We start from the raw sequence: 236,430 nt of genomic DNA on the forward strand, positions 1-236,430 counted from the left end.
TCACTACCCATCCTGTAGTATGTATGCAACCTTGAAATTCATTCATATTTAAGATATATGAGTAACAGTTATGCCTTCCTGCTATTAGACCTGACAGCTCTGATGAAAGACCTGATGCAGTTCATTTGTTTTATTTAAAAGTACTTGTACTTTTAGGAGTACATTTTAAAGTCCAGAATTTCACTTTAACATTAGTTAGTTGGTCTAGTAGTAGTAGTATATATTAGTAAGGTAGTATATATTCAACTGCAGTTCACATCAATTACTGAATACAAATGCGTTAATCATTTCAAGATATTCGTAAAATATTCATGAAATGCATCTAAAAATAAAAACTAGAAATTTTGAGGTGACTTAACTGAAAATGAATAAAATATATTGAATTACATTCAATTAATGATGAAAGATTGTTTGATTTCATTAAAATCCTCTCCTACAGTGAGAATTTGAAGTCACTAATTTTACTTTGACACAAGATTTTACTAAGTAGTATACTTTTAGCCACAGTTAAAAATGATATTTATTCCTAAATGCAAATGTTGTTAACTCTCCAGAGGCATTGAAAATGGAAGAATTATGTGTGTATTTGCACTGATAAAAAATGCATTTATTTGTAATTTCATAAAGGTAATATTTTAGTTATGTCAAACTCTGTCCACTCTCCCTTTTAAAACTAGCCTATTCGCTTGTTGAAGTTGTACTGATCACACTTAAGCTTTACTTTAAACTTTTTCCTCTTTGCTTTGTCTAAGTATGGCTAGAATTTTGAATTATAAATCTAACCTTAACGTAAGCAGCCTATTATATAGACCTAAGTGATATTATGTGACAGCACTTCCACTGGAGTAGGAAACTGTAATAGTATTTCAACCACTGCATCAGAATCACAGTGCAGAAAAACAACAGTTGTCGCTAGTAAGGTGAAGCGTCTTTTTCTGTGTGAGGAATCCCGGGTGTTACTCTCAAGAGGAAACTCTCACCAAATATGGTCAATGACGTCACAACACGTGGTAAGATTCGTGAGAGATTCCAGACAGCACTATTTCCCGTAACCTCGGAGGGGCGTGGTGAACCTATAGTGCCGCTTTAAGAGTTTACAATCTCACAATCATTGCCAGACTTTGGCTTCTGGATGTATGACTAAGGACGACGGGATGTACTGAAAGTCGTTTTCGGAAGTTTTAGGGCGATTTGGAAAAAAACGAGGCGCTATTTGCTTCCTTGTTCACCCCTTGAAACACAATCGTTTGGACTTTACCGATTTACCGCAATAAGGTGGGCTTACCCCAAGTTTGAATTGACATACGAGACTCAACCCGAAAGTAATTTGGTGAGACCTGAAGGCTAAAAAGCCCCGGCTGGATCCAATTTTCTTTTCCTTTAAACAGCAAGGATGTATCGAAACTTTGGAAGTCAAGGAAGAGGCAACCCGGCGTACACTGGCAGCGTCTCTGGGTCAAGCTCTGTGTCCCTGGGAAGCACCGGCACCTCAACCACACAACAGGAACAGGTAGGTGTGCTTTCACTAAACTGGGTTACAGGTTATCACAGACACTTGTCGGTCAAATTGGTGACACCGAATGTAAATGAAACTGTAGAAGTAGAAAATTAGTTGTGCCCTTTAAGATACAGTAAAGTAATAAACCTGTAATTGTAACTTGTAATGTATTGTAACTTGTATTGTAATTGTAACTTCACATTATGTATAATTTCTGTGTGGTCATACAAGTTATTATACTGTATTTGTATGTAATAGAAAGTTTAACTTAATATGTTTTAATGTAGTTGTTATAATCATGAGTTATTTATTGCGTTATTGATCACATGTTGGATTTAGATCTTCTGTTACAGTACTTGTCCACAAACTTCATCCACATTCTTTAAACCATTTTTTTTCCAGAAATTTACAATGGCTGGCAGCAGTCAGTTTGTACCAAGCCTCAATGCCATCACAACCAACCAGGACCTGCAATGGTTGGTCCAGCCCTCCCTTATGCATCCACCAGGCCCTTCCCGGTCTCCAGCCCCTCCTTACCCAACCCTCTCAGCGGCACGGCCGCTGGGTCCACAGCCTTCCCACTCTCATCTTCTCAGACCAGGGGTCATAAGAGCAGCTGCCAATGCTACCACCTCAACAAGGCGCAGGAACGATGAACATGTAAGTAATTAGTCCTTGAATAACTGAAACCTTATGGAGATATATAGCACCAAAAATCATCTTTTGAAGAGACCCTGATAATTGTGGGTTTGTTGCGTTTCGGCTGTTTGAAAAGCGAGAGTTGTCAACCTGAGGAAATAAAAGGAGCTCTCTAGGGATTCAGACTTTCCCTTGAGGGGTTCCAGATAGTGAAGTGTGGACAGTAGCTCAATCACTTCTGTCTAACTAGTGTGTAATATCCTGTAAGAGTCTATGACACAATTCAGCTATTTCCTTTGGACTTACACATCACATTAATCCGTTAAGAAATAGGACAACATGAGATCATTTAGGTTGTCAATTTTTAGGTCATTTAAAAGGGGAAAAAATTGTCTCCACATACAAACACACATTGTTTATGTGATTTGATGGTATTTACTTTGAGTCAATGTTGACTCAGGAAAATGGTCACCTGTGACCTGTGACGCACTGCAAAGATCTGCTCTTTGTTCACAAAGCGATGTTACGTCTCAGAACAAGATAGCACGGGTGTTAAAGTGACCCAGTTTCAGCGAAACCTCGACTTTACAAATCATCATCGTGTTCATCAGCGACGCATTGTAATTTTGTGGCTCCAGCAGGCACATGTTGGCACATATCCCCGTCACAGTTTTGTTCTTGGAGTTGTAATTTCATGGTACAGGAAGTGGACTGTCATGTGACTCACAGGGCAAGTCATTTGCTGTGACTCACACCTGAGTCACCACTGGGGTCTGAGTGTGACTCATCAGCTTGAAAGGGCGGGAAATATTGGATCAACAGCAGTTGCTCAGAAAGGCGCTGGATGAAGTCAGCGTTAGGGTGTTACAAAGGCACAAAAGCTCAAACATTTCAAAATCTTTCAGCCGCCGTGACTGTGATGACTCACAGCACACACATGGTGGTAGTGTTTCTCCTGTGTCATGCTGCCTATGGTGGACTCTCAACATGTTTCCATTTGATATTTTGAAATTAGCTTTTTGCCTATAGCAAGAAGGTTTCACAATCCAACTTAGAACATTAAATGAAATTAAGGACTGAGGTTGACCTGTTTTATGTATTTAAATCTGTTCTTTTCTCTGTCTCATCAAAGTTATCTCAGGAAGAGATGGAGAGACGCAGAGTGAGAAGGGAGCGGAATAAACTGGCAGCAGCAAAATGTCGCAATCGCCGCCGAGAGCTGACAGACACGCTGCAAAAGGTGAGTCAACATTATACAAATGCGACAACATTCTTGCTTGAAATACAAGGTATTGGTCTCAATCAGGCATGAGGGAATAAACATACATGTTTGTCTTTCTCTGCTTTCCCCTGGTGTAGGAGACTGACCAGCTGGAGGATGAAAAGTCCCGTTTACAGAAGGAAATAGCTGCATTAGAAAAGGAGAAAGACAAGCTGGAGCTGGTCCTGGAGGCACACCGTCCCATTTGTAAAATAGAGGACTCTGATTCGGATTCCGACCCAAATCCACCAATTTCCTCTCTGGGAAGCATCAAAATGGAGCCAGAGGTCTCAAGGAGACCTGGGCCTTCAACCAAACTACCAACAAAGATGGAGAAGCCCAAACCAAAGATTACTATCCCCAGCAAGTCTGTGTCATCGTCTGCCTCTGCTGTTGCCACTGAATCAGAGTCACTCCACACCCCGGTTCTCACATCCACTCCCTCTCTCACGCCCTTCACAGCTGCAATGGTTTTCACCTATCCCTCTGCCCCCTTAGACGCCGGCACCTCCACCTCATCCCATGCTGCATCACACCAGGAAAACGTCCCACAGCACCATGCCCCACAGCCCTGCGGGATAGCTCACCGCCGCAGCAGCAGCAGCGGTGACCAATCGGATCACTCCCTGCACTCCCCGACCATCCTCACTCTGTGATTGGCAGCCCATGTCATCCTGGCAAAACGCTAATGTTCATTTTGATTCAGTCATAGTGTGTGTGTGTGTGAGAGAGAGTGCGAGAGAGAGAAAGGGAAAGAGAGACACACAAAAAGGATCTGTGGGAAACATGACAGAAATGAAAATGATGACTGTGATAACCATTTCAAAATGAGCTATGTGCATCTGCTTCATTTCATCTACTGTGCTCAAAAGCTAATTCTGTACTTAGTCATACAAATTAACGCCATTATCAGAATTTGAATGTTACACTCTTTTTAGTTTTGATATAAAGTCTTTATATTTCTTATTTTAAAAGATATTGGAATGAGTATGTTTCTAGTTTATTATGAAAGCATTGCATGCAGAATATATTCTCGAAAGAATTACTGTGATAACTACATCTAATAATATATTAATAGTGATAATTCAGTATAATGTTGCATTTAATGACTTGTTACATTGTTACATCATGTTATGTAACACTTTATAAATGTCCTCACCTGGGGAACTAGCACTCATAAATAAATGGTCCTTATATTTTTCTATGAATCGTTTAAGAAGTCTAATATTGTCTATGCAAATTATTGACCACTAAGGCTGGACCATAGGAGTTAATATAGCTCATACAATCGTATTTATTTTTGAGAGTGTAATATATTTTTGGTAATGTTTTTCTCTGACAGATGAATAGTTTTGGTGGGCAGTGCCTTACTTTTATCTTTTGTCGAAGCTGTTCTATTTCACAGACAATAAAGAAAAAACAGTTCACAACTGAAAAGTGTGATGGTGTCGTATTATTGGTGAAAAACGAAGATGCGGTTAGACTGAAATACGTATTTAAAAAGTTGAGAGAATCATGCAAAAAAAAAAAAAAAATGTGTAAAGTGAACACTGAGACACCAGAGGAACCTGAAACATATTCACTGTAGGACTGAAATGAGTATTGGAGTAACTGATTAGTCGATTGATAGAATATTAATCTGCTGGATCAAGGAAAACTGAGAAATGAATATTCTCTGGTTGCAGCTTCTCAAATTTGCTGCTCTTCTGTGCTTTGCATCATTGTAAACCCCATATCAAACAAGCACTTTGAAGATATAACCTTTGACTTTTGGAAATCATCATGGGCATATTTCATTTTTTTGACATTTCACAGATTAAATAATTAATCTAGAAATTAATCACAAACTGCAGCCCTCTTCCTGACACTCATTAAAAGGACTTGATGGCTGCAATACAAACTCTAATGACTGCTCTCTGCCCCTCATTTGTGAACACTGTGTTCTCCGGTACGCCGTTTCCCAAAAATGAAGCGAATCTCTTGCTAATACATACATGGCTCAGAGGGCATTGGATTGCGCCGTCAAAATGGGGTTAGAGAGAGAAACAGAGATGGAACGAGAGTCAGATTGAGAGCCAGAGAGCATGAGGGAGGAAAAAAAAAATCTGTGTGTATGCTGCTGTCAAAGGACGTCTGTGCATCACTAAGTGGGTAAAAGCATTACCGCCCTCTTCAGCGCTCCAGACTGTGCAAATAGGGATCCAAAAATAAAACTGATGAACATCCATAAAGTCAGTCCGTATGACACGAAGGGAACATCAATCAAGCGCAGCTGGTTTGGACACGAAGGTCAAAACAACAACAGCAGAAATCAATCTTTCGTTCTGTGTCATGTAAATGTAAATGCGCATTTCTGCAAAGTCGAACACACAAAGAAAGGTCAGAACAGCACAGAGTGTCATACCCACTGTATTTAAAGCTCTTCAATGCACTACGAGCATAGCCCACCAACAAACACCTAACGACAAAATAAATCTTCCCTAATCCATGTGCATTATCTATGATTTAAACTGAAATCGGTTAGTAACGCTAGTTAATACAGATAAATCAAGATAAAGAAGGGTCAAAGTTAAGATTATCCCTAATGTTACAGGGTAAATACAAAGCATGAGTTACAGAAGACGAAGCTGACCATGGCCAACTTAAACAAACTCTGTGATATGCTAATTGAACATCACCAACAACAGTGTAATAAAAAAGAAAAAGTAATACAAGTGAATTTAAACAGCTAGGTTTGAATCGAATAGAAATCGCTCAAACTCGTAGACCTTCCAGTTTGGTACAAAGAGTTTCCAGTTGGATTTATAAAAGTGACAGAACTTCAGTTCAGATCAGCTCTGAGTGAGGTCCAAGGACATCTATGACGTCTGATCCAAAATCTTAACAAGTGTGCTGGCTCTGCCAAGGCTCTAGCACATGCACAGTATGCACAGCAGCAGCCCCACCCACAGTAAACCTGAAGGGCCTTCACATCAGACTGGTTAACAGGCCTGTACAAATAGTGACAATCATCATGCACATATGGCACTCCAATCCTGTCCTGAGGAAGAGAGTGCATAAAATATTACACGTTATTGGGCATCTAGCAAATATCAAATAGTTTCATAATTTTCTTTTATCACAACTCATCTATTTCAGTGCTATTGGAATTCAGTGGACTAAATATGGCTCAAAACTGGATTGAAATGAATCTTTAGATCTGTGATTTAAAGATCCATGATAACGCTGTCCAGTGCAATAGAAAAAAGGCTTCTACCAGTGTAGGCTAGTCCAGTGCATGAGATAAATTTATATATGTGACCCACTTTTTGGTCCCATTTTTTTTTTTATCAACAGACCACTGAAAAAGGAGAATTTCCCAAAAACAGAAGTCTTTAGAAAAAACACTGTAAAATTTAGATACATTATCATCTGGCAAACATCTATTAAATGTCCCGAAAATGTCTATAGTGGTAGAATCTCTGTCAAGTCAAAACGTAGTTGCACACTAATCTTTGCAGCATTCAGAAGGCCCTAATTCTTTTGCACCAATTTAATTTGTATTGTCTGACAAAGTCTCTGTGTCTCCATCACATCAGTCAACTCTACAGGTTCCTTAATTGAGTCGGAGAAGCCCTGGCTGCTGGCAGAGACCTATCATCAGTCATCAGGTGAGCACACCAGGTGAAGCTGGTCTGGGCTTCCCACGCTGCCCGTGCTCGAGCTTCCGTCCCCCAGGTCCCGGGCCACCATGCAGGGCAGGTTGAGCTCGGTGGACCCTCCGGGGCTGGAGTCACTCCTGCTGACACACTCCTCCTCCAGGACCAGGCACAGCTCTTTCAGGTCCAAATTCTCCTTCACCAGCCCGTCCTGCATGCGCTCCAGGTCTGCGAGCTTTTTCAAGTAACCGCCCAGGTCCTCCCGCATCACTTTGGCTGCGTGGTGCCCGAACAGCTGCCATTCCCTGGCCAGCTTCTTCACTTTGAGCCGGTCGTCGTCCAGGAAGCAGCACAGGTCCCGCAGCTCCACGTTTTCCTCCTGCAGGCGCTGATTGATGACTTTCAGTTCCCTGATTTCAAGGAGGTGTCCCTGTAGCTGTTTATTTACCTCTTTTATCAGCCGTCCTCGCTGGATGAGAGCTGATATTTTATCCGACTCCTCTTTACGCAGCCGGCTCACCAGCTCCTCTTTGGAGCACGCCAGCAAATCCTCGTCAGACATCTTTGACAGTTCTCTGTTTATGATCTCACCTTCGCTGCCCATTTTCTGTCAAGAACCTATAGCCACAGAGTACCTGAGAATCTATTACAAGCGCTGAGCTGTAACTGGGTGCTTCAATGCTCAACACAGAGGCATCACATCCTCGTCTTCATCTGCATCCAGTGTGTTCCAGATGTCATGTGTGCAATCACGACGGCACCGAGGGCCAAATCATAGCAGAAACATGTGATATGTTTAGTTAGATGGCTTTCTTCAAGGCGCTGTGACTTCAGGCCTGTGTTTGTGCTGAACCCGGTGATTGTTCTCCGTGGATAATGTCTTAATGAGGTCGTGGAGCCTATGAAAATGCACCCGTTAATGTCAATCTGTCATCCTCTCAACAGCAGGCTGTGTTCTCCGAAGGCCTCCAAGAATATAACTGTCCTTGTTTTACTTCTTTTTGCAGTATTTTGAAGGCAACAACCGCGCCGTGGGCCTTTCTGGACTGTATGCACAAAAGCCCCGTCGATCCACGGGGGCTTAATCCAGCAGCCTCGGACGCACACCCTACAGATGTTATGATTTTTACGTCGCTGGCATCGTCTCATCAGGCTGCGCTCTGCTCGCCTCGGCTGAATGAACTCCGTTCCCCGCTTGGCTGGAGGATGGCTCCGTACGGTGCAGCAGCTTTTGTTTTTTTATACTAAACGATTCATTGTTTGGATTAAAAAAATACCAAGATAAATCACAATCCAATCTCGCCGTCTATCCGCTCAAAGTAAGTGCATCATCTCTGCTCATCCTCTGAGACTGGACTGTTACCACAACAATGTCCGCCTCCGCCACTTTCACGGCTGTGACTCCGAGAACAAGCGAGCTGCGCGTCAAGCTGTTGTGCTGACGGAAGTCAGCCTTTGTAGCCTTCAAAACAAAAGCATCGATTTGCGAAATTTTAACGAAAGAAGTGAGAAGGCATCGGAGAGTATCTTTTAGGATTATTTTTAACTACTATATAGATTTCTTACCCATCACGAATTTTATTTTCATTAGTGCCGCGCCACTGTCGTGTAAATCCAATCATGTTCCTTGACAAGTTTGGTTTTATTTTGAAAGATTTTCCCGGAAATGTCAATGTTCTTGCCGGCTGCTGCTTTGACATATCGGTTAGATAGTAATCAGAAATATCTGTGGTTTCCTCTGAGGTTTCCCGTGGCTTTTCGCATACCATAGGCTACTTATGGCATGATCGTAAATGGCAAAATAGGATCGACCCACTCAGTGATCCAGCTGAGCTGACTCTGACTATGTCAGCTAGCCCACATTATGAAAAACAACAAGATGTGAGGATGAGGATCCGCTCCATGTGCTCTCTCAGTGAGGGACTTGTGCGCCCCCCCGTTTGGAGTCAAACACATATTTTTTTACCCTTATCATACTGTGAAACTAAAACAACATGGAAAAGCACAATTTACAGAGGAAATGAGTGGGGAAGGCCTGTGTGAAGCCACTTCCTCTGGGGTTTTCTGTTCATTGGAATAAACTCATCCTCAAACTAAAGACACATGCCGTATATACACATCTTTGCTACCCCCAAATATTTGCAAAACACGAGAAATGCATCAATAGGTCCTACATGGCTTTGGAGTTCACCACAGTTAAAGGTGTACAGTACAGTGTAGTTGTACCATGGGTGACTCCTGGATGTGTTCGTTTCTTTTCAAAGAACACTGGCGGAAAGTGTGACTGCAGGCTTTTTTTCCATGGGTTTATGCTGAGGCATTCAGCCACATCCTTCCGCCCTCTGTCCCACCTCCATTGTTTCACTGAGGCCATAACAATGTAGGGTGTTAACCGTGCAAGGGGGAGCTGGGGATGGAATCAGGGTGTCATGTGAGGTTAGAAATGAGAGTGTTGATGTGCAGCGAGAGATCCGACAAAAAAGACATGTTGACTGAGTCGTTTTCCCTTATGTTGTGATTTTGAAGGACACATGCAGTGACAGAGAAAGGGAGGGCGAGGAGAGGGATTTGCAGGGATTTATTTAGATTAATCGCCGGAGGAAAAGAGAGCAGATTGTGTACACGCAGCGAGCAGAGCGCAGGATGGGGGGTTGGCTCATGCAGGAGCCTGTCTCTGATCGGACACATTTTAAAATAACTAAGAGCACAAGCATAATCAACACCAGCCTGCTGCTTGGCTGCTGTTGTGATCTGATGGTCGATTGTCGTTCGATATTCGTCTGGCCATTGATGGCTTAAATGAATGTTGTGCTGGTATTGAGTGATATGACTTGGGTGTTTCCTGTAAAGTGATATGTATGTCCCCGTATTGGAGTCTATTGAGTTTATTATGCACTCCGTGCATCGTTGAAGTCACTTAAGAGTACCCAGCCAGGAATATCCGATAAGAAATATCAGGCACCGCCTCCGGTGTGACAATGGGATTAAATATGGGCCGACATCATAGCTCACATACAGTCCTGAGTATCCAGTACACCAGGCCATTACAGGTTCTGGGCCTCATGTCGACATGATGCTTAGAGTCTGAGCAACACCCTCCTTTCAGCTTTAAATTTGGATTTTAAGTGGGGCAACCCAATAAAGACAGAGGTAATAAAGCAAAATAACCTCAGGTAAACCTGGAGCCTACTTCAGCAAATATGATGAAACTGGTTATCATGCTTTATATAATAATGGTATTCTAACAAAGCACTGTGTTATAAGTATAAAATTTCATTTCATTATTAAAAACCTAAACCCGCTGCCCATTACTGTTTTTTCTTTGACTGATATTTAGTTGTTAAACCTGCAACTTTGTCTGCATGACTATATTCACGGATCAGAAAAAAAACGCTCTTGGGTCATTTAATTAAGGGATAAAAAACTAGAAATTAATTATTATTATTATTACTAGGATTATTTGTTAGGGCTGTTCTATGAGTCTAAGAATTGTGCGACATACTACCGACAATGGATGAGAGACATCTGCTTTGACTCTACTGTAACTGCAGCCCTGGAACATGAATGGCTGACTGACGCGCGCAGCCCAGCACAGAATCATTGGTTTATCATCGCGATGATTAAACGTTGGCGAGACACTAGAAACTGACGCTTGCGCAAAAACACTCTGCGGGAATGACTGATGCAGTCTTTACAATCAGATTAGCTCATAAAAAAATTCAAATTTTGTAGGGAACACATAAGACGAAAAACCGAGCTGAATATTACACATATTCAAATTATAAAAAAAAAATAAGTGAACAAATAAGAAAAGGTTATACAAAAAGGTTATAGCTTGCGCAGTAATGTATTGTGTGGAGATGGCTAATGTAAGAGATATTTAATATAACTGTCTGTGGGGAGGTTTTCCTGTGACGTAACAAAACCGGAAGTCGGTGTTGTATGACTTCTGTTGTTGACACTGCGCACGCAGAGCAATACAGCCACCATTTGGTAGATGTTCGTGATTTTAAGATCGTGTGCTTATTGCCTGATTATGCCTTCATGTTAATTTAGTCCTAATTTACCGTTATGTCGTCTGGTTGTCATCTTAGTGTTCGCTGACGCTGCTAGCTTTGCGACGTAAGTTAACTTAGCTAGCATAGGGGGCTAGCCTTTAATGGAGGAAGTTAGTCAATTAGGACGCCATGGAAAAAAACATTTAAGTTCAGCCAATAGACGTTAACGGTACACTTTACACGGTAGACTTTATTGCCGCTTCGCGCTTGAAACCGGTTGGGACAACACACTCAAAACAAGGTATGCCACCCTGCCTGTGTTTGAGCTAATCTGACAGCTGATGGCTATATGAGTTAAACGTCTCTTGACCCACTTGCATTTATGTCCTCCATGCAGATGGCAGTGGAGCTGGATGTGTTCGTGGGTAACACCACTATCATGGATGAAGAGGTTTACCAGCTCTGGTTGGATGGATACACAGGTATGGCTCACACCATAATTTTATGGGTCTGCGGGTCACAGCGTACTCAGGGAGACTGTGGACATACTGATGAGTAGGGCTGCTTCCACGCATTGCTGGTTTGTTGAAGTTATTTTAAAGTGATGCACACAGTGTGTGTTTTATTAAAGTTTGTTTAAAACCATTGTCAATTGCAGTGGTTAGCAAACTGGGGTCAGGTCCACCCAAGGGGTCTCAATATAAATGTGATGGGTCACAAAATGAATAAAAAGATTGGAAACATAGAATAATAAACATATTCTTGTCCCTCCAGTTGTCTGACTTTTCTCAACTGTTACAAGTCAGAAAGATTGGAAACCCATTACATCCACATCCTGTGTAACTGTAGTACGCTGGAGTAGTTATTCACCGCTGCTGTATATTCACACCACACCAGCAGTTGTACCAGTTTCTACACACAACTTAAACAGCGAGTGGATCACCAACCCTGTTAACCAAGCTTGTCTGATTTGTCCCAACAGTGAATGACGCAGTCATGGTACGAATGGAAGGAGGAGTGATGGAGGAGTGTGAGGCGAGTGCAGATGTTCTGCTGAGTGACACCATGGACCAGTACCGGACGTTCCAGATGTGTGAGCGTCTGCTGCATAGTCCAGCCAAACTGGCCAACCAGCTACTGTTCCAGATCCCCCCTCATCGACAAGCCGTCCTCATAGAGAGGTGCAGTCATGATGCTCTCACTGATTCTCCTACAATTATCTAATGTGTTTTCAGTGTCTGATCTGAAGGTACATCACACTTAATCATTGCCAAAATTTAATCAAGGATTTATATGTACTTTTTCTATCTTTTGTATATGCCTCTTCATTGAACCAGGTTATTCTTCTCTCAAGGCAGATGTTATCATGACATGACATAGTAAATGAGAATATGTTCTTACAAGTTGCCTCACTTGCCTCTTTCTCTGTTTAGATACTATGCGTTTGATGATGCATTTGTTCGTGAGGTCCTGGGAAAGAAACTCTCCAAAGGAACCAAGAAGGATTTGGACGACATCGGTGCCAAGACAGGCGTGACACTGAAGAGCTGCAGACGGCAGGTAAGCGCATTCTGAACACCACGATGACTGTGTTATCAGTTTTAAAATAGTCAGTGCTTTTATCAGAGGAGTCTGGAGCAGCTTTAAAAGATACTGCTCATTTTTGTTCTGAAACCACCTAGATTTGTTCCTGGTCCTTATCTGACTCTCACTTGTATGCGATTTCTTGATTAACAAACTAACTTCGATGTAGTTTCTTTATATTTGTTGAGTTTCAGTGACAAGCAGAAATTCTGACACTTAACATTTTTAATCTATATATTTCAGTCTAATGTTTTTCTAGCTGTGGGTTCAGTTGTGATGAGGCAGCTGAATATCTGTAGAGCAAGCACTCGTGTAGGTTTTACACAAGTCATGTTTTTTAGTATTTAGTAAAACTCCTGCTTCATGTGTTTGATTTCAGTTTGACAACTTCAAACGTGTTTTCAAAGTTGTGGAAGAGCTGAAGGGACCCCTAGTGGAGAATATCCGTCAGCATTTTCTTCTCTCAGACAAGCTTGCAAGGTAATCAATAAGCCTTTTTGCCTTCGGTGTATTTTCCAAACCATTGGTGTTGCTTTTTTTTGTCATGGTTTGTGTTAGCTAACTCTAACAAAACAGCACATGAAAAAGCCTGTATTCAGGATATTCAAACTAGTGAAAACAACTAAGTTCTAACTGATGGTTCTGTTTGGTTTTTTTTTGTTAGCCCCTATAATGCCTCCTCTGCTTGTTTCAGGGATTATGCTGCCATTGTTTTCTTTGCCAACAATCGGTTTGAGACAGGGAAAAGAAAGCTGCAATATCTCACTTTCCAGGACTTTGCTTTCTGTGCTGGGCAGCTTATCAACAACTGGACCGTTGGGGCTGTTGGTAAGCCATTTTTTTGTTTCCTTTGGCTGATTACTGACATTTTTATCTGAGATGTAAGGGACATGTACAACATTTTAAATCAGTTACGTAACTGGTATGTTAATCAGCTGGAGCTCAAATTTAATTTGTCTTAGTTTGAGACGTACAGAGTGATAAAGCATTTGTGGTAAACCAAAGAAGAACATTGTAAACTGAGAGACAAAATATAAAAAGGGCTTAAAAGAAACGTCCGAGATAAGAGCAAGCATGTTGTCTGTGTTGGTTATTCTGAATAAGGAACAATTAGAGCCTTGCCTCCTTCAGTGAGACCCACTGACCACCAGAGGTCCTTCAGGTTTTTGCAGATTGTCATTAGAGTGCATATTCATTTTTAATTTGTACGTTACTAAGCTAGTTATAAGTGAAAAATGTTAATTTCATCAGGTAGAGCTTGAGTAAAGTCACAACAATTAATCATTGTGCGAAACACCATAAGCAGTGATAATAGTAATGAGAAAAAGCATAATTATAACTGATTTGACAGTGTCTGACTTGAGTTTTCTTTGTAGATAACATGGTGGAAGACATGGACGTGGATCTTGATAAAGAGTTTTTACAAGAGCTGAAAGAACTGAAGATTTTAATAACTGACAAAGATCTGCTGGATCAACACAAAAGGTAACAGAAACACGCAGAAAAACCTACACATTTTTGCTGATTGCTAAAAAGCATACTGGCTTTGAATAATAATTTTCCACACTGTCTTATTTGTAATTTATTTCTTCCATTCTCTCCTCTCTGTTCAGTCTGGTCTGTACAGCTCTTAGAGGAAAGACTAAAGCTTTTAATGAGATGGAGGCTAATTTCAAGGTGAGAAACGTTACACTCTCATAATATCCTACATGTAGTCTGTCAGTAATTTCTACAATGAAAAGAAATTATTTTTTAGCATAATTCTTTTTTCTCTTCTTTTTGTAGAATCTTTCCAGAGGCCTTGTCAACATCGCCGCAAAGTTAACGAACACAAAAGATGTCAGAGATTTCTTCATTGATCTTGTGGAGAAGGTGTGTACTTTTAGTGTTTTAAAAAAATACAGATCATTCAGGCAGTTTTTCTGAGGCCAGCTCCAGCTTTAAAGTCTGCCTTTGAGACAGCGTGACGTAACGTCTCCTCCTCTCCTTTTTCTCCCCCAGTTTATTGAGCCGTGCCGTTCTGACCGATGGACAGCAGCAGATATGAAACTCTACCTCACTCACTACACCAACTCTGCACACATACTTGACACATTCAAGTGAGTCAATAATGTTTTGTTATTTTGTAAAATTTATCGGGTAGAGCATAGCACTAGCCCTGGCTGGGCTATCAATTCCCGAGGGGGCGCCCCGTGCTAAAATCACAGTGCTGATTTTGTCGAGAGCAATGGGAAAACTAAACAATGACTCAATAATGATATACACTTTGTCAGTCATTAAACGCTGCCCAAGCATAAAGTTGCAAGTTAAAATCGTCTTGGATATTGAGGTTCCTGTTCTACCAGTGGGTGTCACCCTATCTCGCCCCTGATTTCTTAAACTGTAGTTACCTTGTTTCTCATGCAAACACTCTGGAATGTAGTTAAGGGTTTACACAGCCCTGCACCACTACATGCTTAACAAAGAGATATTCATAAAAAGAAACATAGACCCCCCCCACCCTCCATTACACTGAGTGGACAAAGATTGCCTCATTGACTCTCTTCACCCAGATTTCACAACAACAGTTTGTCATAAGACTTACAGTACTTCTGTGTTCCATTCACTTACAGTTTGCTCTCTTTCTGCCTCTCTGCTTTCTGCCCCTCAGACACCAGGTTGTGTGGGACAGATACATGGGCGTCATCAAAAGCTGTATCTTCAAAATGTATCACGACTGAAGCGTTTTCCTCCGCGGCTGGCCCCTCTCTTCTCCCTGCTCTTCCCTCGGTTTGTTTTCTGTCTGTTCCCCCCACTGAAGCCGTTATCTTAACCCTTGAGTTTTTGCTCTCTCTGTTTCGTTTAGTCAGCGGCGATGAATTTTGCTTCTCAAGCTCCATTAACGCTTTCAGCCTCCCTGTTTGCACTCCAAGTGTCTGTAAATTTGATTTGTAAATAAAATGAACACATTTACATCAAAATGTCATTCTGTTTTATCTTATCGTTTTGTCTGCTCTGCTTTATGGAAGAGATGTTATCATGAATCCATTCCAGGGACAAGATTTACCGATCTGTGAGTGTTGGGTGGAGATGAGAGGCGAAGAGAAGAGATATAAAACATACCGCAAAAGGGAAGATGGCAGATTTGTGAAGCCCTGCTTCAGCAGTTTGCACTCAGTATGGAGTACAGTATAAACTGTATTGCAATTTTAGATATTAAATACAACCAGCAGATTACATGTGTCATGAATTGAGAGCTCTGACAGCATGTGGGGTGTCTGTGTGTGGTCGTGGGAATAAGGACCCTCCTGGGGGGGCGCACAGTTGGTCCTTCTAGGGGGTCGTCAGTGTGACTTCTAACAACATCCCCTGTAATGACAGCTGCCATCTCCGCCAACACCCAGAAAGACAGGATAGATAAACAGTCTGAGGTTAAGAAAAGATTTTTAAAGCAAACCTCTGGAGATTTATTTTGGAAACAAGAAAATACAGCAATTGCTTCCATAAACGTAAAAATAACATGATTGCGCTCTCTAAAAATTTAAGATTATTTGGTTGTAAGCATTAATGCAGGCAATTATTTTGTAATGGGTGTTGCATTTCTTAAATGTATCCTGGAATGAGGCCTGCAATTATAGTAATGTGGCTGCTGCTCATTTATTTTTGAAGAGGCTTTTATTTTATGGGAAGACTGACCTTCAAGTTTGACTTTAAGTTGAGTCAGACTTAAACTAATAAAGGCTACTTCGGGTTAAGCAACATCTTAACCAGTTTGCAACATAACAGGCTGCAAAATTTTGCAGGGAAAAATAGTGCCGGAAATGATTTCACGTGCAGTAATGGATTAGTCATGCACAAACAGAGAGCAGCAGCGTTGGTCAAGAATAATGATAGCACTTTATTTTCTGTATTTTAAGAAAGCGCCACCACTTTATTCTGCGAAATGAGATGACAAATTTTCCAAATAGGTCTCCACACTCTCTCTCTCTCTCTGCCTTCCACTCTCTAATTTTTGTCCACATTCCATTAACTTCTCTCTCCCCAGCTATAAATATCCTGCATGTCAGATTGGACGAGAGCGAGGGCTTTAGTCGCTTTATGGAAAAAAAAAAGGGAAAAGATGGGGGAGGTAAGTATAGATAGATGGGGGGTAAATGGGAAAAGGGAGGGAGGAAAGGGTGGGAGAGCTTGGGGCTTTTGCGGGGGTTTAGTTTTAAATGAAACCAGGTGTGTTGTGGGACCAGTAAGAGGGGGCATTTTGTAAGAAGATGGGGGGGCAAGTGTGTGAATCTGTGAGTTGTTGTTCCGCCTGCGATTTGGACGGATTTGGAATTTTGGTATTTGGGCCGCAGACCAGGAATTTGCATCCTGGGGGTTCAGGGAGAGGGGGTTTGGAGAGTGGAGGATGGCAGTGCAGGGGGCCAGGGGGAGGGTGGGGGGGTAAGAATGGGCTGTCCCTCTCTCCTCCCTCTCTCTCTTCCCTCCGTCTCTTGCTCTCTTCCTCCCTCCCTCTGCATGCGTTCAGCTGCTCCAGCTGTCGGTCTCCCCACTCACTCTCTCAGGGTCATGCAGGCAGGAGTTTAAGGGACCACTTCTGTACGCCAGCTCAGCCGGGACGACCGCAGCCAGCAGAAGGACACACTGGCCAGAGGGAGACACAGAGACAGAAGACCCATCCGAAACGGCTCATCTGTGAGTTTTCCTCTGCTTCTTTTATGTCTGTACCCATGTTAGAAGAGGTTTGTGACAAATACAGAGCTGGTGGGTGCCTTATCATGTTTACGAGACTTTTTGGGTGAAGTAATGGAGGTGAGATGTGCCTCTTTTCTGGGACAGGCCATACACGTCACAGTTACACCGCTGCTCTGCTCTCCCAGCTACACTTGGCTCCTTACGAGAGCCAAGATAATGTGGCCCACAGTCTGTGTAGTTTGCTTCTTGGCTCTGCCTCTCAGAGACTGTAATAGGGGGGTAGACAGGAAGAGAGGCAATGAGTCACAGGGCATGTATTATTGTACAGTATGTTGCAAAATTCTTCCATCTCATCCCTCTTGTACAACGTTTAAAGTCAGTGTCACAATCTCGGTTTGGTCATTTGGGGGATGGGGGGTGGAGGACTACAGCAAGACAATTTGGGTCAAGTCTAAGTAAGAGAAACAGGTGCTAGCTACAGGATCACATACATACAGAGCTCTCTTGAAGCCTGGAACATCGCAGACGGTGACGGTTGCGGCCTTTGTACCATTTGGCAGTATATTTTATCACTGTTTGCGCAGTATACTCCTAATAGCTAACATGTGACAGCTCCACCGTCACTGTAATGACTCAGGTGGGATTACAAAAGCAACAGGAAGGAGCACTGCTCCTCTGAGAACAGCACATCATCTCGTGCCTCATTGTATGCATACACTAATTCATCACAGCCCTTAAACACTCTTTACACGGGGAGCAGCAGTATCACCACCGGGAGAACACAACAGCTTGGGAGCGACTTATTACATCTCCAGTGTCTGAATTTCTCCTGCAGACCATGATCCATCACTGACTGTGGAGTTTCCCAGAGCAGCAGTTAGCCTGTGTGTGTGATGGTGACCCCCTGGTTGTGGATTTGCAGGTTCACTGCCACAACGCTAACAGAGCACAGCTGGAGAGCGTTGGGCCACCATGTTCTCAGGCTGCTCCACGCACAACCGAGCAGAACAACACAAAGCTTGCTATGTATACACTACAACACATGACCTATCTTCAGTTTATACTGTGTGTGGTGTGCGTGCGTGCGTGTGTGTGTGTGTGTGTGTGGTCCAACTGTGTGTTTTTCCTGGTCCCCATGTGGTCACTTTTATAAGCCGCCTGACATCTTGCTTGTTAAATTGTGCTGACTGTGTGAATTTTAAAATGGGTCAGCCTGCTGTTACTGAGGCCAAGCAGAGCCACAAATGCTTCTTAAATTTGATTATAATGATTTTATTATATGAGGTACTGTTAGTATTATGCACAACAGGTGTTAGAGCAGTTGTGGTTTTAAGTAGGGCTATGACTATTTTAGTAACAATTATTTTCATGGTCAATTAATCAGTATTTTCTCTATTAATTATTTTGTCTAAATGTCAAAATAGTAAAAAAACAAAACAAAACAAAACATCCAGAGCCCAAAGCGACATCTTTAAATGCCCTGTTTTGTCTGACCAACAGTCCACAACTGAAAGATATTTAATTTGCTATCACATTGTATATGACAAGGAAAAGCAGCAAATCCTCATATTTGTGCAGCTGGAAGCAACAAACGTCCAGTGTTTTTGCTTGAAAAATGACAGAAATCGAAACAGCTGGCCATTATCTTTCATGGTGATGTGGTGCTACAGTCAACCTGTGTTCCACTACGTCAGTGCAAGTCAAAATCCAGACGATGAAATCCTGCACTTTGGCCACATTCTCTGGCATCGTCCTACACAATAAGGACAGATGAGGGGTTAGGAGAGCAGTGGCTGGAGGTTTGGCACCAGCTAACCTTTTATGTGAATCCATGGGGGGTTTCCCAGAACCTGATACTCTGGGAACCACTGCTGTGGCAGGGCATCCCAGCTGGGAACTGGCGCCCACATCCTTGCCACGGGCATTCCAGAGGTCCACCGCCACTTGGTCTCCAGAGGCAGCAGGGCAACACCCATGCATCCCTACTGCCCACACCGAGTAGCCAGTGAGTGACTGGACTCTGGACTGATGGTCAGTTTGTTTTTGGGTGGTTTCGGATCACATACTTGCTGGTTGTAAGTGGCCTCTGGGCCAATTCACAGAGGTCACGTACTGCGGCCATCTGATTGCACGGTGGTATGTGTTACTGTCTGAGCTTACAGGGTGAAGGCATGTTTTGGTGCTCTTTACCACGCAAAGGTCACAAATGGGCTGTGATGTCATCGATCGAGTATTTGAGGGTGTCCACATCACCCTCCAGCCTCCTGTTTGTCTCAACGTGAAATACACTAATAAGCCAAGCCTGCAAATTTGGCCCCAGGAGTTTACATCAGAGCGTGTGTCTATGCACGTAGACAGGCAGTGATTATAACTTTCCTGTCATGTATTTTAGCTGGAACTCACTGACTGTGCACAGCACTTGCTTGGATTTTTTTTTTTAATTCCTTGAATTGGCCTGTCTTTTCTCAGTTATTGGTCTGCGGAAACTGGAATAGGTGATTTGTTTATGTTTAGATTCAGCTTAAACACTTATAGCTTTTCTCCAGGAACATTAACTGAAGGATGATTGTGTCTCTGCTGGGAGAAAAGCCCAGTCAGTCTGTAAATCTACCTTAGAAATACACTGCACTGTACAGAGTATGGTATAAAAGACAAGTAAAAGAAGACATACAAAATTTTACTTGAGTCGAAGTACATGATGTGCTTACTACCAGCAAAATGTATTTAAAATATCCACAGTAGTTGTATTTTTGGTTTGGTGGCAGTATATCTGTTATCTAAGTACAGCGTTAGCATGATAGTTTGCTCGTGAGTTTGGAATTTTTTTGGTTCCTTTGGAGGCTCAGTAGGCACGCTAGTTAGCCTAACATAGTGTTAGCATGCTAGTTAGCATATCGTTGAAAAGGAGTGTATGCTTTGTTGTTTGCTAAGTTAAGAAGCTGAGGGTGATATTTTGACTATTGAGCGGCTTATTGCCATCTGTAACAACATGTTAGCTAGCTCGACATGGTGTTAGCTGGTTATAGTTGGCTAGCATGCTGTTAGCTGGTCATAGTGTAGACAGCAGTGTCTTTAAGCTGCTACAGAGGTGGTGGTTCTTGTCACTGGAACATACTGTTGAGTGTTTTTGGTGTTATGGGCCCAACTCAGCCAAACACTAGTTACTGAGAAGGTGCACATCACACCCACCACATGACCCTGTAGCCTTGCCTGCACTGGTACACAATTATTTAATTTCAGTAGCGTGGTCCTTTATTTGACAAGACAGATCAAGGGACGTAATTCAAGATATGTTTCTCATGGGTTGGTAATTCGCAGCCACTGCTAAGCATGGTGGAACCAGTTAGACAGTGATGGTGTTTGGAGAACTCAAACAACACATTTTACTGTGTAGTGATCACTCTGACATGTTGTAGAACTATAAAGTACCATAAAATGAAAATACTCAAGAAAAGTAAACTACCATAAAATTGTACTTGAGTGCAGCACTCGAGTAAATGAACTCTTTCCACCGCAGATGCCCTCCTACAGAACACTACAGGGACACAACACAGCATCTGCAGACGAGATTCTTTGCCACAGAGACAATTAAGTTTATCTCAGAAACTGAAGCAGCTGAGCAGGAGACGCTGTTGTAAAATATGCAAGCAATAGCCAGGGTTTATGTGCTCCCACGGACGGCGCTCTGACACACAGTAAACCGAACCTCTGGAGGCAGCGCTCAGCGAGACTGTCATTCCACTGAGTTGTAGTCTGCCAGCCTGCAGACACAGAGGACTTTCTGTGAGCCGCTAATACGAAAGTATTTCTGTGATGTTGACTCTGTTATATTAAGCAGCGGGACGGAGCATGTAGTCATGGTGTTTATGTTTTTACCTGGCACAGTGATTCATTCCATTTATTCCTGCTGCGATCAAGGGGGGACTGTGTGGTTGACAAACAGTGAAGCGAGGCCAAGACGCTAGCTGTTTGTGTTCTTACTGACTACTTAAAAATTGCCCCCAGCGCTTTTGCTTCGGGCTGATTTATCCATTTCAGCCACGGGAACAGCTTGCAGCACCAGTGTGTTTTGAGACTGAATTGAACCATTTTGTGATTTCTGAGTTTCTAATATTACCCTTTTTATGTCTTTCCCTCTGTCTCTCTCTGAAATACAGATACCACTTCTTGGCTGCTCTGTGCATCACAAAGTCCGCTGCCTCTCCCATCTTTTAAAGCAGCACTACTTGTCTGATAGCTGTGTGTGTGTGTGTGTGTGTGTGTGTGTGTGTGTGCGTGCGTGTGTTTGTGTGTGTGTGCATGTTGTACGCGTGTTCCTGTCCCGTCTCCGACAGATTAGTGCACTAGTATGCAGGGCGCTTGTGTGTCAATCTTGTGCGTGTGCATATGTGTGTCTGTGCTCCTCCGCAGTGCTATTTCACAGCCACCTACAGAAAGTGACACCTACACGGTAAGGATGGACGAATCTCTCTCCCTCCTTCTCTTCTTCTCTTTCTTGTTCTTTGCATCTTCTCCTCCTTTCCTCCATATTACATATGTATCACACTTCACAGCTGATGTTTCTGCTCTGTGTGGAAATGTTGGCCTCGTTTTCTTTCTCTATCTATCTGTCTGTTTCGTATTTCCTCATCTTCGTCTTGTTTAATATTCCACAGCAGTTTTCCCTTTTCCAGCATTTTATGGTAGTCATAACTGGGGGTAATTTTAGTTTTAATTCCATGTTTCTTCAGGCCTCGCCTCGCCTTTTTCTTTCCATGCAGCTCAAAGTAATATGTTATTTTTCCAGAATGATAATGACCCTTTTTCCAAACAGTGGCCTTAAATTTTTTGTTTCTGTAAGTGCCATTTGGCTTAAGGAGAGTAATTGAAAGTGTCACAAATCCTTTAACAGCAGCAGATTTCTTGTCTTTTTGGCCCTGCACTCCTACATGAATACAGAGGAAAGAAGTCTTTCTATCCTCTGCTTCTTTTTTCATGTCCCAATACTGGGGATTTATTATGTATTATGAATATATTATGCAACCACTTGGCTCAGAGGGACTGTTCACATCTTTCTTTCCATCATTTTCTCACACTTCCTTTCTCTCTCTCTCTGCTGCTCTTTGCAGGAATGCACAGATGGGTATCATTGGGACCCTCAGACTGAGCACTGCAAAGGTAAAGCTCTCTTTTACCTGCCTTTATTCCACCTCACCACCTAATTTTTACGCACAGTAACAGATCTGATCACCCTGTTGCTCTCCCGTTGCTGATTTGATCCTAACAAGTAAGTTTAGTGCCTAAAGTTCTGCCTCTGCGCCTCCCATCAGACATAAACGAGTGTGAGACGATTCCAGATGCCTGCAAAGGGGAAATGAAGTGCTTCAACCACTACGGAGGGTACCTGTGCCTTCCCCGCTCTGCGTCAGTCATCCCAGCCCCAGAGCCCCCTATCACGCCCGCCGTGACCAACCCCTGCCCTCTGGGCTACGAGCCGCAGGGAGACAGCTGTGTGGGTGGGTGTCTGGTTTGTAGGTCTGGGGGTTGGAGGTGGACAGGTGGCCGCAGGATGAGTGATCATTAAGCATGTTTGTGTGTGTGATTGTGTAAATTTATTGTCGGCGGCCACAGATTGTGAGGGACAGGTGGCCGTAGCAGGTGTTGGGACTGAAGGCAGCATGTTGGTGCAATCTGTGTGGGCGTGAGTGAGTATGAGTCCACGGGGGGGCAGACAGACAGTGTAGGAATTTGGAAGATTTCACACGAGAACAGCTGCTGCGTTTTAAGAACTGGACTTGCAGTGAGAAACCCAACTCCTGCCGGAGGACGGCGAGGTGTTCGTCAGCCTGCATGAGACAGCAAACATGATTCAACATGATGTGATATTTTCAGCTGTCGGGTGCAAATGAGGGGAATGGAGTGGCTGTCGTCTGCCCTCCAACAATCACGCTGTATCTTCCTGTCATGCTGAATGATGCTGTGTTTGCTCACAATAACCGCATTTTGACATGTGTGTCCCTGTTTCGCCTCACACACAAACACAGACATCGATGAGTGTGAGCGAGACGAACATGACTGCCAGCCCAGCCAGCAGTGTATCAACTCACTGGGTGCCTTCACCTGCCAGTGTCCGGATGGTTACCGCAAGGTTGGCACAGAGTGCATTGGTGAGATAATCTGAATTTATCCTTTAACTAGTGTAGCTAAGCAGGCTTAAAGATCCAGTGTGTAGGATTTGGGGGGATCAATTGTTGGCAGAAATGGAATATAATATTCCATTAAGTATGTTTTCATTAGTGTATAATCACCTGGAAATAAGAATCGATTTGTTTTTGTTACTTCAGAATGAGCTCTTTATATCCACAGAGTCTGCCATGCTGCACCACATAGCAGCTCAAATGGGACAAACCAAACACTGGCTCTAGAGAGGGCCTTTTGTTTTTTTTTGCATGTTTCATGGCCACCGTAGGTTCTTCCACACACCTGGAAAGGAAGGGTGAGGGGAGGGATATTCAGCTGATTGTGACCTCACCACTCGATGCCACTAAATCCAAGACACTGGTCCTTTAATACGACAGCTCAGGAAAAAAAAAATGCGACACAGCCTCAGAGAATGACCTGAACAACTTGTAATATGTATATATATGTATATATGTATATGTATATAAGTCTCTCTCTCTCTCTCTCTCTGTCTCAGACATCGATGAGTGCAGGTACAGGTACTGCCAACATCGCTGTGTCAATGTTCCTGGCTCCTTCTCTTGTCAGTGTGAACCTGGTTTCCAGCTGGCAGGAAATAACCGATCATGCATCGGTGAGTGATGTCCTCTGCAACTGATTATAAGCCTCGACTATCGTGGCCACTGTCTCTGAAATCAGAACTGTCGCATATGTGGAAAAAAAAACGTGTAAAAAGCCTTTTGTGGTTCCAGAGAGAACTGAAAAGTTAGATAAATTAGCTCATGTCACTCGAATCTGCGTTGGTTAGAGTCAAAGACTGAAGAAAGAAGTGAGCTTACCAGACCTTAGCAGTCCGCTCCTCATCTCTGCTTCAGGCCACATCAGCTGCATAATACAACCAAATTTCCATCCGTGGTGGAGCTGCATTGTGGGAAATGTAGGCTCCAGGTTCTGACAGAGAAGAAGGATGCATAGAATAAAAAAGATGATATTTTCTGTTCTGCTGCATGAACTTTGATCCTTTTTTCCATTGTGAAGTCTGGACTTACTCTTTTGAGCATTTCTTTGTAACATTACATATTCATGACTAGATATAGGTAACAGTTCATCTCTTTCATCAGTTGTGGACAGTTGCCTGGCAACATTAACAACAATCCCAGCGCTGCAATTATATATTGATGCAATATTGCAAAATTCTAATCGGTGCACAGACAAATAATTTGTGGCATGAAGTTTGTTTTTGGATGTGTGTGCTCTTTGAAATGATTCATACAGCATTTAAATTGACACTATAAAATCTACCTTTCCTCCATTCAGATGTGAATGAGTGTGAGATGGGTGCCCCCTGCTCTCAGAGGTGTTACAACACATACGGCACCTTCCTGTGTCGCTGTGACCAGGGATATGAGCTGGGGCCTGACGGCTTTGCCTGTAACGGTAGGAGACCCACTCTGTGATGAAGGATTCATGTTAGTGATATAACAAACGTCCCTGTTTCTGTGCCATTCTGCTCTGTTTTCTGTTCCCACTCGACCTTTACTCGCGAACAATCAATAAAACCTGAACTTGTGCCTTGACAGACATTGATGAGTGCAGCTACTCCAGTTACCTGTGCCAGTACCAGTGTGTCAACGAGCCAGGGAAGTTCTCCTGTGTGTGCCCAGAGGGATACCAGCTGCAAGGCACCAGACTATGCCAGGGTAGGCACACCCGCCTCCATTTCCTCCAGAAACCAAACACCTACCTCTCTGTTCTTTCAGAGTCACAAATGCCGCACTGAGTCAATACTTAATCATTCTTTGACAGCAGCTCTATTCTTGTCCTGCTCCTGTTCGATCCAACATCACGGCTGTTTTTCTCCCACAGATATAAATGAATGTGAAACAGGTGAACATCAGTGCACGGACACACAGTCCTGTGTGAATATCCACGGACGGTACCAGTGCGTGGACACAAACCGGTGCCAAAGCCCTTATGTACAAGTGTCTGAGAAGTGAGTGACACCTTGTGAAAGCTTGTGTGTGCTCGTACACAAACACACACACTTTCACACACCTTTTCCCAATTACTAAACTATGTGCTGGCCATCAGCTCAGAATATAATCAGCCCCTGTATTGAGTATGGCTCAAACTGCAAGATTACCCCAATTACTTTTTCCACATGAGGCCAACATGCAACCTTTTCTTTTGAGCATGCTCCAGTGCAATAAGAAAACTATTACAGAGTGAACAAGTGTTGGACTGGAAACAGGGTCACTATTAACATATCCCAGATGATTTTGTAATGTAAAATGTGCTTTAGAAAAACACGAGGGAAAAATGGCTTCTGTTCAATATTTGTTTAGATTTTAGGAGAACTCTCCTCTTAGTCATATTACTCCCTCTGCTGGCTGATTTATGAACTACTGTTAGTGGTCATCTACACCAAGTGTTAATACATTTTCCTGTTCCCTCTTTGTTTACTCCCCTGTGTGTGTGTCCAGCCGCTGTGTGTGTCCCGTCAACAAGCCCGCCTGCCGAGATCTGCCTTTCTCCATCGTCCACCGCTACATGAGCATCACCTCAGAGCGCTCCGTCCCCTCTGACATCTTCCAGATCCAGGCCACCAGCGTCTCTCCGGGGGCTTACAACACCTTCCGCATCCGCTCTGGTGATGAAAATGGAGACTTCTACATCAGGGTGAGAACAGTTGCACAGCATGGAGAGCGGAGAGGATGGCTGCTTGTTTAAGTTACCTTTGCAGCTGCTGACAAAGCCTGTAATCAGGAAGAGAAGTCTGTCACTGCTTCTATTCATTCATATCAGTGCATCTTAACAAAGGCTTATGTGAATGGTAGTAAATGATAGGAAGCCCTATTACTCCCCATTATCCACGACCATCCATAGCTCATCCATAGCAACTAACCACTTTGTGGCATTTTCTTAATGGATAAACAATCAAAGTGAGCAATGATTGTATCGAACAAACATTCATTTTCTGTTTTCTTCGAAACAGTAATCTCACAGAATATTGTCAGACATCTTTTAGCCATCTGTTTAACAACAGGGTCATAACGTAGGCTTTCCATTTGTTTTATTAAAACCTCCTCTTTTTTACTTTCTGGCCAAACATCTTCAACATCTGCGCCCCTTCAAATTAAAACCAGTCACATCTCAATTAACTGTTTTTGAAAACAATATCCATCACGGCCCCTAATTTGCTTTTTTTGCCAGGGATTAAATGAGAAGATTAGTACCACCCTCTCGGTACTCTCCCTCTAATATACAAATATGAATTAATCTAATCTAACTCTAAAGAAAGTGAACAAGCGTTTTCACTTTCTGTGTCATGCTGCTCACACAGATGTGCTGTTGCCTCTCTCTTGTAGAAATGTGCTTAGTGATATTTGTTTTGTCTTCTCCAGCAAATCAATAATATCAGCGCCATGCTGGTGCTGGCCCGTGCCGTGTCCGGGCCCAGAGAGTACACGTTGGACCTGGAGATGGTGTCAGTTAACCCTCTGCTCAGCTACCAGGGCAGCTACCAGACCAGCTCCGCCCTCAGACTCTCCATCTACGTCGGGCCGTACAATTTTTAAAAAAGAAGAAGAAGAAGAGTGGAGGGACACAGAGTAAGATGGAGAGAGAGAGAGCTGGGGAGAAACACAGACAAGGAGAATGAAGCTGTAAAACAAAAGTCGTTGATGCAGTCAAACCAGCCACTGTGATTTTACACTCTTAACTTTTTCTACTTAGTCATCCAAAGAAAGGCCCACATGTCTGTCAGCCCACCGTGTTACGTGTAAGAATATACATATGATACAGTATACAAATACATTCATGTCTCACAGATAAATAACACCCTTAAAACAATTAGTCCGGTCTCATCAGTTCCCTTGTGTATAATGTGTCCTGTTTCTTAGGATGTCATGTTTACTGTTATTTTGTACTCAACACCTCTCTGACAGCCTCATTCTGTGGTCAGTGTGTATTAAACAGGGATGTTACTCTGATTTCTTTTCCTCACATCTCTTCAGGGTGATAACAAAGCTGCGTGGCATATTCTTCTGTCTGCCTTCAGGTGGAGTGATTCACGCCCAGCCCCACTTAGATTCATCTGTTCCTGCCGGTTTACATCCTTATCTCCGGTTCCGCTCTGTTTGTCACTTTATTCTGTATCAGTAACCACTCAGATCAGACCTCAGCATCCAGGCTCCTCCTTCACCCTCCGCTGTTCGGTCCTATGTTCAAGCTCTCCCTCACTGCCGTTTGTAGGTTTGTCACGTTGCTGATCGTGTTGTACTTTTTTTTTTTTTGGTCTAAGATTTAAACCCAAATAAAACAATATACCTTTTCGTCTCTGTGTCACAGTGAGAATTATTACAATTTCATTCTAATAGTTTTTTTATTCTGAGGCATCCTTCCCTCTGGAACCTCTAACGTTCTTCAGAGCTGAAATAATTAGCTGATTAATTGACTAGCTGATTGACAGAGGATGAATATGCAACTATTCTAATATCTGATCAATTAATACGGTCATTTTTTAAGCAAAAATAGCAAGCACTTGCTGTTTTCAGCTTCTCCAGTGTGAGAATTTGCTGCTCTTCTCTGTTTCTTTGGGTTTTAGACTGTTAAACAAAACAAAGAAAGCTTCTTGACTACATCCCTTTGTGCTCTGGGAAATTAAAATAGTCATTTTTGCTATTAATATAGAGATGTATATATGGCTTGCTCACTTGTCCAACCATCACTGTTTATCTAGTATCAAATCATTTCCCCTTGCCTTTTTTAAAGAAAAAGAGTGGTTTCGATATGCAGTCGTGTGCGAGAGTAACTGGTGTTTGGTTGAGTTCCAGCGTCCCAGAACCACCTCCCTCTCTAACTGCGCCCACACACTCCACACAGCCCTCTGTAGCATTTTTTAAAATATATATTTGCTGCTTTCTGTATCATCGTCAGCTCACAACAGCCAGCTAACATCATGATTCCTGCCATCGAATTCTCTCCATCATCGCAGCCTGGGGTTTCTTAGTCAAACAGCATATCAGTAATATTCAAAAAAGACAGAAAGATCAATGATTTCGGTCTTCGTCACTTATAATCTATCAATGTTTCATTTCTGCATCAGGAAGCGGCTGATTAAACCTCCCAAATGTCCTTAAATGAGAGAGGACAGGCAGCAAATGTCTGCAGTTTAAATGAACCAAGACTGAAGCTCTGCAGCCTCCTGTTCTATTTTTACTGTCACAGCACTTCACTTGTGTGCTAACTGATTCTCCCGACCCACAAAAAAAAAGAAAACTAAGGAAAAGGAGAGAGAGGGAGAAAAAGAGAGAGGGGAAAGCCCTTATTTCACAGTCCACTGCTGTTTGCTCCGCCCAGTCCTACACACAAACACACCACACACACCTCCCATCTGTCCTCACTAGGGGGTGATGACTCACACACACAGCCCTGTTTTATGTAATCGGAGCAGACGGCGTCCAGCCACCAGGAGGCAGCAGCTCACACGGATCTCCTCTCACAGCAGCAGTCCAGGAATAGCAACAACCTGAGGAGAGAGTGTTGGTTTTATAACCTAATTGACTAGTGAGCCTACATTTTCTCCTGTTTTCCATGAACTCCTGTACCTGTGGGAGGAAAAAGTGATGGCAACTTTGTCTACTTTTCACAAATAATGTACGATACAGCGACTACAGCATACAAAGACTTTCCGAGCTGTGAAATATTATGTTGTGGCACAGACTTTTCTTGCATAACTCGGCCATCCTGTGATGATAGAGAACAAAGATGACAGAGCCTGGTGATGGTGTTAGAGAGTGCAGTAGGGTAGGAGGTGTGTGTGTATGTGTGTGTGTGTGTGTGCTCACAGGGGAGCGAAGTGGTCCTATGGCATTTCCTGTTGGCATTCATACAGAAAGAAAATCTGACTGAAGCAGGATGACACTGTCCTGGATGGATTACTGAGTGGGCCTACCGGCACAAGCCCAGGGGCCCGAGGAGCTTCACCTGCAAAATGTCATTGAAAGTAAAACAAACTGTCCATGAGGAGCCAAAAAATGACCACAAAGAGACACGGAATGACCACAAGGTGCCACAAAGCCATACAATATGCCTAAAAATAGATGCAAACCAACCAGATTGAGACACAAAAACACCTAAAAAAAATGTGTAACGGACCACAAAAAGGTGCAAAATGACCTCAAAAAGATACGAAAGACCACAGAGATGCAACAAGGCTAAAAAATAAGCAAAAAACAACCAGAATGAGGTGCTAAAAAGCTAAGAAAGATGCAAAATTGACCACAAAGAGATGCAAAAGAGCACAAAGTGATGCAAAATGACTAAAAATAAATGCAAAACAACCAGAATGATTCAGAAAATGACTAAAAATAGATGCAAAAAGACCACAAAGAAACGCGAAATGACTAAAAATAAATGCAAAACCACTAAATATAGATGCAAGATGCAACCGGAGAGAGACACAAATTGTTTGTAGTTGTTTTGTGTGTGTTTCAGTCTGGGTGTTTTGCACTAGGAGGGGTGGGGGGCTTTTACATGTCTGCGCCCAGGTGCCCATTGTCTCATAATCCGTCCATGGACATTGTGTTAACACAGTGGGCACAGTAGCGTGTGTGTGTGAGCGTAGTAATGTGATGTGCATGCTTCTGCCTGTATGTGTGTCAGTGTTTGTTTGTGTTCCCGTGTGTGTGTGTATGTGTGTGTGGGGGTGTTTACAGGGAGAGCATGTGTTTGAGAGTGGCATTGCCCACACAGACGAGTGGGAGGAGTGTTTGGGGTGGCAGAGGGGAGTGCTGGAGCGCCTGGGCCTCTTTTTTTTTTTTTTTTTTTTTGGCAACTTTGAGCGGGTATGATCTCATTTCTGGGCAAGCCGTGCCCTGTAGGCCGCAGTGGGGGATGGCGTGGGACCGGAAGCGGACAAATGAAGGCCCATACGGGGCAGAGTGCACCGACCACTGCGGTAAGCTGGAGCAAACATGGCGGACAGAAAAGCCACCTTTCCATGTTGCACAGTCCTGCTCTGTCTCTCAGTTTGAGATGACAGAGGAGAAATCTGTTCCCCAGGTCCCCAACGCTTTGATCTCCTCGTATTGCATTACAAAAAGCTCTCGATGCCTCCCCCCTCCACTACACCACAATACAGGTATTATATTTATGAATGAAAGAGCAAGGTGGAGTGTCATTTCCCTCCACCCACACACCCTGAGCACTGAGATTAGTTCATTAACGGAAAGAGCCGGCAGTGGAATCTGTAGGACATCAAAAACAGGCTGCACAATGCAAAGAGGGCCGGGTGATTAGGGAGTGTAAATTAGTGAGGGCATGAGGCAGCAAATGGCTCTCTCTTCTGGATATTTGCATGCAGTATATAGATATACGAGAGGGGGTGATCAGAGGGAGAGGACAATTACACAATACTACATAAACAATCACAGCAATGACTAACTTAAAAAAAAACAGAAATACACCATGATATGTCTGCGTTTGTGCTCAGTGCCTACTGGCTTATAATAATGTTAAAAACTTTATGTTTTTTCATGGAAACATTAAGAAATACAGAAAAATCTCTGCGTGTAGGCTATAGGTAGACTCCAGCTTCTCTCTATATATGAAAATCAAACATACAGAGAGTCTGCCTTGAATAAAGCTTTATATTTGTTGTTAATCATATTTTTACTGGCTGTCTTTGGATATTTCTATGCCTTTTAGACAGTGATTTCCAACCAGGGGTCGTCGTACCACAAAGGCTCCCTCTGCAGTCAGCTGGGGGTAACTGGACAGATAGTACAGCAGATCAGCTAGACTGAAAAAATAGAAATTCAGTACATAAGAAGAGTGTATATCCACCATAAGTGTTTAACAGGAAAATAAAAACAAACTGGACCTTAAATTAGTGTGAGGTTGATTGTTATAAGCAATAAACTACCAGCTACAACAGACTGACTGCACAGGACACACCTCCAACCAACCAGAGAGCCAAAATAGATGCAGAATTAGTGGATAAATGGTGAAGCATCCAGTCTGTGCATCTCTGTGTGGTGGTAAGAAAACAAACTTGACCAAACCTACACAATCAGGATCTCTATGTCTTGTATGAAAAATTAAGTATAATTAACTGTATTAATACACACAATTTAAACTCAGTATTAAACTTTATGGCAATCCATCCAATAGCCATTGAGACATTTCAGTCAAAGCCACACATGTGAACCTGCTTGTGGGGTTAGCGGAAAAGTCAGGATTCATTAAAGTCATTAGGCCTCATCCTCTGGGGATCATGAACATCTGTATATGTAAAATTTCATATTGATCCATCCAGTTGCTGTTGAAATATTTCAGTCCAGATCAAAGTGGTGGACCAACAAACTGACTCGACGCAGCCAGGAAACAGGAAGCACTGACATTTAAATCTAGCAGGAAGTAATGAGCTCTGATTGGATTTTCTATTTGGAAATAAATCCTGTGGGATTTTCTTCTTGTTTTTAATGTGAGCATTTGTCAGACCGCAAGTGACCTCCACACAATCACACAGGAGCTTACATGTGATACACTCCCTAAACTGTCCCTCCTGTAATACAACAGAAGTCATTTCTTGTTAGCTCTGGAAATAATTAGCTTATCAGTCTGGTCCAATTACAGGTTCAATTGCTGGGAATGTTCATTACCTCGGGTCAGTGTGTAATCTCCTACCAGCACCCTGGGAATTTAGTGCAGGGTATCTCAGTGAGCAGGATACTGGGTCACATGTCAGCCATTAAACAGCAATGTAATTAAAAATATGGCTGTGCAGGTGTCTGAGAGGATGATTGCACATACAGCATGTACTCTGTTCTCTATGCTGAGATTCAGGTGCACCTGAACAACATCTTTGTCATTCAAACAAAGGAAAACTTAAGCCGACACACTGGATTACACGGGAGCCTTGGATAGATTTATATAAGGCTCTGAGCTAGACCTTATCCATGCCTACTCTACCTTCAGTTTCTTTACTCATTGCGTAAATGTGGTTACCAAGAAACGACAACGTGTTGCTATGGGTGTGTGGGTGTATAGCGGCAAAAGGGACCTATGCTGAAAAGACATTCAGCCCTGAGAAAAATAGCAGAAATGAAAAACTTAAAGGTATGCGAGCGGCAGGGAGCAGAAGCTGGAGAGGAATTTTGTGAATCACAGATCAGTAGCTGAAAGTGAAACAGGTATTTGTGCTGTGACTTTTGGGTGAAATATGGGCTGCCGAGGCAATTTTATTGAATTCAGATGGAAAGAAAATAACTCGTTTCACTGTGGAGTCACCAGGCGGTCTGCAGAGCAGTTTCATCCTGGTAACAATGTCAGAAGACATGTCGGAAGAAATATTCAGATCCTCTACTGAAGTAAAAGTATCAATACCGTCAAAATACTCAAAGTCCATAAACATTATTTATCAGCATGATATTCCTGTATGTTCCTAATTCCCTGACTATTTCTTATTAACACTCTGTAGTCTGTTTATTTATTAGTGAATATAATGAGCATGTTTTATTTACAAAACATAACTTAAAATCACATCACACAAATGACATAATTCTGCTGTATATGAGCCAAAACTCTTCTACAATGATATTTTAAGTGATTAAGATCATGTTTCTTGTGTTTCTGGGTTCCTGTCAGCTTTATACTTTGTTAAATTGATCAAAAGGTAAGTTAAACAGCGGTTACAGCTGAGTTTGTGCTGGAAAAAAAACGAACTTTAAACAGTGCTAAAGAAAGACAAAAAGGAATGCATAGAAAGTTAAAATCAGCCCGGAGTCCAGAGGGTTTAAACAGGATTTTAAAGCGATGACATGCTTCAGCTTTGGACTGCAGAAAATGACCATTTCTTCTGTTTGTGGTCACAGAGACCCGGGCTGTAAAATGCAGTCAGATACAATAGATATTTATATGTTCTATACCTGTGAGTGGCACTGACAGGATCTTTTCTATATTACTAATATAGAACATGCCAGATAAGTCCTCTAGGATTATTTCTTTGCCGTTTTACAACTTTTCTTAAAGTTTGACCAGCTGGCAGCAAACATAATTACTGTCACTGTGCAGAATAAAATACGGCACATTTCTTTGTGAATGACTTTTTGGCATACTAAATGAATATATGTTTGTACTTTTCGACACATTTGGCTTTAATAAGGTAAGAAGAACAGAAGAGATTCATCCCATCAGTGGGGACCTCAAACAGTGAGGAATTAAAGCTAAATTACTACAGCTCTCCAATACATGCAGTGGGGCAAACTGAACAATATTTCCCTCAGAGATGTAGTGTGGAATTATAGCAGCAGAAAATGGAAATACTCAAGTACAGTACAAGAATACTACAGTATATGTACTTAGTTACATTAACTGCTGCTCACAGGATCTCTCACATGTGCCCAATAACTCATTAATACCTCTCCTAAATTAGAAAATAACAATCAGGTTTCCCAACAACATCACAATTTGACAATATTTCCACACTTGCTTCTTATAGGCACTTCCAAATGAGTGGTTTATTAACAAGCCATTATGATAATAATATCCAACAAAAGGCTGCTCTCCTGGAAAAAAAGACTTGTCTATAACCTGTTACCTGTTTTTCAGCTTGTCGACACCCAGCCGGTCTTGTTTGTGTATTAATGTATTTTTGGAGCGCTATAGATAGAAAGAAGGCCTCAATGGGAAGAAACGAACAAGCCGCAAGCCGACAAGTAATTGACCCCATCCATTCATGAATCAGCCTTGAATGAATGAATCAGGGAATTGCTCGGGACTTTAGACAGCACAGAAGGGATGAACAAAACGAAATAAACTGTAATGGCAGCCATAAAAGGAAGTCACATGATCGGTATCAAAACGTTGGGTCAATGGAGATGTATTTTGAGCAAGGACAGCGAGGGAAAAGAGGACAGGAGAAGAGGAGTCTAAGAAAAGAATGAGGCACAAATGTGGTTTATTGGCTAATATGGAGCCCATTCAGCACATCTGTTCCTCCCTCACTCTCATCAGCCCACTCCCCGCTTTTGTTATGCAACACTTCGCTTTATCTGCTAATCTTGAACGTACGTCTGGATGATGTACATTAAAATGAACACTTAAACTGACGCCAGATGCAACATGTAGCCATATATCAGGTCCACCGTCTTTGTCTTTTGGTCTGCACTTGACCTTTTGTTTGAAAATGAGGTGCTGAGTTTATCGAGGGAGAAGCGGGGAGAGGAAAGGTAGAGAGGGAGCCTCAATGAAAGATCTGCTGCTAGGAGGTCTCTCGTGATGTAACACATCTACATCACGTCACCATGGCAACCCCGCATCAGCACCAACTTACTGTGGTGAGAAAGAGTCTGTGTCTGTGCTGGTATGTACAGTACTCTGAGAGAAAAAGTCTCCGCATGTGTCCAGAACAAATAAAAACACACAAGGATGCACATTTTATATGTAAATATGGAAGTATGAATATTAAATGTTAAATGAATACTTTCCAAAATAAAAGGAGAGTGTTCACAGTGCAGGTTTTACCTTAAAAACTGCATCTTAACTGTATTCTGGTCCAGATCTTATCCTTGAGCACAGACAACATTCAATCTCATACAGTATAATAAAGCCACTCGTGGCAGACTCCGTCCTCAATAGAAATATCTTGGCTATTTACCGAGTTATTGTCCCAATGTTCTCCTGCGAGTCTAAGTATAATCCAGGGACCTTGGTGAGACAGAGAACGCTGAACACAACTAAAGAGCTCGAGTGAAAAACTTCTGCCCCCTACTCTGTGCCCTGGCTGCTAAAAATAAACTGGATATTGAAAAGTGAAGAGAAAAGGTACAAGGCTACTGGCTCACAAAGCCACACTGAGAGATGGAGGCAGGGAGTGAGGAGCAGGGGTGTAGATGCAGCTCTGTGTGTGTGTGTGGTTCATATTCACAGGTTTGCGTCTGTCTGTTGACAGGCTTCATATCATACTGGTTGGGGGTCATGCACTGGGTAAGAGATGGGGATTCATCTGGAGGAGGTTGAAAACCTCACAAGTAGTCACAAGATAAATGAAAATAAAACAAAAGGGGTTGTGAGATAATTGAAAGGAAAGCAGAAAAAAACATACTCCTGACATACAAAGTGATGCTTATTTTTTCATGTGTCAAAGTTTTTGCTTCGGTTTCTTTTAAATTATACTGCATACTAGAAAAAGATATTCTAATGAAATAAGGAGAAATAATTACTCTTTGGTCTTTGGTTCTCAGGGGTCACAAGTCAAAGTGTTGGGAACCACTGACCTTGAGTTACAAACTTACCTAAACCTAATTTTGTGGAAGGAGTACCCAGAGGTCCACCTGCTGTTTAGGTTTTTAAAAAGTCAAAATCATTTTGGTCCCCCTGAAGACATCCTGGCAAAAGACAGGACTGCTGGGACATCATGGTGGCCTGTTTAAGACCTGCCCCTAGACCACCATGATGTCCCCTCATTTCCTGTTCCTGTCTCTTCTGTGCAATATGAGGAGTCAAGACAAAATACCCCAAACCCCCCACAACCAAACAAACAAAAAGACAGAGAAGCTAACTAACACTCCTCTTCTTGGTGCAAAGTTTCACACCATGTCCAGAACTGTGAACATCATAAAACACCATAAATCTCTTCATGGTATAAAAGCACATTAGCTTTCAATCAGTGCTTGTCTGCGCTGCACGCTGTGCTTGATTTGGTTGTATTAATATTGTTATCTGATCAGATCTTTCCTGGATATTTGTAGTAAAGATGTAAAAAATGCTGCACAGCAACAGATACTTCACTCTTCAGCTAGTCGATACTGGGGACCTCCAGGTTAAAACGCAGGCAGATAGCAGGATCTCTGGTTCAGATGCAGCTTTTGTTGCATGTCATACCGCCGTCTTTTTCTCCTCATGTTTGGATGAATTGTCTCCTTTTCATTCATTTATTCATCATTTTATCTAACAGGAACAATCCAGATTAACATTGTTAAAGAATGCAACAGAGTGCAGCATGTTGGACGTCTAGCTAAAACTAAGGTGCAGCTTCCCAAACCCTGTTCAGCCTTTTAAAATTAGGTTAAATAAATAGTTCAAACAGCTTCACGGTAAAATCAACAGCATATCCTATATTAAATACATAGAGAGTGTGCATATGTGAGAACAGTATGTGTATGCAGTGTGGAGCTGTACATGTACGTGAGAACGTTCTCGCTTGAGCTTTCAGTACACGATGATTCAGGTTTTATACACTAATGTCCATCTTTCAGCCCCCCCACTCGTCCCCCTCTTCCTCCTCGTGTCCCCAAATTTCGCTCTTTTTTTTCTTTTCTCCTCAACTCTCCTCCTTACTCCACATCCTCTCTCTCGCTCCTGCTTCGATGCAGGAGTGGGAGGTGTTGCTAGGCGACAGATTAGCTCCTTCCTTTCAAGAAGCAGAGAGCAGACCTTGACTCTCTGGGTGTAAAAATAAACAGAAAAAAAAGAAAAGACAGTCTTAGAGGGAAAAAGGACAAGTATCTTTCACCTCTGGCACGAGAACCACACTTTTTGTTTACCATGAAATGACCCCTTCACATACTCCCCCCCCAGGCTCTTTCACTCTCTTATCTCCCGCACTCTCCACCCTGAAGTGGTCCAGAAATAATTCACTTATTTATACGAGCCCTATTTACATCTGAGATATCTATCTCTCGTCATCAGTAAAAATGTTGACATTTTATCTGTAACGAACCTTCATCCTGTGATGGAGCTGTTGCACAGACCGATGATCTATCCTCCCTGTTCCCTGTGATGTGATGACTAAGGTTGTGGAGGAACATGCTGCTTGTCCCTCATCCGCAGTTTCAGTCTGCCAACGAGTGAAGCTGTGAAAGTCACACCTGTTGGCCACTGCTACTGAAAAATGTATAGTGTGTGTGTGTGTGTGTGTGTGTGTGTGTGTGTGTGTGTGGATAGTGACAGAGAGTACGTGTTGGTGAATGAGTGTGTAATTGTGTGAATAACTGAGTAAGTGACAGAGTGAGGGGGGCAGCGAGAGATTAAATGAGTGAAATGTGATTGAGTGAGTGAATGTGAGAGGTTGAGTGAGGTAACGTGCAGGTGAACGAGCGAGAGGGTGAAGGTACAAGCGAGTGAAGAGGTGATTATACAGATAAGAGAGAAAGTGAGTGATTGTATGACAGATCTGAGCAAACGAGTGAGTGACTGAACCACCGAGCAAGTGAGTGAGTGAAATGTGCTTGAGTGTGTAATTAAATGACTGTGTGAGGGGAGAGCGTGTTCATATGTGAGTGAGTGAATGAGCGAGTAAACGAGTGAGAAATCAAGCGAGCAAATGTGCATGACCGAGTAAGCAAGTGAATCTGAGTGAATGAATGAGCGAGCCGGTGAGCGGTGGTCACGTGTAAAACCCCCGATTCCAAAAAAGCTGTGTCAATAAAAACAGAAAGCGATGAAATACAACAAACCTGACAACAGTTTTACAAAGTGTTCCTGAGCCCATATAGTAACATCCTTAATACAGTCACGTGTTCACACAGTGTTGAACCTCACTCCATCCTTGCTTGTGAACGACTGAGCCTTTCCAGGATGCTCCTTTCATACCCAATCATGATACTATCACCTGTTACCAATCAATCTGTTTACCTGTGGAATGATCCAAACAGGTGTTTTTGGAGCGTTCCACAACTATCCCAGTCTTTTGTTGCTCCTGTCCCAACTTATTTGAAACATGTTGCTGCACCAAATTCAGAATAAGCAGATATTTACAAAAATCAATGAAGTTGGTGATGTGAAGCATTAAATATGTTGTCTTTGTACTGTTTTCAGTTGAGTACATGACTAAAAGGATTAGCCAGTGATCACACAATCCCAACTTTTTTGGGAATCGGGGTTGTATCTTGGCCAATGATTTTAAGAAAATCAAAACTGAGGGGGGAAAGCCCCCTGAAGACACCTCGTGGCGGGCCTGGCGAGGGGAGGGGGTGGCAGTGCTTTGATTCAGACTTCCTCTGCACCATCAAGACAAAATTTCTCAAGTCAAATACTTTGTTTTATGATCAAATACTATCTACAGTACCATCAGCCTCAGCTAGAAACAGTTAGAATGCTAACACACTAAATTAGGATGGTCAACATTATGTTATAATGTAATTTATTACATTATTACATTTGAAAAAATAACCAAACCAGACAGCCCCCCCCCCCCCCCCCCCCCCCCCCATTGAGAGTGCACCAAATGAGCCCCTCTGAATGAGTGAGCGAGTGAACTAATTGATGAATGAGCAAGAGACAAAGGGAGGGAGTTATTGAGCGAAAAAAAAGTGAATCAGTGAGTGGAAAAATGAACGAGTGAGCGAGCGAGTGCCAACTTAATGTGCCTGGATGAATGAAGTGTAAAGAGGGTTTTAAGACTAAATGAGCCTCCACATGAATATTGAGACAAACAGGAGTTTCTGGCACAAAGACGGCCCACTAATTGGATTCATTTGAGTCCACTTGCTGTCAGGGAGACGAGGTACTCATCCCTCAGACCCCACGCTCTTCACAGATCCGCCTCTCCACGGCCATGTTCCTCTCCACCACCCACCTACGATACCAACACAACCCCGTCTCATAATGCCAGGGATTATCATGACAACCACAACAATGGCAGCGCTTGAGACAAGAGAGTGTGTGGGACACCAGGACAACTTAAGTACCTACGAGACTGCTGGATGGAAAAAACAAACAAGTTTGAGTGTTTTTGTTCTGGGAGCTCCTGCATAAAGATCCGTGCTATTTTAGTCTGCCAGCCCATGTTTTTTTTAAGGCAATCTCTGAAAACAGTGCATCTTGAAGAAAGTGATGAGTGCTTCATCACAAATCCAGAGAAAAATGAAATTCACAGCAGACTCGGAGTTGGGCTCTGTTTCAACATCGGGACTGAGTTTGTCCTTTACCCTGAAAACCTCTGATCTGCTCACATTATTTATTAGAGTGCAGAGGAATGCCGTGTTAATCAGTGAATCACTGTGCATGCACTCTGTTTCATAATGTATATAAAAAGATTAATTCTAGACGTATGTATTTGTCAAATCTGGCCATTTTACGTAGTTATCTTTAGATTTGTGCCTGCAGTTAAATTACAACAAAGCTGAAGTTATTGTCTCTGCTCCAAATCAGACAAATGAAATTTTACAACAGCACGTTCGCTTCTCTGCCCGCTGACTTGTTGCTTTCCAGAGCTGCAGAATCTACAGCCATGCTAGTGGCTCTGTGAGGCTGCATTTGGGCACAGCCATGCTATGAGCTAAGTGCTATAAGCACGCTAACACTGACAATACCATGACGTCGTAAATTTCATTGTATATATTGTTTATTGCCTCATCAGTCTTTGTGTATACTATCGCTTGTTTATTTGAGATTTTTTGCTCTGCTTTACTTACTGCTCAGTCTTTTTTTTTTTGTCTTTCATCCTCGTTGAGCTGTACGTCCTTTTTTTTCCTTTGGAAGTTCATTGATATGACATTACTTGGCCTATAGCCAACTCTCATTCTGACTGGCACTGATGACAAGCAGCTATAATGTTTAGTGTGTTAGCATGCTAACATTTGATAATTAGCACAAAACACAATGTAAAGCTGGGGCTGGTGGGAATGCGCTAGCTTTGCAACATGGATATCCTCAGAGCCACACTGTTAGCATGGCTAAAAACATTGCCAAGTTATTTCTTTCTTAACTTTCCAATAGCTAAAACAAATCCCCCATTATTTTATCTCCTCACATCTTGAATATTGTAATGCGCTATGCTCTTATTTAAGGCAATAAACAATAAACTCAAAATCTGCAGGACGACAACTAAGACTCCACAGTATTTTAAATCACATCTCACAACCATCCTGAGCATGTCATGTTAAAATATGCAGAACAAAACGAAGCAAAACTCAACAACAAAGCAAAAAGGTACGCAACGACAAAGATGATGACTACAGCAAACAAATCGGCAGACTAGAATGGTTTCCTCCCTGGCACCAGGCATCCCTGTGTCCAAGATCCAAATTAATTACATCAAGTTAAGTGTTAATCCATTGGGCTTTGTTAATCATATGCAGAGATTTCCTCCATAAAGTGAACAATTTTTGGCAGCTTTAGTGCCCATTAGGAAAAGATGTCTTCTCCGAGATGATAATTTAAGAGCTGAAACATCATCTGAGAGCTGCAAAGTGGGAGAGCAAGTGCAACAGCACCCAGCATATATGATTGAGGGTCTGAAAGTTGGGGGAAAAAACCCACATTCATAACTCAGGAAAAAAAAGGCTTATAATGAATGTGTGGGTAAGTAAATGAAACAAATCATGTGCAAACACTGGCGTGGTCCTTTAAGTACAGAGAGAGTTGGAAAGTGAATAATTCACTACCAAATTAATTGTGGTGGCTGGTGGAAGCCTACAAGGTCAAACAGGAGATGAAAGTCATTTTGTAATCAGTCATCTTTGGGAAAACAAGACTTTTCTGTAGTTAAAGATTGTTGTCCGTCATTAATTACTCTAATGAGGGCCCATATGAGACAAGGCCACAGACTTGCTTATAGGCTAGTTAATGATGCAGCAGACTTAAATGTGTCCACTCAATTTGATATATAATATTTTTTTTTTTGCAAGGAATGAGAATGCCAGAGTAGTTATGTTGACAAATCTGAACATTTTACGGTTGCTAATGACACCAAGATGCAGAGGACCATAACACAGAGTGCAACTTTTGGAGGACAATCCATTACTTTGTGGCAGCTGAAGAAACCAGAAATGTAAGATTCTGGGTGCAGACACTTTGAGTACTTTTGCAGACCAACTAGCGGCGAAAGGTGCAAGATTGATTTGTACACAAGAGAAGTCAGTATAGTGTAGTATGAGGTCATTTCTGAGGGAAATGTGAGGAACCAGAGAGTTTGAGAGTTTACAAAATGAGACTCTGAGAGACAGAAGTGGTGTGAGTTGTTATAACAAACAACCTTTTTACATAGCGAGTGTAAATGTATGTATGTACATTTAACCATAAACCAATAAAACATGAAATAAATAAGTACTGAGACTGTCACAGCTGCACCATGAGCAGCCATGTTTCCTGAACTTGCAAGAAAAAAAAGGAAGAAAGAAAAACAAAAACAAAAGGGATTTAGGAAATTAACACAGGACGATGAGAGACACACTCAGTGCCGAAAGGCAATGTCCAACTCTGATTCCCAAAAAGCTGAAATGCTGTGCAAAACATAAAATAAAACATAAATAAAACTTAAGTAATCCTTTTTGACATCTACTCAATTGAAAACAGTACAAAGACAATATTCAATGTTTTTCAATGTTTCACCTCATCAGCTTCATTGATTTCTGTAAATATTTTCTTATTCTGAATTTGATGCAGCAACAGGTTTCAAACAAGTTGGGACAGGAGCAACAAAAGACTGGGATGGTTGTGGAATGCAGGTGGTAACAGGTGACAGTATCATCATTGGGTATGAAAGGAGCATCCTGGAAAGGCTCAGTCGATCACAAGCAAGGATGGAATAATTCAGTCTTTCCCACATCAACCAGAGAAATCTGTTCCAGCAGCTTGATCACCTGTTGGAGGATTACGGTCTCCAGCAGGCATCTAGATGTAACTAATACACAGCTACTGTGTGATTACAAGAGTTTTTCTGTCAGAACATGCTGAGCACCATATATTCACCATCAGTCAACACAAACACATTCCAGACGTAATAAAAAGACATTCAAAAACGAGGACGCGCTGTCTCTGCCGGCCAGTTATAAAATGCTCCAGAGTTGTCCAGAAGGAGCTACTTACTTAGACTTTATGAAGGTGAAGGCTGTAACTAACTGAACTCTTGTTATCATTGTTTAACCTGACAATCAAACGTCCATCAACGCTGCCCAGAGCCCAAGGGGACATCTTTGATTGCTTATTTTCTCTGCAGAACACTCCTAAACCTAAAGAAATGCAGTCTGCAGTCACATAAGTAAAGCAGCAAATCCTCATGAGTAAGAAGAAAAGACAACAACTTAAACGATTAATGGATTATCAAAACAACTGCTGATTAATCTTTTGTTGACTGGCTAATTGATTAATCAATACTTTCAGCTCTAATAGAGATTTAAATTGATTCATGGGGAAACATTTTCATGCCCTCTATAAATAATCACTTTGTTTTCTTGTGTTGACTAGAATTAGTCAAGCAGACCTGTTCTCATTTCTGTCGTGTTATTAATTCAATTTCTAACTGAACTCAGCAGATACTTTAAAGTATAAACATACTTTCCAAATCGTCCTGAGAACAGACAGAACCACACGACTCCAAACTCATGAAGCCTCACTTTGTTTTCCCAGTTTTACCCCTCTGACATTCTCACCTGAGGGCACTCACCTGTGGCACCTTAACGATGTACTTTGACACCAAACTCATGCAACAGGGCCACATCAAACAACGTGAAAGATTATTAGACGCACCTGAAAGAAAAGGCATGAGTCAACTTTCGTCCTTTCAGACTCAGTTTCTAAAATATTTGCACAACCTCTGCACAATTATTTCTTCTCTGAGTAAACTGCACTAATGAAAGAGCATGACGCTGCATCCAGAATAGCCAAAAGGAGAGCTGATGTCACTGTGCCGACACAGTGTGGACCCCACTTTAGCAACAGACTGGTGTGTGATGTATTTCCCTCTGCTCTGGGGCCCATGTGACGTGCAGCAGAGATGACAAACTCACATCTCTCTTTCCAGAGCTTAAAGGCCTCGAGTGAAGCTCAGTTAAACCATAGAGAGTGAAAGTGAGGACTTGAAAAAAGTCAGTGAAGCTGTACTTTACCTCTAAATGCAAATCCATCATTCTCCTGTGATCATCTGGTAACAATCTGGTAGCTTTGGGTCAATATCAGACAGGAACCAGCGGTGAAAATACAACGAGAGAAGAGGAAGCAGAGATGGCTGAGTCATCCAATAAGAAAACCAATGAAATGTGAGACAAAAACAGACCCAGGAGCACTTGGGCAAAAAAAAAAATAAAAACACAGAACAAAAACCAGACAAACAGAGGCACTGAAACAAGAGCAGCTGAAGGTCCGCAACAAGATGCAGGATGATTCATCAGTGAGTTATCCTCTGCATGTAGAGAAACATCAGAGGGGGTAAACAGTGGGCCAAAATAATCCATCATTTTCAACAAATCAGGCTTGTGCTGTTGACTCTGCATCTGTCTTCATTCATCTGGTTGGATTAGACAATAGAACAGGTTCTGTGTCCTTTTAGAAATGTTTTGTTAATGGGAAAGGAGTACTACACACACATGCATGCACGCAGACACGCACATGTTAGGTATCCATCACTTTTGGGGATGTTGCATAGACTTCCCTTGATTTCCAGGAGACCATAACCATAGCCAGTACTTTCCTAACCCTAACCCTTATCCTAACCTTAACCTTATCCTAAGCCTAACTCTAACCTTAACCCAAGTCTTCACCCTAAGATTTAATGATGCACATTATGGGGACACTGCTGAGGGAGAAAATGTGCTGGAACATTTTCTCTAATCAGTTTTCAAAGGAACACATTTGCCACCATCAAAAAACACTCCCGCCCCTTCACACACACACACACACACACACACACATGAAAAACAATTGGTGTGACAAATGTATTCGTAATCTGGATGGAACATGTGTTCCATGTGTATGTGTGTGTGTGTGTGTGTGTGTGTGTGTGCACAGTGGCACAGATCCAGGTGTGTGTGTGTGTGTTCCACATGTGAAGCACATACGCCATATCTATTTTTGGGGGACTGGGGGGGCTAAAAGTGAAATCTCCTCTCTATAAATAGATCAGATCGGGGCTGGGCGCGGGGGCGCGCCTCGCAGTCCTCGCGTGGGTCACCTGTGAGATCTATTTTTAGACACAGCGCCGCTTACCTCACGTGAGACCGGCGGCGACGGGGTTTGCAGGTTGCGCAACACCGGCTGCTGTTTGCGCGCGCGTCCAATAATTCATGAATGGCAGTCATTAAAATGACTGCACTCTTCATTAAGCTGTGGCAGATCGTCGCTGGGAGTCTTTAAACAGACTGGGAACAAAGCGCCGACCCTGACGCACACACACGTCATTAAACAGTTCAATTATAAGAGAGCCATTCTGACAGCTACGACATGATGGCTGCTGGGGTTTGACGGTCATATGCTGGTGTCTCACTGGTCAAGCTGACCAGTTGTTTGTGCCGTGTATTTATTTATACATACTGGTCTGACTGCTTTTGCTGATTATGACTCTGGAAATGAAAACTGGGCTGCTCTCGCCTGTTCATTGTAATGGCAGAATCAGAAAAACTGTGTTCTCCATCGCAAGGCAGCGGGACTGTGTCTGACGTGGCTCACGCACATTGCATTAAAAACATACATGTAGCACAAAATATGCACATAGCGTTTCAGTGTATTACCTATAGTCCATTATATTGTAAAATATATTCACGAAACGCCAAAGAATGCCTGTTAACAGGCAGACAATATGAAACTGCAGTGAAAGCACGCAGCATCCGCGTCCAACAGACTAAAACAACAGCAGACTATCGGCCCATTCTGTGCTGATGTATGCATTCATTGCTGCTGTCGGCTGCTCGGGGATGAGGATCCATTCATAAAAGGCGACGGAGCGCAGTGACACAGCCTCAGCATCCGCGTCCGCCTCCCGGAGCAGCAGCCCAGCGCTCGGCTGTGCGGCGAGAGGCAAATCATCGGGCTCACATGTTCAGACGTGTTGACAGTAAAATGTCAAAATGAAGTGCTGGATCGCACCTAACGAGCACCTGCCGTGTTTTCTGACAGGTCCGGGGCAAACAGGCAATGACGGGGTATAGCCTACCTCAGGTGCCAGACATTTAAACACAGAGACCTCTTTCCTATGCAACCCAGTCTTCCCACCACCCCTCCTTTCCCTGCACACCCCCATCCGCCCCTCCTCCTCCTCCTCCAATACACCGGAGTCCGGTGACTCCGTTTACGTTTTACGCTTGCTCCGCCCCTTACTCGGTTTTGTCCAAATCGGGCTTTTTGCGTCGCCGGAGCTCCCGATTTCAGCCCGACGTCATCATCGAGTAGAGGGAAGAGCTGACGTCGAGCGAGAGTCACCGAAAGGAGAGGGCACGGGAGAGGGAGGGGGGAGACTTTCACCATGGCTAACACTGATATGAGACATATCCATCCCCCTCGGCCCCCTCCTTCTTCTCCACCCCCCTCCCTCCGTTTTACGTCGGTGTTGGTGCGTTGGGAGCCCCCCTACTCCGGCGGAGTCCCAGGCTATATAAGTGACCTGCGAGCAGAGTCCCTCAACCAGATTTACGGGTTCCGGACTTCTGTGAGAGAGACGGCTACCACGGCCGCCGATTCACCTGCACTCCGAGAGGGGGGACAGACATCCAGCAGACGGCCAGCCATCCGTGCTGGACGCTGTGGCGGAGCTAAAGCGGACGGAGACCGGACAGGAGAAGGTCTTTCAGCCTTCCTCTGGGGAAAACAACAACAAAATAGCTGAGATGAAAGTGCAATAACACACCTCAGAGCTTCTCCACTTCTACAACCTGTCTCTTAACACACCTCGGAGACAGAGACCCCGACTCCAGCCGAGGCGCGGCGTTCAACGGCACTCCGCACGCAACTCTCCAACTCGCATCTGGAGGAATTTCGATAGTTCACCGCAACAACCGGCCACGATGTACCGCTCAACCAAAGGAGCGTCCAAGGCTCGACGGGACCAGATCAACGCCGAGATCCGGAACCTGAAGGACTTGTTGCCCATATCCGATGCAGATAAAGCGCGGCTCTCGTACCTGCACATCATGTCACTCGCCTGCATGTACACCAGGAAATCCGTCTTCTTCACTCAAGGTAAGACTGAATTTCCTCTGAATAAAGCGACCTGTTGATGAATCTCATGTCACGGTGCTGCATCGTGCTCACAGGAGAGGGATCAACAAGTGTTTCAGTGGCGCCGCACGCAATTGTCTTGACACAAATCTCATCTTTGAAGTGCAGAGCTGTGGGTCGTTAACTAATCGGAAATAATCGATGTAGAAGCTGATAAACCCGTCAGAGCGGCAGTCTGTCGCTGTCCTGGGTGCTGAAACGCTTCGGCACTATTAATCCAGCGGCTTCGCTGTCCGTGGTGCTGAAACACACTGCGGCCACCGTTTCTCCCACTGCGGAGATCAGATATGTTCATTTCTCTCAGGATCCGCTTTACTAACAGATTTGCCACCTTTCTGCTCTGTTTTTTCTCTCTCTCCAGGAGCGGGAGCTGCGGCTAGTCTTGAGGAGAGCGCAGGGTTTCTGTCTTTCCACGAACTGTCGGAGTTGATGCAGGCGCTGCCGGGGTTTCTGATGCTGCTGACCGGGGAAGGGAAGCTCCTGTACCTGTCAGACAGCGTCTCCGAGCACCTCGGACACTCCATGGTGAGCGCACACAGAGACGAGCCGTTCTGAGCCTACTGACGGGATATCTCAGCTCTGCTCCGGGGCTTCATGAATAACGTTTCTGTTTGTGATTCTCCAGGTGGATCTTGTGGCACAGGGGGACAGCGTGTATGATATCATCGACGCCTCAGACCACTTTATCATGAGGAGCAACCTGTCGACCTCTACATCACTTGAGATGGGTAAGAAAAAGCGTGCACATTCAAATTCACAAGTTGTTTTTTTTGCCACTTTCAGACTGAGCGAATGTGATTTTTAACCGAACCTTTTCTCATCTTCTCCTCCACAGACCGTCTCTTCCGCTGTCGATTCAACACCTCCAAGTCCGTGCGGAGGCAGAGTGCTGGGAACAAGCTGGTTCTGATCCGAGCTCGCTGCCTCTCTCCTCCCTCCAGCTCTCCTACCACCGGGTCCTACTGGACCTCCAACCCGGTCTGGGTGTGTTTCTGTTCCCCCCTGGAGCCCCACCCGACCCGCTCCGGCCCCGGTGCAGAACGGGAGTCAGCCTCGACTCCTCCCCTGGCTGACACCAACTTGTTCCTGGCCTGCTTTCACTCGCAGCATGGCCGGGACATGAGGCTGCACACAGCCCAGGACAGGTGAGGTCAAACAAACAGCAGACCCTCACTCCCACCTGTTGCTTTCATATGGACCGCTATTAATCTGCTTATGAAATAACTTGAAAGGGTACAACATTATCCTCCTAACTTATCACCACCCACTCTCCCCTGCAGTGTGAGCGCCTATCTTGGCTTTGATGTGACAGCTTTACGCTCTCGCTCCTGGTACAGCCTCCTCCACCCACAGGATCTGTCACATGCCTCCGCTCAGCACCGCAGCCTATGTAAGTATGCTCTTCACACATACCTACCAGTTACAACCGTCCGTGCCCACACAGTTACACACACATCGTGCCCACTGGTACATCCACGCAATGAAAAACACTACGATGATTAATAGGATTACAAACCAATGCCAACTTGTGCTGTGACTGTTGTTCCACAGTGAGAGAAGGAGGAGAGGGCAGAGCTGAGATGGTGGTGCGTGTGCAAGCTCAGGACCAGTCGTGGGTTTGGCTCTACATGGTGCTTCAGCTGCAGCCTGGAGAAATCCCCATCAGCAGCAACAACTACATCATCAGGTATTTACTGCCCTTTTTTTAAAAAACAACACAACACTCATCAATTTATAGACAAAATTATTAATAGAAGGAAAAACACCTTCCTAACTTCCTGTTTCTGCCTCTCTCTATCAGTGATTCTGAGGCCTGGTCAGTGCGTCAGCAGCTCAGCTCAGAGCAGACCCAGCTAACCCTGGTTCTGAGTGCTGGCACCTCTCAGCAGGAGAGTCTGAGCCTCCAGTCTCCAGAAACCCTGTCCAGCCCAGACCAGGTCTTCACCCCAGGCAGCAGCGGCCTGTCTGCCCAGTCCTTTGACTTCAGCACTGCTGGCTGCAGTGTGGGCTCCTCTGATGAACCAGGGAGTTCTGCTGCAGAGGCCATGCAGCTGGAGGGAGACCCCCGCTCCAGTATCTCCTCTCTGGAGGAAGAAAGCTTCTTTCAGCAGCAACCGACCGAAAGCCCCTCAGCCGCCTCCTCCCCAACTCCAGTCACTGTTGAAACAGTAGCAGACTTAGACTTTTTAACCCAGAACATTCTCCTGCCGCCCTCCTTCCAGCTCGACCCTCCGCTGCCAGCTCTCCCCCTGCCTCTCCCCCCCGTCCCCACCTCACAAGCTCAGCAGACCAAAGAGTTTGTGTGCACGCCGCCCTACACCCCCCAGATTGGCGGGGCTAGCTTCCCATTCGGCGAACCCCTCTTCAGCTTCGACCCTACTGGCACAACCACGCCTCCGCCCTCTGCTACAACAGCCACAGCCAGCACCTCGCTGGCCCCTGCAGCTTCCTCCTCAGCCCCACCAACCACCGCCTCCAGTCCCGCTCCCCCCACCACCCTGTCTACCAAACTTCCCCTTGCGCTGCCTACTCCATCCACTGACTTCCTCTTCTCCATCGACTCTTGCAGTGGCTCCCTGTATGAGAAACTGCCCCCCACACCTGACAGCCCCGGAGACGGCGACTGCACAGTGATGACCCTGCCCGAGGTTCGGGGTCCGCTGTATGTAGATGTACCACTGGGGCCACTTCAGTGTCCCCCTGAGGGCCTCCTCACCCCTGAGGCGTCACCCGGTAAACAGCCCTGCCTCTCCTTCTTCTCCCTAGAGAGAGAGCGGGAGAAGGAGAGGGCAGAAATCTCCCTCTTAGCTCAGCGTATCAGCTCACTGGCAGAGGGATTCTACCTGGATCCGCTCTTGTCCAAACTCTCCCCGCCCTCCATGTCACCCTCATCCTCCCCCCCCTCCCCCTTCCTGGCTCCCACCATAGAAACTGCTGATGTTGATTCAGTCCACATGCTTAGGGAGTTTTATCCCATCAAAGCATGGAGAGGCTTGGACATTCCCATCTTCCTCGACGATGATGATTCTCTGTTTGAAGAGAGCATCCTAGAAACCCTCTTCCAAGACGACTTCACTCCTCTTCAGTCCACCGGCCTCTCCTCCCCCTCCCCCTCCCCCTCCTCCTCCCCTATTCCCAATCCCTCCAGCCCAACCTCTCCTCAAACCCCAGTGTGCTGGCACCAACCCTCCCAGTTTGAGGGAGTGGGCCACTTCTGTAGCGTCCAATCGGCGCAATGTAACTCCATGGCTGGGTGCGGGGCGACTGTGGCTGCTGAGGCCGGGGCGACGGCGGAAGGGGAGGGGCTAGCGGAGGAAGCAATGGAGATCGAGGTGGTGTCATCTCCTGTGTCCTCTTGCTCCTCCATTCCAGCTTCCCCTCCCCTCATTCTCACTGCCTCCCCCAGCCCCGCCACCTCCATGCCCATCGTCTCGCCCACGCCCGCTGTGTCTTGCACTCAGTCCCTCCTGGAGGAACTGGCCGTCCTGGAACCCATGTTTGGGGCAGGTGCCTCGATCGCCCCTGGCTTAGGGCAACAACCTGAGTTGTATCAACTCCAATGTCATCCATCGTCACAGTGCTTCCACAAAGGTAAGAATCTGCCTGGGTTCTTCTTTACTTTAACCTTAATCTTCTTAAATGTGATGAAAAAGCTTTTTTGAAGATACACCACTAACGTCCTCTCTCTCTTGTCTACTTTTTTGTCTTTCAGATGGGAGTGGAAGTGTTCCTCCGTTCTAAAATAAGTCTGTGACTTACTTCATTAAGTATGGCATATTGTCATATTTTGTGGAGCCCCTTTTACTGAAAAGTAAAAAATAATTAAGTGTATAAATATACATAATGTATATACAACTTAAGGACTTTAACTCCTACATGTCTCCTAAGAACAAAGATTGGCTTTATATTTTTGTTCAGTCATTAATCTGTATACTACTACAAAACTGGTGCAACATTTACATGATGGTGCAACCACATGGACCCACAACTGCCTGGGTTTTGAGTCCATGTGGTGTCTTTCAGCTTCTCTGCAACATGAGCTTCAGATATGATCAGACAGAGAAACCTCTCTGAACTTGTAAGCGCTGTTTAACTTCCAGACGTGCACTTGTATTCACTCGTAGTGAAAAATCTGTTGTGAACAAAAAAAAACCAAAACATTTCTTGCTACTTCAATAGGGAGATGAGCTCTAGCACTTTTGCCTGACATGCAGCAACGCAAACCCAAACCTCAAATGTATTGGAAGTCAAATGTTTACAAATTTTTTTACAACCTTGGGATAATCACTATCTGTACATCAAATTAATTAATTCTGGGAACTCTTCTGTCCGGTCTTCAGAGGCAGCACAGCTCTGATTTGATAACACTCTTTCTCACAGCCTTAAAGGCAACATCAGAACTCAAAAATACAGCTATCAACTTTAAACCTGAGATACTTTGAGCTTTGAGTTTGCGGCTTTGAACCTTTAACATTTCATATCTAGTTCTCCATCTAAAATCTTGTGTATCAATGTGATGTGCAAACAAAAAAGAAAACATGCGAAGGGGTCCTGGCATGTGAAGATCTCCCGAATGTTGAAGGTGTCCATTGTTTTACGAGATGAAACACAAAACAAGAAATAGTCTGGAAGTTTGCCGGAGCTCTGATCATGCCACAAATCCACTGCTACGTTGTACTGTACATTAGACTCTGAATGTGGGCTCTTCAGGTCCCTCCTGGCCCTGAGGGCAGTCGGCTGGATATTGTTGCAGCATCAATATTTGCAATGCTGGCAGCTTATAGCGGCTCCTGCGTGCCTGAAACGGCCCTGACCTGCTGAACTCTGAACTCTTTATCATGTCCATTCAACATGGACTTTTACATCGTTGCTCCACTGGAGCGCGGTGTAGTGAGGCACAATTGACTATGTGAATGAGCGATTCTTCTTTTTTGAGAGGGGTTAGAATACAAAAGTTTTGTTTTAAAAAATGAAAATAGGGATGGGGTGCTATTTCTATTCAGTTACCAAGCGACACGGGTTGAGAATGGTACTATTCCCATGGTGTCGACATGCTCACGTAGAGTTGTCTACGGTCAAGTAAAGGATTGATTCCTACGTTCTAGCTATTAAAGGCTAAGTTAATATACATGTGTAAAATTACTATATTGTATGTGTGATATTTGAAAAAGATGTTCATGCATATGCATTATGTCTGTGGATATAGGCATATGTTCTTTTCAGAAAGGTTGTACACATTTGTACATTTGTATGAAATTGCTCTTGGTCTGTATATATAAGAAAGAGATTTTTATTGCATAAGATGGAATATATTCTAAACATCTTACTTACTGCAGAATGGACATTGTGGACCAGTGTTCTATTGTGTTGCTTATAAGTGTATTTGGTTGTCATACAAATGCATTTATATTAAAGTGCACTTAATGCGGCTGATGCATTTGTGTCGTCATAGTCAAGCCCCTTGTTCCTCCCTCAGCCTCATCATCATCATCATCACCATCCCACCATCCTTGCCTCTTTTCCTCTCCCTCCCATACACTCTCCTCCATTTCTTCCCCTGGAGCGAGTTTCGCTCAGCAACAGCACTGACGCACACACATGACGAGACAGAATGAGACACTATCTGACTCAGACTGACGCACACTCTTGGCATCGAGGTTTTTGCGTGCGCATGTGCACACACAGTTGGCCTCCCACTTATGATGATGCACGCACACACATAATAGTAGGCATATGACCCCCCCGCCACCCCTCTTTACAAATCACAGTAGCCCACATTCGCTCGGTGTACCTGCGACTCTATCAGCGCTCGACGTGGTGTAAGAGTCCATATATAGGCATTCCTGCTCAAGAGCTCTGGCTGAAACAGCCTCCCGTCTATTCTCAGCCTCCATTCAGAAGGATCAGAGAGGGGAGGGCTGGAGAGAGGGGGGAGACAAAGAAAGAGTGAGGGGAGGCTAAAATTAGAGGTACAGTAAAGAGGGATGTGGGACAAACTGATGCTGTGTCGCCACAGGATGAAAAGGAGATAATCAAAATCACAGGAAAAAAAACAGACACATGGATAACCAATTTTCTGTAAATCATGACAGATAAAAGATAGAAGATGGGTTTTGCGGATTGAGGAATAATATAGGATTTTTTCGGCCAGGTCTCATCAACAGATAACACAGAATCTATTACATGTAATGAGGCAAAGCCAGAAAAATTATACTGGTTTTCTGCAAGCGAACATTTTGTTCCATCACCGGCTGCTGCAGTGTCTGTGATGGAGCGCAGATAGCAGCGGAGTCAGTGCTGCACAGCTGACTGCTGCCATCTTCTGGCACAGACAAGTACTGCAGCAGACAAGAGGATGCTGTGTCTGAGGAGCCATGTTAGGAGAAGGTTAGGAAGAGTTTTAGTTTTAGATTTGATGATGGCAAGACCACAGGAGGAATAAAGACTCAAATCTTATATATAGGCAGAGTTCACGTGGGGCTGGGTGATATGCTTAAGATCACATTTTAAACAATACTCACATGCACACAGTTAGTGGTTGGTAAGAGGGTTCCTCATGTCAGTGGGAGCTTTGAAGACATTGTTCCCTCTTTGTATTTCCCTGCTGAGCTGTGGTGGAGGAACAGGAACACAAAGGTGGAAATTTGGACCAAACAAACAACTTTTATCTAAAGCGCTTTTTGCTGCTTACCCACTCTTTCACACACACCGGTGGAACCGAGCCGTGACCATCTGCAGCAAAGTGGGGTTCCCAAGGACATTTGAACAGGGCAGGAACAGCTGGGGATCCACACACCAACCTTCTTGTGATTAAAGGACAGCATCCTCCACTTCCTGAGCCACATTTGGCCCAGACTGTTGCATTAGAAGATACTCAGTTACAGCAAAATGTCAAAGTTGGACAGTGGTTTTATACTGGATTCGCTTTAGGAAGGGATTCCTTCACACAGTATGAAGAGAAGGACCAATTACAGCAGCCATTGAGACTTTCAATGCACTGTACAAATGGGCAAGTGCTGTTTTGAAAAAATGTGAACCCATCCTTTGATGAGAAAAAAATTTCTGATATGGTTATATGTCATAATACAGCAAACGCAGGAAAACTCACATATAAAATCCTCAGACTGATGTTCCAGGCAAAGAACTGTGTTCCTTGTAAAGCTGCAACTGATTATTATTTTCAAAATCTACTAATCAGTAAATTATTTTTCTCATTAATCAATGACTGTTTATCTAAATGTTGCAAATAGTGAGAAATGCTCGCTAAAAGATGCTAAAGTCCATGATAACATGTTCAAATTACTTGTTTTGTCTGATCAACATTCAAAAATCCCAAAACTTACAACAGAAAAACAGCAAATCTGCATGTGAGAAGCTGTAAGCAGGTAATTGTAAGTATTTTTGCTTGATAAATGACTTAATTGGTTCTTAAAATGATTGTAATTACTTTTACTAGACTGTTAACTTATTGTTTCAGCACTTGTTCAATCTTTCTGCACTACATGGGACCAAAGCCTTTATGTTCAAAAACAAAACTATGTATTTCTGGTTAAAATCAATAAAAAGTAATATTGTGTGATCGACCTGCAATAAGTTCATGTGATTTTAGCAATAACTCATGTGATGAACCCTTTAGATCACAGATGTGTCAAGTGTGCAAGAAACCATCTGCACAACCTGACAAAAAGCCAAATGGCTTCCAGAAGTGTTAATAATAGATAATAACATCAAAGAGACTGCATACACAAATCCAAGACAGAGCAATTACAGTTTCATTAGCTCGGCTCAGAGGAAATGAAACGCTCAGGGTCATAAATACTCTCAAAGTTTGAGTCAAGGCTTTTGTTGCTACAACGTCGGTGAAGTAAAATCTCGTAAATATTAAAAAAAAATGCTGAAAACAAATAATTTGCTGTAAAGAAATGTCTTAATATCAGATGTGAATAAAGACACAAACAAGAAAAAAATGAGAACAAGAGTTTATTAAGATTGGAGACACATATGGAGACAAAACAGTGTTTTTGTATGAACGCAGTTCATGTGTAGAGTCAATAAAAAGAGGAACGGGGGGTTAATGTTGTCGCAGGTTTCATTTCTTTTTGCCCGACAAAGCTTCAGCTGCAGCAGCTGCGGCTGCCGCTTCTGCATCAGCTTTCAACTTCTCCTCTCTCTGCTGCAAGAAGACGCTGTACTCGTCGGCTGAGAGACTGAAGAAGAGGAGGGAGAAAGAGAAGGACAAATTATATCCACTTAGCCCGAGCTTTGACTTACTGTTAGAGGAAAAATCTCATCTAAAGGCAAAGCATTAAAACCGTTAAAAGGTTAAACGACAAAATGTTACGGACGACGTTCCTTGCATTTCAACATCATTTTATAGCTCGGTGATTTGAAATTCAATAAAATGGCACCAACGTGGATGATAAACACCACATCACGATGTTTCCAGTGGAGACGGTAATATCGAATAGCAGAAATATGCAAACCCTTCAGCTATCTGCAACATTAACTTTAAACACAGCTTTTGGCCTAAGAGCTTCTCTTTGGACTCACCACAGTGCAGCAGTGTTCAACAACCATCCAGGGAGAAACCCATTGTAAAAGAGGCAGAGATACCAATTTCTCCACTGACAGCACTCTCAATAAATCATAACACTCTGCAGCCGCAAGACGTGTTAAGTTTTAAGTAATGGGAAGAAAGGGATTCTGGGAAAAATACAATATCATTAACTGTAGTAGAAATAGGTGCAGCAGGTAGAGGTAGAGTGCGATTGTGCAAGTATACTGACCTAAAACAGTTCGTGGCAAAATAAATGCTGTGCACGTAATAAATGATAACTATCTGACAGTGTGAGAGTAAACACAGGTGGGTGTTAAGATGCAAAGGCCCTCAAGGGTAAGCAGAGTGGGGAGACGTCACATCTGTGAAATCTAAAGCACGCTGATCCCAAACTGTACAGTCTTTGAGAAGCTTCTATCTTAGAAGCAGACTGTAAACAATATGCACTATATACTGTGTCTTAGCAATTGTTTTTTAATTATTTATAGAAAAAAAAGTCAACATACCTAACTGTTTTATACCAACAGGACATTATGCAACATGTGTGCTGATGCATGTCATCAAACTGAGTCAATCAAACAATCTTGTGTAGACTTTATTTTCCCTCTTCACCAGCATGAACACACTAAATACTCAAAACCTGCTTAGATTTAGTGTGTGTGGATCATGTCACCACTTAAACTTTTTTTGTGGCTATTTTCCTTTAATTGGACAGTTCACAGTACACGCACAGATAGGACATACAGGAGAGACGTGGGGATGACATGTGACAAAGCTTCCTGGCTGGAAACCCCCCAACCCTAACCCCATTACATTGACCACAAGGTCCAGCAGGAGGCCAGGAGAGAGTTCCAGTTTTTGAGCCTGCAGTTCCTGGTGTGGTTGCACTGAACCGCTTGTTACTGTCAGGTGCTCATGTTATTATTCATGTTATTCTGTATACAGAGAGCTGGGCTGCAAACAATACGTGCACTCTACAGCATGGTATGAATGCATTCCAACTGCACCATAAACTAAAGCCTCAACCACAGACAGACAGGCAGAAGAATATTTAGAGCATCTCATTAAGCCAAGCGGCAAACTACATCATTACAGCAGCCAAAACTAAACTAGGACCATACACACATAAATAAATGAATAATTAAATAGGGCCTCACTCGTACCTTGCACCAGCCACCTTTTGCCTTTTCAAGGCTTTTTCAAGGCTTTGTTACGTTGCTGGCCTACCAGACTGCTCCTGCTCTCAAATACTTGCATTTCTCTCCAAATCTAATTGCTTATTGTTGCCTAAATATACTTCATGAAGCCATATTACATTGTAAAAAGTTAAGGTAAATATAACAAAAATACATGTTTAATAGGAGTCTGTAAGGAAAGATACTCAATATTAAAGGAATAGAGGTTCTTCACGCGTTAAAGAGGTGGTGTCTCTTAGTATTGCAAAGAGTCTCGGATGTGTGTGTCTGATGTCATACTCAAGTAGAACTAAGCACTCCGAGACTCCTGTAAAGACCCCACAGCGTGATCTGGAGCAAAAACCGATAAAATGCGACGTCCCAAATGGACATCCCAACTGTTGATTGAGCACTTTGACTTTACAACAGTTTTTGTGCAGACCTTTATTATTGAATTGCATTTGTTTATTTACTGAAGCTGCTGTAGGTGTTCACATTATTGTGGCTACTGTTGATGCTTTACTGTTATCTGACCTCTAGTGGCCATTAGGAGACATAGCAGCATCTATGACACCAGGATCATTCACCGTGCTTTTTTGAAAATCCACAGAAATATGTACAACTCTGATTCTAAAACAGTTGTATGCAATGACATTTTGAGCGCACTGACAACAGAATCAGGACTTACTCGTTGACAACCTCGATGCCCAGCGAACGGGCCGAGCCGATGATGCTTTTGACAACGTTTTCGAGCGAGGCGTTCCTCACTTTGAAGCACTCATCCTGGGCTTTCACCTGGGCAATCTCATACACCGCCCTCACAGACACCTTCCCCGCTGTCTCGTGGCCTTCGCACATAAAAGAGATTTCAGAGTGTGAATATGAAAGGAAAGAAGGAAAAAATTTAATAAGGGTACAAGGAAAAGTTTGACACAGAAGAGGACAAAGTGGGTGGGTGTATGTGTGTGTGTTGGAGACGGCGTAGAGGTGGTATTAGAAGTCAACAGCTGAAACGAGGCTGGAGATGGCTCGGAGCTTTAAAGGTAGAAATTTATAATTCTCTTTTCTTAACACACCACCTTTGCCACTTCCTTCCTCTGCCGCAGTTCCCCCCACGTCATGAATATAACATCAATCACAGCAAAGCTTAAAACCGAGCCCAGGGAGAGACGTGTGTCCGTTACAGGATGGGCTCAGCGGGTGAAAATTGGAGTGAGAGCAGATATATCAGTGTAGCAGCACATCTCACCTGTCTGCCCGGCGCCTTTCGCGATGCCCGCTGCTTGCTTGAGGAAGTAAGACACGGTAGGCTGGCCGATCTTCAGGTCATAGGTTCTGTCCGGCTGAGGAGACAGAAGAATTAAAGTTAAAACCTGAGCTCAAAGGTGGGCAGGTGAACATGAGATTTTCATGGAACTATAATCTCAGCAAGACACAGACTGCAGGCAGGATTTTAAAAACACAGAGTTCATGACTCCCTCAGAAATTCATGCTGAGACACCAGCAGAAGTCCAGTTTTCACACATCATTTCTATGACAACCAGCTGAAATGTTGCTAGCAGTTTTTAGCTCTATGAGTTTTAATATGTTTAATGCTAATGTCTTTGTACTGTTTCTGAGTATATGACAAATAGGATTAGCACACTATCATATTCTGCTTTATTTATGTTTTACACAGCGTTTTTGGAATTGGGGCTGTACTACAGATGCTAACATTAGCCTAAACTTTGATATCTGGACTAACGTGAGCTGGGCAAATATAATTTGTTGATATGCTGGTCTGGGACACTTTCAGCAGATTCTGACTGAATTTCAAAACTGAAGTATCAACATACTGAAGCTCAGACCTCCTCTTAATGAGATCGAGATTGATTCCCAAAAATTCAAGGCATACGGCTTCATTAAAATGTAAAAAGTTAAAAAGCCTTTATAATTGAGGCTACATGATTAAAGCTAAGACAGATCTTGTTGACCGTATCGACTGGTCTTCCTCAGCGTCTTCGATGAAGCAGTGGGCAGTTTTTGGAGAAAATCACAACCTCTCGTCTATACTATAGCATCGTCGCAGCTCATTCAAAACACTGCAGCTCGTCTATTAACCAGAACCGAGAGCAGAGAGCACATTGGTCCAGTTTTGGCTTCCTGTAACACTTACAATCGATTTGTATAAAAAGCCCTTCATGGACAAGAACCAAGCTACATTGCTAAAGCCCTTGTTCACTACGTGCCTTCAAGAACACAGTGATCTTATGCTGCTGGTTTATTGGAGGTTTGCAGTAACAGCCGTAAGAGAATCGGGGCTGCAGCCTTTGACGATTACAACCTGAAGCTCTGGAACACACTACCTACAGATATCAGGGGAGCCAGCTGGCTAAATATCTTCAAAAGAAAGCTAAAAACTTATCTCTTCACTTTAGCCTTTAACTAGCTTTGACCCTCCTGATACAGGCGTGAAACTTTTGTGCATTGCCTCACACATACCCACTGCTGTAATTCTTTTACAATGTGGTATTTTACTTGATTTTATGCATTCTGTGTAGTCTATTTTAACTTTATTTTATCACTACTTCTCATGGGGTATGTTTTCCATCTTATCTTAAGCATTCTCCTGATAAATATTGCAGTGTGTTTTTTTTAACCCCCACAGCACCACAACAGGGTGGTTTCTCCTGGGGCTGCTTTGGGCTGTGCCTGACACAGATAATACCCACAGTGAGGTTAAGCCCGTGGGAAGACGTTCTGGGGGAGGCTGAAACAGGCTTATTTCGGTTAATCAAGACCGGTGGAGAATCTGTGTCCGTCGGGAAATTGGAAGGCTCTGTGTGTGTGTGTGTGTGTGTGTGTGTGTGTGTGTGTGTGTGTGTGTGTGTGTGTGTGTGTGTGTGCAAATACTTTGAGTTCTCGCCTATTAAATTTCAAATTGCTGACTGCCACTGTAGTAAAGGAATAAGAGAGCATGGAGACCTTTGATGCTTCTGTTTTCACCCATTATTATGAAATGGGTTTTACCCTCCATCTTATTCATTCACATTAATTTTCGATCTCTGCTTTCATGTTCTTTCTGTGTCTTTTCTTTATGTGAAGCACTTGCTGCATGTGATTTATTTGCTGTAAAGCACTTTCAGCTGCAGCTGATTCTTGCATTAAAGGTGCTATATAAATAAGCTATTGTTGTTATTGTTATTTGTTATCATTATGAATTCCTTCTAAATCAGTAGTACCTGCTTTGTCTTTTATCCCTCTCAGCTTTAATTAGTTAATCAACGTGATGATTAGCTAATCCCTTTTGACATATACTCAATTGAAAACAACACAAAGACAATATATTAAATGTTTTACCTCAACTTCATTCATTGATTGATTCATGTAGATATATGCATATTCTGAATTTGATGCCAGCGACACATGACTTTAACACTGAAGTTACCCAGGCCGTTTGCATGAGGCGTTCACATTATTTTGTCTACCCCCCAGTCTTCGCCTATATGCCGCTGCACATCTGCTCTCCAGCCTCATTTGCTCGCCCTTTCCATCCTCCCCTCAGGAGCAAAGCAAAAATAATCTCTTCAGCCTCACTGTGTTATTCTGACCCTTTTCTTTCAATTCACATTCACTCCCAGGCCTAAGACCTTTCTTTATTAAAATCTGACATATAGCACCAATCAATAAATCATCTGAGGAAGGTTTACTTTGGATTATCTGTTATCTGTCACACAGGAAAATAAATAAATAAATAAGAAACAAACGCTGGGCAATAAAACTGTAGGCTGAGCTGAGAAGATACCACAGAGCAGGTGATTTGTCATCTGAGCCGTGTTTATCTAACAGTACTGACCTTTTGACAGAGGGAACAGAATTTTTCTCTATCTATGGGAAAGGTATCGGTTGCAAAGGTTCAATGAGTCGCTGTTGTTTCCGCCTCCATTTTTATAAGATGAAACACAAACATTTACTCCACTTTTCTGACAGGCAAAGTGAAAAAGCAAAAAAAACACAGAGAGAGGTGGATGGATGGTGGAGGAACAGGTGAATCCCCACAATCTTTAAGGGACGGAGCAATATTTAAATTTTTTATGCTGAAGACAGATGAGAGGCGATTAGCTTAGCACAAAGACTGGAAACAGTTGGCCTGCTCTGTCCAACATTAAATCACATCTTTTAGCTTGAAGCTCTAAAACTCATTAATTAATTGGCGACATCTTGTTTGTTTAAACCGCACACAGACATCAATTGTTGCCTGGCGACCTCTGTGATGACACCAGGACGTCGTTGCACCGGGCCACTGTTCGCTGAGAAATAGTTCCAGCACGTAACTCCAAACAACTTGTCTTTTTAATGGATGACAATGGCAGTCTGTGAGCTGGTCTGCTGGTCCCCTACTTTGGTCCAGATTGAAAAATCTCAACAACTACTGAGTAGGTTGCCATTACATTTGATGCACACGTTCATGCGCCCCCTGACTTTTCTACTGCCATAAGCAGGTAAGAATATTATTTGTTTAATATTTGTTTTACGGTCAAACAGCTGAAAAAATTATGTAACTTATGTTTAGTGCTAATTAAACATCAGCATGTTAGAGCCATGAACATGGCTGTACTCTAAATCTTGTTACATGTCTGTTTGTGTATCTAACAGTGGAGTCGGACTCTCTGTCTTTATGCAAGTCCGTCCTTCGAATGTCTCAACAATCGTCAATCCGATCCGACTTTACATTTGGCAGGTGTATAGCTGAGGACCCAAGGAAGCGCAGTGTGTATGGTGTATTGGTATAGTGTACATTCAAGGACAGATGAATAAAGCGAGTCTTGTAAGTTTGCCATTTTGCCAGTTTGTGTTTTATGGTCACACCTGGAGGCGATGCAACAGTACTGCGCTTGGAGATCTCCCATCTTGGTAATACTTCACGTTCTCTGGATGCAACATGCCTGCCTGCTCCAGGGAACAAAACCTCCCCCCAGTGCACTATTAAGGTATGAAAAATCTGGGGCTTCTTCATAGACACTGAATGGGGCTTTGACTTCAATGAGGCCTTAAAATGTAAAAACGTCATGGCAGATAGGTTGGAGGAGGCACAGTATCGAGTGTGAAGTTGTTTGGATGAGCGGTTCTCAAGACAGCTGCAGGCAGGAATACTGGAGGCCAAGAAATCGGCCGGTTCTGAACACACATTTTGAACAGGCGCAGCACTGGTGGATAAACAAATGAGATACATAATGTTAATTAGTGCTGGTAGCCTGAACTTTGGACAGAGCCGGGCTAGCCGTTTCCAGTCTTTATGCTAAGCCAATTGCCTCCAGGCTCTAGCGGCTTACTTAACACACAGACATGAGAGTAGTATCGATCTTCTCATCTACCGCTCTGCAAGAAAGTGAATAAGTGGATTTTCCAAAATGTCAACGTGTTCCTCTAAAGAAAGATGAAAGGCACTGGGAGATGTGCTCAAAACTACCGACAAGCCTGAGGTTAAGGTTGAGCTGCAAAACATTCATGTCAGAGGCTGAAACATGTTGTAATCACACATAGAAATTACACAGAGTGTAGTGCAGTGTGACTGGAGCAAGCGCAGCACTATGCACCGCCAGCAGATGGCAACGATGGGCAGCGGCAAGGCCCCAGATGTGATGGCAGAGCTGTTGCTGGATATTGCATGTCAAAATAAATTCACGCCTTTTAAAGGATTAGGCTTCCCCTCATTACATCACAACACACATTTATTCAGCAGAAAGGACGCAACTCCTGATATGCAACAACACACAAAGAGGTGGGGGGGGGGCGTGACGAGTCAAATAATATGTGGCCGTGTAAAATAAAAACTACAAGCGCATAACACCCTTTTTCTGAGCAATTCACATTTCTTGCATGCACTTAATGCTTCTTGACTCCAAGTTCCTCTGGGTATTGCTTCATTAATGAATGCAAATGGAAAAGGCTTACTTCAGTGGTAGAGTATGAATAATGGAAGTGCTCTGGTAATGTTATGCAGCTAGTGGAATTAACCACAATCGTGGGAGGGAGGGGTGCTAAGTGTAGAGGGTCAGGGATGGGTTAGAGAGACCCACAGCAAGCATCGCAGACTCACCTTCACATGGATCTTGATTGGGAGAGGGATGCCCTCCTTCAGCTCTTTGGTTTTCTCATTGAAGTCCTTGCAGAACTGTCCAATTGGGATTCCTCTCTGGATGGGAAAACAGGGAAATAAACAGGGAAAAATGATGGAGGATCGTTTTAAAATGTATGAGAATTGTGAGCTTGCAAACATTCAAACGTCACTCGTGTCACACTGTGCTGCCAGAATACAGATGCCTGTGCTGTCAGTCAATCAAAACACTTCAGAGAGGTCTGACTACATTTGCACACATGAATGGCTCAGGGAAAAGGCATGTCGCCGTATTTGTGACGAGTGTGAGTGTTCGTGTGCTGTAACATTCTGAGACATTTTTACACTTTTACACTGTTATATTCACACTGAGCTGCTTCTCCGTGTGTGTGTGTGTGTGCGTGCATTCCTCTGTTTTCCCAGATAGAGTGTGTGTGTGTGTCTGTCACTCGAGCTATGACTGAATGCATGTTGGTGCCCAGAGCCAGAGCAACCCAGTGATGAATGAGCCTCCCATTTTCCAACTCCTGCAAGGCCAACCAGAGCGAAAGCAAAATGGATGGGTGACATTAAGTCAACACCCGGCCAATGCTGCTCCTTTGCACCATTCCTCTTTGGAGCTGAATTCAGTGGAAATGACTAATAAAGAATCTAATTATTACTGCAGAAATTTATACTGACCTTCAGCCGCCATCCTTCCCAAAGGCAACACACACTGATTGAAATGTTCATTTCAGACATGAGGGGAAGAAAAAAAGGGTTTTTATACAGTTTAATGGACTTGCGATATTCTATTGCTCCACAACAGAGCAGCGCACAGCTTTCAGATTCTAATAATGGATCTGATGAAAAGTCAGTCATCCTGAGACATTCTCCAATGACAGGACGCGGAAGACATTTATTTGAACTTAACAGAGCAGAAACTTCTCTGAACATCATTTCCACTAAAGGCTTCAAAAGCACCTGATGAATTCCAATCAGCCGCTCCGTCTACACGAGCCCGTCACTTCATTAGTGTCCAAAACGCTACTCATCACTCACCGGTGCTTCTGTGCGTCCGCTGACACAATAACAACAAACTGATTGAAATTTTAACACATCACATCATGAGTCGAGGCAGGTTATTGTTTCAGAGCTGATGAGTTCTATTTGAATTACAATATCCAATTAATGAAATGAAACGCAGCTACGTCCCCAGAGCCCTCACTAGGCGCTACCTTTCCTCCCCTCCCATGCTTATTAATAGTAATCCCATGTCAACCTCAATACCTTCTACCCGTGCCCTTCCCTCCCTCCACATCCCATAAAACAACATAGCAAGGGTAAACAAGGAGGGAGGGAGCAATGAAGGAAAGTCTAATTAAATATGGATTAGTATAAAGGCTGTGATGTTGGGTATGAGTCAAAGCAATCCCTCGGGCTCTGCCTCACACATTCAGCTCCGGCTCCTTTCCTTCTGTTCAGCCCATGTCGGATAATGATCTCTCCCACCGACTCAGATGGCCCTTTCATGCCACACAATGCCATGAAAGGGCGTCCCCGAGCAGCCAGAGATAATGCCTGATGCTTCTAAAATGTGCTTAAGCACGGACGGCGAGACATTATGCAGACAGAGGAGCGACTATTCTAAAGATAGACAGAGGCAAAGACTTCACGTGGCCTCCCTGACCAGACAGTCTGTGCTAAAAAAGGTCTTGAACAAACATGAAAAAAAGGCTAAACAGGGGCAAATAAGAAAAAAGACTGCCCTGAGGATGAGAGACGCGACCCACTTGGGGATAGCAGACAGTATGCCCTGAGTTCCACACACAATTGTGTATGCACCAGAGACAGGTAATCATATTTTAATTAAGCTGTTCCACAAGAGTCCAAGCATCTCACATTCTGAAAATGACAGCGTGAGCAAGTTTCATTCTGTCCTCGGGCTATTTAATAGTTTAACTGCAGTAATTACCGCAAATTGAACCATGTTAGTAATTGCAATCACACTCTGTAAATGTGGCAGAGGGCTGGTGTGCCGTGAACACAACTTTCAAGGTTGGCTCCTCCAACTTCACATGACATTTATCAGAGAGCGAGAGAGAAAGAGCGCTGGAACAGTAACATTCATGCCCTGGCCAAATCGCTAACCCCGCTCACTGCATCTGAGCATCTAATCATCCTCGAGTCCGAGCTGCTGGATAAATCCTCTCTCTTCCACCATGACTGATTAGAGCCGGGTGCTCTCCAGTATAAAATGGCTGCAGCCCATCACCCAAGGCGGGGCCTTCCACGCCGGCTGTGGACAAGGACATTCAGCCGCACATCTTCAAAGACTTCTGAGATCCTGGGCACCGGGATTAAACGCTAATCTACGGAGATATTTCTCGCCGTCAAATCCAGCAGCGACAGTGGTGAGTAATTGCTACATGATCCATTCAAGATCAGCGTGGCCGAGTCTTATTACTCATAATTATGGGAGCAATTAGGCATTTGCAATTAAAATCTGAGAAGTGTCCATTTGATTTGACCCTTCCACCATATTCTCCGCACTCTTTTTTGACACTCCCTCCGTGTTAATGTGATTGGCCTTTCAGCTTCACTAACTCTTTTTAACAAGATGTAGCACTGGTGTGGCAGGATGGTGTGTGTGTGTGTGTGTGTGTGTGTGTGTGTGTGTGTGTGTGTGTGTGTGTGTGTGTGTGTGTGTAGGGGAGGAGAGACAGGAATGGGAAAGAGAGAGACAGCTGAGGTGTATAAAAGTTGTCAGAATGTGGCCAGTGATCGTGGTCAATATTTGAACAAAGAGACGAGGTTTGTTTGACCGAGGTGAACTAGAAGCAAAGCGAAGGCCGCAGGAGGTCCTCATGAATATGGGTGAGTGTGTGTGTGTGTATGTTTATGTATGAACACTTCAGCCTCATTTCAATCTGACAAGACTATCAGTTCAAGAGTGGGTACGTGTGCATATTAAGCTGCCAGGGACTGCTGACGGTGAGGAAGTGTTCACTGTATGTGGTCGCAGGTGTCTGTGCAAGCGAGAGAACAGAGGGGAAAAAAAAGAAAGAAATGAGAGAGGAAGAGAAAAGGAAAGGAGGAGGGGTGGGGGGGTGAGATGGAGGTAGATGAGAAAGAGAGTAGGTCAAGAGAAGTATTGTGCTTATGGAAGCGTGGCAAACATGGAGATAAAGGACACAGACGCAGGATAAGGCCTTGGGGCAGGAGGCGGGATTAATTGCCCCTGGCACACAAGGCTACTCGATAAATGGCCCCGGGCGGTCGACCCAGAGGAGGGCTGCGATACGGTGGCGAAGGTGTTACAGTGGAGAGAGGCTGGTGGGAGGCGAGGTTAATTAAACTCTTCAGTGTGAAACACTCTCATTCATTACCTTCATTACCTTGTTCATTTAATCTGCTCCGCTGTTGGCATTTTATCACATTCAGCCCCATTGTAGCGTCATACAGCTGATTAGGTTTCATGTTGAACCCTCAGCTGCAGAGGGGGTAACTGAGAGTGAGCACAGCGGGTCAGTTCAGGTCTAACAGACACAAACGCACACAGCAAACAGCACAAAATAAATTGAGTTCACGCTGGACATGCATTTTACTTGATTTTCCACCCTGGAATCAGTGGATTAGTCTTAAAAGTGGAAAATGAAAACGATTTTCACCCTCAGCCTCCAGTGAACTGTGCTGAGGCCAATACACAGGCCTGCATAAAAGAGCCGAGGAGCGCTGTTCAAATGGGCGTGAGCGCCGAGCTAACGGAACAAACCAAATTCAGAGACTCCTCGTTATAACAACCAAAACAAGCCAAAACTTCTCTTCACAGCGTTGTTGCTGTCTGGATCTTTGCTTAAAATAGATGCAGCCTCCACTTTTTGGTACCTGGCACCAGAAGAAGAATTTGCTGTTTGAGGGCATGGTGAAAGCATGAAAGCGAGCGAGCGGGCGAAGGTGGAACAAAATGGATTGCATCACGACAAAACATCCCATTTTCAACTCCATTAGGTCTCCCTCACAGTCTTGACAGTGTTGTGCTTTTTGCCACTTCACATGATTAATCACGTGCGGAGGCTGCAGCAGAAACACAGGAGCCTGAACTGCGGCTGAGGCTCCACGCTGGAGACGACTGAACAATCACATGATACGCTGACAAGTGGAGGAGAGACACACAAAGAAAAGAGAGTCAGGAGCTGGAATAAAGTCTGGCTGCAACAGCAACGGATAGCAATGCTTTAACAAAGCCTGTTGTGTTTGTGGAGTATTCAGACAGATACTAGTGAATTTTGTACACGACAAATATGTTTGGTTTTTTTAAAGAAGAACTGCATCGATTTTACACACCAAAGTGTTTCTATCTCTTGGGGAGCGCTAGCGCATTTGTGAAACAGCTGTATGAAGCCTTTTGTGGTTTCAGATGGAGCTGCGCAGTCTGACAATCTGACTCAGGTGATGTCACTTGAGTCAGCCTCGCTTGTGGCCGTAGATACGTCTGAAAATAACAAAAATCTGAAGCCTTCTCCTCATCTTGACTTGAGGCTAATGCTCGAGGCTACATTAGCACTTACTAGCATAACACACCAAAATCCCAAACCAAACTGCTGGCGGTCCAGTTGCATTGCTGGTAATGTAGGCACCCGGTTTTGACAAGGAAGAAGACTGCACAGAGACAAAAAGACATATCTGGTTCTGCCGTATTGATTTTGATTTTTTTTTTTTTTTGTTACTGTCCATCATGAGTCTGAAAACGTTACAGGAGAGCAATGCTAAATCGGCGGCACACTCTTTTAATTCATGCCTCATACTCTGAGATGACACAGAGTAAAAGCCACCAGGAGGGAGGTGAAGGGATTAAGGCCTCCGTGTTTGCCATGTCTGCGGAGGTCAGCCTTACGGCTAATGTGGAGCATTGTTCACTGTTGACGCCTTTAGCATTCTTGGACAGTCTGTAACCCCATGTGTCCTTCCAAACTTCCCCAATCATGTCTGAAGCAAAAAGTGATGACTGCACAGTACTGTGGGCAGCCTGTCCGCCTGGCTGCCCCTCGCCCTCCTCTGCTATTCTCACTGTTCTGTCCTGTCCTTTTTCCTGCCTCACTCCCCCCTTTCTCTCTCGCTCCTCTCTGAAAGTGAGCCAGTGCGCAGAATGACCTTCAACCACACCCACGGGGAACAAAAAGAAAGAAAACAGAAGCACAATAGCAGGATGCGGGAGAGAATAGGATAAACAAGAGGAGATGGGTGACAGAAAGAAGAAGAACAAGAAGAAGAAGAAGAAAAAACCCCACGCTGAAGTGAGGAAAATGGAAAATCTCTCTTCTCTTAGAAGCCAGCAGAGCGCAGAGCTGAATCTGACAAGAAAGATGACTCTCCATCCCCTTTCTCACCAGTCTGATTAAACCTCTCACTCTAAAATGAACCCGGCACACTCAGAGCCATAGAAACGAGGGGGTTCAGGACTTGAGCCTTTGCTAAAGGTGCAGATTGGAATACCTACAGATACACTTGAAGAAGCAGTACCTTGAAGGCAAGGTGACGCTAGGAAATTCCTTTAAAATAATAAAAAATAAATAAATAAATAGCGCCTGTGGCCAACAAAGGAGCCAAAATTAAATTCTTCAATGAGGAAAGCAGCCGTCTTTTAACACTGTTTCCATAAAAATTCATTTTGGGCCAGATCTGCTTCAGAAATTCCCAATCCCTCTGTTTAAGTATGCAATAAGCCGACTGTAATGAGTTAATCTACAACAGAGGGATGATTTCCTTGTGTGGCTAAGACAGTAAGCAGACAGAAGGAGGACTAATTAAAGTTGTAACATCTGCCTTTTGAGCTCTAAATGTGTCTACAGGCTACAAGCATCTTTCGCTCCACTTCCTCCGCTCTCATTTGGAGCGAGGAAGGGTAAATAAGGTATCAGCCTGCTCCCGAACAATGCAACTAATCTTCTGCGAGTGGCATCATCATGATTACCATAACCAATGAGTATACTGTAACTGGGTGCTTTCAAGTATTCATAGCATCCTCCAGCTTAACTTCCACAGCTGATGGTTGAGGAGAGGAGGAGAAAATCGGGGAGGGTGGGAGGTCTGGACTGGAGCACGTAACATGCTTACAAATTAACAGCACATCCAAACTCGGACAGCGTGAGTGACTTTCTCCCTCGTCCTCGTCTCCGCGTTGCAGCGCTCTGCCTGCTCTCACACGAGCCATCTTTCTCTCGCTGGATCGGTCTGCGGTCCCCACTTCAACGATTCCGCGTCGCCGCTGATGCTGCCTTTCCACTTCTGACCGACTTCCCCGGCCGCTCCGCAACAGCCGGAGCTCGAGCGAGCAGCAGCAGCAGGAGCAGCAGCAGCAGCAGCAGCAGCCCCCTGCACGGCTCTCTGCCCCCGCTGCCGTGTCAAAAGATAAACCCGACAGCAGCAGAACAGAAGCAGACACTGCGGGAGGTGACAGATCCAGATTCAGAACCACATCGAGCCTCTGCAACAAACCGCGGAGCCATCGGAGATGTCGGCCACGCCAGATCTGCACGGCGGGAGGAAATCTTGATTAAGTGTGAGCCGTTTTTTTTTTTTTTTTTTTGTTCCCGCAAACTCGGGTCTGCTTGGTGTGGCTGTGGATGACTTTCCCCCTCTCGCAGCCTCGAGATGAGCCTTCTCCTGGAGCCTGACTGTGTACAAACACCCGGACTGTAGGACTTTATCACCGCGCCCGGCTCATCAACGACAATAAAAGAGACTTTATTGGTCACCGACGGCGCTTCTACTTGGTGGGGGGAAAAAAGGCTTTACTTGCTGTAAATCAAGCCAGGAGGATCGAGCCCAAGTGCAAGACGAATGGTTTGGGTAACTAAAGCTTCACTTTACTACCAGGCATGCACGGATAAGCCGACAATACCTGCTGTTAATAGGGCAGTTATGAAACAGGTGTTGCAGGGAAGCGGTTTAATACAGATTGTTAAATTGCCAGAGGATGCAAGACGTCGCACCACAGCACTGCATGCTGGGGCAGAAAAATGATAACCGCAAATTTTATAAAAGAAATAAACGTGATAACTCTGTTTAAAAAAAAAAGCAACAACAACAAACAAACAAAAAAAACAAGGTCCTCAGGCAACACTTTGGCTGCTACCTGACAAATCAACAGATGTTTCAGTCATGTGGCTTTAAGTCTGGGGAGGGGATTTATCCAGCAGTGCACTATCAGGGATTGCACATCGCCTGGCCCTCTATTAATGAATCAGTTTGCACATTATGGCATAGATGTTGTCCTGATGCCCTTGTTGCTCCAGCGGCACCTGTGATAACTTGTGAGGGTTTCTCCTCTTTGATGTAATTTGGAGCTCTATGAGGCGTGTTTATGGAAATAAACTGTGGGTGTAGACAGACTCATCTTTTTGCCTTACATGGATTTCTGTCCACCTGGAAATCACCCAATATTAATAGAAAACAAGTGCAAGTGGCAAACCCCACCCCTTGCTTTATCTCTGTCAGTGTGGGTGTTTGTTGCAAAGAGCTTTTTGGGATGATTACTTAGACACTGGCGCAGGTGGAGGGAGAGCCCTGTCCACTACTGTCACACATGATAAGCTTTAAGACAAGAACTGTACAGAAAAAATGGCTTTTCAGAGCAGAACAGAACAAGCACTCGCAGCAGGAAAAAGAACCCCTAAAATGAACTCATCTTTCACCTGCACTATTACATGCCATTACTCATGCTTACAGCGAAATAGGTTACCTCACCTTGTCAACAGCAGTGTCACTTCCCCGACAGGGGAATGATGAATTTGGCCATTATTGATGAGCTGAGTGGACACACGGGCTGTCATCCCGGTCCCTCACTCAGGACAGAATAAATTACACAGCGTTGACAGGGAGTCAAAACACAAACACGGGCTGACAGGGAGATTTCCGGGGTGAAATTTAAGGCGCAGGTGGAATAACTTAAGAGGCACGACCTCGAGGAAAAGCCAGCTGCAACAGTGGCTGTAAACTTCTCCATCCCCTCCTCTCCGGTTTGCTCCCTGAGAAAGAAAAGCCAAATTTAAATTCCAATATCCTCTCAATCTGTGGCTCGGTGAAATTCATTCAATTTTTGGGGAATGATAATCAAGTTGCGGTGCTGAGACAAAAGGCTTCATAGACAATCAGATATTACGAATGCTGGCATGATCCATGCCCGTCCTCCCACCATGCCTCCCGGCGGATTAATCAGCCGAGATCGTTCCTTTCCTCATCTCTTTGATTCATCTGTTTCAGAACAAACCCTAATGTCTGCGATATTTCAATACCCTCGGTGATGAATACATTTGGATTCATCCAGGCCAAGCTGGCTCAGGAAACGCATGTCTTCATATAAGTGGGCGGAAGTCACTTTGTATCTGTATTTGAGTCTTTTCCTCTTCATCATTTTCACCCCTTCTCCCCTTGAGCTTATTTATGAACTATTACCATCATGCAGTAACACTTTATTAGGCATGTAGAAAGCCAAGAGGCCTATTAATCTTTCACTTGCAGTCGTATGCTCATTCTGCTTCTCCACACATGCATAGGCAATCTCAAAACCCCCTTTTTTCACCCAGCGGAGTTCCTCAGCCCTTTTCAATGATTCAAACAGCACTGAGGAGACGGCAGAGCTCCTGTTAGTCTTACAGTGAGGGAAGTGATGCGTCTTCCATTGGAAAGATATCAATTCACACTTTACACCGGCAGACTTCTCTCAGAGGCCGCAATCACGCTGACAATCTTTCGCTCGATCACGCTCAACTGTTGCCATTACAACACATCTGAGCTGGTAATGATTTTATATTATAATCTCATCGATCCAGTTGAGGGGTTGACACCCCCCGAGTGGTGCTGAGCAGATAACAGACAGTCCACCGGTCTGTGCTGTGCTTTATACGATAAAGAGACGTCGATTCGATTACGCTGTAAAGTCAATGATCATTTCTCACGCCATGTCAATACTGAGGTTTATACTGTCCGTGGCTGAGGTATGAGCTGCAACACATAAAAAAAATGAACCTGCATATTCAGCCAAATTAGCATTGCCCGCATGCTCTCACCCAGACGTACACGGTGTGTACACAAACACACAAGTCAAACGCATCTCTAAACAAATAGCAAGTTATCAATATTCATCTGAAATGAGAGGGGAATTTGCGATGATTAAAGACTGCAGCACAGTGTGAGAATAAACATGGCAGACTATAGAGGCAAAGAAAAGGCTTTGACAGGGCACCTAGCTGCGCCTGAATGCAATTAATTAATAATGAATAAGATGAGTCCAAAAAAAAAAAAGAACAGAAACAACAACAACAAACAGAACTTTTCAGAATCAAAAAGAAGCTGATGTTAAGACCTTTACGGAAAATGAAGACTATTTAATTCAAAGAGCCACAGAGTAAAAAAAAAAAGACACACAATTTAACAGGCTTCTCAGCTTGAGCAGCCAGGGTAGATGTAGCTCTGGCCAAAGATGAAGGGCACTCACTGCTTACTAGGCAGCCAATGTCTTAAACCATAGCAACAAGCACAAAAATGTTTTACATTTGGTCTGAATTAATGCAGGAAAAAACAAACATGTTCTTATCCTGCAGACTTGTCAGTTTCACAGAGAACAGATGGCACCGTGTAAAGCGATGTGAGCAGAGTTTGAATTCTGTCGATGAAACAGATTTACCACGGTGCATATGTGTGTCTCTTTCAGGCATGGTGCCCACGCCCCAGGTGTGCGTATCAACCCTGGTCACGGTGAGCACGATGGCGGTGGTGGACCTCTACCTGCTGGAGCAGAGCATGCTGGGAGCGCGTGGTCTTCCGGGACCAAGTGTGTGGCAGTATGCGGCAGTGTTGCTAGGTGATGTGGGCTTCCTGCTCGCGCTGCGCTTCGTGTCCGCCGGCGTGGTATCAGAGGCGCGGTCCCCACGTCGTGGTTTTGCCAACGCCCTCTGGTTCCTGTTCCTGTCCCTGCTCCAGCTCAAGCTCTTCTTTGTCTGCCACAACTACAGGCAGGAGCGGCGGCCACCCGACCCACTGGCCCGGAAGACCCTGACGCTCCTGCTGTCCATCTGCCTGCCCTCCCTGTTTCTTATCCTGACGGGAGCTGACCACATGACCCCGCAGCGCAGGAAGCAGGAGGTACGGGGCCGGCTCCTGTGGGTAGTAGTGGACCTGCTGGATGTGCTGGACCTGCAGGCAGGGCTGTGGGAGGCCCAAGGAGGGGCTGCAGCAGGGACTGGAGGGGTCGTTGAGCAGAGGTTGCCCATCTGGGCCGAGGGCCTGGTCTTCTTTTACTGCTACGCCCTCCTGCTGCTGCTGCCATGCGTGGCCCTCACAGAGCTGGGGGCCACCAGCCTGCCAGGACAGAGGGGGCCCCGTAAGGAGGCTTTGTACCCTTGGCTCAGCTTGGTCACTATCAATATCTTCACCCTGGCCCTGAGGGGCACAGGCATGCTGTGGTACAGGGACTCTCGTGTGTCCACCGTGTTCCTGGGGAAGAACCTGCTCGCTCTGGCTGTGAAGCTGAGCTCAGCCTGGGAGAGACACAAGCAGGAGAGCGGTGCTGCAGGAGCTGGGACTGTGGCTGGAGCAGAACCAGGAGACTCGACCCTGCCAAGCCAGAGTTCAGGGCAGGGGGAGGGCCAGGCCCAGGGGAAAGCCCCTCCCACTCATTATCACACACTGTCTCGCTCTCAGAGCCACACTCTCTCCCACGTCAGCCTGGAGCCCACAGAGACGCCCTTAGGACCCTCTTTCATCTCCCATGAACTCTAGAGAGTTCTCTGAACATGCACGCATGCATAAAAGCATGTACCCACATCCAAAAGTCGGAACAGCCGAGTGGGTATCACGTCCAAACAGATAACTTGTGTTGAATTTCGGCACAACTGTGATGGATACAATGCAAAACTGTGGAAATGCATTTGGCAAGCTTGGCTGTCAGCACATTTTGTTGTGCTAAGATTAACTCAAACTGCATTACTGTGATTTGTGGGAGTGTATTTTTAAATTGAACACTGTGAACACATCTATCAGACTGTAAAGAATATTCCAGAAATGTATGTTGAAGTCTAGTTGTGTGTTTTCCCCTCTTTAATCCGGGCACAATTGCTCAGACTGCCACAGATGTGTTGACACCTTGAGGATGCAGTTTGAGGTCTTCTTCATAACGGTTTTAATTCTGATGAATTCTGATTTACTCCCATGTACAGTATCAGTTTGCAGCTGGGGAACAATCATCTGTGACTTATTTTTTTAAATATGAGTTCAGTTAATGTGGTTTGTGGGGAAAATTAGGTCAACACTCTTTTGCCATTAGATGCCAAAATACAGACCTATAGTGACCTTTAGTGTACATTTTCTGTCGCTTTACAGGGAACCTTCACAGAGAAAGTTTAATACAGGGGAGGGATGATTTATTTTTCCCATCAGTACCACAGAGACATGATTCAAAAGCCATCTACCAGTTAAACTCACACTCCTCACACTGCTCAAATATTTCAATGTAGAGTCTAACCCAGTGAATCCAAACCTCTTTGGCTTGTGGCCCTTAAAATCAAAGTCTGCTCACAATCTCAAGAGATGCTCCCTCCTTAGATTTTTCTTATTTCAATAGGTTTCAGAGGCCTGCAGGGGTAAAGCTATCCACTTTTTCATAATAAAAAAAAGATTAGAGAAGAGTCAGAAAACCACAATAAACATAATATGTGTAGTGGATGTTTTCTCCTCTTATAACAGATATCTTTTTATGTCATGACCTCCCATATTTATTATTACAACCCCTTGGAGGATTCCCACACCAAGAGTTGTGGTGCCAGATTTTCATCCAAACCAAAGGGAAACACCAGCTGTTATTACTTATTAGTTGCCTGGCAGGAAATATTAATCAGTGAAATCACTCACTGGTGTTTGGTTGGAGTGAAAACCTGCAGACTCATGGGCCTCATGCCCGGCCATCCCTGCCAAACCGTGCTTTTTGTCTTTTACTTGATTTAAATGCAGAATTTGAGCATCAGCTAGAGGTGATTTTTGAAATGCATACTGTTGTTGATGTTAAAACCATCCAGTAACGATTTTAGCACAACAAAATGTGCATAACTCAAGATGGGAAATATTTATGAAAGATGCTGTTTCCATAAATAAACTCTTTCAATGGTAGGGCTTAAAGATGGGCAATAAGCATTTTGCATCATCTTAATCCTGTTGCAACTCAAACTACAGTAAGGGCCTATTTTAGTACATTGTTTACAAAGACAGAATACCAATGTAAGTAATCCCTTTACAGTTTCAGAACACATTCAAAATTCATGTTTTGCTGTCGTCTGTACTTGTTTCAAGTCTTAGTCATTTTCAAAAAGAAGAAGAAAAAACTGTCTGGCTGCCTGTCCAACCCTCAAATCCCCTTTTTCACTTGTGATGAAAGAGTTAAAACTTTTTAATTCCATTTGAATTATTGATGGAGCCAGGCATTCACTGATTTATGAAGATGTGGATGTCGTATTTGGTGCATCGTGGGATTATGGGTCAGAGCAGCAGGTGTAGAGGATGTACAGTGCAGTTAAGTGCCTTGTTTCCTCATGGAGCCACGAGCCTCAGAGTCGTCATGAGGCGTGCACATTATGTGTACCATGTGGGACTTGGTCATATTACCATGTGTATACTGTGAAGTTATTCCACAGCTGTTGTCAGCTACACCTCCAGGACAGAGTGCAAACTAATAAAGTGTTTCATACTCGCCCAGTGTTGACAGTTCATTGGCTATTATGTAGGAGCCTTATTGGCAGCCTGTCACCCACACATAGGGGAAAAACCAGCAGGAGTCAGTTCAAATTATTCAAGGCCAAGAGGCCTTAGGGACAAATAGCTGCCTCACACTTTCAAAACTGCCATTATATTAAAGTCAATCAACTCCTGTTCTGCAGTCACAGAAAATTGCATGTTTTTGTGTTTCACTCGTGCTGGAACTGGTGAGGTGAATGGATCCCCCTCCCATACTCAAGCTAGGAAAAGCGCGATCTTTGCTTTATGTAGCGGCACCCTGACAAAAGGCCGTCATTTATCACAATTATGCCAGCGGCCCCATCAGTTCGGATCCTCTCGCAGTAATCCTTGAGCGTGCTGTCTTGTTGTCTGGCTTTAATGCTGAAAGAGAGAGAGAGGTCTTGATGTGATGGGGTGTGCATGTCAAGACTTGTAGTAAGTGTGTGTGATGTTTTTCAGAGTGAACTGCCTCTCTCGCTCGCAGCGGCTGCAAACGCATGCATCGGCCTCTCCTCTGAGCTTTAATGGTCCTATTAATTGAAATTGAGGCTATTTGTCAAAACGCAGGCGCTTATTCTCACTGCTTTATGCTTGATGTACAGGCTATAGTCACAGGATGTATTAAGACTAATGTACACTCAGCCACAAAAAGAAATTCAGTTAAAGTTTCAGTGGGGAATTTCTCTCCGGTTCAGAGAGACTTTTAAGGGAAAACCACAGAGGGATAAGCAGTGTAGTAGACAGCATCCAACTCTCACCTACCTTCTTTCTTTCATCTCCTTCTCCCTGCTCACTCTACATTTCAAACGCACGCATTCTGGATGCACTCCCTGTTGGGCAACTTCTCATATTTCTATTACACTAAAAGCAGTGACTGCATAGGCAGCAGCCTCTGCAAATGACTACCTCCTAGAATTTGTTACACCTGTTAAGCTCTACATACAATGCTCAGCATTTTCCCTCAGCTCCCACAGACTCTCATAACCTGTTCCTGAAGAAAAGCGCGCAAGCTGCTTTCCTATTTTCTTTCTTCTTTTTGCCACTCTCTCCACTGCTCTCTATTCTTCCCCTCCATTCGCCTGTGCTAATTTCACTCTAGCCTATAATTATTCTCCTGTACCAAAGCTGTCAGTTTCCCCTTTTTGTCTCCCGTTCCTTCCTTTATTTCTCTCGTTTGTTTAAATTTGCCCCGCAGCCGACAGGCAGCCTACCTATCTGCACTTCCCCTGTCAAGGGTGGTTAGTCAGAGATGAGGAAAAAAAACGAGGAGGAGAGGCTGGCTAAGATTAAAGGGCTGGGGCCACTGCCTAAAGCAGAGCTGCTGCCGACTGCCATTTATTTACCGTTTGCTACACACGCTGTGAGCATGATGGAGCACGGGCGGCGAGAGAGACGTACGCACACAACGCCGCACAGACAACAGTGACATCCCAAACAGTCCAAACGAAGGCACCCTTAGACAAACATATGGCTTTGTTTTGCTCGGTTGAGCACTTGGTTACAACCTATCTCACCTCATTACCCCTGACGCAGCGACAGCTACAGTATGCCTTCGAGCTTACACCCACCTTGTCTGGCAGAAAGAGCCACATTTAACAGACAGATGTCTAAATCATTTATCATAGCACACACCATCAGCTTTTGGAGAGAACTTCAAAGTATATTCTGCTAGAAAGAAATGATGCAAAAGACTCGGAGACTCTTATGATATGCAACGCAATACCGGAGACAAACGCATACTAATACTGGTCTCAGATGTCGGGGCAGCATCAGGCTAAAACAGGAGATAAGAACTGGTCAGTTGACCTGATCCTCAAATGAAATGAAAGAACTCGGGTTGAAACATTTCATCGATTCCTGAGTTAGCTGATGGACAGAAAATGAAACGCTAATTAATTTGATTACGTCTTAAATGTCAAAAGTTTCTTGCTGCTCAAACATGAGAATTTGCTGCTTTTCTCTTTTTCATATCGTAAATAAGAGATGTTCAAGAGATGATCTAAACTTTAACCACAAATCTTTAAACTGAGATGACTCGACTGAATCAACACTGTCACTGAGTGAATAAGTAGCTTCTAGCAGTGGAGCTCCACTTACTGGTGACTGAGCGCAGCGCTGTCAGCTCAGCTGTGATTCACAGTATGTTACTTCCTCGTTAAAAGCCTATGAAAAGACGACGAAACAGTGCTCGTATGGGTTTGTTTTGTCTGAACTGAACGTAACAGCTTGAATTAGCAACAGACCGACCGTACTGCTGAACTGAAGACAGGCAGAACTTGGTTGTGTGAATGGCGATGCGTTCACTTACTGTTGTACATAATGACGAGCTTTTGAACAGTGAAACCGCCTCTCAGCTCTTACAACGAACAACACAGTCATTGACCACGAATCCTTGAACTGAACCAATGGAAAGATTGAATTCATTGATATAATGTTGGTGGAAGAAGTACTCAGGTCTTTCACTTATGTAACACTACCACAAATTAATGTGGTGGAGAAAAAAGTACTGTACTGTATTTACTTTGAAATGTAGTGGAGTAGAAGTATAAAGTAGAAACAAGTAGAGTTACTCAAGCAAAGTACACGTACCTGAGTAAATGTACTTGGCTACTTTCCACCACTGAAATGAAATATATGTTTTATCAGACTGTCTGCCAGAAAATGAAATTAGAATATGTCACCATCAACAGTGTGAAATTGTGAGTGGCTATTTGTCACTATTTTCTGACATTTAATAGTCAAAATGATTAATTGATCAATTGAAAAAATAATTAGTCATAATATTAAGAGCTTATTGCAAAAACAGATAACTTTTTCTTAGAATGAATAAACCAGCACCCGTTTGAATGATATTCACTGGAGAGCACAGTAAAAAAATATCATGTTTAAGGAAAATAAATCAAATCAATCTGTTTTTTCCAAATGAGCCCTTCATATATTGCACCTACTTCTTAGCTGGGTTCATGAAATCAAAGACAAGTGGGAAAAAACTGAAATGTGGAGGTTAAAAGGAAAAAAACACAAGAAAGCAGATTCAAACAACAGAAACATGAAACTTAGTGCAAGACTCCAATCAAAACTAATCACATATAAAATAATTTCAGTGGAATCATTCATCGATTATTTAACACGCCTCCGGCTGAAACAGAATATGTGGACCAGACTTAGTGAGGAACAAGTGTTCAAAGGTGAAATGGGCCAAACAAACAGGCGATAAAGACTGCGCTGCACATTTGCTGGTAAAGAAACCGCGACAGACTTTGAGTGTTATATCTCGAGCCGTCGCACATTTCAGATTCTTCAAAATGATCCTAACCGTGGCATCTTCGTGAAAGGAAACTGTGTTTTTTGGGGGAAGAACACCCAAAAATACCACACACGCCCACTGATGCTGATATATCAGCACTCATGTCATTGCGGCAGGTTTTATATGATGTTAGAGACTCTGAGGACTGTTAAAAAATGCATGACTGTCGTTTTGGAGTTTTTATGTATGCCTATTGGAAGCTGCCATTAAAAATATGCCCTCTGTCTGTCAAGAAAAAGGCAACTGTGCAGTTTTTTGCAGCGTATGGTATTTTCTGTTATGCAAAATTAAGCTACGAGGTGAAAAAAAAAATCTGAGATATTTTCTGGTTTTGGGTGAATGTGCCGAAGAGAAAAACTCGGTGACCTTTAGTGTTGAGAGATGAGTGACAGCGCAAGTTTCTTAATTCTCAGCTCAGAGGACTCCAGTGTCGCTGAGAGGAAGGAAGATTTAGCTGAGCCTTAAATGTGATCAGTAAAAATGTTTAAATCAATTATACATCTAACTGGTAAACAGTTCAGAGGGGGTAAAATTGGGTTATTACGGTCTCTTCACTTGGCAGCGGTTAAAATCCTGGCTGCTGTATTTTTCAGCAGGAATAAAAGAGGCAGAAATGGGATGAGATAAAAGCATAGATCCCCATCTTTGTTACTGGATAAAAATGCCTGGATGTTACCCAGCTGTGGGAATTATTACTGTACTCGCTGTATAATTCCTACAAAAGTGAACTTACTGTCAAACATCAGTCCAAGAGGCTCTGACAACTCTGTGTCTGCTAGACTCCTTAGAACTAGATTTTTTTAAAACCCACGTTAATACAAGACAAATCAGCTAATTGATCCCCAACCTGCCCGACTTGGGAGCAGTTAAAACAAGCCGTAAACACAACACCTGACACATTATCACCTTTAAGGCTGATAAGTGAACATGTTATTAAACAGCCGCCTGTTTGCACATCCAGCTATGGAAGCCGAGGACGGCTGTTAATTGTTTCGTTATCTTGGCGTGATAGCAGAGCTCGTTTACTCACGATAACGGGTTAATTAGTTTCGTTATCTTGAGAAAAGGAAAGGCGAATTTCTCAAGATAATGAGATAATTTATCAGTACAAAACGACTTAGTAAGATTCATACGAGTGGATCATGACACACACACACCGCTCTCTGGGGTGGGTTTGAGAGTTTCAAAGCAAATCATATTAACTTTTTATGAATTTTTGCTATGTGTCGCAAGAATGTTTTCCCTGGTGAATAGGAGGGTATTTACATTATGGCTAATTAATGTGAGGTATAGGCTTATATACAGGGTGAAAAGCAGATGTGTTACTGTCCAGTGGGCTACAAACAAAAGGAGTCTTGTTGGTGTGGGAGAACAGGAACAGAAACTACCCACTGATGGCTCTTTGAATGGTATAATTACGTATTTATATAAACAGGTAAGACTGAAGTGCAGGCTGATGTGTTCATCAGTAATGGGTACTAATTGATCTGACATTTTCAGCTTAAATCAGTTGCTACAGTTGTCAAGAAGCCATTTATTCATGCTGGCATGGCACTCCTGATCTCTGATAAACAATATGAGTAATAACAGTTAACAGCTTTTTGTTTTCCTGTGATAATTAACACGTTATCATGAGAAAGCAAGCTTTGTTATCTCGAGATAACAAAATAATTAACTTGTGATCTTGCGATAACGACATTAAAAAAAAATAATTGCAAGCATGGCTGTTCCCGGCTTCTGCAACCAGCAGATACAGAGCAACATCATCATTAATCTGGAGTCTTGTTTTTCTGGCCACCTGATGACTTTGAGTCCAATATTCGGTCTCCTTTCAGCTGTTTTTGTTCCACTTTGTTCACCAGCTAGTCGCCAGCTGTGTGTCTGCTGTTTGGTGCTGAGCAGGTAGTGTACAGTGAGTTTATTAGAGCTTTTCTGCTGAAATCAGCTGCCTGCTGCGGCTGAAAACAACACCACAAGAGCAGTGAGAGCGAAAAACAAAACAATGAGTTTGAAGACTCTGAAATGCTCTGAGGAGAGCTGCAGAGTTGGGCAATAGTTATTGTTAGGTTGTCAGCATCTGGAGGGAAGGAGGGACTGAGCTGCAGGGGTGGGAGAGGCTGAATTGCTTAATGATTAAAACTAGACAGTAACAAACTACTGGACTGAAGAATTTATGACAGAGCTGAAACGATTAGTCAAATGACCAGATAGCCGATCGACAAAAATCAACTGGCAACTCTTCTGACAATTAATTGTTTATTTTTTAAGAATAAACATTACATGTGATGGTTCCAGCTTCTCAAATGTGAGAATTAGCTGTTTTTCTCTGCTATATCTCATTTTAAACTGAATATTTTTGGGTTCTGGACTGCTGGTCAGGCAAAAAAAAGTGAAAGAAGACATCACAGTGACCACTGAGAACTTGCCATTTTCTAGATTCAAAAATTAGTGTTTAATCAAGACAATAATCAGTAAACTAATGATTAAAAGAAAATATTTGTAAGTTGGACGGGAATATCACAAGTGAAAAGTTATATCAAGGAGATGAGCAGAGCAACATAGACAAACAAAACAGTGGAGAAATGTGTCTAAAATGATAAATTTCAGAGCACTAAATCTAAGTCCCAGTCCATCAGAAGGACCAGGTTTCCAGTAATGAACAGATAGTATAGTTTATGTTGTGCAGCTACTGACAGAAGAGTTCATCATTTTGAACAGAACCATAAAGTAATGGCACTGTCCATGTCAGGCAAGAGAAATGTGATATTTTTAGATCATTTAACTCCTTTCTGACATTTGCTTTCCCTCATACAATTAATCACGGGCAGCTCTTTTCTGCCAGTTCTGTTCACGTTTCCATTCTCCCCTCCGAGTATCGCCATTCAGTCGCGGAGATGAATGAACTGCGAGAATTGATCTGGTTTTCAAGTGTGCAACAGCATCCAAGGCTGATGAGCACTGTCCATTAAAGAAGCTAACTAGCTAATCTCATTTGTATGTGCGGAATGATCCACCTTGTTTTCATTCAATCTCACAAAGGACAATCAAACTTTAAACAGCTGAATGGCCATTAAAGCAGCAGCAGATTGTGCCTTTACGGTGTAAAATAAAATATAAATTTTACAAGAAATTTTTAAAACAATGCACTTGTGTGATCAGAAACAAAGACGTGGTCAATGAACAGAGCATCGGCACTGAACATTTAGGTTCCAGAAAGATGATTTGTTTGCGGTGAAAAATAATTTTGTACTTGCTCACTCCCAACCCTCTTTGTTCATTGCTCAATGCTTGAGGACTGCTGACTTATTTTATTATTGTACAAGCCAGTACATAAATTTTTCTAGCTTAAATTGGCATCGGTGGTGAAAAAGTTTCAGGGGTGCATCCCTGGGCAATAAAAAAAACACAACACAAACTCAGCTGTCTCTCTGGAGCAATTGAAGCAGAGAGAAGTACACAAGAATTTAAGACAAAACTTTCACAGGTTCAATCCCATTTCATCAACTGCCTTGTAAAGAGAGAGGCTAATGCATATAGACAGCTGCTGTGGATGGAGGCGTTGGTGTCTCTGGCCTGGAAACTGTGAGAAAATAGTTGCAGACTGAGGCAGAGTGTGGCACCCACCTGCACAATGGAGCTGTGCGACTAGAATAAGAATGGGAATATGAATAGGGCTGTGGGAGGAGATGGAGGTGGTGGTGGGGATGTACAATGGGGTGACTGAGGAGAGGGAGGCAACTATGTGATTGGCAAAGAGAAAATGGGGAAGGATCAGGTTGTCCCGCGGTTAATGAGAACTGTACGCGGAAGGTCAGTTGATAAAATGGCAATTAAGTTAATACTCCTGATTACTCGAAGCGAACAGATGGAACAAGAAGTGGAAGCTTAAGTTATTTTACCTGTCCCAGGATGGGGCCTAGTGGGGGTCCAGGGGCTGCTTGTCCTGACCTCACTATGGCCCGGATTACATTGCTTGCATCCAATTTCTTCACAGCCTTGGCTGCCTTAGAGATCTTTGACATCCTGGTCTGTCTGGAAATCCTTAAATCTGCCTTCAAGTCAACTGAGAATCCATGCACTGAAAACACAAGAAAAACAAACAAATTAGTCTTTCAAGAATACACAACTGCAACAAATCATTTACACGCTGGGCTTATTAAAACATCATACACTCAAATCAATACAGATACCCGCAGGCAAAACCCGGGCGAGTAATTAAAAAAAATCTTTGCCTTCGATCGGCTCAGTGAGAGCCACTTTCCTGGAGGTGTTTGCGGTGTGGATCAGCAGCCGAGTGAGATGCTCGCCATGCTGAAGATCCTGAGAACTGGCAGGATTTAAACTTCTCTCCGAAAAAATCATGGTATGAATGCCAACCACCTCCGTAGCCTCATCTCTGTTTCAGACGTGTCACCACGAAACTCCCTGCGCTGGCCAGCTTCCTCTGCATCAGTAGAGGTCAAGTGCCAAGGGCAATGGAGGAATGCGTAACAATTCTAGAGGATAGGAAGTGTCATCCCCGTACGTAAATTCAAAGACTTGTCGGCCTTTTCATTCCACCTTAAAATGCATTTACAAAATTACAAGTCAATTAGCGGAGTGTGGAGAATGGCATGAACTACTGAACTTTGTCTGAGGAGGCAGAACACATGAAAGCAGGCCTATAATCCTCCGCTGGAATAAAAGTGATACTGACACAGCTGTAAAAAAAAAAAAAAGAAGAAGAAGAAGAAGAAGAAGAAGAAAAAAAGATCAATGACTGGAGCCAAGGGACAAATACAAGTTTTAAGGTTGAGCCTTGTGATTCAGGGGAACCCTGCATTCAATAAAAATAAGTACTTGAGGGGAGAGAAGAGGTCCTGCAATGATTCATTGTAGGCAACAGAGGGTATCCAATTAGATCAACAGAAGAGACAGTACCAAAAAGATATATGGGACCTCATGCTGCTTTAGAGCAACAAACGGGGAGAAACTGCTCCCAAGAAAAGTTGTGATTCTATCTGGGCTGCTGATTATCCAGCAGCCGTTAAAGTGCAACCACCATGAGGCAATATTTGTAAGGGCATTAAGGTGATGCGCACGCTGCAGAAAGAGTCCCGAATAGAATCCATTTATAGTTTGAATTCCCTCAATAGCTGTCTTTACAATGTAACTCACATACACTGCTACTTTTCAGAGGTCAATTTCACGCTCCTCACCTAATGTGTTCAGCCACTTCATTGTTGAGAAATCCTGTTGCAGTCCAGATCAATTTTGGAGCCAGTTAGAAAATGGAGAGACCAGTATGCATTAAATCTGAAGTGAGAAACCCCACTTCTGTTATCAAACAGAGGCAGAAAGACTCATGAATCCTTAACTGGCAAGTGGCAGAGGAACAACTAAAACAGCAGTTTGAGGGGGGGTAAAAAAAAATAAAATAAAATAAAAATAAAAAAAGGACTGCAAAAAAAAAATCAACCAATAAAAATGGCATACTGTACGTCCAGAGACACGAGGCTTAACTGGAGTTTGGTGACTGTGAGGAAAAAACAATTAGGGCCAGCATCAAATGTTGGGTTTAATTCCAATTTGGGGCAAAGGGAATAACAGTACTGAGAGTGGGGAAATGACAACGTCACGCTTTAATGCACCGCAACTCCAATCTCTGTTGGCGTATGAATAATAAAACCGCAGTTCCCTCGCAAAATGAAATCACTCATCACAAGGCCAAGCAGTTAGCGCTGAAGAAGAATTGACCTACATAAGGCATCACAACTGCACTGACAGTACGTTTCACGCGGCTGAATTTACATAAGATTCAAGGAATGAAGCGGCATTGGCTGTGCAGAGGCAGGAAACACGGTTCAAGGCACTACAACAAGCCTCAATCAGAGCTCGGTAATGTTTTGCTGTGAAAAATCAAATCAAAGTCGCTGTAATTTGAAAGGAACAGACACAATTTTGAGCTGCTCTTTAGGCCGAATATTATATTCCTACGGCAATTACTGGCAACGGTGTCGCCGATAACAAGGAGCACACAGAAAGAGCAATTTGTTTGCACCGTGCAGATTTGCAGCGTAACAGCACTTTGTTAAAACACGCTTGATAAATGACATGCCACAAAGCAAGCGTTTAAATTACCACCTAATAAAAGGAAGGTGAGGTGAGCTATAATGGAGCAAAAACCAGCACAAGTATTGGATCGCTCTCCAAATTCTTCAATTTGCTGTTGCACCCAGCAGTGTCATTTCTATTACTGACATTTAAAGTTAAATGTATTGCTCTCCCACATGATTTAGCATCAAGTCTGGTTATCAACTCAAGCAGTTCTGGTTAATAAATCGCTTGTCACCACCAAAGTCCAAACTCTACAGCCAAACTCTGTTTCTTGGCATATCGGAGCTGGAAATCTGGACATTTTCAAACTCTCCTGCTGCCTGTCAGAGAAACTACTTGGGATGGGATACATCTTTGACAGAGGTAAACATGTCAATAAAACCAAGCACACAGGAGAGAAGCAGGAGAAAAAATCTCACCAGTCACGATAATGTGCAGCTCTATACAAACTGTTGTGAAAAGATAATCTGAAGTTACACTGTGCAAAAACTCATTACATTTTTATCACTTATTCATTATAATGTGTCTGGAATTTCTGACGATTTTCACAGACCAGTAACAGCAGCTTTTGTGGTGTCTTTCAGCATAATTAGAGCTGACTGCACCTCAAGGATACAGCTGAGTTTGATTAAAGAAATTAATCAGCTTGCTATTAAAAATGTGGGTTTAATTGCACCGGTGAAGCCCACTGCTGTTTGTTGTTTCGGCTATTAGGCTCTCCTTAGTCTTCATTAAGGAGACAAGTCGACAGTAGCCGACATCAAGGAACCAGAATTTTTTTTACTTATTTCCAATTCAAGGTTACAGATATTGATCTTCTATAAAATGACATTCTTGAAAAATGGAAGAAATGATGTCTGAAAGATCGGTCGGGTTTGGGAGTCCAGAATGTCCTCAATATAAACGACAGTGACATTGTATCAGCCTGGAGAAAATCATGTCTTCTTCTCTTTATAGCTTTCATATCTTTTTACTGCAGTCTGATGAAATGAAAAAAAAAAAAGAATACTAATTGATTTCTCAGTGGGATCAGGCTTTGTACTTGCAACAACACAGAATCAAATCTGATTCGATAACCTTCCTTACACTTTAACTGCCTTCTCATCTTCACATCTCTACTAAATTAGAGAGGAATGAGTGAAGAAAATGAAGTGAAATCATTTCTATTAACACAGATTCTGTGTTACCACAGGAATCAAAGATTATTATCTTATCAAAGAAACACTGACAAAGATTCATTTGAGTGTAAATGTGTTAACCTGTAAATTGTGCTTCAGTGAAGGCTGTTTTAACGTCTATCAGAGCACCTTTATGTGGCTGGTTTATGGTTCTCTGCAGCCACCCCCTATGTCCATCCTAAACCATCTTTGTAGGACTGGGAGGGCAGGTCTCGTGCCCACCAGACTAGAGCCAGTATTACTGACTTATGCTGTCCAAGGTTTAATACCAACAGTTACTTACATCATGTGGTATCAGAATGTTAAAAAAAAAGTAAAAATGTAAAATTAAAGCTTGTGGGAAACGTATACTTTTTATTTATTACCACGCTAGCAATGTTAGCAGCATGTGGGAAGGCGGTCGGTCGGTCGGTCCACCACTTTGGCCCAGAGAGAAATATCTCAACAACTACAGGATGGATTGTCATGATATTTTGTGCAGACATTCATGTTAACCAGAGGAGGAATCCCAATGACTTTGGTGACACCCTGACTTTTCCTCCAGGACCAATCAAGAGGTTCACGTTCTTGTTTTTAAATGAAACCTCTGCAGATACTCATAGGGCCACGGGGCTGAACCCCATTGACGTTGGTGACTTTTCATGCAGTGCTGCAGGCAGGTCAAAACTTTCACTTATTCCTGTGAAATATCTCAACATCTACTTGATTGGTTGACTGCAAAGACCTGACGGGTTTCCACTAGAGCCACCATGAAGTTGACATTTGCAGTTTTGAGTGAAACAATGAACTGAAATAAATTTAGTGATCCCTTAATACTTGTAAGACCTGAAGCCACACAGTCCTTTATGGAATCAGTTTGACATGCCTGTTTTATACCATCTATCCCTTCATTTCCGTGTGTGGCCATTACAGGAAATGTTACAAATCAAACATATATTTTTATATTTTGGGGGTATTTTTGCCTTAAAGGTTGACAGTACCGAGGTTACAGGAAATGAGGGGAAGAGTATGTGAATAATATAAACAAAAGCTCCTTCTCCGATATCATGCTGCCGTCACAATATATGGCATCCATCCTAAACACTAAGCCACCACGACTACCTGTGATAGGGGAGACTTTATCCATGTCAGCCATCTCTATTTTTGAACCAGTACAGCACACCTTACTATTTTTTGTTTCCATTTACGCACTGTCCTACCGTCCCCCATGTGTTGCGATAACACAGTATTTGCAGATTAGCTGATAATTCACAGCTCTAATAAGGATGATTTTAGTTGATATAATAAATTTATGTGAGCAAGTTTCCATCCTAGGTTGTTTAAAATGTGTCATCCATTACTTGATACATATTTCTTGTCTTGAGGGTCTAATTTTGTGATACTCTGATAAGGACTGAACCATCCTTATTCCAGTCTCATCACTCAGTCTTAAAGGTAAACCCCATTCTGTTTCCATCTTTTTAAAGACAGATAAAACCTGTCAAAGCCCATTTCCAAACAGAAACCATGATGAGTATTCTTTGAAATTACAAAGGAAAGGGACCAAATTCATTCTTATCTTTCAGCGACACTAAAACCAGCTCTGACAATTGGTTTAATTTAACTCTTAGAGTGGCAGTCCACCTAGTGGTGGCATTCACCTCTACAATTCATGTAAAATGCTTAGCTGAAAGACTAATTCACAATAAGACTTCAGTATCACATGTGCGACTTCTGAGATACCCTTTTCACCAATATACAACCTTGCCACCAGACAAATTTAAGATAAAGGTGAAGAGAAGCCCTGGAGACAAACTGGAGTCCCTAGATACTGGAAGAAACAGCACAGGCATATTTAAACTATAATAACAATTTCTAATTATGTTTCTGCTCATCTTTGCAGAAAGGTTTGCATACTATTACAGCCACAATAAATGACTGGTGTCCTTGAATACATGAGATGATGAAATCTCTGTTAACAGCATAATAAACAGCACAGGAAGGACCTTCACTGGCAGCAGGGAACTCTGGGATGCAGTATTGGCTTAGATGGCACCACATTATGAATTAGGGGCTACAAATAACCTATAATCGATGAGCCTAATGCAATGACCGAACAGAACAAATGTACTGAGTTGTGATCATTAGTTGAGCCACACGAGACGCTCCCAATAAGATTAAGAGATAATGTGAGATATAAAGTTATAGAGAGCCAGTCATATGCCAATGCTGTTCCACTACATTAGTATTCATCCCATCAAACTCCGGCCCTGGAGCTATTGATTGCTGAATGCCAAGTCCTAAAGGCCAGTCAAATAAAACGAAGAACTCAAGAAGAGTCTGACTGATCCCACAAGACTGAAAAAGGGAACTTGCATGACCTGATTTAACTGAGGTCTGAACCTGCAGGTCTCAGCTCTCCGAGCTCTAAGCTAATCAGTGCATTTCAGAAATAAACAAGTCATCATTTTCACACTTTCAGGAATAAACAAATTTTACATCAAACAGTCTGATGTAACACCAGATCTCATTAGTTTTAAACTACAAAAAAGTGCAGTAAGTGGCAAGAACTGCTTCATATCAAATGTTCAGTGTGCAATTATCCTGGAAAAATATATTCTGATGAAGGCATTACCACATTAAACTCATTTCTTACATTTATCTGATGGTCCTGCTGTGCAGACATTTAATTGGTGCCAAAGTATTCATCAGAACTGGAGGGTGAACATTTTCAGTGTTCAGTATGTTTTACAACCCAAAACATCTATCATGCAATCCCTTGTTTCAATTTACTGCCATGACTGTTGTCTAATATTACCTGGGCAATAGAGGCTCATCGAGGCTGTTCTTTAAAAAAAAAAAAACATGCCGTATAAACATAAAGAAAGGTTCTGTCAAAGTTGGGACCAAATCGTGTTTTGACATGTTCAAAAATAATTGTGCCAGTCTCAACAGTTCCTTAAAAAACCTCAAATATATCTCCGGAATTTTTTCACTGCAATGCATAGTTTCTCATCAGCTGATGAAGATGCTGATATCTCCGCTAACATCTGCCGATACATGTTGGGGCGGTGGTGAGAGAAGCAGGCTTGTGACCACCAGTTCAGTCTTTGGATGTTCACTCTGGAAAGTGAAAGAGCAGCTCTTGTCTTACCCTCAGTAACACCACTGAGTTGCCCTTGAGCAAGGCCCTCAACCCTCGACCGCTCAGTGACCTACGGATCAGACTGTGGCTGTGCAGCAGCTTCCAGGTTTGACGGTGTGAATGCAAACAAGGAAGACACCCCTGTCAACCTACTTTTGCATACTTTTGGCCTTTGGCCCCTTGGTTCCAAATAAAAGACATCTTTATGCTACAAAATAGAGCGGCAACTAATACTATTTTCAATAGTTAACAATCAATCAATTATTAAAATAGTTTCTGTTGATCAATGAATAGATTAATATACTAATAATTTCAGCTCTCTTTAAAGATTTTAAGATTTTCTGTTCTCTGCATTTTTTAGAGTCCCAAACATACCATCATACAATGTTTTATTCCACTCTTCATAAAAAGAACACTCAATTGATCGTTTTCGGCCATTCTTGGTTCCTAATATAACACTAGACTTACTTCTGTCCACATGCTGATGTACCTTTGGAGTAGGCCTGTTTTTCATGGTTTGCTTATAGACTTTTTTGTTTCCACTAAAGGAAATCTAAATCCAACAGTAGGAGTACACTTTGATGCTGTTTCAACATAAAAATTGCTCCCATGCAAAAAACCACATCTATAAAGGAAAGGTGATCCTGCACGGAGCCCTGCCTTCAAACCCATCCAACACCTCTGCAATGAACTTGAGCACCAACTGTGAGCCAGGCCTCCTCACCCACCATCAGTGCCCAACCTAACTAATGCTGAATGGGAGCAAATCTCTGCAGCCAGGTACTAAAATATTGTAGAAAGCCTTCTCAGCACAGTGGAGGCTGTTTATAGCAAAATATTAACACCCCTGGCTTTGGAATGAGATGTTCAGCAACCATCACATATGGGTGTAATGTCTGATGTGTCCATATATTGTGGCTGCATGCTGTATTACATCAGCTCACTTTTCTTGCTGTTGCTAAGCAGTCACTGTGAAAAATAAGACAGTTAATGAGGGCAGCGGCCGTCCTCTGCTCTATTTTAAAGCCGTTGTGTGAAAAGTTGACTACTGAAGCAGCACATACATGCGCATCACTTTAGTGTGGGTTCAAACCAGGACCTTGTACTTGAATAGTGATGACTCTCAGTCAAAACTCCCTGTATGCATTATCTCTTCTTGTCTGTATTCAAATCCCAGGTATGCCGTTTTCTTTAGTGGCTCCTGTGAATTGAATTTTCCCTCTCTCCATCATGGCACGACAGAATGTGTTGCAAACTGCATGCACCTGGAATAAATCTAAAACAGCAACAATGAAGTAACAGCAAGAGAAACGATAGTTGAGAAATATAAAAAAAAGGAAAACTCTAATTTTATGATATGTTTTTGCAGGCAAGCAGCATGTTTTATATGTTGTGGCTACGTGGACGTGATTTTTTTCCTAGTATCTGAGCACACAGCACATGAAAACCACTGGCTGGCGTATCAATAAACAGGCTAAAGTTGCAGTCGAGGCCAAACAGTAACTTCTATATCCTGATATCACAATACTGTTTAAATGTTTGGAATCAGTTGCCACAAAAGCCTGATTTACTGCAGTCAGACAGCTGAAAGGACTACTCTATATTTTTGAATGCTTTCAGGTTGTAGACAGTCAAATAGATGTTATTTGTATGAAGGGTCTGTAAAAGATAAATAAATAAAGAGAGAGAGGAAAAAAGAAGAACACAAATGGAGAACACATCGCTGTACAACAGTTCAACCTGACTGAAAGCTGAAAGGGGAAAATGAGAGAAAGCCACCACTGAGCAACAGTTAAAGAATGAGATCAACGGTAATTGGTAAAAGAAATTGGAAGCTTATCATCAAAATCTGTGCAGATTTAAATAGGAGCAGGTTCCTGTTTCAGTGTCAAGTGCACAATAATGACTATAACAAGCTGGAATTAACAGGCATGTTGCTTTAGAAAGCTGTTCTTTAAACTTCAGAACAGAAATCAAAGGTTAGTTTCGGGCTAGCATTATTGCAGCTGGATCATCAGACAAACCGTAGAATGATAAATCACAGTTTAAACCAAATCAATCTAACCGCTTGGGATACTGACTAAATGGAAGTTTTAATCATTTAATTATTCTTTGTTTGGGGCCAAAACTATTTCAAATGTAAATAATGCATTTGGTGCCTGAATTATACTGCTTTTATCAACATCAAAATATCCATTATTGAAGGAAAGAAGGAAACCAACATAACAGGTGATTGCAAGCTTTTGAATGGTAGTGTATGTTTCCAGGCTAGATCCATTGACTTGTATTGCCCGGTTGAACAAAAAGAGGCAAAAACGACATTTTCATCACTCCTCATCAGAGTTCTTCAAATGGATGATATTCTCCAACAACACTTCAACAAGCAATGCGAGGGGAGGAAGAGGTAGAAAGGCAATGCAGCCACAGACTTCGATGATTACTCAGCTACAAGGAATCTGGATGAAGCTAAAGTTAGACCTCAATTTTGCAGCACAAGATGAGCAGCTGGGAAATGACTCAGCACTTAGATGTTCTCTCACATATTTAAACTTTTCAGCCATATACAGTACCATACAGACCACTGGCTTCCACCTCACGGTCAGGATCCAATAACCAGGTCAGGGTTTTGAGATCATTACCCTGGTGGGAAAATAAACAAAAAGGTAGCTACAAAAGATTGGGTTAATTTTTCTAACTATTCTCCAATCTTTCCCCTTGTTGCGAAATAATACTTAACAGAGGGTATATCATTGTATCTATTGTCCTGTAGAGCAGGTTTCAGTCTTGTTCAAAAGGGTCATTTTTAATGTCTTAGGAGCTTTTCATGTGTTAAGTATGGGATATGTGACAAATTGTGCATTCCATGATTGCACTGAGTGACGCAGGCTCTACAAACCACCTGACACCATTTTTAAAACTCTTCTCCTCTTCCTCCTATACTGTTCATTTGTGTGATATACTGTTCATTTGTCCTGAACAAATTAAATCTGCGTGGTTCTAAATGAGCATCTATTTCAACCAAACAGCAACCTGCAGGGCTGACAAATGAAGCCCATGTGGAAGTGAGAGAAAACTGTGGTGCCTCGTGTGGCCACTTGAAGCTGTCGAGTCAATCCCCATAGACCCCAATATTCAAATGGCCAAATTTGCAGCAGACATAAACATGCTGACTATGTCTACAACCTGGTACAAAAATGGTTTTGGTTTCTACAGCTAATTTCCAATCCATGACAACTATAAGGGGGTGAATTTTTAAATTTTTTATTTTTAATGTTGCGCAGAATTATGGCCTTGGCCATGGCCGTTCTGAGTGACAGTTAGCTGCTTTCAGCGAACAGGAATCATTTGATCTCCATCTCTTTCACCAAATTTGGGTTAGCCAGGAGTTTGCAAGAGTCAGGCAATGGCAAGATGGCAACAGTCAAATCCACTGTCACAGTGCGTCCAAATGGCTATTCAGAAACCTACAGGATATGTCGTAAAAATTACGTCCATGTTTTATACAGTCTATGATTTAAATATACAGTATGTAACTGCAGCCACTAGGGGTCCCTCATTCAAAACAATGAAATCAAAACACTGGGCGTCGATGACGTTGTGAAGTAGCTTGTGATCATGTTCAAGTTATTGTCTTAATTGTTTAACAACCACCATTGCTGATGAAAATGTCTCTGATGTGACTAAGACAGAAATGTTCATGGATGAAGTAATGCATTCAAATTTTATTCACATTATGTTTTGTCGCATCTGCCAAATTTCTTCCTCACTTTCTGATGCATCATCTGGAGTTTCCCGTGTTGCCACTGACAGGCGACCAAATGAAATGCACTGCTGAATAAAATTACATTTGCGTTTTATGTTTCTTTGGGTAATTGCTGTTGGTGGTGGTAGTTACAAAAATAACCTCAGCTACAAGCTCACTGTTTACCAACAGTGCAATATTGCCACATTAATTTCGACCTGCAAACAAACACATACTTCACAGATGTGATACTGTCAGGTTGCTAAGAAATGATCAACACCTTCCAGCCACTTAGAATTCACATTTTTCAGTGGCCATGGGATAAATTATTTTGGTCGACCAATAACAGACATGTTCCATAACAGAAGGGCATATATAAATAAATTTTTCTGATGACTAGGCAGGCTAGGAAAAAAAAAACTGTCAGGTTTACGGTATGATGGGCCACAGAATCATTTCCACAGCAGATACTGACCTTTGAAACATTGCTAACAACATCATTCATTGCGTCAGTGTTGAACACTGCATCATAATAGTAGCTGGAATGGAACCATCATTAGTGTTGTTAGTCTAAATGTCAGCTGTGAAAAATCTCTGAGAATCTGATTCATCTGGGAACAATTAAGAAACAACAGTGCTTTGATGCTAGTAGGGCTATCAGGTTTCAGGATACCTGTAAAACAATAAAAGGTCCAGTGTGTAGGATTTAGCGGTATCTTGTGGTGAGGTTACAGTTTGCCACCAACTTAATACCTGTCACCTCATACACAATGATTTTTATTTTCAGGTGATTATACACAAATGAAAACATAATTATAAATAATAGATTATTTTTCTCATAATGATTCCCTTAAATGCTACAAACTTGACCTTTAAGCAAGACTACTGACAATAGTAACAGTTTGGGCAAAGGCTCTGAAATCTTGCTTTTGAATCCTAACAACTACTTTATAACATCAATTATCTGAGTTAACATAACCAACAATGAAGGTAAAGCTTTCTTAGGTAGCAGTAGTTTAACACTCAAACTGCATCCACAGGACTGTATAATTGTGCTTTGGTTAGATTTGGTTGACTGTGGCACCATAAGCAAACAACTATCCATTGATTTTGATTCAAATATTGCTAAATCCAGATTGGTGCATGCATGTGCACGAAATGTTTTTCCAGCTAAGCCTAATCCACTTCAAACCACAAAAAGGAAAACAAAAATCCAAACGTGAATTAATGACTTGAGAAATGTCTGAAGTAAAATACCCAAAACTTTGACAGAAAATATGGTGTTCATTGCTCATAGTAAGAAGCTGACTGAGAAAATATGATTTCGGGGAGATTAACATGTATTTTTATACGAAATACCACAAACTAATGTCATATGTGAACAGAAACATGCAGTTCATGTTACTTAAAGCAGTATTTAAATACATTTTGGCTAACGCTAGCTTCTTTGGTTATGAGTTTGTCCACCAGTGTTACCACCTGGCGAAAAAGCAATTGACTTATATAACAGAAAAACGTTAGAAACCTAAACAGTGTGTGAACAGGATACATTTATCTTTACTATAGAGGTCAAACACAGACAATTACTTTAAAATAAGCGTGACGCACGGAAGAAACACTTTCTGTCAGTCCAATTAAACAGCAAGAAGCTACACGCACTTTACCTGCATTAGGACTCCGCGTATACCAACAAACAGCTTAAAACCTTTATAATAAGTCAAAGAGGACCGTGTTTAACTCTGAAGAACGCGCATAAACGGCAGTGTTACCCTACCTGTCACTCGTCCTGTACCTTCACGCCGTTAGCAGCATCCTTCAGGGCGCAGACATCTTGGATTACTGAACACAGCGGGCTGTGTGCTGCTGTTAATCACAGAGCTGCCACCTGCTGGCGCGGAGGAGCAGCTGCAGCGTCTGAATGGAAACCGTGAGCTGAAGTGTTGCTCAAAGACCCTTCAGCAGGATAGGTGGGTTTTTGACACAGTACCGTTCCTCTTGATTTTTCCCCATATTTCTATTTTCCATTCCGCTGAGGACTTTCAGGACGCTATCACATCATCATTAATGGTTATCAAGTGAGTGACATATTCTATCTCAAGACTTTCAGGTATTTTTTATGACTGAGCCACTCCATCAAATGTTAATATTCAGTATCTTTTTATACACATGTTCTCCAAATTCTTACATATTCGGTATCTTGGGAAACTTTGGTGCCCGTATTGGCCGTTAGTGGCACAGTTCCATGGCATTTTAACAGACATTGTTACATCAGCGATTTTGTCAGATCTACAACCAAACGAACGTTTTTCTACCATAAATTTACTGCTAACCATGCTAGCTTTTACGATAGCTGTCTCAGACTGATGTAGCTCTAATACAACCTCTGAAGTAACTTTTATTAGCAGTAACTGCTAACATACATACTTTCGGACTAATTGTTGCGTATTGTAATATTTTCACTTTTACTCTTATTTATATATTTATGTATAATTACTATGGTACTTACTGTTGGAACTTGATATTTTTCCACTGGTGGTACATGGCTTCTTCCTGGCTTAAGGGACTTAGCTTAATGTGAATCCAGTTTTCTTGTGTCTATATTAATTCATTTTTACAACACTTTGGTATAACTGTTGTATGATATCTAACATTATTTCTGAATTGTAATCACTGTCATTATTTTTGTTGCCCATTAGTGTTTTCACAGTTTCACAATCGTTTACAGAGAAAAACTCTAACCGCAGTTTTCAACCTTCATTGTGTCTTTAGCATTAAGAGGTTGGTAGCTGTTCTGGGACTCTCAATCACATGACGTGATCTTAATCAGCCGGTGAAGTCAAGGATCCGCAATTCCATGGCAACTGGGCAGTCTCCATGTTCTGTTGAGGCCCATGTATGTTGTTGAAAGCTCCAAAATAGACTGAGGTAAGCTTTTCTAAAATGTACGAATAGTGAACCAGTGGTGGGCCTTGCACAGTTTAAGAGGTTACAAAGTATATAACAGTATAGACTGAATTCTTGCATTAATACTGTATAATTTCATCATGGATTTGTCATTTTGCATTGATGTTAACAACAAGTCATCACCTCAGGCTGGTAATAGGATAAAAGAAGCAGGACCAGTTTCCTTCTGTAAGTGAAAGTGTTTGGTTCAGTGTGATGTTGTTATCTTGCTCTAGGGAACTTCAGTGAATAAAAAATGAATTCATGTTGTTACGCTGCCAGATAATCTCCCTCCTGTGACCTGGACCAGAATAATCCTGTAATTAATTCTGTTACACTTCCATAATGAGATAGCGTGAGCAGTAGAGGCAGCATTACCATTAAAGGTTATAGAAAGATGGCCAAAGTTGTTGGCTGTATATACAAATTGTTTTTTTCGGCTGATCAGCAAAGCATTACGAGCTGATGCAGATGCACTTTGTGGTTCAAATCTGAGGAGTGTTTGTATTCTTCAGCAAATGTATTTGATTGTAACTTCTTCCAGTAGAAAGACGAAAAAGTGTCGTCTTTCTACTACATTCTACTACATTTCGGTGCAGTATTTCCATTTAAGTAATTATTTTAATACATCTCACACTTCATCTGCAGGATTCCCAGGAGGATCTTGTTTAACTCTTCCGAAATATCTTTTAGTGAAACGGCATCAGAGCAAATAAGATGCTAGCATCAGCAACTAATTTACATATTAGATTTACTGCAACATTTACTGTACTATGTACTGTATCTTTTACAGAGTCAGAACTCACTTAAATACACAAAGCCAGAAATATAAGTGATAAAATGTTGTATTAAAATATTTTATTTGGAATAAATTCAAGTTATTTACATTAACACTATTTCAAGTTTCCTTTGATTTGGTACTGTCCACTTTGACAGATTTAGGTGATTAGTCATCATGGGATATTGTATTATAGAAATGTTTAGGCTAAATTAACCAGTATACAAACACTCTTACCATACATACGTGCTCAAAGTGACACAAAATACTTTTGAAAATCTAAATTAAACATGAAAACGTGAAGGGTGAAATTCAAACTGTATGTATGAAATCTAGTTTATCTTCTCATGTGGGTTTATAAATAAAGTACAACATGCAAAGCCGGCTCCTGCAAAGACTGTTTCAGATTTCATTTACAAATGCGGTTCAACGATACAAAATAAAAGGAAATTCACAAAGTGTTCACAGCATGTTCGAGGTAAAAAGAACATAATGGCATTGATTCAGAAATGGTCAAATATTTTAAGGCATTTTCAGATGTTTAATAAATAATTTGATAGTCTACAATGTTAAAAAAGTACCATTAAAAAGACAATCGAGGATTCACAGATCAGTTTGTGGAGTTGGTCACTTTCTGTAGGGCAGCAGGGCTCACATTTAGGGAATGCTCATTGGGAAAAAATTCCCTCAATAGGAATGACAGGAGCATCTGTTACAAAGGTAAGGCATAACAATCAGAACAAGATTTGTATGCTATATTAAATAAAAAGTCAAAATTAGACTCATGATCGATGGTGACAGAAAGTAAATGCTGAGATACTCACATATACCAGCTTTTTGTTTTCTTCACTGTCCTGGAAAAGATTGAAAACAGACTCCATGTCTGTCTTCTTCAGCACGAGATAGTTAGAATCTACAGAAAGAACATAAAAATATATTTTGGATAGATTATCAACTGCCAAAAATGATTAGAGATACTCCAATACCATTTTCTCCTTTGCCATACCGCTCTGATACACAAATTTTGCATATCGGCCAATATCAAATACCAATCCAATATAGTGCGTAAAAAAAATATATCCATTTATTCATTTAAACAGCTGTATACTTGCTACCATTGTTGTATTGCCTGGCTCAGTTTAAACTCTAACAGACATGAATGCTAATGCTACATTGCTGGAAATCAATTCTTTCTCACTGCTCTAAAAGAGGAGTTGCCAGTGGCAGCACAGTGCAACCTGCTGTAGAGCGGCATAGAAGAACAGATTTCTGGGAACAGAAAACTCATTTTATCTGGGTGAAACTACTTTAAAGATGATTTTTTTGGCACTTCCAGCAGGTGTGTTTCCCCTGTCACCCAACGGATACGCAGAGGACAAATCTAAGTTTGCTGACAGGTGCCTGAAGTTACACGAGTTGCATGCAGTTTATGGATATTGGCTACTTGTGCAGTAAAACAAAATCTGTTAAATTGCTTACAGGTTTTTATAATTCAAAATTAAATGATAGCGGATTAGTGCAAAGACTCTCATAATCGCAGATATCCAGTCCAGCATTTTAGACTGTAGGTATCGAAACAACCCTAAAAATAGCTTGTGCAGAAAGGTGTCACCTACATCTGGCATTGATTAGGTTGTGCGCTCTGTCCCTGGTCTCGTTCTTCTCCTCATCGGTGCGAGGAGGAGGAGGTGCCGCTGGTTGAAACTCAGGCCACTGTTTGTCACGCAGAGCGTCGATGTATGACGCCATCTGCACCTCTGTTGGGTTCATCTTGTTCAGGAAAGAGTTGACTTTTCTGGAGACGAACACAACACAACCAGAAGTCATTCAAAGAGACAGATCCAAGTACTCTTAAAAAATCTAAGCAGGCGGGATGTCAGCACCAAACTTACTTTTTCAAGATGGGCATAACAGGTTTCAAAATTGCATCAAATATGTTTATGAGGATGGAGTTTCCTGTTAAGACACACAGAGTGTTAGATTTAGCTTCACAAGCATCCTAAATAGGACCCTATCCACGTTTTTGCATATTTTATCTTGTCACAAACAGTTGATGAGAACGGCTGAGCTGAGATTCAAACAGTAAATATGCAAGTGTAAAACTAAAAATGCTACAAAGCTCTGCAGCATCACATGTGCTGCCTGTATAGATGAAAATGGACGAGGCCTGACTTGTTAGTTCTCCACAACTTTGGCACTATTGGAAACCTTTTCACGAGTCATTAGATTCAATGTCTGTAATAAAAATATGGCTTAATGTAGGTTTAATAAGGCTGCCAACAATTTTCATAGCTTCCAGCTGTTTAGAGTGTCAATGCCTCTTTCCCAGTCAGCCACTTGTGCAATTCAAATAGTTGAAGTTTGCTTGAAATAAATAAGATAACTTATTTTTTGTCAGGGTTGTGTTATTGTTTCCTGATGAAGCTACTTGGATGAGTGGTGAAACACGTTGTAAACCAAACATCAAATCCAGTTACCTTTGCCTTAACATTTTAAATATCCCAGGCAACCCTTTCAGTGAGCAAAGTTACCAAATTACCTAAATCCTTTTCATCACATCGTTTGCTGACTATCTGTCTACGTTTCATTTTTGACAACATGGCTTGTGAATATGATGCTGTTTGGCCGTCAACTGTCAAACCTGGAAGGTCGGAGCTCGTCAGAAGCGTCTTAATGCACCGCCAAAATATTTCACCTTAAAATACTGCAATGATTTATAAAGCCAATGTTCACTGCAAAGTATTAGCTTTGTCAGGCAGGTGTCAAGGGTTACAGGTTGAGGAGTTTTTGTTAGTACTGAAATGCATTAATTGATCTAAAAAGCTGCAGCATGCTTTTAAAATGTTGGCAGTGAAGTGCAAATGACTTTTAGTAAATAGACAACATGCAAAAACACTGATATGATCCTGAAAAAGCTCTTAATGTTGTGAACAGTCCCCTCAGAGTCTGAACACTGAACAAACCGGATATTTCCTTCAGCAGGTCAAATATGGCTTTGGTCGCCTCCAGCTGCTCCCAGTTGACTTGGCTCTTCCGACACTGGGAGTCCTCCCCTCTTGGCAAAGTACCCTGGTCCTTTCCTTTAGCCTTGTTCACTCCACCCGACAGCTTGAAACCTATTTTCTCCTTTTTATTCGACCTTGCGCTGAAATGAAGCCACGACGGGCCGTCGGCGCTCTCCCCGTGCAAGCCTCCGTTCTGGCTGCAGTGTGGCGTGAAGTCTGAATCAGGTGGGTCGTCGTCACCGGTGGTTTTTGTTGAGGCCAGAGACTCTTGCGACCTGGATCGGGTCAGTCCTTTAAAAATCATTTTAAAGTGAGAGGTTAAGGGATTATCAGAGTCTTCCGTTTTGTCCTGGGAGCAGTTTTCGTTTGTGGACTGTGGCTCCTTTTCGGTTTCTGTTTCCTCAGGCGGTTCTGGAGGAGAATTGCAATGAGAGATCACAATAGTTGGGATTGTAGCATCTGGAACGTCACTGCCCTTCCCAGTAGAGGCAGCAGGGTTTTCTAAAGGCAGAGCTGTGGATTCTGGATTCAAAGATGGCGTTATGATTTCTTTCGGGGCTTCCGTCTGAGGACTGGAGCTCTGCAAAGGAAAACAATCAGGTTGTGACAGCTGACCCTGAGTGGCCTTTTTAATAGAGAGTGGCACACACCAGCAACTACATGAAGCCATATATATCTGTTGAGGAAGACATTTTAAAAGGGCTGCTCCACCTACTTTACACACGAAATGTAATTTACTTGTTACAAGGAGTACTAATGAAAGTGAAATGTCTTTCTATGGTCTAACCATGGTGACAGTGATGCCAGCCCAAATCCTTTTTTTCAGCTGCATTTTTGTTTTATTTTTATGATAGTGACAGTTGGAGAGAGAGGCAGGAAAGTCAGGAGGGAGAGAGAGAGGGGATGACATGCAGCAAAGGGCCTCGGGCTGGAATCTAACCCAGGCTGCTGCAGCAAGCACTCAGCCTTAATATATGGTACGCCCTCTACGAGGCAGCTATCACCGTACCCCGAGTCTTCACATTTTTGAACAGAAAGTCTGTGTTACGAAATAGGCGATGCAGAGTTTTAAAAATACGGGCAACTATCAAGTTGCATCATGGGAAAAGTAGGATGGTTTTTGGAGCTTGACACAGGGCTAGAAGTGAGGATGTTTCCTATCCTACGACTTGGGTCCTTTTTCCACAGTTTTGGTCATTGTTTTATTTATTTATTGAATAAAGTCATGATAAACCAATTGTTCAGATTTGATCAGACAAGTTATAAACAAGCCAACACTTTTTTTGGGGTGAAAACAAAAATGAGTGATGTCTGTAATAATCCCTGACTGCACAGGAAAACTTTATGTGCGCACAAACCACAGTAAGTAGGTCAAAGTTGAACCAGGGTCTGTAAACTTGAACTAAAGTTCACAGATCAGTTTACAACTGACAGTTTGAATAATAATTTTATCATTCGCTTTTCTTCTCTCTAAGAAATAAGTTTGTTTAAGTCCTGTTTGTCTGATCGTCTCAGTGGGTTCTTGCCCCATCAGACAACTTTTTAACTTGGGAAATAAAATCTTACTATTACCTACTAGTACATAAGACTGGTCTGGTTGTAATAAAGGAGAATCATTCTTTCAAAATGTCAACTTGTAAAAAGGCGTACATGTGAAACTACCTCTTCTTCCTCTTGACCTGGAGTCAGGAAGTAAGCCAAGCCGCTCAGAAGGCTCCACACGCCTCCATCATATTCCTCCTCATTCAGCAGTTTGTCGAGAGGGCAGAGGAACTGAAAAACCGGTTGAGTGTGGCCGATGAGATTCTCGCAAACCAATTCCTGGAAAAGATGACGACAAAAAGTTGGGTCAGGAAGATTTTCAAGTGCTTATCTGTCAACACGCGAGGGTTTTTTTTCTGCCATCTTTCACCTGCAGGAAGTGCTCCACTGACACTCTGGCTTCTTCCTTGACCTCATCGTTGACCTCGGACTCCTCCAGCACCAGGATTGTGGGCAGGCTGGTCGAGTCCTGAAAAAGAGCAGAAAGGCAACACAAAATAATCCTTTATGACAAGAGGGCTTCAAGAGCTTCAAGAGCTTCAAGAGCTTGATCAAACCCATTGATTTTCGCCTTGACCACATGTATACGGATATTTAGTAGAACGAACAGCTTCTTCTGCATTTGGGCCACTTGTTCACATGCAAGCAGAGATTTCTAAAACTCTGGTTTTTGTGTGTGCATGTGTAAAAGTAAAACGGAGCGTACGCATGGTCCAGGCCTTAGACTTGTGGCCAACTGTATCCCATATGATTATAATTAAATTTCATGGTGCACATAAGTAGAATTCCAAAATTGTGAAAACAAAGCGGTGGTTTGTTGTCACAACAGTACTTTCCCTCTGGCTCGTGCTGAATGGGCAATAAGCAGAAAACACAACTCTCCCCTCTCAAGTTTAAGGAAAAATCCAGAAGATCTAACCTGCCATCTGTTGCGGAAGTATATAACATCCATGTAGCTCTTCCTGATGTCCCACTGTAGGTTCTCAGGGCTGTCCTTCTCCTCCAGGTGGACAGTGAAGATCAGCTCCTCATCCTCCCAGTCGGCCTACGACACAGTACACTCTGACTCACACTCCAGCTCACACATTAACATTCCATCCAAGGACAAGCTTTTACAGGGCCTCAACAGACAGATAACAAGCCTCCAGGACATTCCACACTGCCACTGATATTTATAACTCACATGAGGGATGCTGACAGCCCAGCGGCCAACGCGCCACATCTCATATGACAGCTTGAATTCCATCATGTCCTCTTGTACGCTTGTCAGGTAGTTCTCCAGATCACTGTCCTCCTGATGGTGTTTGGCCAAAAAAAAGCGACAATGAGTCTGCCACACTTCACAAAACTGTCCTCTTCAAGCAAGCAAGCAAAAGAAAAACTTCATGTATATAGCACATTTCATTCCAGGTGGAAGCACAATGTCCTGCACAGAGCGTGAGCTACCACGGACGCTGCAGCCAGAAGGACTGTGGGTAGTAAAATATTACACATATGGTAAGTAAACACAATTAAAACAAATAGTACATGTGCAGTACATTAAGACAGGCCAATCAGACTCCTGAACGGCGCAGCAAAAAATTAGTGTTTTCATCGAGGTTTTGAAAAGCAATAGTGTTGAAGCACACGTAACATGATTGAGTAGGATGTTCCCAGCCTTGGGGCATAAAAGCCACAGGCAGTTTTAACCAGTTTCCTTGGAGACCCAGGGAATAACCAGAAGGCCTGTTCCTAACTGGTTCATAGCTCACAAGCATGTCAGAGAGACACTGGGGTGCCAGACAATGTGGGGCCTTAAAACTGTAAAATCAAGTCTAAAACATACTAGAGGCCAGTGGAACAACCTCAGAACAGGTGTTATATCGTCATATTTGTTTCTTCGGTTTAATATGTCGCGTTATCTGCAGCAGACCCACCCTGTCAGAGTCCTGCTGGCTGTGAATGGAGCCCTCCCTGCTACTGACGTCGTCCTCGTTGGACACGTCTCCCTGGATCGCCATGATCCTCAACACCAGCTCCTGCTCCATCTTCTTCATCTTCTTCTTCTTGGCCTTCTTGGACTTCATCTTGTCCACAAATTTTGACCATCCTTCTTTTAACTTGTTACCTGAAAATTACGACAGACCTGTTAAAAGCCACAGAAAATTCCACAATTACATCATCAGTATTTGACTTTTTGCGTCTCTTGTACCCGTTTCCTTATTGTGCACATGACAGTACTGAAGAAACGCTACTTCCTTCTGATACAGTGAGCATTGTGCATGAAGAGAATATTAATACAGTCTACCATGACCTTGATTTTCACCTGAACAACTTTACTTTAAAACTGTGTTTCTTTTTCTGCATTGTGGGGAAGCATAACAACTTTTGAGCTATTTCTGTAATAAACAATTCACCAGATGTAATCTGCACTTCATTAATCTTGTAAGTATGATTAATAATCAAACCTTCAGAAATAAATAAAGAAATATCCCATCAGACTTAAATTATTCTTCCAGATTATGACAAATGATGGTGTTTTTTTTCAGAATTTATGATGTGATCATTACAGAAAATAAACATATTTATCATATCACAAGGTCCATTATCCTGCTATAATCAATTCTTATTCCACCATCATACTGTGGGATTGTTTGCAATATAAAGAGATGGAAGTTGCTTGAAGATAGCACAGAAATTATTTTCCATTCAGCTTGCTGTTTGTATAATTAGCTGTCTGGGCCAATAAACAAAAGAAACAGGATTAATTATGCGCTAAAAGACAAGCTGGTAAAGAAAAGTCTAATGTCACATCGCTGACAACACATTGCTATTCATTAAGATATTATGTAACCATAGTCTTCTATTCTTTTCACACCCACAAGCTACTCCATCTGCCGCTCTCAAGTCTCCATCATTCCTATCTGAAATGTTTTCTCACTGAAAACCAGGTTGTATTCACATGTCCTACAGCTTGACGCCATTTAATTTCAACAAAACACACCTTTCCTTTTGGCCTTGATCCTGGTGCTGCTTGATATCCCTGCTCCCTCCAAGGTCCTAAAAATCAACATAAGTAAATATGAATAAATAAATTTTAAAAAGCAGGTCAGTTGCAATTTCAAACCCTTGCAGTCGCTGCTTTGAGGCTCACTGTGACGAGGTCAAGCCAGCGGGGTGCGAAAGATGACAGCCACTCACACTTCACTGCCCTCGCCCTCCTGCGACGCCAGAGAGACTTGATCCAGGTCTGAGCCACACAGCTCCTCGACAGAGCCTTTGGGGGTCACACTGTCCAGCTGGCTCACCACCAGCTGGTTCAGGTTGTCGGGGTCGGACAGCCATGTCACCAACAGGCCCAAACCTGAGGAAAACAGCCGACACACTAACCTTACAAACTCTTAAAATCAGGAGGCACAATATTCACGTTTGAAAATATCATTGGATTGTACCAATGATTGTGCCAAACCACATCCACCCATTCACACAGACAGGAACAATTTGGGGTTCACTATCTTGCCCAAGGACACTTGAACAGACTGGATCGAACCGTCAACCTTCTGATTGGTGGACGGTCCTGAGCCACTAAATCTGCCCCCAAAATCTTTTTAAATCTTAAAAAAGTGAAGCAAATCATGTTCCTCATATCATCAAGATGGGTAAGTGGAAGCGATAAGAGCAAGGACAATATTGGGCAAAATCAGGATTATCATATCTACTGTAAAATCAAAGCCCTGTATAATTTGTCACTGTTCCACATTATTGCAAGCACTCAATTATGTATCTATGAATGAAATGTTTCTGTCAGAAATGAGCTGTTTCCAGCTGCCAAGACGAAGAGAAATCTGGACATGCATATAATTTTTCAACTGCAGCTGTAAAAAAAAATCACTTATTGTAACTGGGCTACATACTTAATTGCAAAAACCTACTGTTAAGCAAGACTCCCACCATTAAAACATGTTATCTGCGACTAAAAACGACTAAACCCTCAAGGGAATTGGCAAATCAGTGTGGAAGGAGCCTTCCTTTTATGTAACCCAAAATTCAAGTCCTGAGCTCTCCAAAGCCACTGACAATAAGGGATTACATACAATTCAGACTTGTAAAAGAAGTCATGGAAGGCTTAGCTGTTATGTAAGAGAGAGAATTTAAGGATGTCTTACCCTTTAAGGCAACAATCTCATTTAAGGCACAGCGGTTGACTTCTTGGCCCCATAGAGATTCGGGAAAAAGGTTACGTACCAGAGCATCAGAAAACTCTCGGAGAACTGTGATCTCCTCTGCTCTGGAAGTGAACAAGAGCTCTCTGAAACAGAAAGCAAGAGAGAGGCGATTACTGGATCACAGATGTTTATCACCACATATCTCTGATAAATGCTTGATCAAAATCTTCAATCTGATGGCATTTACTACTCTTGAAACACCCTTCAGCAGGAGAGCAACCATCAGGATGTCATGGCAGGTGTGATCTCGTAAAGCTAAGGTTAATTATTCATAGGTGATAAAGAACTAAAGAGGCGTTTATAGAGTTCAGGCGCATCCCTGAGTGCAAAGAGTAACGGAAGCAGCAGGAATTCTGAGTCATTTAAAGAGAAGGTGGGTGTAGAGCCTCACCTGTCAGACTGCTTCGCATTATGCAAGTGCTGGGTCAAAATGCGAATGGAGCCCACGACTGCCTGGCAGACATCAAAGTCTCTGGCTCTCTCAACAATCCGGTCGATCACGGAGTCGACTTCCCTGCTGAGCACCTGGTGCAGAGGCTGGAGCTCACGCGGCTCAGGAACGCAGTACCAAGGCAGGACCAGCTGAGCGTAGGCGCACTCGAACACTGAGGAGAGCAGTCACAAAGGAAATTCACATTAACACCGAGCTCCCACGCTCTCCCCCTGAACATCAAACTCAAACACTGCACTGACTTATTTGGTGAAACTCAAGCTCCCCGATCCAAATTATTCACTTCCTCTGAACATGAGGAGCTGATGGTGAGATGAAGATGGGTCTATTCATTAGTGAACACACTGAGAATGTTTCATTTACTGCAACGTAGCTGTATTTATGCATCGTGTAGAGACGCGCTGAGAGTTAGACGTGTTTACTTGTGTCTGTAGATGGTAAAACATTTATTTGAAATACTTTTTTTGTATTAATTATTCATTCATTTTCTAGTATTTTTCAATAATCTGAAAAAGGCCACAAAAACGAGTGGGAATAAAATCACTGTGCATTCAACAGACTGTATTATAGGTTTATGTCTTTGTTTTTTTAAATATTTCTGTACATAAATAGTAAAACAATGTTGTTTTCAACCTAAAATTGTTACGATACAATAAAATATAGAGACATTTTTTAAGGTGCCTGTGTCATTTTTCATGTCTTTTGACTTCCTGGCAGCTTTACACATTGTGAAGTTGACAAAAGAGAAGTGAGACCTATGGCCTAAGGGCAGCTTAACAAGGTGCTTAAACAAAGACAAAAATGAAAGCATGCAAAGTGCAAAAACTCTCTCTGGAGAGCTAACAGCTCATGCATTTGAATAGGAGTGCTATATTTAGGACTAAAAACATTAAGGGAATTCAAAGCCAAAGCATATTTCACCTTTCTGAGTTCCACAATTTTGTCAAGGGTTTTCACGGTCTGGCTCAAACCCTGAGAAGTTTGAATGTACATAAATAACACGAAACACATGTTTATTCAGAGCTGTGATATCAACCTTTTATCCCAGCACAAGCCTCTTTAATAAACGCTGCACAAATCAGACGCAGAGCAAACACCACTGATAATCAGGCATAAAAATCAGTTATCTAATTTCCATTACAGCCATATACAACCCGTCTAGTGAAAGGGAGTGTTTTTCATCTTTTTCTTTCCTCCCTTAAAGCCCCTCCTCGCTTCATGTAACATGAGCTGCAGCTGCAGCTGCGTCTGTGCAGAGCTGTCCTTTTCTCCTGTGTCAAGTCAAAACACAGCTTAAACTTGCTGACAAAACACCCTGAATAAGTCACAAGCAGAACTGTGATTTCTGAGCAGCGTGTTTCTGACCTGCAAACACAGAAGTGTTTACAGCACTGAAAAGAAAAAAAACAAGCCTCACCTTGCTGCAGGGACTTCTTCACATGTGGACAGTTGGACTCCAGAGGTTTAGCCTGCTCGGGGCTTCCTCCATCTGTCAAGTCACCAAGCAGCTCCTGCTCCACAGTCTCCTGGAAAACACACAGCTATGAGACAGCTTCCAGGGACTGAGAAGATTGTAAGGAAACTCCAGCTATTAGTGTTGAACTCTAGGTCACAGTGAGGTATGTGATGAGTGAAAACAAGTTGTTCAGGCCTCAGTGCAACAAAAAAGAGAGCCCCTCGGGCTATGAGTGATAATAGCTCAATATTTGACACTACACTAATCCCACAGCTCAGGTGTTAGTGTATCCTGGTAAACAGGTTGGATTACTGACTAAAGACATGACTACAACATTAACAATCCTGAAATTAATAGACTTATCTCACTTATTAACGCGTGTAGTGGAGAAAGGCTGTTTGGTGGGAGAATATGATCTACAAATGCATCTCGCCTTCCCATTATTAATGTTTAACTCATTAAATCGTGACTCACTTTCGATCGTGCAGCAGTGCTCGTGAACGCAACATGTATTTACTACCTGGAGTGGGTTTTCCTTCGTCTCTTCATCAGTTTGAGTGCTGCTCTCTCGCCCATTGTTTCCGAATATCAGCGGGGCAGAGCAACAAAAGAGGAAACATAAAAAGTACTGTGTCACCGTGCGACCGCAGTCTGAGAGATACCACACCAGGCCGAGGGTTATGGCGATGGACAAGCGCCATAGATACATCGTCTTTTCTCACTAGAAGCTCGTTTTGCTTGTTTCTCCCACTTCACGCCGCCGTGTCCGCAAAACCAGGCCTGGTCTGTTCGCCCACATCTTCAGCGCCGAGGACGAGACGCTGTTTCCTCCGCGCACACGAAGTCGAACGGCGGAAACAAGCGAACTTTATATGAAGCCGCTGAACGCGGAGCTGTGATTGGCTGCGGGAAGTCCGCGCGTGTCTGCTGTTGTTTATGACAGGATGCCATCTACAGGTCCCAGCTTTACCTGACAGCAGCGTGAGGTGAGCCCGTTGAACCAGTCAACACATCTATCTATCTATCTATCTATCTATCTATCTATCTATCTATCTATCTATCTATCTATCTGTGTATTTAGCTGTCTATCTATCAATTGATATGTCTGCCTGTCTATCTGTCTATCAATCTAGCTGTCCATCTGTCTATCTATCTATCTATCTATCTATCTATCTATCTATCTATCTATCTATCTATCTATCTATCTATTGATATGTCTGTCTGTCTGTTTGCCCACCTGCCTATTTATCGATTGATCTGTCTGTCTGTAGGTCAGACATAGACAGGTAATAAATAAAAGTGCAGGTGTATTATCAGCTAGATGTATTCAAAGTATCAAAGTGTTTGTTATGCAGCGAAATGGCTCCTGTGACTGATATATTATATTATATTATATTATATTATATTATATTATATTATATTATATTATATTATATTACTGTTGAAGCTGGTTTAGGAGTAGCTACTTTTAAGTAATTTAAATACAATTTGGGGTCATAAGATGATTAATGGGCTACTGTGCAAGTGAAGAAAAAGCTAAATTCTGACACAATTTAATATTCTATTTCTCTTTTAGACTATTCTCTGATCTTTGTTTTTTGTGAAATCCTGGATAATCTGACCTCTTTGTCCCTCAAACAGATATTTAAATCAAATGAAAAGTTTACAGGGGACACTCAACTGCTAATAGCTCCTAAACATCTGAACTCATAGAGGCTGTGAAAGGTCTCAAGCCACTGGTTTAATCTTTAATTATTGATTAACAATAAATTTTTGGATTTTATTAGCCAATCAGTGTTTTTAATAGTCTTAAATACTAACTATAGATGTTAAATAAATTTAGTGGAGTAAAACGTGCAACATTTCCCTCCACCACTGTTGTATTAGAGACTGACTGTCCAGTCCAGTATGACTCACAAAAACATGAACTCATCATCTTAAAATTATTTTTTTTAAATAACTGAGAACATGAGAAATTAGTAAGAGATTGCACATTGATAAGGGCAAAATGTATTCACTTAAAACTGTCCAGACTGATATAATAATAACTGAGCTGATGTTTGGAGAAGTCTGCAGTTTTTTAGTTCATGACGGCCTCGGCTCCATAAATAAATACAAACAAAATACAACAAAATAAACAAACAACAAACAAATAAACACCTCAGTATATTACATTACATCAGCTTTATTGATAGTGATTTTGGTACAGAACTGTTTTCTACCCTCTAAATTACCCAAACTGTTGACGTAATCTTGACAAAAAATGAAAAGTTGCTGCTGAAGCAATAAAATTGGCTCTAAATTTTAACAACACCGTCAAAGGCTCTAAATTGATTTAAAGTAGTAGTAGCAAGGTAAATGCCACAAGGTGGCGATACGACTGCTCTGCAACTGCCTGCAGGACAAAGCCAAAGCCAGACACAGTTTGATTTGCACCAGTATTATGATGATCTGAGTATTATTTACTTATTATATACTATCAATCAGAACACTGGAAGCCATGATGAATAAGCCTATTGTTCACCGTTGAGTGTAAATTCAACAACTTGCAGCACAGAAAAGCCAAATCTCCAAAAACGTACGTCTGCATAGGAGGAAATGATGATTAAACACATTAAAAATGCAGTAAATAAACTCCAGAAATAGCCCAACAATTACTGGATAGACTGTGATATTCATGCCTATAAACTACAGACTTTAGCATTGGCTGGTATACTAATAAATAGTGGTCGAAAGTAACTAATTACATTTACTCAAGCCCTGTACTGAAGTACAGTTTTGAGAGACTTTCAGTTTCATAATACTGTGCAGTAGATCAAACTATGCAACAGTATATAGAGTAGATCAAATACGCTCCACCTCCACCAGCTCCAACATACATACACATACATACTTATGTGTTAAAGCATCAGTACTAGTATTCCAGTAATGTGAGATGCATAATAGTACAACTCTCTGAAAGGACCCAATGTGGCCAACAAGTACTTGTACGTTAATTGTTCAAGTACATTTTGCTGTTCATGCTTTTGTATCTATTTATTTATAGGTCATCTCTCTGTGTGTTTTTTCTGAATGCGTGGAAAACACCGAGGTCGTGACCTGGTGGAGCCGTGACGTAATTCAGTCTAACAGCTGAAATTATGCAACAGGCTGCCTGACAGAAGGCTTTTAGTGTGAGGGTAGCTTCAGTGATCCGTAGACCTCCGTGTGGATATGCATACTGACCATCAAGTCCCTTTAGATTTTTAATACAGGACTTTGACTTGTGACGGAGCATATTTGTACAATGCTTATTGCTACTTTTGCTTCAGTAAAGGACACTTCCCCATCCACCTCAACCTCAGTTACAGCAGGTGTTCCTATATGCAATACTGGAACATTTACTAATGGGAAAATACATCCAGCAGAAGAGCTGAAACATTTACTGAAATCATGGTTGGAAGATAAAAAACTCTCCCTGACCTCAATCTCTGAGGCTTGTGTGCCCTCTTTACTACTTTCTGGTTTGATCTGTAGTCAGACTTTCATAGGGGAATGCAGACATATTGATAAATTGTACAATCACAATCTGTAGGAAGATCTTACAGATGTGTTGTAAGGACTTATTTTCTCTAAATACTGAAAATTTTGAATCAACTCCACAGCACATTTAGGATCATTTCAGCTACTCGTAAAAGAAATTTCCTTTGTCACAGTGAACACTTACAGACAACACTTGTCTGACTTGTGACCTCGAGTAGACAAAGCGGATCTAAACCCGCACAGACAGACAGTGTGTAAATGGCTGTGAACCCTGTTGCTTCTGATTGACTAATCCCTTTTACAAGTTGTAATGGAGCAGCTTGATGAATGAAGGATTAGCTGTGTGCTACCTGCTGAGAGGGGCTTTTGGGGATGGAGTGGTCAAAACTGTATTAAAACTGATTTCCTTAGGTCGGCGGTTACGTCCAAGACTCTCTGAAAGGAGATTAGACCGTGTCCAGCTGAGCAAATCATGTAATCTGATAGTGTTGCTAAAATGAGGGCTGTGTCCTCCGTTCAAGAGGAGTCCGGGTTCAGTGTCGACGACGCAGTGATTGTGTCTACTCGCCAAATCAGAGTGCTTTAAAAAGTTCACAGAGTGACCACATTCATCTCAACGTAAGCAAGACGTAAGGGTCAGACGTGCACGTTATTTCAAAGTGGCTCATTTTTCTCGCATTTCAACCTTATTAAATTCTGCAGAGGAAATTTTGGGAGTTATTCATTTTGGACGTTTCATATCCCATAAGTGAGGAATCACGTGGGGGAAATATTAGACAGAGACATCTCCAGTGACAGAGTTAAACTTCGGATGAACTGCGAGCGTGAACAATGGTTCAAAGCTGGACTAATATTTTAGACTCTAATATAACTTATTCTCACAGACTCAAATGATGTAGTCACACTTTCAATAAGAGTAATTACAGCTGCAGTGAAGGAACGCTCAGGGAGGATTTCTGTGATGTTAAAGGCGGACAGAAAACTTGACTGTGCTGCCGTGTTTCCAAGTCATTGCTAATAAGAATTTCAGACCACTCACGTCAAACAGCCTCTTAATTGAAACCGTGTCTCAATTCTCTTTATCCTGAAGTGGATAATGTTCCCGTTAAGTGGTCGATGAAAACGGATGAAGACTGATCAAAGCTGCCAAGTGGCCTTGTGACCTCAGAGTCAGCATGCAGTCCATAATACAAAGTGACAGTATATTGCCGGGATATCAGTGTGTCAGAGTCCATGCAGTTCGAGTGCACACCCTTTGTAGAGACTCCAGATGTCAAACATGGGAAAATGAAAAGCGTGGAGAGTTGTTTTGACACAATGGCAGCACTGAGACAAAGCTTACAGAAAGGCCAGCACACACCCGGCTTAGAGACACTGAGAAGTGCACCATGTCCTGTCCAGTCATGTGCGTCTTTACAGCTGGCAAGATCAAGTATCAGGAGGAATTCAGTTTATGACGTCCCCTAAAATACACATCAGTGCCAGCCCAAAACCCAGCTAGAACCCCTCGAGGTGCCTTTTACTTCTATAACAGCGAGAATACAGAATAAAGTTTTCACACACTTTAATTGGCAGCGATCTAATGATCACTTGACTGTGATTGTAAATATCTGGAACAGGTGTGTCATACTGCTGAATGATCAGACAGCTCAAGGTTAAAGTCCTCAGTCACACCAGTGGGAGTCAGACAAGGCCTGGCAGGAGATAAAAGTATATTTAGAGGGTTGGAATAATCCTCCTCACTGCAGGTAAGCCTGGTTGTTTCCCTACAGGAAGCCACTTGTGCAAATGTTCTGCTGAACTATCAATATATGTTAAATCATGCTGGTGAAGCTCCCGACTTCCTGCCTATCACTTTTCAGCCAGCACGCCTGGGTTGAAATATTAGCAGGTCAACTTTCTCAGCTGATTTTGGATCGCCCCCAACTACATCCAGGGAGACGTCTGCAGCTCTAAGCTTACGTCTCACACAGGAGGCTGCCAAACGGTCGAGGACGTGAGCTGCCAGGAAACTCGGTCACACTCTCTGTTACGGTACCCTTCATGTATAACATTACTTTTCAAAGCCACACAGGAGAGTCACTCAGTAGGTTGTGTTTATTTCTCTTTTTCCAGTAAGGTTCCTGTGTTCAGGGAATGAAATTCTGGTGAGGGTCGAAACAAGAAAGAAAAAAAAAGCATGGGCCAAGAGAAGAGTGCATAACAGATTCCCCCGGTACAACTAGTAGAAAATACTAGTTGGTCCCGAAAAATATAGCGCGCCATTTAAGTCCATCCAAATGTACAAGATATGTTACAGTTAAACTTCACAACATGAACAGCGGACATACAAAAATAACTTAGATGACTTTCTTAAGCTCGTCATACAAGACAAGTACAAAGGCGCCACCCATGCCTCTGAGCACATTAGACCAGGCTCCCTTGAAGAAGGCCTTGGAGCCCTCGTCACGCGCAATCTTCCTCCAGCAGTCGAGGGTGCCGGTGTACATGATGTCAGCTGAGGGGTAAAAACACAATGACACACACATCACACCTGTGCTCTGCTAACACTGTAGCAAAAACAGGAAGTTATGCTTTGACATATTGCGTTTATTAATCACCTCCTTTGCGTCCAGACTGCATCATCATACGACGACGGACGGTATCAAAGGGGTAGGACACGAGACCAGCAACCGCGGTCACGGACTGAGCAATCATCCAGCTGACAAAAATGTGTGTGTTCTTGGGGTCTGGAAGCATGCCTGTAAGAGAAATGTCAATCAGGAAGGTTAATTAAAGTCTCAAATGCAAGGAAGTCCACTGAGACGAGATACATCAAGCTTTAAGACGCCTAATAATGAAAACTCACCCTTTGCTGTGTCGTAGACGCCAAAGTAAGCAGCTCTGTAGATGATGATGCCCTGCACTGAGACGCTGAAGCCCTGGTACAGACCCTTGAGGCCATCAGACCTGAAGATCTTCACCAAGCAGTCTCCCAGGCCTTTGAACTCACGCTCCTTTCCGCCTTTGCCGACATCAGCAGCCAGACGTGTTCTGGCGAAGTCGAGGGGGTAGACGAAGCAGAGCGACGTGGCTCCGGCCGCTCCGCCAGACGCCAGGTTACCCGCAAAGTATCTCCAGAACTGCGTGCGCTTGTCCACGCCGTCAAGGAAAATCTTCTTGTACTTGTCCTTGAAAGCAAAGTTGAGGGCCTGAGTGGGGAAGTATCGGATGACGTTGGCCAGGTTCCCCCTCCAGAACGAGAGGAAGCCCTGCTCTTTGGGGATGCGGACCACACAGTCCACAATGCCCTTGTACTGCTTGTCCACTGAAATCTGTTTGCTGGCATGTTGTACCTGTAATTAAAGCAGAGGTGCAGCAGTGCATTAGAGACAGTAAGATGGAGGTGGAATCAGTATCAGCGAGGACACAAATTCCCATGATTCTCATGTGTCAGTCTGACAGACCATGCGCCTGAGTACTACTCTGATGGCATCCATTCAACAATTCACAGCCCCACCTCCTGCTGCTGCACCCAGGCCCAATGCAGCAGCGGAGGGCCATGGCGCAAATCTTACTGTGACCTTGCCTGCTTGTTGTGAAGCCAAACTAAAAACCTGTCATGCAAGTTGGGCACTTCTGAACACCATGCTCGTAGTGGATGCGCATGCCTGACTTTTATAACACGCTGCCTCCTCGCCTGGCAAGACTGCAGCTTGCTGGCCGGTCTATTACGTAACCGGTCTGATTATGCTCATTCATCTGTGGCTGCACCAACCTCTGACAGAGCTGCTGGGAATCACTATGTTTAGACTCCAGTTCCCACTCTTAACAATGCAGCATCTTCACATCATTTCCTTTATCGCGACATTTGGTGAAATCAGCGCCCTTCACTTAGAAATTACCAGAACATCAGCAAGAAAATGCTGCAAATGATGAGCAGCGGTCTTGTGCTGCAGACAGGAGCAGGCAGCATGTAACTAACAGCTATAACTGAAGTGTCATCACACATGACGTTCGCACTTACCTGGAGGAGAAGCTTGACTCTCTCGATGGGGGCTACTGCGGTTTTGGAGATGGCAGCGGCAATACCACCAGCCAAGAAGTCCTTGGCGAAGGAAATAGCTGTCTCACTCATCTTCAGGTGTTATCAGACGGAGTCCCGCTCACTTCTGTCGCTGGGGTTTGCCTGCGGAGTTGAAATGGCCGACTCCAATCTGGAAGAGAGGGGATTTAAGAAGACCGAGCGCGAGAAAACCCGTGAACTTCGACTCCGGCGTCTCATTGGTCGGCCGCGGGAGTAGTGGGCGGGGCCGGCGGATGCCCTTTGATTCAGATTTGGTGCTGTGCCATCACTGAAGTACATCGTGACAACCATTGCTGTTACCTGTCCAACAAGAAGCAAAGTTTACTCAATGAGTTGCGTCGATATTCTGATTGAATCGCATCTCGGCAGATTTCAGGGGACGCTGTCGTTAAAGTCACTTTTGGATCAGAGTTCACTCAAGGTTGTGTCAAATGTCACCTTTGAAGCAGCTGAGGCCTAAAAGCTATGGTGTGTAAAGGTCATCCCATCTGTTAATGTTCTGTGGCTGTCACTCAGTTTCTCACAGTATGGACAAGCAGGACACAACTGAACCAGCTGACTGATTCCATGCAAACCCTGTGTCAGCAGGCTGATGAGACAGTATTATTATATTGCCTGCATACCAAATCAGCTTGATTCAAGTCTGACCACCAGTGTTTCCTTTATCACAAATCAGCCTGAGACACTAGATCATTCTTTGGAACCAGGTTACAATATTAACAGACATCGAGTTGTGTTTTTACGACAGGGCAAAGTGAAGTCATTCACTGAAGTAAATGTCTCAAATGAAGAAAGAAACATCACTTGTAATGCTGAACTTCAGTGAGTCATTAGTTTAATCTCTCTGATGCAGTGGCAAACTCGGGCTGTTTGAGTGGCTGCAGTGCAAAAAAAAAAAAAAAAAAAGGCACCAGCTGCATTCAGCGGGGCACCAGCCTGCAGAAAGCTGTGATGCATTTAATGTTTAACAGGTCCGAACCTGGTTAAAATTTAAATTGTTTTATGACATGGCTCAGATTCAAAGTATTACTATTACACCCTTGTAATTAAAACACAGGGAACTATGAACTATTTAACCACTTAAAGGGTTGTCTAGGCCAACGTATTTTTTATCATGGAGGGCAGCTTATATGACACCGCATCATGTTTTCTCCACCAGAAGGGCACATCACCACATTTTCTCCTCTGGAAGGGCACTATAGGGGGCACATTAACATATTTTGTCCACTGGAAGGACAGTCTAGAGGGCACCTTATCACATTTTCTCTACTGGAAGGTACCCAAGACTGCACTTCATCACGTTTTTTTCACTGGAAGGGTGCACTCAGTGGCATTTTATTACGTTTTCTTGCACATTGGGCCAATGTAGATGGTACATTATCATGTTTTATTGACCATAGCGGCACCCAAGAGAGAGCTTTTTTTCAGAACATCAAGGGGACAATCAAGATTTTCAAAAACATATAAAAGTACACATGCCAGTCAAATTTTAATGTTCATAACCTATTCAAACTTATGAAACATTAGAATTTTACATCTATTGTTCATTAAAAATACAATCTATCATGTAAGCATAGTAAGAAAATGTGCAACCTATGAGAATAAACTATGGCACTATTTGATGTCAACAACACAATAACTGAAGTTAGACTCAAAATAAATAACTAAAGCTCAAGGCACATAATATTTGGTTAAAAACAGTCACATGATGTGTCAGTGAACAATTCATGAAACAATACTGTAAAATAACAATATTCTGTAAGAGGTAGGCCTTTGCTGACAGGACATAATGTAGATATAACTTTATATCTGAAATGAAACACAATGCTATGTCATTATTTCAGACACAGGCCTCTGAAGTACTTCAGTCCAGGAAATAACTCACTTTGGTGGTCAGAAGTCAATATTTTTCCAATCTTCCCATATGACCTTTCACCAACGGTTTCCAAAAGACGACTGTCCTGACCCAAAGTTTCTGTTTTTTAAGTAGCGCTTCACCTCTTCCAGCTCATACGGCCCGAGGCTCTGGTCAACCCCCGGTGCGAGCTTGTAGCTCAGGGGTGAGACGATGTACCCGTTGCGGTAAAGGCAAACCTGCTTGCACATCTCGAAGCAGGTGAAAAGAAGGCCAAAGTAGGGAATAATCTGTGAAGGGATGAGGAGGTTGGGACATAGAGATGAGTGTCTTTCAGTATAAAGCCAACACTTAGAGTCATGATTAAAAGCCTTTACTATGGATCCACACAGAGAAGGTTGCTTACTGATTTACAACTTGCTTAACTGCTTTATTTTCATTCAGCTGCCCATGACACAGCTTTACATTTTTACAACAACGGACAACTATCGTGACATTTGCAGCTGAAATAGGAGAGTGGGGCATGCTGTTCCAGAGACAGACTTTGTTCACCTTGCTCGTGATATTCATGCTATGAATTACACACTGAACATTGCTTTCCATGCCCCCCCCCCCCCCCCCCTCCTCAATCTCCCTTATGGCTACGGGCTACAAATCATTCACTGTCATAAAGTCACTCATGTTCCGAAGCTTGTGCACTAATTTCAGTTCCTGTTATTTGTATGTAGCACAAGCAGACCACTACTCTATCCATATGACAAATGGGTCTATCAATAAAAGAAGCCCAGTACCTTTATTGTGCTGGCAGTGAGGCCGTTCCACAGCGAGAGGACGCCCTTGTGTCTAACAACCTGTATGAAACAGTCAATCATTCCACTAAAATGGACGTCCACTCCACCAAAATGGGGAAGACGGGCACTCTGCGCCTGAGAAAAGATCAGAGTGAAAATGAGCGGCAGTGAATCAGAAACATGTCTGATTGCGTCTATAAACTTACGCAATTTCAGGGAAGCATTTGTTAATAAGTAACACAGTGAAGGAAAGCTCACACTGCTGCTCAATTCAGGACTGTTCTGTGATCAGCGGGTGCTTCTTAACTCTGATATGATGTCAAATCTACTGATCAACTTCTCATTTCAACTTTTATAGCAATTAACATCCTTTTCATGTCCTTTTCAGGGTTAAGTGAAAAAAAATAAGTGCTGGAGATGAGAACTTTACTATAACCCAGTTAACAGTATCAGGAAATTTTAAAAAGACATTATGATGTTGGTTAACAGCGTATGAAAGCTCACGAGACCCGTCGTGTATGAGACAGTCACACTGTGTCCTGTGCTCTTTTGTCAACCACATCAACAACTCTGCAGGCTGACTGTCATGTGACAGAGGAAATGTATCTTTAGAGTTTCATGGTTCCCAAAGGGAACATGCAGCCATGGGGGCGTTAGATTATTCAAGCAGCTTCATTTGTAGAGGAAACATCAAACTAACCAGCGAGTTAAACAATTCTTAGCTTAAGTCATTACCCTAAGCTTCTGCAAACATCCTCAGCTGTTTTCTGATCAGCTATTCTCTGCCTGACATTCAATGTTTAACTCTGAGACACTGACACGAGCTAAATCCCTCCATTAAATAACCATGTAACACTGTTCTTTAATGCAAGGTGACATACTTGTGACGTCACACGTGTGTGGACACACACAACTCTCAGCTTGCCTACTGTCTGGTAGTTACTGGCCAACTTTAGAGAACTTATCTATAGCTTCTGCAGAGCCGCGACACATTCACATTCTCAGCTGCTGTGGAACCTTGTGGCAGCTAATAATAGGCTGATAAAACCGGATGCAGTATTCTGTCCTTTGCCGCGCCATTGTTCCACGTGTGTCCTTCTGAACATGCTGAAAGCATCTCAAACATCATATAAGGTAAAACGCGGTGCAGACCAATGTGTTTTCATAATGCTCTGATTCTACAAATACAGACAAACTGAAGGTCGATTTGAAATCTTACAACTAAGAATCTTCCTATTTAAACTTTGAACTATGTCTGCAACCACTGAGGGACCAAGTAAGGGTAAACTCACTTTAGGTACACTCCCACTGCCCCCTTATGGACTAAAGGTGGTAATACACTGACCACACAGAACCTACTACACTGTAAACTTGTTTTATTAAATTACTTTCACAATTGTAAGGTTTTATTAATGATCAAAAATATATAACAGATATGAATAGCATTATTAAGATATGAATATGAGGTAAATTAGTTGTAGTAAATCTATTAGTTTCATCTCTATGCAGTTGATTACAGGCACACTGAGTTCAACTGGAAATATTGTTCTTTCTAATGAATATTAACTAATTTACTTTTTTAAAAGGCCATAAAAATGATCCCAATCATTACAATAATGGATTAAAAGCAGGCAGCTTCAATGGTTTCTGTATTTTTTCCACTTTTTTAATTTCTGTAATTAATTCCAGTTTCTGTTTTTTTTAGGCTGTTTGTTGTCACTTCTCCTTTAAACCAAAACCTACATGCACAAGTGTTCTGGAGGGAAATTACCTGCATCTTCCGCTTTACAGTTTCAAAGGGGTAGGAGAGGGTTTGGGCCACCCCTGCTGCCAGACAGCCATTAATGAAGTTCTGGAGGGGAGTGAAGCGAAAAGGAGGCTCCTGCCAGAGCCTGTCCAAGTTCATGTGGACCGCATAGCATCCGATAGAAAAGGGGAAAGCACCTGCAGATAAATGAAATGTAATGCAAGTTACAGCTAATTCCATCACTGTCAGCTCACATAAATACTAACTTCCACAGTGTAATGAATGAAAAGCAAAGTAATTTTAACAACATTAGTATCTGATATCTTAACACCACCCACAGGAAATGAACTCATTTGTATGAACATGAAACACACCCAACAAAGTGAGGGAAAAGCCCCTGTAGAGAGCACGCAGTCCTTCATGCTTGTAGATCTTTGAGAGACTGTGAACTACACCAATGTACGTGGGCTGTCTGCAGTTCTGAGCGATAAGCCTGGTTTCTGCCACCTCCAGAGGGTACGTGAGCAGGGCGGCTGCAACGCCGGCCAGTCCACCAGCCAATATGGCCCTCCACTGAGAGATGAAGCCCACTTCATCCATGTGGAGGTGGACTATCCTGGACACAGAGGAAGGCAAAGTTTATAATTCTATTAGCAGAACCCCTCTCTGCTAATGTATTGCCTTTGGTTCGATCCAAGTGTTGAGATGATCAGTTCATTAGTTGATTAGTTGACAAACAGAAAATCAACAATCTTCAATAATCAAGATACATTATGAGGAAAAAAAAGAGGAAAACACTTCCTGGTTCAAGCTTCTCAAATGTGACAATTTGCAGTTTTTCTGTTTGATAGTAATTGAATTTGGGCTGAAACCAACTATTTCTCTCACAATCTCTTTAAATCTGCAGAATAGGCACCTTTTTTTTTTTACTACTGTAACGTCCATTGTGATATCACCATTCGCCTTTGTGTTCTGTTGTTATATATGTGCAAATTCATTAACATTAACTGTATCAGAACATCTTCAAGGTCGGGTTCAGTCGCCTACACTTCAGGAGCAAATGAATGACTCGAACCAAGTGTGTGTGTGTGTGTGTGTAATCAATACAGTGTACAGGTGTAGGGCAGCGGTTTGCCGATTCAGGATGCGGTGGTGTTTACGTGTACACGTGTCCTAAGGGAGGACACCGACCACATGTGGTAGCTTTACTACAGCTTGAAGTCAGTAGATACTGTTGATGTATTTATGACTGTGCCCTGGGTTACTGTTGATACGGCTGAGGCTCCTCGCTGGCCGGTTTGTTCATGTACATATCAGTCACGCTTCCGGCATTTCTACATTTGTCCTGTAGTAACGCACCACACATTTAGGTTTATTGTGTCCGGAGTACAGTCTCGCAGGCAACGCTTCCGCTTAGGCTGACGGTAGATGTTGCAGATTCTCCGAACACAAACCACCTGTAAGACAGGACTCGTGACCAAAGAAACCCGGTTTACGAACATCGAATGAGCAAATACAGCTTTCTGATTGGCTGAAAATAGAAGGTGCGCCTCGTGAGATTAAAAAGGAAGTACATCTTTAACTGATGTCAACAAACTGTTTAAATGAACCCCTTTATCATGTATCGTAAGAAACAACTGACGTTATGATCATGATTTCAACTAATGATGTTAATATATGTCAGCTTATCTTTTACACTGTTCTCAACAACTCAAACTCGCTAACTCAGCGTCAGCTGACCAAGTTGGCTAACAAGCTAATTTAGCTAGCATAAACACAGGGCAAAAGCCAGATGACAACAACAAGAGGGGGTTTTAAGTCGACACAATACGTGACAAAAACGGCGTCAACTTTACAATCAACTTCACTTACTTTTTGTATGTTGTGAGATGAACTGCGGTGTAGGGGAACAACCGCACACAAGAGGCGAGATTTCCTTTCCAAAAGCCTCGAAGTCCCTCATTGTGGTAGATGAGAAGAAAACTCTGCCAGAAACCTCTCTTGCAGTGAAAAGTGCCCACCTGACTCTTGATTTTAACCACCTCCAAAGGCGACGTGACGGTTTTACTGAAAAAGCCGGCGAAACCGACGCACATAAAGCTTTGAGAGCTCGTCAGCCTGTTGTCCTTTTTAACGGAGGCCATCACTGTTTGGCCCTCCTCTGAACTGTTGGCTTCCTGCGATGGTTTCGGTCTTCTCGGAGGGACGGGAAAGGATTTGTTACCGCAGGTCAGACATGTAAATACAGAGGCCGAGGAGGTCTCAGTCTCCTGTCCTGACCAGCGGTGTTATGTGACGGTGCAGGAGGTGAGCTGGACTGAAGTCTCAGTGAGGCTAGAGGGCGCTCTGGGAACTGCTTTTAAAACTGGAAAGCCTTGAACTCTATTGTAGCATACAATGTGTGGTCGTTGGCACAGATGACAAACAGAAAATCAACAATCTTCAATAATCAAGATACATTATGAGGGAAAAAAGAGGTTCAAGCTTCTCAAATGTGACAATTTGCTGTTTTTTCTGTTTGATAGTAATTGAATTTGAGCTGAAACCAACTATTACTCTCACAATCTCTTTAATATCATTATCAATCTGTCAGTGATGTTTATGATTAAAGAGTTTTTGCAGAATAAGCACCTTTTTTTTACTACTGTCACGTCCATCGTGATATTACCATTCGCCTTTGTGTTCTGTTGTTATATATGTGCAAATTCATTGACATTAACTGTATCAGAACATCTTCAAGGTCGGGTTCAGTCGCCTACACTTCAGGAGCAAATGAAAGACTCGAACCAAGTGTGTGTGTGTGTATGTGTGTGTGTGTGTGTGTGTGTGTGTGTGTGTGTGTGTGTGTGTGTGTGTGTGTGTGTGTGTGTGTAATCAATACAGTGTACAGGTGTAGGGCAGCGGTTTGCCGATTCAGGATGCGGTGGTGTTTACGTGTACACGTGTCCTAAGGGAGGACACCGACCGCATGTGGTAGCTTCACTACAGCTTACAGTCAGTAGATACTGTTGATGTATTTATGACTGTGCCCTGGGTTACTGTTGATACGGCTGAGGCTCCTCGGTGGTCGTTGGCACAGATGTTTTGTTTAGCAGCTAAACAATGGTGAAACAAATATCCAAACCCTTTGTTCAAATAAAAGCTGAATTTTGTTATTTTTATTTCGTATACAATGCACTATGCTATACTCATACTTTATTATGGTACTCATATTGCTGTATTATGCTTTATATGGTGTTAAACTACATAATCAAATTTCACCTATTTATATAGGATCTTACATACTACATACTACTTACATACTTTTTTGTCTTATCTTTGTTTTATATACTTTTATTTATTTTCTACTTTTTATTTGTTACTTATTTCTGTGTGCTGCCACAACACCTTAAGTTTCTCTCTGGGGATCAATAAAGGCTCACTCTACGATTGGATTACTATTGCTGATGCATTAATATTTGAGCAGCATCTTAATCTTCTAGCTGGATGTGGTTGGAGCTATGGTTTTTTTTTAATCCATGAATATTTCATCATATTATCATATTGTATATCCTCCAGTGCCCCTTGGTCTTCAGCCAGCAGCCACTCACATTCTCCTCAGATGCCAACAAGTTATATTTTGTGGTCGGACTGTAACAGGACAGGGCATTAGATTGGGCTGAGGTTTTATTGGCTTGCCAACCTATCTCCTCTTTTTCCTATGAGCAGTTCATGCACAGCCTAACAAATGTGTTTTATCATACGGACCACATGCGAGTGGCATGTAGCTGATTGCCAACTCTGAGACAGGGATCCAGGAGTGTGAGAGTTTTGCATGTTAGTGGTGTACTATATCAAAACAGCAAAACATCTCAACTCGTACCAGGCTCAGTGGGCACTTTTTTTTGGTCCATTCAATTTTACCCTTACCTACCGACCCTTGACCACATGTGTATTCCTGATTCAGTCCACTAGCAAGTTCTGCACTGGGCCCACACTGTACATTTCACCTGTACTCCAAGTATTTACTGCATGTTGTGCTTCCTTCAGAGAACCTACTGGATATACCGACCATGGATTCAGACACCCGAGAATACATCTGAGCATGCGCAGTATGTGCCCAGAAATAGGCATCCCACCATCCTCTGGCCAGCCTGCTTCAACCATTGTCTGTACCCTGACACCCCTGGTCCCATATTGCTCTGGATGTCTTGATGAGTCTTTCTCCATCTCAAGGTAACACAGCGATTCTGATAATAGTTGATTGTTTCCCTAAGGCTGTACATTTTGTGGCTCTACCCAAGCTTCGAGACTGCCCGGCTTTGAGAGGACTATGTGTCCACCTGCACGGGATTCCCATTTCATTTTGAACTAGGATGATGGCAGCAAAAGATCAGATGTAATCATGATGCAAATTCTGATACACATGAAACCAAACTGATAGCTACAACATTAAAAATAAAAAAGTTAAGTCATACTGACATGGTTCTTTCATGTGTGCAGACACTTAAACTGATCTACAATGTACACAGTCGTGATTTAAAATTTTAATGGTGAGACATATTTCACTTGTGCCTTTTGCATGTTTGTAAAACACAGTACCACATGCCCTAAAATGTTCGAGTTATGCAACTGAGGAGGTTTAGAACATTGGACAGTACCCTCCTTCTGTCCTGAGGCCGGACCTGCTTTATCATGACCTGGCCATCATGGTGATAAGATGAGGACAGGCAAAAGGGCCATAAGGAACAGCGTGCATGGTTCAGGTCAACAGTGTGAGGAGGCTGAACTCAAGGAGGAGGGAAGGCGGACAAGAATATTATCTGATAAGAATCACCAAGGTCTTTTGATGTTGGAGGGGCTGATCCTGGGCTACATACAAGGTGTCATGCTGGGTGGACGAGCAGAACGACACGGCAGGTACAAACAAGGGTCCTTGAAGAACATCTGGGGCTAAACATATTTACACAGGGAAGACTGGAAAGACTCTTCCAGTGTACACACACAAACATACAGGCTTGTTGTCCTGAGGTTGTCACACTATTGTAGCATTCTTAGCATGTTTAACTATATTTTTTAACCAGAAAATGCAAATAATGTCTCATTTTCAGATAAAGTTAATCAATCAATCAAACTTTATTCCTATAGCGCCTTCCAGCATCCAAAAGGAGCACAAGGCACTTAACAAAGAAGAATAAAAACAACAAATAAATAAAATAAATTAAAACAAGTAAAAAGAATTTTAAAAAACACACAGTCATAAACAGACTAAGCATTAAATGCCAGGCGGTACAAGTGCGTTTTTCGATGAGCGGAGAGTCCTGGCAGGTTGATAAATTGCCAGTAGCTCTTTGATGTAGACAGGGGCCTGTCCATTTATGGCCTTGAAGACCAAAAGCAGGACCTTGTACTGGACTCTGAAACGTACCGGGAGCCAGTGGAGCGCTTGGAGGACCGGGGTGATGTGTGCGTGTTTTGAGGAGTTGGAGATGAGACGTGCTGCTGCGTTCTGAACCAGTTAAGTGACCAACCAATTATTTTTTATTATATTAATAGTATAACAAAGGAGACAGATCCGTTTTATGATGCAGCAGATCTTTAGCGATGTAAGACGTGACTGGGTAATACATTAAAAAACCCACAAATGACTGCGAGCCCACTGCAGAAGTGTGAATGTCACAGTGTGGTCTGGTGGGTTCTGTCTCATAGGTCATTGATTAAAAGCCGTCATGTGAAGGCCAGACAGGACCTGGAGCTGCAGTGCAAGCTGTGGCTTGAACCAAATACCATGCTGCCTTGCCCAAGGCAAGAAGGAAGCAGGATTTTTTTGCCTGGACTGGTCAGAAGAGGGGTTAGCAAGCTGCTGTAAAATGTCCCCGGTTTCTCCTTAGCAACAGTTAAAAACAAAAGAGCAGATACCCATGTACTTGTAAATAAAGCATCTCTCCCTTTTACAGAACTAGGCTCGGTGAGGTGTAGGGCTTGAAAATTAAAGGACAAGTTTGGTGACAGATATTTTTAGAAATCAAGTCAACTTTACTGTCAATTGCACCATATGTACAGGACATACAAAGACATTGTGACTCAGTCTGGTGGAGCACATGCTGAGGCTCTGGTATGTTCTTCCACATGATAGGAGGCTGAGAATGCTGTATTAGGCATGTGTTGAGTTGCCCACAATGCTGATTGCTTTGCACGTAAGGCGGGTGGGGAGTGAGGCACCAATGATTTTTCCAGCTGTATTCACTATGCACTGCAGAGTCTTTCAGTTGAAGGCAGTGCAGCTCCTATACCACATATTGATGCAGCTGGTCAGGGTACTTTCAATGGAGCCTCGGTAGAAAGAGCACACGATGGATGCTGTGGCTTTCGCGCTCTTTAATTTTCAGAGGAAGTAGAGGTGCTGCCGGGCTTTCTTGGTCAGTGATGCAGTGTTTTTTGTCCACATTTGGCGCTGCTCACCCTCGCCACCAATTTATGGTAAGATTTGTGGTTAGTACGGGTTCTCCGGAAGTCAATAAGAAACCTTTTTTTTTGTCCCGCATTCAGGGAGAGATCATTATCTCTGCAACACATGGCCAATTGGTTCACCTCTTTACTGTAGTTAGTCTCATCGTTGTTGCTGATGAGACCTACCACAGTTGTCTCGTCAGCACATTTTATGAGGTGAATGGCGCTGTGGGTTGGTTGAGCACACATCCTTGCGGGGCCCGTGTGCTCTGTGTGATGGTGCTCGATGTTTTGCTGCCAACCTGGACTGCTTGTGACATCTCAGTAAAAAAGTGCGGCACCTAAATACAGAGAGAGGCACTCAGGCCCAGCCAGTCCAGTTTCACCATCTGCTGAAGGATGACAGTGCTGAATGCTGAACTAAAGTCTGTGAACAACATTCTCACATAAGAGTCTTGTGTTTAGATATGTGAGGGCTGAGTGGAGAGCAGAGGAGACTGTATCATTTGTGGGTGGGGTGGGGGGTGCAATCTCCTCTGCAGGTGTGTTATGTGCATCACACACCGTGTAATAACCTGCAGATTGAATCAATTTGATTTTAATACTTAAAGTGAATAGATTGCTGACTTTTTGAAGTTTCTTTTGTGCCATTTGAATTTGACTTTAACAACGTATTTTCAGACTGTGGTATTTCTACTTTTACTGATCTCGATATTTCTACTGAAGAAACTGTTTGGGTTAAACAGAACAACACAGATTTTGGGTTAAATTATGTTTTCTTTAACAGTATTTTCATTATGCTTTTTATCAAACACACAAACACAGAGATATTGGACAATACCATCAATACACAGTGGCCACAAGAATAAAACATCTGGGCAATGAGTGGGCAACAGGCAACATGTAGCGCTGGAGAAAACAGCAGCAGGCAGAGTAGCAGATAAAACAGGAGCAACAGTCTACAGTACACCAGCAGAAAGAAAACCGCTCTCCATAGTGGATCTCTCTCTCTCTCACTTACAGTTGGAAATGTCCATCTCCTGAATCAGATAATTCAGCTAAATAACATGTCAACACACTATTTTGTGGCAAATAACAATAACTTATCTTAACCAACTGCTCCACATGCAGCGCTAACAGTATGATAGCAATGCAAATAGCTAACAGGCTAATGCTAACAGATACTTGCATTTTCACTATTTTTTTTTTTACACTACAACACTTAGCCACAGCATCACATACAAGCTTTTATTTACCGTTTGTAGATCACAAAAGTCCAAACCCGAAGGATAACTGGTCGTCAGCCACAAGTTATGGACAGTTATGAGTCATACAGTCACTCCTGTCACTTGACAGTTAAAACTCACTTCTGCCTCCCTCTGACTATGGAGAATCAGCAGCTCACAGCTAAGCCCCACCCCCTTTTTCTGTGAATGCAATCAGATTGGCTGCTAGTTTATGACCATCCAATAAAAGTAAAGAAAAGTGAAGACTGACTGCTAACCTTTTAGGTTGTTTGGCTGATCACATGTATATATCAAGCAAACTATGATCAAACATTTTGTATATATTTACACATTTTATCACATATTTATATGCTTTTAATTCAAATTGTAGCCACATTTAACCGCCTTTAACCACATTTTAACACAAAATGCAGAGGTTTCCGAATGACTATTTCACACAGAATATAAAGGCAATTTAAGGATGATGTACAAGATGGCAAAATAGTACATTGGTACAGTTAGTCCAGGATTTCATCAGTTGATCAAGAGACACATACAGGTTTTTAGCTAATATTCAAGGGACTTGAAGTGCAGGTTCAAATGGAGACCAAGGTATATGCATGTCAGGGAGAATACACCTGAAGAGTTGTTTATCACAGTGAGTAGTTCGTTCATACAGCGCTGATTCCAGGAAAGTTGGGACACTGTGTAAAAATAAAAAATAAAACCAAAATGCAATCATTTGCAAACTGTGTTTACTGACCAGTTTTACAAAGTGTTCCTGAGCCAATGTAGTAATATTCTTTACACAATCATATACTTATTATTATACTCTTTCACATAAAATGTACATAGCCTCTATCATTTCATTTTGTATCTTTTTGATGGTCTATTTGTTCTTTGTTCTTTTTCTACCTCTCCTTTTTATCCCTGCTGTTGTAGCAAGTAAATTGTGTGGAATCAATAAAGTCTTATCTGATCTTACATGTGCCCTTTTCTCCACATTTTGGTTTGATCTGCAGTTAGGCTTTCATAAGGGAATGCAGATTTATTGATACACTTTAAAATTATGAAGTCACAATCTGTAGGAAGATCTTACAGGCACTCAAACTTTGCATAAACAGAAAATGTTATAAGGTGGAGTTATTTTCTCTAAATACTGACAAAAATAAGAAATAATTCCAGCGCACATTTAAGATCATTTCAACTACTCGTAAAATAATGTCCTTTGTCACAATGAATACTTGCAGACAACACTTGTCTGACTTGTGACCTCGAGGAGACACAGCTTATCTAAACCTGCACCGACAGACAGTGTGTAAATGCCTGTGAACCCTGTTGCTTCTGATTCACTAATCCGTGTTACAAATTGTAATGGAGCAACTTGCTGAATGAAGGATTAGCTGTGGGCTACCTGCTGAGAGGGGCTTTTGGGGATGGAGTGGCCAAAACTGATTCCAGTGAGAGTCAGATAACACCTGGCACGAGATAAAGGTATATTTAGAAAGTTGGAATAATCCTCCTCACTGCAGGTAAGCCTGGTTGTTTCTTTACAGGAAGCCACTTTCCCCTACAGGCAAAAGTTCACCTGAACTATCATGTGTTAAATTATGCTGGTGAACCTCCCGACTTCCTGCCTATCACTTCTCTGCCAGCACGCCTGGGTTGAAATATTGTCAGCAGGTCAGCTTTCTTAGCTGATTTTGGATCGCCCCCAACTACATCCAGGGAGACGTCTGCAGCTCTAAGCTTACATCTGACACAAGAGGCTGCCAAATGGCTGAGGACTTGAGCTGCCAGGACACTTGGTCACACTCTTTCTGTAATGGTACCCTTCATGTATAACATTACTTTTCAAAGCCACACTGGAGAAAAGTGAGAGATCAGTAAGATCGGTAAGTTGTGTTTATTTCTCTTTTTCCGGTAAGGTTCCTGTGTTCAGGGAATGAAAATCTGGTGAGGGTCGAAACAAGAAAGAAAAAAAAGCATGGGCCAAGAGAAGAGTGCATAACAGATTCCCCCGGTACAACTAGCAGAAAATACTAGTTGGTCCCAAAAAATATAGGGCGCCATTTAAGTCCATCCAAATGTACAAGATATGTTACAGTTAAACTTCACAACATGAACAGCGGACATACAAAAATAACTTAGATGACTTTCTTAAATTCATCATACAAGACAAGTACAAAGGACTGAGCAATCATCCAGCTGACAAAAATGTGTGTGTTCTTGGGGTCTGGAAGCATGCCTGTAAGAGAAATGTCAATCAGGAAGGTTAATTAAAGTCTCAAATGCAAGGAAGCCCACTGAGACGAGATACATCGAGCTTTAAGACGCCTAATAATGAAAACTCACCCTTTGCTGTGTCATAGATGCCAAAGTAGATAGCTCTGTAGATGATGATGCACTGCACTGAGACGCCGAAGCCCTGGTACAGACCCTTGAGGCCATCAGACCTGAAGATCTCCACCAAGCAGTCTCCCAGGCCTTTGAACTCACGCTCCTTTCCGCCTTTGCCGACGTCAGCAGCCAGATGTGTTCTGGCGAAGTCGAGGGGGTAGACGAAGCAGAGCGACGTGGCTCCGGCCGCTCCGCCAGACGCCAGGTTACCCGCAAAGTATCTCCAGAACTGCGTGCGCTTGTCCACGCTGTCAAGGAAAATCCTCTTGTACTTGTCCTTGAAAGCAAAGTTGAGGGCCTGAGTGGGGAAGTATCGGATGACGTTGGCCAGGTTCCCCCTCCAGAACGAGAGGAAGCCCTGCTCTTTGGGGATGCGGACCACACAGTCCACAATGCCCTTGTACTGCTTGTCCACTGCAATCTGTTTGCTGGCATGTTGTACCTGTAATTAAAGCAGAGATGCATTAGAGATAATAAGATGGAGATGGTTGGATGAAGGCAAGAATCAATATCGGTGAGGACACAAAGTAAAGTAATAGTCTGTGAAATTCTGGTAATTTAAAGGGAAATTTTGTGATTTTCAAGTCACATTTTCACACAAAATCCAAACCCCCCAATTTTCTTAAAAATGTTTCTGGGGATGTGAAACCATAGTGACTCCATCTGCAGTAAGAAGGCTTCTATCCAGTTAGTTTTAAATACTCCTCCAATACATTCATAGTCAAGTGATTTTAGACCTCCCTTATTACATTCTTTGACCATCTGTCATGTTTTAAGATAGTGTGTCTTGTTTTTCCATATAAATTATAAAATTATAGATTATAGAGTTAACCTTTTTAATACTTTGAGGAGCAACATACAAATAGTGAATTAGACCAGTTTAGATATTCCCTCAGCTTTTGACAAGTTGTCCAAAAATAGAAAGGTCTCTCATCAGCCAATGATTTAGGGATCTTTTCACAATTACATATTTTTTCATGCATAGTGTTTTTCCCCTTTGCTTTATACATTTGACCAATTTCATGCCTAAATATTTCACTTCCCAATTTAGCAGAATTGACACATTTGTTCAAATTCAAACTTAAGACAGATGCCTTAGAGAAGACAGAAATTCTGTTCAAAGCTTTCCAAATTATTGATTTGTCCTTTAAGAAACAAACAGTATCATCCACAAACTGACGTATATGAAATTCATAGTCAAAAATATTTATTCCTTCCATTTCTGGGTGATTTGATAAGCCATTAGTTGTGTGCATAGTATGAAAGGTGTCACTGACATCCTTGTCTGATTCCACAGAAAGTCTTTAATCTAGGGGCTAATCCTGGATTTAGAGAAATATAATTAATAATGTTTCAATAACTTTGCAAAACCAAAAATTTCCCATTTTTGGATCAAAAAGGCATTTCTATAGAATCAAATGCATTAAAAAAAGTCACTGTTTACTGTTTACTTTGACAGTTTCCAAAAAGAATTACCTGGAGGAGAAGCTTGACTCTCTCAAGGGGGCTACAGCTGTTTTAGAGATGGCAGCAGCAGTACCACCAGCCAAGAAGTCCTTGGCGAAGAAAACAACTGTCTCATTCATCTTCAGGTGTTATCAGACGGAGTCCCGCTCACTTCTGTCCGTGCGTGGATTCGACATGACCCACTCCAGGCCTTAACAAGCTGAAAAAAAGAGAAAAATGGTAAACTTAGGTGCTAGCGCCTCATTGGTCGGCTGTGGGAGTAGTGGGCGGGACTGACGGATGTCCTTCGATTCGGATTTGTTGCTCTCCCCAATCACTGAAGTGCACCTTGGCAACACCAAGCCGTTACCTGTCCAAAAAGAAGGAAAGTTTACTTAATAAGTTACAGCCATATTCTGATGGAATCACATCTCAGCAGGTCACAGGGGACACTGATCCGTTTCCGTTTTTCTCGTCAGAATCATTAAAAAAACGAAAAAAAAAGTTTCAAAAACGATCCAATTTTGTTTTGCGTGAATTCCTAATTTACTTCCATTTCCATTTATTCTTTTTGGAATTGAAGAAGAATAACGGCTGATTGGTGACACGGTAAAGTAAATATATCCAAATACATCCCAGGCGGACAGGATGGCAGTTTAATCCATGCCAGGGCAACGTTAGAAGATAAATAAATGAATGAGGAAATAAATAAATAGGCTGCATAAATAATATTGGTATTTTTTTATTGCTTTCATTGAGACGAGATACCTTTTGTCCAAATAGTGTGTGCTCTATTATTTAGCTGCATAACGTGAATTAATAGCCCGATATATGGCAATAGACTGTGTGGTCAATCAGTCCTATTTTCATTTGGGAAATTCTAGAATCAAGTACGGGCGGGGGTGAGCCAGAACTAAGTGTAAGAGCAACTTTTAGATAACATACTTCAGTAAATATTTGTGTGAGCTTCACCTTCAGATGAAAATAAAGTTATTTGAACAGAGTGATCTGTGGAAGGAACAGGCTACACAAACAGAAACAAACATCACCTCAGTTTTTATCCTGTAATTTGACGTTTATTTATGTGAATGTGGACTCACATCTGCATAGTTTTCTATTGATTACCTGAATATGGAAGGAACAGACTCAACCCAGTTGGGTTGAGAAGACCCAGCCTTGTCTCCGGCCTCAAAGTGAGTGGGAGAACACGCAAAATGTATGAAAAGTGAATTGAGAATATGCCCTCGACTCTCAAACTTTAACTTCATTATGATCGAGGTACATTTCTGCAAAGAGCTGTGTAAGTACAATTGAACCGTCTTTATTTCCAGTTGTAGCCCCCTCCAGTAACAGACGCGATGGGGCACGAGATTATGGTTAAAACACAGGGCTTTATCCATTGGACCAACCCGTGAGAACTAATATAAAAAAAGAAAATAAAATACAAGAATTGTATGCACGTATATATGTCTTGTATTCACAATTCTTAATTTCCCTATATAGCTACACAATAGACAGTACACTGAGCTTATACAGCCGGAGCAGGTGTAATAATGCATGTAAAATATATCACAGAGAAAAATCACATATTGACTCACACGACAAATACAACATACCTCGTTGCTGCGCATTACTTATGAGGTAAAGTTAAATCCTGCTTAAATTTACCACGTTTATATACCTTTACAAACTTTGTAAACCTTAAATTACTGTCGTTCTTCCTTGTCGACTCCTTTCGCGCCGTGTCAGTGCTATCTTAAGAAGGTGTTTTGATTGTTAATAACGTACGGGAACAATAGCTTGGCAGATATTAGTTCCGCCTTAAAGGCTACTATAGGTAGGAACCAAAATCATCAATGTACTGAACTAAAAATTTAACTGCAGATGTCAGGCACCGTTACACAAATGGTAGGAAGGAAAAACTTTACACGATCTGGAAAAGGACTACTCACCTGAAAATATGGAAAATGATGTGTCAAAAATAAAAAACGTACATTTAAAGGTGGTTCACTGAATTAACACAGTTTTCGAGCAGTTCATTGAATAATTGCTGTGGTCTCCCACTCATCAGATAATTGTTTACAATGTGTGATGCTAGCCCACTGACAATCAATGGAGGTTAGGGTTAGTGTTTGCAAAAACACTTAAATTCACCAAAAAAGTGCTCAGCTAATTTTTCATTTCAAGAAGACACTGGTGAACAATGGTATATTTTACAAGACTGCCTCTGTTTTACTTGTGTAAGTTATTTACATCAATTTTGATGTAATTTAATTTCATAACCAGCATAACATATATATAAAGTGAAATGAATATCTCAAAAGAAAAATATATGTACATCTTGCTGTATATCCCTACTACAAATCACTCTGTGCAGACAACTTTGTCTTCATCTGAGGGTGAAAATCATGCAAATATTTGCAAGTATCTCCTTCGATCACACTTTGTTTTGTTTTCTATAACATCAAGCGGACAATCAGGACTTACAAAGGAATACATGTCAGTGAAATTTTAATGCTGTGAGCACATTTCAGTCCATGTTAGCACTTGCACACGATCGTCCGTAACTACTCAAACGTATGAAACATCAAAATTTCACATTCATTGTTCATTAAAAATACAATCTATCACGCGAGGATAGTAAAAGAGAATGTGCAACCTATGAGAATAAACTATGGCACTATTTGATGTCAATGACACAATAACTGAGATAAGACTCAAAATAAATAACTAAAGCTCAAGGCACATAATATTTGGTTAAAAACAGTCATGAAAGGACATGTTGTGTCAGTGAACAATTCATAAACCATTAATACTGTAAAATAACAATACTCTGTAAGAGGTAGCCCTTGACAGGACATAATGTAAATGCAACTTTATATCTCATATGAAAACCTGAAACACAATGTTATGTAATTATTTCAGACACAGGCCTCTGAAGTACTTCAGTCCAGAAAATAACTCACTTTGTTGGTCAAGTAAGGTCAGCAGTCAATATTTTTTCAATCTTCCCATATGACCTTTCACCAGCGGTTTCCAAAAGACGACTGTCCTGACCCAAAGTTTCTGTTTTTTAAGTAGCGCTTCACCTCTTCCAGCTCATACGGCCCGAGGCTCTGGTCAACCCCCGGTGCGAGCTTGTAGCTCAGGGGTGAGACGATGTACCCGTTGCGGTAAAGGCAAACCTGCTTGCACATCTCGAAGCAGGTGAAAAGAAGGCCAAAGTAGGGAATAATCTGTGATGGGGTGAGGAGGTTGGGACATAGAGATGAGTGTCTTTCAGTGTAAAGCCAACACTTAGAGTCATGATTAAAAGCCTTGACTATGGATCCACACAGAGAAGGTTGCAGCATGTGCACTTATTTCAGTTGCTATTACGTATATGTAGCACAAGCAGAACAATACTGCAGCCATAAGATTGATACAGAGTGGAATTTGGCTGTGATAATGACAAATGGGTCTATCAATAAAAGAAGCCCAGTACCTTTATTGTGCTGGCAGTGAGGCCGTTCCACAGCGAGAGGACGCCCTTATGTCGAACAACCTGTATGAAACAGTCAATCATTCCACTAAAATGGACGTCCACTCCACCAAAATGGGGAAGACGGGCACTCTGCGCCTGAGAGAAGATCAGAGTGAAAATGAGCGGCAGTGAATCAGAAACATGTCTGATTGCGTCTATAAACTTACGCAATTTCAGGGAAGCATTTGTTAATAAGTAACACAGTGAAGGAAAGCTCACACTGCCGTTCAATTTAGGACTTTCACTTCTGTGATCAGCGGGTGCTTCTTAACTCTGATACATGTCAAATCTACTGATCAACTTCTCATTTCAACTTTTATAGTAATTAACCCCTTAACGCCTATTGACGCTAATACGCATCATACCCCTTTAATCCATAATCACACATGCATTCCTCGAATGCTGGTTTGTGCATATTTAACACACACCAAGGAACCTTTTGCAAGCACTGGTTTCTCGTCGGACTGGTAAAAGTGATAAATTACATCCATTGTGTTGCTGTTACAATTTTTTGGCTTTTATGATGCACATTTATGAATTTTGAAAAAAAAAAGTATTATTATGCAAATTAGCGACAACAGGCGTTAATGCTTAAATGCAAGCATTAACACCTGTTGTCGCTAATTTGCATCACACCTATATCTATTGTATGTGCTACAGAAAAATTAACAAACTCCTCTTAATTTAGGATAAATTTGAAAGCAAAAACACAAAGAATTAATTTTTTAATATAATTCTAAATAAATTCAGGGGTCAAGGGGTTAATGTGCACATTTCTTTAGTAAAAAAAAAAACAAGTAAACAAGCAACACGATTACAAATCAAATATAAATAAAAAATAAAACCAATGTTGACCTTTTGAGGGTAAAGTGAAATAATAAGTGCTCTTATTTAAAACTTGGCATGTTTGTGACGACTGAGGGACCAAGTAAGGGTAAACTCACTTTAGGTACACTCCCACTGCCCCCTTATGGACTAAAGGTGGTAATACACTGACCACACAGAACCTACTACACTGTAAACTTGTTTTATTAAATTACTTTCTTAACATTTCAGGTTTAACTAATGACCAGCAGTGTTTAATAGATATGAATAGCAGTATTAAGATATGAATATGAGGTAAATTAGTTGTAGTAAATCTATTAGTTTCATCTCTATGCAGTTGATTACAGGCACACTGAGTTCAACTGGAAATGTTGTTCTTTCTAATGAACATTAACTAATTTACTTTTTAAGAGGGCATAAAAATGATCCCAATCATTACAATAATGGACTAAGAGCAGGCAGCATAAATTGTTTCTGTATTTTTTCCACTTTTTTAATTTCTGTAATTAATTCCAGTTTCTGTTTTTTTTAGGCTGTTTGTTGTCACTTCTCCTTTAAACCAAAACCTACATGCACAAGTGTTCTGGAGGGAAATTACCTGCATCTTCCGCTTTACAGTTTCAAAGGGGTAGGAGAGGGTTTGGGCCACCCCTGCTGCCAGACAGCCATTAATGAAGTTCTGGAGGGGAGTGAAGCGAAAAGGAGGCTCCTGCCAGAGCCTGTCCAAGTTCATGTGGACCGCATAGCATCCGATAGAAAAGGGGAAAGCACCTGCAGATAAATGAAATGTAATGCAAGTTACAGCTAATTCCATCACTGTCAGCTCACATAAATACTAACTTCCACAGTGTAATGAATGAAAAGCAAAGTAATTTTAACAACATTAGTATCTGATATCTTAACACCACCCACAGGAAATGAACTCATTTGTATGAACATGCAAACACACCCAACAAAGTGAGGGAAAAGCCCCTGTAGAGAGCACGCAGTCCTTCATGCTTGTAGATCTTTGAGAGACTGTGAACTACACCAATGTACGTGGGCTTTCTGCAGTTCTGAGCGATAAGCCTGGTTTCTGCCACCTCCAGAGGGTACGTGAGCAGGGCGGCTGCAACGCCGGCCAGTCCACCAGCCAATATGGCCCTCCACTGAGAGATGAAGCCCACTTCATCCATGTGGAGGTGAACTATCCTGGACACAGACGAAGGCAAAGTTTATAATTCTATTAGCAGAAACCCTCTCTAGTAATGTATTTACTTTGAATCGATCTAAGCGTTGCGACGATTAGTTGATTAGTTGAGAAGCAGAAAATCGATCGCCAACAATGTTTAACAATGAAGATACATTATGAAGCAAAAAAAAAAGGCAAACACTTCCTGGTTCAAGTTTCTCAAATGTGACAATTTGCTGCTTTGTTCTACTTGATATTAATTGAATTTGGGCTTAAACAAACTATAACTTTCACATCTCTTTAAATCTGTCAGTGATGTTTTATGATTAATGAATGAATAAGCACCTTGTTTTATTACTGTAAGATCCATAATGTTTCTCTTTTGTGTTTTGTTGTTGTATACATGCAAAGATATAGGGCAGCAGTTTGCCAACTCAGGATGTGATGGTCTTTCACGTGTACACGTGTCCTGAAACTTGAGAAGACACCGACCGCCTGCGGTAGCTTCACTACAGCCTACAGTCAGTAGATACTGTTAATGTATTTATGACTGTGCCCTGGGTTACTGTTGACATGACTGAGGCTCCTGGCTGGCTGGTGTGTTTATGTACATATGAGTCACATGTCTGGTATTTCTATATGTTTTGTCCTATAGTAACCCAACACAAGTGGAGGGTTAATTCTTTCCTGAGTTAGGCCTCACAGGCAACACTTGGTAGCACAGAAAAACAGAAATTATTAACGTTTGGGAAGACGGATCAGTTTTTTGGAGGGCATTTGTGCTGAATGACTTAAGTGCTCGGTCAATTACAAACCTTAGAACTGAACAATTAGTTGATCTATTGATAAGAACTGAGAGAAAAATATTCGGCAACTATTGTAATAATTGCTCAATCATTCATATGATTTTACAATTTGCTGCTTATGTTAGACTTCCATTTGTGGTAAACTGTTGTTTGGACAAAACAAAACATCTTAATATGTCAACTGAGGGTTGAGGAAACTGTGATAGACATTTGTTACTAGTTTCTTACATTTTGAAGACTAAACTATTTGTTGATTCAGCAAGAAAATACTTGGCAGATTAATCAACGATGACAATAATCACAAGTGTGCCTTAACTTAATTAGTTACTGATTCATTTACTCTCAACTGACGAAACAACTCATCGTTTCAGCTCTAGACCACATTTCATTGGGATTGTCGTCAGTCAATTCTTGGAACACCTGTAAGACAGTACTCATGGCGAAACAAACTCCGCCCTCAAAAAATCGAATGAGCAAATACAGCCTTCTGATTGGCTGAAAATAGAAGGTGCGCCTCGTGAGGTTAAAAAGGAAGTACATCTGTAACTGATGTAAACAAACGGTTTAAATGAACTTTTTGCCATTTATCGTAACAAACAATTGACGTGACGTGACGTTTTCAACTAATGATGTTAATTTATGTCAGCTTATCTTTTACACTGTTCTCAACAACTCAAACTCGCTAACTCAGCGTCAGCTGACCAAGTTGGCTAACAAGCTAATTTAGCTAGCATAAACACAGGGCAAAAGCCAGATGACAACAACAAGAGGGGGTTTTAAGTCGACACAATACGTGACAAAAACGGCGTCAACTTTACAATCAACTTCACTTACTTTTTGTATGTTGTGAGATGAACTGCGGTGTAGGGGAACAACCGCACACAAGAGGCGAGATTTCCTTTCCAAAAGCCTCGAAGTCCCTCATTGTGGTAGATGAGAAGAAAACTCTGCCAGAAACCTCTCTTGCAGTGAAAAGTGCCCACCTGACTCTTGATTTTAACCACCTCCAAAGGCGACGTGACGGTTTTACTGAAAAAGCCGGCGAAACCGACGCACATAAAGCTTTGAGAGCTCGTCAGCCTGTTGTCCTTTTTAACGGAGGCCATCACTGTTTGGCCCTCCTCTGAACTGTCGGCTTCCTGCGATGGTTTCGGTCTTCTCGGAGGGACGGGAAAGGATTTGTTACCGCAGGTTAGACATGTAAATATAGAGGCCGAGGAGGTCTCCGTCTCCTGTCCTGACCAGCGGTGTTATGTGACGGTGCAGGAGGTGAGCTGGACTGAAGTCTCAGTGAGGCTAGAGGGCGCTCTGTGACCTGCTTTTAAAACTCTGGGAACCCTTCGAGCACAGTAATACATTGTTATTTCTTTGTTTTATTTCTGTCGTTTCTTCACCCTAATGAACAGTGGTGGAAAGAATAACCGCAACCTTTATTCAAATAAAAGTAGAATCATCATTTATTATTAATCATATGTTGCACTCTGCTATAATTTATTTTATCTTATATTCTCTGGTACATATATTGCTGTATTATACTATGTACTGTGTTAAACAACACTACTACATTTCAGCTTATATTATATTTTTGATTCCATACAATGCTGCACTCTTTGTACAAATAATACTTCAGTACAACAGTTCATGTACATACATCGCTTGTAATTTTGAGTTTGATTGAACTTGTACAGCTTTTGTTTTTATATTTTGTCCTATCTTTATTTTATTTCTAAGCACAATATGGAGCAGACACAGAAAAAAACACATCAGAAAAGTTGAGGGTCATGACTACATAAATGTGTCGGTATTGAGCATTCAAAGATAACACTGGAGGAGGTGAAACTTGTGGTCTGTGTGGTCATTCTTACTGTCTGTGAATAGGAAACAGCAACAGAGATTAAATGTTTGAGTTAAACCGTCCTTCATATTTTCAGCTCACTTCCTTCTTGATGGACACCCTTGACGATGGCTGCAGGAACCAAAATTTTTAGGGACTGGTGGAGTGATTTTGCCTCTGTAGGTGGCGCAATACTCCAACTTTTGGATTTGTCTTCATGGCAACTGTGGTTGAAGAAAGATCACACAAGTATGTTTTTGGGGGTAACTGTAATTAACACTTAAAATATATTTTTTATTTTATGCCTTTATGCATTTATTTATGTGTTTGTCTATGTGTCATTCATTTATTTTATGATGGTCTGTTCAGAGAAATATTTTTCAAGAATCTTAGCCAAAAAAGACATTACTTGAGTGTGGATGTTCACATTCAGCTAACCTCCTGCTCAGTGAGGCTCTGAGGGAGACGAGAGGAAAGGTTTTGGGTTGGACATTTGGTTCAAATCATACAAATCCTCTTTTCCTCCTTTGTCCCTGTTTCAGCATCTGCAGCAACGCTGTCAACATGTTTTCAGGTAAATCTGTTGTTATAGTTCCTGTGTTGTACCAAGAAGATCATCAGGTCTGATTTACTGTCTACATGTATTCATTAGCAGGGATTTGTTGTGGCTCTTTTGATTCAGCACCATGTTTGTTTTCTCCTTCTTGGCCTGCCGGGAGCATCTCCCTCCCTGCCGGGCTGACAGCCTCAGATATACGAGAGGAGCACACGATCTGTCTGTTACTGGACCACTTGGCGCCCTCACAAAGGATTTCAGGATAACAGCCAATCAGAGGAAATGACAGCCTGATCACCAGAGGTTTCCCTCACTCCCCCTCCAGCTGCTTATTTGGGGTTGAAAAAGGTGTGTCTGTGTGTGTGATTGGGATGCTGGCTTTCACCTCTGAAAACTCAGAGAGTGTTCACTTTGATACAGTGGCGGTAATTCCAGTAATGGTTAAGAGACAAGTGCAGAGCTTATTACTGCCCTGAGATGTGAAGGCACTGAAGTTCATATTAGCTATTCAGGCAATCATACCACTATTTTAAAGTTTAGGGTTATTTGATTAGTGCTATTAACAAATGAATACATTTTTAAGAGCCAGGGCGATAGGCTGGTAAGAGGAATTTGAGCAATTTACCACAAAAAGTGCTCCAGCAGAAGAATGTCAAAGCATAAGTTCTTTAGCTCCCCAGAGCAATAAAACAACGAAAGCATTGAAAGTGCTTTGAAAATTCTTTGATCTCACTGTCATACATGTGTGGTTTGTAATGCATGAGATACCGGGATGTCTTTCTTTAAAGATAAGTGGTGTGATGTCTCATGCTGTATCTTATCAATTAATGCTTCAGCAGTCAAACAAGACGCCACCAAGAATCTGCTGCCACTCTGTCTCCTCTGCTGTCCTTCCTCTGCCCCTCACATTGCCTTCAGCCAGCAGTATTTGTATAGAATACACATGGAGCACTGCCCTCTTCCTGTATGTATATCCCCCTCCCGAATGAGTGCTTCCTCCACGCAGCAAAGCAGTGCGGGAGCAGCCTGCCTGCCTTTGTGTCTCTGGGACTGGCACGTAGCAGTAGGTGTAGGCTGGCTGAGGCATTGTCATTCTCTGGATGTCATGCGCAAGTCAACCCTTGATCTCCCACTTTGAAGTGCATTGCTGGAGGACCTGAGAGAACAGTCTGTGTACCCGGCATGAGCCCACAGGAGTCAGCAGAGGGCGCCCGATACCAGGGAGGCTGCAGACGGACCTGGGTCGCTGTCATCCTCACAGACTGGTGCAATAAAATTCTCACCTCATTATCTGAGACAGTCACATCACAGGCTTGTGTTGGCAGGGGAGGGGAAAGGGAAGAAAGGGGTGGGGGTGGGGAACAGGGTGAGCAACACCAAAGTCTGTCTGTATGTGAGTGTGTCTTTTTTTTTAAGTTAGGGGGGTGCATTGGTGAGAAAAATCAGGCATGAGTACAATTCACTGTGACGCCATGTTGACACCTCTACCAACAAGGCCCAGGCCAAACGGCCGCACTCCCCGGCTCACTTAACAGGAATGGGAGACTTGTTATGCAGAGGAGCCTCATTTTGAATTAATGGTTTCTGTGATGGGTTAATCTGCAAATGGTTGTCAGGGTTTGTTAGGAATAGTAAATGAATGTTGCACCTCATTACCTTGAGTAGGCTTTATTGCAACAAACACTGAAGCTACTGTTACCTCAGCCCTGCAGAACAGTAAATGTGCTTAAATACAGTATATTATGAGTAAAATCTGTCGTGAATTTGTGAAATGATGCCTCCGTAAATTCTTGTATTAATGTTACCCCATTTTCAAATGGAAACTGTGGAGATTAACAAAAAAATGTATGACTGTGTAAGTGAAAATCAATAATTTTTGGTCATTTAATGTGGAATTCGTGCAAAAATGTCATATTGTTTTGTGTGATTTCTATTTGTCTTGTAAACACCTAACAAGGATTGATGCATCACCTATTTAGTCAGGATGTGGGTGACCAGGAGGCCCATTGTCTGTGAGGATGCGGAGGAGAACTTCTGGCAGCTGGTGCCCCCTTATCTCCCATGTACAGCCAATAAATCAATATCAAATCTAAGGAACAGGAAGCCAGATGGCCTTCCCACAACCCACCAGGGCCAGGGCGCTCTCAGGGCCTCCTCGGCTACTGTACCACGGTGCATGCTGCAGTCCTTTGAAGACATACACATTCAACAAGCAGCTCAATGAATGACTAAAGGGAACAAATAAGCTGTTACGACTCTGCTCAAATCAGTGTTTGTGTTTCCATCCACATCAAAGGCCTCAGTCTGTTTGATATGCAGCCCCCACACCTTGATCCGAGCCATGTACAGGTAGAGGGGAGGAGCAGCCCATTGAGAGGAGAGAGGGTCATGTGGCTGCTTCTCTCTGCCCCGGCTCGAGGGTAGTTGACCCAGACGAAGGGTCTGGTGGTGTCTCTTGTTCCCCAGGGAGCTATTGCTCCTTACACCCATCACTGGACACATTATTTACTGGGAGGCCTATTGATCACGTGCTCTTACAGAATATTCACTGGAATTTGGAGCAGCAAATACAAAACAGCAAACATCTTGCATTTAAAGATTAAAATGAATATGATTTGAACTGAAGTGCAATAGCAGTGAAAGACAGAGATGTGTAGTAGCTGATGGCAGGCTGGGAGTAAGGCCAGCGAGGTCACCTACCTAAATACATCCCGCCAGACTCATCTTGATTTCTGTGTAGGCCAGGGGTCAGGTTAAACAGTAGTTTGATTGAATGGCTGTTCACAGGCCAGTGTGAAATGCCAGCTCTATTGCAATGTGGGAGTGGGAAAGAGGGGGTTTCTCTGGCCTTTGTGTGGCCCGCGGTCTTAGAGCACGGACCCTATTGTTAGAGGCTGACCAGCCAGCCCCTCAGACTCTCCTTTGCCCTGCTTTGTCTCAAGCAGCGTGACCATTTCCTTCATCCAGGTCAGGGCAGGGTCGTGACTTTGGACACCAGTCCTCCTTGTCTGTCTGCTCAGCCTGCATACTCATAAATGCATACAATACTGAGACAGATGCACTGTTGTCATGTATCAGGGTTAAAAATGTGGCTGAGTCAGAGCAGGTTTCAGCCTTTTTGAACTAGGAGGATGGCAGCAAAAAGATCAGGTGTAATCGTGATGCAAATTCCAAAAATGATAGCTACAACATTAAAAATAAAATAAATCAGTTAGACTGACATGGTTCGTTTGTATGTGCAGACACTTAAACTGATCTACAATGCACACATTTGTGATCAATATATTTTGCAATGCTAAGAGATATTTCACTTGCACCTTTTACGAGTGTGTTAAACACAGAACCACATGCACGGAGCTGAAACAACCTCTTTACTGCCCTGAAGTGTTCGAGTTATGCAACTGTGGAGGTTTAGAACACTGGACAGTACCCTCCTTCTGTCCTGAGGCCGGACCTGCTTTATCATGACCTGGCCATCATGGTGATAAGAAGAGGAAAGGCCAAAGGGCCATAAGGAACAGCGTGCATGGTTCAGGTCAACAGTGTGAGGAGGCTGAACTCAAGGGGGAGGGAAGGCGGACAAGAATATTATCTGATAAGAATCACCAAGGTCTTTTGATGTTGGAGGGGCTGATCCTGGGCTACAGGGTGTCATGCTGGGTGGACGAGCAGAACGACACGGCAGGTACAAACAAGTGAGGCCTTGAAGATCATCCGGGGCTTAACATATTTACACAGGGAAGACTGGAAAGACTCTTCCAGTGTACACACACAAACATACAGGCTTGTTGTCCTGAGGTTTTCACACTATTCTTAACATGTTTAACTATATTTTTGCACCAGAAAATGCAAATAATGTCTCATTTTCAGTTGAAGTTAAGTGACCAGGCAATTCTTGTTTTGTTATGTTAATAGTATAACAAGAAGAGACAAATCTGCTTTATGATGCAGCAGAACTTCACTAGTGTCAGCCATGATTAGACAATGCATTAAAAACCCTACAAATGACTGTGAGCCCACTGAAGAGAAGTGTGAATGTCACAGTGTGGTCTGGTGGGTTCTGTCTCATAAGTCACTGATTAAAAGCCGCCATGTGGAGGCCAGACAGGGCCTGGAGCTGCAGTGCAAGCTGTGGCCCGAACCAAATGCCTCACTGCCTTGCCCAAGGCAAGATGGTGGAGAGATGTTTTGCCTGCAGTGGTCAGAGGGGGGTTGGCAAGCTGCTGTAAAATGTCCTTGGATTCTCCTTGGCAACTGTTAAAAACAAAAGAGCAGATATACATGTTCTTGTAACTAAAGCATCTCTCTTTTACAGAACTAGGTCCGGTGAGGTGTAGGGCTTGAAAATCAGAGGACAAGTTTGCTTCTTTTTTCTTTTCTTTTCTTTTCTTTTCTTTTTTTGATTGTCAACAAATTCCATTAAAAGACCAAAACTAGCAAATACTGTCTGTGTAGCCAAAGCCTGATATACCTTATGCATCTGTGTCATGGACCACCGTTGTTCTCTAAACACCATTAAAAACACGTGAAGGAGCGAAATCGTTTCCCTGGCTGCAGTTAATACTCACCAGAGCATCAAATGTGTATAGATCCGCAGCTGAAAATAGCCCCCAACAAATATTTACTCATGTTTGTGTAATGTTGGCTGTAAACTACAGTGCCAAGTTGTCTTAGGAAATTATTGAGCCTCTTTTAAAAACGAAAATATATATTCTTGGCCAGTTTTAGAGATTTACATCTTCAGTTGGAATGAACGGGGTAGAGGCTGAGAACCACAGAGATGCTCAGTCAGAAAGGATTGAGAGGTGGACTAATGTACTGTTCGCTTTGCTCTTCGATGAAATTTATTGACAATAATAAAAATGCAGAATATCTAATGGGGTTATTTACAGACAAATCACAGCGCTGTGATTTTTTTTATCATGCAACTTGAAAAGAACGATCACGATTTCTTTTAAATTTGTCCTTAGTTCACGTGAAGCCCAGACACTGACAGCAAGGTATCAGCAACCTGTTACATCCACGCTCCAATTAAAAGAATTAAGATGTAAGGGGCCTTCATTATCAGCTCTCTCTGAAGGACATCAAAGGCAGACGCGGAGTGAGAGTGCAGCTGCCCTGACGGTGTGAGTTTCTCCTCTCTCACTCCAGAGGAACTTGTTTGTGTTGAGGATGTTTACTGATCCCAGGAAAGACAAACAGCCTCTTTCTTGTTTGTAGGTACCACAGCTCAAACAGAGAACTGTGGGCCGATTCTATGTGTGTGTGTGTGTGTGTGTGTGTGTGTGTGTGTGTGTGCGAGAGCGAGAGCGAGACAAAGCTTCAGGATGTATTGTATTGTTAGGTCAGTGTTTATCTTTGCCTCTGTGTTTTCACCCCACTTCCAAGTTTCCCATCAGAAGACGACAAAATTCAATCTTCTGGCAATACGATTCGCCAAAAAATTAAAAAACCAAACCATCTGTATAATATTTTAAATCTGCACAGTCATAAGAATTTCTGATGATGTTATGACAAATTATGGCTTTACTTTAGTCTGATCAACTAATTCTTAACTCTGCCATGTGAACTAAATCACAAGAAACAGCCTTTAAACTCAAAATTTCTGAGCAATTTCAAACAGCTCAGTTATGTTGCCTCATCTAAACACATGGTGTCACTCTTTCTCATCTGTGCTGATACACGCTGAAGGAAGTCCTCAAACCTCTCTGCAACTGTTCGCTGCTCAGCCCACATTTATCACATACCATCAAGCTGTGAAGTGGCTGTGAGCAATGTTTTCGGTGCAGTTCTTCTCACTCTGACAGCCAAAAGTGTCGCTGTGTCATGTAAGCATTTCATGTGTGTCATTGTTTTCCAGGCCCTATAGTAACATGTACTAACAACATACAAAATGGATTAAAATAGTTACATGACCAGTATCAGAATGATGTGCATTGTGCTTAAGTTGAATTATACAGAGCTTTTCCTGAATCTGAAGGCAACTTGGACTTTTATTCAGGATTTTCAGCTATTTAGATAAAATTGTGTCTCCAGTCCTTTCATGGCCAGAATATTCAAGCCCATTCTTATGTAAAAACACACTTTTGGCTCATTTATAGGTGCATGTTAAGTGTATGATGGCCAGTGAATACAGTATGTGCATTACTTTTTCTTTGAGCAAGAGGCAAGCAAGAAAGTGGATTAAAATATGTGGAAATCACTTTTTAATAGAAATGATTGGACTTCTCTTTAATCCTGTCATTCAGTCAAGACTGATACCTAAACTTAGCTTCACTTCCTGTCTGTCTTATAACATATAGACCAGTTGACATCTGTATTGCCACAGTGGAGTGCTTCATTCTGTGAGCTTGTATCAGCAAATGTCACTTTGTATTGAGGTTTCCTACCACAGCTGTAAATCCTGGGGGAAACAGGCTTTCACAGAGATGTTTTATGGCACAGAGACTTCCCTTCCATTCTGCAGGGGGTATGGTGCTTTACACCGTGTGTTCATGTGTCACAGTCCTTTTAACTGGAACAGTGCCAAAACTGGTGGTATTATTCTATTGAGCATCATCCAAGTGTTCACCTACTGATGTTTCCATAAGACAGGAAGTCTGGAATGCAGGCTGGTATTATTTGGTGACAAGATAAACTAAATCAAATGTTTTCATCTGTGTTCAGTGTGGCTTGAAAGCAGTCGTGGAAGAAGTGTGAAGCATTGAAATAGAATTAGAAGTAAAAGTACTCACTATGCAGAATAATCAATGTCATATGTATGATTTTATTGGATTATAATCAATGATGCATTAATGTGTTCACTTTAATGTTGCAGCTGGTAAACTGGGCTAATTTGAATTGCTTTATACAGTTCTGGGTAACTTAATCTACAATCATAGATCATAATTTATTTGTTAATTTGTATTCTGTATTAATTACATAAATCTGCAAAGTAACTAAACCTACCAAATAATGTAGTGGAGTAAAAAATACAATATTTGCCTCCAAAATGTAGTGGAGTAGAAGTGTAAAGTACCAAAAAATGGAAATACTCAAGAAAAGTGCAAGTATGTCAAACTTGTACTGAAGAACAGTACTTGAGTAAATGTACTTAGCTACATCCCATCACTGCTTAAATGACTGAGGAGGTGATTATAAATGAAAGAGCCATTTAAACACTGATGACCCCGACAAGAAAACACTTATTTTCATCACAATTTCCTAGAGCCCAGTTTGACATGTTCACGTTGCGTGTTTTGCCAACAGTCCAAAACCCAAAGGGTGTTCGGTTCACTTTGAGCACTAAGACATCAGAGAAGCTGGAACAGGAGTGTTTTTGACTTAATCATGGGACCAGGGACCCAAATGGCTTCTTCATGAACACGTTTATTAACTGGCATTGACTAACACTGTCTCGAAGAGGGTCCTTATATCAAAATGTGGCTCAACGAGTTTCAGTTTTCCAGTTTTTTGCTTACATGTTGCATATCCTCATGTTTATGTGTTTGTTTTATGGGTTCAGGTACTCTGGCATAGATGAGCTGTACAAGGGTGGTAAACAGTAGCCCAGTAGCTCATTTTAGCCCTGTGGCCCTTTAGCGGGTTCTAACCATTATTTCAACTCTGTCGTCAAAACATAATCACCCATATAAAAAAAATACTTTCTGAATACTTTGGTTGTACATTTGTATGACTGGACATATAATGTTAAGCTTTTCATTTGTCTTACATCACTGTGGCCAATTACAGTCACTACATCTGTATGTTACAGTGTGTATATTGTACATATCAAATAAAAAATTAAATGTAGTATTACACTGCCATTTACAAAAAGATAATATGACTTATTAAATGTGTATGACAGTGATATCAACATTGGAAGACAACAGTACAAACACCGTATGCTAATGTGTGTACAAAGTGTATTTGGCATCTGACTCTACAGTATATGACTCTTATTTGTTTAATTTGCGCAGACCTGTTTTACTGAATAACTATTGTTTAGCCTAGTAACAACATTTAGCAAGTTATTCAATGATGGAAAGTAACAAAGTACATTTACTCAAGTGTTGTACTTAAATACAATTATGAGGTACTTTTACTTTACTTTAGTACTTTCTTTCTATGCTTCACCACATTTCAGTGAGAAATATTACACGTTTTACTCCACTACATTTATTTGACAGCATTAACTAATAATAATTTTTCTGATTTTACAATCAAAATATATGAGGCACAGATAATATATGATTCAGTGCATAACCATTAAACTAACTAGCAGTGTATTAAGTACCTAGATTTGGCTACACATCACAACATTAAATGATAATATCCACTTGAAAACCAGCGGGATACATTCATTGAGAACTGGACACCACCTTCAGACAAGACTTTGTGTAAATATGCACCAGAAACACTTTCCCATATTATTGATCATCTTCATAATGAATAATTTTATTTTGGATTCTTAAAATGAAATTTTCTGATATTATTTTTGTACCATTTGAATGCAGGACTTTAACTTGTAGTATTTTTAGGCTGTGATATTTCTACTTTGACTGATGTCAATATTTCTTCCACCACTGAAGAAACTGTATGTTGAGTTTGGTTTAGATAGAAAAAAAAATATGTTTCCTTCAACAATATTTTCATTATATTTCTTAAGACACAAACACAAAGACAAATCCAACAATACACAGTGGCCACAAGAACAAAACATCATGCATATATTTCAAATGATGTACACAACACATACAATACACAGGGAGACAAGTAGACAGTTTTTTTCCACAGGCCCTCACTATAATTAACACTTAAATAATAAGTCATATATAGGCTCAGTAACACTGTAACACCAAAACATCTACCTTTCTTCAAATTACAAATGGTATATTTGCACTTACACTTACTCACACACTGAGCTCCAACATGTACATACCATCCATCCATAAATCCTGCATGCTGTATATACTGTAAACAGACACGCATACATGCATTCTATACATAACCACCCACTTCATGTATATAAAGCAATCTAGTACTTAACCCATTCAATACTTACTCCTTTGCACTTTTTGCATTTCTGTTTACAATCTACAGACACTACAGACGCTCCATGTTTACTTTTTAGCTGTATGCCTGTTTTTGTAGTCCTTCAACGTGTGCATTGAGATTAATTCGCCAATAAAGATGATTCAGATTATGATGCACTCGAAGAGATGATTGCACACTCGCGTGAATAAGTTGTGGAAGTGTAAGAGGGAAAATGGCAGTTGACAGTCATGCAACAACAAAACAATATCAGGAGAAAAAGAAGGAAAAATAATCCTGAAAAAGTGTATTATTATTATTACTGCTATTATCATTGCGATGATAATGATGATTATTACTATTATTGTGATGATGATGATGATTATGATGCTGATGGTGATAATGATGAGGATGATGATGATTATTATTATTATTATTAGCAGTAGTAGTAGTAGTAGTATTAAGTTGGGTTATAAGGTGGAATATAGATATATGTTTTTTAGTTTGCATAACTGCAATCCATCATTTCTTTAAACACATTTTTTTTGCTTTTCACCAATTTATTTAAGTCTTTTAAAAATCAGCTGTGTTACATTTAAATCTGTATTTCAGATCTTAAGTTGCGGTTTTCTTACTATTCTGTATGCGAGCTAGTAGTTAGTGGTTATTAGTGTTGTGAGTGACTGGAAATGCTGCATTTATGGACACGCAGTAACAGCGCAGAGCTGTGTACACCTGTGCGGACTTCTCTTCCTGAACGTCTCTTGGCGCACAAGTATGTTGTCCCGAAACTGGGAAAGTCGCCCAGCCTCCGCCTGTAGGTTGAACTCCACCTGGGACCGCGGACTGTGATCCCTCACCGACAGCAATGCGGTAAAACATGTGAGAAAAGCTCGGAGGTGTAGCTGCTGCCCGGTGTTTGGGCTCTTTTAAACTCGTTTTCCACTCGAGTTCACACTGGTCTCTTTGTTTTAGCTAGCGTCGCGTTAGCTGCTTCCGGAAAACAACCTTCACACAGGTAAGACGAGTTTCGGTCTCGGCTTGAGCCAATTCTCCTCGTTTATGTAAACAGACACGAAACCAAGCGGTTTGCGGCTGTTATGGGTTCGCCGAGTCTGTGTTTGGTGCCACAATGTGTCTGTATTAGAGCTGTATTCACAGAAAAGTGAGTTTCCGTCCTCAAGGTGCGTAGCAGTTAGCGCTTCCTCAGCAGGTTACGTGCTGAAGGTGAAGCCGTGTTGGTGTAACTGCTGTATGAACCACGATGTCGCCGATCCGAGCGATCTCCATGAAAGCTAACTTTTATTACCTCTTCTGTCATGTAGATCTGTCACGTCAGTGTAGTGATTAGGACCAAACCAACAGCCATGAGCTGACATGAGGGGGGCAGTGAGTTATTTATGGTCCCAGTGACAACACACACATCCAGGCAGGATGGGACGTGATTACAAATGTCCTCTTCACTCATATTTACTCATAGCTGTTTTCATACAGAAGCGACCAGTTAATTTCTACCTATGTGGGTTCATTTTTGTAAAGGTCACCATCAGTGTTGGAGAGGAACTAAATACATTTACTCAAGTACTGTACTGAAGTACATTTAATGCTACTTCATTTCAGAGTGGAATATTGTGCTTTTCACTCTACTACAGTTATTTGATTGCTCCTACTTACTTTGCACATAAAGGTTTTACGTGCAAAACATATGATCAGTTTATAAGATATGATACAGCATTATAGATGATAGCAGCAGTATATGGAGGACCAGCCTTGCACAGCTTCAACATTACAATGCTGCTTACATATTAGCGCATCATCAATAATGTTACAATAATGAGCCAGTCTGCATACTGAGTTACTTTACTTTTACTCAAGTAAAATATTTGAATACTCCTTCGCCAGTGGTGAGGATGCAAAAACGGCACAAATGTTAAAACTACGTGCAGCTGTGCAGTTACTTCACAGACTAGTCTTCATCAAGCTTAATCCGAGAATTCACCTTGAGTCATATTTCTGTCATGCACCGGTGCTTAAGTTTGACCGAAATATTCCAGTATTTGTGCCACGTCTGCAGCAGCTGTTGCGAGTACGCAGACAACAGAGTAGAAGGTTAAAGCTGAATTGTTGTGGCGGGGAAAAGGAATAACTCTGTAGCTGTCACGCTGCAACAGTGATGCACACTGAATATATTGTGCCAGGTTTGGAAAATCCAGATCCCAATCAGCTATATATTTGACTATTTGACTGATGATTGATTTTGAGTAAAATCAATCATCAGCTGAGTGAATCCACTTTTTTCTGGTTGATTCAGGGAGTGACCTACACTGTAGGAAAATACACAGAGGGCTTTTGTTTATGAATTACTGTGACCTTCTGCCCTTCATGCTGGCAACATCCTTGGATGATGATAAGTTAATGCCATGGGTGGTGTTTGTTTGGTATGTGTAGGCAGGCCGTTCGGAGCCTCAGAGGTCCTGTGAATATAAGCTTAACCTCTGTGTGTGATATGTAGGCGACACACTGGTATGGACCGTGAGTCCAACTGGTGGTATGAATGTACAAACCGGTTAGAAGTCTGAGTGGAAAACACTTTGGGGAATGAGGGTTTTGTTGTTGGAGTTGTTGGTTGTTTCCTGAATGTAGATATGCAATGCAAATATTGGTCATTGTATTTAAAGCAGGAGACTTTGCATGTTGTTGCCATAGCAGTTACATAATGCTCAGTGCTCAAAATAGATGCCATTTTATTTCGACTACAGAGGAAACGGTAAATTTAAGACAGGCACTGATCAGAGAAATTGCCCATGTAACTCTAATGATAGGTGATGTGTAATTGATGCAGCTATAAAAGTGTAATCTTCAAACGTGTTGGAGCTTTTCACTCACTGAGACACTGATGATTAAGAGTCACTCACGTCTGGGTAGCAATTTGATTCATTTTCCATTTCCCGTGCAGTATTTCTGTGTTGTTGTTGGTAAGACCAGACATTGGTGGTAGGTAGAGGTAGACATGACACACATCCTGTCTGACAGACTCGCATGGAGAAATTATTAGTCTTAACATGGCCTCACCTGTGTTCGCTGAGGGTGTGGCGGTACACGTGACTCATTCATATCAACCATCAAAGTGAGCGATTTGGCTCAGCTTTGAAGGGACTCCACCTCGGGTAATCCCGTGGGAGACCGGAGGACACCGCATGGCCACATACATTCCCCTCCAAAGCTTAGGTAGTCACATGACCACAAGGCATTTGATGTGGATAAGGGGTTCCCTCATCGAGGCGGATGCTTTGGTTGGCTCTAAACCTGCAAAACATATTTCACCCCGTCTATTGCAAAACTGTCTTGTTGTGTTGGTTTCACAAACACACACTTGTGAAATGTTTTTCTTGCTCTAGTGTAGGATTAGGATACTTGTGACATTGAGGTAGATTAATGTAGGTGTTGATACAAAGAACTGAAGACTGAAGGATTCCCTTTGCGTCAGTCGATGGTTGAAATCAATTACACTTAACCTTTTCAAGGGCTACAACTAATGATTGTTGTCATTATCGCTTGTTTACTTATTTTGTTTGACTAATTAGTTAATTGTTTAGTCTGAAGACAGTAAAAAATGTCTCAAAGCCTGATATTACTTCTTCAGATTGTTCATTTTCTCTGTGTAATAGTTGAAAAAACCCGAAGATATTCAGCCTAGAGCTGCACCTAACAATTATTTTCATTATTAGTTAGTTAATCTACTTTTTGTTTTAGTTATTAACCGATGAATCCTCTGACCAGTACAGTTTCCAACAATGGTGAAAAATGCCCATCACTACTTCCCAGAGTCGAAGGTGTATATTCACTTTACAATAATGTGAAACAGAGTAAAGTAGGAAAGCTTGCATTTAAAATGCTAAATCAATCGACTGACTGATCGTTCCTGCGCTACCTTCCATTATGCCTTTGCATTTTGACAAGTCTCTATTTCACGTCTATGATCCCGGCAAAGACGAGTGCCTTTATTGATGTGGTGCTGTATTCTTGAGAAACATAACGCTGTGTCACTTGGGTAGTAGCGCACAGATCGTTAATGAGGAGCATCTCCAGGGTCGCTGTGTGTCTTCCAGTGAAGCTGACCACCGCTCTGATGAAGACACGCTGCATCCTCAGTGAAGCCCATTGTGACTAACAGCAAGTGTGCAACGCTTTATCACAAAGCAAATAATACACCTTCAGAGGAGTGAAACCATGAATGCTAAATTGATAAGAGAACCAGCTGTGCCCTGTGCAGTATGGCACCCCAGTGTATTTAATCTAAGTGTTTTGTATTGTTTATCTGTTGTTTCACATTCTTGCATTGGGGGTCATGTGATTTCCAAATAAATGGAGCACAGCCTGGTTTCTACTGTGCCTCTCTCCCTCTCTCTGTGTTAAAGGATCCATGACCCCCTATCCATTACAGGACGAGGTATCACTTGTACGAAGTAAAGACAAAGAGAGAAAGAAGGCCTGAGTGACCTCAGCCAATGTGCATGTTTGTGGAGAGGAGTGTGCGCATGTATCCATATTCGCTCTTGTGTGTTTGCAGTCAGTCATTCAGCCACTGAGAGTACTTTGCCTTTGATAGTGCAACATCAGCAGTCTGAGCCCCTGCCCCCGCCCCCCCCAAACACACACACTCACACATGTACTGGCTTAGACAGAAGGAACACTTCCCTGCTCACTCTGCCTAGTTACACCAATTCCCCTCTGCATTCCTCACACCGGTGCAGTCAGAGCTCGTACACATCCGTGCTCATGCACACAAAAATGTGTCCTCAAACACACACACACACACACTCACACTATTCTGACGGTGTGCTGCTGGAGAAGCAGGGCTCTGGTTTCATTCAGGCTTCAGGCAGCTGCTAGGTTAGAGTCTTGTGTTTGCGTGCGGCGGCTACTGGGCGCTTGACAACAAAGATATCATCTCGGGTGAGTCGCTCCGAGGCAATAACAGTGGAGATAAAGCAGTCTTGTTGCTGAAATCTGGACTGAGGTCTCGCTGAGAAGCAAACTGAAGGTAATGAGTCCTTTGTAGCGTTTTTTCTTTTCTTTTTTTTTTTCATTTGTGATAATGTCCAAGTTTTTCTTCGTGCTCTTAGGACAAAGTCCTGCATCTGAAGGTGGTGTTTGTTGGTGTTTTCTGCGTTTCTGTGCCATTATAGCCCTTCAGACATCATGAAATCAACTGAAATGATGCCTTTCAAAGTGTTCACCTCAAAACTCCTCGCTTATGTCATACAAAAGCCATCCACTGCAACTTAATGGTACTTTTTGCTCCAAACAATAATGAGCAGTTAGTAATTGTTCACCCTCATTCATTCAAAATCCACACAGATGCTGTATCACTGGAGGCAATTCATCTGAGCCTTCCAATGCAGTGTATTTGGTGTAAGATATGATATGTGAGAGTTTACCTGATAAATTTGTTCACGTTTGTTGTAAGTGTCCAAAAGTTTCCCAGAGGAATGCATTCCTAATCAGCACTCCCCTTATGAGAGGGAATTAAAGGAGATTAGGAGCTACACAAAGGGATGGAGACCGCTGCCGATTGGGTGCAAGGGGTCATTAGTGATGGGGGTTGTATTTCTGCCCAGTTCATTCAAAATTCTTACTCTCATGTAGCGCCATGCCTTTGTTCCTTCCCATTAGCAGGGGTTTGACTTCAGTCCGTTTTCTCTTGCCTCATTTCACAGAGTTTAGCCCTTTCAGTGTGCAGCACGGTGACTTTCAGCTGAGATGAGAATTCCTTTTGTCCCTCAGGAAACTAGCTGGGAGGAAGCAGCTGCGGCTTGATGCCATATTGCTGCTGCTCTGTGGATTTGTCATTTCCTGTGGAGCTGGCCGGTCTGAGTAGGAATAGTCCAACTTTTGCACCAGACCTTACTGTGTTTCTCTCAACAGAAAATCAAGATGAAGACATGGAGATAACAGTTTTGACTCGGGATCATCGTTTCTCCGTTCCAATGGATTGTAGCTTTGGACACGAAGACGTAGGTTCGTGAAGTGCACCAAACACGTTTTTTAAGGAGATAAGAGAACGCAGATCTTTTCCAGAGACAAAGAAGTTTGGACTGAACTCCAAGCCAATGGCTACAACAGAAGCCAAAGCTGCCGGCAGCAGTTGCACTGCAGGCCTGTCGTGGGCGCGGGTCTGTAAGGAGTGTGGCCAGCAGCACGATTGCCTGGAGAGCCACCTGTACGAGTACCAGGATGATGTGGATGATGAACTGGTTTGCCACATCTGCCTGCAGCCCCTCCTCAGACCTATGGACACCCCTTGTGGCCACACCTATTGCTTTCACTGTCTGAGCAACTTCTTGAAAGAGCAGGACTTCTGCCCCGTGGATCGCCAGCGGCTGCAGTTGCACCAGTGCCGTCCCTCCAGCCTGCTGGTCAGGAACCTGCTGGACAAGCTGGCTGTGGTGTGCCCCCACAATGAGTGTCAGCAGCAGATGCAACGCTGTGAACTGCAGCCTCACCTGCACAACAGGTAAGACTCTCGATGGTTTGCTGGCAGGTGGTGACATGAGACCTTGCCTTGAGCAGAAAAGTCGTGTTTATTAAGCTGCAGCAGAGGAAAGACACACATAAACAATGCAGAGGTTTCCACCAACAAAACAACTGTTTCGGACAGAATGTAAAGGCAATACTTGGATGATGTAAGAGATGGGGAAACAATCGTGATGCGATCACCTGTTACCAATCAACCTGTTTACCTGTGGAATGTTTCAAACAGGTGTTTTTGGAGCATTCCACCACTTCCCCAGTCTTTTGTTGCTCCTCTCCCAACTTGTTTGAGACACGTTGCTGCATGAAATTCAGAATAAGCAGATATTTACAAAAATCAATGAAGCTGATGAGGTAAAAACATTAAATATATTGTCTTTGTACTGCTGTATACTCAATTGTGTATATGTCAAAAAGGATTAGCAAATTACCGCATTCTATTTTAAGTTTTGCACAGTGTCCCAACTTTTTTTGAAACTGGGGTTGTAGTGCAAGGTGGTGTACATATGAACACAGCAGTGAGTACAAAGAAAACATAACAAATACATAATTCCTCCAGAGTTAAATTACATTTTACTCAACAAGTCTCATGTGCTTTAAGGTGTTGAGCTGAGCCTTCCAACTATCCACTGAAAACAAATCCCACTCACTGGTCATGTGGTCATTAAAGGAATAATTTGGCATTCAGTGAAATACGCTTTCTTTTCAAGAGTTAGATGAAAAGATTGATATATCACTGTCATCTGTTTAATACGAAGCTACAGCCAGCAGCCAGTTAGCTTAGCTTAGCGTGAAGAGTGAAAGCAGGGGGGAACGGCTAGCTGCGTTTGCCTTTGTCCAAGGTAAATCTGCCGAACATCACATCTGAAGTTCACTAATAAACATGTTATATCTTGTTTGTTTAATCCATTCCAAATTTGAGGAGCAGTGGAGACATGAGAGTGGTATCAATATTGTCATCTCTCTCTTGGCATAAAAGCAAATGAATGCATTTCCAAAAATGTCAAACTATTCCTTAAAGTTCCTTCCTTATATTATAATGCGTATCAAATGTCTGGTGACTCCATATACACATACTGCATGCACGTATCTCCACTTTAAGGTAAACACAGGAGCTGATGTTTGTTAAGTCATGACAAAAAAATTCTGACTACTTCTCAGGAATGTAAAATAGCTGTTATCAAAATTGTTTGTTTCTCCTCTACATGCCCTCCCAAAGACTGTGTTTTCCGTCTTTGAAGCTGCACCGTTTGTTTCTGGTGGCACGGTTCCTCTATGAACACACAAACGTGTAATTATTGAGCTGAAGGCGAGGTGCAGGTCAGCAGTCCTGTTTTTCACATGGCTGGCTTGGTGCTTATCATCCTGGTGACCAGCCGTGACGCACTCAGTTTGGAGGTGGCAGATTGTCCTGCTGCAGCCTCTCTGTGCAAACAATGAGGAGACAAAGTTCAGGCATGGGGAACAAGCAGCAGTCCCTGCACTCTGACTGACTAAGTCAGACTCAACCTATCGCACCCAGACACCCTGCAATGCAGTGAAATTGTCTACTCATCTGCATGATGCTTCTCTTCTAAGTCCTGTGTATAAATACACTCCTCTTTGCTGTCTCAAAACAAATCTATTTTCTCTCTTTCTATTTATATATTCATCCATTCCTGGCACTCCTTTGTACATTTAAGAACATCCTTTTCCATTTGATTAAAAAGAATCACATGCTGTTACTAAAAGAGTAAAATGGCCATATCATTCTCTAAACTGGTTCTCTTCATGTTCCTGTCTGCCCTCAGATGTCCTGTTTTCAGAAGACTGAGGGAGGAAGCAGAGAAGAGGAAGAGGCCCTCGTGGAACGAGCTAAAGGGACGTAAGGGTGACGGGGAGTCGTCTGCTGATGCTAAACATTCAGCTACACTGTGCCGAAATCCCACCCGAGATCAGCCCGAGCCCGGCCTGATTAATCCTGCCTATGAAGAAAGTGAGGATGGTATGGAGTCATTTTATCATGGTGACAACCACCATTACATCAGTAGTCCAGTTCTATTTTTACCCACATACACACAATCATGATGATTAGAATCACTTCTTAGGAACAGGAGGTCGGTCACACTCTGTAGAAGTGACACTGAACGATGTTTATAGAAGCTTCTATGCTGAACGGAAATAGTTTCCTTGCTGGGGTGATTGCAGAAAAACTAAATCCCTGTGCCCGCCCCCATTAGTGAGGGTTGTTGTCAAAACACAGACGGGAATTGCTGATGTTTTAGCCCCGAGGTTTTGATTCTGTCACAGGTGAATCATCAGCCGGGTCGTAGGAACATGTACCAGCTCACAGATGACTAGTCTCAGATTGCCTCATCCCAGGGAAAAACCCTAAAAGCTACTTGCAAGCCACTTCTATGGGACGGAGTCCACTAAAACAGGGCTCACTGTTGAGGAGTTAGCTGTAGCATGTAAATACTTGTATGGTCAGTGTGTACACACAATCAATCCTGAGGTTGAGATTATTTTGGATGAGAAGATCAATATCTATCTCTGTGCATTCAGTGAGGAGATTAGTACAGGGTATGCTCAGTTTATCTCAGCACAAACAATGTAACAGACCGGTAACAGGGTTGCAACTGTATGAGATTCTTATGGTACGATAACTGACTAAGAAAATATGACGATTTCAGTGCATCACAGTGCGGTTTTGCACAATTATTATTAGTTACAAGGACCTTGAACAAACAGACATGAAACTTGATAGGAACTTAAAATATACACTCATACTGTTCAATACCAAAGACAGGCGGATGTACATGTATGATGATTTTCATACTACAGTATACCTCCAGTTCATTTACAACATGGGTCATATTTTCATCTTTCTGGCCCTCATTTCTGCAACTTATACTCACTTAAATAATTGCTGAGATCTGGGAACATGTCTGGTGACAGCACCGCAAACAAGTCAGATGGTGCATAAAACACAAGCAGTCGTATTATTAGAGAAGTTGTAAAGAGCAGCCAGATGATCTAAACCACTTTGGCTGTTAAAAGCGAAAGTGAGGGCGTCTGAAATGAAACAGTCCCTCAGTGCACAATGAACCTGTGCGTGTAAGCATGTGACGGCAAGCATGTTTGGACAAAGTTGAACCAGTTGGTCTGTAAACTGTGATGAATGTTTATGATTTAAACAAATCAGTTTGACTGTGTTTTCTCTCCCACATATAAGTCGCAACTCAGTCAACAAGAGCTGAGTACTTGCATGAAGGACAGAAAATGCACTCATATTTATTCCACTCGGTTCTCTGTTCCTCCTCCCTCCAGATAACACCCCCCTGCGGTCCAGTCTGGTGGCCGAGGCCAATGTGGTGGAGCTGTTCAGAGACGAGCCGGAGGAAGAGCTGGGCCTCCGCATCGTGGGGGGCAAAGACACACCGCTGGGGAACATAGTCATCCAGGAGATTGTCAGGGACTCGCTAGCAGCTCGTGACGGCAGACTGGCCCCGGGGGACCATATCTTAGAGGTGAGAGAGACCCATATACTAAATGAGGTAGGGGGAGATAATGTAGGCCAGAATGTTCATGCGTGGGAATTCAGAAGTATCCTGGTGGTATGGCGTGACACAGTTCAATATATTTTTGTATAAACACCTTGGCATTGCATTCTCGTGGTTTTATAAACCCGGTGCTTTGCAGCAGGGAAAGTGGATGTTCAAGATAAACAAGTTTTAGCTCCATGGTAACAAGGAGTGGTTAATATTGCCGAGCCAAACACGTTCTGTTAATGAAAGCAACTTAACCCGGTTGCTGTCATTGATTGACTTCTGTTTGAGAGGGTCAGCGTTCAAACATGAAGTGTACTTAAGCGTAATCTGTCCTCCTTTTTTGGAAAGAGTTACATAACCAGAGCTGGTATCGAACAAGAATATTAAGAGTTTTCTGCTAGTGGTAGTCATTAGACAACAATTGCATCTAATGAGTAACCCTAACCCTATTTTCATTATTGGTTCATCTACCAGCTATTTTCTTGATTAATGGATTAATCATTTGGTCTATAAAAACAGAAAAGTAATTGGTTAATGACTGATCGTTGCAGCTCTACTGCCACCTGTATGGTGTTCCAAGAATCTGAATTAATTGGAGATGTTCCTCTCTTCCAACAATGGTCTCCTCCTTGGGTTTCGACCCTCCGGTTCTCCTGGAATGTGGCACCGCTGTAAAGCGATCTTATAAACTATTTCAGCCTCAGATTTGGCAGCTCTGCTTTGGTGTGTCCTCCAAAATGCAGCTCTAAAATCAACCAATCCCAAGCCTGGAAATGAAAACAAAAACCTGCCAGGCAACAGTCTGCCTCCAGGATGTGAAACATCAGCTGCAGTGTTTTTGGCTTTTGTTGGAATGCTGGTGGAGGTGAAGGGATTTGATGAAGATGAGTGAAGATTGCATTACTAAGGTCTTGAAATTTAATCTTTCCCTTCCTCTTAGATCGATGCAATGATTTTTGTGAATATCACTTTGACAGACTCTTATTTTACAAGGTGCAAGGTTCATTTGTTTATTGCTTTACAACCACAGGGTTATGCAACAAAATGCTAGCTGCAGTCCCTTTATGCTACTCGCGTAACAAAAGTTATATAATTTGATGAATTAATACTAAGTCATAGAAATAAAACTATTTTTATGGTGGAGTGCAGAGGTTGAGTTGAGGAGTCTCTCAGCCTGAGGAAAGAAGCTGCTCTGTAGTCTGGTGGTGAGGTATGGCTTGGCAGACAGTGGCAGGCTGAACAGGCTGTGGCTAGTGGGGGATTTGTCTTTTGGTATCCTTTGGGCTCTGTGCAGGCACCTCACTAGTATTACTGATACATCGCCAGGGTGGAGATGTGTGGTGTCTATGACAGGTTCTCTATGATTCTGATTCCCAGGAACCTGAAACTGTTCCACCTGCTCCACTTCAGCTCCACTGATGTAGAGAGGAGTGTGTCTATTGTGGCAGCTTGTGTATACAGTATGTGATGCCATGTTTGTCTTAAGCTGCTTCACCACTGACTGTCTCTGGTGTCGTGTCTCCAGGTGAATGATGTCAGTTTGGCTTCAGTCCCCCACGCCCGGGCCATCGCAGTGCTGCTGCAGCCTTCCCTCCTCAGGCTCACCGTCATGCAGGAGAAAGGTTTCAAAACAAGGGATCCACGGTCTGATCCTCACTCCTCCTCTTGCACCACTTCCACCGCCTCCCAGCCCTCTCACAGTCCCCATGGCAATGCTACCTCCAATCATAACCCCGGCACAGTCCTGCAGGTGACACTAATGAAGAGTCAGCGCACCGAACCACTTGGCATCAAACTCATACGCAAATCGGATGAGAGTGGGGTTTTCATTCTGGACCTGCTGTCTGGTGGTTTGGCTGCCAAAGACGGAAAACTGAGGAACAATGACAAGGTGTTGGCCATCAATGGACATGACCTGAGGCATGGTACACCTGAGAGTGCTGCCCACATCATACAGGTAGTGTATAGAGGACCAAAGATGTGATATTGTACATTTTCGCCCATTAAATAGAATATCAGCTTCATTGATTTTTGTAAATATCTGCTTATTCTGAATTTGATGCCAACAACACGTTTCAAACAAGTTGGGACAGGAGCAACAATAGACTGGGAAAGTTGTGGAACGCTCCAAAAACACCTGTTTGGATCATTCCACAGGTAAACAGGTTGATTGGTAACAGGTGATAGTATCATGATTGGGTATGAGAGGAGCATCCTGGAAAAGCTCAGTCGCTCACAAGCAAGGATGGAGCGAGGTTCACCACTTTGTGAACACATGATTGTGAACACTTTGTAAAACAGTTGTCAGTCAGCAGTTTGTTTGCAAATGATTACATTGTTGTAATTCAAGTTTTATACAGCGGCCCAACTTTTTTGGAATTGGGGTTGTAGACATAACTCATTTGTGTTGGTGCAACAAAGAAGAGAAACAATATGCTAACATTGACATTCTGAAAAGGAGAGTGTGAATTATGTAGTTAGATCATAAAAAAGGCTGCTGTTGGGCCATCAAATCTTATTGGCCACCACTTGCAGCAGCAAGGAAGGCTTTGAGAACAGTCTCTGCTTTCAATTACTTTGCAATGATGTAACATTAACAAACAAGGCTAAAAGCCTTGAGCTTTCCTAGCTTGGAAGTTGCAGCATTCATTACACCACACAAAGTGATTAATAAGAGGATAGAAGATGCTGACGGTGGAGTCTAACAAGTAGTCAGGCTTCTAATTTGGCCCATGTGAGATGGTGCTGAGCCTGGCACAATAAAAAAAAGGCCTTGGTCTCAACAAAGATTTATCAGGATGTATCCCTCAAGAGCAATTTAGCCCACAGATTTGATAGCAAGTCACTGACAATATGCCAGATCATTTAGCCTGACAATGGGAAAGGTCAAGGGGTCGCCACATTTAGCGTACAAAATCTCACTAAATGTGATAGATTACATATGTCAAGCAAGTTTTAAGTCCATTCTGAAATTAGCAGGAACCAAAACAAGCACCAAATCATCAATCCGGGATCACAGAATTCATAATACAGTCTGTGTTTGGTATTTGCTGTGTGTGAATGAATTGCTTTTCTTGTGCATGCATTAAGGCGAGCGAGATGCGCGTGAACTTCGTGGTGATGAGACCTGCAGAGTCTCAGGAGGAAGGAGGAAGCAGCAGAGAGGGACAACACAGCAGAGCAGCCCGGAGGCCAGAGCCGCAGTACTTCAGGCGCCGCTCCACCTACATGAAGGTAATACTGAGCATGTCCTCACAAACCAGTGCTCAAACTGCTTTTAGATAAAATACTTTATAGGCACATTTATTTTGGCCTTTCCCAGCTGTTGGCTGCTGGAGTTGTAGCTTCCTCTGACACCACTAACCACAATGGTGGTCGCAGTTTGTTTGCTCAGCGTAATGGTGACGAGCGCTTCTTTGTCAGTCACACAGTCGTACCATACACTACCAGTAGAAAGAATAGCAACCCCCAACTTGTGGGTGAGAAGCTTTGAGAGCAGACACCTGCGTCGGTGAGCGGAGATGAAAGCCCTCCTCCGGGGCCTCCCTCTGTCCTGATCAAAAGGCCCGGGGTGCTGCTCACTCTGCCGCTGCGGGGCCACCGTCTTGTTGTTTTTGGCTGTTTCTTTGCGTGGCAGAGGATCAAAGCTGGTAACAGTTAGCTTTCGCCTGCAGAGTCGAGCCTTTTCGTCTTGCTTGGGGGGGGTGGGGATCCCTGCTGGGGGGAAGGAAGAGCCCCCACATCCCCCAAGCTTCCCTTCTCATGGTTTACAGACTCCAGAGGGAAGCAAGGAGGCCGGTCGAAGCTGTCATTTTCCACACATCTTTTCCAATACGAGAGCTCAGTGTTGATCCTCACACGTTACCTCTACCCTTACCTCTCAGCTCCTTCTCAAATGTTTCACATTTGTCTCTACGAGCGGGTTTGTGAGTGGAATCAATTAAGTCAGAGGATCCTGGAGAGGCTGAAGTTAGTTGGCAGCGCAGACTTTATGACACACACAGAAAACAATAACTCTTGTGGTGAATTTGTGAAACATGGCGTCCTTAACAAGGCCATCATTGTTTTAAAAATCCACACAGAGATGTTAATCAGTATGTTCGCATTGCCTTGTATTAATGTGTCTCATTGTTCTTGCAGGATCCTCCAGGTGGGTTTTCCAGCCAGGAGAAGACTGTGAGCCTGAAGAAGGAGCCTCGGCTCTCCCTGGGCATCACCATTGCCGGGGGGAGGGACTGTCGCAGCCGCCTGCCCGTTTACATCACGAGTGTGCAGCCTGTTGGCTGTCTGCACCGGGATGGCACCATCAAAAGAGGTACAAACTTAACTTTATTCACATTTCTACTTGTAGCTTTAATGTTTCTTTTTTTTAGGGTCACAACTTTTATTTTCTCGATCATTCATTCATTCACAAAATACCACAAAATTGTCCTTAATGAACGTTTTAATTTCCCACAGCCCGGGATGACATCTTTAAAAGTCTTGTTGTGTCTAACCAACAGCCCATAATCCAAAACATGTTCCGTTAACCATCAGATGACAAAGAAGAGCCTCAAATCCTCATATGTGAGAAGCTGGCACCAGCAAATGTTTGGAGTTTTCGCTTAACAAATGACTAAAATGGTTATTTGATCATGGAAGTGGTTGCTGGCGAGTTTTCTGTCCATCGATTAGTCAGCAAACCGCTGCAGCTCTCGTCATTGACTGTCAGCAGTGAGGTCAAGTCAAGCTTTGAGTCAAAGACTTGCATGGGAATATTTGGATGAATGCACTGAATGGCAACAAAGTGTTTTATGGAAACGATTCCCAGTTCTGTTTGCATCTATTGAAATGTGTCCGTTGGCTGAAAAGGAGAAAGGCAATTCTCTTTTCACTTGCTTCTTTTCAGGGATACAGTGTGTTCAAGGACACTTGAACAGAGAGGATGTGTGTTGAAATAAAGGCCCAACACGGTCTCCTCTGGAAGAGTTTCAGTCTAGAGTTACATTAAGCCGGTTAGATTTTTTTTATCTTTTTCTCTCCATTTCAGCTCTTTGTCCACATTAAAATGCTGTGTTTCTTCCTCCAGAGTGTGTAAATCTTTAAACTCTGGGGTGTGTACAGAGTAAACAGAGCTTTTAAAAGCAATGATGCAAACCAGCCCACTGAGGGTTGGGGGGCCGCCACAGTGCTAACAAACTTCCTCTTTGATCAGCTGTTGTCTTTAATCATAACTACATTGATTTTGTCAGATGATGTCCTGACTGTGAATTAATGATTTGGTCAGCAGGCTGTCTGTCCCCTCTGTATGTTGGCTGCAGTTCTGTCGTTTGCCAGTTGAAAAGAAAGAGGGCGGGGAAGAAGCGATTCAGCCGTTTTCATACTGTGCAGATGTTTCACTGTGGACAGATGCAAATCATTTTCACCCAAAAACAATGTTTAAAATTTATCCATCTGGTTGAATTGGCAGTAAATTGAGTTCAGATTTTTAAAAAAAGCTGAAAAAACTGTTCCTCCTGTTGAACACAGGGCTCCTCTTAACTAAGATATCTCTGTCCATGTTCACAACATCATCTGTGTCTCCTCAGGTGACGTCCTGCTGAGCATCAACGCTGTTGATCTGACCCAGCTGACCTACAATGAGGCAGTTTCTGTGCTAAAGGCTCAGACAGCTCAGTCCCAGGTGGTGCTCCGCGTCATCCAGACCCTCTCCGAGGACTCTGAGGAGGACGCAGAGTCTGCCAACAAGGACGAACTGGACCCTGTGGACGACCCACGAGACGACACCCTCAACTGGACGCCGCTGTGGACTCGCTGGCTGGGATTACCGAGGTAGAGCTGCCTTCGTTTACCACAGATTGCCCGAATTCTCTTCCGCCACTTCAAAGCTGACTCTGACTTGTCGTTTCAGCCACATGCACTGGTGCCGGGACATTGTCCTGCAGAAGACCAACAACGAGAGCTGGGGCTTCAGTATCGTGGGGGGCTACGAGGAGAGCCACGGCCAGCAGCCTTTCTTCATCAAAACCATCGTGCCTGGTACGCCCGCTCATTTTGACGGACGCCTCAAGTAAGTTGAGCCTAATTCGACTCCCGTATGATGTACCCAGCTCCTGTGTCCTGTCGCCACGCGTCCTCACACCTGTGGTTCTCTCCAGGTGCGGTGATGAGATAGTGGCGGTGAACGGAGCCACAACAGTGGGGATGAACAACTCGTCCCTCATCCCGATGCTCAAGCTGCAGAAGAATAAAGTCACGCTGACTGTGGTGTCCTGGCCTGGGAGTCTTGTGTAGCTAAGCACACGTCTTCTTACAGTCACCCTCTCAGTTGATCACAGGCACACACAGATCATTGCCCTGTTCTGCTGCATTCTTCACTCACCGTCCCTTCCACATGTAACTCATAGTTAGGTTCTATTCTCAAGTCTTTTGATTGGTTATGTACTACAGGACATGTGCATACTTAAGAGCCATCCTGTGCACAATGGGAATGACTTTCCCAAGCGTGGTCTCAGCTGTTTGTTTCAGTGTCCTTTCACACTCAGAGGGCAGATGATTGCACAAAATGGGTTTAATCAGGGTGCAAAAATGACGACAATCAGTGAATTATATCTTAACAGCAAACTGGAAGGATAGTTGTTCTTTTAAATACCTTTTTGATCCTCCTCTGATTACTTTAGGTATATTTGCTTTCCTGGTAAATAATCTTATCATTTGTTAGCCATGACTTGATTCAAGTGATTCACATAAACAGACAGTTGTGATAAAGAATTATAGATCACTACATATAACAAAATGGCTGCTGACTGTATATTGTGGTTTCATCACATTCACAATCAAAACGTGCAACAAAGCAATGTTAAGAATAAAATCAGCAGCTTTGTTGTGCTATGAGAAGCGACTTTGGTTTGAACAGGGAAAGAAACGCCAAAGAAAAGACCTGCAGTCGTTCTCATGCAGACAGGAAGGTTCAGTCTGGAGGCGCTTAGAGAGTCTGGGATATCTGAGGTGCAGTCTTATCGAAGCCATAAAAGGTAATCAATCAAATCTTACGCACTCCTAAAGTTAGCTGCAAACCTACGTAGAACTTTTAACCAGAGTTGCATTGCTGCACCAACAGCTTTGGTCCAAGTTTGCCAACACGAAATAAACTTGGACGTGTTTATATTGTTGATACTTCTGTGATGAATCTTTGGTCTTAAAAGAGTTGTTAATCTACACGTGATTCATTCAGCAGCTTTTGATTTATTATTTGATACATGTCCATTGACCTGTGCTCTGTATTTATTTTTCAAATGATAAAGTGGCTCATACTGAATGACTTTGATAAGCGGGTGACCTGTAGACATTGAAGGACAAAGCAGAATGTATACTTGCCTTAAATTGCCACTGTACTAAATTGTGTTTCCTCTCATTATATCCAGTTTATAGGAAAAGGAGAGCAGCCTTGTTCGGATATATTTGTGTTACCTCGTTCTTTTTGTGTCAACACATTACCTGTGGCCTTTCTTGTATCTAAATTGATACCAAACTATAATTATTACAGTAGGTAGTGTTCATATTAGCCTGTTCACTGTTTCATTATGTTCAATAAAATCATAACAAATCATGCAGGTCTTCTGTTGATCATGGCCTCTAACTGCACTATGGGGATGTCACATGAAATGATATGAAGACTGACCAGATCTGGCAAGAGAGGAGTCAGTGCGGTAAAGAGCAAGAGAAGTAAGTCAAGGAGTTTTTAGAAAGGAGGAATCTCAAATTGTGTGTCTTCTTTACCCAAAAATTAATCACTGCAACTTACATGTTAATATGAATGTAAACGATACTGGGCTTCACAAGTTGCTGGAGGTTCCAATCCCATAGTGGTCTGAGAGATCTGAGGGGTCTTGTAGCTGTTCCACATTTCCCGATTCCCTGAGAATGAAATTCACAAAGAACAACAGCATGAATGCAAATGATTTGAATCATTCATCCTAGTCAGAAATGTCCAATTAACTGTACAGTCTGTCCAGGGCGCAGTCTGACCCCTAGTGGACAGAAAGTGTATAGAATTAAAAAGTGACTTATTCCTCATGCTCCTGTTTGGTCAAAAGCCTTTCTGAAACAAAACACAGGCTTTCCCATGAAGCTTTTGCTCAACAGTCATGACATACACATGCACATTTAGTGTGGACCCAACATGTTTTTATTAAACCTGAACACCATCTGGGCACAAATGAACTGGTCTGGATTAAAAAAAAGATGGTGGCTCAGCGTGCACAGGTCAAGTTTGTCAATATCTGCATGTGAAAAGGAGATTTAGATTTTCTCACTCACTTACAATCCCTCCTGCTCCATCACACACACATCCAGACACATTTGTGTTTGTGCATGCAAACACACAGGACAGACCAGTACAACTTGCTACAAATGTGAAAGTGCAGTACAGTAGTAAGTATGCGAGTAACACAGGCACTCATCATGTCAAAATGCAGTTTGAACTGACAGTGGTGGAAGAAGTAGCTGGACCCTTTACCCCAAGTAAAAGTACCAACAACACAATGTGCAAAGATTCCTCTCCAAGTAAAAGTCTCGCATTCAAAATTGACCTGAGTAAAAGCACATAAGTATTAAAGCAAAATGTACTTAAAGTACACAAAGTAAATGTTCTCATGCAGAATGGCCCTGTAAGAGGGTTAAATATGGAGCAAACAGAAGTCCAGAGAAAGTGGTCTTGGAACATTTAACCAGATAATTTTTGGTGTTTTTACCTTGTAAAACAAGACTTCAGGAGCTCCTCTGCAAGTTTGGTTGTAGGAAAAGTTAAAACTTTATCATTGTTACTGATGACTTTGCAGGAATCCCAGCAGAGCTCAGCTTAACTTCAACCTGAGCAGCTCTAATCAGCCACTTAACTGAAATCACCTGTCTGTGCGGGGCCTTTAGTCTCTAACAATACATTGTAGTTCAGATTAGATCAGATAAGACTTTATTAACGTCACAGTGGAGAGATTTACTTTATTAGCTGATCCTATGTTTTGAATGTGAAATAACTGCTACCTTAGGATGAATGGAGTTACAATGACAATTTCCTTTTGAAATATAGTGGAGTAGAAGTCTAAAGCATCTTAAATTGGAAATATTCAAGTAAAGTACAAGTACTTGGATGGTGAATAAACATATTTCACACCACCATGAATAACAGCCCTCGATAAAGTCGTGCTGGCTACTGTTAAATTGGCAGAGTACAACATATGATTCAATTCTGTTCATGTCAAATGCATTTTCAAGACACTTTGTGTTCACAGGTTTCTCAAAGGAGTAATTATAATCATTTTTAAATGTAACTGCTTTTAAAAAAAAACAACTTCACTTACACAACTTAAATTACTTTAAATAATGAACTGCGTAGCTGAATCTTGACTTATTAGTGTTGTATCATTAATAATTCTATTCCAAATTAACTAAAACTGGTGGTGGTGCAGTAAAAGGTTACTGAAACCTTCTGTCTAAACAGGGACAGACTGTGAATGTGAAAACAAAAAAACAAAGGACCATAAAACCAACCACACTGAAGTGAAGCCCACCACTTCAGTATTCGGGGGTTGTGGCGACATACAGCAGGAAAACAGTGCGGCCTTCTCTGACCACTGGTCCATAACGTTAGAAAGTAGCAGCAGGTTATGGTGACAGCATTCCCGAGATTTAACTAATGTGTCGACTAATTGCAGACTGTCTTGTTAAAGTTAACGATTCAGCACCTTGTTAAACATGACAAACAGCCACATTTCTGCAGCGGGGGACCAGGCCGTGCATTAGCAGAATAGTGATCTGTTTTTACTAACATGATACATGATTCATTAAGTGTGACACTGAGTAACAGAATGGACTCAAATGGGGAAAAAAGGAAGCAGAAAAATCAAAATCAACAATTTATTTTCTCTCCATAGGGATTAGGTCATCATGACAAACATTTACAAGAATTGTAACAGGGACAATACTGGGAGGAGGATTTAAAATCTCCTTTGTAAAAGAGAACAGATTTCCACCTGTACTTCTCTGTGGTTCACCAACTATTCCAGAGGCACTCTAATACAACGCAATGCAGCAATCTCATGACTACGATTCAGGAAAATAATACCAACACTGGACAGAATGGCTGGAACAAAAGAGCCGTCTGCTCAATACGCCGTGTGCTGTAGACGCACATGCTTCCTGACACATCGGGAGGACCAAACACAGCACGGGAAAAGTACAAATATGTAAAAAATGAATGCAAAGTTGGGATGAAATGATAAATGAGTGGGAGAGCAGAGTTCAAATCATTATCTTCCAACTGCATATCAGAGATGCAAACCATCTCCAGGTTTAACGGATGATGAGTCTCTGAATGCCATCGTTATTGGCAAAAACTGCACGATAACATGCACAGCTGTTGTCACTGGATGAATCTTCATCGTCTGAATTCCTGACTTTCTGCTGGGCTCAAGTGCAATAATGAGTCCTAACTCTGGCATCACGTACATTGTAACTATATGGCTTACAAGGTAAACAGGTCCATATAAACTAGAAAGGTACATAGACATCTTTCATTAATCAAAACTATGGTACAGCAATATTATATTGGCAAAAAAACTAAAGAGCTAAGTAACTTTATGTAAACAATGGTATACCACTGTACAGCTTATCCTAACATGGTATTTACAGGTCAAGTTCTTTTACTAGCTAGTTCCCATGTACAGAGGGTCAAATGTAAAGAAAACACACAGGGTGATGACGTACACTGTACGTTAGGCAATTTCAACCATCCCATCGACTTGCAAAGAACTGGATTCGAAGAGAGGAAACCCAACAAACAGCATTTGAATCTACAGACTTGTTGAATCACCCGATGCCTTCCTCCCCATTACATCTTAGAGTTATTTTTAAAAAGTCAAACATAAGGCAAGGATAGTTGAGGAGGGTAGAGGCATCACATTCTTTGCAAGGGATTACTGATATAACAGATGGGATACAGGTTGATGGTTCTTTGGGGTAAATGCACTTTTCGAGAGTTTCACTTGTTTGTCACATGTAAGAAAAACACATCCGAGTGCAACAAAGGGGACATGTCTAGTTCTGTCGGGAAAATGTGCAAAATCTGCTCTAAAGCAAAGTGACAGTGTTGCAAATTCTAATGTACAAGGTACTGGGAGATGTACGGGGTCGTCACGAGAGACACCAGTGCAGACCCTTATTCCAACATACTGTATATACAAGGCACTAAGGATAAGATTCAAGGGCCACACATCCAGTCTTCTAACAGCCTCCTCAGTCCGGTCGGAATATAGGATATTTGGGTAGGAATTCTATAAGAATCACCTACAGAGAGAAAAAGACACTGTTAGTCTGAAACTGTTAGTCAGTTAAATAAGTTAGTTAGCTAGTCAAATAAAATAAGACTTTTAATGACATTACATTCGGCTCTGGGAAATTATAATGGGCATTTGTCACTAGCTTCAGATATCTTATAGTCAACACGACTGATGAATTAATCAAGAAAATAATCTGCTGATTAATCACAAATGGAAATAATTACAAAGTTATTCAACATCTTTTGTTATGACAGCCTACTTACATATTCCATCATATTACTGCTTTCACATTTTCTTTTACTGAGTTTCCAGTGCAGTCCCAGCTGATGAGAAAGGACACAGACACAATGAATGAACATCTCCCTCAAACAGACACAAAGACACACACACACACAAACAAAGAAAAATCTGTCTGAAATCTCCCCGTCAGTGTCGGGGGAATTTGAGAGCAGGGCTGTCTGGTCTCGCCGGGGTCAAACTGTGGCCAGACACCCTGAAGAGCTTCTTTTATGCCTTTGCACAGCTACTAGCTGTAATTTGTTGCTGCGAGACAAAACAAAATTAACATGGCATTTTACTGCTGACCTCACGGTCCTCTCAGACTGCGCGCACCAGATCTGACTCAGATCAGCTTTGAGGGGTTAGAGTTTACGAAACAGATTATTGATCATTATCCATCATGATGATACTCAACTTCCACTGCACACTGACACAGACAATTAAGCACTTTCACACAGGTGCTAATGTGCAATTTGTCATCTTTCTTACCTTGTGGTATAGCCGGTTATTCTCCCACTCTAACAGCTTATGAATAGACCGTCTTGTCTGTTGGTTGGAATAGAGGACAAATGCATGTGCATTAGTGCGAGCAGCAAAACACTCATTACTCAATTTAACACTTTAACAGGTAACGGTAAACAGCCACACTATTAGGATTTATGGACTGAACTCCCAATTTACCAGCCAGTAATTTCCACTTTGCTGTCATTAATTCTGAGTGGTAACGCCACCTGTAAATGACACACCCTTGAGCTGGGCAGGATAGGAGCTGAGCAGCGCAATGCGTCATTTCTACACAGAGCCACTAATTGAACACGAGCTGTTATTACCCTCTACACTCAGACCAATGTGGCTGAATTGCTATAACAGCCCCTGAGTAATCAGCGCTGATGTAAGGGAGAGTTAAACTGTCCAGCTCGTGTCACAGGAGGTCTGGGACTTACTCTCTTGTTGAGGCAGATAACAGGCCAAAGACTGCATCCTACTGTACAGCAACAACACAGGCAGCCGCAAAGAAGCCACTTCACATTCACAGGCAAGTTCTTCTTCAAACAAGCATTCACCCTGCTGATGCTGGTTTTGAATTCCTCTGGTGCTACCTAGAAATAAAAGGAGAAAAGATGGGTGTGTGTAGACCAAAATAAACAGTTCCTAGGGTACATATGCAGTGGGGGAAATTATCAGAAAATTGAAGGTAAATTGCTGAGAGCAAGAGGGAGAGAGACAATTCAGTTGTTTCTAGTCAGTGCTGTGAAGAAAACCTTTGCACAAAGATCAAAGAGCTTTAGAAAACCAACAGGTAGATATTTGCAGATGCTGTCCAGAGATGAGATGAGATCTCTAAATACTATCTCTCTGACTTACTAACCAAGCTCTAGACTGTTCAAGGCAAGGAGGGACTCAAAAGAGAGATAAGCTCAGTGCCTGTGGCTGCGGCGGCCAAACAACTTGAATGGATGCTCATTCCTCGCTGAGTCTGTACGCCATAAAACAGGGGTCGTAATCTTTTATGACAGGATGCAAAGGTCTCTTTGCAAACAGCCAAAGACCTCAGAATAAAGCCCAGCAGGGCCTGATCTGCACCCTTCAATCATCATAATTGTGACCTCATCCATCACATGTCACCCTGGGTCACAATACTGAAGGTAGTTTTTATTGCCCCACACTTCCCTCGGCCTGCTCTTACCCCTAAAGCCTTTTTGTGTTTCTGCGTCCGACCCAGGAAGCTTTCCTTTCTTGTCTGCGGCAGAGTCTTCATTTCATTATTTTATCACCTGGAGCTGGACCCTCAAAAACACTGGGGTCCCCGCCAACTGAGCCCCATAGATGGCTTACTCATTTACAGAGCTGGACAGCAGCACATTCAGACTCTTTTCTAAGCACTGCGGTGCGTTAGTTAAAATGCATCTCCGTCAGATCAAAACCACTTGGAGAGGTTTGAATGGGCCGGTTTGGGGAAGTTGGGGCAGTTAAAGGCCCAAAAGAACAATAGAATCACTGCGGCTTTAATTACTTAATTCTTCCTACTTGGAAGTGAACAGAAAGCTGCCTGCAAGACTGAAGTGCAAGGAAACTAAAAGGCAACTGTACCTTTCCCGTGAGAATAGAGGGGAATTCTGTGTCAAATCTGTTGCTCAGTCCAAACCTGTAAACAACAACAACAAACAAAATGTGAGTATAGATATGGAAATAGAAATGTATCTAAAAAGATGTACAAAATCTTAGCTGTGGACAAAAATAATCCAGAGGCTGAGGAGAAACATATTGTTTGGCACATTTTTTTTTTTGTTGACTTCATGAGAAGAGGGCATTAAATCACACACGACTCCAAAAGGATAAAGACTTATTTCTGTTGCAGTTCTTGATGTAAGGAGAGCAAAGATGCAGGAGAGGAAGTAACAACACTTTACCAATAAAGCTACACAATAATACTTTAATCGTCATCAGTACAATAATTTTAAGTCAAACATCCCAAAAGATAAACTCTGAAATGGACAACAAATTGTATAAAGATGATAAGTTTACACTTCCAAGCCTTCCATAATCCATTTTCTTTATTTTACTTGAAGTGACATTGGCTTTGTGTAATCATTTCCAGTAATTAATTATTAAAGCATTTACATTTTTTATGATCAATTATCCAATTCACAGATTATGTGTTGCATGTCATCACAGCTTATCTACATATACAGGTTGTGTTCACCCTGTCGTCTTTCCCAGAGGAAGGAAGGAAGGACTGTTTGTGGTAGAAAAGCTGTCATGTCCATTTAGGAAGAAGGAAAAAAAGAGGGGAAAGAGACAGAAGTGTGCAGGTATATTTTCAGCTCTCACTGGGCACATCAGCAACACTTAACTTTCCCCTGAAATTAATCATGTTCATGTTTCCTGTAGAGATAAATAGTAACACACATGTGAACAGTAAAACTGTTAGCCTCACTGTTTTTATCTGAATCCAGATGCAAAGTTGGCTCAGAAGGCTGAGAAAAGGTTTCCAGCCGGGACTCAGCAGACATGAGTCAGATTAATGTTAAGGTGAAGGTGAGGGAAGATCTGATAATGGTGACAGCGATGAATCCGTTCAACTTGAATAAAACTCACATAACGACTACATGCCGTCATGTTGGGGAGGCTGACACTAACGTTAGGTATCACCCTAGAAAGGGGCAACAGCCTCGGTCAAAATGTGGCAACAGGAGCTGACATGTGCTAAAACACTGATGAAACTTGGCTTAGACGTTGATTAAACTGTTGGCATTGTGTTGACTTCATAATATCTGTGTCAACATCAACACGAGACCATAACTGATGTCTCATTCTGCTCGGTAATAACATTACAGTCACAGACTTCTAGCTAACGGTACATATGCAAACTTGCTAAACCGTAAGTAACAGTTGCTAGTCCACGCTTATGGAGCCATGGAGACAAAAAACTGTTAACATTAGTTTATGCCGTTACAACATTAGACTACCAACCGTCCCCTCCACTCAACATATGGCTAACTGTTAGTAGTTGTGTTTGGCGTTAGCTAGCAGGCTAGCAGCAGCTAAACGGGCTAAGGATGAAGACACCTAGGCAACAAAGCGACACCCGGACAGACAGGAGCGACAAACGCGGCTCTGCTTACACTGTGATGTGCCCGGCCCCTCGCATGACCACGGGCTCCGGACAGTATCTGGGCAAGTGCTCCTCGCTCACTACGTGCTCATCCTCTTCGTCTTCTAACTCATAAATGGTATCAAAGTCCGCCATGTTGGGCAGTAAGACGCTCATGACGTCTCCCGCGGGGCTGCGCACGCGACGCACGAGCGGGCGCGCGGAGCCGGAGTGCGCGAGGACCGCTGGTCTGAGCTCAGAGGAAGCGGAGCTGTAAGTGGTCATGAGCGCGAGCACCAGTGAGACAAGACGGGTGGACATTAGCAGAATATGTTTTACACCCATAGCCTATTAACTGTTTGTTATGTCCTGCAGTTTGCATCCGGGATACTTACTAGATCTTCATCAGACATGGACATACGGGTCAAAGCCAGGAAAAGGTCCTCCACCCAAAATATCCAGTCTAGCCACATGATAATCAACACGTCATTGCACCTAATTAGCTACTCGTGACAAGACTCAGTCTTCCTTGTTAAAATGGAAATGTTAAAATTTGAACTCGCGTGTCAAGGCTGTTGGATTGAAACTTCCTGGCATTGAATGCAAAATGAAAGTGCACATAAAGAAGACACAGCAGGTTTAACAATAGAATGACACAATAACTCAGCCTAGTCTGATAAAGGTTAGTGGCAAATGCCAAGTGTTAAACAGGGAATTTAAACTGCTATATTAATTTGTGGACTAACTGCCAATTTCAGAGACAACTGACCACAGACCAGCCTTGTATGTTGATTAAGAACTGATTTGGAGGATTTGCTGCAAGATGACTTACTCCCTTCATGCTCAGGCTTTGGGTGTGAGCCCCATACATGCAGATTGTTCTTGATATTTTTTGGATCTTTAGGAGTATTATTTACCTGGTTTGTACCTGACTTTGTAACTTGCAACGATGTCCATTGGTAAAAAAGCTTGCAGGCTTTATATAACTTGATGCAATTGTTGTGTGCACAATCCAAAATTCGGAAATAAGAGAACTGACAGGTATGCTGCAAAAAAACACATTTTATTTACATTTTGAGCATCAAACGACCCGTATCATTGAAACTGTGCTGAAAAACGCGTGTAAATGATTTGTCAAGTCAAAGCAGTCTGTCCGCTGTGGCAGCAGCTGCACACAATCCAGTGTGAAACTTCATTCAAATGTTCCCGAATTCTCATTTTATTCACATACACTTCATGACATACAAAAAAGGATATTTATATCTTATTAACTCACAAACAATTTAAAGCTTTTAAGTTTGAAACACGTCGATTTTTTCGTTTTTTTCATCCCCACGTTATTAGAACTATTCTATAAAAAGCAATATTTCAAGAGCCTCCAGCATTTTCGTTGCTATAAATCAAATCTTTATCCACAGCTTTGTGCTTCAGGACGTGAGTTCAGATCCTCTGGCTGCCCATCAAGTGTCCTGTCAGCGTGTCGGAGTGCTCAGTTATGTGAGGTGGTCCAGAGGGTGAACTGCTTTACTGAGTCACTGTCACTTGCTGTATATTCCTGATAGATGGCAAGGTGTTCATTCCCTGAGGAGGGTACAGAGAGCCGTGGATGTCTGTGGGACTGAGGGAGCCCGGCACCGGCAGAGGGCTCACCGAGCCCGGGTCACTGTGCACAGACCCCCCGCTGCCGTCGGACTGACCCAGCTTCTTCTTGATTAGCTTCCTCTCTTTGGCTCTGCGGTTCTGAAACCAGATTTTCACCTGCAAAAGCACAAAAGAAAATAAAATTAAACAATTGTTTTCGCGCATGGGCTTCCTCCTTTAATCCCCAACTATTCCAAAACCCTTAATGATGACATAAAATAAAATTAAATATTGGCCTATTGGCAGAAAATGAAGAACAAAAAAAGTTGATGAGAATAATTGGTTAACATATATGCAAGCATATAGGGGGAATGCTCCTTTAATCTCCATGCCTGTCCGCTGTAATTAAATAAAAATAAAAGTCTCAATAGAAAATAATAAGAACAATAATAAACATTAAACATCTATCTTTGGGTGTGAGCTGTCTCGTTTAATATCCATGTAATTTCTCACTAGAATAAAATTAAATGAAAAAAAGTAAGATGCTTATTAACACATAGATAATACATTAAAATAAATAACACTAATGAATGTAGACCTCGAATAATGAATATATTTTCTTTATTTGTTTTTTTTTTAAATGTTATTTCAACTTGATGGATGAACAAATATATTTCGAAACATGAGGAAATTATTAAGAATATATAGTGGCTGTATTTTAGGATTTAATTATCGAACACAGAATAAATAATTAATTCTAGAATATGATAAACATAATTCCGGGCGTTATCTTAACGTGTGTGCTGTATATGTAGATAAAAGTCTATCAAAGCTAAATGTATGCAGAGAACCGACTCGCGGAGGTAATACTGACAGTTTGTGATTTACGCATATGAAAAGAGTTTATATGCAGCATGCACGTCATATTTCTAAGTGACGTCTTTCACGCTGATGTGAACGTACCTGTCTTTCCGACAGACCGAGGTTGACGGCCAGCTCAGATTTCCTCCTGATGGTGATGTATCTGTTGAAGTGAAACTCTTTCTCCAGCTCCAGCCTCTGGTGGTCTGTGTAAACTACCCTGTACTTCTCCTTCGTCCTTGTTTTACCTGCGAAGGCGACAAAAAAACACATTGAGATGCGGCTTCTTCTAACTTTCAGCAGCCGGGTGGTTGAACTGGAAGAGTCGGACCGCAGAGAGGCTGCATGCCAGGACCGGCCTATCTGCGCGCAGCATCTTTATTAGCTTAAATCCACATCTCTCCGCTTTATCTACACGTACGCAGTTTGAGCTGTTTTTTTCATCTCGCTTTGATGACAACTGCAGTACAATGAATTTCAAACAGCCGGCAATCAGATCCTCCACTGACAGGTTAAAAAGAAACACGCGACACATGAGATAAGAGGTACCATGTGCATAGATCATTGCGCTTTATTGCGCGTAAAACGCCTCCGGACAGCAGAGGGTTCCTTTGAAATTGTTGCACTGGTTTTGCCATTTTGCAAGCCTGTTATAAGAGTCTATGTTGACTTTTAATGCATGTGAGTTTGGGGGAAATAAACGCTGAAGATGACAAATCTGATCAAAATATAAGAAAAAAGGTAATAGGACACCCATGTTCCAATAATAGGCTTAAAGATGAATTAATTTAACAAATATAAGTTATTGTAGTTTGGCAGTTTTATTCTTAGCCCTCTTAATAATAGAAAATATTCCACTTGAAAGTGTAATTTGCGCTACTGTAAAGGCCCACAATATAATGCTACTCCACGCATGAGACACGGGCTGTGAAAAACGTCACTCTTTCCGGCAATATAACTCTGGGAGAGGAAGGGAAGGTTGGTGCATATCAAAGTGAAGAGGTGTTGAAAGCAAAGGCCACCGCCTGGATATGACGGCTAACAATCAAAACACCAAACAATGTGACAGGGAAGTCGACCTCACATCTCCAGGAATAATGACATTAACATCACAACTGGGCCTGGCGCCGATTCCTCACACCCTTTTTTTTTTATTTCCACCACAGGAGAGAATACAGGAGACCGAGCTTTTGGCCTTCAGTCCATTTTCCCATCAGAATTATGAGATATGGAAATGACTTATCTGATTCTTTTTGCTCCAAGTCTGATGTTGTTCGTTATTATTATATTTACTTTATTTTATGGAGTCCTGCTCAGTTATGTTGCCTATAAATACCCAAATTCTGTTAACATTTTACACTATTATCAGCCTAAAAGTGAGCAACCCGCATGCGGCAAGTGTCAAAAGACCAGACTTTCCTTCTGTTCTCTCAGTTTTTGCCGCGTTACTATGCATTTTCAACTTTTGCCAACTTGTCTGCCTTTTTACACTTAGTCCTTGTTTTACATTTAACAAATTCGATAGGAAAGTTTCATTGAAATAAGATGGAACCGCCAGGAAAATATGTTTAAACATCTGCGTAAAATCCAGCGAACCAAACTCTTGGGGATGCAAAAAATATAATGTTTTTGTTGCAAGAAAAAGCAATAAACGCAGAATCGAATACTATAATTTTGGCACAGTGTTTAAGGTGATGCACTCACCTGTGGAAGACGATTGCGCAGTTTTGCTCATCCACTGGAATGAATTGCGCCTTTCTCTATCAGGAGAAAGTTGTGCAACGTTAACGTTCTCCGGTGGCGGCTGTAACACCGCAGATCCTGGAGGATGCATGTGACTGTACTCAGATGAGCAGTAAGGAACCTGTGCGGGAGAGGAGTTGTTCATGGGTGTAGGAATAGTATTAGGGGGTCCCAGGCTATAAGCTCCCCAGTCCTCCCGTGGAGCGCCATATGAAGGTCCCCAACTCCCCGCAGACTGTGCGTGCGTATCCATGTTTGGCACATGATGGTATCCAGTAAAGTCTGGGTACTGTGGTGTAGAAACAAAGTTCTGTGGAGGCAGATTGATGCTCGATCTTCTCACTGGCCCTTGGTGATACATGCCGCTTTCTTTATCCAGAAGGTATCCCACGTACATGATTTGTACGAAAAAACAATTGAACGCAACAAAAACAGCAAAGGGGATGATGCGGCCTGTTTTAAGGCGACATTGCTGCCCTGAAACTGTTGAAAACAATCCGTGTGCTGTTTATATAGTCCAAATGGGTTCCCAGTGTGAAATGCGACGTAGCTCCAGTCTGTCTCCAGTCTCACATGATGTGGCTCTGTTGACAAGCTGGTAAAGGTATACTAAGGCCTGCCTGACGTCAGCCAGCTCCTCAACTCTTGCAGATTTGCATTCAAATGAGAATGAGCGGTGCCGCCGGCCCAGCTGTCCCCTTGCGCCTGTCCTGTAGCGCGTCATCACCTGACAGTGGGCCTATCCTGAGCATGAGTTCTCCCCTCCATGAATACATTAACACCGCGGCCTATCAGCTGCACGAACCGGCAATAAACCGGGGAAACACGTTCACAAACGTATCAAATGAAAAAGGCCTGTGCGTAATTACGCGCAGATGTATTTTATGATGTAGGACTTGTTAGAAGCGTTCACTCTCTAGTGATGATTAATTGAATCTGCTACATCATAACAGAATATCGATAGCTAATTATTTTTGCACAACACTGCCAAAGTTTTATCTTTTCCAAATAAATCCCAGAACATCCAGCATGTTTAAAACGCTTTGAGGTTGGAAACCTGTTGTTGAGAAAATTCACCAGTCTCCGACCACGCTTCACGCTTCGAATCCCGTTTTATTTGCTGAGATATTCACTTGCAAACGAGGTGCAAAGTATGAGAGACTTTCTTCTTGAAGCAAGCCGGAGCTTTCGTATTCCGTGTTCACACCTCAAGGTCGCACTTCACAGCTAATTCCGGTTACAACGAAACTCCGACAACCCCCTCCGCGACAAACAGCGGCCCTCCACACAACAGTCACCCTCAGCCCCCCAGTTTACAGTGGATTTATTTCTCTGTGACCGTGTCAAATAAGCATCATAGTGCCCCAGAGACACAACAGTCCGATAAACATCTGAGCTGTAAGGACGCAGTCGCTCAGCTTCAGAAAAGTTTATATAATGTCACTTGCACTGCATCAAACTAATACATTTATATGCTTTTACTTCAGCAGTTTTAATCCGTTAATGAAGCAACACTGAGCATAAATTTGAAAATGACATGCTATGACATGTTGAAGAATAATTTTAAATGCACTTTTTCCCCAACAAGAGCTCAATCTGATGCCCAATAAGCGGCACTGACTGGATAACATCACGCACCGTTTTGATGAACACATATTGCTTCCTAATGCTGTCATGTTTTGTCATTGTTTGGTATTCTTCTGATTGATCCCGCAGGTGTCAGGTGTCTTCAGCAGGGCTGATTAACTGGCCTGTCTAAGCGTGCAGCTCTAAGTCACAAATGCTGATGGATGCTTCTGTTTATTGACCACGAAATATTTATGAGACAGTCCAATAGAGTTGGCCTCTGACTGTCCACGGCCAGTCATTTCTCTGATTTGTGCACGGCTGAGTTTTTTGGCGTTTAAGTGGCTTCGATAGCAAAGACCTTAAGCTGTAGAGCAGTGCCATGCTCTTACAGTCACTGCTATATTGATGTCAAAATGTGTGTTCCAGGAAAGCATAAAGAATGAATTTCCTCTTAAAGGAATCTACAAATATGTATCACTTAAAACATTTTCCTCTTGTAGTGATGTATTCAAGGGATTCAGGTCAGACTTGATGCACAAAGATCAGGTCAGGCCTTCAGTTAGAATCACATCACATCTCTTGATTTTTAAGAGTACATGCTGCAAACTAGTTTCCTTTTATGTCTTCTCCCAGTCAGTGGTCAGCCACTTCAGACTGTGTACACCACAACATCCTAGTGCATGTGCTCTGAGGTTCCTCTGATCTGTCCTGTGCAGTTTGGTTCCTTAGACTCACTGCTGCCTCCTCGTGGATTCCTGCAGAACTACAGAGGCTCATATTTGTTGATTGTTGAAACACGTTTGACAGCCAGTGCTGGAAAGTAGCTGAGTATATTTACACAAGTTCTGTAGGCTTCTTAAGTACACTTTAATGTAATTGTGTTTTACTTGAGTATTTTCATTGTCAGCTACTTTAAACTACTACTGTCCTGCAATTAAGGGGCAAAGATTGTACCTTATACACCACAAATCAACAAAAAACTGCAATGTAAGATAAGAGGACTATTCACAAACCAGGAGTGTATTAAGTATTCCAGCTGCAACATGAAAGTGATGTACACATCAGAGCATCAATAATTATAATCCAATAATATATTGAAATTGGACATTCTGCATAATAACTACATTTACTTCACTTACTTTAGGTGTATTTTGATGTGAATACTCTTGAACTTTCATTAAAAAAATATTTTTAACAAAGTGTTTGTACACTGTTTTATTGCTACTTTTACTGAAGTCTCAGAGCTGAACACTTCTTCCACCACTGCAAACCTCTCTCTGGACGGTTCACCACAAGAGGGCAGCCTCCACCAACAAAGAACATTTAACGTTGTTGTCAGTGTTGCACAGCACAGTGAGAGAGTAACAAAATATATTATGAAAAACAAGAATTTGCTGAAATCATGGCATAAAGTAGATGATCAAGGGTGAAAATCCACCTTTGAACTAACCTCCCAACCTGCTGTTTTACTGATTTCACATAATAAACTACAAACAGCTGTTTTCCTGAGCTTTCCACCTCAAGCTGTTATCTTTAGCAACTCTTCTATCTTTCATTAGGCAACTATTATTTGCACATACAGCAAGTCCTGTCATTAGGAAACATCCTTATATAAATGATGTTTCATTCTCTGGTGCATTCCAGTGCACATTTCATTGAAAATAGAATAAATGAAGCATAAAAATGAAACAGAAGCAGCATTATTGAGCACCAGTGATGGAGCTATCTTGACGACAGCTTCTTCACGATCATTAGGGAACTGTGAGAAGAAGAGTGATGGATGCTTTATCTTCTCATCTTTTCTTCCTGGATGATAGTTTCTGCTCTTATTTACTTTGGCCTATCAATGCTGTCATGTTTTCTTTTGGAACGATCAGCTCTCAGGGTGCACCTCCTCCTGTCGTCCTCCCCTTTCTCTCATTTCGAATTCCTTCTTTCAGACATTTCTTGCAACACCCGTGCAAGCAACGTCATAAGAGGGAGTTTTAGGAGAAATTATTTGATGCAAGGCTGTGCTTGCAGTCAAGGCATGCCACCAGATGACGCTTATTAAACGGCTGCGCCTGTCAGACCTCTTGTGTGAGATCTCACATCCACACGCTGCAGGGCGGACACAGCTGTGATTCACAAAATGACTTCATGTGTCATCATGGCTGCTGTCATTAGTGGTTCTGTCCCTCTGCAGTCAGATGTTCTACAACAACAAGCGTGTTTACAGATACAGATTAAACTGAGCACAGCAGCGGTGGAGGAAGTGCTCAGATCTTCAATTTAAGTAAAAGTACTGATACCACAGTGTAGAAATATGCATGAATTCATAATTGTACTTGAGTAAAAGTACAAAAGTATCAGCATCAAACAAAGTAAAAGTCCTCATCATGCAGTACAAGAATGTCCGTTACATTATTGGGTTATGATTACTGACGGATTAATGTGCTTGTCACATCACACACAAAGTAACTAGTAACTTAAGTTATCAAATAAATGTAGTGGAGTAAAAAGTATTTGCCTCTGAATTGTGTTGAACTCGAACTGTTGCTCAGTAACAATCTGCGTGTGTGTAGTCACTAGATGGCGCAATTGAGTTAGTTTTGCACTTGTCTTTTCATGAACTGCAGAAATGAACTGATCAGCTAGATAGATAGATAGATAGATAGATAGATAGATAGATAGATAGATAGATAGATAGATAGATAGATAGATAGATAGATAGATAGATAGATAGATAGATAGATAGATAGATAGATATGAAATGCCTGATTATGTGTCACAGTGATGAGACATGTCTGTTATGTGTGAGCTCAGCAGAGTTTTCTCATCCTCAGGGTCTGTGAGGTTGCACAGATGTGCAGCTCAATATGCTGAAGCTTGCAGAGTTGCATTGCAAAAGATTGACAAGGTGACTGTGAGAGTATCCAGGATGTTTCGAGGTGTCTGGCTCAGACCCGGCTGCACTGTCACACCAGTGAAAGTGTTTAAGCCGTGAAAAAGCACAACCAGACTGATATGACAGGCAGTGACTGTGACGGAACGTGTTCAGCCGTCGTGGCGTTGTTGGTGTTCAAATTTCCAATTTTTTTTTTTTTAAATTACAGACGTCACTTTCATTTTTGTTCAAAATCCACTTTTGACTTCTCAGATCGGTCCATATGAGTGATCCATTTTATGAGGAAGTGTGATTAAAATGACTGCAGAGGTTGCATTTTCATTCTTGCATACCACAAAAAAAAAGTGCAAACGCTGAAAGGACTTGCAGAAGGAACAAAAGTCCCTTCTTTCCATGAGCACAGCACAGTGTGTATGTAGCAGATCAGTGACAGTCAGTGGTGAAGCAGCCCAAGAATTCAGTTTGTTGCATAACTGATGTTATTGAAGTGGTCGCAGCATTGCTCTGCAGGAAGAGAGGTAAAACAAGACCATCTGTTACTATTTTTAGAGAAACTGACACACAGGCACCAACCCTTCGTTTGTCATCTGTAACTCAAAACACATGTAAAGCACGATGCTGCAAACACGAGTCATGTTTCAAGAGTTTTGATCCATTCGTTCAGGATCAGACTGGAAAGGATTGTGAAAAATGTTTCTGTTTATGAGCTGTTTTTGCTTTGTGGGGTTTTCTTTGAGAGCGAGAGAGCAGAACATGCATCCCTTTGGCAGGCGTGGATTCAGGGGTTTTGGAGTGTGGTTTGAACTTTTTGATTTGATTTTTCACATTATTCTCTGGAAAATCAGAGCATTTGAATCATTTGAAGACTAAGAAACACAAATATTTGCAAAATTTTCAAGAGAAGTTTCCATTTAAGCCTCAACAAACACAACTAGGCTCTGATTTTTATTCTTATTTCTTACTTTACAGACAGTCTTAATAATATGATATAAATATGATGTGTGGCACGGAAACCAGTGCATGCATCACTGAATGACAGCCAGCAGCTCTGTGCTGCATGGACAGGACTGTCCTGTGAGCTAAGTGTTAACATTAGCATGATAACACGCTCTAAATGACAACATGCTGATTCAAAGCAGTTCTAACTTTGAGAATGTGCATCATCTTAGTTTGTTCGTGTATTAACAAATGCTAATTAGTGACAGACACAAGCGCCATCTGAGCAGGGCAGGAATGTCAGGGTCATGGCCGCTGTGCCCCCTCAGTTGGCTTTAAGACCCTCAAAAACGAACATGCCCTGCAGCCACAGTGGCCTTCATGACTCACCCGCACTGACATCTCAGTTTTCTCCTCTGCTTCTTTTCTGTCTGTACACTTTTTAGACACCAGTGTGTTTTTGTCGCGATTCTGAATTCATATTGGGCAACATCAAGTGAAACGCTGCGATCATAACCAGTGGTGGGTTTGATTTCAAGCCTGGTATGAACTGATGGAAAACTGGGGAAATCTGGCTCCGGTCAATCAGGAGACTTGTTCAAACCCTGATGTGCCAATAATGCAAAGATGAGGCTGAGTGATTCTATGACTGCAAATTCTCATAAATAAGCCAAAGAAACAAGTAAGACAAGAAACTCAACATATAAACATCACTTGTATATCGCTACAACACTGACTTAACTGACCCCGTGGCCTGAGAAGTGTTACGTGCCTAACAAATATTATAGACTAAATTATTTTGCGACTAAACAGCTTTTTAAAATAATCTAGTATTAAAAATACAATCATCCTTAAGTCTCACATTAAAATCATTGTTTTATTTGCTGCCCTGGCATTTCATCCTTTGTGCCCTTTAAGAATAAACAACAACAAGGCCAAGTGACTTTGCCCCAAAAATGAAGAAACTCCAGGCGTGGCTGAGGCTGAGGGACCGCTGTCAGCTCCGCAGATGTTTCACAAAGAAAAGTGGTGTACACACAGACACGCGGTGCTAGATGAAAAGTCAGGGCATCACCAACGTGATTTCACCCTGAGGACGTTGAGCGTGTGGACCAAATGTCATGGCCGTCCTTTTGTCCACCCAACAGTTGTTGAGTCAACCTCATGGTGGCACTGAAGGAAAGCTCTGGGCTTTACCAAAGTCACTGCAGTCACTGACCCTGAGGGGAGTGAGCACATGGACCAAATTCCCTGGCAATCCACTTGACCATCCAATAACCTCATGGTGGCGCTAGAGGAAAAGTCACTAAAGTCAGTGTTGGCAAACTAGAGATCTGCACCAAATTTCACAGCAATCTAATAGGTGTTGAAATATTTCAGCCTGGATCACAATGGTGGAACAGCCGACTGCAATTTTGTGCCTTCAGATATATAAAGAAAAAATACCTACAATTCTGTGTGGCGCAGCAAACAATGGAATCCCAAGAAAAAACAATCTGGGATCTCATACTCTCTCGTGTGTGACGTGTGGTGTAAGCCACAACATGCAACAGAGATGAAATGAGTCCTGAGCGCCAGCCACCGCACATGCTAAAACTGCTCGTGGCAGCAAACAGGAGGTTCTGATGTCCCACATTTGGACTGATTGAAGGCATTAGCGTTCACCAAAAGCAGCCACGGAGCAGCAGGGTGGCCGCGCAGAAGCCCGGCAGCACCAGAACCAGACAGCTGGGATTAACACGGAAAAAAAAACATGCATCTGAGCTCCAAAATAACCCCACCATGTCCGCATTAATTATGCCACTGTGAGCAGCGTTTTTTCCCAGGCCCTCCTGGTGTACAGGCACTCTATACACCCCTAACCCCCCAGCGGAGAGGTAAACAATGGCGGCAAGTGGGTGAGCTGGTTTCACTGCACTTTTGCCTTTGAAAGGGCATTGATGAATCTGAAGGCTCCCGAGGGCGCAGGCCTGGCGTGCAGCTCCAGAAACAGGAAGTGATCAGCCGCACTACTCTTATCAGATATCTGAGTTCTCTCTGTCATCTGTAGACAAACAGGCAAAGACAGAAGGGCAGCACATGCTATGAACAGAGTAAACGCTGTGCACTATTTCTTTCTCTCTTTTTTTCACTCCACTGGCATACCAGCCTGTCAGATCTGACTTCAGACCAGCGACACAAGCTTTCTGATGTTTTCTTATGAAACATGTTTTTAAGAGATCCAGTTAAAGAATATTGGAATTTTGTGTCATTGTTCTTTGTAATTCACAACACATGACTGAGTCAGGCAAGAATAAAACGGCACTTTTTCCTTTCCTGAAACTTCAGCAACATCACTGAAAGCCACACAGGTGGTGTTAACAGGTGGGGTCGCCAGATGTTTCATAAGTTTGCTTGGTTGTGTTGATGAAATACCTCAACCGATCAATCACTGGGTGGATTTCCATGAAATTTTGCACAAACGTTAATGATCCCCAGAGGATGAATCCTACTGAATTTGGTGATCCTCCGACCTTTCCTCTAGCGCCGCCATGAGGTTGACTCCTGTGAGGGTTTCATTTCATGATGACGTTTAACATCTACACTGATTTATGACCAAAAACCTGCGAAACTGAGATTCATCAGACTCAGCTTACATTAGGTTCAGTGCTAATTAGCGAATGTTAGCACACTGACACACTTAATTTAGATTAGAACACTATAAGCATAATATTCTGTGACAGTGGGACAGCTACATGGATCTGGATCATGCACCTCAACCACTGGGTTTTACTCGCTGTTACTGTGCAAAAAAATGACTTTGTGTCAAAACCAGCTGGCAGATGCTACTGTTTTTCGCCTTCATCGCCTTCATCGTGTCAGATATTCACACAGCTGCTACATATAACAAACAATACATTAACCTGTTGCTGATCTGATGTTTGTTTTTTCCCTCTCCCCCCTTTGAAGCGCAGTGGTGCTGAAGCCCGTTATAGAAGCGTCTTTATTTAGCCGTCTTTTACTTTGCTTGTTAAAGGTGGACTGAAGTTTGGTATTTTAAGAGGACAGTATCCGGCTCATTGTTGTACATTTAGGTGAGAGGCACGGATGTGGCCTACCCACCATTCACCTTCATGGGCAGGGGTCTGGGAATAACATTGTATGGCTGTTTTGGGGGCGGGGGGGCTTTGCACTGCTTGGTATGATTGGATTTCAAGCTGCACAGATTCAGTTGGATGTTTTTTGGCGCAGTGTCAGAGGTTTCCTGAATTCATTAATGCCTCTTTTCTAGTGATTAATGGCATGTTTTGCACCTCTGTTTGCTTTGGAAAGAAGCCATGTAAGTATTCAAAGAGGGAGGGGGTCATTTTCATAAATGCACTTGTCAAATGCAGGAAACAAAAACAGGCTGCACCACACTGCATTGTGGGTGTGGCACAAACACAACTCTTCTGATGATTATACCTCAGTTTTCTGCACTCTGTAAGTCCTGACAGATCAATCAGAGTTTCTCCCTTTTTTTCCTCTTAAAGTTTATTTTTTGTGTGGTTTTTCCAATTTTTGGAGTCTAAGGATGGAGGGTGCCGGATGCTGTGCAGACCATAAAGCCTTCCATGGCAAATTTGTGATTTTTGGCCGATATAATTAAAAACGGACTTCACTAAAATCTTATAGGATTGTAGTTGGAGCCAAAACACTTTATTTGCCACGTTCCATCTTGACTCATATCCTGCTCTTGGCTCTCTTGGTAACAGATTTATACCCTCACATGTTTCATTAGCAATACTTCTGATCAGAGAACAATGGCATTGAGTTTCTATCACTTCTTTGTCTGCTGATGTTTATTTCCCACCTGATCACTGCCTGTACATCTGCGTCGGAAGTTTCATTCTTTTTAGAGTGAAATTGCCTGTCCTCCTGCTACTACCACTAATAATAATTATAACAATAATAACCTTAAATTAGAACATTTACTCAAGTACTGTACTTAAGTACATTTTGAGGTAGGTGTACGACCCCAATTTCAAAAACGTTGGGATGCTGTAAAAAGCAAGTACAACTGAATGCTAATCCTTTCTGACATATGCTTAATTGAAGATAAGATAAGATAAGATAGTTAGGATAAAACTTTATTTATCCCCAGCCAGGGAAATTTGGGTATTACAGCAGCCTGTGATAGCAGTGGGAAGAAAAAGTAGAGAACATTCCAAAAAACAAAAAAACAAAATACAAAGTAAAAAGTAGACTATATTTATGTGCATATTATACAAGCAAAATGAAATTTGACTGTACAAAAGATAAATAAAATATGTAGAAAAATTATGTAAAAAGTGTGTATGATAACAGTACAAAGACAACATATTTAATGTTTTCAGTGGTTTATCAGCTTTCATTGGTTTTTGTAAATATATGCATTATATATACACACATTTTTACACAACTTATGCTGCTTAATACTTCTACTTCACTACAGCTCACAGGGATATGTTGCATTTTTTGACAGGTACAATTACTGCTTATTTTTCAGATCCAGATCATCAATTCGAAAACATCATCTTTCTATTGCATGAGTATTTTAATAAGCTCTCTGCAGGGCTTTCTCTTAGTATCTGTGCTGCTCCCAGGCGTAGTGCTCATCAGGAAAGGATAAGGCCAGTCCTCATACTTTTGCCTGTATGGAAAAATACTGTGTGTATGTGTAGATATACAAGCCTGTTTGTTACCAAAAGAAAAAAAAAAGACAGTTAAGAATACCCTCCCCCTCAACATCCTTCCCCTGTTTGTTTGCATCTCATATTCTGGGAATAGTCGGAGGTTGCTGATATGTGTTTGGGTGTAATGTTGGGCGCATACCTTTCAGTAAACATAGTAAATCCTATGAGGACAAGTGGAGACAGTCAAAGGCCCAACCTGTCCTGTGGCGTGTGGTCCCCTCAGACACACCCATTGCCCGTAAGCAGGGGCACCGCTCCCCCAGAGGAAGGCCTGTGTGTGGCGTCCTCCGGTCGTCACCAGGATGAATAAGAGTTCCTTCCTTTCCTGCTCGGGGGGGCATTGTCAGACAGGCTGCCGACACCTTGTCCTGGCGAAGGAAGTGAGTCTCTCGGTGTCCAAGGAGCAGCCGGGGGACTGGACACTGATGCCTCAGTCCAATGTAAACAGAGCCGCTGATTCAGGTTCGACAATTCAAATGGGAATAATTAAGGATTCTGTGAATCAGCTTGATTACAGTTAAGAATAGTTTTAAACCTCCAAACAGACTTGCTTGTGCCCTGGTTGGGGACCTTGTGAGGGGTTGTGGGATAGGTCTGAGGGGTCGTGAGATGATTTAAAAGAAATAAAGGGAGAAAAAAAAACATTTCTGAGAAACAAAATGTTTTTTCTTTCATTTTCGAGTGTTTTAACTCCTGAGTAGCTTTAAAGCCTCGAGAAACTATTTAAATGTTAAAACCTGTTAAAAGAAAGTCACTCTTTGTTTGTGCTGCATGCAATGCACAGATTTACATTACTGATTACTGATCTCAGATCATACAGTACTATAGGTTTTAGTTATTGGCAACAGACAGTTCTATACAAGCCCATTGAGATGACTATAAAACGATGTGCTTTGGACTCTCTTCAGCTGACTTAAGAACTCTCTGAACAAATACTGTTTTTTCTTTTTGAATGAAGCCATGAAACCATATTCATTTGAGTAAAAACTAACCCAAAGCACACAAAAAATGTGCACAGCTCTTGTGATTTTAACCATTTTTTTTTAATAAATGGAGCAAATTAGTCACATCATGGCCATATACTAATAAGACTCTAAGCCATGCTAGTGGCTTTATTCTAAACCACAAATGTTAACCTCATGGTGGCGCTAGAGGAAAAGTCAGGGGATCATCAAACTCATTAGGATTTATGTCCTGGGAATAATGAATCCCACAGCAACGCCGCTGTGTAGCACCTGATCAGAACAAATATGTCTTATAATACAAGTATTTCAAGCAATTATGAGTCGAGACTGCAAGTAATGTATAAATATATAGATCTTTATTCATTTATTTACTTCATATGCGCAGTTAACAGTGTTGGAGAACATTACTTTCATCAAAACTAACGTGTTACACTACATGAACAAAACAGAAAAAGCTACGAGGACGTTTTAGCTGCTGCAGGTCTTATTACTCGTAGTTAAGTGTGAAGAAATGCAATAAAATCCAAACATATTTCTCTTTGCATTCAGGTTGGAACCTTTGCATGTAAGTGTGATAGCGGTAAAATTACATTTAAGACAGAAATGCAAGAAGTGAACATACTGTTATGATGTTAGGATGGCGAGAAACAACACAAAAAACAATGCAGACGTTAACTTCCCTCTACGTACTAGAGTTAAGAGTTAAATAAAAAATGCAAAATAAACCAGAAGTCTGGGACCAACATGGGACCCTCAACACTGTTTCATAATAATATACCTTTAGAATACAAAAATTATACTTGGTATAAAGTATCAGTGCATAATCACTTCCTCCCCACATCAACAAACAAAAACATCATTTGGAAATACCCACAGTATACTGTATTTTACTCACTGACAAATACTGTTTCTTTTTAGTGGTCAACAAGCACAAGATGGCTGCATTACTGCAGGGTGTGTGTACGCTAACACAGGTGTGAGCAAAGGTGTGGTACACAGTACTTTCAGTACATCCGGTGTGCTGAGATGTTACATGTTAACAAATAACACGACAGTGACCCCAGAGCAGACTGGTGCCAAGTTTTTGTCGCCCGCCCTGCAAGCTTTACTGACGCTCAGCACGAGAGGAGGGACCGGACACGTACGTGATTCTGCGGGAGCACGTTCCCTCAGCTTTCGTGAATACAGCAGCACAAACAGCATATACGCCTGGAGTGAGTGAGTGAGTGTTGGGGTGTTGCATGGTGATGTCAGGAAGACTGAGCTGGAAAATCCTTTGGTTACCTTTTAAATATGAAGCTAAATGAACAAACTGGTTAACTAAGTAACAGTGTTTACAGTCTAAATAAATACACAATTCATTTTACGAATGCTTTTTCTTGAATGAACTGATGAATCGCATGTTTCTAACTCAACATGATGGTTTTTTCTCACTTTTTTTACTTTGACCAAACAAAAATAACTCAAGAGTTTCTTCTGATACCAGACTGTAGCAGGAGGAGGAAGCTACACAAACAGAAACTCTTCATTTAAATGCTGTCGTGGTCGAGCTGTAAAGTTAAATCTGGAGCCAACCGGTCTTACTCTCAGCTCTACCCTGTTTCCTCCATTAACCTCCAGTGGTTAATGGAAAACCAGTGGTTTTCCATAACCTGGAGAGCTTAAAGAACATCCAGCACTCCTCTCTGAGCTAGTTGAGCTGATATTTTTGGAGCAATGACACCTCAAATAAGAGACTTTTCACAACTAATGATCAAAGTTATATTGTTGTCCATCTGCTTTTTGCTTGGAGCAAAGCTGAACTTTAGCTGACCTTCATGTGAGCGAATGAAGCCGCGTTACAAAAGTAGCTTCTCTTTAGCCCTTTTCACAAATTTCTTTTGAATTTTCTCTTTTGAATAAAATTAAAATGGATTTTTAAAAAAAGTCTCATTATGGATGGAGCTATTCTCTCTCTTTTTTTGCATGTAATTCTCCTTCGTCGAAGGTTGTAGTTTATTCAGATCTGTAGTAAAGTCGGGATCATTGTGGTTTGTTTTCACAGTAGATGAAAGAAATACCTGAGCCTGCTTTCAGCTGTTTGATATATCACAGTGAATGTGGAACGAACCAGCAGCATTAACGTCAGCCTACGTCTGAAAACTGGAAAGGGATCAACAGTCTGCAGGTTTCCTTCTTGCTGCACAGCAGTCGCGCTGGAAGTTGGAAGAGGTCGAAGTCGAGTAGATTCATGATTCATTTCAGAGCTTCCTCTCTAAAGGGAATGTCACGTATTTTCCTCTCACACTTTGCTACACAACAGTCCAGAGATAAGAGCCAAAACAGAGGAGAACAAAGCAAAGGCCTTCAAGCTGTCAGTCAGATTCTCCAGGGGCGGAGCAGGAGGTTACACAGGTGGGGTGGAGTAGCGCACCACGTAGTTGTAGTCAGGCGGCGGGCTGTGGCACTCCAGCCCGTCGTCCAGGGCCGAGTCGTCCAGACTGAAGTCCAGAGAGGAGACTGTGGGCGGGAACTTCTCCTTCTCTGAGTCACTCAGCACAGACTCTTTACTCTTACTCACTGCCTTCATCCTGAACACACAGACACACACAAAATGAACATAACAGGCAAATAACACCAGACTGAAGCTGCGACCAGACAACTCAATCCAACCCAAAAAACCTCAGTTTCAAGGTGGATTTAACACACGCTAACATAAAAACACAGAAACTATTCATCCACAGGCTTCAAAACAACCTAAAAATGTGAAACAAATCTGAAGCTGTTCATTCAGAGTGATGCTTTCCATTATTTAAATTTCTCTTTGGAGATTAATAAAGTATCTATCTATCTATCTATCTATCTATCTATCTATTTACTTAGAACACAGCAAAAATGTCTCTCACATCTCTCATGGTCACACCTTCAAAACACATCCAGTAGAGTTAAAGCAATTAGTCGATTAGTTGATATTCTCTGGTTTCAGCTTCTCAAACATGAGGGTTTAATGATTTTCTCTGTTTTGTATCATTATAAACTGACTATTCTTTAAGCTGGTTGGATAAAGCATACTATTTGAAGATGGCTGTGGGAAACTGTGATGGCCATCATTCAGCATTTATGGCATTTTATAGACGACAGATTAATCGATAAAGAAAAACAATTAATTGGAGCTCTAAAGTCCAGGAGTTCCAGCTGATTTTTCTGTTCGCGGAAACAGAGACGCAGCAATATAAGTGGATCTTGGCCACATCATCAGCCTTGTGCAATAAACAGTCCTAATTGCAACAACAGACACAACAAATCAGTGTGACGCGACCAAGAAATAACACAGGACACAAATGTTCCTCAGGGCTCTTCTCTTGGGGTGGAAACTGGAGCACTCAGTGCGTAAACAGCCAGCTGTGCACAATATCAAGCGATTCTTTCTTCTTAAAGGTTTTTTTTTCCAGGACAACTTGACTCAATCACTCGCACAATGGAGGACTGTTTTGATATTCTACGAAAAGCCCCTCTTGAAGCTGTACAATCAGACAAACCACTCTTTATTCAGATATGATGTAATCAATCATCCTGAGCGTTTCTGCTTCACTTGAGGCTCAGAATATGAGTAATTGCCTCTTATTGTCTTTGGAGGTTGCTAAGGGTTTCCAGAGCTCCTCTCTCGAGGCCAAAGGGTCAGCGCCCAGCGGGGGTAAGTGACGCCGCTGTACTGGAATGTTGCCCTGATGAATAACTACCTGCTGAACTGGGCATCAAAAACAATGGCACAGTGCTGCCTCACCAATGCCAAGCTACAGGTGCCATTGCCAATTGAGCAGGAGGAAACCAAAAGCTTCAGATGTGAATATTAGCTGTTTTTTTGATAGTAAAATTAACATCTTTTGGCTTTACACTGTTGAACTAGCTACTGCAGTTTCGTCTACTAAATCACGACTGAGGCAGTTTCCTTGGCATTATTGCTCAGTCAAAGTTGTGTTGTGTGCTAGTGGCGAAAAGCAGTCCGGCTATAGGAGCGATTAAGGCCATTGGGGCAACAGGTGGACTTTAGCCAAACAAAAGGAGCACTGCGCTATAGCTGACAGGGGAGGCCCTTGTAAAGCCTCCTAAGTTCAAAGGTGGCAGTGATTGAGCGGTTGCCCGGCGAGGAAGTCCTCCCCTCTAAATGCAGATCATTCTCTGCATGCCTGGCTTGATTCTTCCTTACACGCCGAGGCCTTGATGACACTAGCAGGCCTGTAATGAGCCTTCGTGGCCTCGACTTCTAGCTTTGAGATCTAAAAGACACCACGAGTGGGCGTGGGCATTTGTGGAAGTGAGCTTGGCGAGCTGTGAATTAAATCGCTTCAGAGACTACATAAATCTGCTAACTGCGTCTCATAAGTTCAGTTGTTTACATGTTCCCTCTTAATCATTTATAAGAGCTTTTATACTGTTTTCACAAGTTTGCACTCCTTCCTCTTCAACTTAGCAGAGATTTGGGAAACATATGAAGATTTGTTTTAGGACAATTTACTTTACTGCTGTTCCTCCTTTAAACATTATAAGTGGAAGCCACAATACTTTGAAGGAGTATTAATAGCTGCTACTGTGCAGGAAACAGCAGAAAAATACCACAAGGTTTAAAGTGTAACTACTGAGTTCAGAGGTTTGACCCTGTAAATTAACCCTGCCACTGAGCTGCTGTAAATTTAATATTTAAGCCTTGCAACACCTACAGAGACCCTCATAAGAAAAAGATTTGCAGAAATTTGACTCAGATTTGACTTTACCCTCAAATAACTCCTTAAGTGAGAACATATTGTCTCCTTGTTTTTCTCCTTTATGACAGTTTAATATATTCGCCCTGGAAGGACCCACATCTTAGAGCCATCAAACGATCCACATAATTTTGGAGGATAGACTTTGGGCCAAGGTCACTCTTTTGAGTTTATGTGTGTTTGTTACCTAGCATTGCATTATGCCAGACAGCCATGACTCATAAGTTAAATCCATCCGAGAGGTATCTCATTCAGGACTCTTTAGTGAAAACAAAGGGGTTTTAGTATGTGCTCTTAAAACAGCCAAACCTCAAGTGACGCAACCACTCTGCTTTTGTGCTCAGTCCTCCAGTTTGACACCTTCAAGCTTTTTCTCTCCCACTTCTCCTTTGTGCTGATGTCCTTACCTCACGGCTTCCTCAGACAAAAGGGGTAACTAGCTGCTAACGTCCTTTCAAGGCTGAAGAAAACGTGTGTGTGTGTGTGTGTGTGTGTGTGTGTGACAGTTATAGCGTCTAAATTCCAGCACAGTACAAGGGGGGTTTCCAAGCAGGTATTTTGCAGTCTCTTGCGGTGTGTTTGTGTGATTTGTCACTTGCAGGGCATGTGGGGGGTGCTGTGTGGTGTAGCGTACGTACGCCAGAGCCATGATGCTCAGAGGTCGGCCTGCCAACGATTCGAGGCGTTTCAGAGTCTGCATGTTGTCAGACGACAGGCCCATCCCGCTGTCTGACTGACCGCCCTGATGAATATGCAAAAACAGACAGAAAGTAAATAATTAAAATCCTAAATGCCATCTTTCCTTCTTTGCTATGAGGTGAACAAATTACAAATATCTAAATACAAGTTAAGTAAGTAAGCTTTATTTCTTTAGGACCTTTTAAAACCAGACTTACAAAGTTCTTCACAGGTCAATAGCATTAAGTAAAAAAATAATTTCATGGAATGGTAAAGCATAGTGAAATTAAATGAAATACAAAAAAAAATATTTCAGTGGTAAGTTCATCAGCTAATCTGGTAGTGAGGGGAACTCTGTGCCACAGTGTTGGAGCTAAAACAGTAAAAGCACGACCTCCCTTTGTCTTGAGCCTGGACTGAGGAACTTTTAACAACATTTGGTTGTCACACCCCAGAGAGTTAAAAGATCAGGGATATATATAGTGAAGCCAAACCACCGAGGGCTTTAAAAGCAATCAGCAATCTCATATTGAAACCTAAAACAAGTACAGAGCCAATGTAATTCAGCCAGGACTGCAGAGACACAGCAGTTTTCTGTGTCTAGTATTTGTCAGAAGCCTTGCAGCTACATTTTGCACCAATTGCTGCGTCAGTGACTTTGGTAATATTTATGATTTATAGACGGTAAGACTGAACAAGACTTTAAATGTGATGATTGAGGGTCAAGTATTGTTAAAAAACAACTCCTAGAGAACTGTCTGAATATTTAAAGTTAGCTGTCAGCGTCTGAAGGTGGACCAATCACCAGAACTTCAGTTTGATTCTGATTCAGCTGCAACAAGTCAGAGGCTGTGCAGCTAATCCAGACTGTTAAAGATTTATGTGACTAAAGGAGATGTGTCATTGACATAAAAATGGTCAAAGTGTTGAAAGTAATGAATAATATGGCTAAATGGTAGCAGACACAAACAAACAAACAACAAAATCAGGCCCAGTATAGAGCCTTGTGGGACTCCAGATGACATGACAGAAGAAATAAAGTTATATTTTTAACACACTGTTTGAGAGGTAGGATGAAAACCAATTGACCAAAGTCATTTTAAAATTCACCTTAAATGAAAAGTATGTTATATTCTCTCGGACAGTTCAATTGGGCCACAATAAATATTACATTTATGTTCCAGAGTGAAGTTTCTACCTAGCTGTCAAATGCTTGCCATCTAACTAACAGCCTGGCGTGGAATACAGATTGTGTGTTTGTTTCTGCTTTAGTTTTAGAATTATTAACTCACCTCGTGGTGCTCATTAGCCCCGTTCTCCATGGTAACCTCGTCGAAGGTTTTCACACTAGCAGGACGGATCTTGATGTTCCTGGCGAGAAATTATTTTCAGGGTGAGTCTCCAAAATACTCTAAAAAGTTCTCTCTGCGTTTAGAGAATCCTTTGATTACACAAAAGTCCAGAGGTGAAGTTCAGCAACAAAACCACAGGAACTTAATCACTTAAATCAACAACGTGTGGCATCTCTGACATTGTACTTTGAAAGTACACCTTGTTTACTTTGCATTTCAACACTCAGAGGGTAAAAGGACTGCTTAATTTAGCTTAAGGGTTAACTGTCATTACTGCTTTTCAACACCTCCTCAATAAACACACATGGAGGACCTGTGAAAACCCTGGAGCTCAACAAATATTATTGTAAGTGGACATAAATCTTGAAGCTGGCTTTCTGGCTTTTGGTGAAATTCCTCACAGGAGACACAATACTGAAAGCTCTCTGTCCAGCATGCTGCCATGTGTATATTTCTTATCATGTGCCAGGTCTCTCATTGTCCCAGACCTGCAGGTCAGACCTGCATGTTCTCCTGGTTGAGTTTAGTCTGAGCGCTACAGGAACACTAATTGTTTTGGATATTATTCAGTGCAAAGTGGGAAAAAGATTTAGGCATTTCCTTTGCAAAACAGACAACGCTGCTTGCCTTTAACAATCTGAGGATAAGTTTACATATCTTTAAAATCAGGTGATTCATTTCCTTTGAAGGTCCTAACAAGTTCAAAGGGTAGTATAACAGATTTAAGCCAACAAGGTTAAGAAACCACAGCCAAGCTAGTAGCTCTGTGAGGCTGTAAATAGGCACAGCGATGCTTTGAGCTAAAAGCTAACATCAATGCCAACATGCTGATGTTTAGCAAACATGAGGTTTGCCATGTTCATCCTCTCATCTGATGGGACTGTCATTAGTTGAGCTAATATTTGATCATAAACAAAAGTATGCGACAAGCTACAAGGTAAAGTGCTAGATGAAAAGTTAAGGGAGTCTCTGCGGTTCATCCTGAGAGCAACATTAATGCATGTGTCAAATTTCGAGGCCAATAGCTGTTGTGACATTTCACTCAAAACCACAAATGCCAAACTCATGGTGGCGCTAGAGGAAAAGTCAGAGTACTGCTAAAGTCATGGCCCTCAAACATTCCTCAACAACAGCAGCTAATAAAAAAGGATCCAAACTGAATTTGTAAAGCTCTTGCACACGTGCACTTGGCCCTCTGTCCACTTTGAACACCACTGCATTAGACCATGAATGTCTGTATAGTATTTTTGCCAATCCCTCCAGCATTTCAGTCTTGACCAAAGAAGTGGAATGAACAGCCTGTTGACTCACGTCACTAGAGTGGCTACATAACAATGTGGCACTAAGAAAAATAGACACCAACATCTGCCCAAATGCAATAGAGTATCAAGTGTACAATGACCCATGTTCTCACCAGGTGCTCCCTGAGTCGCGGTATGAGACGGGTCGAGTGGGCGTCTCCTCCAAAGGCACTGCGTTGGACGGGTCTCCCACCTTAGCCAGCAGGGCTGTGTTGATGGGTATGTAGTGCTTCCCTTCCTATAGCAACCAAACAGAGACAGAACAGAAAGACTAAGCTATATACTTCCATGAGGCAAATCATAAAGAGGTAGTAAAGTAAGTCGATGCTGTGTGCACGCTATAGAAACACACACACACATCCACAGGTTGTGGCGGGCAGCCAAAGAAACTAAGGTCATACCTAATAAATCCAATACAATGTTCATGAAGTTGATGGAGGCAGCAGAGACCGTGACCAGCCTTCCTGCACTGTAACAATAGCTTTATTAATAAGAGTCAAACCCCTCCAATGTTCTTTTTTTTGTCCAGTCTGAACGGTTTCTCATGACGATAGCCGTCACAGACTCATTTGTAACATGCTGTATTCATGTGTTGAGATGTGTGGCCTTGTCTTTATCACTGATTACTTCACTAGATACGTCCTGTGCAGCCTGTGTGGTGACATGTAATTCCCTTTCTTTGTGTCTGCAGTAACAGGGAGCTCGACAGCTTCCTTATTGCCACACTAAGAGCTCAAATTTCCAGCCACCTTTTCCCAAAACATTTTGTTATTCTTTCACCATTGTTTAAAATTGTATGTGGCTCATGAAGTTACACTATATGTGATCAGGTCTAGGTTGAGCGGCCTTCAAGGGTCCAGCTGATCTGAAACAGGCTCAAGGGGAAACAAATCTAATTTTTCTTACACTTCAAACAACATTTTTCTTCTTTGACAATGTGATTAGAGCACAAAGTGGGGCCACCTGGATCCACTCTGATATTAAACATGTTCACACACAGATCAGAGATCTTATTAGACTGAACGAAGAAAATCGAACCCAGCCCGACCCAGGTCTAAGTTAGCCCTGAAGACCTGGTGGATAACCGGCAGATTTTCCTTTCTTTGAAATGTGTTTGTGTATATTCAAATAGAGTTTTTCCTTGAGTGCATATTTGTTGGCCCGATTCGACCAAAACACATGTTTTGCCTTACAAAACAGGTTGTGACATTTCACAGCATTCGTACCAGACAATGTTATGTTGCATCACCTTAACAATTACATTGCTTTTCCATGTGTTTTGAAGTGTGGTTCCTCTTACAAGACCAACGGTTCCATTTCAAAAGGGAGCCAAGTGTTTGTCTTGAGTGTTACCTTCACTCTCAGTTACTCTGAGCAGCCCCCTGGGCGAGACACCGCTCGCTCTGAATCTTCTTTAGGCTGCAGGACTCTGATTAGCAACACTGCTTCCTGAATATTTGCAGTGTTTGTGACCCATTCTGCAGAACCAGTGACTAATACTGTTCAAAGTGTGCAGTGGAGCCACAATGTGTTTAGGATTTGTGAAGCATGCAGGGGGTGAAACATAAATTTAGCTCCAGCGTTTGTCAGTCACTGAGAAAACAATCCCATTAATCTCTTTGTATTAGTATTTAGTTTGAATTTACACCAGAGCTCCAAAGCTGCTGATCATCAACTGCCCATTACCTTTGAAGCAAAGCTGATGCCACTGACTGGACTTTGATGAATTAAAGCTTAAATTCTATCATAGTTGTGTTCAAACTGTCTTTGTTGTCTATCATACCTGTTGCACGCTGGCCTGAAGCAGGTCTCCCAGCCTTTCCACCAGCTCAGTGAAGGTCGGTCGCTCCAGTGGCTCCCCCTGCCAGCAGTCCAACATGGTCTGATATCTAAGAGCAGAGATGACACCACTGAACATACAGCATACTGGATGGACTCTCTTAATGCTATAGTTGATGTATCATTGTAACCTATGACTAAGCACCTTTAAGAATGAACTATCCTCATGTTTGGCAGCACTTTGACTTCTTATCTTTAATACACAAACCTCTTTGCATCGAGAGACCACGTCTGGTCCGCCTCTACATCGACTGTCATCTAGAACAGGCATGTCAAACTGATTCCATAAAGGGCCGTGTGGCTGCAAGTTTTCGTTCCAACCAAGGAGGAACACACCAGACTGGAGTCAATTAATCAGCTGATTTCAGTCTTCAGCTTATAACTAAGTGATCCCTTGATGTTGATTGGTTGGTCTGGTGTGCTCGTCCTAGGTTGGAACAAAAACCTGCAGCCACACGGCCCTTTATGGAATCGGTTTGACATGCCTGATCTAGAACATTCGTGCATGCCCTGTTTTCTATTTTCAGGTGAATTTGAGCCTGGGCGGCTGTGTCTGACTCTGATTCTGGGTGTGAAGACCAGTGAGAGCACACAGGCTCGCTCACGTCTCTGACAAGCTGTCAGCATCTCTGCCCATGTGGGAAGACTCAGAGCCTTTGTGTGAGTTTCCACTGCAGTGGCCTGTCTCATTTAGCCGAGGAATTTAAAAATTGAGCACCATGGTTGCTGTTTAAATTACGTTCACAGTGTGTAACTTAATTGGTCGGGATTGGTCAGTGATGAATCCTTAACTTGTTTTATGTAAATAGAGCTAATATGACTCTCCTATGGCATCATATTTGGTGCAGTCAGACCCGGCTGAAAGAAGCCAAGCAGATGTGATTCCCACATTAATGAGCGTAGAGCACACTCGTCCAGGTGGTAGCCCTCCTCATGGTGGCAGGATGTGAAGAGCATGATCGCAGGCTTTATGCATATCATTGAGTGGGGGGTGGGGGGGGTGGGGGTGGGGTAGACACATTGTATGATTTCACAACTTAAACCACATTTCCTGCCTGGTCTGCAATGAGAATAAATAGCCTACCCTGCATGTTTGGGGTCTTGAGGGAGTGTGGTGTTTCTGAGGGGGAAGGGGGGAATCTGTAGAATGGAGATACTTTGTCCGGTTGGGCAAGTGTGGTAGAATGGGAAGTGAGCATCCTATTTGTTGTCCTCCCACTCTCTGAGCTGCATCCGCTAAATTCCTCTGCAATGCATCAGGATGGGGGATCTTATTAACAGAAAACATTCCCGATGAATCAGTGCGGCAGTGGCACAAATTAATTGCTCAACACCGCCAGGAACCTCGTGTGCTTTCCATCACTCATATATTATGAGTTCGGGGGTTAGGGTCAAGGCTTTAAAACCTGTGCTCGCAGACACATTTGATCAACTGCAGACCTCTGCAGGGGATCAGTGCAATTCACCCCGCTGACTCTGAGTGCATTACTGTGCATCCCATTTAAACTGATATCAGCGGGTTTTATCTTAGTTTTAAATTAGTGGCAGGCCTCACTTCCATAAGCACGCAAAATATAAAAACTGGATGTTCTATTTGTCAATGAACTGGCTGTACAGAGATGGAAAGTACGAGAGATTCTTGGCACCAGTAGGTCTGCATCTACAGATCCTTTTTTTCTGACTGAAAACTACAGTCTGGATTAGATTTTGTGTATCATTTCCAATCACTGTCTCCTTTGCAAAGCAGATGAATTCATTCAGTTAGCTTTACTTGGCACAGGCTGCTTTAAAACTCTCAACCTTTTGATATCACATCACTATTAAGCCCAAGTGCAGCATTATGCTTTCAAAACAAATACGATTTGTGGACTATATGAGTCATTTTAAATTAAAACCAGACACAACATATGGACATATGTTGGGAGTGAGACTCAGTTGCAGACTGTGATTGCTGGGTCTGAAGCAGCTGCACATTGGACTGAAGAGTGTAAGTATTCTTATTACTAAAAAAAGTTTGTATAGCTATCACCATCCACCATCCCCTGCTTAAAAAAATCTTCAACCTCTGGCTTTTGTCACTGGGGGAACTCGGACTCCAGACATTGCATTTAATCGTGGTACTCAGTTACATCTGTGCCACTGTCAGCTGCAAAATGCTTCAGAGCCTCAAGCTTGCCGCTGCAGAGTTAATCAGCAGCTAATGTTTCCTCCTGCAACAGTCAGAGCAGGATTATCCATAATTCTTATCAGGCACCCCTGACCTGCCGGTGCAACCACAAAGGGGGAGGAAAACACAATGCCTCCTCTTAGTGGTACATTGATGTGGGAGTTTTTTTCTTGCTGCCTTCATTTTCTTGCCCTCTGTGAGGAGAACATACAGCTAAGGGTGTGGAGCTGTTGGCTGGGAAAAACAAGACTTCTCTAACAACAGGAAAGTCGCGAAGATTTAAATAGAACAACTGTTTAGTGGCGTATCAGGCCCTTGTTCTTATTGATTAAACTCAGGCGTATTTTTGTTTTCTCACGGGATACAAACAATAACAAATGTTCGTAAGACAGATTTACAGGCTCGGATAGTTAATAGGAATTCTCACATTTCAGAAGAGGAGTATTCTGGTGCTCTCATCCTGGTCCCCTCTTTCAGCCTGCAGCAAAACTCTTCATCAATTTGGACGCCAGGGTATGGGGAGGCACCTGGGAGGGGAGAGAGGGGCAGAGGTTCATTAGAGAGTGATTTGTTGAACATAAAAAAAGGCCATACATAGTCCATCCGTATGGCTTTGCATGTGTCCTGAAACGTGGAAGTATGACATATGTTGCCGTTTACATTATTATGTGAGGTTACATGATATGAGCATTGTAAAAAGCAAAAAATAAGAATATTTCTGAGAAAGTGAAGTTAGTAGTCTGTGCTCAGTCACATAATTACCGCAGTTTTCCATACAGTGTTAATACTTGAATAAACTGTCGAGGTATTTTAAAGGCTCCAGTAAATCCTCAGGGTGCCATTATTCATAAAGCTGGTTCTCGCTATGTGCACTTCAAACTACTGACACGTACAGTATTTCATGGAAAAGTGTCTGCGGAGTGGAGAAAAACAACAAAAGCTCACATTCTTTACTACATTCAGATGATATCAATATGATGAACAGACTGAGTGATTGTCATGTTTAGGTTTTAAAGGATTATTATGCAGTTACAAAGACAACACCTGCCCAGTCTCTGCTGCATTCTTGATTCCATACTGGGAACATTAAACTCCCTTTACTGGTGAGAGCGTGCGGCTTTCCAACTCCAGTAATCTACATAAAAACATCTTGGAGATTTGTTTACGAGCTCTTGCAGATTGTATAACAGCTGCTGTATACATGCATGTTTGTGGCTTTTTGATTAGATCTGGCTGGGTGACGTAACTGTGGTCCACTCATGACACACAGTAAATGTGCAATGCTGTTATATTTGGATTGCTGTGTCATGAATCTGTCAGATGTATCACTCACCAACCAGAACCAGCACTAATTTTATTTGCTTTTGAACCACAAAGTTGGTAGTAAAATCTGAATTTAGAGCCAAAGCCTTATTCATGTTCGAGCCCTGTGAAAACATTCATAGACAGTCATACACTGAACTGACATCTATCCAATATCCAATTATGCTAGTTTTGTAAAATAAAGCCAGGTCTTTGTTATTGACACAATTTCCTGAGTCATTAAACAATATTTTTATTTGCTTGAATCCACACACACTTAAATATATCATCTTTGCGGTTTTTCTACATTTAAAGGAAAACCACAGATTCAGTTTGGCTGAAGGTGTTTGAACACCTCTAAACCCAATTTTTCATTGGGTACCTAAAGTTCACGTTTCAGGAACATCTAGGTGTATGATGGAGCGAATTGCAGCCATTCTAGTTTCCAGCAGGCGCGTAACGTCTCCGTTTCGGAAGCATCACAGAAGCATATCTATACTCTATTTTTGACGGACGACGTGTCAATGTGCACAGAGCAGATCGAGCCAGACAGACACACGAACGGTGTGCAGAATCTAGTAAATTTTCAAAATAAAAACACCCTGTGCACACTTAAACATAACTAAAACAAAAAAAAGAAGCCAATTAACTATGAAGCCTACTTACCCATGAAAGAAGCCCAAAAAAATCAAGTGAAAATGACCAAAAAAACACGATCTGAGCCAGTCAACAAAACTCAGCAGGCAAAACGCTCTCTTCTCAAACACTGCCAGCGAGGATTAGAGAAGTGTGGAGGATGGAGCAAATAAAGAAATGAAGCTAAGTGCAAAAGCAACACAATCTGTGACTTGTGCAGAAAACAAACAAACAAAAACACTTAAAATCCCAACTGTCACTATTCTCATGGTCGATATTTGACTATCATTACCCTAATCATTGAGAATAAATGTATTTTTTACAAAGTACTATGAAAGACCCAAAAAAATGTAAATTGCAACGAAATGTACAACCCCGATTCCGAAAAAGCTAGAACGCCTTGTAAAACATAAATAAAACAGAATATGGCCATTTGCTAATCACTTTTGACCTACATTTAATTGAAAACAGTACAAAGACAATAAAGACAATAGACAATGCATTTTACAGATAATGATACATCTAGCATGGCTGCAGGCCTGGTTCAACAGTGTACTAACAAGCTTTGGATATTTAAACCCACAAAAACATTACTGACACACTTTTAGTTCACAGAGCGACCTGAAAAACACACTTGGGCAACCCTGAAACTTTTGACCTCCAAACATGATCGTGTTGCAAAGCTCACGTCTTTGCCAGTTTTTTTTTTGGGGTCGTTTTGTATCCTTGTTTCCTGATTTATTTTTCTGAGGCCCCGCTAACACCACCCAGATGTGTAAGTGTTTCTTTAACGGAAAATGTGGTGAGAAAGTGTCAAGAGTGAAGAAGAGGGAGAAAGAGTACAAGAAAAAGAAGGAGTGACAAAAGGCAACGTGTCATAATGACGTCAGTGTGCTTTACATTTAAAAGAATATGCAATTTGACACACTTTTCTTTCAGCTGACGACATGGTATGGCAATGATTCAACAGCAGCACGGTCAGAAAGTACAGAATAGCAATGCATCCAACTCTTATGTTTGCCCTGCTTCCCATGGTGACATTTAAACATACAATATTTCACGTTGAGTCTTGCTATAGAAACGTGTGGTGAGCTCTGTGCCACAGTGCACAGGCAATCATGGGCCGACACACAATGTCGTCGTAAAGGCTACAGTGGTTTCACAGCAGGGGCACACTTTTACACTGCTTGGTTACAGTGAGTTTGAGTTGCCAGCTGGGAAGAAACGGGTTACTTAAAAAGGAGGTGTTCTCTCGTTTTAATGTCCCATGCCTGTGCTAAAAATCACAGCCCAACTTCACTAAAGGTTTTTGCGCGAGCGGCATGAAAACGCTTCTCTCAGGCTGACAATGCAAGCCCAGGCCCTTTGTCCCAAAGGCACAATTACACAGTGGAAGAAGACAGTTATTACCCTGTGCATCTGGTGAGGCCGTAGAGCTGAGAGGCACCGAGCGGGTCCACTAAGCTCTCACTGGACATCTCTGATAAGAGAACCTCATGTTTGAGATGCCAGCCTTTATGCATATGTGGGGATGTTACAAATAAACACAAATTACCAGTAAAAGTGAACTAAATTTATATATTTTCCAAAATTCTGTGTTTTACGATTCAAGCACATTTAGTCACCAGAAAGAGTCTGTAATCATGAAGTGGGTGAAGCAAATATAATGAATATAATTAATCTCAATGAATTTGATGTAACACAATTGCATTTTAATCAAATGGCTCCTCTGCAGACTGGGTAAGTGGGTCTGACGGAGGCTACTCTCATATTCAGGCAGCGCTCCTTCTTGTTTAGAATGCTTGACCAGAAACAGACAGATTTTTTTCCAACAGATTATCTGACTTCGTGCATACAGACACGAAGCCTTCAACACCAACATAGCAGTTTTTTTTAACAGCTCAGTTAGGAAAACACAGATTTTTGTAAATTGCATGCACATTTTGGCACTTTCTGTGATATTCCGTGTGCAGCTGATTCCATTTTTATTATCAAATCCATGTTTTCTGCATTGTGGAAATCATAGGGCCTTACACTAGGAAAAAGGTACCCTTTAACTACAGACAGGTGCACTTTAAATTAACTTATGAATTTGTTTCAGTTCTGCATAAATTTGGATGTGTGATTTTTGGATAAACGTGGTTTCTCTGTTCACCTCATGCTGAAGGAAACTTTCAGTTCCTTGAAAAGTAGTTTGCGGTACTTTGGGTGGAACAGTATGAACAGTAAAGGCAGAAGTGGTCGATGCTGAGCCGTGACACTTACCCAGAGAGAAGATCTCCCACATGAGAACACCAAAGGACCAAACATCACTCTGAGTTGTGTAGATCTTGTCAAAAATGGCCTCAGGTGCCATCCACTTGAGTGGCAGTCTAGCCTGTGCAGGTGTTGAGATAGAAAAGTCGTTCAGTCCCTTATCTCACCTGGGTGGACATCTCAGTAATTACATCTGCAGAGAGCCAGGCAGTTTACACTGTGTGAACAGGTGCTGCTTAATTAGCTAAGCCTAACTTAGTCTCCTAAACACATTCCCTTTATCTAGCATTCAGACAAATACACTGACCTCAATTATATTTTGTGACATTCCAAAGAACAACTATTTATTCAATGCTCCTTTTTCTGCAAAGTTTACTGTTTTGCATGTTTTATATTAATGAAAATGCTTTTGAACATTGTTTTCTGTAAGACTGTAAATATCAGACAACTGGAAGACAATCCTAGACTTTAGTTAACTTACATCTCCTTTCCGCACATAATCTGGGTCTTTGTAGATGTCTCTGGCAAGTCCAAAATCACAAATCTTCACAACATTATTCTCAGAAAGCAGGATGTTTCGTGCAGCCAAATCACGATGGATGCACTGATGGAAAAAGAGGTAAAAAACAAAATCTTATCTAATGCCGCATTAGTTTTCTGCATGTAATTGACCTCACAATGGTGCTCTACGTCCTGTAAACGGCAACACATGGTCAAGTCATCAGTGATATTACAATAGGAGATGATGTGTTCCATATCCAGGCTAAGAAATGGTCTGTAATGGGTCATTTACAACAATGGCTTCATTCTCTAATCAGTCCCATCCGGCCTCCCCAAAATTATGAATGACTTGAAAAATGAATGAGTTCTGCGCTGATTTACAAACACTGGAGTAACGGGGGCAAGATAACACAACAAACAAATTAATGGTTAATAATGTGGGTCATAGTAGAAGCACAATGGATCACACTTAAATTTAGGAGAAGTCAAATCTTTGAAGTTGTCATTTGCTGTACATTCATTCATCTACGGTGCATGAACTTTATAAGACTTGACAGCTCCTATGAGTACTTTGCATGCAAATCAGGTTTAAACTCATCAGCTAAACACTGATGAACACAATGATCCTTCACTGCACTGAGTAAAATGTGTCCAAATCTAAATCAAAATAACATGGTCTTTTAAAAAAAACATTCCAACATAAATAAAAAAATAAAATAATGTACCTTTCGTGAAGCCAAGAACTCCATGCCTTTTGCAACTTGGAAGCTGTAGCAAATTAAATCTTCCAATGTCAGGACTCTCTTGTATAAATCCTCAGATTCTGTGAAACAAAAGAACATAATGCTTTCCCAGTGAGAGTGATTTTTCAATCTGGACGTATATGGCCTTTATATTTAGGAAAATAATCACTGTAATCAGCAACTCTCTCCGCCTGTCAGATAAATCGGGTAAGATGAAACAGTGATGTTCCTCATGGGGAAACTGCAAGTGCAAAGCCTTGGCCTAAAACTCATCCTATTAACAACCAGTCTTCCTACACTCTCTGTCTTTAAAACATCTTTTACAGGAGAGAGATAAAAACAAATCACAAATTCTCCTATTTTTCAGGCGTCAGGTGAAACGTGTGATAATGGGCCCAGTGTGCCGGTCAGGGGTCTGAGAGAGGAACTCACAAGGAGTCCTTCCACTGGCCCACCTGAGTAAACAGCTAATCAAACCAGAAATAACACATCGGGAACAACATGGCCAGGGTGCCGTGCCTCAGCTTGAGCCAGAGAGCGGAGCAATACTCAGGTCAGGACAGGAAATAAACAGATGCCTCCCCAGACTCAGTGGGGTTACAGTGGCTCCTGCTGCAGTGATTGTACTGCTGAACAGGAGGAGGAAACGTCCCATCAGACTCAGGCAAGTAAACAATTTGAGGGGAGCTTTCGTTGCTGGGCAGGAGGGGTGGAGCAGAGGTAGGAGGTGTGCGGGGGTTGAGGGGAAGCAAGACGTGCTTGGCCTTTACCTTCTTCCTCTTCCTCTGAGTCGCAGTAGCTCTTATCTTCGATGAAGCCAGAGCTGGCTGAGCTTCCGGTGCTGGCCACGCTCTCCAGGCGGCGCTTCATCAGCTCGCTCAGCTCGCAGCCCGATCCAGACGACACCATCTTACCGTCCTGGCTCTGAGCAGCACACATATGTCAAGTTAAGCGAGATGAGGTTAAACACCGCTGCTGATGTGGATGGGGCTTTCCTACAGTACATGGCTGTCAAAACAGTCACTCCCTGCTCACACTGCGAACAAGCTCGCAGCCAGAACGAGAAAGCGTTTTAAATCATGCAGCTCGTGACTCACCTTGTAGACGATAAAGTCGTCTCTCTTGCTTCTCAAATAGTTGGACAAGTTTCCATATTTGCAGAACTCCACAATCATCATCAGTGGGCCTGTTAAGAGGTATATTTCTTATTCTTATTCCTACGGCATGTGACAGTTCACAATAAGGACAGGCCAGAAAGTCAGATAGACTGACAATTTAACAGGCAATCAAGCAGTAATTTAGTTATATTTTCTCTCTCTCTATATATATATATATATATATCCCAAATATCAAAACACTAATAAAGCTCACCTCCAGGTTTTGTGCAGGCTCCTAGCAGGTTGACCACATTCAGGTGATGGCCAATGTGGATCAGGATCTTCAACTCTGACATCAGAGCTTTCCGCTCATTTGACGTAGCGCCTCCTGTAACAATGCAAACACATGTAGAACTCGTTCAGCATTGGTTCAGATGTCATTAAACATACTGACTAAAAGGATAGAAATTTTTACACAAAATGACATTTTGAGTTTAAGTCCTTTAATTTTGTTTTAAGATCATTCCAGGGATAATGACTGCTTGAAATCTTGAAGCTCTTTAAAAAATAATAAGAAAGAGATTTTCATTTTAATGTAGATGGAAGACCTTATTAAGCAAAATGAGCCCTTCTCAGCAGGAAGTATTCTCAATAGTACAAATTTTACCAGTGAAAATCTCACTTAAAGGTTTGGAATGAAACACATGGTAGTTTAACTATGTATTGTTTTTATTTTGCAAGACTTATTAAGACTAATATGTCCAGTAAGTTGCAGGTCAACAACAAAACAGTATGACACTGCTTAGTTCGTCCTGAGTGGTGAGGAAAGAGTTAAAATCTTCAGTGATGTCTCACATCCTCTCTATTGTGAATACAAGTTGTTACCATCACGACGGAGATACAGGGTCCCGCCTTTGCGGACTAGAGATCCTTTATACCTTCCTGTATAGCTCTTTTCAACAAATCCTTGGATATGATAGGTGTGTCATTAGCATTTCATGTTGTTGTACTTAATTTTTGATTGTTGGTGATGTTGTGGTGGAGCCCGCCACTGTTTGATGTTTGTCTTAATTGTATACTTGCTTGTGGTTATGACCCACTTGAAGTATGTGGTGGTGTAGTTATCATCAGAGACCCTGCCCTCTGTCTGTATAGTCATATTTTCTTCTTATTTTGCTGTGGTTGAGCTGCATTTTCCCAGCTTGGGATAAATAAAGTATTTCTATCTATCTATGTTTCTGGGCTGCAACCTTTGGCCAGTTGATGTATGGCTCCCAACCAAACACAGCGCACAGGTGAGGTCGACCAGGTACCATAAGCATTCCTTTTGTTTGTTTCATTTATCAACATTAAAATCTCATGCATCTCATACAGTATGACAATAATATATGAAATGTTAATAACACAATATAATATACTTTTTTCCGCCTTGCCTTACATTTCAAGAAGAAAACGAGAAAAAAACTGAACCCTGGTGGCTGGATTACTGGGGAATTTAATTTTGAGAGTTCATTAAATATGATGGAAAAATAATAATATTACTTTAGGCCCAGAGATAAGAAACGGCTTTTGATGGAGGACTTCCTCAAAGATAAATGCCAACACAATTAGAGAAATGCTCACATTACATACCTTATCTTCACCTTGAATTATGAAAATAAAGACTTAGAGGTTGTTTTATGTTTCTTTGACCCAGCAGATATTTATGGGGTAGACGCTTAAGCAGCCAGGGAGTCTCTAGCTAAACCACGGTCAATTTGAGGAGACCTGCTGCTTTCCATTAAGTTTGACCTACAACCAACAACAGCCAGAGAGTCTGCTCCTCGTAGAGAGCCAGTGATTTATGCTGAGACATGATAAACAGCATGACAGTGACTAATACTACTTCTAACCAACAGACCCACTTTTCATCCCCATATCACCATAGATCTGCAGTTTGCTTCTCTAGTAATGCAAAAAAAACAAAACAAAACCCAAAAAGCTTGATTTTTTGAAAATGAGATGTCTTTCACACATAAAGCTGTGGTGAATGAAATAGCTGAACATCTGTAGTCAAACTTCTTTTTATTAGCTTGCTGGTTTTCCTGTTTTCATTCTGATTCAACATTTATGTTTTATTGTGAATATTTGGAAAGACTTTGGAATGGGATTGTAAATAATTCCTCTTAAAAATCAAGCCTGGAGACAGAGGATAGTTTCCAAATGTTAGAATCTCTACAACGTGTCAAATATAAACATATTTTTATTGCTTATTCTGTACTTGAATATCATACGAGTGTCTTTTTTCGCCTTCATCAAGTACGGGGTTGGAGGTCTTAGCCTTTACCTCTAACTGCACTTTGCGTGGAACAGATATCGCATGCTTTGCTTTCACACAAACATTAATTGCTGGCACATGTGATGCTGTAGCTTACGAGTCTGTAATGTGCACCAGAAAAAAACCCTCTGCAGAAAAGGCAGATGGCTGTTATTCATTTGATTTAAATACTGTGTTTATGCTGGCCGGTCTATCATGAGTGGTGTGAACTAGAGGGGCCCACCGTCGTGTGAAGAAGACCTGTAGGTTTTGTGTACAAGTGCACAGTTTTTTCAAAACCTACCTTTAAGCATTTTCACAGCAACAGTCTTGCAGGTTGAGAGCTTGTCGATCCCAAAGGCAGAGGCCTCCACCACTTTTCCAAAAGCTCCGTGGCCAAGAGTTTTGCCTGGCAAAGGAAGAAGGCATTTGATAAGTGGGACGACATTAGAGCTTCCTGTTCCTCGGGCCAAAAATCAGACTGGGTTCCCTGTCTGTCAGGCAATGGGTCTGTAATTAAAACAACATGCTTGGGCTCTGATCACCAGACAGATTTCCTATGAGTATGTATCAGTCATTTAAGACTGGATGACAGCGCAGGTCAATGGTAAGTAATGAGGGGGTGGCTCCCATTCCATGTACCTTAATGTATATATTCATACCATGAACCACTTTTAAAATAAGCTTTTAACCATAAAAAAATAATAATTTTTCGTCATCTGCAAACTGTCATGTGTGGTTGGACTTTCTGGCAGACAGTCTCAATAAAAGCTGCTCAAGCCACACACATTGATGTAAATCTAAGGCTGAGTAAAATAACTTTTGTTTTGAAAACTCATCTGCCTCATTCCATTCATCACAGCCATAAACAAATCACATTAAGAATATTTCATTATTATTATGACATTTTATCACATGTGTGACTCTGATGTTGTTATTTAACCATCATGTCAACAACAACGTGCAGAAAGTTATGCATTTCAGCTTTACGAGAGTCATGCACAAAACCCCTTTAAAGTTTAGATCTAGAGCGGGTTGAGTAACTGAATGTGTCTAAAACATGAAACGTTATTCCTCGCACTGGTAGCATTGCCGTGCTCACCTAGTCGCAGGCGGTCTCGGGGAAACTCCCATTTGCTGCTGTCATACTGAAGAAGATCATTCTGCTCCTCCAGGGGACACTCGTCAGGGTCAATGATAATAGACGGACCCATCTTGTAGTGTGCTGGTTGCTGGGGATGTTAGAGGGCAAATATGAATCTCATTATTACCACAAAGAAGTTTTTGATAATGACAACTACAGCACAATGCAGAGTTTTCATTTTAATTGATCAGGAAATAGCGAAAATGGTCGAAGGCACAAAAATGTTTTCTCACAGTTTTTTCTCACAGTCTGAGCACACTATGTTCTCCTTTGGGGCCATACCGTACATACAAACATGAGCTCAGCATTTGCCAATTGTCAGGAAATGTGGAAATCATAAACATTGGCTAAATTTATCCTTCCATTAAACTGTATTTCACAAGAGACATGAGTCAGCCGCTTCCATAAAGTCATTGGAGCCGAGTTCGTAGAAACAGATCCACAAAAATTTTACAAATGTGATGTCGCTTGTTTGACTGTTTGAACTTCCACATCTTGGCAAATGCCGATCTCATGTGGTTTCTGAGAAAAAGGAGTAATGTAACGCCTTACCTTCCTAAGCTTGCGGATGAAGAGGATAAGCATGAGCCAGAGGAACGTGGCTGCAGCTCCTGTGCACACCAAAATGATGACCTCAACATTTGGCTTCCCTTCATCTCCTGGAGAGAGAAGAACTGTCGTAAACTACCAGACCACTTTGGCAAAAATATCTACTTTTCATGATCTCATAACTTGTCACATTATATTGCCTGAGATTTGTGAAGAATTGGGATCAAAAGGAAACAATCTGCTACATATTTGCAAACAGACAGCCTGTTTTTAGACTGGAGATGCCAAGACTTTTATTATCTTTCTATGTCTCTGAGAAACTGTATACAAAGAGGAAGTGGAAACACACATTGGTGTTTATTTCTGGTTTGTTTGGGACATGCATACCACGCTTTTTCCTATAGTGTTTTCTTCCAAACACTTTTTTCTAACTATCCATGTCGACACTATGTAAGCTAATGTCCTTTGAATCCGTGCAGAGTTTTTCCGGCTCTTATTTCATGCATAAACAAACAGTCAAAGCAGGACAGGCATACAGCTTGTTACTGAAATATCTTTGTAGTAAAAATGGAATGGATATCGATAACCCTGAAGCTGATCATCAAGTACACAGGCACACACGTTAAGAGGCAGCTTTTCTACTGCAATTATCTACACTGTGTTTCCAGTCCCTTGGCTGTTGCAGCAGTCAATCTCTTTGCACTCATTAGTGGACCTCTTAACACTTCACAGAGGTCATGTCCTCAAGGTAAGGACCCTCAGCCAGAGCCTTGATCATAAAACCCAAGAAGGAATTCACTTGGCATTCCTGGCAGCTACAGATTTTCTGTCAGGGGAGACTTTTCATGCTGAAGTCAGACCAGAGCTATTTGCAGTGGTGATAAGAAAACATAGGGCCAAGAGGGTCTCTGAGACCTTTTGATTGGATATGCAGTGATGATAAGTGTATTTGATCTGATTTGTACCCAGACTGACTGTAGCACACACCACTTCACACTGATGAACCACTATTGTAAATGGCACAGGTTGGGTTGTTGATTTTTTTGATGGTCAGGTATTTAATACCACAAGGAGTCTGAAGGACTTACCGAGCACCGTAACAACAGCACTTGTTTTAGCGACACCCTCAGAGTTTTTGGCTGTACACTCGTACAGACCCTCATCATCTTTCTTCACCCTCTCGATGGTCAGAACTCCCTCTTCTCCCAGTGTAATACCTGCAACACATGACCTCTCAGTCAAACTGGTGTGGATTTTAACACTTAGGACTGGCAGTAGTGCAAAAACTGATGAAACGCTACTTTCTTCAGACATTTGGCTGAAAACTAGCTTTCACCACACCTCAAAACACACAAGCAAAACTTCAAACACCATAAGCCAGAGACAATATTTTCTGTGGGAGGGATTTAGCATATTTATTTTCTCACACTATTTGTGGGTGTGGTAGTATTGAGTGCATGTAAATGCAAATATTACTACCAGAATGCAACTATGTCAATAGATAATGTAAACACATTCTACCATAAACATGTTGCACAGTAACTGCGCAAATGTTTTCTAAAATAAAATGTGTAAGTCACTAACTTAATGTATATTCAGTTTAAGAAGGGGCATCATCTGCATGTTGAATCATATATAGTATGTCATTTACTTGTGCTGTGGGAATATATGCCTTCCAATGAAGAACTATTTTCTCTAAAGAAATGTTGGCCTGACCTCTGACCCAATGAGAAACTGTCAGTGGGAATGATAGCTCCACCTGGTGATTATAATGTAATTACAAAATGCATTCATTCTCTTCCAGCTCTTCATCCAGTCTGTGCCTTGGGCCACTGATGACCAAAATTATCACAATAATTTAAAACGTTACCATAGCACATAGAATACTATTCTAAGGTTACCTGGTCCTTCTTCCACTCGAATGCCATTTTTGCTCCACATGATGTCAGGACGAGGAACTCCTTGAGCGGAGCAAGCCAGTGTCAACGTGCTGCTAATGTTCACATCTTGATTTGTCAGATTCTGACTCAGCCAGGGGCGTTTTCTCGCTGCGCCGAACGAAACAACAAAAAAAAAAGCTTGAGCTTGAGTTCCAAGTATTGTTATACTACCATCATGTTTAGACACGGCTCATTGAGTGTTGCAAGATTGTTTTCTGTGTTCCCGTATGTGCTAACCCTACAGTAGCATGCCCAGCTATCACATGACTACACTTGTAGAGAATGACTAATTTTATCTCTGTACATCAGCTGACTATCAAGTAACAGAAATGGTGTTGCAATCAGTAACAATTAGAGTAGAAATGCAATCAGCTTCTCACGTCGTCCTCTAACTTACCATGCACAGTAAGCGCAGCCCTCTTGAATTCAACCCCCTTGCTGAGCTTGGAAGCTCGGCACTTGTAACCTGTAGTGCTCTTTTGGGACACATTATGCAGATGAAGAGAAAGCGAAATGGAGTAGCGGCTGAGCTGTAGACTGGATACGTTGGAAGTGATCGTTTGATTCAAAGAATCCAACCACTGTAGGTCTGTGTAGAGGTAGCGAGCTGCCCGACAGGTCAGATTGACGTCATTCCCCTCGATGGCTGCCAGAGGTTCGACGGTAATGTCCTCAGAGCGATCTAGTGTGACAAAGCAGAGACCGTGTCATCTGTTTTACATGCATGAATAGGGACACGTATCCTGCTGGCCCGAGATCCTATTTTGGACAACGGCTTTGGACACAAAGCTCCTCGTCGCAAGGCCAGGAATGTCAAATTTGCCGTTATTTCCTGTTTCATCACTGTTAATTGGAAGCACGTTGCCGGTGGACAGCATTGCTGATGGCACTCCTGCACTCATCCAGTTGGAGAGAAGCTGAGTCTGGGCCCCAGGGGATCCAGACTGTGCTTGTTTATTCAGATTGCTGGAAAGCATTCTGTGTTCCGTAAGAGAGGACAGCTGTTATTACAATTCTGTCCTCTTTTTTAGCAGCATTCCACTATTCTCCGTCCCCCTCACCTCTGGAAGAGAGCGTGATTCCTCTGGGGAATTCTCCCACTCTGGGAGACTAATTTCTGGTACTTGGCATCCCCCTCAGTTATGGGTTCACCCACATCCATCCCTCTCCAAGAGCAATCCTTCACAGCTGAGATGTGATTCACTCATTTTTTAAGGAACTGTGATTCACTTTGTGTGCAGTGACACCTCATCCCCGCTATCATTACATAACTGTCTCAATGGATATTCATTTAGTGAACATTTGGAAATGCTCAGCGGCACATAAAAAAGCAAATTCTCATAGCACAAGGCTCAGTGAGACAAGAGGAATGACCTGCTGGCACCGGAGTAGGAATGCAGTTATTCAGAGCTGTTTTAAATGCGTGCCATTATAACACTCCATATGGCTCAAGACAAGTTTGCCTCTCTTCCGCCCTGAAGCTGCTCAGCTACAGTGGAAGATGGTTTCAATTAATGCCCCCCTCTGGTTTCTTTATTGCACAATACAATCTGCACATTCCTTCGCTGTTCTTGCAATTTATTACAGCATGTACCGTGCGTGTACAGTAGATCATCTGAAAGAATCCAGTGCATGGTAGAGTGCACTTTGAAATTATTGCAATAAAACTGTTTCTGCATGCACTTAAGCAGCTACAATTTAAATGTTGATATTTCAGCTGTCGTATTCTGGGGACCCACTTACCATCAACGAAGAAAGGGATCGTCATTTTGCTGTTGCCATTCTCATTCTGGGCCACACAGGAGTAATTTCCTGATAAATTAGCCTTTCCTATCACCAGGGTACTCACAGTCTAATGGGGATGAATAAGGAAATCATTACTGATTAGTGAAAGCAGAATAAAATAGGTTGAGATACACAACAAACGCTTAATATCACAACTCACTCCACTGTGACTATCCTTGGGGTTTCAATCACTGTCAGAGAAGTGAGTCGCTGTTAACAGGCGGGTGAGAGGTCTGCACCAAGCCTGGTCTGGTTTATACTCTCCAGTGTGTCGCGTTAATGAAAGGATACATCTGGAGTTTAAAACCCACTGAGTGGCTTCAAACCTGCGCTATACATCTAGTGCCGGGGCTCAATGTCCATTTCCTGGAAAGCACTTCTAATGCCACACTTGATTCTGTCTGTGCACCAGTACAACATTTTAATGGCTTAAATAGACAAATAATAAGTGAAACTTGGCTGAGGGCCAGACTGTGTGGGGTTCTGTTTAGTGTTCATAGTGACATCTGTTTTTTGGGGGCAGTCAGCTACATCAAAGAGAGTGAATGATGTGGGTGTATTGTCTGGGTGTATGCTGGACTAAACTTCCTGGGCTTGTAGGACCTATTGTGTTGACTCTCAGACACACAGCTGTAGCCATGAAACAATTTCAGCCTCCATGTACTTATCATGTTCACCACGCAAACACTCAGGCTGTAAAAGAATAAGTGTTAAAAAGTCAGATCATATTGTCCAATCCACGCTGCTCTGACGTTTGTCAAAACACTGATGGAGCAGCATTATGGTATTATGTTACGTTGTTACTCACCGTAATGTAACCCGAGCTTGAAAACAGTCATTTAAACGATTACACTCAGTCTCTAAGAGGTGACCTGACCAGACGCACTGTGACCCTTGTGCCCATGTCTTCCCCCTGTGTTTTCCTTTTATTATGACCCGGGCCAGTCTTCCTCTCTACTGGGCCTTTTGGGGAGCCAGTCAGAGGCCCGGCCATGACTACGTTCTTATTCACGGGCCAACACGATTTATGTGGGGTGACAGAGAGGAATTCACTTCCAACAAATCCCTCTTCTTTTAAACTGCTGCTTGTTATCATTGACCCTTAGTCCTAACCCTCATAAAGCACCAGCGGTAAGCCGCAAGTACTTGTAAATAAGTGATCCCTCCCTATTTATGTCAGAGACATATTAGAACTGATGCCCTGTGAAAACGTCTAGATTTACAATTACTTGGTGAGCAAAGAGTTGATATGATTCTGAGTTTCTTTACAGTCCATAAATCACCTACATACGTATGCACCAGAAACACAGGTGACAACAGTGAACAAAAAAAGTTTAGATCGAGAATGATCACTGATTCTGTCTCCTGCTGAAAACTTGAATGCCAATGAATTTGTGCCCTAATTTGACCCTGCTGTAATGGGTTTCTTTAACCTAATCCTATTGACAGACTCTCGCGAGGCACTGGAGGCCTGCTGTTAATTATGTTTGAACAGTTTTAGTAACAGGCTCCCACAGGACATCTGCAGAAACGTCTACAGTTTCCTCACTGTGTGGCATGTTTTGGGGATTGTGTGGCAATGTGTGTTTGATGCTTCCTTAAAAAATACGACAGACTGATAGAGCCCACATTGATGCCTCTGTGTTGATTTTGCAGACAACAGTATTCTCAGGTTTAAGACAATTAAATCTGCTTAAAGTCACAGGTGTGACAAAGACAATTTTTATATACTCAAATGCACTGTTTTCATGATCAAATCCCACTTCTATAATTACATTACGTACAATTACAACAATATATGTTTATGTAACAAAAGGCAATTCCAGCTGTTCTCCAGTGTGTATATTGGCTCATCTTGACAGGTAATGGTGTTGGGTAGAATCTATAAAAGCTTGCTCTCAGCTCTTGGCACACACATGACTTAAGCCATATAGCTTTTGTACTGTTTATAAGGCTTAGCTCTAAGAGTCTCAACAGCTGAAAAGATTAACTGATGTCAGAGTAGAAGATGTGTATTTGGCAAGGACTAGCATGAAGCTAAAGCTGCTTTATTTACATGTATTTGTCAGAGGGAAATGAATTGTGTCTGTCAGTTATGGGTGCACCATTTCAGAAGTGTGGGGCTCAAAGGCCAGGGACGCTCTGGTAGAGATCTCGCTCCTTTTATGAAGACCTTTGTACCAAAGCAAAACTAATGCAGTTATACTGGTATGCTTGCTCATTAATCTATGTTTCAAATGTACAGTATCTATCAATATGGCATCATCTTTTTCAGATGTAGCACATCATATGCATGAAACCAAGTGATTTTCCCAGCTTATTCCGAGAATAAATCACGTCTTTTTAAGTGCAGCATTGAGAAAACAAATCAGATTTCTTTAAAAGGGACAGCAGAGGGCCTTTTCATGGGTTTTGGTCACAGTTACACAAGTCAAAACTAATGCTGACAAAATGAATCATTTTCAGTGGAGAGACACACTGTATCCTTGCCAACAGGAGGAAAATTGTCAGATTTATGGATTTCAGATGTTGTATCTGACTTTCAAGCCCCAGTCATGGAAGATTTCTACTTGAATCTGACTGAGCTGTTGTCTATTCTGTGCACCTCTTGACATCTTCTTGATGCAGTTCTCATAAATCCTACTGTTGAGCTGGTCACTGCTAATTGTCAACCACATTGCACTGTAAACAAAGATACAAGTGCATCCATTTAAAAAACAACACTTGGAAACAGTACACACAAAGTCAAACCACATACCTTGTTTTTGCCTTTAACCAGTTCAGGTTTGACGTTTATGCTCTTAATCCAGTTGTGGGAGTCATTTCTCCTGTCATCAACAATTACCGGGACTGGCTTGGTGTAAGCAACGCAACTGCAGAACAGAGTGAAAATGAAATAAAACTGACTATCTAGTCACGTTGTCAGTATGTGTAGAGACATATATACACGTGTCAAACCTTAAACAATACAACACAGAGGACAAAAGCACCTTTTCATGTGTTTTTAATGGGGAAACCTGGTGTAACGCTACAACACATTCTGCTCAGATCACACTAATATATGTACAACTTGCTATCCTATTGTAAAAGACCTCTGAAAGGCTGAGGGTATTTCAACAGACCACTGAGACTGATCTGGGTAGAGTACAGGTCCAGACCAGCCTGTCTGGGTTATAAAACCTAGACAAGCCTTGATTTGACCCCCACCCCCAAAACCCTTCACCGCCCGTGGTGGAGAACAATCAGCTTGATGAGAGGAGAGGCAGAGAAGGAAACAGCAACAGCGACAGGAAGGGCTGTGCTGTGCGTCACCTCGTACAGGAAACCCCCCCTCCACGCTCTGGCCAGAGGAGATAAGGTTGATCCTAAGACCTTGGCGGTCAACAAGGGACAGCTGATAACTTCTCAACCTGGCGATAAAGACACCCCCATAATTCTGCCCCCTACACTATCAGCCTCATTACACATTCAACAAAGCAAGCTTCCCTCGCCTCCAAACCCTCCAAACGCTCCGCGTTTCCCCTCCTCTCCAAACTACCAAAGATTTAGATGAGATACGATCTTGAAGGGCTACATGTTGGATCTACAGTGACAGGTACTTTACAGGGTCAGGGCTGCATAAAACAAACATTTGGCACAATTGGCCTCCCACCAGGCTATAGCTGTTCCTCTGTCTCATTAGCTGCCTGCCACAGCCCAGCCACTGTTCCTAGTGCCAGACCTGATTATCTTTAGACCTGCAGAAAGAGCTGCTTTCTTTGACCCAACTACCACTCTGCTATTATTTCTCATAAATCTGGCAAGTACGAGTGGGTGTTTGAGATCATTTAATGAATAGGACAATGGAGGCACTAGTGGATTAACACCATCGAACATGCAACATAATTTAGTCTCTTTCTTGCGCATAAGTCCACAGTGTTGTTTTTGTTAATGGTGTTGGGGCCTGATAACCAAAGGGTAATGGCCCATTGTTTTCTTGATCTTACGACTCGCAGGTCTCCTGCTGTCATTGACGAGCCAGGATCTCAGGGAATGTTCATCTTGTTTGTGGGTTCACTAGCAGGCCGGTATTCCTGCACAGTTACTTATACATTCAGTTCTATTTGGCTCTGTAATAGCTGGGGGAACCTGAGATTAATGTATCTCCCCAGTGTTCCCCCTTCAGTCTACACAGCCACTGACCAAAAGCGAGAGGGCAGTTCTCGAGGGCTGCATTTCTTTGATTAATGTGTCACATTCTGGGCTGGAGACAATTCAGTCAATGCAGATCTGTTTGATACAGTGGGAACCCCGGGATGGACTTGCGGCTCTGACTATACTTATCTACAATTAAATCTGTGCATTTGTGAATGCAACTTCAGTATTGTGGCCGTACTTAAGTCTTTACAAAGAGTTAAAAGTAACCTGATTCTTTTAAACTCATGTAAACTGGCAGCTAAAACAGAACATACAGTACACAACAGGTTACAGAGTGAAATACCACAATCACTGCAGGACCACTACATGGTAGCTAGTGGCATGTAATTGATTTTGAATCAAGTTATGTTAGGTGTTCATGACAGACGAAATTTGTTTTAAAATCAGGAAAACTGATATGCGTTCAATTTTTAAGACTGGAGGAAGTTAACAGAGCATGAATGCAGAACTCTAGTTTAAACATTTTGACACTTGCAACATAGCGAGATTGTGACTCACTCTTTAAGTGTGGGGTCTGAGTGACACGGCTGCCAGAGCCAAGTGATGGTTGGCAAGGGCAACCCATAAGCAGTGCAGGTTAGCTGATGCTGTTTGCCAAACATGTAGGGCTGCACGTCCACAGAGGCCAGCTCCGCCTCTGAAATAGTTGGCTTCACTGTGAGAGAGAAGTGCATGTAAACACACACAAGTGCACACGCACACAAACACACACACACAAAATGCAGGGGGAAAAGATAAAGAGAGAGAGAGAGACAACAGGTTAGATCAACCATCCCAGCCCACTGTGGAATCTTATAATGTCTTTATAATGAGGGGTGACAGTCATGATGGATAGCCATGAAAAGGGTGCCATTGACACCAGTTGTGCTTTAGACACTGTGCACGAGAAGAATGGCAGGATGATCCGGGGGCTGTAGGTCAAAGAACGACCTCAGTGTGGCCCATGCACAGGTCAGCGAATCAACAGACAAAGATCCTAGTGCCACCTCAGGAGGCAGTCCACATCACTTAGCCATATATCTTAATTTTGACCAGCTGAAATAGCCAAACTACACACACACGTGCACACACACACACACACAGACAATCACGTAGAACACATTCATAATCAGGAGCACTGCGACTGCTCTAAACAACTGATGAACAAAGTTTAAAATAGTTCCCTAATTGATACCAGGAATCTATCTTCCCTTGGCTTGTTTGTGTGTGTGTTTTTTTTTGTCGTTCCAATAAATTAAAGTTTTGCAAAGCGGGACAGTCAAGGACCATAAATAAAGCTTCTACAAGCCAGAAGGGGGTTGATTTTTCCACTTTTTGGCACGCTATTAGGATTCCTAGATAATGTTTAAAGACTGCAATGAAAATAGCTCTGCCACCCCCCATGGTAAACTTCTCTGTTCTCTATAGTAAGCAGACTTCATTCAAGTTTTCAGACGCTAAAACATTTATAACCTCTTGTGTTAACAGCTATCAGTGTTCTTTCCAAAGTCACCATAACAATGAGTTACATGCTCAGTCCTTGTATTCCTCAAGCTGTGCACATACTATATAGAACATGCTGTTTATGTGAGCTGCACTGTGTGTACACATGGTGAGGATGCAAATAAATGCTGGGGACTAGAGGGGGTATGGAGCGGCTGGAGTCTGCGTGCAGAATAGAGCCCAGGCCATTTACACACTGCGCCAAGCCCCTTCAAAAGAGCCCCAATAATCAACAACAGCTGCCCCTGCTACGTCAATCCAGGCCTGGAATCAACAAGCCCCCAAATTCCTCTCATACTAGAGCTGCTACCTGCCGTCCAGTGAACTGTACTGAAAGCAGCCACAGTGCTGAGGCAGCCTCAGTCCACAGCCGAGGCACTGCATCATTTCCTTAGGATCAGCAGTCATTATCGGGTTCATGGCAACAACTTACCTTTGACTACCAGAGTGTAGCTCAAATTCCTGTACAAGCCCTTCGCTTGGTTGCCCAGGCTTACGGTGAAGACCCCAGCATGCTTCTGCTGCACGTCAGTAATGATCAAGTTGAAGCTAGACATCTTGTAACTGGAATTCTTCTCGATAGGGACCCCATCTTTATACCTAACAATCGGAGGCACAGAAAGTTTTTTTTAACTTACAGATAACAATAATAATGAATGAAAAGAAGTGAATGGAAAGTTGACTTATTAAGTGTTTGCCACACCCTTTGATGTACCTGCTCCTTCACTCAATACATAATCTAAACCACTACTTACCATCCTAACACGTTTGCTGGTGGCAGAGCGTTGACCTTGGGCTGAAACACAAGCTTCTTTCTACCTTCTTCGACAGTTACCATACGAAGCTGCTCATGTTTATAGGAGACATTGAGGAACGGATGCTCTGGAGGAAAAGATTAACGACAGATATTTGAGGTCATACCAGAGGAAAACAGACATAAAGGTAGAGTTGTTACTATATTCTTACAATATCACCATAGTGAGACAATAACTTAGATGTTTCAATGCTTTCTTTGTGTGATCATTTAGTTCTATCTTCATAATTTGTGATAAACTTCAGAGCTCATCCAAAGCATACTTACCGAAAACAAGGACTTTTACTGAGGCATTCAAATGCTTTGTGGGTTCAATCTCAGCTCTGCAGTGGTACACCCCCATATCCTCCATGGTAATGTTTGGCAAGACTAAAGCCTTGCTCATCACAACAACTGCAGCAGGGTTGTCTTTGGTCTTGTTCATGTGATGTTGATTTTCCTGAAGACAAAGGAAGTTCCGTGAAATTCACTACAACCTTTGAGGGTCCCTTGTTACATGCAGCAGCGTCAACAGTAAATCCTCATCTTACCTTCTTCCTTGGAAAATCCCACGTAAAGTTAATTCTTCCATTATAGGTGGTCTCACCAGTGCAGTTGAGGTTGAGGGTGTCTCCAACCAACACTCTGACCCGATCAGGGGTGATCTTCACATTATTAAGAACATGTGCTGTAAAATAGAGACAGATATAAGGATACTGAAGTGTTCAAGAAACATAAAAATCAACACCTTATTCACTATCCAAGCTTGGACAGAAAGACAACAGACTCACTATATCTGGTAGGGATGTACATCGAATTGAACTCATGGCCGTTGACCAATGTGTGACAGGTGAGAAAGAAAAACGAATCTTCGGGATCGTAGGGAATCTTGAATCCCACCATTGGATCCCACACCATTTCCTTAACAATCCTCTCTGGTAAAGGTGGGACCTGCGATGAAAGAGAGTAGAGCAGAGATGTTTATTCAGTGCAGGCGATGTTTGTGATGTTCATGAAAGATCAGTGAGGCAGACAGACTTTAGTGTAATGCACTCAACTTCATTTAACATGTATCTCACACTCTGATGGGCTCAGCTGGGGACAGACTCTGTCAGAGCGGAAGTTTAATTTGTTTTTATCATTTTGTGGAGAGTAACCTCTACAATCATTTATGCAATGGAGCACAAAACATTGCGGACTCGGAAAAGGATGTACGTGCCTGCTGATGTTTGTTCTTATGCCAGAATTTGGACTGGGAGAGGAGGCAAGGGAAGGGAAGGAAGGAAGGAAAGGGAGCAGGAAGGAGGAGTGCCATAGATTTATCAAGAGCAGGAAGGTCACACAACCACTATCTGTGCCATCTGAGTGACATGTGTTTGTCCGCAGTAGGCACTGTGTCACATGGTCGTATATCAATGCTACGGATATGATAATAAGCACACACTTTTGTGGATGGCATGGCACCACGAGCATTGTGCAACCATCATCACTGAGGGACTCTCCTCCACCGACATCTTTTGCTGCATTCTGGTATCAAATGTTGCAATTACCTGTTGTTTCCGGAAACTGGACACAGTACGCACTGTTGTTCTACTGCATTTCCTGATGTTTGTAAGAGATGGGGGACTAATTTTAGTCTGAGAGTCTATTCTGAGACAAACACTCTTGGAGCACCTTCCTGCTCGTACAGGAAGCAGACAGAACGACTCCTTTCACCGCCCCTGAGCTTCCCTCAGACATGCCACTGTCCCTGGTCTGTTTCTGTGTGCTAGAGCGATTTAACACACAAAGGGTGTGAGAACCAGTGAGACACCTTAAACACAGAGTGGAAACACTTTTTTTTTCAAAGACACGACATGTAAGGACAGGCTGCTGTGGTATTTATAGCAAACTTGCTTTACTTTAAAGTCCATGTCAAACTATGAACATATACTATGTGGAGGACAAAAAAACAACTTTACCTACAAGCGAAAGGCACAAGCAGTGAAATGATCATCTTTGTGAGGTCTTACCCCAGTCAGCGTTACAACGGTATCAGGAGAGGATGTCCGGCAGGGGACCACAAGGCTGGTCTCCTGCCTGGAGATGAACAGGACGTAAGCTGCATTATTATAGGGACGTACAAATGGTTGCTCAGGATCTGTGGGACAAAAAAAACCCTCTATAATAAGTGTGATTGAAAAAAGGTCAGTCAGCAATAACATTTCCCAAGCAGAGGTGGCCCCTTACATTTTCTCCATGAACCATGATTTGCATCAAATTCACTCAATTTTAGAGCTGCTGCCCTGAAAAAGCTCTTCTGCTACAACTGAGATTAGCACTGCAGTTGAATCAGGGCGACGAGAGGGCATCCAAAACAGAGATCAAATCTTGGATCAGTTTATTCTAAACGGAGCAAGGCAGCAGAACACAGACAGAGCAATTAAGCTAGTGGGGTTTTCCTGCTGGGCAACCAGGAATCACACGGCCACTGTGGGAACTTCACCAGCGATTTGTGTGAGGTCAAGCAGTAGTGGTGTGATAAAGGAACTATTATTTGAAGAGTAAACATGGAAAATGATGTAATAAACAGCTGAAGGGCTTTGAAAAGATGGTGTTAGACTAAACACAGTCACAAGTTTGCTGATAGACAGGCAAACTGGGAACCACAATCACAAGAGAAGGTACAAAGTGCATCCAGCATTATTTTAGTCTGCAATGTCTATAACTATTTCACACCACTTAGTCCAGTATTTCACAATTTCTCTATCTGAAATGGGCCGAAGCTGACTTATCACTTAAAATTTGCTCTCCTTATGCTGCCTGGTACAATCTTGACTTGACTGATACTGTAACTGTAACTGGTGCCATGTGGCGCTTTAGGGGAGACTTAGGGAAACAGTAGCTAGAGCAGGAAATCACAGTCAATGACCAGGGCTTCCCGTGCAATCACGCTCACCCTTCTAAGTCCAGAAGAAACTATAGAACCAAAGAAACCACTTCCTGCCTCTGCCTCTCTTTCTCTCTGAGACAGAGAGCTGCTGCACTTGAGTCAGAGTACATGTGTGAAGTCAGCTTCCCGCATGAAAGGAGTAAATGTATTCATACATAATCCGTACAGTTGCAAAATGTAGTTTTTGGAAATAAGGAATCAGTGTCATATCTCCAACAGAGACTCCACAGGTTTCTCCTCTCTTCTTTCCTTTCAATGACTATTTTTGATTAAAAATGACAGGGGTACTTTCAATCAAGGTCCACAAATTCAGTAGCTGCATATTAGCATGCATATTAGCAGCACCATGATGATCTTAATAACCTAACCTTTAATAGCCCTAATCCTCAGAATAAAGCAGTGATAAGTGCTTTATAACACTAACAAGCAACTTGTTAATGGTAAATATGTGCACCTCCATAATAAGTATGACCAAAAAGACCTATAATCTGAATTGTTCAGAGCGCTTTGCATGTCTCACCTTTGACATAGACATAGGTTGAGTCGATGTGGTCTGAACCATCTTTGGTGTATTTACAGCTGTACCTTCCTGTGTCATTGGCAGTCAAGTATGTGACTGTCAGTTTGCTGCAGTGTGAGTGAGAGTGACGTCTGGAATCACAATGCTCCACCTTCACCCCCTCCAATGAGATCGATCGACGGGGATCACCAAGTGTCCAGTGCAGCTGGCCGTGACCTCTGAAAGAACACAGAGCGGGACAGTGTTAGATGAACCCAAAGACAATATTGCTTAATCACATTACCGTTCATCTGTTCAGTGGAAACAAAGTGCTGGATCCAAAACGTGGGTCTATTTTGAGGAAAAGTGTCACAGCTGGCAATGAACTCCCAAACATTTTAGCCTAGGATGGCAGCGGCTGCTTCTCCCCTTGGGACTTTTTGACTTGATGTTCGTTTTAAGTTTATTTTGAGTTAATCTTGACTCATCCAGTAACTTGAACTTTCACATGGGAACATGTGTCTCTTGAATGATGTGCTCAGCTAACACATTCTTTCCACACAGCATCCATTTTAAAACTCTCATTAAAGAGATCCCAAAGGAACATCAAACATATCTTGCATACCACTGCCTTTGCCTGCAGAATTTTGGGTCAAGCAACCTCCAATTCTCAACCAGTGATAGAAAACAAGACTGAACCGTATGGGCCAGGCATCTTAGCATATGGCCTTCTAGGGAAGCATTACATTAGATAGACATGAGTTCTTGAACATTCCTTGCGGGCCTTCAAAATGATGCAAGACTCTCTAAATTCTTAACAAATGTGAATGCAGCACACTGGGGTCCAACCACCCCTAAAGGAAACTGCAACAGACTGATAACTGTGAACCAATGCTCAGGATTGTCCCTGTTTCTTTGTAACCAGCAAGTGCGCTGAGGCTCAGACATGTCCTGTCTATTTTCCCCCTGGCCTTTCTGTCTTCAGAGTCTAAACTTTATGGCTGCAGTGACAGTTAAGAATCAGACCCCTGTCCTCCTGACTGACCTCTGATAATTGACCAATTAAGGGAAAAGGCCATAAACTTGTTTAATTATCATTAAAAATGATGCTTAGGAATTCCTGGGTGACAAGATACTAACCTTTGTCACACTAACAAGGAATTTACATATTCACCAATGGCAAAATGCAGTGGTGGAATAAGTATATAGAGCATTTACTTAAGAAAAAGTATCAACAGAGTAGAAATACTAGTATTTTTTAGCAAAATGTAATTGAAGGTAGATCAAAGGTAAAAATACTCAATACAGAAAAATTGCACCTGTAATATACAATCATATGTTATATCGTTGGATTTTTGTTACTGATGCATTAAGATGTGAGGAGCATTTTAATGTTGAAGGTGAAGCCACTTCTAATATCTTACATACTGATAAATGTAGTAGAGTAAAAAGGTATAATATTTTCCTCTGAAATGTAGTGGAGTAGCAAATACTCAAGAAATATACTAGTACTAGAGTACTTGGCATTGACATAAACAGGTGTGTTGCATACCTGCATTTGAGGCTTAACACATCATCTTTCTGAAGAATGATAGGATTGTCAGACGGCTGAATCTTGGGTAGCTGCTCTCTCTTCAAATGACCTGTCAACACACAAACACACACACAGCATCTCAATAATGGTGCTCTCCAGCCAATATCACACTAAAGAACAGAATGGAAAACACTGTTGGAAACACTTCAGCACGGTGCATGTGGGTTCACTTTGTGTTGATATATTCCTGCCTCTTGTGCAAGGGGTGTTTCCGGTGGTGGGAGGGCAGGTTGTTGAAATGAAAAGTGGTCTGGGATGAGCTGAAAGAAAAAGAGAAGGTGGAGGAGAGGGAGGAAGGGGACGATATGGGGAGCAGCTGTGCCACTTTGCCAGAGAGGCTAGACCAGTCAGAATCGCAGTGAACCGAGGCAGACCCTCATGAGTGTCTTTAGCTGCATTTCCTGTAAATCAACAGCTCATCCTCCATCAGTCTGTGTCTAATAGGACAGGAAATTTTTCATTTTATGTACCAAGGAAGTGACGTCCTTATTAAGAGGACAGATTGCATTTTTCATTTTGACTTCCAAAGGGCATGGCCACACGTAAATGTAAATGCAATAGCCTGGTGGCACTGTTTGGTTTATTGCACATGAATCTTGTCCACTGTACAGCAGGTTAAGGCCTTGAAAATTAAATATCAAATTTGATGTTCATTTTTTATATTCAAAATATTAGAAAACTGCATTTTAATTTTAATTGTAACTTAAATGTTGCCTGCATAAATGGAAAACCAGGTTATACTGTTTACATTGCATTTAATTCTAAAATCTGAATTAATTTTAATATTATTACAGAATGCCCATATTAATAAGTGAAAATAAAAATTGAAGTTCCATTATCGCATTTACATTTGAATTTTTACTAAAATTACAAGCAAGTTTACATCTTAATATAGTAATCTATAGGCTTCCATGCTGTTCCCTGAACAACTTGTCACTGTGGTCAGAAAACAAGTTTATTAAGTCAACCCTCTGCATGTGACAGTCTTCAGGGAAACCTTTATTTAGAGCACAGAATCACGAAAGACAATGGAGTTATGCAACAGCTTAATGCCAGGCTGACATGCTGACACATGATGGATACACATGGGTATGCACACAAGCCTGCACACACATACACAAGAACACCTGCATTTACAAATGCAAACGCACATACACAGAATAACACATGTGCGTACACATTTTACTCGTATTTGTCTATTATTCAGAACAGCTGTTGTGCTAAGAATGAGCTGACGGTGCCAGTGTTGGCAGTGGTACTCAATATCGACTTCCTCACAAACTACTAGAACATCATTGTTTTATTGTCCAAGGTTATGCAGAGGGGAAGGGACGTGGCTCACACTCTTTCATGGAGTGATACTGTATGCTTTCAACTGTACATTAGATGAATAAAAATCAAGCCTCCTGAGCTTAATAAACAATCACAGAACCTATAGTTCACAAGTGAATAAATATCTGTTGTTGATTTCTCCCAAGCTGTCACACCAATTTCCTTAAGAATGTTCTAATTTCAGTTTTTCTTCCCTCACATCTGCAAATTGGCAGACAGTCATCTATCTAAATTGCTGGAAATGAAAATTTTGCCAATAATCAAATAGAACTGGAGCACTGGGATCTGTTAAATACAAACGGCAAAATAAAATGTACTATGAATCAAGCGCTGTCTGCAAGACATATTTCTGCATGTTCAACACGTCAGTTCTTTGACTTATGTTGTGATACAAAAGCAGCACATGTATGAATGCTGGCATCTGCTTGCACGCATCAACAGCAATAACAACTGAAAACATTAGCCTGACCTTGAGTTGCACTGGTAGGCAGCTCATCTCTTAAAACTGGCCAATTTTTCCCCACTCTTCTCAGTAACACACTACAGCTGGATGAATCAGCAGGGGCCCACAGCAGCCCGCTACAAAAAACAAAAAAAAAGGAACCTGCGGTTGTCTCTTTGCACCCACACCCTCAAAACTCCCACCTGCCCTAGTGCCTGCCCAACACTGACCTCAGCAAGTGTCTCAACAACCCTAACCCCACGTAACAGCTGTGTGCTGCATTCCTCCGGCAGAGCAGCTGAAAAATGACAGAAATTGTTCTTATTGTGTTGGTTCAAAGAGCCCTGAAGCTGGTTCTCATTAAGAGTCATTAAGAAGAGGACAGGCATGGAACAAACAGAGTCATAGAGAGAGAGAAAGAAAAGGAGGTTGAGTGACTTCTGGTTCAGTTTCTCAGTTAATAGATGATGGGGTCTTGAGCCAGTCAAACAACCTCAGATTGATTACTGACATGGGGCCAAGTTAACTAAGATTGGATCAGGCTCACATTTGTACGTCCCTGTCCTCACTTGGCATTGATAGAGGGAAGTGGCACAGGACATGGTGTTTAGAAAACATTTGTGGTAGGTTCACAACCAGTCAGGAAATAAAAACTACAAACTCAAACAGTGTTGGATTCCTGGATCTACTATCCTCGATTCTGAAATGTTTGTGGCCCAGAAAATGCTATTTAAATATTTAGTCTGACAGAACAGCTAAACAATGACAAAAACTGAAGGAGATGTTTAATTAATTTAAGACAGATTCAGCAATGCAACTGGAATTGTTGACCGTAGACTACCTTAATTTCTTACCTTTCACCAATTGTCTTTTTATGGATATACGTTTAGGGATGTTATTATAATCTGGTGCATTATAATGAAACATTGAGATGTACTGAGTACAACCATGTTGAGATGAACTGCCAAAAAAAGTCTTTAATAATGAGGTTGTCTTGTCATTATATTATCATTGTATTTTCATTGGTAATCCTTTCTAATAGTTCTGGACTGATTTGCATTGTTTTTGTACTAATCCAATAACTGCATGGAGTTACCATTTTACAACAACTTAACAGAATTGAAGGTTGAGGATACAACAAGCTGTTACAGAGATGAGTAATGTGTGAACAACAATTAAGAGGCTGAGAGAAAATGTGAGCGGAAATCGCTGTTGCACCATGCTGCCAGTGGCTCATGCCTGATGTTGCATAACAGAAACCACCACTATTACTGTATGAGATGACTGTACTGAATCGCTGAATTAAACGGGAAACCCCAAGTCACAACCCTTCAAGTGCAAGAAATAATATGCGGAATTCCCTTCTCTTTTGCGGAGAGTGTGCTGCATCTCCCCGAACTTCCCGTCCCGTCATGAAACTAGAGTCAGTGAAAGAAAATCTTTTTTTGGTGTTTTCAAGGCAAAAGTAACAATACTTCATGACAATTCCCTGGTTTAACCTTGCACGTCTGTGACAACAAAGACATAGCCAGGGTGGAGAGTGAATTATTGTGGGGTCACTCCTGGTGAGTAATCTTCACCAGTCGGCGGCAGCCACTGAGAGGAAGAATGGCACACAATCAGTTCAGCCTGTGTCAACTTATAATAACTGCAAACCACTGCTACACGTTACGAGTAAACTTGTTTTTGAATTATGTGTCCATGATTACTTTATATGTATTATTTTAAGGGAGAATATGCTACCACTCTAGTACATGTTAAGAAACTGGACTGAAAGGTAGATGTATACCCACTTAGGGGTGGCTGATAAAGGCAAAATATTCTATCACGGTAAATGTAAGTTCATATAATGGTAATAGTATATATCACAATACAGCAGCTGAATTGAAAAAACGGTTTTAAATAACTATATTGTGTCAGATTTTCTAAATCCAAACCATGTTTCATTCCCCTCCATGTTTTATTCTCACTCTCTACTTCTGCGGCAGTTGGCAAACCAGCTTAGGAGTGCAATACTGACTGACTCTCTCATGTCATGTGAGAACGTGGTCAACAGTCCTGTCCAAATCACGTTGCCTTGCGAGGCAGTTGGATTTGCGAGATCGCACAAGAATCGCACGATCATGTGAGAATCCAGCCCTGATTTGCTACATAGCCTGCTGTATGGCAGAGACACGGAGGGAGAACTTCCAATTCCCAATCACTAGAGACCAATGTACCTGCCTGAATCTAATTTAAAGTTGACACTGCTGCGTAGCCATGCCAACACACTGGTTTTGCTGGAGTTTTAAGAGCAGAGAGAGTCAAAAACAAACTACCATTTCGACAGCCATGTCTACCTTGTCTATAGCAGTTGTCACTATTGTTACACTTGACAACAGCTTGACAATATAATTTGTCCCACCCATCGTACAGATTGGCTAATTGTTAGTCCTCCAGCACCGCTCATTGGATCGGCTGTTTTTTTTTTACTGAGAAACCGCTGTTTCATGTCATGTTTCATGTCATTCAAACATCTGGACCGATGAAAAATCTCAAAAGCAACAAAGAGACAAATTCAAAAACGGCTCAACACACGGGGGGCCGAATCACGACACAATGTTGAAACCCAGACAAGACTTAGGACGGGACCACCTGCCAAAATAAGTAGCTACCACTTCTCTGGCAGTGTGTCCGTCTTACAGTATTCTCTCCCACACCGCCCTTCTGAAACCCCTCCACTTTGCCAATTGCAAGGTTAAGACAACAGTTAGGGAGAGGGCCTTTTTTATTAGCCATATATTAGCCTTTGGAGATTTGGAGGCAAAATGCCCCAGACTCCTCTTAAAAAAGCAAAATAATGGAACATCTGGCCATGATGGGTGGCCATTCTAGGTTATATAAAGTTGAGCAGAGCCAACAAACAGGAATCGCCTGCATGAGAGTCCAAAATGATAAACCCAGAAGATTCCTGTTCTATAATGTATGATGAAGCCCAGTAGGCAGACAGAAGCTCCTTGAAATTGAAATCTCATGCAGGATTCAAAGAAAATATATTGCTGGCTCAGGGTGGATATGCCTAGTATGGACCAGATGCTGCACTCATCCTATAAGAACAGCAACACAAAGCAATTTGTTTAGTTAAATATCCCTGTGTAAGGGAATTACTTTTTCTACTCCGCTGCTAAACCTTTCAATCCAGGTGAATGTGTGTATAGATGTGTTTTTCCTGTGCTGCCTGCACGGACCCAGATGTACTGCCGGTGAGCAATGAGTCCCCACTGCACTTGGTTGACCTCTCATCACTCCCATTTTCCACTCCATCTCAAGCGTCTCAGCAGGAAAGAAAAAATGACTCCAAAACAAATTAGACACAACATCAACTCACTCTGCCAGAAAGACGACTTCAAAAACTCTCGCTGTAGAAAAGGAGATGTTTAGCTAACATCTGTATATACTGTGTATAGTGCAGACCAAAATAACAACATGGCAAATTCACCTGCACAACACAAGAAATTATTTTAGTAAACAACAAGTTCAGTATGAAATCTGTAAAATTCACGGACACAGTTCACTGAATCAATATTATTGCATGCTTTACACCCCACGTGATAAGCAGAGGGCTGAAAGTCATTTACAATAACACAGTTCTAGTGAAATAAATCAGAAATGCAAGCTTTGTGCCACAGAGAGCTGTGAAAAGGTTTGCTCCCTCAGTTTGTGCCATTATACCTCATTTTAATCGGTATCAAAAGGTTGCACTTCATATCAATATTGTTCGCAACTGGACCTCGTCAGTTTGTCTTAGAAGACAAACTGACGAGGTCCAGTTGCGAACGATTGAATGCCCTAAAGCTTACAATGACCTGGATGAATGAGAATATTCACAGGCACATATCAATATTAACAAGTTACCAATTAGCTCAGACTTTTAGACGTGTTTACATCTCAATCACTGAGAAAACTATGGGCAAAGTGTGGAGAAAGAAGAAGAAATGTGTCACTAAATGTCTCTGTGGAATACAATTTCAATTTCATGACAGGACCATTGCTGAGGACAAATCTTAATTTTGGTGGTTAAACTTGAGTTCATTGTGTCTGTACAACCTTGTACCTTATTTACCATGAAAAATCTGTTACACACCTCAGAATGAATAGAAAGAACTTGATGCACTATCAATAACTAATGGCTCTACCAGTCAGTGGCTCCGATGCAGAAACAATACCCTCCTTTCCTCCCTGCCATTGTCTCGTGGATGGAGTTTGACATAGCTCAATATGAGGACAAGGAGCTCCGGGAAGGAATCTTTGCTCAGGTAGCGTGTCACATTTCCGTGACCTTTACGAGCCAGAACAATTCCAGGCTGCCTCTTGCCCCTACGTCCGCTTCCTCCTTGTGTCTTTCCCACGCTTTGTGTGTGGACAGTGAAGGAAATCTACTTAAAAACATCACAGACAAAGCTTCATAGACTGAAAGTGTGTATGAGTATGCCTGTGCTGGGGGGAGGGGTGAGCGTGAACAGTATTTCCTTTGTTTGGATGAGCTATTTATTTGGAAATGATAAGGGAAGGCTTACTGTGTATCTCAGTGGCACAAGGTGGAGGAACATCCACTTTTTAGACTCCACCATGCTTTTGTGGAGTGACACTGAGACAATGGAACTGATTGTACTGTCAGAAGAAACATGCACTCTCTTCCCAAAATGTTTAATCCTGTTCACTCACAGATAACAATTTCTGGAATAAAGTTATTCATAATATATGAAAGGCTGATTTGCAATATCTTTAGAATATCTGAGAAAACATATCCAAATCGGCCAATTGAAAATTTCATCAATAAAGACAGTCATTTATTAAAATGTAAAGTCTGCCCATCTGTTTCAATTACCTGTCAGGGACAACACATTTTATTAACTTGTTAATAAGTACCAATTACAGTGGGATAAGGCTACCTCTAGTGGTGGAAGTGAGAACTGCAGGTCCAATGACAGCCTTAAAATGTTGACACATTATTTTTCTAGAATGTGCAAATTGTCATATCCATGTGCAATAAAAAAATGTTCCACAAAAGTTAAGATAAGAGAAAAACTGGCCAACAAATTCAACTGTTTGTTACAGCTCAATTAAAAACAGGAAGAATAAGATAATAATAACAATAATAATAATTATTATTATTATTATTAAGAAGAAAAGGAAGTACTCTTTGTACTTCTTCTGTTAAAGGACAGTTAATTATGTGAAATGCCTATAAAAACAACATGCATTCAGCCATTCATTGAAACGAATCAAACCGTCAAACTGTGCGGTGTTCTCTCATGCATAAAACTCTACTACGCGTGAATAACGAGCACGATTCATTCCTTACCATTTGTGAGTGATGAGCAACACAAGACCATAACGACCAGCTTGAAGCAGTCGGATGAGACCATCCTGCCAACTCTTCACCGGGATCCAAACCGTGTGTTAGAAATAAAGCAGTACAGTTCCTCGCAGAGGCTTGTAATTCCGGGTGACTGACAAAAGTTTCTTCTGAAAAGCGAGTAAATCAATCAAGGCTGTTTCTTTTGAGAAACCGTGTTGTAAACCCACGAAACCCCTCAGGTGTACGTGCAGAGAGCGGCAGTGGTTCTCCCGTGTCCCATGACGCGTTTCGCAGGGGAGCTCTCCTGCGCAGCTGGCTAGTCCAACTCCCGATCCGGCAATGAGCGGCAACCGCTGTATCCTCGGGGCAGGTGCTCTCAAGCCAAAAAAAAAAAAAAAAGTTGGATGAAATAAACCTAACGGGGGGAAGCGGACTGAGCGGTGTATCAGTATCTAACTGGTGTCTGGCGTAGCCCACAAAAGCAGGATCAATTAGCTCCTGCCGTCCGTGCGCGCCTTGCACAATTTCTCCTCCCTTTCGCCTCCTCTGTGCATCACGGTCCATGCGCGAGGCACGTTTTATGGAGACACAGAGGAAGGACGCAACGTCACTTCTTTCTGGAGGGGGGGCAAACTCCCTTCTTCAGGCTAATAGGAAATGGCACAGAGATGTTATAATAATACAACTAAACATGAAAATGTGCAACAGAATTCAGTAATTGTATTTATTTCTGGTCGAAAACTAAAAAAAACCTGAAATTAACCTGCATGGGATTTAGTAGCATCTCAATCAAGTATAAAAACTGATTAATATCAATATCACCTTATTGATCTTTGGCCAGAGTGTGTTTCTAAATAACAGTTTTAAGTTAAAGGATAGAGTAGATCATTAAATTGACCTTTGCATGTAACGCTTCCTTTGATATAATCAGCCTACTGTGCAACTGAGGTTAAAGGTAAAAGCGCTTATCTTGTCTCTAAGAGGAAAACGAATCAAACGTAAACAATCATTGTGATAGCAGGAGGAATCTATCTGTCCGAGTGTTCAGAATAAATATTTGCTGGATTCATTTTTAACTCCAGAAACAGGATACACTGCTTTTTATATCAATGTAAATACTCCTCTTTTGTCCAGCAGTACCCTGCAGTGTGTGGATGTGCTGCAGACTGTTTTCTTTTATCACCACAACAATTACTCTGCTGCTGCAGGTCACAGTAGCAGGCACTGTAAATAAGAACATCCTGCCCTCACCTTTCCGCCCACGTCAGGACACGACAACTCAACAGCCACCGCCTTGGGAACTGAGTGGTGGTGCGTCCTGGGTGAAGCATGGCACCAGGGGTGAAGTGGGATGAGCATCACTGTCCCGTCCCTGTAGCAGCAAAACAGGGAAATGGCACATGAGAACATGGGAAACTGTTCAAACATCCCAGTCGTGGGAGTCCTCTTGCTTTGTGGGATTCTGAGACCTTACAGTCACAGCTCAAGAATTCAAAGATTTCCTACACACTACCAGTAGTTTAGTTCACTGTTTACAGCATAGTTTAATTGCATGTTTTTTTTTCATGAAATCACTCAAGGAAATCACAAAGCAATGCCGATGTGTGGTTGGCTAGAAGGCTCATATGCAAAAAGTTGGCTCTCTTCTGCATGATTTAGTCCAAAAAAGCACATTATAGGCTTATAGGCTGCTGTGTAACGTTTCTGAATGAGACTGTTGACACTACCTCTTACAAAATGGTTGTGAAGCAACAGTAAATTCACACTTCTTATTTAGGAGACTCGGGAATGAACATGGCACAGCTAGGCCAGGCGCCAGAGTGTGAACTCTTTACATCTTCATTCTGTCCAAAAAGGCCTCTTAAATCTGCTGGGTTATGCCTGCTAGCTGTTCGAGAGTCTAGGTTAAGGTCAAAAGGTGACTGAGTGTTTGCTGTACTGGCACCTCAGCTTTGGAACAGTCTTTCCGTTACTAGTCGATCTGCTGACACTCTTTCTGCTTTTAAATCCTGTCTCAAGACGCATTTTTACAGACTTGCCTTTTCACCTGACAACTAGTGTTTTTCTTACTGGGGGTCCAAACTGTTATATATTTGTGATTGTTGTTTATTTTGTTGTTTATTTTATGCTGCCTATGGAGAGGACTTTGTGCTCCTAGCTCTACAAACAAAATTATTATTATGACATTGACAAGATCATCTCAACAAAATGGCTACAAGGCATGGCTATCAAGTACAAATGGTGACACTCTGGAAAAGTTGATATGCTGTAGGCTTATACGGTACATTTAAAGAGGAAAACAGTAGCTCACCAAATGCACAAGAGGTAAGGTTTGCAAGTATCAGCCTTGTCTACCACATCAATTTTCTTGGAGTGTCTTTACATGCAAGTCTTCAGTGCAGGAGACATCCCCATTGGGCCAGGAGGGCAGCAGATAAGTCTCCTGATGAACAATTGCTGGAAGTGCTAGCTGAGAGGGGTGGATTCAGTGTTTTATTTTAGAATCTGGTGTTCAAAACACTCTATGGGGGACTAACTGGTTCTATACACATAGCGTGCACTCTTCCCTTTGCCCCAACCACAAAGTCTTCTTGGGTAAATGAACCAGTAGAACTAAAGTCTTTCTTCAGTAGAAGAGTGGAGGGGGTCTGATTGCCTCCCCTGTTGATCAAATGTCTGTAGTCAGTCTTCAGTGGAAACAATGTCACAGTCTCCAGACCCCTTTCATACGCCGCTTTGGAAGCAAGGAATATAATTTCATGGAGTAAATGTTGGTGGGCAACACAAGATTTATAGTTCACAATGTTAACAAAACCAATTCTTGCAAGACAGCAATATTATAAATTGGTGTTTTTGAGGCCAGGGTCGTGGACAGAAGTCTGCACTAGTCGGAAAACCTAAATATTTCCGTCATGCATCAAATCTGACATGCAAGCAGCTGGCTCACAGTTCAAGATAGGCTCACTGTAAGAGATTGTAAAACTATCCGACATAAAAGATTATAAATAT

At 42.2% G+C, this 236,430-nt stretch overlaps 15 protein-coding genes and 1 pseudogene across 19 annotated transcripts; 6 read left to right on the plus strand and 10 right to left on the minus strand.

Moving 5' to 3' along the window:
- The first annotated feature begins 1,133 nt into the window (after positions 1 to 1,133).
- Positions 1,134 to 4,800, plus strand: fosl1a (FOS like 1, AP-1 transcription factor subunit a). The gene is made up of 4 exons (XM_041944413.1): positions 1,134 to 1,510; positions 1,901 to 2,158; positions 3,270 to 3,377; positions 3,497 to 4,800. The coding sequence occupies exons 1-4, from the start codon at positions 1,394 to 1,396 to the stop codon at positions 4,052 to 4,054; spliced, it is 1,041 nt and encodes a 346-aa protein (XP_041800347.1). The 5' UTR covers positions 1,134 to 1,393; the 3' UTR covers positions 4,055 to 4,800.
- Positions 4,801 to 5,800: 1,000 nt separating this feature from the next.
- ccdc85b (coiled-coil domain containing 85B) lies at positions 5,801 to 8,407 on the minus strand. The gene has a single exon (XM_041944420.1). The coding sequence runs from the start codon at positions 7,638 to 7,640 to the stop codon at positions 7,038 to 7,040; it is 603 nt and encodes a 200-aa protein (XP_041800354.1). The 5' UTR covers positions 7,641 to 8,407; the 3' UTR covers positions 5,801 to 7,037.
- A 2,566-nt stretch (positions 8,408 to 10,973) lies between these two features.
- fibpa (fibroblast growth factor (acidic) intracellular binding protein a) lies at positions 10,974 to 15,566 on the plus strand. The gene is made up of 11 exons (XM_041944375.1): positions 10,974 to 11,335; positions 11,432 to 11,516; positions 12,017 to 12,215; positions 12,468 to 12,594; positions 12,998 to 13,098; positions 13,313 to 13,446; positions 13,995 to 14,103; positions 14,232 to 14,295; positions 14,404 to 14,490; positions 14,620 to 14,717; positions 15,269 to 15,566. The coding sequence occupies exons 2-11, from the start codon at positions 11,432 to 11,434 to the stop codon at positions 15,336 to 15,338; spliced, it is 1,074 nt and encodes a 357-aa protein (XP_041800309.1). The 5' UTR covers positions 10,974 to 11,335; the 3' UTR covers positions 15,339 to 15,566.
- Positions 15,567 to 17,115: 1,549 nt separating this feature from the next.
- efemp2a (EGF containing fibulin extracellular matrix protein 2a) lies at positions 17,116 to 27,736 on the plus strand. The gene is made up of 11 exons (XM_041944088.1): positions 17,116 to 17,289; positions 21,447 to 21,739; positions 22,398 to 22,446; positions 22,599 to 22,784; positions 23,313 to 23,435; positions 23,966 to 24,082; positions 24,766 to 24,885; positions 25,029 to 25,148; positions 25,315 to 25,441; positions 25,932 to 26,127; positions 26,853 to 27,736. Exons 2-11 carry the CDS (start codon positions 21,638 to 21,640, stop codon positions 27,024 to 27,026), a joined length of 1,314 nt encoding a protein of 437 aa, XP_041800022.1. The 5' UTR covers positions 17,116 to 17,289; positions 21,447 to 21,637; the 3' UTR covers positions 27,027 to 27,736.
- Positions 27,737 to 46,169: 18,433 nt separating this feature from the next.
- Positions 46,170 to 50,124, plus strand: npas4a (neuronal PAS domain protein 4a). The gene is made up of 8 exons (XM_041944661.1): positions 46,170 to 46,344; positions 46,745 to 46,908; positions 47,009 to 47,111; positions 47,219 to 47,528; positions 47,664 to 47,773; positions 47,935 to 48,070; positions 48,185 to 49,974; positions 50,096 to 50,124. The coding sequence occupies exons 1-8, from the start codon at positions 46,170 to 46,172 to the stop codon at positions 50,122 to 50,124; spliced, it is 2,817 nt and encodes a 938-aa protein (XP_041800595.1).
- Positions 50,125 to 54,350: 4,226 nt separating this feature from the next.
- On the minus strand, positions 54,351 to 94,285 carry mrpl11 (mitochondrial ribosomal protein L11). 2 transcript variants are annotated; one of them, XM_041944256.1, is made up of 6 exons: positions 94,181 to 94,285; positions 82,166 to 82,344; positions 62,195 to 62,290; positions 57,365 to 57,458; positions 56,804 to 56,963; positions 54,351 to 54,590 (listed from the first exon to the last, which is right to left on the minus strand). In XM_041944256.1, exons 2-6 carry the CDS (start codon positions 82,286 to 82,288, stop codon positions 54,473 to 54,475), a joined length of 591 nt encoding a protein of 196 aa, XP_041800190.1. In that variant the 5' UTR covers positions 82,289 to 82,344; positions 94,181 to 94,285; the 3' UTR covers positions 54,351 to 54,472. The 2 variants fall into 2 exon arrangements, with proteins under 2 accessions (XP_041800190.1, XP_041800191.1); XM_041944257.1 differs by lacking the exon at positions 94,181 to 94,285 and adding an exon at positions 94,071 to 94,163.
- Positions 71,909 to 72,973, plus strand: tmem265 (transmembrane protein 265). The gene has a single exon (XM_041944255.1). It carries the CDS (start codon positions 71,909 to 71,911, stop codon positions 72,971 to 72,973), a length of 1,065 nt encoding a protein of 354 aa, XP_041800189.1.
- Positions 94,286 to 96,198: 1,913 nt separating the features above from the next.
- On the minus strand, positions 96,199 to 107,639 carry si:rp71-46j2.7. Of its 2 annotated transcripts, none has more exons than XM_041944831.1 (16): positions 107,307 to 107,639; positions 106,748 to 106,856; positions 105,271 to 105,484; positions 104,820 to 104,962; positions 103,855 to 104,017; positions 103,658 to 103,713; positions 102,591 to 102,781; positions 101,858 to 101,968; positions 101,594 to 101,719; positions 101,045 to 101,143; positions 100,795 to 100,953; positions 99,091 to 99,712; positions 98,020 to 98,083; positions 97,744 to 97,922; positions 96,952 to 97,040; positions 96,199 to 96,836 (listed from the first exon to the last, which is right to left on the minus strand). In XM_041944831.1, the coding sequence occupies exons 1-16, from the start codon at positions 107,493 to 107,495 to the stop codon at positions 96,738 to 96,740; spliced, it is 2,613 nt and encodes an 870-aa protein (XP_041800765.1). In that variant the 5' UTR covers positions 107,496 to 107,639; the 3' UTR covers positions 96,199 to 96,737. The 2 variants fall into 2 exon arrangements, with proteins under 2 accessions (XP_041800765.1, XP_041800764.1); XM_041944830.1 differs by having other exon boundaries at positions 100,783 to 100,953.
- Positions 107,640 to 112,387: 4,748 nt separating this feature from the next.
- LOC121611177 (ADP/ATP translocase 2) lies at positions 112,388 to 114,517 on the minus strand. The gene is made up of 4 exons (XM_041943571.1): positions 114,315 to 114,517; positions 113,157 to 113,643; positions 112,909 to 113,049; positions 112,388 to 112,805 (listed from the first exon to the last, which is right to left on the minus strand). The coding sequence occupies exons 1-4, from the start codon at positions 114,423 to 114,425 to the stop codon at positions 112,648 to 112,650; spliced, it is 897 nt and encodes a 298-aa protein (XP_041799505.1). The 5' UTR covers positions 114,426 to 114,517; the 3' UTR covers positions 112,388 to 112,647.
- A 1,329-nt stretch (positions 114,518 to 115,846) lies between these two features.
- slc25a43 (solute carrier family 25 member 43) lies at positions 115,847 to 121,081 on the minus strand. 2 transcript variants are annotated; one of them, XM_041944318.1, is made up of 5 exons: positions 120,640 to 121,081; positions 119,142 to 119,383; positions 118,792 to 118,964; positions 117,021 to 117,155; positions 115,847 to 116,519 (listed from the first exon to the last, which is right to left on the minus strand). In XM_041944318.1, the coding sequence occupies exons 1-5, from the start codon at positions 120,909 to 120,911 to the stop codon at positions 116,307 to 116,309; spliced, it is 1,035 nt and encodes a 344-aa protein (XP_041800252.1). In that variant the 5' UTR covers positions 120,912 to 121,081; the 3' UTR covers positions 115,847 to 116,306. The 2 variants fall into 2 exon arrangements, with proteins under 2 accessions (XP_041800252.1, XP_041800253.1); XM_041944319.1 differs by having other exon boundaries at positions 120,127 to 120,782.
- Positions 121,082 to 127,017: 5,936 nt separating this feature from the next.
- Positions 127,018 to 132,609, minus strand: LOC121611191 (annotated as a pseudogene).
- LOC121611190 (solute carrier family 25 member 43-like) lies at positions 129,131 to 137,862 on the minus strand. Of its 2 annotated transcripts, XR_006007089.1 has the most exons (7): positions 137,428 to 137,862; positions 135,566 to 135,807; positions 135,215 to 135,387; positions 133,753 to 133,887; positions 133,235 to 133,504; positions 130,299 to 130,488; positions 129,131 to 129,264 (listed from the first exon to the last, which is right to left on the minus strand). XR_006007089.1 is itself a non-coding variant. In XM_041943605.1 (5 exons), the coding sequence occupies exons 1-5, from the start codon at positions 137,697 to 137,699 to the stop codon at positions 133,292 to 133,294; spliced, it is 1,035 nt and encodes a 344-aa protein (XP_041799539.1). In that variant the 5' UTR covers positions 137,700 to 137,862; the 3' UTR covers positions 132,763 to 133,291. The 2 variants fall into 2 exon arrangements, 1 of the variants encoding a protein (XP_041799539.1); XM_041943605.1 differs by lacking the exons at positions 129,131 to 129,264; positions 130,299 to 130,488 and having other exon boundaries at positions 132,763 to 133,504.
- Positions 137,863 to 148,766: 10,904 nt separating this feature from the next.
- Positions 148,767 to 165,641, plus strand: lnx2b (ligand of numb-protein X 2b). The gene is made up of 10 exons (XM_041944568.1): positions 148,767 to 149,013; positions 153,924 to 154,512; positions 156,320 to 156,513; positions 157,839 to 158,038; positions 159,585 to 160,016; positions 161,150 to 161,293; positions 162,200 to 162,374; positions 163,627 to 163,870; positions 163,950 to 164,108; positions 164,197 to 165,641. Exons 2-10 carry the CDS (start codon positions 154,109 to 154,111, stop codon positions 164,330 to 164,332), a joined length of 2,088 nt encoding a protein of 695 aa, XP_041800502.1. The 5' UTR covers positions 148,767 to 149,013; positions 153,924 to 154,108; the 3' UTR covers positions 164,333 to 165,641.
- Positions 165,642 to 167,939: 2,298 nt separating this feature from the next.
- On the minus strand, positions 167,940 to 173,425 carry chic1 (cysteine-rich hydrophobic domain 1). The gene is made up of 6 exons (XM_041944130.1): positions 173,280 to 173,425; positions 171,745 to 171,799; positions 170,598 to 170,753; positions 170,143 to 170,199; positions 169,638 to 169,697; positions 167,940 to 169,381 (listed from the first exon to the last, which is right to left on the minus strand). Exons 1-6 carry the CDS (start codon positions 173,423 to 173,425, stop codon positions 169,331 to 169,333), a joined length of 525 nt encoding a protein of 174 aa, XP_041800064.1. The 3' UTR covers positions 167,940 to 169,330.
- Positions 173,426 to 174,772: 1,347 nt separating this feature from the next.
- cdx4 (caudal type homeobox 4) lies at positions 174,773 to 177,830 on the minus strand. Its single transcript, XM_041944129.1, has 3 exons — positions 177,395 to 177,830; positions 175,793 to 175,938; positions 174,773 to 175,006 (listed from the first exon to the last, which is right to left on the minus strand). The coding sequence occupies exons 1-3, from the start codon at positions 177,828 to 177,830 to the stop codon at positions 174,773 to 174,775; spliced, it is 816 nt and encodes a 271-aa protein (XP_041800063.1).
- Positions 177,831 to 188,818: 10,988 nt separating this feature from the next.
- On the minus strand, positions 188,819 to 233,771 carry kdrl (kinase insert domain receptor like). The gene is made up of 30 exons (XM_041944208.1): positions 233,425 to 233,771; positions 226,265 to 226,355; positions 224,734 to 224,951; positions 223,294 to 223,421; positions 222,073 to 222,232; positions 221,833 to 221,969; positions 221,570 to 221,741; positions 221,244 to 221,370; positions 220,922 to 221,088; positions 219,505 to 219,661; positions 217,568 to 217,682; positions 214,768 to 214,876; positions 213,422 to 213,706; positions 212,986 to 213,132; positions 212,173 to 212,301; positions 211,088 to 211,194; positions 210,494 to 210,623; positions 209,696 to 209,800; positions 207,370 to 207,483; positions 207,096 to 207,184; positions 206,769 to 206,922; positions 205,981 to 206,078; positions 205,236 to 205,358; positions 204,764 to 204,875; positions 200,988 to 201,087; positions 198,338 to 198,443; positions 196,668 to 196,792; positions 195,194 to 195,272; positions 193,862 to 193,965; positions 188,819 to 191,054 (listed from the first exon to the last, which is right to left on the minus strand). The coding sequence occupies exons 1-30, from the start codon at positions 233,486 to 233,488 to the stop codon at positions 190,871 to 190,873; spliced, it is 3,936 nt and encodes a 1,311-aa protein (XP_041800142.1). The 5' UTR covers positions 233,489 to 233,771; the 3' UTR covers positions 188,819 to 190,870.
- Between the last annotated feature and the right edge of the window lie 2,659 nt (positions 233,772 to 236,430).

The sequence above is a fragment of the Chelmon rostratus genome, chromosome 9 (genome assembly GCF_017976325.1).
Source record: "Chelmon rostratus isolate fCheRos1 chromosome 9, fCheRos1.pri, whole genome shotgun sequence".
Taxonomy (NCBI): Eukaryota; Metazoa; Chordata; class Actinopteri; order Chaetodontiformes; family Chaetodontidae; genus Chelmon; species Chelmon rostratus.

Excerpts from the sequence above, each read along its gene's own strand:
- LOC121611177 (XM_041943571.1), bottom strand. The coding sequence starts at position 114,425 with ATGAGTGAGACAGCTATTTCCTTCGCCAAGGACTTCTTGGCTGGTGGT. Across the intron at positions 113,644-114,314 it reads GAGTCAAGCTTCTCCTCCAG|GTACAACATGCCAGCAAACA; the intron begins GTAAGTGCGAAC and ends CTTTAATTACAG. Across the intron at positions 112,806-112,908 it reads GCAGTCTGGACGCAAAGGAG|CTGACATCATGTACACCGGC; the intron begins GTGATTAATAAA and ends TTTACCCCTCAG.
- fibpa (XM_041944375.1), top strand. The coding sequence starts at position 11,432 with ATGGCAGTGGAGCTGGATGTGTTCGTGGGTAACACCACTATCATGGAT. Across the intron at positions 11,517-12,016 it reads CTGGTTGGATGGATACACAG|TGAATGACGCAGTCATGGTA; the intron begins GTATGGCTCACA and ends TTGTCCCAACAG. Across the intron at positions 12,216-12,467 it reads CAAGCCGTCCTCATAGAGAG|ATACTATGCGTTTGATGATG; the intron begins GTGCAGTCATGA and ends TTCTCTGTTTAG.
- cdx4 (XM_041944129.1), bottom strand. The coding sequence starts at position 177,830 with ATGTACGTGGGATACCTTCTGGATAAAGAAAGCGGCATGTATCACCAA. Across the intron at positions 175,939-177,394 it reads TGCGCAATCGTCTTCCACAG|GTAAAACAAGGACGAAGGAG; the intron begins GTGAGTGCATCA and ends TCGCCTTCGCAG. Across the intron at positions 175,007-175,792 it reads TCGGTCTGTCGGAAAGACAG|GTGAAAATCTGGTTTCAGAA; the intron begins GTACGTTCACAT and ends GTGCTTTTGCAG.
- npas4a (XM_041944661.1), top strand. The coding sequence starts at position 46,170 with ATGTACCGCTCAACCAAAGGAGCGTCCAAGGCTCGACGGGACCAGATC. Across the intron at positions 46,345-46,744 it reads ATCCGTCTTCTTCACTCAAG|GAGCGGGAGCTGCGGCTAGT; the intron begins GTAAGACTGAAT and ends CTCTCTCTCCAG. Across the intron at positions 49,975-50,095 it reads GTCACAGTGCTTCCACAAAG|ATGGGAGTGGAAGTGTTCCT; the intron begins GTAAGAATCTGC and ends TTTGTCTTTCAG.
- efemp2a (XM_041944088.1), top strand. The coding sequence starts at position 21,638 with ATGCAGGGCGCTTGTGTGTCAATCTTGTGCGTGTGCATATGTGTGTCT. Across the intron at positions 22,785-23,312 it reads GCAGGGAGACAGCTGTGTGG|ACATCGATGAGTGTGAGCGA; the intron begins GTGGGTGTCTGG and ends ACACAAACACAG. Across the intron at positions 24,083-24,765 it reads AAATAACCGATCATGCATCG|ATGTGAATGAGTGTGAGATG; the intron begins GTGAGTGATGTC and ends TCCTCCATTCAG.
- LOC121611190 (XM_041943605.1), bottom strand. The coding sequence starts at position 137,699 with ATGGCCTCCGTTAAAAAGGACAACAGGCTGACGAGCTCTCAAAGCTTT. Across the intron at positions 133,888-135,214 it reads CTGTAAAGCGGAAGATGCAG|GCGCAGAGTGCCCGTCTTCC; the intron begins GTAATTTCCCTC and ends ATCTTCTCTCAG. Across the intron at positions 133,505-133,752 it reads TCACTGCCAGCACAATAAAG|ATTATTCCCTACTTTGGCCT; the intron begins GTACTGGGCTTC and ends ACCCCATCACAG.
- kdrl (XM_041944208.1), bottom strand. The coding sequence starts at position 233,488 with ATGGTCTCATCCGACTGCTTCAAGCTGGTCGTTATGGTCTTGTGTTGC. Across the intron at positions 221,089-221,243 it reads CCAGCAAACGTGTTAGGATG|GTATAAAGATGGGGTCCCTA; the intron begins GTAAGTAGTGGT and ends TCCGATTGTTAG. Across the intron at positions 191,055-193,861 it reads CTGAGCATCATGGCTCTGGC|GATGAAGGCAGTGAGTAAGA; the intron begins GTACGTACGCTA and ends CTGTGTGTTCAG.
- slc25a43 (XM_041944318.1), bottom strand. The coding sequence starts at position 120,911 with ATGGCCTCCGTTAAAAAGGACAACAGGCTGACGAGCTCTCAAAGCTTT. Across the intron at positions 118,965-119,141 it reads CTTTTCCCTCACTTTGTTGG|GTGCTTTCCCCTTTTCTATC; the intron begins GTGTGTTTCATG and ends ATTTATCTGCAG. Across the intron at positions 117,156-118,791 it reads CTGTAAAGCGGAAGATGCAG|GCGCAGAGTGCCCGTCTTCC; the intron begins GTAATTTCCCTC and ends ATCTTTTCTCAG.
- mrpl11 (XM_041944256.1), bottom strand. The coding sequence starts at position 82,288 with ATGTCAAAGATCTCTAAGGCAGCCAAGGCTGTGAAGAAATTGGATGCA. Across the intron at positions 56,964-57,364 it reads GAAAGGCGCCGGGCAGACAG|GCCACGAGACAGCGGGGAAG; the intron begins GTGAGATGTGCT and ends TTATGTGCGAAG. Across the intron at positions 54,591-56,803 it reads GGCATCGAGGTTGTCAACGA|TCTCTCAGCCGACGAGTACA; the intron begins GTAAGTCCTGAT and ends CCTCTTCTTCAG.
- tmem265 (XM_041944255.1), top strand. The coding sequence starts at position 71,909 with ATGGTGCCCACGCCCCAGGTGTGCGTATCAACCCTGGTCACGGTGAGC.
- fosl1a (XM_041944413.1), top strand. The coding sequence starts at position 1,394 with ATGTATCGAAACTTTGGAAGTCAAGGAAGAGGCAACCCGGCGTACACT. Across the intron at positions 2,159-3,269 it reads GGCGCAGGAACGATGAACAT|TTATCTCAGGAAGAGATGGA; the intron begins GTAAGTAATTAG and ends GTCTCATCAAAG. Across the intron at positions 3,378-3,496 it reads TGACAGACACGCTGCAAAAG|GAGACTGACCAGCTGGAGGA; the intron begins GTGAGTCAACAT and ends CCCCTGGTGTAG.
- lnx2b (XM_041944568.1), top strand. The coding sequence starts at position 154,109 with ATGGCTACAACAGAAGCCAAAGCTGCCGGCAGCAGTTGCACTGCAGGC. Across the intron at positions 156,514-157,838 it reads CTATGAAGAAAGTGAGGATG|ATAACACCCCCCTGCGGTCC; the intron begins GTATGGAGTCAT and ends TCCTCCCTCCAG. Across the intron at positions 158,039-159,584 it reads CGGGGGACCATATCTTAGAG|GTGAATGATGTCAGTTTGGC; the intron begins GTGAGAGAGACC and ends TCGTGTCTCCAG.
- ccdc85b (XM_041944420.1), bottom strand. The coding sequence starts at position 7,640 with ATGGGCAGCGAAGGTGAGATCATAAACAGAGAACTGTCAAAGATGTCT.
- si:rp71-46j2.7 (XM_041944830.1), bottom strand. The coding sequence starts at position 107,495 with ATGTATCTATGGCGCTTGTCCATCGCCATAACCCTCGGCCTGGTGTGG. Across the intron at positions 106,857-107,306 it reads CGAAGGAAAACCCACTCCAG|GAGACTGTGGAGCAGGAGCT; the intron begins GTAGTAAATACA and ends TGTGTTTTCCAG. Across the intron at positions 101,720-101,857 it reads GGGCTGTCAGCATCCCTCAT|GCCGACTGGGAGGATGAGGA; the intron begins GTGAGTTATAAA and ends ACTGTGTCGTAG.
- chic1 (XM_041944130.1), bottom strand. The coding sequence starts at position 173,425 with ATGAGCGTCTTACTGCCCAACATGGCGGACTTTGATACCATTTATGAG. Across the intron at positions 169,698-170,142 it reads ATAACCGGCTATACCACAAG|CTGGGACTGCACTGGAAACT; the intron begins GTAAGAAAGATG and ends CTTTCTCATCAG. Across the intron at positions 169,382-169,637 it reads GCAGTAATATGATGGAATAT|GTGATTCTTATAGAATTCCT; the intron begins GTAAGTAGGCTG and ends TTCTCTCTGTAG.